General features: G+C 41.0%; 1 pseudogene; it reads right to left on the bottom strand.

Annotated features, from left to right (window-relative positions):
* Window positions 1–169,985: 169,985 nt before the first annotated feature.
* On the bottom strand, window positions 169,986–170,585 carry LOC148036165 (uncharacterized; annotated as a pseudogene).
* Between the last annotated feature and the right edge of the window lie 117,773 nt (window positions 170,586–288,358).

Below are 288,358 nucleotides of genomic sequence, written 5' to 3'. Positions count from 1 at the left end.
AAACTCTAGCCCTAGCTTCTAGAAGTGGTCTCTGCCTTTTAGCTTTACTCCTAGGCTCTTGTGGTTCTCTTTCTTTGAGGCTTAGTAGGTCCATCCCTTCAACCGTTAGCCTTTCCCTTAGCAAATAATCCCTTTGCTCTTCTCAAGTTCCTTCTTCCTGCAGTTGAGCACACAACCCATACCTTATTGCTCTACGGGTGATCTCTAATTTTTTCTTTAGTGATTCCATGGCCTCCTCCTCCTTTGACTCTATGATATCCATTATAGTGCTAAGAAAGGCATGTTGTTGGGCTTCTAGTGTTGTCTGTGCAGCCTCTACCTTGCTCTCCATTACTAACACTCTATTTCCCTCTACAAGGGCCAGGTGGCTTGCTAGGTCTTTCACTCTTTTCTCACTCTTTGTCACCCATTCATTGGCCCTTTGTTGCATCTCCTCTAGGATCTTGTTTTGTCTTCACACTAGGGCCACTAGGGTTGGTTCTTGCACTTTCCACTTTTCAGTTATTGTCTCCTTCTCCTTCTTCAAGTATTCAATCTCTCTCTCTAACCTCCCTTGATCTTCCATTTCCATCATTAGCCTACGCATCAGTTCATCCATTTGTTTTTTATGCTCCTCCCCTTCTAGGGATTTTGCTACTTCTTCTACTACTGCAAGTTGATCCATGGATTATTGGATCATGTCCATTCACCTTGTTAGTTCTTCATTTTGCATGATGAGGAGTTTGTATTGCCTTTGCAGGCCGATTAGCTCTCCTCATGCTCTTCCTCAAGTCCCTTCCACAACTTATCTTCTTCTCCTTCTTTAGCTTTGAGTTGTGCTTTTAGCTCACTTATTTCTTTTTGGTAGCTTGCTATTTGGCATGTTTTCTCTAGTTGGAAGGTTGCCATAGCCTCCTTTTTGGCCTCGAGCTCAACAAAAATTTTCTTTTCTTCTTTTTCCCTTTCCAATTGTGACATGATTACCTTGACATATTCATCGTAATTTGCAAACAATGGTAGTGCGATGGGGATAGTTGTCGTGGATGCTTCTATTTTCTGCCTTTTGGGGTCTTGTTTGGACTCCACATTCACAATTTTTGGTCTTTTTGTTCCAGTAATTGGGGCTCCTTCACTTCCACCTTGAACTATTTCTTTGTTAATCAGAAACTGCACCCAACCCACAAGGTTGTTGGAATCCACAGTGGTAGAAGAGCCTTGGGTGGGTGCAAAGACTGGGGTGGCGGGTACTAGGGTACGTGGGATAGGATCAATTAGACCCTTGGCCTTGCCCTTGGCTATTGGGGGTGGCATATTCTTGGGTGCTTGGGAGCTTATTCCTCTAAGTGGGGGCTCATGGCTACCAACTCTTCTTCCCTTGAAGGTTGCTCCATGGAGAGGCGGATGGCGAGGGCTATGTATTCTTGTTCCTTCCTCCTTAACTCCTCAATCTCTTGCTGTGATTTCCTTCTCCTCTCCTCTTTTGCTTTCTTGGATTCCTCTTTTATTCTTTTTGTCTCCTCCTTTTTCCTTACCTTTCTTCTTTCTTTGACACTTTTGTGCTCACCTTGGGCCTTTGTCATGTCTACTTTTTCTTTATTCATGCTCTCTTCTTCATCCTTCTTTTGGGGAGTCTCTTTCTTTGCTTTCTTGGCCCCTCCTCAAGTAGATTGTGCTTGCTACTCTCCTTCTTCTTCACTCACCACCCTCTCTTTCTAGATTCCTGGGGATCTATTTGGCATATCACTAACTTCCTCATCTTCTTGCGTCTCCCCCAAGGCCTATCTAATGATGGAGCTGTCAAGACCGGTCCAAACCCAATCATAGAGGCCTTTGATGATGATGACTTTCTTGCTTTGGAGGTTGGGGATTCTCCCCCTGTGAGTCTTCCTCCTGTGCCCAATTCCCTCACGAATGTTTCTATCGTCTTCCTCACAAATCCGTTTATGTTCACCTCATCAAAAGACTTGGCAACGGTGCTTTTTAGCATTGGCACATTGATTTTGCTCATCAATGTGTTTTACCTTTGGTTGCAGAACAAACCTACACCATTTTTTTTTGTAGTTGGACTTCAAGGTCTGGGATGTCAACTAGTAGAATGCTATCATTGGTGTGGACCATCACTTTGTCCATCTGCAATATGCTCTACACATCTCATTTTGGTTGTCTTTCAGCTTTGTTGGGTAGGCCCAATGCCTTTTGCACCAACTTGGGGCTCAGCGCAATTCCCACTTGGTGGGGTTCATTGTCTTGGCGCACCATGACAATGCCATAGTTTTCTTATTGAATGTTCGAAGAAATTCAATGCACTTCTCGTAGTCCATGACTTGGCCCACCTTTTCCACATACTTCTTCAGCTTACACTACTTCACAAGTTGCTTGATGGTTGGCTCTTCCATCACTATGTCTTCCAAATTCAGGATGTGTCTAAAATTGAATTGGTTGTAGACCCTTGTTTCCATTGAGAGGCCGTCATGAGAATGGCAGCTTGCTGGTTATCTGGTGTCCTACCATTCTAGGTGCCTGTCATGATGCCATAGCCCACCATTAGTACTCTTAGATAATTCTTGTGTAGAAAGAGAATTTTTCTTTATGCATATAAAGATTTTTGACACTTTGCCTCAATCATGCATTGATTTTATGCATTCTTTTCTATTTTTGAACATTGATTGAGGCTTTATGTTTACACCTTTTATCATTCATCACTCACACCTTCCCCCCTTAGAGATAAGAAGAATCCTTCCTAGGATTAGAGGTTGAAGGGTGGAGACCATTCAATGCATGCCTATGTGTTTTAGCTTCACATGAGCCAAGCGTAGAAGGTCAATTTGTACTCCATTTGATCATAATGGTCCATGTTGAGATAGTTCAAAAACCTATATGAGTGAGGTAAGTGAGGCCATCTGTGAGGAAATCCGTGAAGTCCATTTGGTTGGCAATGTGTAGCTCCTCCTTGATCAACATGCAATCTAAGTAGGGGTGAGTCATGATATGCTCTTCGAGGGGCCATTTGCGAATGGTGGTCAACACCCTATAGGAGGTTGGGGTTATATAAGTTGGGTCGTATTCAAAGGTCTTGATTGCATGTCTCTGCTCGGCATTGTTCATGATTTGGTAGCCTTCTTGCTTCCATTAGAGTCTGAGAGCATACCATTGGTGTAAGAAAGATGAGTTGTTAGCAGCCAGTTGTTTTAGCCTTACCTAGTGAGTGGCAAGGACCATGCACTTGGTGTAAGATGCAATGAGGCATTGCTTACATGCTTGTTCATGGAAAATCTTGGTGTCTATGAGGTTCTTAGTTGCATGGGGTGCCTTGATGAACACAAATTCCAATTCTTCCCATGAGCAAGTTAGCATGCATACCTCCATTATTAAAGGTTCATCTAAGAGGCCTAAGTCTAATCAGTCATAGATTTTAGCAAGTGTGGTAAATGTCGCATCCAAATGCCAAAGGCAATTGACCAATTCATCCCTTGTATTTTCAGCTAAATCTATGGCCAATGTAAGAATCAAACGTCATTTGCATGAAGGTTTAAGGCCTCCTAGAGGTAGGGGTTTGACTTGACTCGATAGCTTGGCGGTTGATGTCTGTGTTTTCGACTAATTTAGAGTGTGTGGTTTGACCTCTCACATGCTAGGCTTAGTTGGGGATTCCAACTTTGTGCTGCTAGATGTTTATGAGGCTTGATAGCACTAACAGTGCTAGGTGGGGTTGTATTGGAGTCATCAAGCTGCGGTTTTGATTGATGGACTTGTTGAGGGATGAGATTGGACTCTATAGGTTTTGTAGCTTGAACTTTTTGTGGCCTTGGTGCCTAATCCATCATGCGGATTTTCATTGGTGGATTTGAGGATGGCGTTCAAGTAGTGCTACTAGCCAACTTAACTTTAGGCACCCATATCCAGGCATTGCCCTCATAATAGCCTTGCGCTTGTAATAAGGTCTCGGGGACCCATCACAGCTTTTGACTGTTCGTCGATGCCTATAGTTTTTTTTAAACCTTCTATGTCTCAAGTATGAGTTCCTAGGCTTGCGAGGTCATGGTTTCCTGCTCCTCGGAAGCATTCCTTGATGTTTAGGAATCCACTTGAACTGTGGTTCATGGGTCTTGGTTTTGATCTCAGCGGTGTGTTGATAGTGTGGCGTGGCGGGTTGTGAGAAGTCTCGACCCCACTCCTTAGACTTGGTGGTGGGTTTCTCTACTGGTGGCCTCGTGAGTTTTAATGAAGCAATGTTGCCTTACTGAAAGTCGTGTGATTTTTCGTACATTGTCAATGGCCAAGTGAATGCGTTGTGAGTCATAGCCAACATTACAATGTGCTTGATTTTTAAATGAGCATCCTAACAGTGATTCCCTAACCAGCATCTTTTGTGTTTGTCAATACATAAAATATCATGGGTATGCTTTTAGACTCGATAGAGGTTGCTACTTTACACTTTCCTAGAAGGGCATATGATTGACTTGTTGGAAGAGAGGGAGAGAGACAGAGTGGAGCGAAAGATGAGCCTCAACTCATTATTGTTCTTCTTCCATTATTCTTCTATCATTCTAACTAAAAGAAACTTACACATATAGGTATGACTAACCAAGACTAACTGTGGTTAAGTCATTGACTACACCGATTTATTGAATGTCACACACATGCATAGTTGTATCCCAATCACATACATAAAGATAGACTGACTACAGAGTAACGGGAGCTTGATATTCTAACACTGCCCCTCAAGCTCAAAACATCTAATAAACTCCAAGTAGCTGCCTGAAATATATGAATTTTTCTTTACCAAGAGACTTGGTAAATATGTCTGCTACCTGGTCTTCAATCTTCACATGAATCGCGTCAATCCGCCCTGTAAGAACCATTTCTCTGATGAAATGGTAGTGAACCTCAATATGTTTGGACCTAGCATGGTAGACAGGATTGCTGGCCAGCATAACATTGCTGAGGTTATATTCCCAAGTCTTTCAATAGTTTCATCAACCAAACTACTTCGCAAGCTACTAAATCAGCTCCTTTGTACTCATCTCTGTACTAGACAATGCAACCGTAGGCTGTTTCTTACTCTGCCAACTAATCATTTTGTTGCCCAATCCAAATGCATAACCACTAGTTGACCTCTTGTCATAGGCACAACCAACCCAATCAGCATCAGTAAACCCTATATAGTCAAGGGATTTTCCATATGCATAAAACAACCCATAATTTGTATTACCATTTATATATTTCATGATCCTCCTGACTGCATCTAAATGTGGTTTGCAAGGCTTCTGCATGAATTGACTAATCAGCCCCACTGCATAACATAAGTCAAGATGGGTAATAACAGGTAATAGTCAAGTATTATCAAGCTGCCCACCATTTGTCAATACGTGGTCACATTCTGTATGTCATTCCCAACATCAATCTGTAGCTTGACATTTTGATCAAGAGGTTTCTCCATAGGCTTGCATTTAGCCATACCATACTTCTGTAACATGTCATGAGCATACTGCTTCTATAGCAGCCATATACCTTGAGGCATAGAGACTACCTCAATCCCAAGAAAATACTTTAGTTCACCAAGGTCTTTGACTCTAAATTCATCTTGTAAACATGATTTAATTTTAGCAATGCACTCTTCATCATCTCCAGTGATGATAAGATCATCTACATAAACTACTAGAAACACAAATCCATGATCTGTCTTCTTCGTGAATAGATTGTGATCTGCATCACCCAATCTAAATCCTTGTTGCTATAAATAACTACTGATCTAAGCATTCCATGCTCTAGGTGCATGTTTTAGTCCATATAAAGCCTTTTTCAGCTTACATACATGTGTAGGAAAGTTCAAGTGAACATAGCCTTGAGGCTTCTCCATATATACTTCCTCAACCGAATCACCATTCAAGAAAGCATTCTTGACATCCATTTGCCATAATTTCTAGCCTTTGCATGCTGCCAAAGAAATGACAGTTCTGATTGTTTCCATTTTAGCCACCAGACTGAAAGTTTCCTCATAGTCAAGGCCATATTGCTGCACATACCCTTTTGCAACCAGCCTAGCCTTATAGCATTCTAATGAACCATCTGACTTGCACTTAACCTTATACACCCATTAGCAACCAATGGGGACTTTGCCTTCAAGAAACTCAACCAATTCCCATGTCTCATTTTTGGCCACGGTTGCATACTCCTCATCCATGGCAGCACACCAGTTATCATCTGTAACTGCATCATCAAACTTTGTAGGTTCTTTGTAACCAGTCACATTAGCTATATATGCATAATGGTGGGATGAATAACCAGTGTATGTAAACTTATAAACTAGTTTTTTGACTCTCTCAAATCTCCGTAATTGTGGCTCACTTTGAGCTTGCCTCTCATGAGGCAGTATATAACAACTCTACCTTGCTCCAGGTCTCATAACAAACAAAATGCCCAACTCATTATCCAAACTATCACTGTTGGATGACTCATAACCTGCTATAAGTGGACCTATCACATCCTCAAGTTTCTTTTCTTTTCCCTCATCTAATCTCCCCCTCACTAACATATCCATGTCAGTGGACGTAGGAGTACGACTCTGCAAGCGTCCTGACCAAGGACTTACTGTAGATGACCCATCACCTGTAGGACCACTCATAGATGTACTCAATGTAGGCTCAACATTACTAGTGCTGGCTAATCCATCAGTAGCCACTACAATAGGATTACCATACCACAATGCCAGCTCATAAAAAAAAATATCTCTACTAATCAATGTCTTATGTGTAGACGGTACACAACACTTGTAATCTTTCCGATCTTGTGCATAACCAAGGAACACACTCTTGATAGCTTTAGGATCCAATTTCTTCCTCTTTTCATCAGGAACATGCACATATGCAATGCTACCAAATACCTTCAAGTGTGAAATATTAACTTTATGACCATACAACCTCTCATATGGAGTTACATCATGGATCGCTGCTGTAGGGGTTTTGTTTAGCACATAGATAGTAGTCACTACTGCTTCAGCCCAATAACCATTTGGAAAACTCTTCTCATGTAGCATAGCTCTTGATGATTCCATCAGTACCCTATTTTTCCTTTTTGCTACACCGTTTTGCTACGGTGTATAGCTGCAAGTTAACTGTCTTCTGATCCCATGTTTAGCAAGATACCTGTCAAAGTAATTAGAGACATATTCTCCACCTCCATCTAATCTAAGATATGAAATTTTACAAAACTCATTTTTAGCGTGCTGTCCTTGAATACATTAAACACATCATCCTTATGTTTTAGTATGTAAAGCCAAGTATACCTCTACTGAAATCATCAATGAAGGATACATAGTAGCGAGCACCACCAAAGGAAGCATTATGAGACGAACCCCATACATTTGAATGTACCAACTGCAAGGGTCGTGAGCTATTCCATACATGTCTCATCAATGGAAACCTTGCTTGCTTTCCAAACTGACATGCATCACATACATGTCCAAAGTCACGATACTTGAACTTAGGCAATCCAAGCACAATCTCCTTCTGCTGCATAGATTTCAGCTTTTGTACATTCACATGGTCAATCCGCTTATGCTATATCTCAACCACCCAAATAGCACCATCATCATGTGCAAACATGGTTGCTTTCAGTTCTGGAATTGATGCATCAAGAGTAAACATTATGCCATCTCTTCGGCCTCTAGCAATCAATTTGCAGCCATTACCATATTCTTCAACAAAGCATCCATCTCTATTAAATCTCACTTGCAGATTCAGTTTTGTCATCTATCCAACTGACAAAAGATTCTTGGTTATTATAGGTACATGTAGTATATCATGCAGTCTCTTTTTCTTGCCATCAGGCATAAACAACTGAACAATTTATGTGTGCTGAGTGTCATGGGTGTCATCCCTAGTACACACATAACCATGTGAGCTTGCAACCATCTCATCAAACCATTCTCCATGGGGTGTCATATGATTTGAAGCCCCTGAATCAATGTATCATCTCTCATCTCTGTTATGCCTAGATGCATTCTTAGACACATGCTGCATGGCAAACAATTTGTCAACTTGCTCATCATGAGCACTGCTAGAAGATGCATAGTACCCATGCTGTTTGCCCTTTGCCTTCATATCTCCCTACTTCTTGTAACAATCCTTTGCAATGTGTCCATATTTGCCACAGTAATGACCTTATCTCTGTTTGACTGATCATTTGATTGCCATGAACCAGATCTACCACCTCTACCATAGGGTGATCTCCCCCTACCTCTAAAGCTACCAGATCCACATTGGCCTTGTGTATTTGTGCCATGCCAATCATTTTGTTGATGTTGTCCATAAGCATTTCGAGTGTCTCCTCGACCTCAAAAAGAGCCACGGCCTCTGCCACCTCTACCATGTTGGCTAGAGTAAAAAATAGTGTCTCTACTTTGAGACGTACTAGAACTTGTATTCAGCCCAAGCTTAACTTCCTCATGCAACAACAAAGCAATCGGATCATCCCAATCAAGGGATTTAGCTCTCATAGAAATAGACGTATCAAATGCTTTATACTCATTGCCAAGTCCATTCAATGCCATTGCAATCATATCATTCTCAGACATTGAAGATCCAATGGTGGCAAGCTGATCCGCTATGTTTTTTATCTTTGTAGTGTGGGCATGAATGCTTTTGCCGTTCCTAGACATGTTACTGAACTGTTGCTTTAGCTGAATCTTTCTTGCATGTGTTACATTTCCATAATTCTTCATGAGTATGTCCCATGCATCCTTTGGGGAACTGTATCCAGTAATCTGTATAACCATAGCATCTGATATACATAAGAACAACCAATGTAACACCTTGCATACTCTCTCAGTCCATAGCTTATGAGCCCTTTTCTGATCATTTGTTGGATTCCTTTCATGTATTTCAAGTTTAGCCTCATCACGTGTACATAAGTCCCAATAACCTTTGCCAACCAAAAATTTCTTCATATGGAACTTCCATAAAGCAAAATTTTTGTTGTCTAGCTTTTCTCCCACAATTTGAGTGATATTGTCAGTGCCTTGAGCATTTTCCATAATTGCAGCTTAGGTATTCAGTTATGTATACAACCTGTAAGTATGAGACTCCTTGTTTCTTGCTATTCAAGACAGTTTCGTGCAATTTATGACAATTTTCCTAACAACCTACTTGCTGTAAACTGCATTCCAACAATGAAAAAACATAGTCAACTAAGCATAAACCAAGCTCAAATAAGTTCAAAACATTCTATGGTAGTGGCAAAACATCCCAGCAATAAACTATGTCCATACAAGTATCAATGTATGTATTGTATGCAATTAGCAGTACCAAATACAACTAGTCAACTACTATAACCAATAGTATTTTCTCTATTAAAACAAGAGTATTCAGACCTCAAAACAGCCCCAAAACATCTCATTCACTTGCCACTCTGTGCAGGAGTTGATACATGTCCAACTCGTCAAAATATATCGCATGTATGTCAAGTGAAGATGATAGGTATCCTTCCTACAGACAATAACCAGTCAATATCTTGGTATAACCAGCAACAAATCAGTCCAAACTTTGGACTTTCAGCACTCACAATATCCCAAAAAGCATCTACCACTCAAGTGGTATGATCCAAGGATTTGCCACTAACAAATAAGCATCATAGATACTTCAACCCTGTAGGTATATTGTTTCCAAACTTAGGACAGCAACTAGTTCACTATTTCCAGCATGCAATTAAGCTCCAAAATTGAGCATTTAACACTCCAATATCATGCTCAAATGCATGATAATAAGGGCATATACATTGTTAGGATGAAAGCCACCATTGCCTTGGAATCACCTACTGTTTTTTACTACAGTAAACAACCAGTTTGCACATGTCTGTGTTGAATATCTCAAAATATGTGAGGATTTTGAAAAAACTTTCTTTTGCAAAGTTGTAGACCACGTCGAAATGGTCAGGATTAGGGGGCTATTTCTCCAAAAACCATTTTTGTAGTAAGATATAGCTTCTTTAAAAAAATGGGTTGTAGACAGAGTCTCCTTTGACGTTTTCTTCAGATCTAATGTCTTGATGTCAAATGGCCATTGCCAAGCCTTTAGGCTTCAAGTGTTCAAGCTCTGATACCATGTTGAAAGAGAGGGAGAGAGATAGAGTGGAGCAGAAGATGAGCCTCAGCTCATTGTTGTTCTTCTTCCATTATTCTTCCATCATTCTAACTGAAAGAGACTTACACACATAGGTATGACTAACCAAGACTAAGTCATAGACTACACTGACTTATTGAATGTCACACACATGTATAGCTATATCCCAGTCACACACATAAAGATAGACTCTGAAGAGTAACAGGAGCTTGATATTTTAATATGATCCCTAAATGGGTTGAGTTTGGCATTAATATGTTGTAGTTGTGGGTGGCCAATTTGAGTCCAATGATCGTGAGTCAAGATATTGAAATCATCTCCCTCATTGATCAATGCATTGAAGGTATGTATCTGTTGGACAGTGATTGTTATGTGCAAGTACGTAAGTGCCACTTCCTCCTCATCTTCTTCCTCAACTTCACTTAATGTGGCGACTCTGACTTTCACATGGGGCTCTAGCATGGGAGACTCATGCAATGGATGCGTCGGAGGGTAGTACTTCTTTATGTGGCTCCCATTGAAGGAGCCTATGCCCTCTCCTTTGAGGGACTTGAGCTCTACATTGCCAGTTTGGCTGATAGTCTAGACTCAAAAAGGTCCCAATCCCCTAAACTTCATCTTCTGTTTGTGGCCTTTTATTGAGTACAATAGCACTAAGTTGCATTGTTCAAATTATTTCTTCTTGATGTGCTTCTTGTCAAACCAACTCTTGCAATGTGCCTTTTTGCAAATCAATGCATGGGTGGTTAGAAATCGACAAGTGTTCTAGCTCGATCAGGTGGTCGGTCTAGGCCTTCTTTCCATCCCATCTTCTTGGGTGGCTATTCTCAAGCTCGGGACAAGGAACTCTATAGGTAAAATGGCTTTAGTTCTATAGCTTAACTTAAAGGGATTCTATCCTATCGCTATTTTATAGGCTGTTGGATAGGCCCATAAGGCTGCCATCAACTTGTTGTCCTAGCCCCCACTACGAGAGGCCGAGACCAATTTGATCAGGATATTCTCTAAGATCTTATTAATAGACTCAACCTGGCCATTTTCTTAATGGTATTAGGGTGAGGATTTTTTATGAATGATTAAAAAGGTCGACAAGAGGTGAGCTATCACTTCATTAATGAAGTGTGTGCCTTGATCACTATCGAGTTCAATGGGGAAGCCTAAGCGTGAGATCACCTACTCCCAAAGGAACTTAGCAGTGGTTTTGGGATCATTTTTTCTTGTGGCTCTCGCTTTTGCCCACTTTGTGAGATATTTTGTAGCAATGATGATGTACTTGGCATGCAAGGACTATGCACAAGACCAATTTGTCCAATAAAGTCAGTTTTCCATTTATCGAATGGTTGTCTTACAATGATTAGGCTTAGCTCCATTTTGTCCTTGAAAGGTGAGAAGGATCGAAGCTTGCACGCGAGCTATGGCGGGAGAGCAAGAGCAAGAAAAGAGAGAGACAAGAAATGGGAACTCCAACAGTCACAATGTGTGATCGGGCCTTCCTTTATTCAAACTGTCACTAAAAAAATAAAGAATAAAGTGACGTGACGGGCGCCCGCCACCTGCAGTGTGCAGTGGCGGGTACTGTCAGTGTAGTAATACACGGGGCGGCACGGCGGAGGCAAAGACACGGATCCATAGCACTCCTGCTATAGCCCTGTGACTGCATAAAGGCATCAAACTTATGATACCATTCCCTAGGTGCCTGCTTCAAGCCATACAAGCTCTTCTTCAACTTGCACACTAGGTGCTCCCTGCCAAGTTCTGCAAAGCCCTTAGGCTGATCCATATAGATCTCATCATGCAAGTCCCCATGTAGAAAAGCCATCTTGACATCCATCTGATATAGATCTAAGTCAAGCTGTGCAACCAAAGCCAAGACTAAGCGCAGGGTGGTCATCTTAACCACAGGAGAGAAGACCTCATCAAAGTCCACACCATGTTCTTGCTTAAAACCCTTTGCTACCAATCTAGCCTTGTATGCCGGCTTGGGGTGTCCAGGGGTACTTTTCAGCTTGTACACCCACTTGCATGGCAAAGCCTTCTTGCCCTTAGGCAAGGCAACCAAATCCCAAGTCTCATTCTTATGCAGAGAGTCTATCTCAGACTGCATAGCCCTCTCCCAGGAGTGACTGTCACCCCTGCGCATAGCCTCATCATAAGTGAAAGGCTCTCCTGCATCTGTAACCAAAACATAATGCATAGAGGGCTGAAATCTGTCAGGTGGACGTCTGTCTCTAGCAGACCGTCTCACCGCAGGCTCTGCTGCCTGTCTAACCGCCTGTCCAACACCCTGGCCCTGTGGAGGAACTGCTGCAGGCTGTACTACTGGCTGTGTTGGAGCTCTAGGCTCCTCCTGAAAGATCACTCTGCGGATCTCAACCACCTTCTCAGGCTACCTATGCATCTTGTCTTCATGGAAGACGACATCATGGTTGCGTACTATTTTCCGCGCCTGCGGATCCCATAGGCGATAGCCCATCTCTCCTGACTCACCATAGCCAAGGAATATGCATTTAATGCTCTTTGGATCCAATTTACTCCTCTTGTCCTTGGGCACATGGCAAAATGCCTCACATCCAAAGACACGGAGATGCGCATAAGAGGGTGGCTTACCAGCCCAAAATTCCTCTGCAACCTGGAAATCCAATCCACTGGAAGGCGATCGGTTTATGACATGCACTGCCATACTAATTGCCTCAGCCAAAAAACTCTGGGGTAGGCCTGCATGGCTAAGCATAGAGCGTACACGCTCCTGAATAGTCTTGTTCATGCGCTCAGCCAAACCATTCTGGGGTGGGGTGTAAGGGGCGGTCAACTGACGCTTAATACCCCTGTCATCACAAAACTGCTCAAAAGCATGCGAGACATATTTCCCCCCATTATCTGTCCTAAGGCATTTCAGCCTATACCCAGTCTGATTCTCAACAAGAGCAAGCCATCTCTGAAAAACTGCCAAGACATTGGACTTCTGCTTTATGGGATAAGCCCACACTTTCCTAGAAATATCATCAATGAAGGTAACGAAGTACTTCGTGCCACCCATAGACATGCAAGGCATAGGCCCACAAACATCGGAATGCACCAATGCCAAGGGCTCACTCATGCATGGCCTACCTAATTTCTTATGCGTAGAACTATTCTGCTTACCATAAAGACAATGATCACATGAGTCAAAACATGCATAATCCAAAGGTGGAAGATACTGCAAACTAGATAACATTTTCATTCCCTTCAAAGACATGTGCCCTAAACGAGCATGCCAAAGTGATACATGTGGGATAGAACCCACTGCCAAAACATGGTCAACTGAGGACCCAGATACAACAAGAGGATAGAGGCTGCCAGACTTGGCACCTCTAGCAAGCACAAGTCTGCCACGAGTAATCTTCCAGGCAGAATCCCCAAAACATACATGAAATCCTGCATCATCCAGCTGTCCTGCAGACATAAGATTGCGCGTAAGCACAGGTACATGACATACATCCCTAAGCAAAAATGAACTGCCAGTGGAAAACTGCAACTGAATATCACCCATGCCCACAATGTCAAGAGACCTGTCGTCTCCAAGTCTGACTGAACCAGATATAGTGCGGTAAGAGTGGAACCACTCACGGTAAGGCGTCACATGGAAGGATGCTTCGGAATCCAATAACTAGCATTATGCATACATACTAGATGTCTCAGTCAAGTGTGAAGCATCAGAAGAACTAGCTGCAAGTATAAACTCATCACCACCATCGGACTCCTCAGTCTGCGTGACATTAATTTCCTCAATCTTGACACTGGACTTCGCAGGTACTATGCTGCAATCAGAGGACTTCTCCTGCACTTTATCTTTCCCCTTATCCTTGCGCTTCTCATTGCGCAACTCATGACACTGTGGTCTAATATGGCCCTTTTTCCCACAATGATGACAAGTGACATTTGCATTGTGCCCACGCGACTTACTACGCGACTTGCCACGAGATTTAGACCGACCCTTCTGCGAGTCACGACCACGGTTATAACCACGATCATTCCTGTCATTCCTGCCTCTAACTGTTAAAGCATGACTACCACGAGAGGCATCCAAGTTTTTGCGATTCACCTCTTCCTGAAGAAGAGCACTCTCAACGTCTGCCAATTTTAGAGTAGCACTAGAGGCACAAAGAGCAATACGGAAAACATCCCATGACTCATTCAGAGTCCCAAGCAAGAAAAGAGGAGTTACTTCCTCTCCAAAGGTGATATCCTGCGAAGTCAGGTTCATCAATATAGCATGGAACTGGCTCAAGTGAGCAGACATAGTCGCATTATCCTTCATGCACAGATCCATAAGCTGCTTCAACCAGTACATCTGACTTGCCAGACTTTGCTTATCATAAAGATTCTTGATCTTATTCCATAGATCCCATGCACTCTGTGCTTCCTCAAATACATTATAATGTACTTGTTCAGTGAGAGACAATACAATCGTGGACTTGCATAGCTCATCAAGTTCAAGCCAGTCGTCATTGTCCATAGTTTCAGGCTGCTCCCCACTCAACCGAAGTGGCTTAATCTGAGATTTCTACACCAAGACCTGCCAAATTTGACTCTTCCAATAAGAGTAGTTGGTACCATCCAACTTTGTAATGTTAAAGATGGCACTATCATGCGAAGATGACACCATTATCCAGGCTGGAAATGCCCAAACAGTCCAAAACTGCTTGTTGTTTTACTGCAGAAACTGTCCAAAAATGACCAAAACGGGGTCCAAAGGGCGAGCAAAGTGTGCCAAAAGTTGCTGCCCACTTAGTACTAGGTGCGGTACACCAAACAAGGATATTTCAGCATGAAAAGTACACCTCATTCCACCAATAACTTCTTGCTGTAATAAATTGCAGGTATGCAGTCTAGAGAGCAAACTGTCCCAAAATAGGATCCAATGTCAAGCAAACAATGCTAGGTCCAAAGCCGGCATGAAACGGACATAAGCAAGGCCAATGACTGTGAAAAGAACATGAGCTCAACACTGAAGCATGTCAAAATAACATCTGCCAGTGAAAGGCACACCCCTAGACACTCTAGGCAAAGTGTTCCTGTAACTGCCAAAACCTGACACAAATAGGTGTCTGCTCAAAGAGAAAGATCCAAATATGAGACTCAGCTCATAAGCATCCTGTGAACCAAGAGTACATGAATGCATATCCATAAAGATCGGAGTATGATCCCAAAGTCTCAATGCGTATGTAGCTGCTCAAGACATAAACTGCTCCAAATACATGTAAGTGCTCCAATAGCATGCAACTGTCAAAGGTCAAGCAAGCATGTAAAATACTCCCACTGGCACAAAAGGCATACAAAGCGAGCTCAGAAGCTCAAACAACCCAAGAGAAAGCACCAGTGATAAGTGACCCTGTCAATGCATCAAGCGCATCCAAGAGAGCATGACATACATGAAGCACTGGTTGTATTAACCATGAAGCAATACATAAGCCCAAATAAGCTCTCGGTCAACTCAATGACATCTAAATAGCAACCAAGATCAGTGATCAAGTAAGCCAGGAATGCTCAAATACATCCAAATCCAAGCTGCAAATGTTGGTATGGCATACACGAACCAAATAGCATATGTCACGAACCAAAGCATGTAATGCAAAAGCCTAACTGTCAAGCAGAGACATGAGGCATAGGCGGTCCATGAGCATGCCAAGTCGGTCCAAATGCCAGTGAAGACGGAGCTAATGTGAAGCTCAAAAGCATCCCATAATCTCATACATATACTCCAAACCGTCCCCAGATGTCAAAGACATCATGCCAAAGCTCAAAGCATACATCCGGTATCGGTAGGTAAGTGCCAAAGCCTGTAAAGTACCTTCAGCCCACTGTTATTCCAGCATGTATTTACTATTCTAAACAGTAGATTTCAGCCCCGAATTCAAGCCAAAATCATGGTCAAACCAAATGCATACATCCCCAATACATCCGGGTAGGAAGTAGACCGCATACGGGCATCAAATAAGGTAACCGGAGTAGAGTATAAGCATCAAATGCCAATGCCAAGTGTGGCTGCCCTGTTTCCAGCACTGTATAACAGTAAATAACAGTCCCAAATTAGCCAATATTTCAAGCCAAAATCATGGCATAATCATGTGCATACATTCCCAAGGCACTAGGCATCATGTAGACCGCATACGGGCATCAAATAGCACAACCGGAATGGAGTATAAGCAACAAATGCTAATGCCAATGGTGCTGCCCTGTTTTCAGCCTGTTATGACAGTTTATGACAATCCCAAATCTGAAGAAATCAACCCCGAATGATCAAGACCAATGCCCAAAGCTTGAATGACATCAAACATGAAGTCTATAGCCCTCTTGATCAAGGTAGAGAGCAAGAAGCAATGGCCAAGTGTGGAGCTGAAGTAGATGAGTGCTCACAGCTTGGAAAAAAAATGATGCAATCTGCCCTATTGGTGCTGAACTTGCTGTTGCTCCACATGGGCTGAAAAGGGGGTAATGGGGGGCTCAAGAAGGGCCTATCAAAGGCCTATGACAAGCCTCTTTGAGCCTTGATAGGTGTAAGGCACAATATGAGGGGAATAAGCTTCAAGAGTTTGAAGCCATGGCTGCCCTTGCTGTTTGCAACCTGTAGACTAAAATAAAACCCTGAAAGAATGATCAAATACCTCAGTATCAATGCCTTGAAGGTGCCTCAATAGGCTGGGAAGGTGCTCGGGAAGCTGGGGAGTGACGGGAGCTCGGGGAGATCGGATATGGCTGCCAGGATGGAGATCCAATGCGTGAAGCGAGTCGATGCGAAGGTCGGGAAGCACCGAGTCGAGCTCGAGCAAGAGAATGCCAAGCTCTGATACCAGTTGAAAGGTGAGAAGGATCGAAGCTTGCACGCGAGCTATGGCGGGAGAGCAAGAGCAAGAAAAGAGAGAGACAAGAAATGGGAACTCCAACAGTCACAATGTGTGACCGGGCCTTCCTTTATTCAAACTGTCACTAAAAGAATAAAGAATAAAGTGACGTGACGGGCACCCGCCACCTGCAGTGTGCAATGGCGGGTACTGTCAGTGTAGTAATACACGGGGCGGCATGGCAGAGGCGCCTTTACCCCCAACAGTCCTTGCAAACAGGTACTTTTGTCTATTGACATTCGTCGTAGTGCTTTTCAAATCGTGTTGCATCTTGAAAAAGAGTAGGCCACCACATTTGAGACTGTAGCACCTTGCGGGCCATTGTGTCTCTGCTAAAGTGCCCTCCTGCAATTTCGTCGTGTGCTTCTACAAGTACACCATGCATCTCATATTTGCATACACATCTATGTAGAAAACTATCGTGCCCTAACCTATAGAGTTGTCCTGTAATCAATTGATAGGGTTGTATTTTGAGGATGAGTTGCCTAAGTCGGTTGGCCTTCTCGATAGGTATTTCAAGTAGTTCGTGCTCAAGTACTTGGACTGCATTGTCTACCCAGTATGACATCAAGTCAACTCTAAAAAAGTCCGTCTCGCTAGATAGGTTAAAGAGATACGCATCAAGCAAGTCGTCCGTGATGCCCTATCCAACAGCTTCTCCTGTGGATATGCAAGACATATGGCTAGCTGTGCAGTGGTGCTTCGCTTTGCGTACAACCATAGAGAAGTCAAACTCTAGAAGCACAAGTAACCATCGAGAAATGTATCCCGTAGCATAGGGTTTGTAACAAGATAAAGCAAGGCTTGATGGTCAACAAAGAAGAAAAAAGGTATGGCCAAAAGGTAATGCCAAACCTTCTTCATAGCAAACACCATAGCTAATCCTTCCCTCTCCAGGGTGGAGTATTTCATCTTGGTATCCATGAGTTATCTGCTAGCAAATCTCACCAGTGGATAGTCTAAAGTGTGTTCACTCGGATGGCACAACACATCCCTGCATGACAGACTTTGAGACATCAGTATGAACATGGAAGGTTATGGTTCCAGTCTGGGGCTTGTAAGATTGGTGATGTGGTTAGAGCCTTCTTTAGTTCTTCATATGCGTGTTGGAATTCCTCGGTCCATTCAAATATCACCAACAATTTGTATAGAGTCTTAGCATGATTAATGCATAGTTTAACACAAATCCTTGATAGTATCATGTATGGTAGAGGAAGCACTGAACTCCCTAGTAATCGGTTGGTGGTGGGAGACTGACAATAGCTCTAACTTTCAAGAATTCGATGTGGCAATTCCATTCTTTGACACCACATACCCTAGGATGTATTCGTGCTTCACCCAGAACTAGCATTTTAAGGGGTTCAACAAGAGAGATGATACAGTCTACATCTTTCAAAGACTGCTTGGAGCTTGCCCTGGTGTGCCTTCCAAGTGGAGTGGACACACAGATCATCGAAAAATACCTCTAATCCTTGCCTGAGCATGTCTTTGAAAATGGCACACATGAGCCTTTGAAATGTGGTTGGTGTATTTGTCAACCATCGAACGGCATGATTACGTAGGCAAAGACGCCCCACTCAGTAGTAAAAGTAGTTTTGTGCCTATCATTTGGATGTACTTACACTTGGTTATATCCGGAGAAGCCATCCAAGAAACTGTAGGCCTCTTTACTAGCCTCTCGAGCATATGCTCAGTGTATGGCAGCGGATAATTGTCTCTCTTTGTGGCAGCATTGACTTTCTTGTAGTTGATGCATACTCTGATTTTTCCATTCTTCTTCATCACGAACACTATGGCTGACACCTAGTCCTTGTGCTCGATTTCATACATGAATCTTGCTCTTAATAGCTTATTGATTTCCTTCTTGATAGTGTGAGAATGTTTGGGACTCATTGGATATGGTTATTGCTTGACCGGTGTTGCATCAGATGTCATTCGGATGTTATGAGTCACTACACTTAGATCTACCCCTCTTAGCTTGTTGAGAGACTAGGCTAATACGTCTATGTATTCTCATAAGAGAGCAATGAGAGTTTCCTCCTCTTCCTTGGTCAAGGCGGTGTCTCCCCTTCCTCAGCTAGGTTGACCTCCTTGACTTTAGTGGGTCCTTCTATAGGCTCGCTTTCTTGTCCTTGTCTTTTTGCCCCTAGCAAGACCACTATCCTCTTGCCTTTCTTAAATCTTGTGAATTGTTTCGGAAGGTCTTGTGACTTCCTCTGCTCCTCAACTTGTGGATCCCTATGATGTTTCCTCTTTTCCTCCAACTTTTGATGCCTTAGGTGAACTGGTAGGTCTCCTTTGGTGCGTTTAGTCTTAGGTGGTTAGGGTATTCTCAGGATCACTATCTGAGCTTACCTTTGACTTGGAGTCAAACTCTCCATCTTCACTAGAAGAGGAAGTCTCTCCAAGGGGTCATAGCTCAGATGGTGATTCCATTCTAAGTACTGGTGCAACACTTGGTTGGGAAAGACCCGCTTGTTTGTAATCAATATTGTGATTCTAAAGAGACTCTTTTTCTATGGTTTGGAGTCTACCCATATTTGTTCAATCTCATGCCCCTCCATGTCGTACTCTATTGTGTCGATCTCTTCTTCACTCTCATCATTAGAGGAATAACAGTCTTTGTACTCATCATCAGAATTGTCTTCATTTGACTGCTTGTCATTTCCCCAGTGCGGTTCCTTCTCATCAAAGGTTAAGGCCCAATTGTACAAGTTGAGGCCATTCACCTTGGTTCATTTCCACTTGGGTTCATCCAAGAGATCCTTGAGTGGTTTAAGATTTGTGGCTAGGTTACCAACTAATTTGTTTGTCAGGTGCTCTAGGATCTCATGGAGGTCTCATTTGTTGTTTAGGATGTGAAATGTGACAGAGGCGGCGGGTCGCCCATGCGAGCTCCTAACCTTCATGTAGATTAGCACTAAGGGCGTGTCTTTGGGCTTACTGACCACCTTACCAACTTGCTTGTATTCCTCATTATTCGAGAATGGAAGATCAATGGTGGCTAGCACATTCATCCAATCTTGCTTATCCTTAGGACAAGGGATATACTTTGTTAATAGTGCATAAGATTTTCTGATTTGAGCATTGCCCTTGAGCATAGCTGAGATGGTGTCTAGGTTGAATGGTGTAGTCTTCTAGGTATCCATCTACACTCTTACCGCTTCCATTCAATTTCTTGGAAGATCAAACCATTACCCCAGTCTTTTATGACACATGCATTGTGCATTCAAGGTTGGCCTAATAGGATATCATAGTCCACTCCTTTCATGACTATAAAGTCCATGAAGAACTAGACTCCTGCAATCTTAAATGGCCTATTTCTCAACACTCTAGATGGCTTCACTTTCATTCTGTTAGCTAGCATGACATTGACCTTAGCATCCTCGATAGACAGATTATCCCAAGCCTGGAGTACTGCATGGCTGAGTACACTAACACCTACCTCCGTGTCTACAATCCCTTTCCTTATGGTATCACCTAGGGTTAGGATAGGCAAGACCGCATGCATTTCAGTGCCTTCCTAGAAAGCATTTACATGCAAGGTCTTGGGTGGTACTAAGTGTAGTCTAAGGCTTGATATTTCCATCACTGCATCATGGTCATGCAAGTGAGTAAGATCTTGCTCTGTTGATCCCTCCACCCATTTCTTTAGTTCCTACACCCATTGCTTTGTTGATCCCTCCACCCATTTCTTTAGCTCCCACAAAGTATTGAGGCAACCCAACAATATCCCGCGAGTATTTCAAGTTGTGAGAAGAAGCTTTTGTTGGAATCAGCTAGTAGTGTAGTGAGAAGATTGCTAGTCACTAACTTGCCTCCTAATTCAGTGCTTTGTGGCCCATGACCGTGACTAGGTTGTTGGCCTATGGCATTCAAGATCTATCTAGGCCTTAACTTGCTTATATTGCTCCCTCTTAGGGTACCACAAGGAGATGTATCTTGGATGACCATAAGGCCAAAAGGAAATCCCTTCTTGGATCTGCCCTCCTAAACCTCTATCTCTCCCTCTTCCTAACACCATCACCACCACTAGTCGATAGTCCATGAGGATTGGATTGCCCTCTTCATTGTACAAGATGTAGGGGTTCACATAAGGCTCCTCATCATTTGGTTCCTCCACATAGTGGATTGGAGTGTCACTCAATGGATGGGTTATGTAGGGTCTAGGAAGCCTAGGTATGCCTGTGGGATTGATCTCTATCCTAGGGATGGCTAGCTTTGTAATGTTAGGTGCTAGGAGGGCCAATGGGACTCATCTTGCAAAGATATTTTTCAGAGGTCTATTCCCTAGGTAAGGATAGTTGTAAGGCTATGAATACGACAGTCTCCACGACAGCCTGTAGTGCATGGCATCATGGCCAAACCTACCGTAGTTAGCGCAAGGTTGGGACCTTGAGTCTTGACACTCAGATGGAAGGTGGTTTCCATCACAATACATGCATTGGACATGTGATCACGTAGGTCTTCTCATAATCTCTTGCATCTTAGCCAACTCTAGCTTCATGTTTGCCAGCTCTTGGCTCTGATCAACATTCTTTCCTTTGTCTTGGGTGCCTTGGTTGGATCTATCTCACTAGCAATTGGAGTTCTTTTTGAGGTTACAGGGGCAATGATGTCTCAGGTTGTGGGTCTTGAGCTTCTCTCGTTGAGAAAATCATCCACTCGTATGGCTTCTTCGAAGACCTTAGCTAGCACATCCCTTTGCAAGGTTGAGTTGCTCACCAAGGCCTTGTAAAGCTCTTCACTTTTGGATTCCACTTATGAACACAATGGAGACCGCTCATTCGCTAGGTCTATGTGTAGATGGGATTCTCTTAGAAAAACTCCGCACATGAGTGACACAATCTCGAATATCCTCCTTGTCCTTTTTCTTGACATTCATCAATCAACACAATATTAGTGAGTTTGGGAATCTCCCAATTCCCATTTTTTGAATACTAAAAAGGTGGCACTCTGATAACATACCCATAAGTTTCTCAAAACCATACGATGTGACCTATCATTGGAAAGCACTTGAAAAATGGAATCTATTGAGCTATAGAGCGCTCAATTCGGAGTTATAGTATTCAAGTTATGATAAATCTAAAGATTTGACCACGTGTTCCAAACTTATGGGAAATCTCCCAAGTTGAGCTCTTTGTGTGTCGTATTTGTTCACTATTCGTTGGACTTCGACCGAGAAATCTCCTAGGTTGAGCTCTTTGTGTTCATGGCTTACACTAGACTCTGCCATGTCTATCATCTCTTGCTCCACTAGATTGTCGATGAGGTTGATCAAGTCGAGCATCATCGCACTCTAAATGGTGTTGCTCCCTCAATGCGTCTAGCCTTTTGTGTTGTGTCTATCACTTGGCCCTACCGATTGGGATTGCTTGATCCCCTGTCTAGGTTTTAGTTTGCCTTCTATTGGTGGGTTCCTTTTGTTTATTAAGTTTGAGAGTGTTCCTTTTTATTGATAGTTAATCCTCAATTTACGTTTGCTCAGTGTGTGCGTGGTGCTCTTTTGTGAGCACTGTGCAAAATGAAGCTTTCATTTTTTTTTTCAAGTGCACTCAAGTGTCGAAAGCAGTGTGGGTGCGAACATAAGATGATGAATGCAACTTCCACACTCCGGTCTAAGTTCTTGGCCAAAAAGGGCTTTATACTCAGTCTCGCTGCCTCTCTCTGGTCTCGAGGGTGTGTGCTATGTTGTTCAGCTTGATCAAGGACAAATGGGGGGTATGGGGGTCAGTAGCCCGCCTCACGGCTCTAATAGGGACTAAAAGCTGATGTGATTGTTGTCAATGGTTGTTTCTAGTAGTCTAGCTACAATTTCTAGGGTCAATTTCATTTGTAAGGATTTTGGAGCCTTCCCTAGATATGCGAGGTGTTCTACCTTGCCCAGGATGTGCTTGGTTTGTTAGTTTCCCTTATCAAAATTTTGGTCTGATTTGACAATGTCTGATTTTAAGTGTTCAAGTTGGATGTCCAATTTTAACTGTCTGATTTCAGAGTATCCGATTTTGGTGTATCCGAGTTCCAAGTATCCAATTTTGACTAGGTTCATGTCTGAGTGGCCAATGGCCGAGTGTCCGAGTTTGATTCTAATGAGTCTGATCGTCCCAATCAGACGGGGTGAATGTCTGATCAGACATGCGAGTGATAGTCCAATTTTTAGGATTGAACGTACAATTTTTGATTGGATAAGTCAAGTTCGTTTGAATGTTTGAAGGAATCGCACGTTCGAGTGTCCAATTTTGGGAATTGAACCCCTGGACGGTGTCCGATTTCATGGACACACAAACAACGGGGCAACAAAAATTCAAATCGTGGCCATGATTTTGGCCATGCCTACAAGCAAGGAATTCCAGAATGCAAGATTGCATACATAGGGAGGGTTCTATGTACCTGACATGCATGAAGAACTCCTATAGAAGCCGATCATTTTGCCCTAAGCTCCAAGTTTCTCTCTCACTCTCAAGCTCTCTCTCTCTCTCTCTCTCTCTCTCTCTCTCTCTCTCTCTCTCTCTCTCTCTCTACTGCAGAAACTACAAATGAACCTTCCATCCCTCTTTCTTAGGTCTTAAACCCTTGTCCTAATAACCGAGTGTTGCTATGTTAATGCTCATACCTTATCAATGGATCGCAAGCCCATTTCCCCCCCAATTTTTCCATGTTTTGGCCTATTTTATAGCACAAACCTTACGTCTCTTTGCTATGATTTCTTGCTTCTATTCTACTCTAAATGCAACAAAAATAAAAACACAAGCACTAAAATGATTCCTCCTACTTATCTACTCATTAAAATTCGAAAATACTTACTTTTTTGAAGACTAAAAAGCCCAAGTCTCCTACCTATCTCAAGAATCAATTCAGGGATGCAACCCTACTTCGATACTTGATTTGAGGCGTGCAAGTGCTTAAGCTTGAATCCATTGGTCCCAACTAATGGAACCAAAATGTAGTGGGAGATCACGCTCAACCTCCAAGACCCACGGACCACCTATTGTCTCAAGCATTTCAAGCAAGCATAAATGGCTATCTCTCACCTGGCTAACGTGCCTTCGATCCTACAGGTGTGCAGTGAGGTTACCTTGATGGCCGAATGAGTAGCCTACTCCCTCAACCAACCCAATAGCTCCATGATTCAAGATGCAAGCTCAAGCAAGCTCAAGCCTCCACCTTCAAGCTCCATCCTCCATTGCCATGTGCAAGAGAAGAGAAGAAGAAGAAGAAGAAGAAGAAGAAGAAGAAGAACAAGAATAAGAAGAAGAAGAAGAGAGGAGATGATGGAGAGCTTCTTCTCCACGATCCCTCACCCTCACACACTCACTCCCTCACACTCCCTCTCTCAAGCACAAACAAGCAAGTAAGAAGGTGAGAAGAAGAAGATATCGCTTTTACTACACACCAAAGAATGAGCTCCTCATTCACTTTTCAGGTTTATATACAAAACCCTAAATCCCTTGGGCATCCATTCCCTTGTTTATATGACCGGGCATCTTGCCAAGGTCCTCTTTCTCCATTTCCTTCTACTTGCCTTACCCTTTCGCCCGTGTCCATTTAGACTTTACAACTTGTGCAGGAGGGAGCCTGGTGTTCTTATAGAGTGAATTACTTTGCACCCCGCACTTTCCTTGTGAAAGCCCTCAGAGGTTATCCTTCATCCTTGAGAGAGCATCCTTGATCCTTGAGAGGGCCTCCATCCTTGAGAGAGCCTTGCAAGAATCTGTGGTGCTCTTCCACATTTTTTCTGAGCTTGCCTTCTCCTCCACTTTTCTTGCCCAGGCAGAATGAGCTTCTTCATACACTTTTTGACTTGGGCTTCCTTGGTCTTCTTTTGCTTCCTTTTGGTTGCCTAGTCCAAAACTATGAAAATTTAAGTGGTAAGTTGTAGTTTCAAAGAAAAATCAATTCTATTATTGTTTTTTTCATGAAATTGAGATACATATGTGCTGAAATTTGATATGAAAGTGATACATACTTTGTTTAAGGGCTACAAGCCCAAAATTTTAGAAGGTTTGTTGTCATGATGTAGAAATTAGTTGTCTAGTACAGTCAAAATATGTAAAATTGAGAAATATAATGATAATTGAAAAAATTGGTAAAATTAATGGTGCCTGTGGGAGAAAATGATGCATGCTAGTTGCCATGGCTATGTTTCTCTATTTTATGATTAGAAATTATAGAATTATTAACAGTTATGCTAAATATAATTGAGAAAAATTATGTTAAAATAGGAAAAAATAGATTTTAAATAAATAAATAAAATTTAGAAAAATATATTTGGATGTGTAGTGAACAACATTAGGACATGGGATTTAGCATTAGCCTATCGTTAGTTTTATGTTCAAGTGCTCGATTAAGGGTGTTTTTTATGGAAAAATGACACATGACATATAAAGATCACTTACATACAAAGTATCAATACGAAATGAAGGCTGAAATTCTAAGTCATTGTCATGAAAATAAAAGGTTTGAATTGTAGTGAAGCACTTAAGATTTCATTGAATATTTAAGGGGATGAAAGTACGGGTTAGCCTAGTTCCATCTCTCCAACACTGTACTATGTTTTAAAAAATCATGAAAAGAACGGTTTTGCAAATCACGTGGTTATTTTTATTAGTTAGAATTGTTTGAGCACCATGTGGCAAAATACATTGCATATGCATAAAGCATGGCATTGAAGCAAATCTCCTTAATGCATAACAATTGTTTGCAGAACCATTGACCTACACTGAGAGAAAGAGGATACCTAGCTATAGAATAAAATGGTTTTCTTGGGAAAAGATTGTGTGAGAATCTTTTAAAAAATATCTTGGATCATACAATATCAAGAGCAGACTATGTTTTGTTGTTCTTTATGTGTTAGATAACACCAATCCTTGGGGTGTAGAAGATTCATAGGGGCCACATGATTTTAATGAGGTTGCCCTCTATCTGTGTGACTCGGGGTGAAGTGGTCACCTATGAATGGGAATCTCCCTGTGGTTAGTCAAGATGAGAAAACCTTTGTACTACAATTTGAAACTTATGTCTACAAACACATTAGTCAGATAGACCATTTTGTATCATCTAGATACCCTTGGCTGTGAGGCCATAAGGTTTGTTTAGTGTGTGTAGAAGCTTGGTTAGAGCCGATAGAGAGATTATCACCGTTTTTTGTCTCAAAAGGTGGTGCATTTTCTAGGTGCTACTTCTTATGTGAAAAGTTACTGTAGAAATTGCATCGTATGCCTGTGAGCAGAGACATTGGGAGTTACAGAATCATCCTTGTTGCCTGTTGATGCAAAATCGTCACTAGGAAGTGACTGTGTGGTCAAATACCACTTTCATCAGTTTTGCATATTTGCCCTTGTGAGGCTGAAGCTGTGTTCTTTGCAGTGACAGAATTTTTTGCAGTGTTCTGTAATGGCGTCTGATTCTCTTTCACAGATTGTCACTGAAAAGCTTGACAATAACAACTTTCAAGCATGGAACTTTAGAATGACGAATTTCCTTATGGGAAAAGGATATTGGGAATTCGTTGCAGGAAATGAAGAAGAACCAATTCTTCTTGATGTTCCCAATCAATAGCAAATGTAGGCATTTAAAACATGGCATGAGAGAGCCACGAAAGTTATGTACTCGCTGTCTATCAGCATTTCAGACTCTATGATTGTGCATATTCAAGATGCAAGTACGCCAAAGGAGGCATGGGATACTTTGTCAAAAATGTATAGCACAAATACGCAAGCCACGAAAATGCAGCTCAAGCAAGAGTTGCACAATGTGCAAAGAGAAAGTACAAGTATCAATGACTACCACATGAAGGTGAAGAAGATTACAGATGCACTTGCTTCCATTGGGTCACCAATGGAAGATGATGATTTAGTTTCTGTGACCTTGAATGGTCTAGGAAAGGATTATGCATAGTTTCGAACATCCATTTCCATCCGTGAAATATTTCCTGATTTTGAGGAGTTGATTGCTCTTCTAATTTCTGAGGAGTAGAGAAATGGTGGTGCATCTTCTTCAGGAGGAACTTCAAAAGAAGCTGTCTTCTACTCAAATGCTAGAAGAGGTAGAGGCAGAGGTAGAGGAGGCCGATCTGGAGGCCATGATAGAAATCAGAATATGCAGCAAACTCAAGAAAACCAGCCCTATGGAGGAGAACATGGTAACTCTAGAGGCAGGGGGAGCCAAAGAGGTCTTGGTGGATGGCAAAGAGGTCAAAATGCAAACAGCAATGTTGAATGCTACTACTGTGGTAAAATGGGTCATATGGCTAAAGACTGCTATAAAAAGTAGAATGACATCATGAATGGAAAATTGCAACAAGGGAATTATGCATCTTCTAGTAGACAGGGTGATGACAGAAATGAGCATTTGTTTATGGTGCAGCACATGACCAATTCTGTGACAAGTGTAGAAGAAAGAAATGATGTGTGGTATGTTGACTCAGGTGTATCAAACTACATGACAGGTCATGCAGAATGGATGCAGGATGCAAGGAAAATGGAAAAACCAGTATTTGTGGAGACTGGTGATGATACTGCACATTCTATTGTGCAGATTGGAAAAATTCCTTTGTCTATGCAGGATGGGAAAAAGAAATACCTATCGAATATATTTCATGTCCCGAATATCACCAAGAACCTGGTTTCTGTTGGTCAAATGGTTGAGCAAGGCTTGCAGGTCAGATTTAATTCTCATTGATGCTTTGTTGAGGATATGAAAAATAAAGGTCTCTTGATAGCAAAAGGAAAGAAGAAGGGCAGCATGTTTACGTTGGATGCAGACATGCGTGAATTGAGTGCAGCAATGTTTGCACATGGGACCACTGTAGTTGTAGATATTGATATCTGGCATAAACACATTGGCCATGTTTAATGTACAACGACTTAAATCAATGCAAGCCCAAAATATTGTTGCAGGATTGCCTAAATTCAAGGTTGCAGAAATGCATAAGGTATGTGAAGCCTATCAATTTGGAAAATAGGCAAGGAAACCATTTCCTAGACATGTTCAAGAGAGTAAGAAGCCATTGGAATTAATCCACTATGATGTGTGGACTACTAAAGATGCATCTCTTGGAGGCTGTCATTATTTTGTCACTTTTTGGGTGTATTTTATGAAAAAGAAAAGTGAAGTTTTTGGGCATTTCAAAACTCTTAAAGCTATGGTTGAAAAAGAAACAGGCCTGCAAATAAAATGCCTAAGGTCAGATGGAGGGGAAGAGTACCTCTCAAATGAGTTTGCAAGGTTCTTGCAGGCGCATGGCATAAAGCAGCAATATTCATGCAATCATACCCCACAACAAAATGGAATTGCAGAAAGGAAAAACAGGCATATTGGAGAGGTATCTCATGCCATGCTCAACGAAAAAGACTTGCCAGATTTTTACTGGACTGAAGTAGTTGCTACAGCAGTCTACATAATGAGCACGACTCCCACTGCAGCAATACATGGGATGACTCTAGAGGAGAGGTATACTAGTAGGAAACCAGATATTTCTCATTTGAAAATTTTTGGTTGCATTGCCTATATTCATGTGCCATATGAGTTGAGATCCAAGTTGGATCCAAAAGCTGAGAAGTGCATCTTTATTGGTTACTCTCTGTAGAGAGAAAGGGTATAGATGCAAAAACCCTTCTACTCGTAAGTTTACAGTGAGCAGAGATGTTGTTTTTGATGAGATGAGTAGCTGGTATAAACCATAAATGTGATTGATGATGTAGATGCACAAAATGGTAATGCTGCACAGAATTCACAGCAGCAGTCACAAAATATTAGTGGACCTGGAGTGTCCTCTAGTAGTGGTTCACATTCTTTTCCATGGACAAGAAGATTGAGATCAAGAGAATCTCCTCAAAACAATGTAGATAGTGATATGCAGGTTTCACAAAAAGGAAAAGAGAAGGTAAATCAGCCCATATTTGATGTGAATGCAGGTCACTCTTATGTGGATGGTGAATCCAGTGGCTTAGAACAGAGCATTGATGATGAGTTGGGTATTCCTTCTATTGTTACACATGGAGTAAGGAAGACCAGGGATGTTTTGAGAGCACCTGGGAGTGAACCTACTTTGCGTAGGTCTACTAGAGCTAGGTATCGTGTGGATAGGCTGAAATATGATGGATTTACAGCCATTCACTATGCCTATATGGTCAAAGTGATATAAGAACCAGAACCCACTTCTTTTGAGCAAGCCATGGGAAAAAAATTTGGGAGAAAGCCATGGATGAAGAAATGGATATCTTGGAAGTAAATGCTACATGGGAATTGGTACCTCTGCCTAAAGATAAGAATACAATTGGTTGTAAGTGGGTTTATAAGGTGAAGCACAATGTAGATGGTTCTGTGAATTGATACAAGGCAAGATTAGTAGTCAAGGGTATGCACAAACATATGGCATTGATTATGAAGAAACATTCAGTCCGGTTGCAAGGATGGCAACCGTAAGAGCAGTCATTGCTATGGCTGCATCAAAGGGATGGTCTTTACATAAGATGGATGTAAAGAATGCATTCTTGCATGGTGATTTGCAAGAAGAGGTATATATGGAGCAGCCACCAGGTTATGTGCATGTTGTTCATCCTCAGTTTGTTTGTAGGTTGAAGAAAGCCTTGTATGGCTTGAAGCAAGCACCTAGAGCATGGTTTGACAATATAGAACAGTATCTTGTAACTATTGGCTTTCAGATTTCCAAAGCAGATTTCTCACTTTATGTGAGAAAAACAGAGAAAGCTATTATGCTACTTGTCATTTATGTTGATGATTTGATTATCACAGGTGATAGTGATGAAGATATCCTTCATGTGAAAATGCTATTGAAGCAGAAGTTTGACATGAAGGATTTGGGAGAGCTGCGTTATTTCTTGGGCATTGAGGTGATTAGATCACCAAGTAGGATACGGCTCTTGCACAGGCAGTATGGATTGGACATGCTGTCCAAATATGGGATGATAGGTTGTAAGCCTATTTCAGTTCCTTTGGAGCAGAATGTGAAGCTGAGCGCAGATGCAGGTGAGATTTTGGAAGACCCTACTATGTACACACGCATAGTAGGAAGTTTGATTTATATTACTATTACCAGGCCAGATTTGAGCTATGCTGTTGGATTGGTAAGTCAGTTTATGCAGGCTCCAAGGAAATCACATTTGGATACGGCTAGACGCATACTCAGGTATGTGAAGTCCACATTGCAGTATGAACTATTTTATGAGACTGGGGTTCAGATATAGTTGCATGGATACACTGATGCTGATTGGGCTGGTAGTATTTCTGATAGACGATCTATCAGTGGATATGTGTTCCCTTTTGGGAGTGCTGCAGTCACTTGGAGCAGCAAGAAACAACCTACAGTTGCCTTATCGAGCACAGAGGCTGAGTACAGGGGCACAGCAATGGCTACATGTGAGGTAGCTTGGTTGCATAAGCTACTTTATGATATGCATGAGGCTACAGATGGGCCAGTTGTCATTTATTGTGAGAACATGAGTAGTATACACTTGGCAAATAACCCAGTCTATCATGCTAGAACAAAGCACATTGAGATGCATTATCATTATGTGCGGGAGAGGGTTTTACTAGGTCTTATTGATCTAGTTTATGTCAGCACAGAGGATCAGGTAGCTGACATATTTACGAAGGCATTGGGCACAGAGAAGCTGCACAAGTTCAGAGACCTGCTTGGTGTGCAGGAATTGGGATTGAGCTCGAGGGGGAGTGTTGAGATATCGAGCTTCACTCGTGATATGCCAGGGTGACCGTTGTGCATTTATGTCACCGACTTGTTAGCTGCAGATGCGATTGGTATGCTACCCATGAATAATAGGTAGATGAAAGCTATCCTTATCTACTCTAGTTCATGTCTCAGTTAGTATGCCACCTTAGTTAGTTGAGTTTGGTTTGAGACCCATATATAGGGTTCTTCTATTTCTTTGTACTAGAGTTCTTTTGGCTTACACAACTAAGAAGAGGAAAACTATTTTCAACCTCCACCTGTGTGTGTATTCCACCATTGTGCAAGCAAGAAAGCTACAAGTGAGACTCCTTCCTTCTCTCTCATAATCTTGACAAATGGTAGGAGAGAGAAAATGAAGAAGAGGAAGAAGCTTGAGTACTCTTGGCTATGGAGGATTGTGTTAGGGTTTCAGAGAGCAGCCTGGTTTTTCACTCTATGTGTAGTGTACACTCAACCATTTCCAAAATTTTTAATATAGAAATGAATATTTGCTAATGGGCTTTCAAAGACCTATGATCATGGGCAAGATTGTGGCCTAGCATGCCAGCAGTATGAACAATAGCATGCACAATTCTGAATAGCACAATAAATTTTGTCAATGCTGACTCATACATTGTTTAATGTTGCACTTTGAGATGCCACGGCGGAGTGTCTTGAGTAGAGAAGGATATTCATAGAAGAATTCATGAGCTAATATGGCATGTAGAGTAAGATATAGAAGCTCCAAGTGTTGTAGGTCATGTCTGGCTATGGCTACCAAACAATGACTGTGGGGTTCAAGTAAGAAATTGGAGTCATACACTCACATTGAGCTGGACTCAGCTGGGCAAAGATGATCAAAAGTGAGAAGAGACCGAAGAGGCACTGCCATGCTCAGCTGAGCTTTGATACCATGTTGAAAACACACTAAATCTAGAGCATGGCATATGCTATGGTGGATGGAAGATGAAGATTAAGATCATGATGACATAGACAAAGACTTGACCTATTACACAAGTGAATTAGGTTCCAAGATGGAAGCTTGGACTCATAAACACAATATTGTATATAAGACTGACAATGAACAAGACATTAACTGAAATGGGAAAGCATTATGATATTGCATTCATCATATATGAAAGTGACAAGCAAGTACAATGTTAAATAGAGTTGGGTAGGTGAAAGTCTTTCTCTCTATGCATTTGGGATTCTTGCAGCCTGCATGTCCTCAGCCCAAGACTCCCTTATCCAAAGAGGCTACAATAGGTATGATTGCAAATCTCAACAGGTTTGAATTGGCATAAATTTGTGATTAACTCTATAAGAGGGATCTTTGCAAGAAGCTTGGATGACCAATCACTTTGAGTGATAATCAAGGTGGGATACATGAGTCCAATGAGGTCATTCATTTAGCTAATAGCACCCAATAAGGTATAGCCCCTATTGATCATATGTCAACGGAAAGGCTTGGACTTGTGGATATACAAAGCCCAAGATTAAACTTTGAAGATCGGATTGTAGTAAGCTAACTTGCATATGTAGCATGAGGCTAGCCCTCACATCTTATGCCATTTTTGGTTTATCTTGGTTAGTCTGATAAGATGCAATGTATATGCCAAGAAGACCATGTATTGGATAGATCAAAATGACCTATTCACTTTAGGTAAAGAGGGAAAGTTGTCTTGCATGTAAATGCTATATTTTGTTAGACCAAGAGGACCACTTCTTTTGTAGTGAAATGATACACTTTGCTAGGCAAAGAGGGCCATGTTCTGGTTGGTACATGTGCATTTAATGGTTATTTTCTCTAGTGTTGCACCAAATACATTTGAAGAAGTACTTGGAGGGAGCCAATTGCGGCACGAAATCTTTTTGTGGCCAGTCTAGGTGGTGTCTTTCCTTTCTAGATTCTTTTTCTTTAAGAAGATAGTGTATGTGTATTTGGAGATGCTTATTTCTTTGTTGGGGTTCGGCAATGAAGGCATAGAGTCCCAGGATTAGGTTAGGTATGTCTGGGGAAGTTTGAACAATTTTCCACCTCCTGCAAAGACAATTTCAAGCATGCAAAGATTTGTCTTAGCAGTAGCCCTAGTGGCACTATCCTGCTAGCCTACTAGCTAGCTGTTTCAAAGAATTATTGTTAGTTGTGAGGCAGTTAGGAAAGCCTGACGAATATAACAAGAAAATGATAAATGTGACTAAAATACATACTATATGGAGATGCCCTTGAAATAAGAAAATAAAGAGAAAAAAATCCAAAAAAGGATGATTGGAGCAAAAATTAAAGGGGGGTGGAAGCATTTAATGTCACCTAGTGAGAGCTTCTAAGTTCTTGGGTACTGAGATTGAACCTGAGGCCGATGCTCTTGTTCTCCTTGGGTCACAATACACTTAGCTCCCTCCATTTTATAGATCTCAGTACCAAATAATAAAGAATGAAGAATGTGGAAAAATAAAAAAATTGAAATGAAGGTTGCCTCTTCAATGGAAATCACACAAAGACTAACAAGAAATGCTAAACAACAAGCAATGCTAAGAACCGTAGCTTGCTACTTCTTTATTCAAGATATCTTACAACCAAGAATTACAAGAGATGTTGAAGCCATGGTAGCTTGAGAATCAATTGATGACAGTTGCTGCAAGGAACTCACCCCTTACAATTGTGGGGAAGGAATAACCTTCAAGCTCCAAGAAGAGGAGATGTGAAAATGATTAGTAAAAGATTATTTACATTGGCACCCTCTTGCCTTTTATACTCTAGTTTATAATAGGCAAATTACCTAACTAAGGTAACATGAAAATTTACTTTATTACAATCCATCCCTGCCCAAAAGTTTTGTCCTCAAAACTTAGAAGACTGAAAGGACAAGTGGATGGTAAATGTGAAGAAATGAGAGACCAATGCTATATATCCTTGTTGAAGTTTTCCATTGAGGAATATAATCTTCCATTGAAAAGAATCCACCACTGTGCAATGAACTAATTATCTTCTTGAAGAAGCCATGGAAATTGATCTAAATATGAAGCATGTTGCCAAGATGATTCTTCCATAGGCAATCCCTTCCACTTTACAAGATACTCTATAACAGTACAGTTCCTTAGAACCTTCTCTCTCTTGCCAATAATCCTTTCACACTCATAGATGATTAAGCCATCTTCATCAAAAGGAGATAGTTCTTCAAGAACTTGTATGTCATGTCCAATGTATTTCTTGAGTTGAGACACATGAAAAACATTGTGAATGTGTGTGGTTGAAGGCAAATCAAGTTGGTAAGAAAGATCTCCAACTTTCCTCTTGTGATTTGATTCAGACCATAATAGCGATGAGCAAGCTTATTATATCCACCCTTGAGAGAAGCATAATGAGACTTAGGTACTTTCAAAAAATCAAAGAATACCAAGACTGATTTATACAAGAATGGCTGCAAAATCCTATTCATAAGAGCCTAGAAAGTTGCAGGTGCATTTGAAAGTCCAAATGACATAACTAGGAAGTGGTAGAGACCTCTTTTTGTCATAAAAGCTATCTTGTACTCAACCCCTATTGTCATCTTGATTTGGTGATACCCTGATCTTAAGTCAATCTTAGTGAAAAATCTTGCATCCTTGAGTTCATCCAACAAATCATCAATGTGGGGGATTGAGTACTTGTTCTTTATGGAGCTCTTGTTTAAGTCTCTATAGTCAATACCCATTCTAAATGATCCATATTTCTTCTTGACAAGTAGTACGTGAGAAAAAAAGGTGTCTGACTAGGCTGAATAAACCACATTTCCAGCAAGTCTTTAACTTGTTTCTCTACTTCTTCTCTCTCATACTTGGATAACCTGTAAGGAGGTTTGTTGATGGGTTTAGTGGCATGCATTAAATCGATAGGATGATCCAATTCTCACTAAGGAGGCAATGATGTAGGTGGCAAGAATATGTCCTTAAACTCTTCCAAAAGTTTACATAGACATGGATCTTGCTCCTTAGGTGAAGTAGATTTCTGATTTTCATCTGCCTTTGATAGAAGAAGTGTGAAAATACAAGACATAGCATTAGTTTCCTTCTTCATCTTCTTCTTGCTGATTATTTCCACTTGCTTTATCTCTATACCATTAAGTTTTACTTGCTGCCCATTCCAAGTAAACTCCATGAACATCTTATTTAAATCCAAAGAAAAATTTAAAAGTTGTTTAAGCCAATCACAATCAATGATGATGTCAATAGGACCCATATCTTGGACAATCACATCCATCATAATAGTGCAAGACTATGATAATTCAATAGGAGTCTGCCAGCATATCTCTTTGCTCAACTCTTGAGCACCATTAGCCACTTGTACCTTCAGTTGGGCATCTATTTCTTGAGATAGTAACTTAAACTTGTACAATGATTTAGCATTGACAAAACTATATGTGCTATATGTATCAATGAGAATATGAGTAGCCTTTGAATTTATAGTACCCTTGAGCTGAAGTGTATTTTCACCTTTACAACCCTTCCACGCATCCTAAGATATGAAACATAACATGGGATGACAAGGAACCATAGAAGGATCATTAATCTCTAATCCACCAGGATCAAATGGACCACCTGGATCATAAGGGAAACTATTAACCTGCTTTTATTCCTCCTGTGTGTCCTGATCATCATGCTATTGCATCTCATCACAAGTAGGAATTGCCTCTACTTGCAAAAGATTTTCTTCTTGTGTGTCCTCTTCATCAGAGTCTTCAATATTTAGCATATTAGACTTTGCCATATATATCCTTTGTACTTTTGCTTGTGCTCAAGAGACCATTTCTCCCCACATTTATAGCATAGACCCTTGGATTTGTCATTGGGAAGTGCCTTGTTGTTGTTGTTATTGGGATATTGCTTAAGTGCACCTTCAACCCTCTTGAATTCTCCTTTTGGATCAGCGTTATATTTGAAATTATTGCCCTATTTTGAAGCATATGATGTAGGGTAAGTTGGAACCTTGCTGAAATTATTTTGAAATCTGTTTTCAGCTCTAAATCCTTCTCTTTGTTGGTTGAATTGCTGTCCAACTCTCATAGGCTGATTTGATTGATAATTCATTCCTATTTTGGGCTGAAATAAAGTCAAATATCTTTTATATTTCTGGTTGTACCTTTTAGCATATTGAATGGATGCATGGACATTTGTAGGCTTGGTTGCCCCAATTTCAGCTAAAAGGTTTGGATTAAGACCAAAAATAAATTTGTTCAGTTTGGCTAAATCATCAAAAATGCCTTCCACATACATGGAAAGGTTTAAGAACTAGCTGGACTACTCTCTCACGGTAGAACCCCTCTGCCTAAGATCATACCATTTCCTTTCAAGCCTTTCTTTCTCTATCGGTGACACAAACACTTGAGTCACGGCTGATTTGAAGTCCTCCCAAGACTGAAAATTCTCCCCAATCTTTCTCATGTATCTCTACCACGTATAGGCATATCCCTCTAGGTGTAGGGCTGCATAACAAATCTTTGCTTGATCATTGTGTGGGTAGAGAGTGAAATAAATTTTCAATTTGTTGATCCATTCCTCAAGTTCAATCGGTGAAGGGTTATCTCCTTTGAAATTGGATGTGCTAATCTTGTCCTTGTATTCCTTGTCATAATGATAGTGCTGCCCATTATGATTGGTATATCCAAAATATTGTTGCCTATTAAAATGATCACTCATTGCTTGCTGCCCATGATTAGGAGTAAATGAATAATGTCCATTTTGATTATTTCCAGAAGATTGACAACCAAACAATGAGTTCCCATGTGATTGTTGGTTATGAGTGGATATCTCATGTGGCAACCTATCATCATGATCTTCAGCTTGTTGGAAACTATCTTCATTCCATGCTTTATCATGTGCATACTGCCCTTGATCATCTCTTACATTATGAACTTGAGTATGTTGAGAGCCAAACTCTTTATAGAAGGGATGACATCCATGTACAAAAATGAGTTTTCATCATGATTCTTTATGACTGTCTCGGATGAGATAACAACCTATAACCACCTGTAAACTCATTGTTTTGACCTTGTTTCAACCCATTTGGCCATAGATCATTAAGAATCCCCTGTGGAAACTAAAGTACAACCTATAGGCTTTGTCACCAATCTAATATTATTTCAAAATTTTCACCTATTGTCCTATTTTTCCCTGTTTGGTACCAAATGTCTTCAAGTCTTTGTCCACTCTTTCCCAAGTGGTCTTTCATGGTCCACCACCTGTGGCGAGGGATAAAATGGTGGGCACCTAAATGGGCTTTAAAACTCTGAAAGGTGTGCAAAGTTCCTTTCAGGCTAGGTTAGGCACCCCTACCAAGTCATAAATAGCAAGGGAGGGTCATCTCACTATCATCTTGCTATCTCGTTTGGCTTCGACCTTTTCCTCAATTATAATATACATGGTAGAGCTAGTGTTCTAAAAACCAAGGCATGATATGCATGGGTGAATCAAGATTTCGATATTTCCATGAAATTGGAAGGTAAAACGTATGTAAATGAGGATGAGAAAGGTTTACCTATAGTAATCAGTGACTCATTGATTTACTATGCTCACCTTTTACAAATTTCTTGGGTATTCTGAAAAGATTGAATCAATAAAAGACCCCAAAGTTAGAGGTTAAGCAATCCATTAGCAAAATTGAAAGGAAATTGTATGGTTCATGCTATGGATTGATCAATCAAACAATACAAAGAGTACTGATAGACCTAAATTTCAATGGGTTGATTCATCAATCAATTCATGCTTAGGATTCAAGATTCAATGCCTCAATACTTGAGTATTATGGTTCATTCAATCAATGCTGAGATTGAAGCTCAATGTAAGAGTACTCTACTTAACCTCTTCTTCAGCAATAGGAAATGCAACAACAATTGGATAAGGAATTGGAGAGACTAAAGAAGATGGTCTACCAACCTTTATCATGCTTTATCAAACTTCATCCATAAAGGTTGGTAGACCATCTTCTTGAATCCAACGAATGATCAAGAGAAGAATAGACTCCATAATCCCACACATTAGCTCCAAATATGATCTAAGAATGATATCTAGATCAAGTTTTTAGCTCCAATGAGTAGTATAGATGAAAATCCCTTGTATTTGAAGCCTCTTTGATGTAGATTTCAAAGAAATTATTCAATCCCTATCATACTTGTAGTTCAAGAGAAGGTTGGCCTTCAATCTTGAATGCATTTCTTGGATTCTTCAAGAGATTGAATACTTGAAGCAGAAGAGAGGTCCCTGGAGTGATTTAGATAAAAATCCCCATGAAATTGAAGAGAATAATCCAATAATTTATTGGCTAAAGCTTGCTGCCATGTTTTGACTCCATAGCCAACTATCCTTGAAGCTTAAGAGTCCAAGAATGGTTCCCTTGAGTGTTGAGGAAGCTCCAGGAAACTTGATAGAGTAAAAGACCTTTGATCTCTTCATGAAATTTCAAAAAATTACACTACTATCATAAAGTCTGCCATAGCTAGGGTTTGGGATATCAAGAATGATCATGAGAGTGAGAAGTATCTTTGTGTGCTTGTTGTGAAGCTTGAGGAGTCAATGTAGAAGCTTGCTTAAGCCATAGCCAAAAGCCATAGCCAAGGTTTATATAGCCTAACTTTTTATCTTCATAAGGGGGTGTGTTTTCAGTGCAAACATCACAAAAACAAACTCCCCTACTTAAAAATGAGAAGTAGTCAAAGCAAGCTTAAGACTACTCTATAAAGAAGCTTGCTCCAAAAAATAACCAAGATTTAACTCCTGTAATCCCCTATTTAGACTCTAGTTAGGGTCAAGAACCTTCAAAATGGACCTCCATTTGACCATGACCTGCTATTTTGGCCAAGAATCTCCATCTTCCTCAATATCTCCTTCAAGAAACCTCCAAAATTAATATCGACTTATTGTAGAGAACCCTGACTAGTCATGGTTTGAACTGTACCAAACCCTGTGACCAAATCTTGGTACTCCAATTACCTACTACCTGTCCGTGTGACTAAATTCTCCATGAAAGTGACTCTTCCCATGGATCAAAGTCCAGGCTCTGATACCAATGAAATGAAGGTTTCCTTTTCAATGGAAATTACACAAAGACTAATAAGAAATGCTAAACAATAAGAAATGCTGAGAACCATAGCTTGCTACTTCTTTATTCAAGATATCTTACAACCAAGAATTACAAGAGATGTTCAAGCCATGGTAGCTTGAGAATCAATTGATAACAGCTATTACAAGGAACTCACCCCTTATAATGGTGGAGAAGGAATTACATTCAAGCTCCAAGAAGTGGAGAGGGAATTACATTCAACCAAGAATTACAAGAGCCATGGTAGCTTGAGAATCAATTGTTAACAACTATTGCAAGGAACTCACCCCTTATAATGGTGGAGAAGGAATTACATTAAAGCTCTAAGAAGTGGAGATGTGAAAATGATTAATAAAAGATGACTTATATTAGACCCTCTTGCCTTTGATACTCTAGTCTAAAATAGGCTAATTACCTAACTAAGGTAGCATGAAAAATTGATTTTGTATAAAAAATAAATGAGTTTAAGTGGATTAGGCCATAGAAGTACTTACCTAGTGGAAGTTCCTGCTGTCTCGACTTTAGGTGGGTCAAACCACCACTTAGGATAAGCTCTTTGATAGCTCTTTTAACTAGTATGTATGAGAGCACTGAGTTAGCAACTAGCTTTTGATCTCTTTGCCTATTGTAACGTGTCATGTCCAAGCATGTTTTAGCAGTCCATTAAGAAATGAATCTAAGTGTTGCCACCCGACACTCCCATGGAATGTCATAGGGTTTGTTGCCTAGGGTTTCTCGAGTCCGCCTCGCAATGGAACGTTTGTGGCCGAACCCACTAAGACCGACCTGAAACTTAAGTCCCTAGTGGTCAAGGTCTCCTAATGGCATTCTAGCGTCGCATTCTAGAAATCCTACTTTACGCACAGATACCTAATCTAAAGCAGATCCATACCACACTTGGTTCAAAGAGAATGGGAAATGAGAGGGATGTGCCGCTTAACATCTTTGCCCATAGGGCATAGTCCCATTCCGGTCCCCTAAAACGGCATGAAATCAGGTTCTAATCTAACAATACCTAAAGGTTGAACGATGGTACAACCTTGGGAGAAGCCTCCTAATTCTCTGTGTAATATTTCCACACAATTAAAAATTAGTTGGTTGGTTCAAAAGTTAGTTAGTCAATTAATAAGTTAGTAAGATTATTAACTAAAGACGAATTAAGGTAAAAACTAGCTAATAGTAATAACTAACCATTTTTATTTAATTAAAATATATATTTTTAAAAAAATGAGAGTTGTAAATGTGATATTTCTCTCGGATTGACAAGGACCCTAGCCACCCTTCATGGAAGCTACAATGTGAATGAGAGTTATGATCTATATTAATCACTAGTGTTAACATGTATAGTATGGATGATCCAAGAATATTAGATTTTTGGAAAAAAACTAGCACATTTTAGATATTTTAGATATTATCCTAAAAAGATATGGAGATTTCTAGAACTGGATGTCATTTAAAAGAAAAGATGAGTGACATTTTAGTTAGTTTTGGAGATTTTATAATTTTTTAAAAAAGAGAGTGATTGGTGAAATCGCGCACGCCATGATCACAGCCTACAGGCTAGCAGTAGACAGTACTTCGAAACAAGCAGAGAAAGAATGAGTGATTTGAAAGATTTCTAATCAAGCATATTGGGTTTTACCCCCCTTTCGGAGCCAATGGAACCACTAGATTTATGATTTGAGCATCAGATCACTGGTTTTTCCATAGATCCCCTCCACAAAGAGCCCCTCTTCTCAGCCACAACCCTTCTTCTCTAATTCACTATAAATATGAGGCATGGGAGGCAAAGGAAGCACAAGGAGACCCTGAGAGACTGCAAGAGAGAGGTAGAGAGAAGGATACCCATCCAAGAGATTGCAAGAAGGAGCTTGAGAGAGAGAGAGAGAGAGAGAGAGAGAGAGAGAAGTTATATCAAGAGGCTGAGGAGAGAGTTAGCTCAATTCTCCCCTATCTCGGGTCTTCGACTAAGCCATCTTCTCGTACACTCTCCCATCTCAAATCCATTCCATCTTCTTTATCTCTTGAACCTACTTGCAGATGATAGCCTCCAAGCGAAGAATGTCGCGTGTGGATGGCAATACTACAACCAACAACGAAGCTTTTGGCGAAGGCACCACTGTCAATCCAACTGTGGTACTGGTTGTAAGTAATGTATTTCCAAAGTGATAGATGCTTGTCTTGATTCTCATATGAGATACGTTAGGCCCCATACTATGATGCACAAGTATAGGTCATTGGAAAGGATTAATTTCATCTCACATATTTGAAAGATGGAGCTTGCAAAGTGCATGTATCAAGGGAAGTTAATTGCAACAAGGTTGCATATGGTTTATTTGTTGATGGAGCAATTACAAGAAAGAATCGGTCAGGGGTTATGGATGGCATAGTCGTAAAAAGAATGGCATTAAAAAGTGTGCATACAAGTGTTAATTAAAATTTACATAGAATCACTCTTTGATCCTAAGGGGGAGAGCAGATATGCAATGGAAAAATATCGCGACTATTCTTGCATTGTTTGGGAAGAATAAAATTGGTTTTTTGTTGGTTAATCGAACAATATTTTAAATGCTTTTACATTCAAGTGGTTGTTGGTTTGTTGTTTGGATGATTATTCCAAGTGCTTGTAATTTATGGTGAATGCATGGCAAGGGTCTCTGATGACAAGTTTCCATGTGGATAAAGGAATGTTTTCCTGGAAGATGATATTAGGGTTGAATGCCTTGTTGTGCTTGATTCTTAAAGGATTTAATTAAGAAAGGATATATTGCACGGGTGGATCACCTCCATGATCGCACCGCAGATTAACCCAAAGAGGACACTACTCGATTCATGGGCCGAAGGTCAAGTGGTGAAAAGGCCAACCACGAGAATGATGCTTCACTCCTAGATAGCTAGCTTGCGGGTCAGGTGGAGCTCTAGACACCCCTTGTTAGGTCTAGAATGGAGTTGAAGACCTCCATGGCCCCCAACATCTAGGCATATTGGGAGGTTTCATTCTAAATAAAGGATAGAATTTGTGGTGCCATGTGATTTCGACTAGTTACTTCTGTTGGACAGAAGTGGTACATAATTTCTCCTGTATGGCCAGGAGACAAAGATTAACTTGAAGATAAGTTAAGAAATTTGTTTGAACTTGTTTGTCAATAGATTGTTTGCTCTGTATTCGTGTCTGTGCTATAAATTACACGAACAAACCATGTTCTCTAAAAGGCTTAATTAAAGAAGCTGATTTTAAATGTCACATATAAATGTGATAAGACCTAATTAGATAACTAAAGAATGCCTATTGAGGGAAGTAGGTGAGCAGAACCCCCAACGATGGCATGGTGGTCCCCGAGAACTAGGAGGCTTCTCACAAGGTCTTATCAATGACCACGACCCTTAGAAATTGTTAGGATAGAATCCCGATTCATGCCATTTTATGGCCTATGGGTAGAGATGTCAAGTAGTGCATCCCTCTTGTTTCCCATTCTCTTTGAATCAAGTGTGGTATAGATTTGCTTCGGATTGGGTACCTCTGCGTAAAGTAGGATGTCCAAAATCCAACGCTAGAATATTGTCATCAGGAGACCTTGACCTCTAGGAGCCCAGATTTCAAGTCGATCCTAGTGGGTTCGGCCGCAAATATTCCATTGCGAGGCATACTCGAGAAACCCTAGGAAAAAAACCATATAACATTTCATGGTAATGCTAGGCAGCATTGCTTAGATTCATCTCTCAATAGACCATTAAAAGCGTGCATGGACAGTTGTTAGGTAGGCACGTTACACTTTGGGACCACCATGCCATGGGATGGACATGTCCGGGTTTCGCCCAACTGCTTCCCTCAATAGCTTCAATTTTCTAATCAGGTCCTATCACATTTGTGCGACATTCAAAAATTAGCTTCATTAATTAAGCCTTTTAGGGAAGAGGGTTCGCTTGTGTAACTTATAGCATAGACACAAAAACAATGCAAGCAGTCCTTTTAACAAACAAGTTCCTTAACTTATTTTCCAGTTAATCTTTGTCTCCTACCCATACAGGAGAAATTATGTAATGCTTTTGTCCAACAGAAGTACCCGGTCCAAATCACATGGCACCATAATTTCCATCCATAATCTAGAATAGGAACTTCCCATGCCTTAGACGTTGGGCTCACTGTAGTCTACAACTCCATCCTAGACTTGACAAAGGGTGTATAGAGCTCCATTGACCCCAAGTGATCTAGAAGTGAGACACAATTTTCGTGGTTGGCCTTTTCACCACTCAACCTTCAGCTCGTGAATCGAGTAGTGCCCTCTTGGGTTGAAATGCGATGTGACCTTGGAGATGATCCACCCGTGCAAAATATCCTTTCTTAATTAATCCAATAAAGAATTAAGCACAATCAAGGAAATCATCCTATTATCATCATCCAAGAAAACATTCCTTTATTCCCATGGCAACTTGTCATCACAGACCCCTGCCATGAACTTTTCAACAATCACAAGCACTTGGAATAATCATCCAAATCACATCTCAAAAATCAGTTTAATGCAAAAGCATTTAGGACATTATTCGATCAATCAACAAAAACAATGGTATCATTTTCCAACATTGCAAGAATAGTTGTGATAACTTTTCCATCACGTATTTGCTCTCCTCCTTAGGATCTAAGGGATTCCATGAAAAATTTACTTAACACTTTGGCTAAGATACATGCCAAGGTCTTATACAACTATGTAGGAATGTAAATTCTATTGATTACTTATATTGATCGATAACCTTACCCTCTTCTCAGAAAGTACAAAAGCATCAGTCTTTACTTTGCCTCGGGTTTCCCTAACCCCTTAAGCTCTCTACTTGCCTTTGAGGCCGAGAGTTGTTTGTATCTAGCCCAATCCCCAAATTTGGATTGATAAACATAGTTGTTATCGAGTTGATTCCAAGGCATCTTAGTCTTTAATCCTTATGATCATTGTTTGTACTAGTTAAGGACAACATTAAGATTCCCAATCTAATGGCATGAGCTATTAGTGAGAGTTTGGCAAAGGTTTAGAGCTTCAAAAATGATTCTCTTCTAGAATAAGTTGCTTGCCGTGCAATCTATTAAACATGTGAGTTGCAACATATACCTTTGAAGTGCTAAAAAATGCACCTACTATTGTGAGAATGGCAATTCTTGAATCTTATATATTTATGAATTCATCGTATAGCATTTAAATGCAATGGTCTTCTCTTGATACAAGCATTTGGGGAATTAAATCTTTCAAATACTTGTGATGCAATTTATCCTTTTTGTTGGGGGTAAAGGCGCCTCCGCCGTGCCGCCCCGTGTATTACTACACTGACAGTACCCGCCACTGCACACTGCAGGTGGCGGGTGCCCGTCACGTCACTTTATTCTTTATTCTTTTAGTGACAGTTTGAATAAAGGAAGGCCCGGTCACACATTGTGACCATTGGAGTTCCCATTTCTTGTCTCTCTCTTTCTTGCTCTTGCTCTCCCGCCATAGCTCGCGTGCAAGCTTCGATCCTTCTCACCTTTCAACTGGTATCAGAGCTTGGCATTCTCTTGCTCGAGCTCGACTCGGTGCTTCCCGACCTTCGCATCGACTCGCTTCACGCATTGGGTCTCCATCCTGGCAGCCATAGCCGACCTCTTGAGCTCCCGACTCTCCCCGGCTTCCCGAGCTCCATCCTGGCCTTCTTGAGCTTCATCAGGGCCTTGCCCTTGAGGTATTGCTTCAGCATTTGCAGGCATTTGAGTGTATTCTCAGATTGAAACAGGGCAGGAACAAAGGGCAGCCACTCTTCTTGAGCTCCATAGCTCATATCTTCCCTCCCCTTTGCATTGGGCCTTCATGGCTTGGTATGTGCCTACCTTGGGCCATCATTGAGCCCCCCATTACCCCCTTTTCAGCCCATGTGGAGCAGCAGCAAGTTCAGCACCAACAGGGCAGATTGCATCATTTTTTCCAGGTTGTGAGCACTCATCTACTTCAGCTCCACACTTGGCCATTGCTTCTTGCTCTCTACCTTGATCAAGAGGGCTATAGACTTCATGTTTGATGTCATTCAAGCTTTGGGCATTGGTCTTGATCTTTCGGGGCTGATTTCTTCAGATTTGGGACTGTCATAAACTGTCATAACAGGCTGAAAATAGGGCAGCACCATTGGCATTAGCATTTGTTGCTTATACTCCATTCCGGTTGTGCTATTTGATGCCCGTATGCGGTCTACATGATGCCTAGTGCCTTGGGAATGTATGCACATGATTATGCCATGATTTTGGCTTGAAATATTGGCTGATTTAGGACTATTATTTACTGTTATACAGTGCTGGAAACAGGGCAGCCACACTTGGCATTGGCATTTAATGCTTATACTCTACTCCGGTTACCTTGTTTGATGCCCGTATGCGGTCTACTTCCTACCCGGATGTATTGGGGATGTATGCATTTGGTTTGACCATGATTTTGGCTTGAATTTGGGGCTGAAATCTACTATTTAGAATAGTAAATACATGCTGGAATAACAATGGGCTGAAGGTACTTTACATGCTTTGGCACTTACCTACCGATACCGGATGTATGCTTTGAGCTTTGGCATGATATCTCTGACATTTGGGGACGACTTGGAGCATATGTATGAGATTATGGGATGCTTTTGAGCTTCGCATTAGCTCCGTCTTCACTGGCATTTGGACTGACTCGGCATGCTCGTGGACCGCCTATGCCTCATGTCTCTGCTTGACAGTTAGGCTTTTGCATTACATGCTTTGGTTCGTGACATATGCTATTTGGTTCGTGTATGCCATACCGACATTTGGAGCTTGGATTTGGATGTATTTGAGCATTCCCGGCTTACTTGATCACTGATCTTGGTTGCTATTTGGATGTCATTGAGTTGACCAAGAGCTTATTTGGGCTTATGTATTGCTTCATGGTTAATACGACCGGTGCTTCATGTATGTCATGCTCTCTCGGATGCGCTTGATGCATTGACAGGGTCACTTATCACTGGTGCTTTCTCTTGGGTTGTTTGAGCTTCTGAGCTCACTTTGTACGCCTTTTGTGCCAGTGGGAGCATTTTACATGCTTTCTTGACCTTTGACAGTTGCATGCTATTGGAGCACTTACATGTATTTGGAGCAGTTTATGTCTTGAGCAGGTACATACACATTGAGACTTTGGGATCATACTCCGATCTTTATGGATATGCATTGATGTACTCTTGGTTCACAGGATGCTTATGAGCTGAGTCTCATATTTGGATCTTTCTCTTTGAGCAGATACCTATTTGTGTCAGGTTTTGGCAGTTACAGGAACACTTTGCCTAGAGTGTCTGGGGGTGTGCCTTTCACTGGCAAATGTTATTTTGACATGCTTGGTGTTGAGCTCATGTTCTTTTCACTGTCATTGGCCTTGCTTATGTCCATTTCATGCCGGCTTTGGACCTAGCATTGTTTGCTTGACATTGGATCCTATTTTGGGACAGTTTGCTCTCTAGACTGCATACCTGCAATTTATTACAGTGAGCAGTTATTGGTGGACTGAGGTGTACTTTTCATGCTGAAATATCCTGATTTGGTGTACCGCACCTAGTACTAAGTGGGCAGCCACTTTTGGCACACTTTGCTCGCCCTTTGGACCCCGTTTTGGTCATTTTTGGGTAGTTTCTACAATAAAACAGCAAGCAATTTTGGACTGTTTGGGCATTTCCAGCCTGTATAATGGCGTCATCTTCGCATGATAGTGCCATCTTTAACATTACAAAGTTGGATGGTACCAACTACTCTTACTGGAAGAGTCAAATATGGCAGGTTTTGGTGCAGAAATCTCAGATTAAGCCACTTCGGTTGAGTGGGGAGCAGCCTGAAACTATGGACAATGACGACTGGCTTGAACTTGATGAGCTATGCAAGTCCACGATTGTATTGTCTCTCACTGAACAGGTACATTATAATGTATTTGAGGAAGCACAGAGTGCATGGGATCTATGGAATAAGATCAAGAATCTTTATGATAAGAAAAGTCCGGCGAGTCAGATGTACTGGTTGAAGCAGCTTATGGATCTGCGCATGAAGGATAATGCGACTATGTCTGCTCACTTGAGCCAGTTCCATGCTATACTGAAGAACCTGACTTCGCAGGATATCACCTTTGGAGAGGAAGTAACTCCTCTTTTCTTGCTTGGAACTCTGAATGAGTCATGGGATGTATTCCGCACTGCTCTTTGTGCCTCTAGTGCTACTCTAAAATTGGCAGATGTTGAGAGTGCTCTTCTTCAGGAAGAGGTGAATCGCAAAAACTTGGATGCCTCTCGTGGTAGTCATGCTTTGACAGTTAGAGGCAGGAATGACAGGTATGACCGTGGTAATGGCCGAGGCCGTGACTCGCAGAAGGGTCGGTCTAAATCTCGTGGTGGCAAGTCGCGTAGTAAGTCGCGTGGATGCAATGCAAATGTCACTTGTCATCATTGTGGGAAAAAGGGCCATATTAGACCACAGTGTCATGAGTTGCGCAATGAGAAGCGCAAGGATAAGGGGAAAGATAAAGTGCAGGAGAAGTCCTCTGATCGCAGCATAGTACCTGCGAAGTCCAACGTCAAGATTGAGGAAATTAATGTCACGCAGACTGAAGAGTCCGATGGTGGTGATGAGTTTATACTTGCAGCTAGTTCTTCTGATGCTTCACACTTGACTGAGACACCTAGTATGTATGCACAGTGCTGGTTATTGGATTCAGGTGCGTCCTTCCATGTGACGCCTTACCGTGAGTGGTTTCACTCTTACCGTACTGTGTCTGGATCAATCAGACTTGGAGATGACAGGTCTCTTGATATTGTGGGCTGTGGAGATATTCAGTTGCAGTTTTCCACTGGCAGTTCCTTTTTGCTCAGGGATGTACGTCATGTACCTGCGCTTACGCGTAGTCTTATGTCTGCAAGACAGTTGGATGATGCAGGATTTCATGTCTGTTTTGGGGATTCTGCCTGGAAGATTACCAAAGGCAGACTTGTGCTTGCTAGAGGTGCCAAGGCTGGCAGCCTCTATCCTCTTGTTGTATCTGGGTCTTCTGTAGACCATGTTTTGGCAGTGGGCTCTATCCCACATGTATCACTTTGGCATGCCCGTTTGGGGCATATGTCTTTGAAAGGAATGAAAATGTTATCTGGTTTGCAGTATCTTCCGCCTTTGGATTATGCATGTTTTGACTCGTGTGATCATTGTCTTTATGGTAAGCAGAATAGGTCTACGCATAAGAAATCGGGTAGGCCACGCATGAGTGAGCCCTTGGCATTGGTGCATTCCGATGTTTGTGGGCCTATGCCTTGCATGTCTATGGGTGGCGCGAAGTACTTCGTTACCTTCATTGATGATTTTTCTAGGAAAGTGTGGGCTTATCCCATAAAGCAGAAGTCCGATGTCTTGGCAATTTTTCAGAGATGGCTTGCTCTTGTTGAGAACCAGACTGGGTATAGGCTGAAATGCCTTAGGACAGATAATGGGGGAGAATATGTCTCGCATGCTTTTGAGCAGTTTTGTGATGATAGGGGTATTAAGCGCCAGTTGACCGCCCCTTACACCCCACCCCAGAATGGTTTGGCTGAGCGCATGAACAGGACTATTCAGGAGCGTGTGCGCTCTATGCTTAGCCATGCAGGCCTACCCCCGAGTTTTTGGGCTGAGGCAGTTAGTACGTCAGTGCATGTCATAAACCGATCGCCTTCCAGTGGATTGGATTTCCAGGTTGCAGAGGAAGTTTGGGCTGGTAAGCCACCCTCTTATGCGCATCTCCGTGTCTTTGGATGTGAGGCATTCTGCCATGTGCCCAAGGACAAGAGGAGTAAATTGGATCCAAAGAGCATTAAATGCATATTCCTTGGCTATGGTGAGTCAGGAGAGATGGGCTATCGCCTATGGGATCCGCAGGCGTAGAAAATAGTACGCAGCCATGATGTCGTCTTCCATGAAGACAAGTTGCACAGGCAGCCTGAGAAGGTGGTTGAGATCCGCAGAGTGATCTTTCAGGAGGAGCCTAAAGCTCCAGCACAGCCAGTAGTACAGCCTGCAGCAGTTCCTCCACAGGGCCAGGATGTTGGACAGGTAGTTAGACAGGCAGCAGAGCCTGCGGTGAGACGGTCTGCTAGAGATAGACGTCCACCTGACAGATTTCAGCCCTCTATGCATTATGTTTTGGTTACAGATGCAGGAGAGCCTTTCACTTATGATGAGGCTATGCGCAAGGGTGACAGTCACTCCTGGGAGAGGGCTATGCAGTCTGAGATAGACTCCCTGCATAAGAATGAGACTTGGGAATTGGTTGCCTTGCCTAAGTGCAAGAAGGCTTTGCCATGCAAGTGGGTGTACAAGCTGAAAAGTACCCCTGGACACCCCAAGCCGGCATACAAGGCTAGATTGGTAGCAAAGGGTTTTAAGCACGAACATGGTGTGGACTTTGATGAGGTCTTCTCTCCTGTGGTTAAGATGACCACCCTGCACTTAGTCTTGGCTTTGGTTGCACAGCTTGACTTAGATCTATATCAGATGGATGTCAAGACGGCTTTTCTACATGGGGACTTGCATGATGAGATCTATATGGATCAGCCTAAGGGCTTTGCAGAACCTGGCAGGGAGCACCTAGTGTGCAAGTTGAAGAAGAGCTTGTATGGCTTGAAGCAGGCACCTAGGGAATGGTATCATAAGTTTGATGCCTTTATGCAGTCACACGGCTACAGCAGGAGTGCTATGGATCCGTGTCTTTACACAAGAAAGCCCGTGATGGCAGTTTGCTTATCTTGGTACTCTATGTTGATGATATGCTGATAGTAGGGAAAGCTCATGATGAGCTAGATGCTCTTAAATCTCAGCTGAAGAAGAGCTTTGAGATGAAGGATTTGGGACAGGCCTCACATATACTTGGGATGCGCATTAAGCGCGATAGGCATCAGGGAATTTTGTATCTCTCACAGCGGGAGTACATTCATAAAGTCCTTGAGCGCTTCCGCATGCAGGACATAAAGCCTATTGGCTGTCCATTACCTTCTTATGTGAAGGTATCACAGGCCGATTGTCCGCAGACAGATGAGCAGAGGGCCGAGATGGCCAAGATCCCTTATGCATCAGCCGTGGGCAGTTTGATGTAAGCCATGATAGCCACTCGTCCAGATATTGCACATGCAGTTGGTGTTGTGGCACGCTATATGGCTACACCTGGCAGCAGACATTGGGATGCCGTGAAGGGTATCATGAGGTACCTGAAGGGCACAGCAGATATATGTATTTGCTATGGCAGCCAGGATACAGGGGTCGTGGGGTACACTGACTCCGATTATGCAGGACATGCAGATAGTAGGAAGTCCACTTCTGGCTATGTATTCACCTATGCTGGAGGGGCTATCTCTTGGATGTCCAAGGTTCAGAAGTGTACGGCTTTGTCTACCACTGAGGCCGAGTATGTTGCAGCCACTGAGGCTTGCAAGGAGGCCATATGGTTAGGCCGTCTAGTTGCTGACCTTGGGATTGATGCTACACCTACACTGCATTCGGATTCTATGAGTGCCATTCAGTTGGCTAAGAATCCGGTCTTCCATGCGAAGAGGAAACACATTGAGGTGAGGTATCACTTCATACGTGGTGTCGTGGAGGACAGGTTTGTTGACCTTTTCAAGATCTCCACTGACGAGAATCCTGCAGATTTGCTCACGAAGACCCTCACTACTGAGCGCTTTGCCTTCCTCAGGAGGTTGATGGGCGTTGGATGAGATGTCACCTTTCCTCATCCCTCGTACCTATGTACATTTGTACTGTCTTTTCTTTTTCTTTTCTCTCTCACTAGGGTAGATTCGCCTTTAAGTGGGAGGTTGTTGGGGGTAAAGGCGCCTCCGCCGTGCCGCCCCGTGTATTACTACACTGGCAGTACCCGCCACTGCACACTGCAGGTGGCGGGCGCCCGTCACGTCACTTTATTCATTCGCCTTTAAGTGGGAGGTTGTTGGGGGTAAAGGCGCCTCCGCCGTGCCGCCCCGTGTATTACTACACTGGCAGTACCCGCCACTGCACACTGCAGGTGGCGGGCGCCCATCACGTCACTTTATTCTTTATTCTTTTAGTGACAGTTTGAATAAAGGAAGGCCCGATCACACATTGTGACCGTTGGAGTTCCCATTTCTTGTCTCTCTCTTTCTTTCTCTTGCTCTCCCGCCATAGCTCGCGTGCAAGCTTCGATCCTTCTCACCTTTCACTTTTTAATGTGCTATTCTTGTACGGGTCTAATGCATCTCATGTGGGAATCAAAGAAAGCATTTATCAATTTGGAAATATGTTACTTACGATTGGTACCACCGTTGGATGGGCAGTGATGTCCTTGCTCGAGGCTTTCCTTGTGGGATTGCCATCTTAGTACAACAATTTCTACTTGGGTGAGATCCCCGATCTCTTCTCTTTTAGACGTGCTTCACATGGGACTTCTGCATCTTATACTCGGTCAGCAAGGGCTAGATTAGGGAGCGAGATGAGCTCGCAGTCGAAGGATATTCATGCAAAAATGGGATATGGGTCCGCGGTCAATGGGAGAGAAGGAATGCGTGTGGACACTCTCTACGGAGGAGAAGAGGAGAACCTTCAAGGAGTCTTTCTCCCTCTCACTCACTCTCTCTCTCTCTCTCCCTCTTCTTCTTCTCTTCTTCTTCTTCTCCTCTCTTCTCACGTCCCTTTCTTCTTCCTCTTTTTCTTCTTCTTGTTCACACACACACACACACACACACACTCTCTCTCTCTCTCTCTCTCTCTCTCTCTCCTTATTCTTCTTCTTCTTCTGAATCCTCTTGTTCTTGTTCTTGTTCTTGTTCTTCTTCTTATTCTCCTCTCTCTCTTCTTCTTCCCCTCCCTCTCTCTCTCCCTCTTCTCACTGTGCTAAACAGCATCAGGCCCTCCTTTTCTCCCCATGGGGGGGAGTGTTACTATAAGGGGGAAAGGACATAGTTGGGGGGAGGAAAAGAGAGATGCCCTCATTTCTTTCCAAGGGGGGGTTTATAGTGGGGTTGGGTATTATTAGGGGTTGAATGCGGGGAGAAGGTGGTGTGGTGGTGGTAGTGACCACCACCCATTCTGCATGGCGATGGGGGATTTTTGGAGATGCCCAGCAAAGCCGTTATGCCCAAGGGGGGGTTTTTGCCACATGGGCTTCCTCCAAGTTCCATTGTCTACGTCACCTATCCCTCGGTTGTTGTTGTCTTCGTCTTCTTCTTCCTTGGCACCATTATTTACCACCGTCATCCTCTTCCTTTTCCCCCCGCCATATGTCAGCAATGATGGGGGGAAAAGAGTAATCTAAAAAAATTCAAAAACTTTTTTTTTTGGAGGGGCTGGTTCCCATGCGGCTATGCAGGGGTGTTACATCCTCTCCCCCTTAGAGAATTCGAGATGTCCTCATCTCGGAAGAACTAGGGAAGGCAAGCATTAATGGAACTTAAGGCGTGTGGGTTAGGACCCATCATGCATCCACTACACTACTCCTAATGACTCAAGTAGTGCAACTCATATTATGGGGCTTAAGGGACCAATGGGTTAGGACCCATCATGCGTCCACTACACTACTCCTAATGACTCAAGTAATGCAACTCATATTATTGCAATTATATGTAGGTACAAGAGTAGGATGTATTTCCAATACAAGTTGTATTACATGTCGATAAAACTCCTAGGACTTCTAATCATCTTGAAGAGGTGTAATAGGCTCTAAGTCTTTGTCTTCATCTAATTCCTCTATATATCCATAGATTGTGCTTGTGTAGCTTCATTTTATTGGGGGCCCAATATCTTCCAAACTTAAGTCAGGGCAGTCTGCATGGACGTGCCCTAGCTCATTGCAATGGAAGCATTGATGGTAGGGACATCTCCTATGGATGTGCCCTATCTCTCCACGTGTGTGGCATCTCTTGCCCTGATCTCGGGAAACATCTTTGTCACAATTGCACGATCCAAGTATTTGGACGATTGGCTTTTCTTGAAGCAATGCATCTTGTAAGTCCATTGGATGCACTGCTTCAAGATGGTGGTTCAAAGGACTATTCAGGACATGGCAAAACTTAAATATTTGTTGTGCAATATCCATAGATGGCACATATTTTAGTAGGGTTATAAACTTTGAGTAGTAAGCTTAACAGGGTTAATTCTAGTTGCTTGACCTTGAAGAATTCATTCATCTTCAAAGTTTGGTAGGTTGGCAAAAGGTATCGTCCGCGTACAACATCTTTTAGCTAAGCCCAAGTGACAATGGCTTCAGGAACACCTTGATCTTTGCACCATTGCTTCTGCTATATTCGAGCCTGGCCAACTAACTTAAGTTTGGATATCATTGCTTGATTGGAGGAAGCGGTTCCTGACACAGAGAAATAATCATCCATCGACTCAATCCATATATTTGCCTCTATTGTGATGTCTATCCCTTCTCCATCAAACTCGGGTGCCTTAATTTTCTTGAGAAGGAATTTCTTCTCTTGCATGTCAGCATTCATGGGTGTAGAAGGTGCCTCACAATCAAGCCATACCACTTAGGTTACTCTATTTAGAGTATGCCTACGAACCATACATTAATCAATTATGTAGCATTACAAAGTTTTAGCTCTGATATCAACTATAATGTGCCCACCTATTGGCTATCCAAGCACATTTTAGCGGTCCATCAAGAAATGAATCTAAGCGTCACTGCCCAGCACTCCAATGGAATGTCACGGGGTTTCCCAAGTTCACATTGCAATGGAACGTTCGTAGTTGAACCCACTAAGATTGACTTGAAACTTTAGTCCCTAGTGGTCAAGGTCTCTTGATAGCATTCTAGCATCGAGGGGTCCTGGATATCCTACTTTAAGAAAACCTATTCCCTTTCAGGACACGTCTTAGCAGTCCATCGGAAAGAGAGTCTAGAAAGCTCTGCCCGGCACTCCCATGGAATGTTATGGGGTTTGCAATCTAGGACTTTCCGCGTCTGCCACGTAGCAGAAGTATTCCCACCGTTCTCACTTAGGACCGACCTAAATCAACAAAGTTTCCCCTAATGGTCATTTTCCTAAATGGCAGTAGCGTCGAACCCCAAGCAAACTACTTTACACAGAAACACCAGGACCGAAGCGGATTCACGCTGCATTTGGTTCAAGGAGAATGGGAAACGAGAGGGATACAAGGCTCAACCTCTCTACCATAAGGCATAGTCCCATTCCGTTCCCCTAAAACAACATAAACTAGGATTTTTGTAACCTAGACTCTAGGTCAACACCCTTGTTGTTCATTTCCTTTGGGAAGATCTTCTTTACTATCCATTTTGATTGAGAAAAGTTCCCGGCCAACCGAGACCACCCATCCATAGGACGGACCCATTGCCACATCCACCGCACTTTCCTCAAGGTTGCTTTAGTTGTCTTATTACCTACCACATTTATTTGGACATACATCAAGGAGCTTCCTTAATTAGCCCATTAAACATTAGTTCCTTCACATAATCTTAGCACTTGACATAGAAAAGCAGTGTCAAACAAGTTCCTTTACAATAGGTTATCTTATTTATCTTTGGAATACATCCATAAAGTCCAGCCATGTGAAAGTATATGGATCTAGAGCATGGAAATTAGTTATGGTGGATGAAAGGAGAAGAGTAAACTCATGATGGAGGAGACAAAGACACTTCTTGTTACACAAGTGAATTAGGTTCCAAGATTGAGACTTGGACTCTTAAACACGATCTTGTGTATGTGGACAATGACACTAACACTTTATTGATAAGAAAAGAGTACTATCATTGCATTAAGAAAAGGAAGCAAGTACAATGCTTTATAGGAAAGTAGGAAACTGCAGTAGGCACCACTATGCATATGGGATAGGTAAGCCTGCATGTCCTTGGCCTTGAAGCTCCATACAAAGAGGCTGTTAGTGAGTGTGATTGCTGAATCTCAACACCCCTCCTCAATCACAACTAGAAAGGCACAAAGTGTGTAGAGTCTGTAATGAGAACCACCTGAAAGTGTAGGCACACCACAAACATGGTAGACACCAGAGGCTATCGCAGAAAAGGCTAAGTGTGGGCACCAAAACATGATGGACATCCAGAGGCTGTAACAAGGGGCCTCACAAAGTGTACAGGGACTGTAATGCCAAGTTACATGAGGAGTTTACAAAGCTTATGGTAGGAAGCATTAGGGCAAGGAAATACACGGCTTTTTAAAATAGTCTATTAGAGCAATGAGAGTAGAAGGACTAATGAGGCTTGTCCTTCCGATCCTGGTGGTCTTCATCTTCATCTTCATCTTCTTCTTTTGGTCCATGGTCTTCTTCTTCTTTCACAGCTACAAGATAGGCCTTTTGGGACCTCTTCCTAGCATGATAGGACTTCTCAGTGTGTCCGGTCCTTTTACAGAAGTCACAGAAGAGCGGTTCCTTTTAACCTTTGTATCTGTTGTTTACATATAACATTTGTTCATCCTTTGAAGTACTAGGTTCTTCTTTGATTTTAATTTTCTTTTCTTCCTCTAGTAGAGAGGCTTTAATATCAACAAGTTGAGGATCAGGCATATTGGTTAGAGTGGTTGATACATTATCATAGGCAGGAGGCAGACTTTTCAACAAGACACCAATACAAACATCTTCATCCATTTTTAGCTTTATCCCTGCAAGTTGAGTAAGCAGGCTTTCCATGTAGTTCAGATGGGATGCCAGGGATGTATGAGGCTTCATATCAAGTTAGAAAAATTCAATCAATAGACCATACTTAGACAACTTTGACTGTGCACCAAATAAGGTATCCAATTTGTTCCAAGTGTCATGGGACGTGTCACAGGCATCCACATGATGGATGTAGCTGTCATCCAATTCTAACTTAATGTGGCTTGTGCCTTGTCATCATTCTTCTACCAAGTAACTGCAAGGTCCGCATATCGAGGTCTCTTCTCTTCGCCATTGGTAATGGCCCAAAGACCCTTCTTCATCAGAATGAGCTTGATGCAGGTTTGCCAGGTGTGAAACGCGACTCCCTTGAACTGAGCATTTGGAGAGTCTTTTCCCATGTTGGATGAATGAAGTAGCAGCAAATCAGCACCAATTTCTCAGATTTCAGCAGCAGAAGAGTTGGTTGTGTCACAAGACACAAGTGCTAAGAGCACTAGATGAGTGTCAATGGACACTATGTTTGTATATTCTTCCTTGAGTCTTCCAAATTTGAAAAATTCTTCAAGATCTTCAAAATCCAAATCTTCCCCTCCTGATTTGATGCTAGGAACTTCATATTTAGTAGGCTTTAGCTTGGTTTAGTGGTAGGAGTGAGAAACTGAGAAAAAAATGAGCTTGGGAGCTTTTGGCTATGGTGGAATTAGGGTTTCTGAGACAGGGGCCTGGTTTTTCACAGATTGCAAGAGCTGTACTTGATAATTTTCAAAAAAATAATAATAGCAAGATAGCTTAATTCATGGGCTATCAAAGCCCTATAGTACTCGTCGTGATTGCGTCACGCAGGGCAGTCAGAGTGATGAAATCAGATCGAGCGCAGATCAGGACAGACAGAGTCAATTTCTCCAATGCCGGGGCTAGAGAGCAACAATGTCATCAATTAATGTGATAGGGAGTTGCATCTAATGTTGGGAAACATCTTCCAAGAAGAGGTCATAAGCTAATTTGACCTGTAGAGGGAGATCTCAGCCCTATATCAGAGGTATGTCCAGGCTGGCTATGGTGGCCATAGGACAGAAGCAAAGAAGAATGACAATGCTGGAGCTATAGAAGCCCAATGTCGAACTATTATGCAACAGAGGGAAGCACAGGAAGTTTAGGAATAATCCTCCAGAAGGAAGCGTGTGGAGATATTGCTGTGTTTGGGAGATCCAAGGCCTTAAAGGCAGGTAGGTGCAGGTTTGGCTATGGTTGCCAAATAGGGCAGTGAGAAAAAAGAGTAGAAGATGAAGACTTGAGCTGGACTGAGCTCAAGCTGAGCTAGATGAAAGTGACTGAGCTCAAGCTGAGCTAATCCATAATCCGCCCAAAGGCTATCCATAATCTGACCGAAGGCTATCCAGCAATCCACAAGGATTACTAATCTAAGATTCCGCCCGTAGACTAGAATGCTGGCCTCGAGATCCAATCCCAAGTCACATTGGCCTCTTGTGTAGGGCCCAAAAGGCAAGGGATTTATGGCCAAAGCCCCCCTTGGCACCCAAGCATCCTCTTACTCCAAGTAGTGCTCAACGGGGAGACCTCACATGGCGGGTTTGGTCCACGTTCTCAGCGTGGCTAACAACCTCCTTGGTTAGGGTCAGGCACACAACCGGGGGTAACTGATGCTGCCTCTCCCTTCAAGCCTTCAACCTGAAGCATTAAATATCTTTCCATCCTTTAGTTCCTTGAGCAAACAATGAAACAATGCTCCTAAACTGTTACAAGCACAATCAATTCGAGTTGGTTGTTTATTTGGCCAACTGCTAAGGAGTGAATCCTTCCCTCTGAATGCATCCAGCATTCGATCTGGGATCAATTGCGACTTGGCAAGTTCCCCAAGGGTTTTTTTGTTAACCCTTTTGTCCTTGGGTTAGGGCCATACCTTGTCAACCCAACTTAACCAATACCTTAGGTTTCATACATAAAAAAATAAATCCTAGCGACCATGTCGCTCTAAATTGTCAACTGAACCTTTTCTACCAAGCACATACCTAATTTCCCTTAACTTGGAAATTTTTTCCCAAGAAAGGTGTTATAACAGGATGACTACTCATTCTCTTGCAAGTTAAACTTGCGCAAGAACCTGCCAACCTCATTCCAAGGAATGACAACTCTCTAGATCAAACCACAAGATCATGCGACATTGCAACTTATTGCACAAGTGTCGCATCTATTCCAAGGGATTGTTTCACCCATTGAACCACGTTTTATGGCTAGGGAATTATGATTAGACGAGAAACAAGTTTAGGGTGTCTTCTTCTTACCCAATCCATTCCTAATTGCACTAGGCCAACAATGTTCCAATCCTAGGGATTCCAACTCAATCCGAGTTTCATCATTTGAACGAGTGATCCTTAGGGTAGAAACCCTAGATCATTTCCTGCATGAGTGTCCAATTATCCCTACCTTCTGTGAATGTGGGTAGGACCTTTGGGTATGAGGGTTTCAACTTGGCAACAAGTACGAAACTAGGTCAAGTCCTTAACGTGCTATATCCTAGTTAGCACTTGGGGTATTTATCATATCGATTGAACCATCCTATGTGAATCCCTTGCGGTTTAGGTGATTTAGATAATCCAATTTACTTGTCTTGTGACAAGGACGAAATTTCTAGAGATGTTAACTTGATATAAAAGGGGAAAACTAGTTGCATCATGTCATAATTCATGTAAGCATGCGATTCATTGCTTCTACGTATGACTAGATTCGTAATAACCCTAAATTTTCTTGTTAAGGCCAAAAATGCATGTTACATTGCGGCATAACTACCATTGAACCTACTAGTTCTTACATTCAAGGATCATGCTCACAATTCTTTTTCCAAGCTTTTAAGATTTCATGCTTAAATGAACCATGTAGCCTTTCCCTAAATACAACTCTTGATGAATGAAATTCTTGCGTACGACGAATATGCAACATGCAATCCTTTCCTAACTACAATGTAGTTAAATGAAATTCATGCCTTTTGAAGCTAGAGTTAACCTATTTCATGCAGCCCTTAGAATCATTTCCATGCTTTACTATTTCCTACGGTTGATAACGACTTCCTTAATGAATCATTACAAAGAAGATTTGTCTAAAAATGTGACATGCCATTATTCTTTCCATGCCTAGTCAAAGGTGTACTTTAATAATTTCAACCTTATAATGATAGGAAACAGTTGTCCTAGGCTCGTCACTTTGAAATGCACAAAAGGCAACTTATTGATAAGGTCCTAAAAATGCATAGACACCTTATGTTTTTTTTGTTCATTCCATTGAAAGTACCAATGACCAATTTTCATATCATGAGCTAATTCTAGTAAATGTTCAAATAGCCAATTTATTTCCAATTGCATTTAGCTAGGTGGATTTGACATGCATAGGTGCATCCTAGTCCATGAAAATATTGTGCATAATGCAATACTTCTACATGAAATAAAAATAGAAAAAAAACCTGGACTTTTGGGCTCGGGGAAATATCCACGTGAATACTAGGAGATGAACCTCCTGCAGGCACGCCTTGTGACTTTTTAGGGGCCATCGTAGGTGTGATTTTGGCTTCGGTTTGCCTTCGCAGTCTAAGAATTTACTCACCTTGGTATTCAGCCTCAAGATCTTGCCCTTCTACCTCGTACACAAGAGATACCTTCGTGGAACTTCGGATCTTTAAAAGGCCGGGCTTGTGAGACTTGGGCTTATGGGATTCGCGTGTATGGAATTTGGAGCTTTGCAAGGGGATTTCAGAAATGCACTTACAAATGAGGCTTGCGGAAAAAGAGGCTTTATGAGCTTCTTTAGGAAAAACCGGGGTGGCTAGGAATGGGCTTACAGATGGCTTGTGGGCTTTGAAGCCTATTTGCAAAAAAAGCCTCTTGCGAATGAAGCTGCGGGTATCTCTAGACAGATCCACGTGGAAGAGGGAGGGGCAATAAGAAAACGACGTGGAAGAGGGATGATGGCGTGAGGGATGGCGGCGGCTAACATCGCTATAGGAGGCAGCGTTTGGCTTCACGGCGGCGACCTCCACGGCTGGGTGGCATCAACCACGGCTTTCTTTCTCTCTCTCCATGACTTCAGCATGGTAGCTCTCTGCTTTCTCCTCCTTACCCCCCCCCCCCCCCACTAAGGAGGGCTTTTATAGTCCAAGGGGGGGAGAGGGGCCTCCACTACGTGGCCACTGTATGGCATCACCCCCCTCATGCAATCCACATCTCACTAAGCCCATCCCTCCACACTCCCTCTCCTCCAGCCGTGCATCGGCTGGGGAAATGGATAAATATATTTAAAATTTTCTTTAATAATATCCATTTTTCCCCTCCCAAGAGGGTGTTTACCTGCAGTTTGTGGATTTGAACCCCCGGCTCGCTTTGCAATGCGAAGGTCTCGATTTCTTGCGTGCGGGTTATAGATTACACTGTCGGAAATTCCAATACGGAAGATGCCCTTGCATAGGGTTTACGCACTGTGTGGGAAGTTTAGTCCTGGATATCCTACTTTATGTAGAGATACCCAATCCAAAGCAAATCCATACCGCACTTGGTTCAAAGAGAATGGGAAACAAGAGGGATGCGCCACTCAGCCTCTCTGCCCATAGGGCATAGTTCCATTTCGGTCTCCTAAAATGGCATGAAATCGGGTTCTAACCTAACAATACCTAAAGGTTGAATGATGGTACAACCTTGTGAGAAGCCTCCCAAATCTCTGGGACTAGACATGCCATAGAACAAACCCCTCGGGGTTCTACCTACCCACTTCACTCAATAGCTTTAGTTTTCTAATTAGGTCCTATCACATTTATGTGTGACATTCAAAATTAGCTTCATTAATTCATCCTTTTAGGGAACAGGGTTCGTTCATGTAACTTATAGAATAGACACGGAAACAGTGCAAGTAGTCCTTTTCACAAACAAGTTCCTTAACTTATTTTCCAGTTAATCTTTGTCTCCTACCCATACAGGAGAAATTATGTAATGCTTCTGTCCCCGGTCCAAATAACATGGCACCATAGTTTCCATCCATTATCTAGAATAGGATCTTCCAACACCTTAGACATTGGGCTCACAATAGTTTATAACTGTGGCAAGGGGTGTCTAGAGCTCCAGTGACCTCAAGTGATCTAGGAGTGAGACACAATTTCCGTGGTTGACCTTTTCACCACTTGACCTTCGGTCCTTGAATCGAGAAGTGCCCTCTCGGGTTGAAATGCAGTGCGACGGAGATGATTCACCCGTGCAAAATGTCCTTCCTTAATTAATCCAATTAAGAATCAAGCATAATCAAGGAAATCATCCTATTATCATCATCCAAGAAAACATTCCTTTATTCCCATGGCAACTTGTCATCACAGACCCTTGCCATGAACTTTTCAACAATCACAAGCACTTGGAATAATCATCCAAATCACATCTCAAAAATCAGTTTAATGCAAAAGCATTTAGGACATTATTTGATCAATCAACAAAAACAATGGTATCATTTTCCAACATTGCAGGAATAGTTGTGATAACTTTTCCATCACGTATTTGCTCTCCCCCTTAGGATCTAAGGGATTCCATGCAAAATTTACTTAACACTTTGGCTAAGATACATGCCAAGGTCTTATACAACTATGCAGGAATGTAAATTCTATTGATTACTTATATTGATCGATAACCTTACCCTCTTCTCAGAAAGTACAAAAGCATTAGTCTTTACTTTGCCTCGGGTTTCCCTAACCCCTTAAGCTCTCTACTTGCCTTTGAGGCACAGAGTTGTCTGTATCTAGGCCAATACCCAAATTTGGATTGATAAACATAGTTGTTATCGAGCCAAGGCATATTAGTCTTTAATCCTTATGATCATTGTTTGTACTAGTTAAGGACAGCATTAAGATTCCCAATCTAATGGCATGAGCTATTAGTGAGAGTTTGGCAAAGGTTTAGAGCTTCGAAAATGATTCTCTTCTAGAATAAGTTGCTTGCCGTGCAATCTATTAGGCATGTGAGTTGCAACATATACCTTTGAAGTGATGAAAAATGCACCTACTATTGCGAGAATGGCGATGCTTGAATCTTATATATTTATGAATTCATCGTATAGCATTTAAATACAATGGTCTTCTCTTGATACATGCATTTGGGGAATTCAATCTTTCAAATACTTGCGATGCAATTTATCATTTTTAATGTACTATTCTTGTACGGGTCTAATGCATCTCATGCGAGAATCAAAGCAAGCATTTATCAATTTGAAAATACGTTACTTATGACCGGTACCACTGTTGGATGGGCAGTGATGTCCTTGCTCGAGGCTTTCATTGTGGGATTGCCATCTTAGTGTGACAATTTCTGCTTGGGCGTGATGCCCAATCTCTTCTCTTTTAGACGTGCTTCACACAGGACTTCTACGTCTTGTACTCGGTTAGCAAGGGCTCGTTAGGGAGTGAGATGAGCTTGCGATCGAATGATAATCATGCGGAAATGGGATATGGGTCCGGGTCAATGGGAGAGAAGGAATGCGTGTGGACACCCTCTATGAAGGGGAACAAGAGAACCTTCAAGTAGTCTTTCTCCCTCTCACAAACACACACACGCACACACTCTCTCTCCTCTCTCTCTCCCTCTTCTTCTTCTCTTCTTATCTTCTTCTTCTTGTCATCTCTTCTCACCTCCCTTTCTTCTTTCTCTTTTTCTTCTTCTTCTTCACACACACACACACACACACACTCTCTCTCTCTCTCTCTCTCTCTCTCTCTCTCTCTCTCTCTCTCTCTCTCTCTCTCTCTCTCTCTCTCTCTCTTCTTCTTCTTCTTCCCCTCTCCCTCTCCCTCTCTATCCCTCTTCTCAATGCCGAGCAGCATCAGGCCCTCCTTTTCTCCCCATGGGGGGTTTTTTTCCTAGTGAAAGGGGGGGGGGAGTGGAGAGAGATGCCCTCGTTGCTTTCCAGGGGGTTTTAATAAGGGGTGGGGTATTATAAGGTGGGAATGTGGGGAGAAGGTGGTGTGGTGATGGTGGTGACCATCACCTGTCCTGCATGGTAGTGGGGGATTGGCCACCCAGCTATAGGACGCTATGCCCAAGGGGGGGTTTTCGCCACGTGGGCTTCTTCTGTAGTTCCACCATTTGTGTCACCTCTCCCTTAGTTGTCATCATATCTGTATTCTCCTTCCTTGGCATCATCACGTACAACCATCATCCTCTTCCTTTTCCCCCCGCCACCTACTATCAGTGACGACATGGGGGAAAAGAGTTTTTTTTTTTCAAAAACATAATTTGTTTTGGGAGGGGGTGGTTCTCGTGCTTGGGCCTTGGATTTGAAGCAAACCACTTGCCAATAGTGTGAACACAAAGGGTTGAACTAGTTTTTTGAGTAACTAAGCTTAAGGGGGTTAATAATTCACAATATCTTTATGAGAGGGGAGGGGGGAGGTGAGGGAACATATTTTTTGGTGCACCCCTTCAATCCCCATGAAATGGGATTTGGCAATTGTTGGATCTACAAGAGTAGCCTTGGGCATGAGATGCAATAGTTTTATACTTCAAATCACTATCACCCAAAATGATGCACTATGTAGAGAGTTGGAAATCTAGTACTTCTCTCTCCTCTTTCTCTCTCCCCATAATTGTTGTTCATGTGGGCTAAGAGAATGAGACAGAAGGGATGTCGGATCATGACAAGATGCAAGAAATGGAGCAAGGAAGCACAAAGGTGGTTGGTAATGGCTATGTGGATGTTAGTGGGCAACTTATGCATCACCAAAATCTGGAAAAATCAACCAATTTTCTTGTGATATGTCATGGTTCCAAATGAAATTCAATTCTATTATCATTTTTGTCATGAAATTGAGATGCACATGGCCTACAATTCGCTATGGAAGTGATGTGTGTTGTGTTTAAGGGCTACAAGCCCAAAATTTTAGAATGTATGGCTATCATAATGCATAAATTTATTATCTAGTACATTCAAAATACATAAAATTGAGAAATATGATGACAATTGATAAAATTGGTGAAAGTAATGGTACATATAGGGAAAAATGATGCACACTAGTTGCCATGGATGTGTTTCTCTATTTATAATAAAAAAGTATATAATTATTAATATTTATATAAAAATAATTGAGAAAAATTATACTAAAATAGTAAAAAAATAAAAAAGTAGATTTTAAATCTTAAAAAATAGAAAAAGTAAGAAAATATATACAAATGTGTAGTGAACATTAGGGCATGGGATTTAGCCTCATCCTATCCTTGCTTTTATATTAAAATGCACAATTAATGGTATTTTTATGGAAAAATGACACATGACATATAAAGATTGCTACATACAAAGTATTAATATGAAATAAAGGCTAGAATTCCAAGTAATTTTCATGAAAAATAAATGGTTGTGCATTATAGGGAAGCATTTAGGATTTCATCGAATATTTAAGGAAGTGGAAGCATAGGTTAGCACAGTTCCATCTCTCCAACACTACACTACATTAGAAAAAAAGCATGAAAATAATGGTTTTGCATATCACGTGGTTTTTTAATCAGTTGGAATTATTTGAGCACCATATGGCATGACATGTTGTATATGCATAAAGCATGGTATTGAAGCAAATATCCTTGATGCATAACACTTGTTTGCTAAACCATCGACCTATGTTGAGAGAAAGAGGATACCTAGATGTAGGATAGAATGATTTTCTTGGGGAAAGATTGCATGAAGATTTTTTATAAAAATCTCCTAGATTGTACAATATCAAAAGCGTACTATGTTTCATTGTTTGTAGGAAGGATACCTATCATCTTCACTTGACATACATGCAATATATTCTGACTGGTTGGACATGTATCAACTTCTGCATAGAGTGGCAATTGAATGAGATGTTTTGGGGCTGTTTTGAGGTCTGAATACTCTTGTTTTAACATAGAAAATACTGCTGGTTATAGAAATGGGTTGGTTGTATTTGGTACTGCTACTTGCATACAGTACAAACATTGATACTTATATGTATACAGTTTGTTGCTGGGATGTTTTTCCACTACCATAGAATGTTTTGAGTTGATTTGAGCTTGGTTTATGCTTAGTTGACTATGTTTTTTCATTGTTGGAATACAATTTACAGCAAGCAGGTTGTCAAGAAAACTATCGTGAATTGCAAGAAACCGTCCTGAATAGTAGGAAATTGGTCATGAACTATAAGAAAATGAGTCAGATACTTACAGGTAGTATACATCACTGAATACCTAAGTTGTAACTATGGAAAATGCTCAATGCACTAACAATATCACTCAAATTGTGGGAGAAAAGCTGGACAACAAATTTTTTTCTTTATGGAAGTTTCGTATGAAGAATTCTTTGGTTGGCAGAGGTTATTGGGACTTATGTATAGGTGATGAGACTGAACCTAAAATGCATGAAAGAAATCCAATAAATGATCAGAAAAGGGCTCATAAGATATGGCCTAAGAGAGCATGCAAGGTGTTACATTGGTTTTCCTTATGTATATCAAATGCTATGGTTATACAGATTATTGGATGCAGTTCTCCAGAGGATGCATGGGACATACTCATGAAGAATTATGGAAATGTAACACATGCAATAAAGATTCAGCTAAATCAACAATTCAATAACATGTCTAGGAATTGTAGAAGCATTTAGGCCTACACTATAGAGATCAAGAACATAGCAAATTAGCTTGCCACAATTGGATCTTCAGTGTCTGAGGATGATATGATTGTAATGACATTGAATGGACTTGGCAAAGAGTATAAAGCATTTGATACGTCTATTTCTATGAGAGCTGAATCCCTTGATTGGGATGAGCTAATTGCTTTGCTCCTCCATGAGGAAGTTAAGCTTGGGCTGAATACAGGTTCTGGTACATGTCAAAGTAGAGACATTGCTTTTTACTCTAGCCAGCGTGGTAGAGGCGGTAGAGGCCATGGCTCTTTCCGAGGTCGCGGAGACACTCGAAATGCTTATTCATAACATCAACAGAATGCCTAGCATGGCACAAATACATAGGACTAGCATGGATCTAGTGGCTTTAGAGGCAGGAGGAGATCACCCCATGGTAGAGGTGGTGGATCTAGTTCATGGAAATCAAATGATCAGTCAAACAAAGATAAGGACTATCATCACTATGGTAGATATGGACACATTGCAAAGGATTGTTACAAGAAGTAGGGAGATATGAAAGCAAAGGGTAAACAACATGGGCACTATGCATCTTCTAGTGGTACTCATGATGAGCAGGTTGAAAGATTGTTTGCCATACATCAATCTAGGCAAAATAGAGATGAGAGATGGTACATTGATTAAGGGGATTCAAATCATATGACACCCCATGGAGAATGGTTTGATGATATAGTTGCAGGTTCACATGATTATGTGTGTACTGGGGATGACACCCAACATGACATTCAACACACATGAAATTGTTCAATTGTTGATGCCTGATGGCAAGAGAAGAGCTTGCATGATGTACTACATATACCTACAATAACTAAGAATCTTTTGTCAATTAGACAGATGGCAGAATAGAATTTGCAAGTGAGATTTAATAGAGAAGGATGTTTTGTTGAAGAATATGGTAATGGCTGCAAATTAATTACTAGAGGCCAAAGAGATGGCAGAATTTTTACTCTTGATGCATCAATTCCAAAATTGAAAGAAGCCATGTTTGCACGTGATGATGGTGCTATACGGGGTGTTGAGATATGGCATAAGCGGATTGGCCATGTGAATGTACAAAAGTTGAAATCTATGCAGCAGAAGGAGATTGTGCTTGGACTACCTAAGTTCAAGTATCATGACTTTGGACATGTATGTGGTGCATGTCAGTTTGGAAATCAGACACGGTTTTCATTTATGAGACATGTACAGAATAGCTCACAATCCTTGCACTTGGTACTTTTAGATGTATGGGGTCCGTCTCATAATGCTTCGTTTGGTGGTGCTTGTTATTATGTTTCCTTCATTGATGATTTCAGTAGGTATACTTGACTTTACATACTAAAATGTAAGGATGATGTGTTTGATGTATTCAAGGACTTCAAGAAGCATGCTGAAAATGACTTGAGTTGTAAAATTTCATGTCTTAGATCAGATGGAGGTGGAGAATATGTTTCTAATTACTTTGACATGTACCTTGCTAAACATGTGATTAGAAGAGAATTAAATTGCAGCTATACACTGCAACAAAATGGTGTAGTAGAAAGAAAAACTAGGGTACTAATGGAATCGGCAAGAGCTATGTTGAATGAGAAGAGTTTGCCAAATGGTTATTGGGCGCTGTAGAAGTAGTGACTGCTGTCTATGTGTTGAATAGAACCCCTACAATAGGGATTCATGATATAACTCCATATGAGAAGTTGTATAGACATAAGCCTGACATTTCACACTTGAAGGTATTTGGCAGCATTGCATATGTGCATGTTCTTAATGGAAAAATGAAGAAATTGGATCCTAAAACTGTCAAGAGTGTGTTCCATGGTTATGCACAAGGCCAGAAAGCTTACCAGTGTTATGCACTGTCTACACATGAGAGATTGATTGTCAGAGATGTTCTTTTTTATGAGCTAGCATCGTGGTATGGTAATCCAATTGCATTGCCTAATGATGGATCTGTTAGCGCTAGTAATGCTAAAAATACACCTACAATGAGTACATCTATGAGTGGTCCTACAGGTGATGGGGTCACCTACAATAAGTCCGTAGTGAGGACACTTCCAAAGTTGTACTCCTACGTCCACTGACGCGGATATGTCAGTGAGGGGGAGATTGGATAAGGGAAAAGAAAAGATACTTGAGGATGTGAGAGGTCCACTTATAGTAGATTATGAGTCATCCAGCAGTGATAGTTTGGATAGTGAGTTGGGCATTCCATCTATTATGATGCCTGGAGCAAGGCAGAGTCATTATGTACTGCCTCATGAGAGGCAAGCTCAGAGTGAGCCACAATTATGAAGATCTAAGAGATTCAGAACCCCAATTGATAGGTTTACATACACTAGTTATTTAGCCCACCATTATGCATATATGGCTAGTGTGACAGGTTATAAAGAACCTTCAAAGTTTGATGATGCAGTTACAGATTATAACTAGTGTGCTGCTGTGGATGAGGAGTATGCAGCCCTGGCTAAAAATGAGACATGGGAATTGGTTGAATTTCCTGAAGGCAAAGTCCCCATTGGCTTCAAACTGGTGTACAAGGTTAAGTGCAAGTCAGATGGTTCATTAGAACGCTATAAGGCCAAGGTGGTTGCAAAATGGTATGCACAGCAATATGGCCTTGACTATGAGGAGACCTTCATTTCGCTGGCTAAAATGGCAACAGTCAGAACATTCATTGCTTTGGCAGCATACAAAGGCTAGAAATTATGGCAAATGAATGTCAAGAATGCTTTTTTGAATAGTGATTTGGTTGAGGAAGTATATATGGAGCAGCCTAAAGGCTATGTTCACCCGGACTTTCCTACACATATATGTAAGCTGAAAAAGGCTTTATATGGATTGAAAAAGGCACCTAGAGCATGGAATGCTCAAATCAGCAGTTATTTACAACAACATGGATTTAGATTGGGTGATGCAGATCACAGTCTGTTCACAAAGAATACAAATCATGGATATGTGTTTCTAGTAGTTTGTGTAGATGATCTTATCATCACTTGAGATGATGATGAAGGCATTGTTGAAATTAAATCATGTTTACATGCTAAATTCAGAGTCAAAAACCTTGGTGAACTAAAGTATTTTCCTAGGATTGAGGTAGTCTTCAGGCCTCAAGGTATATGGCTACTACAGAAGTAGTATGCTCATGACATGTTACAGAAGTATGGTATGGCTAAATGCAAGCCTATGGAGACACCTCTTGATTAAAATGTCAAGCTATAGATTGATGTTGGAAATGACATAGAGAATGTGACAATGCATCAAGAGATAGTAGGCAGCTTGATATACTTGACTATTACCCGTCTTGACTTATGTTATGCAGTGGGGATGATTAGTCAGCTCATGCAGAAGCCTCACCACATGAAGGGACCTCAAATGGGTCGACACTGGCTAAGGCACTAGCCGGACGTCATGCTCATAACAGACAAACACACCAACATGGCCTCGCGGCCCAGGAGCGTCTATCTGTTGCTAAAGGACGAACTGTCCTAAAGCCTAGTTTATGCGTTTATAGTTTTGTAATCCAACGTTTTCCTTTCTATAAACTCCACTGAGGGAGAACCCGTACATATTGGCAATAAATGCCACGATAATCATTTACATGGGAGGCAATCTCTCGGTGGAATCACTGCGGCCCCGCTGCAGCTCTCCTATATCGCAAGGATTGGCCCCTTCATGCACTGCTCAACATATAGAACAAATGAACAAAATCCACTCTTTCATTTTGAAAGAATTTCAGGAGATACCATGTGTCCTTACCAAATAATTCCCTAACAAACGAACGTCCATCCTACGGCTTAGGTTGCCTTTCTACGCTCAAGTGTGGGTCATCGTCATCAAAAACAAGTGTTACACATCCAGTCCTTTGTATTCTGATACCATGGTTAACATGCACATGAAAAAGTGGATGATCCTAAAGTGCTCAAACATAATTTTCCATTAGAAACGTGTTGTGCACAACCAGGCTTTCCAACGCTCATTCACTAACTCGTTGTGACGATGTAAGGATAGCACCCCGTGCTACTATCCTCTTAATTAAAATACAAAAAACTCTTTATCATGATCTACATAAAAAAATCAACAACAATCAGTACCCAAATTGCACCATTCAAACATCCCACCCCCTACGTTTAGGTATTGCTTTCGTTGCGTAGGTGTAGAGGTTCATTTTGTCATGTTTTGATGTATGAAAAGCAGTAAATCACAAACTTTGACAAAGAGATAGGCCAAATTGAGGCTAAACCTCATGATTTGCCACTATCATACATCCACAAACACTCATTATATTTTTCCTTATTTTTGTGAAGCATATTTCTATTTTTTTCCTTATTTTTTCTAATTTTCTTGATTTATTGGTCAATAAAATATGCTATTTTCTGATTTTTCTTGTTCCAATCACTTCAGCGTACCAACATTCAATTTATTTTCCATTTTTTTTCCATGGAAACACATTTCACCCACCCGAAATGACAAGACTATCATTTTACCACTTAAAAACTGCATTTCAGGTTTTGCGAGAATTAAATAGCGCATGTAAATCATTGTAAAATCAAGATTTTCTCATAAAAAACGATTAAACATGATGCAATCAGCACTCAAACAAATTTTCATCAAATAACAACATCATTACCATCATAAAATACCAAAAACCCTTCATTTCCTTCATAAAAATGGTCATACCATGTTTTTACGAAACTCGAGACACATTAAATGACTGCGTGACTAGTGGACGGAGCCTCCATTTCTCTCAATCCAATGCTGCACATCAATCTTCAGCATCTCCATCAATCTCTATCATCGGTTCCTTTAATCTCCTTCCCGATTCCTCCTTCAAGATAGTGCGCATGAACAGCCCATAGAGAGGAGAGAGAGGGAGGAGAGAGAAAGACTAGATTCTGATCTCTCCATTTGGTTAGTTATATCTCGTGCAAAGACTAGCGATATGATCTGGGAAGAAGGAGGATTTGCCGGCCAATGTCTGATTTATGGGTTATTTGGATGCTCCATGCTTGATTTATGGGAGGGGGGGGGGGCATTTTTTTCGTGCCGTTCATGGCGTGAAGATACTGCCACCTGCGTTAAGAAAAATGGGGGGGGGGGGGGGGGGGCGCTCCCAAAGGGCACCCCCTTTGGCCTTAATTTTTGTCCATCTCTTCATTCTTGGCCAATTTCTGGCATCTTCCGTGTCCGGGCTCTGATTCGGCCTCTGAAAAATCCTGAACGTCCGTCTTGGCGTCCCGCACTAACTGGCAGCTCCCAGCATCCCGCACGGCAGTCGAAAAAATTTATGAAAAATCTGCAAGTGTCACTTAGGCGCCTTTTGAAAGCCGTCCTTCGCTTAACGCTTAAAATCGTCCTAGCTGCAGCCGCCGCCTTCGATGTTGAAGATTTTTCCCCTAAATTCTGGATTTTTTGGCAAATTTTAGGTACATTCCGGGCTCAAAACTCCGATCTCATTGGTGACCACGGGATAGGGCGACTCAACCCGCCGATTCCCACAATAGATCTGCACAGAACAACCTAAGGAAGCATCAAGCTGATACAAAATAGATACATACTAAAACACAGTACAATGCTCACCCTACCCCCTAACAAAACCAAGGCATGAAATCTACGAGGAGTAGGCCCAGCATAATCTGATAGAATGCCTGAAGTTAGTCACTGACCGACTGCTCCGACACGGCCAGACTAAGAATAACTATCAAAGAGGTTGCCCTAAGTATTGGTCTAAACTACCTACCTAACTAAGGACAACACAACCAGGAGCTCCTACTAGGTGATGACTCCTATAGCCTGGTCAAGAAATATTTTCTTTTAGCACATTTCTTCTTTTAGGTTTTTATTTTTCCATACTCGGGCGTGTAAAAAGGAGGGAGCTAAGCATAGTGACCCAAGCAGAATAGGGCATCGGCCTCAGATCCTGTCTCGATACCCAAGAACCTACCAAGCCCTCACAAGGCAACACTTAATCCTTTTCAAACGCTCACTTTTATTTTTGCTCCAACCTTCCTTTCTTTTTCTTATGGCAAGATGTCATGTCAAGGAAGGGCAAGGCATCGGCCTCAGGTGACTCGTCCCCAAGAACCTACCAGGCCTTCGCAAGGCGATGATCAACTGCTTCTAAGATTTTTTTCCTTTTGTTATTCTTGTATAGGGGTTAGAACCCCTTTTTACACACCTTTGTATAAATTTTTATTTTAGATATTTGGGGGGTTTTTTTTCCCCTTTCCTTCTCTCTATCATCATCATTTTTTCCTCTGGCAGGCTTCTCTAACAGCCTCACAACTAACAAGAACTCCTAGAATAGCTGCCTAGCAAGCTAGTAGAATAGGGTCACTAGAACTGCCTTCTAAAACAGGTCTCTCGATGCCTGGAAATGTCTTTACAGGAGGCAACGACTACTCAGATCTCCCTCAGACATACCTAACCTAAACCTGGGACTTCATGCCTTGGACGCCGGTCCGCAACAAGAAAATAAAATCCCCTACAAGTACACAGACACATATAGCATAAAAACACGGTACTCGTAAAAGGAGAGATATCACCTAGATAGGGCCACGAGAAGCTTCCGCGTGACATAGGCTCCTTCCAAGCTCTTCTTTAAACCTATCTAGCACAGGACTAAAACAAGAAACCATTAACTATACCCGTACTAAACAAACAATTGGCCCTCTTGGCCTAATGAAATAAAACACTAAAACCTTGCAAAACTGACACTCTTGGCCTAAAGAGATCAAACAAAATAGCACCTACATATCCCTCCCCGAAATAGTAGAGATATACAATAATATGCTCCTTTCCAAGGAGAAAAAATAGGGCTCGTAGCCCTAAGCTAAATGCATAAGATTTTGACCCATCCCTCCTGCATATATAGCAAGAGGTGTATGCATAACATGTTGGCTAATCAGCCTATGGGTCCAGGATAACAACGGTAGATGGGTCTCGGCTACTCTTTGCATCACCCATATCAACCATCGCTTGCCATATATTGCATGCTCTGATAACATTCTCCACAAGCGACTGGGTCTTGTCTCATTATTAATAGCAATATCCAAACTAGGACCACACTTGAAGAAAAGGTCTTCTTCATAAGCAAGGTTTGCTAGTGAATCCGCAAACTGATTCCAGTATTATGGAATCAGTTGAAGAGACACTCTCTCAAACTCCTCAAGTAGGGTCATGGTAGTTCGATGATACATACAAAGGATGGGATTCCACACTATGTATGTCCCACCTAGCTAATTCAAGATCAACTAGGAATCCCCTTTTACTAACAACCACCGAATACCACCTTGCTTGGCAATATGCAATCCCATAATCAAGGCTTTATACTCCGCCATGTTGTTAGTGAATCCTACCCCGAGATAAGCAGCTAACTTCATCATAACTCTATGTCAAGGATCTCGGATTACTACTCCAACACTCCCTTTTTTATTAGGGCCCTTGGACGCTCCGTCAAAATATAATGTGTACGCCCATAATGGGTTTACACAGCCTGCCATCACGAACCCCTCTATTCGTAATTATGATAGTCAAAATTTAGCATGTTTAAAGGATAAACTGACGGATCCATCCCACCTTCTTCATTAAACTCAACAGGGATACTTGTCAACATTCGTAAGCAGTGATGGCAGAAGACTTTGATCTCCCACACAAAGGTTCCATCTTCTTGCTCAATCACTTTGTATCCTTTGTTCCACCAGATAAGTTTCCCCTGATGGTATCTCTGCTCCAGATATGGGTGCTCCAAATAAGGAATTAACCATCCTATCAACCAGCTTTAAGCTCTTTTGCAGGTCTCAAATCAGCCCCAGCATGGACCTGCAATGCATTTTTCCATGTTAGCATACTTAGAAATAATAAGGTTTAATCTTATTAAGATTAACCTTATTTTTAAATTCTACTCCCTACAGATCAACTACTAGAGCCGTAGACCTATTTTTTCCTATCCTGACAATCTTGTAGGGGCCATCCCATCTAGGTTCCAGCTTCCCTGGAATCAGCTCCCTACGCACATCGTAGTATAGAACTAATTGCCATTTTTTAAAGGTATACTTCTTTGCTTTAAGATCGTGCAACTGCTTCATCCAATGTTTAGCTACCTCCTGGTGTAATAAGCTCTGCAATTTCAGCTCATCCAGGTAGGCTATGGTCGTGAAACATTCAAAGAGTGCATCCTCATCTCCCAACGAGTGGTTAATTGCAAACCGTATGGTTGGCAACTCGATTTCGAGGGGTAACACACACTCTTCCCCATAAACTAATTTAAATGGAGTATGGCCGGTAGCATGCTTGAACGTTGTATTGTATGCCCATACTGCCACATACAACTTCCTGTCCCAATCTCGTTTCTTCTCAGAGACTATTTTAGACAAGATACCCACAAGCTTCTTATTAGTGCTTTCGACTTGTCCATTGGCTTACGGATTATAGAGGGTCGTTTTGTTGTGCTTCATTTGCAAAGCTTCAATTGGCTTTTGATCACTTTATTCAAAAAGTGGGTTCCATGGTCCAACACTAGTTCCTTCGATGGTTCGAAACGGCAGATAATCTGCTCTAAAAGGAAACTTGCAGTCTCTTTTGCATTGTCTTGCCTCGTCGCCCGTGCTTCTGACCATTTTGTAAAATAATCAGTTGCTACTATAATGTATTTTTTCTGGGTAGTAGACGACGGGGTGATAGGACCCCAAAGTCAATGCCCCACTTCTCAAATGGAAGGATAGCCATGATAGGCGTAAGTGGGCATTTTCTATTCTCTCTGCTCTCATGTCTTTGACAGGTATCACATCTCTTAACGTACTCAAAGGAATCTTGGAAGATGGACGGCCACCAATATCTAGCTCTTAAAGCTTTCTGTGCCGTCGACTGCCCAGCGAAGTGCCCTCCACACACAGAGTCATGGCACTCTTCCAAGATGAAAGGAACCTCATCAAGCATCACACATCAGCAATAGATATCATCAACACCCTGCCGATATAGTGTTCCTGTGATCAAGGAAAACTTCAAAGCCTGTTGTCTGATTTTCCTTTTTTCAGATTTTGATAAACCAGCTCCAGTCTCTCCCGTTGATAGATAATGCGTGATAGCAGCATACCAAGATGGGATAGAAGCTGTATCAATTTTAAACATTTTTTCAATATCACTTCCTTCAGCCAAAGTCTCTTTCGGCTTCCCAAAATCCACAAGGCATTCCATAATATCCTGCAACCTCGGTGGCTTACTCTTAATCTCATAATTGAGCTCCTGCAAAGTGATTAACCACTTTGCCAGATGATCAGGCAGTTGTAGCTTGTTCATAAGCAATCTAAGCCCTTCCGGCTTCGTATAGAAAACTACCTTCTCATAGAGGATGTAGTGCCTAAATTTTTTAGTTGCAAAGACCATTGTAAGGCACAACTTCTCCATGTAGGTGTAGTTAATTTCTGATATACTCAATTTTCGACTAGCAAAAGCTATCAGATGATACCACTTTTCCTCCCAGATTTGGGATAAACAGACTGATACTATGCATGGTGGCTGTTGAAAATATGTGAAATACCTCGTCTCTTTTAGGTGCTTTTAAAACTGGTGCTTTTACTAGCTCCTGTTTCACATCCTCGAAATCTACCTTACAAGGGTCGCTCCATACAAATAGACAACTAAAGAATAATAAGTTCGTTAGTGGCAACATCCTTTCTGCCAAGGCATTTATAAACCTCTGATAGTACCCTATCGATAACAGAAAGCTATGTACCTCTTTCGGAGTGCGTGGTGGACTCATAGTGACTATAACCTTGATCTTTTCAGGGTCAGTTGGCGATCCCTATTGAGCTGACCACATGGCCTAGCAATAGCCCATAAGGTACTCCAAAGACACACTTCCATGGGTTAAGAGCGATACTAAATCATCTGCAGCGCTCAAAGCACTTTCTTAATATGATCAACATCCTTTCCCTTACAGTGGCTGCCCCCAGGTCATTCGATAAATACTTTCAACTCATGTGGGGAGATGTCACCAAAGGTCTTGTCTGCTGTTTGTTGCCATGATCCAGCTGCATTGCACAAACCAAAGGCCATCACATGGTACGCAAAAGTACCAAAGACAGTAATGAAAGTTATTTTCAACTTATCCTCTTCTGTAATTGCCATCTGGTTGTATCTTGCAAAGCAATCCATAAACGAATATATTTCCCTACCCGCTAATTGATCCAAAATCTGGTCAATAAATGGCAACAGGTAGTAATCCTTAACCGTCTGCTTATTCAGCTCTCTAAAATCTACACATAGTCGGATCTGGCTGTTTATCTTCTTCCTTGATGACAACTGGTGAACACCATTCTATGTGTTGTACAGGGAAGATTAAACCAGCTTTCCGTAACTTCTGTAACTCCTCAAACAGTCCTTCCCTCAATTCAAAAGACATACGCCTTACTTTCTGATGCACATGATGACTGCCTTCTTTTACAGGAATAGTATGAACAGCCATGCTGGGAGGAATGCCTCTCAGCTCGTCATAACTCCAAGCAAAGATGTCATGAAATTCTTGAATCAAGGACACATAGTCCTCCCTTTTCGCTGAACTGAGTATGGAACCTAATTTAATTGGTCGCGAATCATTCGGCGTGCCAAGGTCCAACTCAATCACATCCGCGTCTCTTATCCTATCTTGAGGCTCTATCGGCTCATTTAGAGTTATCTGATAAATATCCTCTATAGTGGACCCCTCTTTAGATTCATTGCTGGATGATGTCTCACTACCAGAGGGATCATCTGCTGTTTCTAATTGAGTAGAGGATAAAGGAGCTCTCTCACTCTGAGGAGACTCAAGGTAAGCATCGACTATTACTCGATTAGCACCTCTATCTAGAATCACTCGACCAGTGGGTATATCGACTTGACAGCCTGTTCGTAAGATCCAAGGCCTACATAGCAAGACTCGATAGCTAGGACGTCCTGCAAATCTTATCACCCTAAAGTCCAAGAAGCATTCTACACTTGCAACTGTAACATGGACTTTAGTGACGCAACCTTCTGGTTGCCTTAAACTATCATGAGCCATTCTAAGAAGGGTGGAGCCATCTTTTTGGATGCCTGGACCCAACCTCTCCATCAGCTCAAACTCATGATATTGACGGAGGACCCAGTGTCTATGATAGCATGCTCCACTAATATTCCATCCACGTATGCTGGAACCCTAGGGCAATTCTTTTCAGCATGATCAAACCAATCTTCCCCTACTCGTGCTATGCCCAAAGGTTCTACAATATACCCAATACACAAGATCTTCTTGAATTCCTTACATACTCCTGGAGATAATTTAATCAACTGTAAGAGGTTTACATCTGGTTTGACTTCACAAAGAGAACTTGCTAAATCAAAATCATGATACGTAGCCAAAGCTCTCTTTTCTCGCCAAACCATTCTTTCTTTTGGTCTCGGGGTTGGCTTTGGTGCTTCTTTTTTAGCTCTTTGCCTTCTTTCTTGGCACTTCCTCATCCTTCTTAGGATCAACTTTTCTATCAAGAGGCCTTAGAGGTCCACCTTCCACTCCAGGATTCAGGACTTGCGTCCCCTTATCCCCTTGCTTAGGGTTTTCCTCGACCAGTTTTTCATTATCTTTATCACCCTCTTTAGCCTTTTGGCCTCTTGTCACGGCTCGTAGGTTAGAGGTTTCAGCGCCATTGACGCGTACAGCCTCGATAAGGCTAACTCCATTGCCTTGTGGCAACTCTTCTATAATGGCCTTTCCCATTTGCAGTATTTGTCTTGGTCCATCATTTTGTTGGAGGTTATTACCTTGCGCTCTATGATTAATTGGACCTAGCTGTTTACTCTCTTGTTGGAGGGAACCAATCTTACTCCAATAGGTAGCGGCTAAGTGGTCCGACTTCCTACAAATATCACATTTAACATTTGGACAGTTTCTTGGGAAATGTTGTCTGCCACACCACTTACAGCTGAATCTTGAGGGACCACCCTCTTTAGAGCGTCAACTCCCTATCAGATTCTACTACTTCTTCAGGAAATTGACGTCAATAGCTATTTGCCGATATTGTTTAGAAATCATGTCAATGTAGTGCTTCATCATATCCTTAACTTTGCCAAGGATATTAGAGGCACTCAACTCATAGCCTTGATCGTCTATCCGTCATTTCATTGGCCTAGAAATCTGATTGGGCATTGGTTGTTGACTCACATGAACAACATTAGGGTTCGAAGCTTGGCCTCCAACATTTGGTGGAGCCAATTGACTAGCCATAGGCATAGTCACACTGGGAGGAGCTGGCAGCAAAGGTACATTTTGAACCATGCTTCCTCTCCCATTAGGGTTATTCATAGGAATCCCTTGACTTCCATTTATCAATAGTAAATTGCCTCCAGGTACTAGACCCGCATTAAGATTTATTCGAGAGGAGTAGGCCATTTGTAGTCGTCACTCTACTCCTTCCTGCGTGATGGCGGTGTCTATATCAGCCAAAGCTACACTGCTCAATTGTACCTAAATATTCAAATCCAATCCATGCAAGAAGTATTGCAATTCAGCAGCTGGCGGAATAGGAATGTAAGTTTAACTTACGAAATAATTCCTTAAGCTTCTTTGATGCCAGGAGGCATATTCCATGATGGATTCCGTGAGGTTTTACGGTGGATTCCGTAAACTTAGATGTCCGGGGCTCATACACAAAGAGGATTCTTTGTGCGAGAAGTTGATGGGGACGCCTGTCCTTTTCGGGCGTTTCATTAATTTAGTGTGTACATGGGTGATTCCATAGCGGGTGATTCCGCAAAATGCATATTAAATTAATAAACGTTTATGAGTTTAGAGTGCGCACTCGTAATAAATTAAGGTTAGGATTTATTTCTAACCAGTTGATTTATTTATGTAGCTGAAGACTGCTAGGTATTCACTTTTGTCAATTTAATTGTATTATTTTACTAACGATTGTGAATGCTTCAGTTGATGTGTAGAGATAGCAACAGTGGCGGAGGAAAGCATTGGAGTCTAGCGAGTTTTTGACTTTTGGACTAGATTTTGATAGGCGCCACGCCTATATTTTGTTATGTCTATTGAGACATCGATTATTTATTATTATTTTGTATGCGCTTATGCGCCTGGATATGTTATTTCTATTTGGACATTGAGATTGGGCGTGCCAGACACTATGGGCACCGTCCATTAGCTTTATTTTGCTATTTTTGTAGAAAGCAAACTCAAAAGCTAAAAGCTTGTCATATTTTTGTAATTGGGCTATTATTGAGCATGAAGATTGGAAATATACATAAAATACATGCTTTGTGAAGCGCTCACACAAGGCATGGGGGAGATTGAACCCAATTTGTCTCTTGCCTCTTGTCGTGCTTGCTTTTACATGGGTTTTTGTGCTAAAAAGTAGAGTACTTTGTTCTTGGGGACCTTCCGGGATTCACCACGTGAGCTATCTGCGACCGATCTGTGCACTAGTGGTATCAGAGCGGAGCAGAGATCAAGAGCTTCCAATCGCTACCAATCTCGGGCGAAGGCGGAGCTCCAGGAACAAACGGCCTCTACAGTCAATCTCGTCGCGAACCGTCGATACAGGCAGACTTCAAGCGATCAAGAACCCCTATTTCCACTGTCAGATCACAAAGGACCAAGCTCTGCAGGCGGAGGACCACTCATACACTTCCATCATCAAGTCGTGGAGTTACAGAGATAAGCTCCATTGTTTTTATCATTATTTCTTTCAATTAAGCTTAAGACAAAGCTTAACAAGCTTAACAAGCCTCAAAACTCAACGTCGAGCTCAAGAAGAGGACTCCGAAATTTCCGCGTCGTCAAAAAACGGTCCCCCCCCCCACGAAAAAAAAACGGCGGCCTGTACTCCACCATTAAGCTACTAAGCTTAATTACTAAGTCAAATCAAGCTAAATCACACAACTCTCTGCAAGTTACACTTGGCAGACAAGTTCAGTAACTCCAGGTCCTGCGCTGTCAAAGTCAAGTTCCGCAAGTCGACAATAATCAAGTTCTGCAAGTTCTGCAAGTCGGCTTAAGTCCAGCAAGTCAACAACTCTGCAAGTCTACTAAGTCTGCAACTCTGCAAGTCAGACTAAATCAGAACGGACTAGTGCTTAAAACTCATAGAAGACTTGTTCGTATGCAAAAACTCTGAACTGGAAAGTTGTTCGCAGCAAGCTATTCTACCTATCTACAAGTTCGTTGAAGTACTTTCAGCAAACGGATACAGAAATATTGCAGAATTTCTGAAAATTGAAGAAGAAATACCCAAAAAAATACATAGCCTTGTAACCTCAAATTTGAGCTACGCTCTTCCCGCTAACTGATTTTTAGTGAGAAAGGTTTGTTGAGTTTTACAGGATGACTACCCCACATATGGATGATCCTATGGCTGAAGACGATCTACCCGAGCCTACCATGGAACAAAAGCTGGATCTTATCATGCTGCAATTGGAAGAAGAGCGAAGAGCTAGGCAAGCCTTGCAAGCGCAATTGACAAAGCTACAAGGAGTGTCCACTGATAAAGAAGAACCTCAAGCTGAAGATTTGATTCGCCGTACCATCGACGCCACTCTTGAAGCACAAACCATTCGTAAGGAATCCAAGATAAGTAAACGAAGTTTCAAGTTTCGCACTTTCAATGGCATAAGAGAAGGAAAGACTTTTTTATCATTCATTAGCCAGTTTGATGACTATTTCCATGAGGAAACTTATCCCGAAAAAGATAAAATCAAGTGTGTTACTAATCATCTGATAGACAGAGCATCACTTTGGTGGACTGTAGTCCGCAAGAGTATAGAATGTCCTGCTACATGGGAAGATTTCAAGAAGAAGTTCATGCAAAATTTCCTACCACCGCAATTTCATGAGAAGGCTATCAAGCAATGGGATTTACTTCAACAACGAGATCGTGAGCCTATTCCACAGTATACAGAGCGTTTTTGGAATGCACTCCTACAGTTACGCATGCTTGAAGACGTACCAGAGACGACACATAAGCGGAAGTATATGTCTGGGCTTCTTGGACATTACTACGCTGAAGTGAACATGTTCAAGCCTGCTACCCTTGAAGACGCCATCTCCTTAGCTCACGACACTGGAGATAAGTTACGCGGAAGAGATCGACGACCACAGCCATTCCAAGCAAACGGTAATTATGGATCTAAACAATTCAATTCCAATTTCAAAAGGTTTAATCCAGGTCGTTTTTCATCACCATCTTTCCGCAAGAATTGGCCTAAACCACCTGCATTACCATCCACTGCCAATTCAAATTCTAAGCCTATTCCACAAGCAAATCCAAATATACCCAGACTCCCAGCCATTGCAAATAATGTGACCAAAGCTAAGCCAATAGTATGCTACAAGTGTCACCAGCCAGGGCATCTCGCAGCAAATTGTCATTTAAAGAAGCCATCAGCACATATCAACTACCTTGGAGCCATGGACGAAGAAGAGCATGAGGATATGCCAGATTTCACTGAAGATGAGGATGATCCTACTACTACTTCCGACACTTTACCAGGTATGCCTACTTCACATTCATTGTTGACTATGAAATGTATGGTGCATGGAAAAGAAAGAACTATATTGCATGATGACGGTAGTACCCATGACTTTATTTCAGCAAAATTGGTAAAGGAATTGAAATTGCATACAGTACCTACGCACTATCGCATAAAAGCTACATTTTTAGGCACTAGGTACAATGGCACACAAGAAGTTCTAGATAGATCCGACATATTTAAGACTGCATTCAGGACATAGTTTGGCCATTACGAATTCTTAGTCATGCCATTTGGATTAACTAATGCACCTGCCACTTTCAGTAGAATGATGAACCGTATTTTTCTAAAATATCAATATTGTGTGATTGTTTTCTTTGATGATATTTTAGTGTTCAGTCAAAGTGAAAAAGAGCATTATGAGCATTTATCATTAGTTTTTCAGTTACTGAAAGAAAATCAATTGTTTGCAAATCCTGACAAGAGTGAATTCTTTAAGACAGAAATAGAATATCTAGGTCATATTGTATCAAAAGAAGGAATAAAAGTTGATCCTAAGAAAATTGACGCAATATTGCATTGGCATGTTCCTAAAAATGTACATGAAATACGCTCATTCCTTGGTCTTGCTAGTTTCTATAGGAAGTTTGTACGTAATTTCTCATTACTTGCTTTACCATTGACCAAACTTCTTAAGAAAGGCATTGTTTACCAATGGACTGAAAATTAGCAGAAATCCTTTGACTTACTCAAACGTGCATTAACCAATGCCCCTGTTTTACAATTGCCTGACTTTAACAGACCATTCTTTTTAGTTGTGACCGATGCTAGCGGATTAGGAATAGGAGCCGTGCTAATGCAAGACAACCATCCAATAGCATATTCTAGTTCTAAGCTGAAACCCTCTGAGCTCAAATATTCCACTTATGACAAGGAACTCTTAGTAGTTGTACAAGCATTAAAACAATGGAAGCATTATTTAATGGGTTCAGAATTCATGATAAAGACCGACCAGCAAAGCATTAGACATCTACTTAGCCAACCCCAAATTTTTTGACCGTCATATCAAATGGGCTTCATTCATTCAAAGTTTCCATCCTATCATTCAATACCAACCTGGAAAAGAAAATGTAGTTGCTGATGCATTGAGTAGAAGACGTGCAATTCATAACATTTCTATCATATCTTTTGATTCTTTGATTGCTATGAAAGACACATATCACCAGGATATTACTTTTCATTCTGATTGGCAAAAATTAGTTCAAAATAATTTCATTCCTGTTGATTCATTGTCATATAATGATGGATTCATGTTCTTTGAAAAGAGACTGTGTGTTACTATTCCATTCCGATCTTTTGTTTTGAATGAAATTCATTGTCCCCCATATCAAGGTCATAGAGGTATCATTTCTACATTACGCATGTTAACTGAAGATTTTTATTGGCCGCATATGGATGCAGATGTATCTAATTTTGTTTCTGAATGTCTAATTTGTCAAAGAATAAAGAGACATCATGGTAAACAGTATGGGTTATTAATGCCTTTGTCTATTCCATCTAAACCTTGGGAACATATATCTATGGATTTCATTACTGGCTTACCAAATACTAAATCTAACCATGACATGATTTGGACAATTGTAGATAGATTTAGTAAGCAAGCATATTTCATTGCATGTAAGAAAACTTTAACAGCATCACAAGCAGCACAGTTATTTTTGAAAACTATTTTTACTAACCATGGATTGCCGAAAGTGATTATTTCAGATAGAGATTCTAGATTTTGTAATAATTTTTGGATTACACTGTTTGCAAATCTAGGCACAAAGATTGATTTCTCATCTACATTTCATCCAGAAACAAATGGACAAACAGAAGCCACAAATAGCACCATTTTAGATCTTTTATGTGCATACACTATCTCTAAACCTCAGACTTGGGATACTCATTTACATTTATTACAGTTTGCATATAACAATACACCGCACACATCTACAAAGAAAGCACCTTTTGAAGTTATTTATGGATATAGATTATCTACCCCTGTTGCATCTTTGTCTAATAGAATTCAGAGCGCTGATGATATTGCTATTATGCATAACACTATTTTTGATGAGGTAAAGGATATGATTGCTAAAGCCCAACAATCATATACCAAACAAGCCAACAAGAAAAGACAAGCCATGAATTTCAAAGTTGATGATTATGTTTGGCTTAGAATAGAAAAGCGTAGACTGCAAAGTGTAGATAGACATCCAGTTGTCAAATTAGCTCCTAGATTCTACGGACCATTTAGAATCATTCATAAGATTAACGACAATGCATTCAAGTTAGAACTGCCATCTCATTGGAAAATTCATAATACATTTCATATTAGTTTATTGAGACCATTTAGAGGCCAATTACCTATCCACCCTATATATGAAAACCCACCTTTACTAGAAGAAGAGACTAAAATACTTGAACCAGAAGCCATCATAGACACTGACTACATGACCACTAGAACTGGCCGAAGGTATTCTAGATATCTAGTAAAATTTAAGAACCATCCTGTAGAGGAAGCACAATGGATGCACGCTAGAGACTTAAATGCTTTCCCCACTCTGTTAGCTCCACATTGAGCTAATAGCAATTGAGGTCAATTGCTATCCCACCCCGGGGGTATGATGCCAGGAGGCATATTCCATGGTGGATTCCGTGAGGTTTTACGGTGGATTCCATAAACTTAGATGTCCGGGGCTCATACACAAAGAGGATTCTTTGTGCGAGAAGTTGATGGGGACGCCTGTCCTTTTCGGGCGTTTCATTAATTTAGTGTGTACATGGGTGATTCCATAGCGGGTGATTCCGCAAAATGCATATTAAATTAATAAACGTTTATGAGTTTAGAGTGCGCACTCGTAATAAATTAAGGTTAGGATTTATTTCTAACCAGTTGATTTATTTATGTAGCTGAAGACTGCTAGGTATTCACTTTTGTCGGTTTAATTGTATTATTTTACTAACGATTGTGAATGCTTCAGTTGATGTGTAGAGATAGCAGCAGTGGCGGAGGAAAGCATTGGAGTCTAGCGAGTTTTTGACTTTTGGACTAGATTTTGATAGGCGCCACGCCTATATTTTGTTATGTCTATTGAGACATCGATTATTTATTATTATTTTGTATGCGCTTATGCGCCTGGATATGTTATTTCTATTTGGACATTGAGATTGGGCGTGCCAGACACTATGGGCACCGTCCATTAGCTTTATTTTACTATTTTTGTAGAAAGCAAACTCAAAACTTAAAAGCTTGTCATATTTTTGTAATTGGGCTATTATTGAGCATGAAGATTGGAAATATACATAAAATACATGCTTTGTGAAGCGCTCACACAAGGCATGGGGGAGATTGAACCCAATTTGTCTCTTGCCTCTTGTCGTGCTTGCTTTTACATGGATTTTTGTGCTAAAAAGTAGAGTACTTTGTTCTTGGGGACCTTCCGGGATTCACCACGTGAGCTATCTGCGACCGATCTGCGCACTATTCTTGGCATAGGCTTTCACATTCTCATGGGATTCTTGGCATATTACATTCAAAACACACAACCAGTATTGGCCACCTCTTTCAAGGGCATATTCTCCTCGGAAAGCTACATAAAATTAGTCGATTGTAGTTATGGTTCCAGTCTCTATGCTATGATACCATACTGTAGCCCTTTCTTTTAACGTCATGTTAAAGAACATCATAAGATGTCCTTCATAAGATGTCTCTATGCTATGATACCATACTGCAGCCCTTCCTTTTAACGTCATGTTAAAGAACATCATAAGATGTTCCTCATCTTGGATGTGGTAATTAAACATTAATCTTTGGAATTCACAAATGTGAAACTCCGCATCTTCTTCGGTGTTAACCCCAACACGACGAGAGCGAAAGAAAGCGGAGAAGACGCAGGGCAAAGGTGGAAAGAAGGTAGCCCGACGGAAGGAAAAGAAGGAGAAAAGCCCAAAAGCGCAAGGACAACCGTTAAAGACCAAGGCAACCACAAAAAGGGAAAGGCACATAAAAAACGCACCCTAAAATCTTGTAAAAGAGTGCCTGCTCTCACCCGTGCTATTTGTAAATATAGAAGGGTAGTGAAAAGGAAGCAAGGAAGAGAAAAGAACAATGGAAAATAGGGCCTGGGCTATGATCGGCCATGCAAAAAAGGGAAAAAGGGAACGCCCAAAAGGGAAGTAGGGTTTTGTATATAAAGTTGAAAAGTGAATGAAGAGCTCATTCTTTGGTGTGGAAAAACTAGTCTTCATCTTCCTCTCTTCTTCTCCCCTTCTTGCTTGTGTGTGCTCTTGAGAGAGGGAGTGTGAGAGTGTGAGGGAGTGAGTGTGTGAGAGAGTGAGGAATCAAGAGGGTGAAGCTCTCCACCATCTCCTCTTCCCTTCTCCTCTTCTCTCTTCTTATCTTCTCTTACGCACGGGCTATGGAGAATGAGGCTTGGAGATGGAGGAGGCTTGAGGATGCTTGAGCTAGCATCAAGAATCATGGAGTTGCCGAAGTGTGAGAGAGAGGAGGGTACTCGATCAAGCATCAAGGTAAGTTCACTGCATTCGTAGGTTGGACGGCACGTCAGCCAGGTGAGAGATGGCCATGAGAGCTCGCTTGGAACGCTTGAAACAATAAGCGGTCTGTGGGTCTTGGCGGTTGAGTGAAAGCTCCCACATTTTGGTTCTGTTGCCGGGACCACGGATTCAAGCTCGAGCACTCGCACGCCCCATATTGAGCATCGAAGTAGGGCATTCAACCTGAAACGGAGCTTGAGATAGGTAGGAAGTCTGGTGTTTTTTATGTTCAGAACAGGTAAGTGGTCTGGAACAATCTGGTTATTAATGACTGGAAAACATGGAGAAATTAGTTCAGTGTTTTGTTTTTGATTCAGGATGTGTTTAGGATAGATTAGCAGTAGGATATCACACACGAAAAGGCAGAGGGCTGCTGCTGTGAAACAAGGGAAAACAAATCACAGGAACAAAGGGAAAAAAAAATGGAGAAGATGCAAGGTAACGGCATAAGAAACACCAGGGAAGGAACCTGTAGTGTGTAGGGCAGAACTAGCAGAGTATAAAACTCTGGGAGGGCAAGAGGACCCCATTTCCAACCAACGAAGAGCGAAGGAGACAGAGAGTGAGAGAGTGAGCGAGCTGGGCAGCTGTCCGATTGACTAGAGCTAGGAGGACATCGCATTCGGCGACTTCAGGTAATCGATCTCGTCTGCCCCACTCCAGCTCTTTCGCGGGGTAATCGCACGACCAATAGGATAATACTCCTAGTGAAAATCGAGCAAATCGGTGTGCGTGACCCATCGGACTGATGGAATCGGACGGCTGACCCAGTGTCCGATTCCTAGAATCGAACACTTGGACAATCGTCCGATCGGAACAACCCGCTCAATCACTAGACTCGGACTAACTGGTCCGATCGAACGTGCCACATAGCACTCGGACCGACCGGCCCCTTTTTTGTTAAGATCGGACGCTCGGACCAACTTGTCCGACTCAACTACTCGGACCACTCGGACGCTCTAACTCGGACCCACCCGGTCCGATCGGACGGAGTAATACACGTCACTAGTCGGACCATGTCCGGCCCGACCCCTAGAATCGGACCCATCCATAATTGGACCAGAAGGAATCGGATCGACCGGTCCGATCGGACCTCCTAGAATCGGACCGATCCCTCGCACACTCGCCCATCCGATTCTTGAGAATCGGACACGCAGACCCTAAGACCCCCACTTCGCCCTAACGTACCGGTCCGATCCCCACAATCGGACCACTGGTAAATCGGACGTCCGACTCCCAGAGTCAAATCAAAACAAACCTGACCCATCCAGGGACACACTGGGGCACTCCCCCAGTGACCCATAAGGCAGCCAAGACTAGAGTAGCAAGCCTGTCAGGCCCAAAATGAGCAAGAGTGAGTAAGATGCAGGGGAAGGACTCACAGCACTCTGATTGAATTTCCGTACTTGAAGAGCACTTAGGAAAGTCAAAAGCATGTTTGAGCACGAGTGCACGAGGGATAACACGCTTACGAGTGACCCTAAGTTGAGCACTGCATTCAAAAATTAAAAAAGAACTCACTCAGATAAATTGCCAAAAAACCCACCACTAGGAGAAAACCCAAGCGTGACAGATGCACAGAGCGCAGGGCAGGACCAAGCAAGGAGCAACAATGACAAGGCTTTGACTGACAACCAGGCACGAGAATTTTACCATGACAGAAGGAGGTTTAGATCATCAGTTTGCAGGGGAGCTAGATGTTAGCACATTTCCCGAGGCCATACAGCAAATGGTGGGCAGTTATGATGCACACGCCCGGTATGAACACCATGGCAGGATAGCTGAGGCAATCATTGCAGACCTAGAGGAGGAGAGAAGGCTAGCCCGCAAGGCATTGCAAGGCATAGCAAACTATAATAGGGACCAACAAGCTAGGAGCCTAAGGCAAAGCATGGAGCTGCATGAGGTGCAGCAAGTGTTGAACTTGGCTAGCCGAAACTGAATAGACCAGGAAAGAGCACTCGAGGGAGACCTGACGCTCGGCGAGCTCCTCATGAAACGGCTGCTCAATAACACTGCGGCGGAACAAAATGCCGCTGCGCTAGCAACCTCCCTACTTGCAGGACTAGGGGCAACCCAAGGTTCAAAGAGCCAAGCAAAAATACCTATTGTTGCTAAGCAACTCGACAAGTACCAACCACCGGACGACCCGTATAGCTTTGTCGAGCAGTTCGAGCAGGTTTGCGAAGCCAATGGCCTCAACGACCAGACCCAACGTTCGCAAGCATTCGGACTTTTCTTAAGCGATAAGGGTAGGACGTGGTATACAAGTCTAGATGATATAGAATGAGCCAACTTCAATAACCTCAAGGACCTCTTCGTCAAGAGGTTTGCCGAACCCGAATACGGGTGAAAGACCGACTGACAGGGCAGTGTCAACCGTGTTCATCTGCGGGATTCGAGATGAAGAATTGTACAAAGCACTAGCGGGCAATTCGAGCTTGCAAAGGGACGTGGTGGCTAGGGTTTTTGAGGAGGCCATTAGGGTTGATGACCAGATGAGGGAGTGGAGCTCCAAGAGCTCGAACCCGGAAGAAATCAACCCACGGAGTTTAGAACGAACGCCAACCTCTAGCGAGCGATCCAACGCGTCATCCCACGATAAGGGGAAGTCTGCCGAGGCAGACCATGGCTTGGCCGAGGTCAAGACAGAACTGGCCAAAATACAGGACATGTTAAGGCGACCTACACGTCCGCATGCCCAATGTGTGTACTGCGGAGGAAACCACCTGCCAGCAGAATGTCAGGACCCTAGGTCAAGACCCTGCATTAACTGCGGAAGGTTCAGCCATGATGCCGCACACTGCAAACTACCATGAAGGCTACCATACACGCAGCCCTATGGCCAGCTCTATCCGGCTAACAGGCCACAGCCATTCTACGAAAGGGGAGCTCCTCTTGCCCTACCAGCACCTAACGACATGAATCCAGCAGTCCCCAGGGTGGACATAAACCCTACTGGTATCCCTAGGCCGCCTAGTCCCTATGTGACCCACCCACCGAGTGATGCTCCTGTGCATTACATAGAGGAGCCCAGTGACGAAGAAACCTACATATACCCATACGTCTCGCATGACAACGAGGGCAATGCAATCCTCATGGATTACCGACCAGTACCGGTGATGGCACTAGGACGAGGACAGGGTAGAGGCCTGGGAGGGCAACCACCGGATCCAGTAACTTGCTGGACATGTGGACATCCCGATCACGTCTCCTCACAGTGCCCAGAAAGAGAGCAGAAAAATAGGGACAAAGCCGACCAAAGGTGTGCAGAGTGCGGAATCACTCATCTTTTCATAGACTGCCCAAAACATAAGCCGCTTTCTAGTACAGCTAATTTGCCGTTTGTCCCGCTGGGACTGTTTGGTGTTGAAAACCCCGATGGGGAGGCCACACCTATCCCCCTACGAGTGATGACCCGAGCACAAACGAAGTAGGCCGGCGTCTCTCTGCCATGACCTAGCAATCTCGACGCTACCTCTATAGGAAAGAAAAGCCGTAGGCGAAAAAAGAAGAGGTCAGAGGCTAAGGCCGCACTAAAAACCGATAGTATTACAACCTTGCCCCACGGCAAGAAAGTCTCAGACGCAGAGGCAGAAACTTTAGCCCCTAGAACTGCACAACTGGAGAGCACCAAAGTAGGGGAATACCCACACCCTAGGTGGCAATTGGAAGCCATAGAAAAGGTAAAGGAATGGGTGAGAGAGGCTCAACAACACCTCAAGGACGTCGAGCCCATCACAGACGATGAGATCGAAGACCTCTCCAGCATGAGTGCGCCGTCATCGCTACCCCACCCTAAGTCTGCCGAGGCGGCTACGCCACAAGCAGTACAGACAAGGACAAGGCCAGGCCTAGACGTAACAGAACCACAGGACAGCCGTGGCCATTGGTCCGGACAGTCTGAACATAGGGCAGGACAGGTGTCTAGCGACCTCCTAACCACACTAGTGACCACCCCTGTAACGGTGGCACTGGGAGAGCTACTCAGGCAACACCCTACCCTGTGGCAAGATCTCAAACGGTGGATCGAAAGACCACACGAGCAAGCCCCATGAAATGCTCAAGACTAGGATGCAGAAACGCACTTGCCAAGTTTGATGCTACACTCAAGCCCTAAGTCCTTGCACATCAATGCCTTCTGGGAGGGCTCAGAAATGCATGCAGTCCTGCCAGTCGTAGCCTTGGGGGATACAACGAGAAGGGGGATCGTGGACACAGGAGCAGGGGTCAGTGTGCTTAACTATGCAGTGCTACAGAAGTGGAGAAACCCGCCCGTCGAAACCGCCTGGTTTAACGTCACGCTAGCAAATGGCATGCGAGTGAGACCATTCGGGGTCTTGAAGAATTGGCCAATGAAGATTGCAGGAATCCAGTTCTCTGTTGACTTCATCGTTATGAAGGGAGTGGACTATGATATCTTACTGGGCCGACCTTGGATGCGCAATGCCAGAGTTATCGAAGACTGGGGTAACAACCAGATCTTCTTGGACAACCGAACTGACGCTGTGAGAATAGAGATGGACACTTGGAAGACCTCACCAGTCGACCTGAATACCATCTCCATTCTACTCAAAGGAACCAACTAGAACAAGGCACCCTGCGGGTCCTTGACGAAGTATATCCCTTGCCCAGAGGACGAGTGGGATTGGATGCACGTTCTTGCTACACTTGATTTGCCGTTCTCAGATCATGAAGCATACGAGCAGGCTGTCAAAACAGTTGGCAAGCCAAGAGAAACACAGCCCACACCTATCTACATGATGGCAGCAAGCCTCCATGATGGACCTAAACCTGTCGCCTTCCAAGTGCCAACCAATAGGAGAGAACTTCAGGGAATACTGGGGCATCTAACGGACCGACTGGAGCGCAACGCAGCCACCAACCTCAAACCACTCCAAGACCTCTTGGAACAACCCGAATGGAAGTGGACCAGAGTGCACGAACTAAATCTCAGATACAACTGGGCATTGGTCCCTGACCAACAAAATGAGGCAGAACAGGCCTTGGCGAACGATGAGCAGTCCAGCGAGGCGGATTCCGACGACGAATACGAAGACTGCCAACCCTTCGATGAAGAAAGTGAGGGTGAGATGGACACGGTAGAATATGATACCAAAGGGCGAGAGATTGAGAAAATCCGAGCAGATGCAAAACCACAGCCGAGGCTGGCCCTTAGGATGGACCAAGGGGTCATGTGTGCGAAATGCGATCGTGCTTGGTTGGAATAGATGGGGGCTGTGGATTTTAAGTAGGCCGGCCTGACCCAACCAAAAGCGGCAGCCTTGCTTCGAACCGAGTCGCCCTCCGAACTGTGGCCACCAGGGGAGACCACCTCCCCTAGTGAAAATTAGGAATTCGACTCTAAATCTAAAGTTACTTTGGAGGATGACCCAGAAATCCCTAGGCCACCCACGGCCAGACGCACCAGGGGAGATCTACCCATCCACCTGAGGCGCCAATGATTACGACAGAATAAAGCAGAGTGCCCCAACGATGTGCGATCAAAGAGCAACGAAAGCCGCGAGACCTCCCTAAGCGCTTTTCGAAATTCAAAAGAGGGGACAGGATGGTGGTTCTGCTAAGTGCCAAACGCCAAGGGCAAATCCGCGAACCCATTGAAGGGCCAGCCAAGGTCAAGGAGATAAACCTAGCCCTGGAACGAGAAACACCCCGACCGGTGTTCATTGCCGAGGACCTGACCACGGAGGAAGAATCCAGCCTCATCACTCTTTTGCGGGAGTACCGGGATGTGTTTGCTTGGTCTCTAGACGAGCTACGAGGGGTAGATCTGAGTGTTGTGACTCACAACATACCCATGACGACGGATGCAATGCCGGTCAAGCAGCGACCATACCCCATGAATCCCAAGCACGCCCATGCTGTCAAGGAGGAAATTGACAAGTTGATGCGAGCTAGGTTCATTTACGAAATTGAGCACACGGACTAGGTATCACCCATAGTCATTGTGATGAAGAAAAACGGCAAGATTTGAGTGTGCGTCAATTACAAGAAAGTAAACGCAGCGACAAAGAGAGACAACCACCCCTTACCGTACACCGAGCACATGCTTGAGAGGGTGGCAGGTAAGGAAGCCTACAGTTTCCTAGATGGCTTCTCGGGATACAACTAGGTGCAAGTGCACCCTGCAGATAGGCACAAGACCGCCTTCGCCACTGAGTGGGGCGTCTTTGCCTATGTAGTCATGCCGTTCGGGCTAACCAATGCCCCCACCACCTTTCAATGCCTCATGTGCACCATATTCAAGGACATGCTTCACAAGGAGTTGGAGGTCTTCGTCGATGACCTATGTGTCCATTTGGCCTGGAACCAACATCTCGAAAAACTCCGCGCGGTCTTTGAACGGTGTCATTTATATCGTCTCTCTCTCAACCCCCTGAAATGTCAGTTTTGGGTAAAGCACGGTTGCATCCTGGGACACGTGGTATCCAAGAACGGCATTGCCACGGACTTCTCAAAGGTCAAGGTTATCATGGACCTCCCACCCCCAAGTAATTATAGGGGGGTTCAATGCTTCTTAGGTCACACAGGATACTACCAGCGGTTTGTACTAAACTACGCACTGATCGCTAGGCCATTGTACAAGCTGCTAATTGCCTTCGAGTGGACCGAAGCCTACCAACGAGCCTACGAGGAACTGAAAAAAGCCCTAACGACAGCACCTATCCTACGACCCCCAGATTAGACTATGTCGTTCCACGTACACATCGACGCCTCTAAGTTCGCTGTGGGGGCGGTGCTGTGCCAACCTGGTGAGCATAACTTAGATTACCTAGTGAGTTTTGCAAGTAGGCAGCTCACTGAAACAGAGATGAACTATTCAACAACAGAAAGGGAGGGATTAGCCATGGTGTTCGCCGTGAAGAAGTTCCGGCATTACCTGCTTGCCACCCCCTTCACCTTCTTTGTTGACCATCAAGCTCTGCTCTATCTAGTTAAGAAACCTTGCGCTACAGGACGTATAGCCCGATGGCTTCTCCTGCTCCTGAAATTTGACTTCTCATTGGTAGTACGGAAGGAAAAACAACACTACATGGCTGACCATCTGTCCCGAGTACCCACAGGAGAAGCTGCTGGACAAGGCATAGTGGACGAATTACCAGACAGCCACTTATTCCGCATATCCAGCGAAAAATACCTATTCAGAGCCGACCTGACACCATATTGGGTAGATGACATAGTCCAAGTACTCGAGCATGGGCTGCTCGAACGACCAATGGAACGGGCACGGCTAAGGCGATTAATCCTAAAAATCCAGCCCTATCAGTTGATTGCAGGCCAGCTCTATAGGCTGGGGCAAGACGGTCTGCTACGTAGATGCATATGTGAGCATGAGATGCACGATGTGCTCTCAGAGGCACACAACAGCATTGCAAGAGGACACTTTAGCAGGGATACGACAGCACGGAAGGTGTTGCAGTCCCAGCTATGGTGGCCCACGCTCTTCCGGGATGCCTCACAATTTGTCAAACACTGTGATGAGTGCCAATGGACAAGGGTTCCGGTACGTAAAGATCAGATGGAGTTAACCCCGGTCATTGCTCGCCAACCTTTCGAAAAGTGGGGTATTGACTTCATAGGACCCATCAGCCCTACGGCACAATATTCACAGGCTAGATACATAGTGGTAGCCACGGACTACCTCACCAAATGGGCGGAGGCGAGGGCCACACGGAAAAACGACGCTAGGATAACTGCCAAGTTTTTATGGGAACAAGTAATCTCGCGTTTTGGGTGCCCCATCGAATTGGTCAGCGACCAGGGAACGCATTTCATCAATGAAGTGATAGCCCATCTTCTATCCACTTTCCTCATCATCCATTGCAAATCCTCACCATACTACCCTTAGGCTAACGGCCAGGCTGAGTCAACCAACAAAATTCTCATCACTGTCCTGACCAAAGTCGTCTCAACCTCACGAAGTGACTGGGATAACAAGTTGATGGCAGCCCTGTGGGCCTACCGAACAGGTTATAAGACGGCCGTCGGACAAACGCCTTTCAGGCTAACCTATGGGACTGAAGCTATTCTTCCATTAGAATTCTTTGTCCCTAGCCTGCGGATAGCAACGATGGGAAGGGAGGGAGGCATGGACGCAACGCTTAGTCGAGCTAGAACGCCTATCAGAGGTACGTCTACTAGCCACCCACGCGCTTATTTGTGAGAAAGCTAGACGCAAAACCTGGTTTGACAAGCACGTCAAGCAACGAGAGTTTGAGCCGGGCGACCTAGTGCTCCTCTATTCAGTTAAAGGACACAAACAGAAGATGAAATTCAGAGGTCTTGGGCCCTTTAAGGTCCGCGCAATCAGCCGAACTGGTAATGTCGAGCTGGAAACACTGGATGGAGAGGGAATCGGCTTCTTTAATGGCAGTCGAATCAAAAAATACTATCCGCCCATGCACCCACTACATGAACAACCAATGGTGGAAACACACGTTAAAATACGAGTGGCCACAATTACGAAAATCAGTGAAAATGAGGACGAGCGTGTAGAACCCGCCTACCTCCGCATCACGGTCACGGCCAAGCAAACGTGCTCCTTCAACGCCTTGATCGACGAGGGGGCAGATTTTAACATCTTGACGTATGATCATTGGACCCAACTTGGCGCACCAACACTTCATCCCACAACAGCCAGATTGAACCCATATGGGGCCCAATCCTACCCGCTCCTCGGCACATGCAAGGTTGCCGTTTCTATCAAGACTGAAACTATTCCCATGCTGTTCTACGTCCTACCCGATGCCAGGGAGGCAGGCGGCGCAAAGTCATTGCTCGGGCGAACTTTTAAAAAGAAGACCCGTTGCAATGTTGATTATGAGTCACAACGCATCCACCTAACAATCGGGAATGTGGCTATTGTCACGACTTCCAACCAGCGCCTCATAACCCTAGCATTGCTCAGCAGACCACCATTAGAAATAGCCGCACACATGACTAAGAAGGAGGGCCGTGCATATTTACTACACCCAGATCCCCATGCACTGCAACTCGCCAAACCTAAGGCAAAACCCCAACAGACTCACTTGCACTGGGTGCCGAAGGAGCCTCAGGATCAGCCTAGAACTAGACGCGCGGGTCCGCCAAACACATACAAACCTAAACCTAGAAGACCAAAACGCCATCATCACAAGCGCTGTGCGGTTAAGAAAATATGGGTCCCTAAAATCCTGCTGCGTGCACAAGGCTACTATGAAGGGAATGCCTTGCTGTGGGTCCCCAAGGTCCCAACTAACACGAGCCCTACGTCAATCGCAAGGCCTTGTCCTCTGACACTTCAAGACCACGAACCGCAGAATCCACCCCAGTCATCCGACTCCTTTGCGAGTCATCCCACAGGCGTCATAAATGCCCAACGGCCCAAGCACCGGCCACCACTGCCGGCGGTATCACCCAACCACCCTGGCCCGCAACCCAGCAGCCCTGCCAACCGCCCTAGCATGGTCCCTAAGATCAACCCCGACCCATCCATCCGACCGTTGGCCGAGCTGCTGACTCAAACAGGCCCCCAGCAGCAGCTCTGTGCTGACAGAACCTCTAGCCCCAGCAAACCTCAACCACCCGCCGGCCTTAAGCCTTCCTATGAACGGAAGTCATTCCTAACGCTGGCCGCGAACCTCATCGAGGACACAGGGGATGAAGTTGTGGACTGCATCAAACGACGCCACCTTTGTGGCACTGGCCCTTAGCTATGACTGCCTAGACTTGGGACTGTTAGTGGAACCCCTTGCAATGGACGTGGGCACCATGCCTTGCTCTTGGGAGACTTTTGAATTCGCCTTCGCACAAGCTTCACACTCTGCCGCTGAGCTACTCGCTCGCAAGGTCTCCAAAGAGCAAGCCATTAAGCAACGCCTCATCCCATCGTTTGACCCGCGCATGATGTCCAGCCTCACTAGCCAAGAAACAGCAAGGTTGTCCCACCTCGCGGACACTGAATCTCCCTTCTTGAAGCAGTGGTACACTCTTCGATTAAAATGGGCAATGGAAGGATGCCGCATAATGACCAACGCCGAACAACGCCGAGCCATCAAGACAGCCGAGTATCATCCCACATACGTCACACCCACCTCGTATCGAGTGTTAACCACTCTTCGAGGTCGAACCATGGACGATCATATCTTAGGACACCCCTATCTCGATCGCATCCTGACAGAAGAAGAGCTCCACATCGCAAGTCGGATCAACTCCGGAGATTTCCTCACCGATGTCCTCACATACATCACCCACGTAGGCATCCGACCCTGTGACCTGGACCACTCTGCACACCTCGAATATAACCCCAACTTCTAAGATTGGCTCCTCCACAAAACAATGTGAACGCCTTGGACCCACACCCCAATCCTGGGATGGATTTTTTTTTCTTTTCCACAAGGGGGATGGGGCAGTAAATCAGTAAATCTAAAAAGCAAACCAAGCATGAAAGTTAAAACTAAAAAGTGAACCATGCATGAAAAAGCTTCAAATTAAAATGCCATGCAGAAATAGGTGATAGAAGTTTAAAAAGAAAAAATCATGATTATAAATGATAAAATCTACTATGGTTGTCCTACGAATTGGTTGCCAAAAATACTAAGGAGTGAATTGACTGAATGTACAGGTAGTGACCATGGCAGGCCAAGACAAAGTTGGCAAACTCCCTTTCTCGGAGGAGGAACAGGTGTGGTACGGCCTCACAGTGGAAACCAGAGCATTCAATCAGCTGAAGTTCTGCCACATATTCAACTTGGAAGATGTGGTTATTGAGGAACCAGCGGTGCGACGGATCATGGAGCAATGCCACTTACAACGGTATCTGGAAGCAGTGGGCCGGAGAATAGACTATGCCCTGTGTACAGAGTTCCTACGCACCTTCAACAATAACAGAGGCACCATCGCAGTACGGGACACGGGAGCCACCAAACAGGTGCAGGTTGAACTGACCCGTGAACTGGTAGAAAAAGCTCTGGAGCTTCCGAATAAGGTGGAGAAGAAGCCGAAAAGGGACGTCTATGCCATGTTGGGAATGGACAAAGTGAAAGTCCACACCAACGACGGAGTCAACTTGGCAGATATCCCTGATCCAGAGATCCAGCTGCAGGCAAAAATGATGCATACCCTATTTTCGAGTCAACGGTACAATAGCATCATGTCCAGGATAAATGTGCCTTTACTCGAAAGCATCGCGGCTCAGGCACTGGATGAGGTGAAGCTCAACGGATTTGTGAGAAGGACGATTGAGGCCTCAGCAGAGGCCCTGGCAACCGGAGGAAGGGCCGTAGCAGGAGAGTCCCCCTCGCCTCGATCAACCCGCAAGGCCTCATCCTCCAAGGCCTCCACCGTAGGTTTTGGAGGTGTCCTCACTGCGATCCTCCATGAGGCAATAGGGCAGGGACATGCGGAAGAGGACAAACAGGGAGGCGATGGAAAAGGAGGCGAATCGCCGTCGCAGTCCCAGCCCCGGCCGGAGGAACAGTCGGATGAAACAGAGACGGACACCGACAAGGAGGAAGAACGCCAGGCTGCACCAGAAAGGAAAGCGGAGCAACGAACCAAAGCCCTGCATGGAAAGAGAGAGGAGGAGCGAAGGAGAAAAGAGCAGAAGGAGCTCAAATGGGCCCGAAGAGAGTCGGTAAGAGAAAAAGAGGAAAGAAGAAAAAGAGCTGAGGAAGAGCTGAGGAGGAGAGAAGAAGAAGAATTGGAGCTGGCAACGCGTCGCTCCATCGAGGAACATCGTAGGAAAGACATAGAGGGAGCGGGCAGGGCATACCAATATGAATCTGAAGCACCCGGCCCCAGCACTGGTGCGCCGGAACCTGTGCCGCCGCTCCTACAGAAGGGAAGGGAAAAGACCCGGTTAGACCCGTCTCCCCTCTCCTCGCACCAACCACGCAAGCCACTCCCCTCAAGGTGACGCCCCCTGACACAGCCACCCTGATGCACACCGCAAACGTAGATGAAAGCAATGTAGTTACCTGGCTACAATTCTTAGTGGAAAGAGAGTTGGCAAGAGAAGCAGCCAGGGCCACCCCAGTCTCAGGGGCCAAAAGGGCAGCGACGACCGCGCTGGAGCCAGGGCCAGAGGAGAAAAGACAAAAAGTGGAGGAGATTGCCACCACTACGATCATGCCCCACTCCCCACCCCCAACAGGCCACTATGATGACTATGTAAAGGAGCTGCTCGCGCAGTTGCAAACAGCCAGGCAGGAAAGGAGGGTGGCGGTGGAAGAGCTGGCAGCGGAGCGCGAATCGCAAGCTGCCCTCCAACTGGATAGAGTAAGGCAAATAACAGAATATCAAAAAGAAATTGCTGTGCTTAAGGAGGAGGCCAGCACCAAGGAGGTGGAGGAGCTGAAAACCCTGAAGGAGCGTGACGCTACCTGGGAAGGACGAAGGAAAATCCTAATGGAGCATCTCACCAGGGAGAGGGAGACAAATGCCTACCTTCAGCGCAGAAATGACCAGCTATCTGCAACCAACTTGGAGGCGTAGAGCCAGCTCAAAAAAATTAGACAAGACATTGCAGAGCTGGATCAATTGAGGGCAGAACAGGTGCGCAGGTTACAGGCGACGCGGGACCAACTCAACAAGCAGATTGCAGAGCAGCACCGAGAGCAGTCCCGCTTGCACCAGGAGCTCGAAACCCAACAACAGCAGCTTATGGCAATGACCCTCCGACAAGGGGAAAGCCTGGAAGACATGGAGAAGCGGGCAAATCATAACGAGCAGAGAGTGCGGGACCTAGCACGCCGACTGGCCAAGGCGGAGGGCGACAAAGTGATGGCTGAAAACCAGACAGAGGCAGCCCAACTTGCTATAATGGCTCAGCAGCGCACTTTCATCAACACGCTACTCCACACCACCCACTCAGAAACAGAAGAGGCCAATGATCAATTGTTGTAGAGAAAGCTAACCATTGCGCGCAAGGCCCTTATGGCAGGCCTGCACGTACCACTGCAACTAGGAGGCCCTCCGCAGATCCTGGAGGAACAAAGGAAATGCCTGGCACGAGCAGGACTGACAACACAGGAAATGGATGACCTGGGGTTCACTGAGGAGAAAACATAGGAGGAGGAGCAAGCGGAAGGGGGTGAGCCCGAGCTTGAACTAGGGCCTCAAGACGAGGAATATGCCCCGCCACCCCCTCAACCCCAACAAACTGAAGTGCCACCCCATGACGCACCCGCTGAACGAAGAGCGGCCCACACCACTCGAAGGAAGGAACTGGTGGAGAAGGCAAGAAGAAAACTCAAGGCCAGACCCGCCCTGAAACAGCCTGCCCCTTTCCCGCTGCGCACCCAAGACTCCCCCGCTGAGTACCGCGCTGAGATGATTATCTGGAAGCAGCAGGAGTATAGCCAAGACCCCTTCGACCTACGCTTCGAGTTTCCCACCGCCCTGAATAGGGTGTTGCCCATTCAGTTGGTGGAGGATGTCATCGCCATGGGGGCCCGGCTCAAGGCTAGATGGTTAGAAGAGCGTGAGGCCCACCCAACTGCTTGGGGGACCGAGGACCGCGAATTTTGGCAGGACAAAGTCCTCCATGTACCTCGCACCGTGGAAGGCTATAGTTCCCAACCCACCTGGAGGCAGCACATTTTTGACGTCAACCTGGAGGCGTGGATGGCGTTTTGCAACATCCTCCCTTCGGAAAGAAACGACCCCACATTTATGCCGTTTCCTCAAAGGGTAGGAGTGGATTTTAACCCGTCCATCCACGACAGGTTAGACTTTCCTGTTATTTATAATGCCAACTCCACTTCCCATAGGAACACTCTTCTCTTCACCCTGCCCGACTTGTACAGCTCCATAAATAAATTCCTTACTGAATTCTCTTCTTGCTCTGACCCAGCCTTCATCACCACCTGTAACTACCTTAGATTAATTAGAATCCTAGTACACCAGGAACCTGCACCCCAAGAGCGCCACCTTCCGCCCCTTTATTTTGATTCCAATGCCATAGATAGCACCACCATGACTTGTCTCATGATGCGTGCTGCCCTTTTGCCATCCTTTTGTGGTGCACTGCTGGAAGACATGAATGACAGCAAGTTCACACAGTGCAACCACCCCTTTCTCTCCACCACCACCCTTAAAACCCGCCTCCATACTAAAGGCTACTTGCTAAGCCCAAAGTTCCTCAACAAGGCCCCCCGGCCTCCGCCCACCCTTCCCCACCATTCGGATGATGAGGGGTAGAACTCCTGCCATCCCTTGTACTGGTGCCCCCATGTAACCATGGCAAAAAATAAATAAATAAATAAATAAATCCTGAACACAGTCAAAGGTGTACTTCATCTCCCCATTACCACCCTCCTGCTCCACGCGGCCCCCCGTCGCCCAGTCTCCTAACTACGTAATATTTAATATGCATACGCATGGCACTCATATAATACCTACACAGAACTAATTCATAGTTTGGGTCCTCAAGTGTAAGACAACACTCTCAGCTTGCTTAGAGTTTGACATGTCTCCCAAACTAAGTCTTGTGCACAATACAGAGACTAGCACCACCCCTAGGGAGAGACCACCTGACAGGTTTTCAATTGCAGGTGTCGACAACCACAGCCCAAGTGGCATTCATTCTTCATCAACCTCCCATGCTAATTGCCCACCCAGCATCCAGCGAGCCGGCAAAATCATCCAACGCGGCATCCCCAACCAACCCCCGCATACCCAGTCACTAGTGCAGACCCCATGCCCCTGTCCCCCTGAAGTCTTCAGCGCCTACCACCACTGGCTCCCTGCACCAGTAAGTGCCATGGGACTGGCACTCATCTAGGAGGGGGGCAATGTTAACCCCAACACGACGAGAGCGAAAGAAAGCGGAGAAGACGCGGGGCAAAGGCGGAAAGAAGGTAGCCCGACGGAAGGAAAAGAAGGAGAAAAGCCCAAAAGCGCAAGGACAATCGTTAAAGACCAAGGCAACCACAAAAAGGGAAAGGCGCATAAAAAGCGCACCCTAAAATCTTGTAAAAGAGTGCCGGGCTCTCACCTGTGCTATTTGTAAATATAGAAGGGTAGTGAAAAGGAAGCAAGGAAGAGAAAAGAACAATGGAAAACAGGGCCTGGGCTATGACTGGCCATGTAAAAAAGGGAAAAAGGGAATGACCGCCCAAAAGGGAAGTAGGGTTTTGTATATAAAGTTGAAAAGTGAATGAAGAGCTCATTCTTTGGTGTGGCAAAACTAGTCTTCATCTTCCTCTCTTCTTCTCCCCTTCTTGCTTGTGTGTGCTCTTGAGAGAGGGAGTGTGAGAATGTGAGGGAGTGAGTGTGTGAGAGAGTGAGGAATCAAGAGGGTGAAGCTCTCCACCATCTCCTCTTCCCTTCTCCTCTTCTCTCTTCTTATCTTCTCTTACGCGCATGGCTATGGAGGATGAGGCTTGGAGATGGAGGAGGCTTGAGGATGCTTGAGCTAGCATTAAGAATCGTGGAGCTGCCGAAGTGTGAGAGAGAGGAGGGTACTCGATCAAGCATCAAGGTAAGTTCACTGCATTCGTAGGTTGGACGGCACGTCGGCCAGGTGAGAGATGGCCATGAGAGCTCGCTTGGAATGCTTGAAACAATAAGCGATCCGTGGGTCTTGGCGGTTGAGTGAAAGCTCCCACATTCGGGTAACCCATTAAAAATGGGCAAAGGAACTCCTAAAGCTGGCAGATCCGGCGTCCCTGCAAGAATTGCAATGGGTTGTGCTATGACGACAATCGGATTGACAATAGGAGTTTGGACTGATGAGATCACACCCCAACTTGAAGTGGGTTGACTTGGTGGAAGATAGAAAGAACTTGCGCTTCCGCCTGCACCTAAAGGACTATGTGCAGCAGTTGGGTTACTAAGACCACTGCCTTTTATGCGTATCGGGGTGCTCCTTTGAGGAGAATAGCGTCTTACAATCTCCAACCACCATCTAGCCCTCTCAGCATGTTCTACTTTTGTATTTCGGCTTGACGGTCCTTGTCAGAGAACATAAACCAACTTTTTGGTCCCTAAAAACCCTAAATTTGAGAACCACCACTTGTTGGCAGCTCCCGAAAAACGCACCATTGAAGGGACCTCAAATTGACTGACACTGGCTAAGGCACTAGCCGGAGCTCATGCTCATAACAGACAAACACACCAACACGGCCTTGCGGGCTAGGAGCGTCTATCTGCTGCTAAAGGACGAACTGTCCTAAAGCCTAGTCTATGTGTTTATAGTTTTGTAGTCCAACATTTCCCTTTCTATAAACTCCACTGAGGGAGAATCCATACACATTGGCAATAAATGCCATGATAATCACATACATGGGAGGCAACCTCTTGGTGGAATCACCGCGGCCCCACTCCAGCTCTCCTACATTGCAGGGATTGGCCCCTTGATGCACTGCTCAACATATAGAACAAACGAACAATTTCCAGTCTTTCATTTTGAAAGCATTCTAGGAGATACCATGTGTCCTTACCAAATAATTCCCCAAGAAACGAACGTCTATCCTGCGGCTTAGGTTGCCTTTCCACACTCAAGTGTGAGTCATCGTCATCAAAAACACGTGCTATGCATCCAGTCCTTTGTATTCTGATACCATGGTTGACATGCACATGCAAAAGTGGATGATTCTGAAGTGCTCAAACATAATTTTCAATCAGAAACGTATTGTGCACAACCAGGCTTTACAACGCTCATTCACTAACTCGTTGCGGCGATGTAAGGATAGCACCGAGACAACGCCCGTGCTACTATCCTCTTCATTAAAATACAACAAACTCTATATCATGATATGCATAAAAAATTTAGCAACAATCAGCATGCAAATCGCACCATTCAAACATCCCACCCCCTACATTTAGGTATTGCTTTCGTTGCGTAGGTATAGAGGTTCATTTTGTCATGTTTTGATGTATGAAAAGCGGTAAATCACAAACTTTGACAAAGAGATAGGGCAAACTGAGGCTAAAACTCATGCTTTTCCACTACCATACATCCACAAACACTCATTATATTTTTCCTTATTTTTGTGAAGCGTATTTCTATTTGTCCCCTTATTTTTCTCCATTTTCTTGATTTATTGGTCAATAAAATATGCTATTTTCTGATTTTTCTTGTTCCAATTACTTCAGCATACTAACATTCCATTTATTTTCCAATTTTTCCCCATGGGAACACATTTCACCCACCTGAAACGACAAAACTATCATTTTACCGCTTAAAAACAACATTTTGGGTTTTGCGGGAATTAAATAGCACATGTAAATCATTGCAAAATCAAGATTTTTTGATAAAAAACAATTAAACATGATGCAACCAGCACTCAAATAAATTTTCATCAAATAACAACATCATTACCATCATAAAATACCAAAAACCCTTCATTTCCTTCATAAAAATGGTCATACCGTGTTTTTACGAAACCCGAGACACATTAAATGACTGTGTGACCAACAGACGGAGCCTCCATTTCTCTCAATCCAATGCTGCACATCAATCTTTAGCATCTCCATCATCGGTTCCTTTAATCTCCTTCCCGATTCCTCCTTCAAGATAGTACGCATGAACAACCCATAGAGAGGAGAGAGAGAGAGGAGAGAGAAAGACTAGATTTTGATCTCTCCATTCGGTCAGCCATATCTCGCACGAAGACTAGCGATATGATCAGGGAAGAAGGAGGATTTTCCGGCCAATGTCTGATTTATGGGTTATTTGGATGCTCCATGCTTGATTTATTGGGGGGGGGGGGGCATTTTTTTCGCGCCATTCATGGCATGAAGATGCTGCCGCCTGCATTAAAGAAAAGAGGGGGGGGGGGGGGGTGCCTCCTCCCAAAGGGCACCCCCTTTGGCCTTAATTTTTGTCCACCTCTTCATTCTTGGCCAATTTCTGGCATCTTTCGCGTCCGAACTCTGATTCGGCCTCTGAAAAATCCTGCACGTCCATCTCGGTGTCCCGCACTGACTGGCAGCTCTCGGCATCTCACACGGAAGTTGAAAAAATTATGAAAAATCTGCAAGTGTCGCTCGGGCGCCTTTTGAAAGCCATCCTTTGCTTGACGCTTAAAATCGTCCCAGCTGCAGTCGCCGCCTTCGATGTTGAAGATTTTTCCCATAAATTCCAAATTTTTTGGCAAATTTTAAGCACATTTCGGGCTCAAAACTCTGCTCTTACCACATTTAGATGCAGTCAGGAGGATCATAAGATATGTAAGGGGTACTACAAATTATGGGATATTTTATGCATATGGAAAATCTCTTGACTTGACAGGTTTTACTAATGCTTATTGGGTTGGTTGTGCCTATGATAGGAGGTGAACCAATGGTTATGCATTTGGATTGGGCAGCCGTATGATTAGTTGGCAGAGTAAGAAATAGCCTACTGTTGCATTGTCTAGTACTACAAAAGCTGAGTACAGAGGAGCTGCCTTAGCGGCTTCGAAAAGTTGTTTGGTTGATGAAACTACTAAAAGACTTGGGAATACAGCTGGAAAGCAAAGTGAGATTGCATCGTGATTGCATTGTGATAATCTCAGCAGCGTTATGTTGGCTAGCAATCCTATCTACCATGCTAGGTTCAAACATATTGAGGTTCACTACCATTTCATAAGAGAAATGGTTCTTACCGGACAAATTGACTTGATTCATGTGAAGATTGAACACCAAGTAGCAAATATATTTACCAAGTATCTTGGTAAAGAAAAGTTCATATACTTTAGACAACTACTTGGAGTTTATTAGATGGTTTGAGCTTGAGGGGGAGTGTTAGAATATCAAGCTCCCGTTACTCTTCAGTCAGTCTATCTTTATGTGCATGACCGACATTAGCTGGATACTGCTATACACATGTGTGACATTCAATAAGTGGGTGTAGTCAGTGACTTAACCACAATTAGTCTTGGTTAGTCATATGATGGAAGAATAATGGAAGAAGAACAATAATGAGTTGAGGCTTATCTTTTGCTCCACTCTGTCTCTCTCGCTCTCTTCCAACACAAAACCCTACCAATCTTTTCAAAGCTATTGAGCTTGCATAATGTTATGGAAGGAAGTATAGAAGGGAGTCCTCATTTTAGCCTAGTTATGGGCAGCCATGGATTGTTTTAAAATAGTGATAGGCTGTCAATGTTTTTGGCAATGATCATGTGCCAATTGGGAGCTTAAGAGTGCCAACTTATACATTGTTCAATGCTTCAAGTCCTCAAAGCAATTTCAAGATAATAAATAGTCCAAGAGTTGAACTGAAATAAGGGGACAACAAACCTAAATATATTTTAGCCAATATGAATCCCAAGTCTATTCCTGTGGACCTCTACAAAGAAAGGAAGGAAAAAGGCTTATGATTCAAATGTGGAGAAAAGTATACAGTTTATCAATATAAAAAATGCAAAATCCAAGATTCATAGTATGTTAGTCTTTGAAGATTCATAGGATGACACTAATGAGGTTAATAAATTTGTAACTACTGTTGAAAATGAGGATGTTGAGGAGAAAGTTGGGCAAGAATACTTTTATGATCCTGTCGTGATACTTTCCCTTTTGATTTGGATGGTAGTGTTCCTTTTGATTCGGGAGGAACTTACAATGAACTGCTTGCTATCACTAAATTTTCCATTTCTATGGATGCTTGGACTGGTTCTAAGACCCCTAATACACTTCATATGAAGGGTAATATTCATGGGAAGGATGTGTTTATCCTGGTAGATGGTGGAAGTACACATAGTTTTGTGAATAAGCCCATTGTGGGTAAATTGAATTGTCTTCCTACTAATTTACAATAGCCCATAAGAGTTCAAGAAGCCAATGGTGAATAAGAAATTAGCACTCAAGTATAACAACAAGTTCCTTTATAGATGGCTGAAAATTATAAAGCAAAAATAAACCTAATAACTTTGGAAATGGGACCCATAGATGCTGTACTAGGGTGTGATTATGTAGCAGATGTTGTGTGGGTGAAGTCATGAAGAAGATGACCAAGGCAAAGCAAGAGAAGCATCACTTGATCCTTGTATTCCACCCTAGAGAGTGTCAAGCAAGTAAGGAGAAAGTTATAGTATTAGCCAAGAAAACAAAAGGTCAAAGTGAGTTTGAAAGGAAATGGTATTCAAGTTAAGGTTTAACTACAAGGTATTGTGGTTGTCTAATGACTATTTTTTAGCAAATAAAGGCACTCTAGAATTTCTTACATGATCTGACATGTGTAGCCCCTACATCTCTGAGAGTGCTTGTGATTGTCCGTGGTGTCAACATTTCTAAACTTGCCAAAAAGGATCCCTTGTGTGACAAACTCCTTTCATAGGAAGAGCTATATATTGCAAGTTGGCTAGGACAAATAAACATGATGATCGATGTCACTAGATATATTTTCTACCTCACGTATAATCTACAACTTCTTGATGGCCATGATTTGTTACAATACAATCCAACTTCTATGAGTGGTTTATTCCAAGGCATCTCTTGCCCTGATCTTGGGAATCATCATTATCATAGTTCCCCGAATTAAGTTCTTAGATGATTGGCTTTGCTCGAAGTAATGCATCTTGCAAGTCCGTTGGATGCATTGCTTCAAGGTGGTGGTTCAGAGGAGTGTTTAGGCCATGGCAAAACTTGAATACTTGTTGCGCAATATCCATAGGTGATGCATATTTCAATAGGGTTACAAACTTTGAGTAGTAGGCTTCCAAGGTTAATTCCAGCTGCTTGAGCTTGAAGATTTCATTCAACCTCAAAGTTTGGTATGTTGACAAAAAGTATCATCTGCGTATAACATCTTTCAGCTGAGCCCAAGTGACAGTTGCTTTAGAAATACCTTGATCTTTGAACCATTTCTTCCACCATATCCGAGCATGTCCAACTAACTTAAATTTGGGCTATCATTGCTTGATTGGTAGAGGTAATTCCTATGGCAAAGAAATATTCATCCATCGACTCAATCCATATCTTTGCCTCGGCTGCGATCTCTATCCCTTCTCCATCAAACTCGGGTGCCTTAATTTTCTTGAGAAGGAATTTCTTCTCTTGCATGTCAGTATTCATGGGTGCAGAAGGTGCCTGACAACTAAGTCATACCATTTATGCTATTCTGTTTAGGATATGCCTATGAACCACACATAAATCTATCACATATCATTATGAAGTTTCACTCTGATACCAACTGTAACATGCCCACCTATTGGCTGCCCAAACATGTTTTAGCGGTCCATCGAGAAATGAATCTAAGCATCACTGTCATCCTCCTTTCTCTCCCTTGCCACATGTTCGATGACGACAGGGGGGAAAGGTTAAATTATAGTAACTTTAATAAAAAGTGGGATATTACAAAAATCTAAAATTTTTCATTTTTTCACTATTTTTATTCATTTATTTAGATTAAAAATTATGGTATTTCTAATTTATGGGTTGAGACTGATCACAATCATTGAGAATTGATTTTATATTCATTTCTAATCCACATGAATCCCAAAATTACACAACAAAACCCCCAAAATTTATCATTTCTATGAAAATCACATAATTACGGGTTCTGCATGTTTTGATATAAATTATTATACAACTAAATTTTCTATTTTTCTTTAAGATTCTTGATAGACTTCAACATTATCAAACAAAGGCAACCAATTCCATCAAACATCTATCATAAAACAAATGAATCTACCACTTACCTATAGAAACCTAGTTTTGGAGACACATGTTTTGTGGTTGGGAGACCATTGACACTCATTCTTAGTCACTAATGCTCTCTCACAGCCTGATCTATGATCTCCTTTGCTCTAGTTCTATTATTCCATCAGCATCTTGCATCCAACTCCATCCCCTTCTCCCATAGAATCACACGTGTGAATAGGCAACAAGAGAAGAGAGGAGGGAGGAGAGAGAAATACTGATTTTGTATCTCCTTCATCGGGCAACCATTTTTTATCAAAGAATGGTGATGTAGAGCGTAAAATTGAGGAAGATGCCAAGTATGATCAATTGTGTGGCTTGTTTTTCAACCCCACACCCCTCTCTCCTCCAAATCGATGCCATGGAGGGCCATTTGCTGCTCGCACTGTTTGAAAAATGCCCCCCCTCTTTTTTGGTTAAGTTTCAAACTTTGTAATGTCTATCTCCTCGCAAATCTTCCGTCTGGTGCCCGATTCAAAATCTGAAAAATCCAACATGTTCGGCTTGACATCCCAAATGGCCAAGAAGCTATCTCTCTTCAATTCAACCATAAAAAAATAATGAAAAATCCACATCCACTGCAATGACTCAAGTTTGCATTTGTGTCTTCCTGAGTCTCTAAAAATTGTTGAATCTTCATGTTCCGCTTCCATTGGCTTTTAATTCTCGCATAAAATTTGCACTAGGCCGCTCCTTTTTGGCACTCTATGGGTCTTCAAATGCTGCTCTCAGCTCTTAATCGGATGAATAATCTTTCCACATATTTATAACAATCCATATAGGATGCAAGTAGCTCCAATCGTGAATAGGAAAACATCACCTAAATGTGTCCATAAGCTCACATACAGTTGGCTCAAAACATCTATCATAAAACAAATGAATCTACCACTCTTAGATATTTGTATTACACCTAAATAAAGAGATAGCATATTAGACAAAAAATTCAATGGTGGATAATTCAACATTAAAGGCTCTCATTGAGTACAAGGATTTATTTTAGGTGCCTACAACACTATCTCCCAAGAGAGTAGTATATTGAAGGAGCCTCACTCCAAGGCAATCAATAAACCGCTCTACAATTTGTTAAAATGTGAGCACAAAGAGGTTCCCAAGAAAATCAAGGAGCTATCAGATATGGGTTTCATTGAACCTAGTTTTTAACCATATGCCTTACCTATCTTGTTAAGTAAAGAAGAAGGATGAATCTTTTAAGATGTGCATAGATTATAGATATCTTAATAAGATCACAGCGAAGAATATGTATCCTCTTTCTAGAGTGGATGATTTGCTAGATGGTCCTAGGAGGCTAAGTTCTTTACAAAGATAGATTAATTTTGCATGAGAGAGGGTGATGAGGTGAAAACAATCTATAGGATCAATCATGAGCTCTACCATTTCTTGGTTGAACTCTTTGGGTACTAGACACTTTCTAAAGTCTAGTGAACAAGATATTACAATCATTCCCCTTCATATTTATCCTGGTATCCTTTGATGATATGCTTATTTATAGTAGATCATTGGAGAACCATATTTTCCATATGAGGAAGCTACTTGATGTGTTAAGAAGCAACATACTATTCATTGAGGAGGTGAAGTGCTCTTTCACTAGAAAGAATTGTGGAAGGATGTAAAAGATTATTCGCTAGGTACTTTCAATGCAAGAAAAATAAGAACATCACTCATAAGCCAAGTGGTTTATTGTAGCCCTTACTTATTCCTAAAGGAAAGTGGATGCACATAACTATGTGCTTTATTATTATCTTGACTATGACTAAGAAGGGATGGAACAATATCTATGTGGTGGGCTACCTTGGTGGATAGACTCACCAAGGTAGCCCATTTCATTCCCATGAAGATGAAATTTTCTACATCACAGGTGGCTAGTTAATTCATGGAGAAAATCTTCAAGTTGCATGGATTACCATAGATTATTGTACATGATAGAGACTAAGTAACCTCTAGTAGGTGATACTTAGCTCCATGGGTACTAAGTTAGCACCCTCTATAGGATGCAGTCAAAAGGACGAGTAAACAAAATTGAGTGAGCATGAAATGTGAATGATATAGTAGAAATGAAGTATAGTTTAAAACTAAGATGGGATTTTATGGAGTTTACAACCAAGAAAAAATTATTGAGAGTATAGGTACTTGTTAGTAGAGATCATTGATTCTAAAATCTTATATTCCAACAAAAGAAATCATTCTTAAATTAATATGACTTTCACATGAGGAATTTTTTTCTATATCAATAATAATTTAGAAATTATTCAAGCAAAATTATTTGGAATAGCTTTATTCTTTTCTACTTAGTAAAACAAAGATAGAAAAGCAATCTAGTTCTTTATTTTAGCTTGCAAGTGAGAACTTTTTATTGATCAACAAAGAAAAAGGTGATCATAATTTCATAGCTTATGAAACTCCTTATGCCACAAATCTCATTGTATGCAAGGTAATAAGCCAATACCAATGCCATCCATTTTCTCTAATTTACATAATAAAAATTAACATTCATGGTCAATATCAAATCCAATTATGTCTCAATGCATTCATCATCCACATAGTGACACTTTGATCTATTGTTCTCCACAACATCCACATTGAACTTTGAACTATGACCCATCATCTCTACCATAGATCTTTCATAATGTGGAAGAATGCTACCAAAAAAACACACAACGAGATCAAGATAAAATGAGTTGCTTTATGTGCCCAATTCTAAAACATGTAATACATAAATAAATAATCAATGAGTAGAATACAATACAAATGCTATGCTTTTACATAATAAAAATAGAGTTCTCAAGACACATAATAAGTCTTGATAATAAAAGTGATAATAATAGTATCTCTCAAGGTGCCATAAGTGCGAATGCTCACAAGGCATCACAGGGATTGTCCACAACTTGCACTTTGTAGGTATCTAATTCTAAGTTCTCATCAAAATCCAAGTGTCCCCCATTTGCACCTACTTCTTATTCAAGAGGTTGAACCATAGCATTTACTATATCCTCACAAATATAAAATGAGAATCATGGATGAGAATATGCTTTTCGCATGCATGCATTAGAGGTATAGTACCACACCCCATCTCCAAAGTCAACCTTAATGGTGGACACAAGAGATCCAATACCCAGAGCAAGAATAGAGGTGATCCCTAAAGACCTCCATACCAAAGAGTTGAAGAAGATGGATATGCTAATTAGTTTCTCTCTAGAAGGTATTATGGCAAACAATCACTTGATGGACCAATCTGCAACTTATGAAATTGAGAGCTACTCTCTCCAAGAAGAGCATCCATCCAATGTGATGAGAAAATACCAATAGAAAGATCTAACTCTACATAAAGTATAAAGGTTAGATATATTCATTGAAAGAATTGCAATAAAAAAATATAAGATCACTTAATGACACCTCTAGATCTCATTTTTTCCTGTAGCCACATGGAAGCTTGTCACCCAAGCAAAAAAACTCTACTAACACCTTCAAGGCCACAAGCACACATATGTACTTCTTAAGCCAAGGAAATGCATCACCTTTTTTTTCAAAGACAAACTTTAATATATTGTTTATTTAGCTGCTTATACCAACACACATTAACCAACACGATATACCTATCAAAGTAATCCAAGTAACTAGCCATCCACTGTCTCCCAAAGAGGCACTAGCAAATGTAATTCCTAGGAAAATTTGCACCTTCATGAGTATATTCCAAGCAAGCAATGTGGTTTATTTGTTAATCAAACATCCAGTAGGAAAGTCAAGAAAAAGAATATGACAAGCCCATTTCACGAACTTCCCATTTAGTACATATATAATATCATCTTTACCATGCATAGAAAAGAACTCATGTATTGTCTAATTTCTTTTCTATGCAACAAAGTCTTTCCCCATAGAGAGGTAGTCACCCAACAAGCACATATGACTAATCACATCATCATCTTTTTTTGGAAGCATATGTTTTAATACCTACAATCTCAAGTTTGGATATTACAATACTATAATTAACACTTACAGTACCAAAATTGATACTTGCAATTTCAAAACTTATAATATAATATCAAATTTGATCATTATCATTTCAAGTTATAATACCAAAAATGGTACCTATAGTATCAAATTTTGAAATCTTTTGGTTCTGTATTTTGGTACCTACAGTACCAATTTTGATCTTTTATATTGTAAGATTGTCCAAATTCTTCCCAATTAAATGGAGTAGACACCTTTTGAATCACATAATAGCACAAGTTATGAGAATAAACAATGATCAACTAAAGTTAATCCCATGATGATAGCAAAGCTATCATTAGACAACTTCATTCCTCTTTCTTTGTTGAGAACCTTCAACCTCTTCTAATCCTTGTGCATCCATAGCTTTCTCTCTTGCTCTTACTTGAGCAAATATACACTTTCTAGACTCCAATTTCATAGCCTTTATATAATCTTGTAATAAGTAAACTTGTGGAAGATCCAATGGAGTGCCAAAAATACACTTTTTTTGAAGTCCTCCAATGATTTAATAGCCTCGATCTCAACCTTTTTCAGAAAGAACTCTCTTGTCAACCACCTTAATAACAAAACTAAAATATATTGTCATTACAAAATACACATCTCTAGCAATGTTAAGACTTTGAAAGCTTTTGGATTAGCACTCACAATTTCTACTCATTGTCTAGGGATAGCATACCATACAAATTGTACTTGTTGTCTAGGGATAGCATACCATACATATCACACTAGCAATGTTAACACTTTGAAAGGTTTTGGATTAGCACTCACAATTTGTACTCGTTGTCTAGGGATAGTATACCATACATATCTTTTAATCTCTTGTCTGATTCCAAGAGAGATAGCAAAACCAACGTTTTCTCTTCTCTCATCTTAGCATTTTTATCGAGATCTAAAACAAGCTTGACACTGGCTCTAGGGCTCTAGCTGCATCCTATGCTCAACAAACCACCCTCACAAGCTTGCAACTAGGAGCGTTGGGTGGCTATACACTACTATAAATAAATAATACATTTATATTTATTGAAATTCAATGTTTTTTCCCTTCTTGACTCCAACAGAGGGAGTATCCAAACATACTAGTGATCAACACCTCGATAACAGAATGTTGTGGCTCCTACGGCTCTCCTACACCCAAGGGAGTGGACCCCCCAGGATGCGCCATCTTACATATAGAATATAAATGTAATAGATTCCTCTCGTAATATAAATGTAATGATCCAAGAAACCATATATATCTCTCACTTTATCTATTTCCCCTAAGATATCGCACTACTTTATAGCAAAGGGGAATCCTACACTCTCAACGTTAGTCGTCATCTAAACATGCAATTGCCATGCATCCAAAAATTTATCTTATGATACCATATTTAAATTGTATATGCAAAGTGCAAGGATTTTTGTGCTCAAATAAGGTAACTAAAAACTAGCCAATGTGAAGTGCACAAAAAATCTTTTCATGATTTTCTTCTAGTAGCATTATGCGGCTTTGCTAAGGAACAACACTGGGCTAACCCATGCTACTGAACCTCTTAAATCTTATATGAACCACAACCCATATGCTAAGATATGAAAATAAATCAAAAAAATAGTCAAAAATGTTTTCATTTCAATCTCACACCCCCTACCATTTATATTTAGATTGTTTGCACAAATGAAGGGAGATTCAATGACAATTTTCCATAGGAACAAGCCCTAAAATATGCACTTTGACACATAATAAAGGCAAAATGAGGAAAAGCCTCATGCTTTACCCTAATTATATATTCACAAACATTCTCCTAAATTTTTATAAACATTTATGCATAACAACCATTTTTTCTAATTTTTTCCTTCATTTAACTATTTTTCATCAATTTTCCTATTTATTTCAATATAAAATATTGATTTTTATAAATTTTTTGATATTATGGTTTATTTGAAGTGTGATCCATCAACATATTCATTTTCATGCCATATGAATATCATTGGAACCCCAAAACAAAAAAAAATCCCAATTTCGATGAAATCTGGTGGTTTGAGTTTTGTGACTTTATTGTTTTTAATATACGAAAAAAAAAATGCATGAATTTTTGAAATTGTAGATATCAACAAACATATTTCAATCATTTGAAATAATTTTCCCATCACATCCACTAATGATTCATTATAAAAATTAAATAAAGATCACTTACTCAAAAATTCACATACATATGTCTCATAATTTGAGAAAATGAAGCCATTGATGCAATTTTCCAATTGTCAACTGATGCTTTCAAATCACCCAATCTACGTTCCATTATGCTTCCAAACCATTGTTCATCATGGTGTCGGAGGGGTTTTTGTCGAAAGGTTAAATCCACCGGGGATGAGAAGTAGAAGGAAGTAGAGATAGGAGATGGAAGAGAAGATAGAGAATACCCAAATGATAAACACTACAAAGACAAATCACAATGAATTAAGTCAATATGTACTAAAAGAACCTGGAATCTTGGCGCTACTCAGAAGCAATCTCCAGGCATTAGATCTCTTGGAGCTTCTTCGTGGAACAAAACGTGCATAAAAATTACAACTCCTTCTCTGCTGCTCTGAATCCAAATCTTATGGCTCTGTTGGCTTTAAAAGGGGGGTAAAACCCCAAGACATCTGATCATAGATCTCCTAGATCACTCCTTCTTCTTCTTCTTTCAGTTCAATCTGCAGTTTTTAGCCTGTTTACAGCGATCGTGACACGCGCGATTTCGTCCATTTGTCCTTCTTGTGAAAATCGCCTAATTGGCTGAAAAAGCAACTAGCTTTTTGCATGCCATCCTAATCTAGAAGCTTTTTCTAATTTTTTCAGATTTTTACAATAAATAATATAAAAAATATGCTAAAATTATCCAAAAATCTAGTATTTTCGGATAATCCATGCAACTCACACTAGTACTAATGGCTTAGATCACATTGACTCTCTAGATCAATAAAGAAGTCACATGATGATGCATTCCATACTTTTTCACACTGTGTCCTCATAACATCACGATATCCACCCCCTTTGAACCTGCACATCCTTCGGTATGTGCATAAATCCTAGTTGTCATCGAATTTTGAGTCCTCATCCTCTGCAACCATATCCTTTACTTCTTCATCTTCCATATCTTCCTGGCTAGCCCCTGTATCAGGACTACTATTTTCTTCCAATTTTGGCAACTCAAAGGTAGTAGATTCTCGCCTTTTGAATAATTTGATTCTTTTCCCTGCTACCAAAAGTTTGATGGTTGTCGCATCCAGCTCATTTAATGCATAAGTAGCATTATCAAACACTTGTCTTACCACATAGGGTCCAAACCATCTTTTGGAAAACTTATGCATGCACTATGCTAGTTATCTAAACTGCTATCATAAACCAATACCCAATCTCCATCTTGTATGGTTCTTGGTCTCAGTCTATGTCTTTTGTCAAACCGTTTCTTGTTCTGTATCCTTGCTACCCTTAACTTTGCAGTTGCTGCCTCAATGTATTCTGACTTTCTTTCCAACGGTCTAATGTGTAAGGCCAACAACTCCTCTCGATTCAACTCCTCCTCCCAAGGTAACACACTCCATGTGACTGTCATCTCTTCTATTGGCATGATAGGTTTTTTGACCATACATCAATTTTGTAGGCTATGAGTTGTTATGTCGGCCCACAAAGCATAAGGGAGCAATCATGGCCACTCTTTTACCTTCTCTCCACATGCTTTTGTGAATGCCTTCACAATAGGTGGGTGACCTCTTTCACTTTTTCCATTTCCTTCAGGGTTAAAGGCTGATGTTAAAGCAAGATTTATCCCCAACCGTGCAAAGAAATAATGAGCTTCATCTGCATCCAACTCACCCCTATCTGCTGTAATTTTTCCCACACAGCCATACCGACAAAAGATCTCTTCTAAGTGAAAAGTACACACAACATTTGTTGTCTTAGTACGTAAAGCTTTCCCTTCCACTTGATTAGTCAAGTCTTCACAAGAAAGCACAAGATACCTCATTTGCCAAAGACCTGTAGGCATTGTGACCAAATCCACCACCCACTTAGAATGAAGAGACAATGGATATGTGGGTTGCAATCCATCTCGATGTCTCACAGATGAATACATTTGACATGTCTTACATGTTTTCACAAAGTGAGCAACATCCTTATACATACCTTGATCTTTGTAAAAGTACCCCAAACACCTCTATGACTAGCCCACAAGCTTTCATGAAATTCTTGCATTACTTTTACTTGTGAAGCTCTTTCACCCAAAACTCGCAATGGCATACCCTGTTTCTTTTTAGCATGTTTCCAAAAGTATCCATCTTTTAGAAAAACCCATATGCTTTCCTCTTGATTTTCTTTGTAGTTTAGTAAATACTTTAGCATCAAAGCGAATTGCATATCTTTGTCCTTCCTCATCATCTTGCCCAATTGCCCATCCAATCCCAATTGGGCTTTTATCAACAGTAATAATGATAGGCTTTCCATTTGAATAGTCAATCTTTCTCAATGTATGAGTAAATTTTAAGAGTTGCTTCAATTTCTTCATAGTTTTTTTATGCTTCCTTTCCCTATGAAATTTCTTACCTTTCCTTAGAAGCTGATAACGAGCATCGGCTACATGTGCAAAGTGAGGAATCCATATCAAATAGAACACACATGAACCTAAGAATCTAGGCACCTCGGATACATTCGTGCTTATATCTTGCATTCTATCAATCCCATCTATTTTTGCTGGTGATGGCCTTCACCCAAAAGGCCCACACATATGCCCAAAATCAAAAACTCTTCAACTCCAAAGACAGACTTTTGTCTAGAAAGAGTTAAATGCACCTCTTCTAGACGTGTCAAAATCCTCTCACAATCCACAATATGGTCTGCAACAAACTATCTACATCCATGAGCATCCATCTCTTCATTATTTTCATCCACTGCACACCCTTTGATTGGAACATCATCCAAGAAGGGCATAGTCAATTGTGGTATAAAATCCATGAGTACCCTTTTCATAGCATTTGGCATGTGTGTCACTAAGTTTGTTGCACCCTATGGGAGAGTACACATCCGTACTATCCCCAAAGGAGTCTTCATGGTTGTGATATCCTTGCTTTCAATTGCAAGCTGAAACTGATCATAACTTGAGTAAAGTTCACCCAAACAATAGATCGCATTGCCTGCAAAAGCCTCTACAAATTCATCAACCACAGGACCTGCACCCACATTTCTTATGGTCACTTTATTGACCGATTGCATGTATTGAATAAATCTCAAAGCCCCATTCTTTTTGGGCACAGTAAACCAACGACTTGAGTACGGGGCTGAAGAAGGATCCAAGATCTTCATGCGAATCTTTTCATTTAGCAAATCCATCAGCTTTGGCAAGTAAGCTTTAGGCACTAGAATAGGCCTCAAGTTCCATGGTACATGTGGTATAGTAAATATGACCATAGGAGAGACAACATTTGGATCCACACAACCTATTTCACTTGGCTGAAATGCGAATGCCTTCCCATATCTAGCCAACATCCGCATAAAACAGTCTCTCTGAGCAAGCAAAAGAAACCCTTCTACACAAACTTTCAATTCCTGTAATCTTTCAGATGTAAACTGATGACCTATATCTTTAGGATCGCATAAGCTTGGCTGCCTTGATACTTTTTCATACATACCCTCACTCTCTGGTGGAAGGGGCAAAGCAATTGGTTTCACCTTTTTTTCAACTGTCTTATACTTTGTCTCCAGAAGTGCTTCAGCCCATTGTAATCCTTCTTGCTGAGCAAACAATGTTATAACATCATACATATCCAAAGAACATACTGACAACACTATGTTTTCAGCCTCATTTTTTGCATGTATAGTTGTTGAAATTTCAGCCGTAGTCTCAATAATATTCAGCCCATAAAAGATGCCTGAAATGCCATCATTTTCAACTAACAATCCCAATGCTCTCAGTTTCTTAGTAGCCCATTTCATAGATATGCGTTCAGCCCTACACATAACTTCCATAGGCTTAAACCAACATGAACTGTTTGCTATAAATTGAGAATTACCAATAGTAAATACATGCTTCATTTCATCAAGAGGCGAGTACACCCATTGAACAACACTACTATAGTCCCGCATTACAGTAGTGCTTAATGAAAATCCAGGTCTTTGAATTCCCTTGCATTTGGAACCAAAGGAGACTCTCGAAGCATATCCTGATTTCTAGGATGATTAACACAAACAGTAAGAAATTGGACTACTTTTCTAGGAGGATTAACACAAGCGTATCCCGATTTCTAGGATGATTAACACAAACAGTAAGAAATTTGACTATTTTTCTCCCATCCTTGCTTTTGACTCTTGCATAAGCAGAACCATCATCAAGCACCTTTGTTTCCATATGCACACCTGTAATATAGGGCTGTGCCAAAATCACTGCATATGAGGAACTATCTTGCACAAAGAAGTGTTGATCTTCTTGTACATCACCAATCGTCAATTTTACATTAGGACATGCATCATAGAGCTCCCTGAAGAATTATTTGTAGCCCTCATTCGCTAACCATGATCTGTGTCTATAGGCCATGCACCATTTTCATACAATCTCCGCTCAATGACATTTATCTGAAACCCATGGTCAAGTAAAGCAACACAAGGAGTTTCACATTCCCCTATTTTCACTACCGTTTGTAATGTCCCCGTGCCCATAGGAACCCCCCCCCTTTTCTTTTCTTTTTTTTTTCAAAAATTTTTTCCCTCTCCCTCCCCCCCTTGACAATACATCGGGGAGAGAAAGAGAGAGGGAGTGAAGTAGGGAAAGGGGGGTGCATGCCGCCCAGGTGGTAGCGTTCAGCTGCGCCCCCCCTTTAAAAGGTCACCCTCCTCCTCCTCGTCGACAGGGTTTCCCCTCCCCCCCTGTTTGCTGCAGGCTAGCCCCTTCTAACAAACCCCTCCCTCCCTGGTTGCCACTCTCGGGGCCCTCCAGACTAGCTGCCTCCCTCCCTCGTTGCCACCTTGACCGCCGGCCATGAGGAGAAAGGGAGAAGGAGAGGATAAGAAGGAAGGAGGGAGAGAGAGAAGAGGAGGAGGAGGAGGGAGAGAGAAGTAGAAGGAGAAGAAGAAGGAGTGGTAGAAAAAAGGGAAGTAGTGGGAGAAAAGAAAGAAGGTGGGAGAGAGAGAAGAGGAGGAAGAGAGGGAGAGAAGAAGAAGGAGAGAAGAGAAAGAAGGAAGAGAGAGAAGAGGAGGAAGAGAGGGAGAGAAGGAGAAGTAGAGAAGAGAAATAAGGAAGAGAGAGAAGAGGAGGAAGAGGGAGAGAGAAGGAGAAGGAGAGAAGAAGAAAGAGTGGTAGAGAAAATGGAAGTAGTGGGAGAGAAGGAGTGAGGAGATAGAAAAAGAAGTGAGAAAGAGAAGAAAAGAAGGGGAGAGAAGTAGAAGGAGAAGAAGAGAAGGAGAGAGGTAGAAAAAAGGGAAGTAGTGGGAGAAAAGAAAGAAGGAGGGAGAGAGAGAAGAGGAGGAAGAGAGGGAGAGAAGGAGAAGGAGAGAAGAGAAAGAAGGAAGAGAGAGAAGAGGAGGAAGAGGGAGAGAGAAGGAGAAGGAGAGAAGGAGTGGTAGAGAAAAGGGAAGTAGTGGGAGAGAAGGAGTGAGGAGATAGAAAAAGGAGTGAGAAAGAGAAGAAAAGAAGGGGAGAGAAGTAGAAGAAGAAGAAGAGAAGGAGAGATGTAGAAAAAAGGAAAGTAGTGGGAGAAAAAAAAAGGAGGGAGAGAGAGAAGAGGAGGAAGAGAGGGAGAGAAGGAGGAGGGAAGAGAAAGAAGGATGGAGAGAAGAGAAGGGAAGAAGAGGGGAAGAAGGAGAAGGAGGGGAAAAAAAAAGGAGGGAGAGAGAGAAGAGGAGGAAGAGAGGGAGAGAAGGAGAGAGAGAGAATAGATAAATAAGAGAAAAGAAGAAGAAGAGAGAGAAAGAGAGTAACCGCCACAAGTCACCCAAACCGCTGTCTCGACAATGAACCCCATCTAGCGGTCTTTCCCAACCTAACGTGTCAAACCAAAACTGTTAAGGTCAGGACTGCCCACCAATCTCCACAAGGCGAATGGCTCCCAAGAAGAAAGTCGTGGGAAGCGTAGGCGTCCAAGCCATCTATAATGCTGGAGGGGCGAGCAAAACGACCAACGCAGCACACACAAATCAAGCCCAAGTTCTAAGCGTTAAAAAAATTAATTTAGGAATTATTTCTCGTGGAAGGGATGAAAGGATTAAAGTCATGCATAAGGTTTTGTTTACTCTAAGAACTAAGTTGCATGCGCAAACGGAAGAGTTTGAAATTCACATAAAATGATAAGGTTATTGCCTTATCTCACATGAAATGATAGCTTTTACTCACATAAAATGATGGGTTTATCACCTTACTTCACATAAAATGATAGATTTTTAACCAGTTGAGTGCATGAATAGTCATTTAGAATTCATATTTTGCAATCATGGTTAAAAGGAACACATGAAATGTTAATTTCTGTTGATGAGATACACTTGCATCATTAGACAAAACCCTAGACTTTCATTGACGCAAGTCACATGTGATCCGGGGCATTAGGAATAAGTATAAATTGCCTGCGAATTGTTTCATCAATCTTGTTGTGGATACGCCCCTAGCTTAGTTGAAGCTGGTGACCTAACCCTAAATGGATTGTTGACCAAAGTTATGCTTGGCGGTTTGAAAAGGTTGTAAATCCCTTAAGCAGGTGTTTTGATACATCTAGTTAAAATTCTAATTGTGCATGCAATGGGATTGCGAGGCCTTGAAGCAAGAGGTTGTGCATTCAACTATTTGTTAATGTGGTTAACCCAAGTCGGGAGTGTTTGATGATTTCATGGCCGGGTTTGAGATGGCGCTAGCTGCTTAGGTGGAAGGAAAGAAAAAGATAAAGAGTAAAAATTCTGCATAGTACCACACTTAAAGATAGAAGGTTAGAAGATGTTGCATTTACTTAAAGTTGATGTCCAACTAAAGACCCAACAAGGACGGTTTATTGCCATACCTTGAAAAACTAAGAACCCAACTTCAAGGACTTAGTCATTTCTTTTCCAACAAAGGGTTGTCCATCAAAGGCCTATGGTTGTGAAACTCATTAAACTAGATAGATTGTCAAGTAAGTCACAACCGTCGAGGTTATAGACTTTATGTTGAAATTTTGCATGCGATGCTATTGTACAGAACTGCATGAACTAACAAAGCCATATTATTTCTTGGGAAATTATAAGTTAGGTGATGGGGGGAAGGATATTCCAGTCACATTGCATATGGAATGATAAGGGTGCAATAGGGGTTGCAATGACAGAAAAGGAAGGTATCACAATTGCATTAGGAAGATATAAGGCAATCATAATTTATAATTCATTGAGAGTTAAATTAATCATAGGCCTTTGATTAACATACACTGCGTATGAATGTTTATTGCGTTCATGGCTTAGGCGGAAGGAAAGAAAAAGATAAAGAGTAAAAATTCTGCATAGTACCACACTTAAAGATAGAAGGTTAGAAGATGTTGCATTTACTTAAAGTTGATGTCCAACTAAAGACCAACAAGGAGGGTTTATTACCATACCTTGAAAAACTAAGAATCCAACTTCAAGGACTTAGTCATTTCTTTTCCAACAAAGGGTTGTCCATCAAAGGGCCTATGGTTGTGAAACTCAATAAACTAGATAGATTGTCAAGTAAGTCACAACTGTCGAGGTTATAGACTTTATGTTGAAATTTTGCATGCGATGCTATTGTACAGAATTGCATGAACTGACGAAGCCATATTATTTCTTGGGAAATTATAAGTTAGGTGATGGGGGGAAGGATATTCCAGTTACATTGCATATGGAATGATAAGGGTGCACTAGGGGTTGCAATGATAGAAAAGGAAGGTATCACAATTGCATTAGGAAGATATAAGGCAATCATAATTTATAATTCATTGAGAGTTAAATTAATCATAGGCCTTTGATTAACATACACTGCGTATGAATGTTTATTGCGTTCATGGCTTAGGCGGAAGGAAAGAAAAAGATAAAGAGTAAAAATTCTGCATAGTACCACACTTAAAGATAGAAGGTTAGAAGATGTTGCATTTACTTAAAGTTGATGTCCACACTAAAGACCAACAAGGACGGTTTATTGCCATACCTTGAAAAACTAAGAACCCAACTTCAAGGACTTAGTCATTTCTTTTCCAACAAAGGGTTGTCCATCAAAGGCCCTATGGTTGTGAAACTTAATAAACTAGATAGATTGTCAAGTAAGTCACAACCGTCGAGGTTATAGACTTTATGTTGAAATTTTGCATGCGATGCTATTGTACAGAACTGCATGAACTAACGAAGCCATATTATTTCTTGGGAAATTATAAGTTAGGTGATGGGGGGAAGGATATTCCAGTTACATTGCATATGGAATGATAAGAGTGCACTAGGGATTGCAATGACAGAAAAGGAAGGTATCACAATTGCATTAGGAAGATATAAGGCAATCATAATTTATAATTCATTGAGAGTTAAATTAATCATAGGCCTTTGATTAACATACACTGCGTACGAATGTTTATTGCGTTCATGGCTTAGGCGAAAGGAAAGAAAAAAATAAAGAGTAAAAATTCTGCATAGTACCACACTTAAAGATAGAAGGTTAGAAGATGTTGCATTTACTTAAAGTTGATGTCCAACTAAAGATCAACAAGGAGGGTTTATTGCCATACCTTGAAAAACTAAGAACCCAACTTCAAGGACTTAGTCATTTCTTTTCCAACAAAGGGTTGTCCATCAAAGGCCCTATGGTTGTGAAACTCAATAAACTAGATAGATTGTCAAGTAAGTCACAACCGTCGAGGGCTGCGCAAGACAAAGGGACCTTAGATTGAGTCCAATAAATAGTCCATTAGACCTATGGATTTAGGGAAGTTGTGAATTGCCAAGAAAGAAAATTGACCAACCAAGTTTAGGACGACGGGATTGTCCAGGAACTATTTTACTATAGTATAGGGAAACCTAAGGTAGTGATAATTTGGGGTCAATGGGGTATAAGGCGTAACCCAAGGGGGAGAGCGAACTTTAGGGTAGTTGATTTATGCTAAGCATGTTGCTTAGAATTGTTGAAATGGTTTTAACGAAGGTTGATCTTGTTAAAGATGGATTGTTGACCCAAGTTATGCTTGGTTGTTTGAAAAGGATATCTCCAAGTGAATGTCGACTGGTTGTGTTGGTAAGAGGAGAGAATCTTACTAAGGATAGGTGGATGATAAGCAAGGTGATTGCTTGATGTGGTTTTGGATGCTAATCCAAGTTGTTTGTGATTGATGATTGCATGGCCAGGTCTGAGATGACTGATTTCCATGGAAAAAAAAGGGATGTTTTCCCTAGTAAATGTTATTAAGCTGGTTGCTTCAGCTGTGGTTGATTTTCTAAAGGGATAATTAAGGAAGGACGGCACTAGCTACCCACCGCGAATCGCCAAACCCTAACCAAGGGGGTTATGAATCCACACCGAGAATATGGATCAAACCCACTGCAAGAGGTCTCTCCGTGGAAATTACTTGGCATAGGAGGACGCTTGGGTGCCAGTGGGGGCTCTGGCCGTAAATCCCAATGCCTACGGACCCTACGCAAGTGTTCTACGTGACTTGAGATGGGATCTCGAGGCCTTGATACTAGTTACAAGGCGGAATCTTGGTAGGATAAACCTTTGGGTTTTATTGCCAGGAGACGGAAGAATTTTTCTACAGAGGCAGAAAGAAACACTTCATTCTCCTGTATGGGCGAGAGACAAACATTAATCTGAAGATAAGTTAAGGAAGTGTTTGATCTTGTTTTATCTTGTCTTCGTGTCAATGGCCTAAATTACGTAAAGAAACCTGTGATTAACAGGTTAATTAAGGAAGCTGCTTTTATGTGTCAAACATAATGTGGTTAGGTAATTAGATAACTAAAACAACCTCAAGGGAAACGAGGTGGATGTGACCGATGGGTCTATCCTATGGAAGGGTGGTCTCAGTTAGCCGAGAGCTTTCCTCAAAGGAAATGTTAACGAGAAATGTTAACATTTCCTCAAAGGAAATGTTAACGAGAAATGTTAGGAAAGGTTGGATGATGATCCTTAGACAATGCTGCCTAGAACCTTGATTCATACCATTTTAGGGGACCGGAATGGAACTATACCCTACGGGCAAAGATGCCAAGTGATGCATCCCTCTCATTTTCCATTCTCTTTGAACCAAGTGTGGTATGAGTGTACTTGGGTCCAGTTGTATCTACACAAAGTGGAGCGGCTGTCGACCAATGCTAGAAGGCTGTTAGAAGAGCCGATTACAAGGGACCCAAACTTTAGGTCGGTTCTAGTGGGAATGGCTGGATAAGTTCCATTGTGGGGCAGACTCGAGAGACCCTAGTTGGCAAACCCCGTGCCATTCCTTGGGAGTGCCGAGCGGTGTCTTCTAGATACATCTCTTGATGGACTGCTAAGACATGTCTCACGATTTGAGGAGCAAGCACGTTACAAATCTCCATCAAATCCAAAATGACTGGTAGATGCATCATTACCATCCAACACTTTCTTCATTCCTTTGTCCTTCACTGCAACACTTATAGATCCACGTGAAGATGTAGGACTACTGCTTAGTCTCCCCCAGACCAAGGGCTCACTGTAGGTGTAGTACCAGATGATGTTTCTGGTCCACTAAGACTAGTATTCTTGTTTATCTTTCTGCACATAGCTGTCCTGATCATTATCATCATCCAAAACATCACCAGCAAGTGTATACCAACTTCCCATCTCATCAAAGATAACATCCTTGCTCACTCTAAACTCACCTGTGACATGGTTATAACAACGATACCCTTTCTGCTCTAAAGAGTATCCAATAAAAACACATTTTTCTGCCTTTGGATCAAGCTTCTTTCGTAGCTCATCTGGCACATGCACATATGCAACACATCCAAATACCTTCAAGTGCGATACATCAGGCTTCTTGCTAGTAAAGCATTCTTCAGGAATCATCCCATGAACTACAGCTGTGGGAGTTCTGTTCATAATGTAAACAGCAGTATGGACAGCCTCAGACCAAAAATATTTGGGCATATTCTTTTCAGCCATTAATGCCCATGCAACTTTTGCAATATGCATGTTTTTCCTTTTTGCAACACCATTTTTTTGTGGGGTATACCTGCAAGTAGATTGCCTCTTTATCCCATGAGTCCTCAAGAAACCACTGAACTCATTAGAGAGGTACTCTCCCCCTCCATCTGATCTCAAGCACTTTACTTTTAAGCCTATTTCTATTTCAATGGCTGCCTTAAAAGATTTGAAGTGCTCAAACACATCACTTTTTTCCTTCATGAAGTATACCCATAGCTTCCTTGAACATTCATCAATAAATGTGACAAAGTATTTGCTACCACCAATATATACATTTTGTGTAGGCTCCCAAACATTTGTATGTACCATATCAAGTATATTTTTTCTCACTTCTCTATCATGCGAGAAGGGTTGTCTTTCCTACTTACCAAACTGGCATGCTTCACAAACTTTATGCAATTCTACAACTTTAAAAGAAGGCAGCCCTGTAACCAATCCTCTGGACTGCATTAATTTCAGCCTTTGCACATTTGCATGTCCAATACATTTATGCCATATTTTAATATCTATAACTACTCCTTTTCCTTTAGCATACATAGCATCATCCATTGCAGGAATTCCAACATCTAAAGTGAACATTTGGCCAACTCTACTTCCTTTTGCGACCAACCTGCACTTATCATTAAAGTCTTCTACAAAACAACCTTTTGCATTGAATCGGACCTTCAACCCCTGCTCTACCATTTGGCCAACAAACACTAGATTCTTTGTAATTGAAGGAACATGTAATACATTTGTCAGACTCTTTGTCTAATCATCATACAAGGATAAGGGAACCTTTCCAATGTGTGAAATTGGTGGCATGAATCATCACCCGTCTGCACATAACCTGGATTTTGTAAATCCTACATCTCTCCAAACCATTCAATATGACTAGTCATATGATTAGATGCACCTGAATCGACATACCATACATCATCATGTGTCCCCTTTCCTGTAACTACATTCATCATATGCTGCATAACAAATAGATGCTCATTTTTGTCTTCATTCTATCGTGAAGACGATGCATATTTTCCTTACTTCAACTTGCCATTGCGAATGTCATCCTTCTTTGCATAGCAATCGGCTGCAATATGGCCTGTTTTGCCACAGTAATGGCAAACAATAGTAGAATTTCCAGAACCTCTATTCTACCATCCACCTCTTTCTCTAGAGCTCCCCTTGTCTCTAAAGTTTCCTCTACCTCTAGAAACATGCATTTCACCGAATTGTTGATTGAACCTATTTTGTTGGTTATCGCTAGCATGTCCCATACCACGGCCTCTTGAAGAGGATCTACCATGTCCCTTTCCTGAATTTGAGTAAAATGCTTGGACTTGTTCACCATTTCTTTCAGAAAAATCACCCTGCATATTGATCTTTTTAGTAATCATGAGAGAGATCAGCTCATCAAAATCTAGAAATGGCTACCGTACATATAATGAAATAACAAATGATTTCCATGCCTTCTCATTGTTAAGGCCACTCAGAGTGGGTGAAACCAAATCATCATCATCCGGCATTGCATCAATTGCTACTAAAGCATCTGCAATGCTCCTCACCTTCAACACATACTCATTGTCAGACATTTTTCCTTTCTTCAAGGCATTCAACTCTTACTTGAATTGAATCTTTCGTGCCTTTGTATTTAATGAGAACATGCTCTCAAAAATTGTCCAAGCTGCATGTGAAGCTTCTGCATTCTTGATATGTCCCAACATAGTATTATCAATGACTGCAGATAGCCAGTACATCACCTTTTTGTCTTTCGCATTCCACTCTTTCTATGCTTTTAACTCATCTGCAGAGTCAGAAGGGATACCCAGCTCTGGCTCCTTTTCTTCACCTGAGAAACAAACTCATAAAGTCCCTTTTCAATGAGGAAGTTCATCACACAAAACTTCCATGAAGGGTAGTTATTATTGTCGAGCTTCTCAATAATGGGATTTTCACTGTTCTCTGCCATTATCAAAAACAAGGATACAACACAACAAGCTAGTCTTCTACAATCTTTCACAACATGTGCAAAGCAATACACCAAGCAATCTTTTTCACTGATTGCTCAATAATACATGTAATCTACAACCTATTTGCAGATAAACCTTATGTTTGCTTCCTGCAAACACCTCAAAAATTACAGATTCGCAATCTGTAACATGTGCACCCACTTTTGTCAATACAGCCAAAATCACAATGTACCCTGAAACTGATGTCCGCAATCTTGCAGCTCTAAAACGAGGCCTGAAACGGGGCCATCTCAATAATAACCTGGAATCTTTGCACTACTCAGAAGCAATCTCTAGACATTAGATCTCCTGGAGCTTCTTCGTAGAACAAAACGTACATAAAAATTACAGCTTTTTCTCTGTTGCTCAGAACCCAAATCAGATGGCTCCGTTGGCTCCGAAAGGGGGGTAAAACTCTAAGACACTTGGTCACAGATCTCCCAGATCACTCCTTCTTCTTTCAATTCAATCTATAGTTTTCAGCCTGTTTACAACGATCGCGATGCGCGCGATTTCGTCCATCTATCCTTGTGAAAATCCCCTCTTTGGCTAAAAGAGCAACTAGCTTTTTGCATGCCATCCTAATCTAGAAGCTTTTTCTAACTTTTTAGGATTTTTATAATAAATAATATCAAAAATAGGCTAAAATTATCCAAAAATCTAGTATTTTTGGATAATCCATGCAACTCACACTAGTATTAATGGTTCAAATCACATTGACTCTCTAGATCATGAAAGAAGTTGGATGATGATGCATTCCATACTTTTTCACACTGTGTCCTCATAACATCACGACAACAGATTCATCAAATCAGCCCTCCCTCTCTCTCTATCATAAACAACCATATGAACAAGGAACAAGGAGGAGATAGAAACAAGAGAGAGAGAGAGGCTGACTTTTTATCTTGGTGATTACTACACCATTTTGTGTGATCTCTAAAGTGATTGATGGCGAATAATTGATGCTAGTTAGGCCCAAGAGCATGGGGGAGATCATTGTAGCCAAGAAAAATCATTTCTTTAGGGGGAGAAGGAGGACCCAACAAAAATGTACCTCCTTCCCCCCTCCCCATGTCAGTTTATGCCTCTCTAATCTAGCTTAAGTCACAACCCCCAAGTAACTAGTTCCATTTTGGCATTTTTATACTTGCTCGAAGTGGTTTAAATGGCTCAATTGGAGGGATACATAGTTTAGGAATTGTGATCTAACTCGACATGCAACTTTTTGGCATCAAAATCTATCACCCTGGCCTCCATCACATGCTTTTTGACTTATGGATCCAGTAGAGCTGCTTCATAGTACCAAACCTTACAACCATTAAATGGGGTTCAAATGGACTCTGATTGACAAATGGACACTTGCATTGTATTCTTGGAATTGAAATGCATCTAGTGAAACTCCAACTCCTTGATCCACAACCGTTTCATTTTGCACCAAAAATGCATCTTTTAGAGGTCTTGGGGTCCTTTTGCACTCAAATTTTAGCTTTTAAATGTACTCTCATTGGCCACCATGGGATAGGGTGACTCAATTCTCGAATCCGCTAGTTGATTTGAGCCAAAAAATCATACAGACTATCACATTCCTACAAATAAGATACACAGTAGAGCACAAATATAGCTCTTACCCAGCTCCCTAACAAGATCAAAGCATGAAGTTCCACAAGGGATAGTCCAAGCATAGTTGGATAAAGATCTGGAGCTAGTTGCTAACCAAATTCTCCAACACAAACTGGCTAAAAAGAACTATCAAAGGAGTCATCCTAAGTGGTGGTTTGACCCACCTACCTGACCTAGGACAACTAAACCAATAACTCCTACTAGATGAGGGCTCCTATAGTCTGATCCATATAAAGTCACATATTTTCCATTTTACCACATCTTTCTTTAGTACTTTATACTCAGGCATATAAAAAGGAGGGAGCTAAGCATGTTGTGACTCAAGAAGAACAAGGCATTGGCCTTAGGTCATCCTATCTCAATACCCAAGAACCTACCAAGCTCTCGTGAGGCAACACTAAATCCTTTTATTCATTTGGTCACTTTTATTTTCACTCCAAATATCCTTATTTTAATTTTTTGCTCAATGTCATCCCCAGGAAGACAATGCATTGGCCCCAAATCTAACTCATCCCCAGGCCTTCGCAAGGCAATGAACATCTACTATTGGAATTTTTATTTCTTTAATTTCTTATTTTAGGGGTTAGAGCCCCTTTTTACACACCATATCTTATATAGGTTTTTTCTCTCTTTTATCTTGCAAGCTTCTCTATCTGCCTCACAACTAACAAGATTTCTAGAAACAGTTACCTAGCAAGCTAGCATAATAGGGTTACTAGGACTACTCGCAAAAATAGCTCTTAGAGTGCCTAAAAATGTCTTTACAGGAGGCAGACAACGGCTCAAACCTCCCCAAGCACACTAGACCTGACCTTGGTACTTCATGCCTTGATTTTCGGTCCCTAACAAAAAGAAATACCCCACATATATATACACACCATATAGAGATTTTGCATAGTAAGAGGACACAATAAGATTTTGCATAATAAGAGGCTCTCTCCATGTACTCCGTCAAGCTTGTTTAATGCAACACTAAAACAAAACCCATTAATTGCACCCACACCAAATAAACAAATGGCCCTCTTAGCCTAATGGGATAAATCCATTTCACTACAAAATAAATGGCCCTCTTGGCCACCTTATGAAATCAAACAACTCTCTACAAGGACAAAAGACCCTCTTAGCCTAACAAAATCATACAACAAAGCATACCATTTAGCATCCTACTATTGAAAACAAACCCTTGGCCTCCACAAAAACCATAGTGAAGCACAACCTTAACTTATACCCTAGTCGAAGGAAGGGAGTGTTAAGTAAAATTATGCATAGTATCACTCTTAGACCCCAAGGGGGAGAGCAAATATGTGGATGGAATTGTTATCCCGTCTACTCTTGCAATGTTTGGAAAAGAATACCATTGTTTTTTTGTTGGTTGATTAAACAACATCCTAAATGTTTTTACACTCAACTAGTTGTTGGATTGTCATTTGGATGATTATTCCAAGTGCTGGTGATTGATGGTAAATGCATGGCAGGGGTTTGTGATGATAAGTTGCCATGGGAATAAGGGAATGTTTTCTGAAAGATGATACTAGGGTTGAATGCCTTTCTTGTGCTTGATTTCTAAGGTATGGCTCATATTCAATGTGAGGTGGCATTAGAAGAGCTTAAGAGTCAATTTAAGATTTGTGATGATATTGATGTGGAGAGTTTTCATGGCCATCCCATTGATGTTGAGACTTCAAGCTCAACTTCTCGTATGTATGTGTGTGTGATTAACATTACCGGAAGCTATGCCCAGTTGTACTCATGTGTGGGACATTCAATAAGTGGGTGTTGACCTACTAACCATAGTTAGTCATGGTTAGTGGTAACCTAGTTGTACTATCTCTTTCATGTTAGTAGAGATTGAATAATGAAGATGAATGAGATGAGCTGACTGCTCACTCTTTGGCTCCATTCTATCTCTCTTCTATTGGAACATGGTATTAGAGCCAACATGAATGGGCTCTCTGGAGCATGGCATTGAAGAAATCTAGATCTAAAGCTTGAAGATAAGAGCCTTTGCTGAAGAAGAAAGGCTGCCATTGTTTCTATCAAGGTATGCATCAGGGTTTATACTTTGTGCTTGTGCAAGATCTTGTTGTGGCTTATTTGGGAGCTTCATAAGGCTCCATTGAGCACATGTGAGTGGCCATTTGACATCAAAGACATCAAATCTGAAAAAACGTCATCAAAGAAGATTGTGTCTACATCCAATTTTTTTTACAAAAGCCATATATTGCTATAAAAATGGATTTTTTAAAAATGGCATGCAAGTCTTAATTGTTTCAACGTGGTATACAACTTTGCAAAAGAATTTTTTTTCAAATTCTTCACAAATTTTGAGATATTTAGCATAGACATGTGCAGACTGGCTATTTACTGTGGTAAAAGACAGGTGATTGCAGGGCACTAGTGGCTTTCATCCTCCTAACAATGTATATGTCCTTATTCTCATGCATTTGAGCATGGTTTTGGAGTGTCAAATGCTCATCTTTGGAAGGTTTTAACAGGCTGAAAATCTATCCTAAACTGTGGACAATAAGTATTTATTACTTCTTGAAGCAATCTATAACATTGGATAGTATCTATGGACCCTAATTATGGGCATATGTATGTTGGATGTTGTATGAGCTGAAATGAGCATTGAATGCTGACTTTTGGAGCTGAAAATTAACTGCATTGACATGATTATTGGATGTACATGAGTAGTATAGGAGTTTGATAGGGCATGTATGAATGTTGATATGATCATGTCTTGGTCTCTACATGTGTCAGCATATGTATGCTATGATTTAGGAAGCTTTTGATCTTGGATTTTCCTTGGTTTGGTTGCATATTGGCTGATTGTTATTGGCCAGAAGATATTTGGCATTTGTACTTACTGTACATGTACTATAGTGTGCCCAAAAGGTCATGTAATAGTGGCAAATGTCTAGGATGTTTTGGGGCATGTTTGACACATAAGTATCTTTGTTTTGACTAAGAAAAGGCTGCTGGTCATTTACTGGTTGTTGCTGATTGCAAAATGTATGTTTCTCTACTGTGAATAAGATTGAATGTATATAGGATATATAGCACCTACATGCTCTATGAATTGGTTGATGTACCTACATGCTATGCCACTTGATTATGGATGTATCTGACATGTTTGTGGGCTAAAATACTGTGATTTCAGCAAGGATTTTATTGTAAAAAACTATCATAAAAGTTGAAGGCTCAAATCAGCCTCAGTAAGACATCTTGGCTTGTAGTGAATTAGGCATTGATTATGTAATACTTCCATGCAATTAAAAGTTACTTGGTTAGTTTGAAAGTTAGTTAGCCAATTAATAAGTTAGTAAGGTTACTAACTAAAGACTAACTAATGTTAATAACTAACTAACTAACTATTTTTAAAAAAACTGAGGATCGTAACCCGATATATTTTTTGGATTGATAAGGACTGTAGCCACCCATCATGGAAGTTACCATGTGAACGAGAGTTATGAGTCCTATCAGTCACTAGTATAAGTGTGTATAGTATGGATGATCCAAAAATACTAGATTTTTGGATAAAATAGTATATTTTTAATATTATTTTTTGTAAATATCCTAAAAATCTATGGAAACTTCTAGAATAAGGTGTCATATAAAAAAAATAAGTGACTTTTTTAGCTAGTTTTGGAGATTTAATTCAAAAAAGAAGGATTAGCTAAACCGTATGCATCGCGATCGCAATTTACAGGTAGCAAACAACACTCTGAAGAAGACGGAGAAGAAGAAGAAGTGATCTGGAAGATTTTTGAATAGATATCCTAAAATTTACCCCCTTTTGGAGTCAAGGAACCATTAGATTGCATCTTAGAAGTTTCAGATTACTGATTTTGCCAATATTCCCTCTATAGAGAGCTCTTCTTCTTAGCCACAACCCTTCTTCTCTAATTTAGCTATAAATAAAAGGCATGGGGAGTAGTTTAGAGAGGCAAAAGGAGACCCTAAGAAGTTGCAAGAGGGAAGTAGAAGGATACCCCTCCAAGAGGTTGCAAGACGGAGCTAGAGAGAGAGAGAGAGAGAGAGAGAGGTTACCCCAAGAGGCTACAAGGGAGAGAGTTAGCTCAACCCCCCTTGCCTCAGTCTTTGACTAAGCCATCTTCTCTTACGCTCTCCCATCCCAAATTCATTCCTCCTTCTTTATCTCTCGAATCCACTTGTGAATGATGGCTCCAAAGCAATGAGGTAGAAAGATCATGAGAACCATCGCAACTGATCAAGGGTATTTATAATGTGCTTGCCTATTGACTATCTGTTGAGATGACAATCTCAACACATGCAGACATTGATGATGGACTGTCTGGCTAGATGGGTTCGCATGTCTACACTTAGAACGTTGGTGGTCATTATGATACTCATAAGGCCACTGACTTATCACTTATTATATTTAGTTTGTTACACCTACCTATAGCTGGCAAAGACAGCGCCAGTCGATTAGTGTAGTCGGTTATGCACTGTTTGACTTAGTAGGACACTTTCCTTTATGTTGTATCTTATCTATACTTTGTGTACATTGTATAGTGTATGAAAGAAAAAGAAGAAACCAGCAAGAAAACGTTTTGGCCTCCATCTCTCTTTTTCTGTTCTTGAGTGAGCTTCCTCTTGTGTATACAGTGTGTGTTTTGTGCAACAACTCAAGCAAGTCCCCCCACCACGCAATTCTTGACATGGTATCAGAGTCACACCATTGAGAGAGGCTGATTTTGAAGGCTGAAGTGAAGGGAAAGAAGCAAGGTTTGAGCAAGCAAGAAACGGGTAAGAAGCTCTCCCATTCCTCCACTCTCTCTCTTAGATAGTGTCTGTGGAGGCACCGAAAGCAGGGTCGAGTGAAAATCTCAGATTGCTATGAGATTTGGTGTGCGAGCAGAGCACTGTTTTGGGTGTCTGAGGCCGTTTCATGCCTCGTTTTAGAGCCGCAAGGTTGTAAGTTTCAGGGTACACAGTGATTTCGGCTATTTTGATCGAAAGTGGGTGCACATGTTACAGATTTTGAATCTGTAATCTTTGAGGTGTTTCCAGGAAGCAAACATAAGGTTTATCTGCAAATAGGTTGTAGATTCCATGTACTATTGAGCAACCAATGAAAATGGTTGCTTGGTGTATTGCTGTGCACGTGTTGTGAAAGATTGTAGAAGACTAGCTTATTGTGTTGTATCCTTGTTTGTGATAATGGCAAAGAATAGTGGAAATCCCATTATTGAGAAGCTTGACAAGAACAACTACCCTTCATGGAAGTTCCGTTTGACAAACTTCCTCATTGGAAAGGGCCTTTATGAGTTTGTTTCAGGTGAAGTAAAGGAGCCAAAGCTGGGTATCCCTCCGATTGCAGATAAATTAAAAAGAATGGAAAGAATGGAATGTGAAAGACAAAAAGGTGATGTACTAGTTATCTCCAGTCATTGATAATACTATGTTGGGACATATTAGGAATGCAGAAACTTCACATGCAGTTTGGACGATTTTTGAGAGCATGTTTTCAGTAAATACAAAGGCACGAAAGATTCAACTCAAGCAAGAGTTGAATGCCTTGAAGAAAGGGAAAATATTTGTCAATGAGTATGTGTTGAAGGTGAGGAGCATTGCAGATGCTTTAGTAACGATTGATGCAATGCCAAATGATGATGATTTGGTTTCATCCACTTTGAGTGGCCTTAACAATGAGAAGGCATGGAAATCATTTGTTACATCATTATATGTACAGAAGCCATTTTCAGATTTTGATGAGCTGATCTCTCTCATGATTACTGAAGAGATCAATATGCAGGGTGATTCATCTGAAAGAAATGGTGAACATGTCCAAGCATTTTACTCAAGTTCAAGAAGGAGACATGGTAGATCCTCTTCGAGAGGCCATGGTATGGGACGTGCTGGCGATAACCAGCAAAACAAGTTCAATCAAGAGTTTAGTGAAATACAGGTTTGTGGAGGCAGAGGAAACTTTAGAGGCAGGGGAAGCTCTAGAGGAAGAGGCGAATGGCAGAATAGAGGTTCTAAAAATTCTACTATTGTTTGCCATTATTATGGCAAAAAATGGCATATTGCAACCCATTGCTATGCAAAGAAGGATGACATTCGTAATGGTAAGTTGCAACAAGGAAACTATGCATTGTCTTCACGACAGAATGAAGACAAAAATGGGCATCTGTTTGTTATGCAGCATATAATGAATGCAGTTACAGGAAAGGGGACACATGATGATGTATGATATGTCGATTTAGGTGCATTTAATCATATGACCAGTCATACTGAATGGTTTGGAGAGATGCAAGACTTACAAAATTCAGGTTATGTGCACACGGGTGATGATTCATGCCACCCAATTTCACACATTGGAAAGGTTTCCTTGTCCGTGTATGATGGTTAGACAAAGAGCTTGACAGATGTACTACATGTGCCTTCCATTACAAAGAATCTAGTGTTTGTTGGGCAAATGGTAGAGCAAGGGTTGAAGGTCTGATTGAATGCAAAAGGTTATTTTGTAGAGGACTTTAATGATAACTGCAGGTTGGTTGCAAAAGGAAGTAGAGTTGGCCGAATGTTCACTTTAGATGTTGGAATTCTTGCAATGGATGCTCTATGTATGGTAAAGGAAAAGGAGTAGTTGTAGATATTGAAATATGACATAAACATATTGGACATGCAAATGTGCAAAGGTTGAAATTAATGCAATCCAGAGGATTGGTTACAAGGCTGCTTTCTTTTAAAAATGCAGAATTGCGTAAAGTCTGTGAAGCATGCCAGTTTGGTAAGCAAGAAAGACAACCCTTCTCGCTTGATAGAGAAGTGAGCAGAAATATACTTGATGTGGTATATACAAATGTTTGGGGGGCTACACAGAATGTATCTATTGGTGGCAGCAAATACTTTGTCTCATTTATTGATGACTATTCAAGAAAGCTATGGGTATACTTCATGAAGGAAAAAAGTGATGTGTTTGAGCACTTCAAATCTTTTAAGGCAGCTATTGAAATAGAAACAGGCTTAAAAGTAAAGTGCTTGAGCTCAGATGGAGGGGGAGAGTACCTCTCTAATGAGTTTGGTGGCTTCTTGAGGACTCATGGGATAAAGAGGCATTTTACTTGTAGATATACCCCACAGCAAAATGGTGTTGTAGAAAGAAAAAACAGGCATATTGCAGAAGTTGCACGAGCATTAATGGCTGAAAAGAATATGCCCAAACATTTTTGGTCTGAGGCTCTCCATACTACTGTTTACATTATGAACAGAACTCCCATAGCTGCAATTCATGGGATTACTCCTGAAGAATGCTTTACTAGCAAGAAGATTGATGTATTACACTTGAAGGTATTTAGATGTGTTGCATATGTTCATGTGCCAAATGAGCTACGGAAGAAACTTGATCTAAAGGCAAAAAAATGTGTTTTTATTGGATACTCTTTAGAGCAGAAAGGGTATTGATGTTATAATCCTGTCGGCAGGTGTGTTCAGAGTGAGCAGGGATGTTATCTTTGATGAGATGGGAAGTTGGTATACCCTTGCTAGTGATGTTTTGGATGATGATAATGATCAAGACAGCTATGTGCAGAAAGACAAACAAGAATCACGGAGTCTTAGTGGACAAGAAACATCATCTGATACTACACCTACAATGAGCCCTTGGTCTGGGAGACTAAGTAGCCCCACATCTTCACGTGGATCTATAAGTATTGTAGGGAAGGACAAAGAAAAGAAGAAAGTGTTGGATGGTAATGATGCATCTACCAGTCATTTGGGATTTGATGGAGATTCTAGTGGTTTGGAGAGTTTGGATGATGAGCTTGGCATTCCTTCAATCAGGACACCAGGTGTACAGAGAGCTCATAGTAATGTAAAGGCTCCATTGAGTGATCCAGTGGTACGCAGATCTAGCAGGGTCAAATACCATATTAAAAGATTTAGTTTTGAAGGTTATGTAACTCACCATTATGCTTATATGGTGAAACTAGTTGAGGATGTTGAGCCCATTTCTGTTGAGGATGCTGTTGGTCATGCTCATTGGGATATAGCAATGGATGAGGAGATGGCTGCATTAGAAGCCAATAAGACTTGGAATTTGGCACCCTTACCTAAGGGTAAGAAAGCTATTGGTTGTAAGTGGGTTTACAAAGTCAAGCATAATGCAAACGGTTCAGTTAGCAGGTATAAGGCTAGGCTCGTTGCAAAAGGCTATTCTCAAACATATGGCATAGATTATGAAGAGACATTCAATCCAGTTGCTAGGATGGCAACTGTTAGGTGTGTGATTGCCTTGGCAGTAGCCAAAGGTTGGAGTTTGCAACAAATGGATGTTAAGAATGCCTTCTTGCATGGTGAATTGCAAGAAAGAGTGTATATGGAGCAGCTAGTAGATTATGAGGATTTAGAGCATCCCACATATGTGTGCAGGTTAAAGAAGGCACTCTGTGGGCTGAAGCAAGCACTTAGAGCATGGTATGACAAGATTGGAGAGTATCTTGTCAATATTGGATTTTGTATTTCTAATGCTGATCACTCGCTTTATGTGAGAAAGGGAGATGCAGGTTTGGTCATCATAGTCATCTATGTGGATGACTTGATTATTACAGGTGACAGTGACAATGGGATTGTTGAAGTTAAGAACTTCTTGAAAAAGAAGTTTGAGATGAAAGATTTGAGTGAGCTGAGATACTTTCTTGGTATTGAGGTGATCAGATGTGATGATGGTATATGGCTATTCCAAAGGCAGTATGGCTTGGATATGTTATCTAAGTATGGTATGACAGCATGTAAGCCTCTTTCAGTACCATTGGACCAAAATGTGAAATTGAGTGCTGACGTTGGGGATGAGATAGAAGACCCTACTATGTTCAAGAGGAGAGTAGGAAGTTTGATTTACATGACTATCACAAGGCCAGACTTGAGCTATGATGTTTGCCTTGTTAGTCAATAAATGCAAATACCTAGAAAGCCTCATTTGGATGCAGTTTGACGTATATTGAGTATGAAAAGTCCACTTTACATTATGGACTTTTTTATGAGGCAAGTAAGGACATACAGGTCTTTGGATACACAGATGCAGATTGGGTTGGTAGCATGTCAGACACAGAAGATCTACAAGTGGATTCATGTTTTCCCTTGGTAGTGTAGCAGTTACATGGAGTAGCAAAAAGCAACCTACAGTTGCTTTATCGAGTACAGAGGCTGAGTGTAGAGGTTTGATTTTTGCTAGCTTAGTTATTTGCGTGACAGTTTGTTTTGTTGTTTCGTAATTGGATTTCTTGTGTTTGTTTAGCCTAGGATTTACTTCTATCATTTTGTTTGATTTGTTGAGTGTGAAACTTGATAGCCTTGGTCGAGCTTGGTATTATTTTGGACAGGATGAAGCTTGTGTTTGCTAATAGCTACTGAACATTGAGGAGCTAGATATGTTTTCTTGTCGAAACTTTTGCACATCACGGGGATAATGGGATTCACAAGCACTTCACGTTGCATTTGTTGATGCACTACACTCAAGGGTCATCTCATGTTCTTATCAAATACTTCCATGCCATGGGTTGGGATTATGTATGTTTTGCACCATCATTGAGCACAAGCACGGCATGAGGTCCGCCGCAACTATATGCAGTAAATCTTAGATGCACGTGCATATGAGAGAGCACCTATCATTGAGCACACAAATTTCTTGCACACACGATATTTGGGATACTCATCACAAAGTTAGGAACCTCTGGTTGAGTGTGAAGGAGGTTGAGTGAGTTTAGAGGGTCGTGAAGGATGCCACCAATTGTGAGAAGGGTTGTTCATATTTGGTCAACATCTTGAGGACCATCATTTCTTGAGTGATTGTGAGATTATGGACGGGAGGAGCGGAGTATGCTATATTTTTTTGAAGAGCGTTGAGAGGTGAGGATAAGGATTTAAATAATTAAGGAGTTTTGATTGCATTTTGCATGACACACCATCACATCTAGATAGGCTAGGCACAATTCTTCCAATGCATACATTATTTTTGTGTGTAGCATTATTTGAATGGTAGCATGTCATGGATTCGATCAATTGTATCTTTTTCTCAAATCATGAATGATTGGGCACGGAGTTCATTTCAAAAAACCATATTCCTGCTAGGGCACACTGCATAAAATAAATAGGTTCATATCCAAAGAATATTTATTTTGAAGACTCAAGGATCAAAGAAAAAGATCGTACGTTTTATATCATCAACGAGTATTTCTTGAAGAAAAAGAGGACATGTATACTAAAAGTGTATGCAATCACAAGAATAATAGGCCAAGGAAGGGAATAAGTCATCCAATATTAAAGATGGAGAAAAAATGATGGGATTTACAAAAATCTGTATTTTTACCCAATTTTGATGGATTTTTGTAATTTTTTCCGCGTTGACTTGTTAACCAGATGCATTCCGATCGTTTTGAGTATCCAAAGAACTATATTTGGAGTTCAAATGACGAAGTTATGATCCAAACAAGTTGCAAACAGGCATAAAGCAGAAAAATGAAAATAGTGAAAAGCAGTAAAAAAGCAAAAGCCAAAAGCTGAAAGCAAAAAGCCTAATGTGTGTGAGTGTGGATAGAAAACTATACAAGGAGAGGAGATAGGAGAGTTAAGGGCCTTCCCCCTTGATTAAAATTTTATTTTGTAAGAGAGGAGAGTGGAGGGTCGCATGCTAGAGTGAGCTCTTGTTATACTAATTTGAAAGTCGGAGCCTTTGGATGTCAAAGTGCCAAGCGTTGGATCATGGTTGTTAAGGTACGAGAATATTTTTTTACTTGGTTTTTTTTCAAATTTTTGTAATTTTTTTATTGAGTTGTGGTTGTGTGATGCTCTACCGAATTAGGGTTTTAGTTGTTTGAGCTACAAGAGGCAATTCTTTATTGTTTTGTTTTCGTGGTGTACTGTCAAATATTTGAATTTTTCAAGTTGTGTCGTGCATCCAACAAAGTCAATTATCCCAACCGACACTCCTTAATATCTCGTTATCGGGTTGTGAGTGAGGCTTGCTCTCGATCACTGCTCGCATAACAGCACCAGTCGATTAGTATAGTCGGTTATGCTTGTTTGACTTAGTAGGACACTTTCCTTTATGTTGTATCTTATCTACACTTTGTGTACATTGTATAGTGTGTAAAAGAAGAAGAAGAAACCAGCAAGAAAACGTTTTGGCCTCCATCTCTCTTCTTGTGTTCTTAAGTGAGCTTCCTCTTGTGTATATAGTGTATGTTTGGCGCAGCAGCTCAAGAAAGTCCCCCCACCATGTGATTCTTGACACTATCTAAGCACATTTTTAGTTATCCATTGAGAGACGAATCCAAGCATCGCTGCTCGGTACTCCCATGGAATATTATGGGGTTTGTTGCCTAGGATTTCTCAAGTCCACCTTGCAATGAAACATTCATGGCTGACAAACCCACAGGGATTGACCTGAAATTTGGGTTCCTAGTGGTCAATGTCTCATGACAACATTCTAGCATTGGTTCTTGGATATTCTACTTTATGTAGAGATACCCAAGCCGAGGCAGATCCATGCCACACTTGGTTCAAAGAGAATGGGAAACAAGAGGGATGTGTCGTGCAACCTCTCTACTCGTAGGGCATAGTCCCATTCCGGTCCCCTAAAATGGCATGAATCAAGGTTCTAACCTAGCAATTTCTAAGGGTCCACAGACATTGGTAAAACCTTGTGAGAAGCCTCCTAGTTTTTTGGGACCACCCTGCCATAAGGCAAACCCATTGGGAGTTCCTCCCACCTACTTCCCTCAATAGGAATTCTTTAGTTATTTAATTAGGTCCTGCTACATTTATGTGAGACATTTAAAATCAGATTATTTAATTAAGCCTTTTAGAGAATAGGGTCCATTTGCGTAATTTACAGCACATACACAAATACAGAGCAAGGAATCCTTTAACAAACAAGGTCAAACAAGTTCCTTAACTTATATTCAGGTTAATCTTTGTCCCGTGCCCATACAGGATAAATTATGTCCCTTCTACCATGCAGAAGTAACTGGTCCAAATCACATGGGCACCATAATTTCCATCCTTTATCTAGAATAGAATCTTTCAATGGCACAAATGTTGGGGCCACAGAGGTCTTTTAACTCCATTTTGGACTTGGCAAGGGATGTCAAAAGGCCTCTACGTGACCCGCAAGCTACTTAGGAGTGAAACATTATTCTTGTGGTTGGTCTTTTCACCACTCGACCTTCAGCCCATGAATTGAGCAATGCCCTTTTCTGGTTAATCTGCGGTGCGATCATGGAGGTGATCCACCCATGGTAAGAACCTTTCCTTAATTAAGTCATTTAAGAATCAAGCACAGTCAAGGCAATGAACCCTAAAATCATCTTCCAAGAAAACATTTCTTTATTCCCATGGCAGTTTATTATCAAAGACCCCTGCCACAAATTTACCATCAATCACAAGCACTTGGAATAATCATCCAGACGACAATCCAACAATCAGTTGAATGTAAAAGCATTCAGGACATTGTTTGATCAACCAACAAAACCAATTGTATTTTTCCAAACAATGCAAGACTAGGTGTGATAACATTTCCATCCGCATATTCCATCTCCCCTTTGCGATCTAAGAGTTATATTATGAAAATTTTTACTTAACACTCCTTTCCTTCCGCTAAGGCATATGTTAAGGTCTTATACAACTATACAATATGTAAGTTCTATTGATCACTTACATTGATCGCCAACCCAACCTTCTTCCCAACAAGTATAAAAGTATCGATCTTTGTGAGGTGCCTCCTTCAACAAACGCGGAGGAGTCCTCTAATAGTCAACTAAAATTCATATCCATGGACATCACCATCCCATCTCCCCATGGGAGACCTTAGACTTAGTTGAGCATGGGAATCTCGGTTCTACTTCATAAGGGAAGCATGGACAAGTCACCCCTAACCGCAATCTAATGCCCACCTAAGAAAGACCACTTTGTAATCAATCAAAGACAGGAGTGAGGTTAACACTGCACTTGGTTCAAAGAGAGTGAGAGACGGGGGAGAGTGTAGCTTGATCCCCCTACCCATAAGGTGAAATCTCAGCTCCAACCCCCTAAAATGGTGTTAAACCTAGTAACTAATCCTACTAATATTGGGAGGGTCATGATTCAATCAGATCTACTTATCGAGTCCACCTAGCCACAAGCATCCAATCTTTAGGATCAAAGCCTCCTACTTTTCTTGATGGGTTTGCTTTGTTTTCTAATTAGTAAAGCATATTACCACACTATTTGGACATATAAACTCAACTTCGTTTTATTACTCTGTTAAAATAGGTTTGTTAAAATTGATCTTTAGCACATAACAAATAATTCAAAAATCAAATACTTTATTTCACCATCACTTTGCAGAGTGATGCAAAACCATCTTTCCACAGAAAGACATCCTCCTCTAGCCTAGGATGCGACCTTCCAATCCCTCAGAATTGGGCTGTATGGGATCACACTCCATCCGTTGTCAAGAGGGAATTTACTAGCTTAAAGCCCCTCTAAGCTTCCCTGGCCCTCTGGAGCCATCCTACATAACAGGGGCATTTACCACTCAGCCCTTTGCCCTCTTAGGTGTTCGAGTGAGCAAAAACCAAAAACACCTATCTCCCTCCAGAGCGTAGGACCCCCACCCACATGTGAGTTTTTCCACACTTTGCAGAGTATAAGGGAGCATTGGGTTGGTGACCCCAATGTCCCAAACCACCACAATCCACAACCAGCTGTGCAAGCCTGGAATCATAAGAGCCATAACTCAGAGCTCACAAATTCAAAAGCATTCATAACCATAAGACATTTTAACATAGTTGTCAATGAGATGCATAGAATCTATCCTCTTCATGAATTTTTGTGTTCCTTCCTAAAAAACATTTGATAATACTAACATGCTTTTATAAGTCTAAGTAAGTTTTAACTAATCGTGATCCTTTCCTTATGTACTAACATGGTTATCTATGTTTGGCCATCCATCGTGATTATGGGTTATAGTCGCAACCTCGATTTGTTGTGGGATGGTTGGTTCTTCAATTTGAATGGGTTTGGGGTTAACTTTTGCTCGTACTTCAGCATCTTGTTGAGTTCCCTCAGCAGTAGCGGAGACCACTTCCTCATGTTGGGGAGCTCTCTGAGTGTGACCTCACTCAGCATCTTGATGTCTCTCAGAAGCCATGGAAGAAGCTTGATGGGTTTGGGCAGCGCTTCCTCATAAGAGTGGAGAGAGAGAGAGAGAAAAAAAAAGAGGCTTCGTTGATTGCAGCAAAGCTTCCTTGTGCCAATAGCAATAGAGAGACTTCTGCATGGATCGTATGTGTGTCCTTGATGTGACACTCTCCCCCTATTTATATAGTATGAGGTGGGGGGATAAAGAGAGGGAACCTGATTTTTAGCATTTTTGATAACATCATCGACGCCAAAGAGAGAATGCTTTCTTTTAGCATTCTTGACAACATCATTGATGATGCTAGGAAGTGCCTCCATTTTTGCAATGCGAAGATAAAAATCGAAGAATATATGGGTGAGGACACATTGCGCACCGCGTGGGCATCTCCCCAAGGTGCACAACCAAGGCGGTGACCAAGGCATAGACCTTGGCATACTTGACAATGAGCTACAAAGGCTTTGTTGGTGCCGTTGGCTACACGTGATAAGCTCTCACTAGCTTGTAGAAAAATCTTCCCGAGAGGTCACCCATCCCAGCAATGCCGTCACCCAAGTACACTTAATTGCCAAGTGACTATCCACTAGGCTAGTTCTTTTTGTTGTTCTATACTACAAACATAGTTTTAATAAGCTAGTTTTGGGAGGGTTCCCAAGTCTTTATTCCATGAACTAGCATATAATACCTTATTAACAATAATAATTATCTTCATAAGTAGAGCTAGTTTCATAATTTTATTTATTTTTTAAATGTGCAACATAAATCAATTTTCATTGGAATGTATACACACATTAAAATAAACTAAGTAATGGGGATATTACATTCTTCCATCCTCTGAGAAATCGAGATGTCCTCGAAAGAAACTAGGGGTATTCTTTTATTAAGGGTTACCTCATCGATACAAGTGGCATCCTTTTCAGGATAATCATTCCATTGTATTAGGTGTTCTCTTAGGATTCAGCTTCTTAGAGGTTTCTCCCTTGTATCTAGAATCTTCTCGGGTTGCATTTCTAAAATTCCTTGGGCAGGCATAAGTATTTGTTTATCACTAAGCACATGATTGGGGTTTGGTACATAAGGTTTTAGCAGGCTTACATGAAATACATTGTGAATCTTGAGATGGGGTGGAAATTTAAGCTTATAGGCTTGCCTTCCCATTACTTTGATTACTTCATATGGTCCATAGTACCTTGGACTAGTCTTTTTGTATTTCCCCAAGGATAATGAGCTCTTGTCGGGTCTTACCCATAGAAACACCATGTCATCTTCCTTGAATGTTCTTATGGATCTTTCAAGATCTACATAGGATTTTTGCCGATCTTGAGCATCTTGGATATCATGTGGATCAATTGGATTTTTTGGTCCATCTCTTCAAGAATAGCCTTAGAAGCCTATACTTTGAGAGTGGAATCTGAGAAGTTTAGAGGTGTACGACATTCTTGCCCATACAAGGCTTGGAATGGCAACATCTTGATTGTTTGTTGAAAGACACTGTTATAAGCAAACTCCACCAAAGGTAAATGTTCAATCCACCATTTCGGTTCTTTGCCACAATAAGACCTTAGAATATCTTCAATGGTTTGGTTCATCCTCTCAGTTTGGCCATCAATTTGAGAATGATAAGCAGTACTGAAGCATACCTACATTCCAATTGCTTTGAATAGGCAGGTCCAAAACTTAGGGGTGAATCTGGATTCTCGATCACTAATTATGCTCTTTGGCAATCCATGTAACCTAAATACTTCTTTGATAAAGACTTGAGCAATGTTAGATGACTTATAGGTTGTTTTGATTGGGATCAAGTGTGCAACTTTTGTCAATCTATCAACCACTACCATGATGGAGTCATATCCACTAATAGTAGTAGGTAATCCAACAACAAAGTCCATAATTTTTTACTCCCATTTCATTTTTGGAATGCCCAAGGTTTGTAACTCTCCATGCATCTTGATCCTTTCCGCCTTGACTCTTTGATAAGTCAAGCACTGAGTTACGTTGAAAGAGGGGTTTTTGTCGAAAGGTCGAATCCATCGGGGATCAAAAGTAGAAGGAAGTAGAGATAGGAGATGGAAGAGAAGATAAAGAATATCCAAGTAGTAAACACGAAAAAAACAAATCACAATGAATTGAATCAATATATATTGAAAGAACCAGGAATCTTTGCACTACTCAGAAGCAATCTCCAAGTATTAGTTCTCTTGGAGCTCCTTCGTAGACCAAAAACGTGGATCAAAAAAATCAGCTCTTCCTCTGTTGTCTGGAACCCAAATTTGATGGCTCCGTTGGCTCCTAAAGGGGGGTAAAATATGAGGACACCTGATCACGGATCTCCCAGATCACTCCTTCTCCTTTCAATTCAATCTACGGTTTTCAGTCTATTTACAACGACCGTGACGTGCACGATTTCGTCAATCTATCCCTCTTGTGAAAATTCCCTAATTGGCTGAAAAAGCAACTAGCTTTTTACATGCCATTTTAATCTAGAATCTTTTTTTAACTTTTTCAGATTTTTGCAATAAATAATATAAAAAACAAACAAAATTTATCCAAAAATCTAGTATTTTTGGATAATCCATGCAACTCACACTAGTACTAATGGCTCAGATCACATTGACTCACTAGATCAATAGAGAAGTCGGATGATGATACATTCCATACTTTTTCACACTGTGTCCTCATAACATCACGACATCCACCCGCTCTAAACCTACACATCCTTTGGTATGTGCCAAAATCTTAGTTTTCACCAGATTCTAAGTCCTCCTCATCCTCTACAACCATATCCTTTACTTCTTCATCTTCCATATCTTCCTGGCTAGGCCCTGTATCATGGCCACTATTTTCTTCCAATTCTGGCAACTCATAGGCAGTAGATTCCCACCTTTTGAATAATTTGATTATTTTCCCTACTATCACAAGTTTTATGGCTATCCCATCTAGCTCATTTAATGCATAAGTAGCATTATCAAACACCTATCTTACCACATAGGTTCCAAACCATCTTTTGGAAACTTTACACATGGCACTATGCTGGTTATCTAAACTGCTATCATAAACCAATACCCAATCCCCATCTTGTATGGTTGTTGGTCTCAGTCTATGTCTTTTGTCAAACTCTTTCTTGTTATGTATCCTTGCTGCCCTTAACTTTGCAGTTGTTGCCTCTATCTCTTCTAACTTTCTTTCCAATTGTCTAATGCGTAAGGCCAACAAATTCTCTTGATTCAACTCATCCTCCCAAGGTAACACACTCCATGTGACTGTCATCTCTTCTATCGGCATGATAGGTTTTTGACCATACATCAACTCTGCAGGCATATATCATGTAACAGAACTATGAGTTGTTCTGTCGGCCCACAAAGCATAAGGGAGCAATCGTGGCCACTCTTTTACCTTCTGTCCACATGCTTTTGCCAATGCCTTCACAATAGGTGGATGACCTCTTTCACTTTTTCCATTTCCTTCAGGGTTATAGGCTGAAGTTCAAGCAAGCTTTATCCCCAACCGTGCAAAGAAATCATGAGCTTCATCTGCATCCTGCTCACCCCTATCTGTTATAATTTTTCCCACACAGACATATCGAGAAAAGATCTCTTCTAAGAGAAAAGTACATACGGCATTTTTCATATTAGTACCTAGAGCTCTCCCTTTCACTTGATTAGTCAAGTCTTCATGAGCAATCACAAGATACCTCATTTTCCAAAGACATGTAGGCATTGTGACCAAATCCACCACCCACTTAAAATGAAGAGACAATGGATATGTGGGTTGCAATCCATCCCTGTCTCACAGTTGAATAAATTTGACATGTCGTACATGTTTCCACAAAGTGAGCAACATCCTTATACATACTCTACCACCAATATCTTTCTTTGATCTTTGTAAAAGTACTCCAAACACCTCTATGACCAGCCCATAAGCTTTCATGAAATTCTTGCATAATCGTTACTTGTGAAGCTCTATCACCCGAAAATCGCAATGACATACCCTATTTCTTTTTAGCATGTTTCCATAAGTATCCATATTTTAAGAAAAATCCATAGGCTTTCCTCTTGATCTTCTTAAACTCCTCATTTGACCATTCATCTCTCTTTATTAATGTACTGAGATATTGACCAATTCTCAACCACTCTCTTGCATATTTGTCTTCCAGAAACACTTCTACACAAGATGAAAAACACCTAAAGTGTCTTCTCTTTGTTATCCAAGATTTTGTTAATGTTGTAGCAACACCTTGCATTGCTAAATTCACTCTTGCAACATCATTTTCAGCCATAAGAAAGTCATCTTCTTCCTCCTCATCCATCATCCCATCTTCATTCTCATAATGTGCTCACGATAACATGTTTGCCACTGGGTTATCTCTTCCTGCAATATGCTGAAATTCAGGTTTCAAAGATTTGATGTATGCAATCCACCGGAGCATAGCAATATCCGGAGTAGCACAACTAGTAATCATACCCAATACCGGTAAACAATCGGTTTCAATGACTATATGAGCACCCATAAAATACTCCTTATCACATTTAAGGGCTGTCACAATTCCCCATAATTCTCTTTTTACCTGTGGATATCTTCTCTGTCGTTCAGTCAATACTTTTGTACCAAAGTGTATTACATATATTTTCCCTTCCTCATCATCTTGCCCAATTGCCCATTGGGCTTGTATCAACAGTAATAATGATAGGCTTTCCATGTGAATAGTCAACCTTTCTCAACGTAGGAGCAAATTTTAAGAGTTGCTTCAATTTCTTCATTGCTTTTTTATGCTTCCTTTTCCAATGAAATTTCTGATCTTTCCTTAGAAGCTAATAAAGAGCATCGGCTACATGTGCAAAGTGAGGAATCCATATCAAATAGAACACACATGCATCCAAGAATCTATGCACCTCTGATACATTCGTGCATACATCTCGCACTCTATCAATCCCATCTATTTTTGTTGGTGATGGCCTTTGCCCATAAGGCCCACACATATACCCAACAATTAAAACCTCTTCAACTCCAAAGACAGACTTTTGTCCAGAAAGAGTTAAATGCACCTCTTCTAGATGTGTCAAAATTCTCTCACAATCCACAATATGGTTTGCAACAAATTGCCTACATCCATGAGCATCCATCTCTTCATTCTTTTCATCCACTGCACACCCTTTGATTGGAACATCATCCAAGAAGGTCATAGTCAATTGTAGTATAAAATACCCGAGTACCCTATTCATAGCATTTGTCATGTGTGCCACTGAGTTTGTTGAACCTTGTGGGAGAGTACACATCCATACTAACCCCAAAGGAGTCCTCATGGTTGTGATATCCTTGCTTTCAATTGCAAGGTAAAACTGTTCATACCCCGAGTAAAGATCACCCAAAGAATAGATCGCTCTGCCTGCAAAAGCCTCTACAAATTCATCAACCACAGGACTTGCACCCACATTTCTTATGGTCACTTTATTGACCGGTTGCATGTCTTGAATAAATCTCAAAGTCCCATTCTTTTTTAGCACAGTAAACCAATGATTTGAGTATGGGGCTGAAGAAGACTCCAAGATCTTCATGTGAATATTTTCATTTAGCAAATCCATCAGCTTTGGCAAGTAAGCTTTAGGCACTGGAATAGGCCTCAAGTTCCATGGTACATGTGACACAGTAAATATGACCATAGGAGAGACAACATTTGGATCCACACAACCTATTTCACTTGGCTGAAATGCAAATGCCTTTCCATGCCTAGCTAACATCCGCATAAAACAGTTTCTGTAACGTGTCCCCCTGTCCACTTGTAGGACAAGTCTTAGCAGCCCATCGAGAAGAGAGTCTAGAAAGCCCTGCCTGGCACTCCCAAGGAATGTCATGGGGTTTGCGATCTAGGTCTTCGCGATTCTGCCACGAGGCGAAAACATTCCGACCGTTCCCACTTAGAACCGACTTGAATCTGGGTTTTCCTAACGGTCAAGTTCCTAGGAGATAGCTAGCATCGAGCCCCAGACGAACTACTTGTGTAGAAACATCAGGGTCGAAGCGGATTTATGCTGCACTTGGTTCAAGGAGAATGGGGAACCAGAGGGATGTGAAGCTCGACCTCTCTGGCCGTAAGGCATAGTCACATTCTGTTCCCCTAAAGCAACATAAATTGGGACTCTAGCTCTATAGATTCTAGGTCATTGTTACTTCACTATCAATTCCTTTGAGAAAAGTTCCTGGCCAACAACCGGGACCACCCTTCCATAGGACAGACTCAGAGTCATGTCCACCGCACTTTCCTCAGGTTGCTTTAGTTATTTAATTACCTACCACATTTAGCTTGACAAGCAAAAACAACTTTCTTAATTAGCCAATTAATCACCGGTTCCTTCACATAAGTTAGGCGCTGACACAGAAAAACATTGTCAAGCAAGTTTCTTTTTCAACATTTGATCTTTATTTATCAGTCTTTGGAATACATCAAATATCCAGCTCGAAGGCTATTCCAGCAATCCTTAGGGATCGCTATTCCAAGTTCCACCTGTTGACTAGTATGTGGGCCTTGAGATCCTATCTCGAGTCACGTCGGCCTCTTGTGTAGGATCCGAAGGCAAGGGACTTACGGCCAGAGCCTCCCCTGGCACCCAAGCGTCCTCCTGCTCCAAGTAGCACCCACGGAGAGACCTCTCACGGCGGGCTCGGTCCACGTACCCAGCGCGGCTAACAACCCTCTTGGATCGGGTCAGGCTGACAGACGGAGGTAACTGATACTGCCTCTCCCTCCAGACTTTTAACTTGAAGCATTAGGTGTTTTTCTTGAATTAGTTCTTTGAGCAAAGAAGTACGAACAATGCACCTAAGTGTACAATCAAGAACATTCCAGTGGTCATTTTGTATGGCCAACTACTAGTGTGATTCCTTCTCTCCGAATGCTTCCAGCATTCGATCTTGGATCCATCGCGACGTGGCAAGATCCCAAGGGTTTCATAAGCTGAGTTTCTTGTTTACTCTCTTTCCTTGGGTTAGGGTTTATACCCTATTGACCCAAATTGTCAATACCTTAGGTTTCCTTATATTAAGGTCAATAAATCCTGGGCAACCCCGTTGTCCTAACTTGGTTGGTCAATTGCTTTCTTGGCAATTCGTAACTCTCCTAGCTTGTTGGCAGATAAGTCCAAGGAAGAGTGATGTAGCAGGATGACTACTCATCCTCCAAAAAAGTTGTTGCACGGGATAGGTGTCGGGGCGCGTTGCGTCGTGTCGTGTCATGGGGGGGGGGGGGGCGTCGCATCGTGTCGTGTCATGGGGGGTGGGGGGGGATGTCATACCTAACTTGTGGAGACTATATCTTCCTTCGTACGGTATTTCTTGATCAAGAATACCTTTGACCAAGATATGGGGTTTGGGAGTCTTCTTGACCCAATCCAACCCCTAACCTTACTAGGCCGATAATGTTTTGGCCCTAGGGTTCCTAAATTAATACGGAGGTCTAGTATTTGGTCAATTGATCCTTAGGGTGAGAACCCTAGATTGTTCTTGCATAGTGTTTAAATAATCCTAACATTTTGTAAATATGGGTAGGACCTTTGAGATTGCATCCCAAATGCGATACTATGTAGAATTTTATTATAGATTAACCCTACCTAGCACATTGAGGTGACCGTCATATGCTAACTAATCACACCTTTATGAGTTTCATGTAGGTTACTCATTTACACACAAATTACTTAGTTGATCTAACCAACCCATGATTAAAAATGATATTTCCTCTAAAGATGCAAATGCTTCCTTCTAGAGTTCACAAGACCTTCCTTAAAAGATGGAAATAATTGCAAGATGTATCATTCCATGCGAATATGCAATTTCCAAAACCATAGACATTTTTCCTTTATGCAACTAAAGGATTGACATTCAGAGCTAACTCTTATAAACCCTACGTCGATGCATCGAATTCAAAGCTTTAATATTTTAATGAAGATGCTTCCTTTCCCAAATTCAAACTTTGACAAAAGAACTCCATGCATGAGCGAATTCCATGAGTCCATCATTAATTTAATCCATCCTTTATCACTTAACCCAACCTAGAATGTAACTATCACCGCACGCAATTTGCAAGGTTCATAAATCCTTTCCATGCATTACAACTACTCAAACATCATTTAATGGGCGTCTAAGATTATCTTATACAGGAGTCATAACTAGGAAATTATTACCTGAAGTGCATTATGTGTTATATGCCCTGTCCTTTGCATGATGCAACAAGGATGCCTTTGCAAAATTCCGTATTTTTACTTATGCATCATATGTTTAGAATTGCAACTACCCTTGACCACGGAAGTGCAAGCAATTGCAAATACACGACAGGTAACTAAACTTTGTAGATCGAATGAGTAAATAAATTTCCCAATGCATTTAAACTTCTCTACGTGGATTTAAAACATGCTTTATGCATCTTTTCCATGTGGATTTATTTTTGGAATGTGGGATTAAGAATCGGGGCGTTGTCCACTCTCGTACTCAGGGTGGAAGCTCCCGTGTGTGCTCCTCTCACCTTTTGCTTAGGAGCCATTGATGCAGTAGATTTCGATTCAGCAAACTTCCCCTTGGCTCTCTTACGTGTTACAAAGTCAGTTCTGCCCGAGATTACTTCCCTACGCAAAAATTGGGCCTTGCAAGACACGGTTTTAAGAAAACCGAAAGCACGGGGTGAACAAGGCCTAGGGAAGCTTCAATAGGAGCTTCCAATTAGAATCTTCCAAGCTTCTGTACACAGGCAGATGACATGGAGGTGTGGATAATGATGGAGAAGATGACGACGACGCTAATGGTGAAGATGATGATGATGGTAATGATGATGGGGGCAGGTACAGCTTGGTGGCATGGCTAGAACGGCGGGGGCAGCAACAGGTCATCGAGCGACGGTAGCGGGCAGCTCCACAAGGGGGCGGCAACAGCACACAATCCTCCTCCCTCCTCCCTCAAGCTTGGGAGGGGGGTTCATTTAAGCATGAAGGTGGGGGGCAGCCACACAAGTGGCAAGTTGCATGCCTCCTCCCCATGCCCCTCCACCACTTACTCATACTCCCTCTCCCCGCTATGCAACGGCTAAAGGGGAGGGAGTTATTACATTAAAAAAATTGCAAAAATTATCCATTATCTCTTTTCCCCCTTGAAGGGATGTTCCCGCGTGGGCTACGATTTTTAGCCACAACTTCCTATACACGACACGGGGCTGATGTTTGTTGATGCACGCAGAGGGAGCACTTAGCCCAAAGTTATTTTTGTTGCGAGAGATTACTTTGAACCATTTTTGTACGAGATCTAGAGTCGTTAATATTTCGTTGCAAAAATATTACATTCTCGCCCCCTTAGAGGAATCGAGATGTCCTCATATCGAGAAGATTTGGGGGTATTGTTGGTTGAGAGGTCTTTCATCCATCCAAGTGGCATCCTCTTCAGGGTAATCTTTCCACTGGATGAGGTATTCTCTCAAGGTCTTGGATCTCAAGTGCCTCTCCCTAACATCTAAGATCCTGTCAGGCCGTAGCTCAAGGACTCCTTGGCTCGGCATTACAACTTGTTGATCATCAAGCACATGACTAGGGTTAGGCACATACTTTTTCAATCGATTGATATGGAATATATTATGAACTTTTAGGTTTTCAGGGAGTTGAAGTCTGTAAGCATTGGGCCCTAAGCACTTGAGAATCTTCTAGGGTCCACAATACCTTGGACTTAGCTTTTTGCATTCACCCAAGGATATGGAACTCTTCTTTGGATGTACACGAATGAAGACCATATCACCTTCAACGAAGGATCTGTCTTGACGTTTCAAGTCTGCGTAACCCTTCTGTCTGTCCTTGGCAGCTTGGATGTCTTGACATATTGATTTGATTTGGTCATCCATGTCTTCCAGCATCTTTGAAGCTTCAACCCTCAAGTTTGGATCCGAAAAGCTTAAAGGACTATGACAATCGTGCCCATACAATGCTTGAAAAGGGGTCATCTGAATGCTTTGTTGGTAGGAAGCATTGTAGGCAAACTCAACCAGTGGAAAATAGTGAATCCACTTTTTGGGTTCGCGACAGCAGTGTGCCCTAAGCATATCTTCAATGACTTGGTTGACTCGTTCTGTTTGACCATCAGTTTGGGGATGGTGAGCTGTAGTGAAACAGAGTTGAGTCCCAATGGCCTTGAAGATAGCCCTCCAGAAGTGTGATGTGAAGAGGGAGTTAGGATCACTAATGATTCTTCTAGGTAACCCATGAAATTTGAATATTTCCTTGATGAATAATCTTGCGATATCTGAGGCTTTATAGTTTGTCTTAATAGGGATAAGATGTGCAACCTTGGTGAGCATATCTACCACAACCATAATGGAGTTGTATCCTCCCTGAACTTGGGGTAGGCCAACAACAAAGTCCATACTAATGAATTCCCATTTCATTTGGGGAATGTCAAGTGATTGCAATTTTCCTGGCATTTTGACATGTTTTGCCTTAATGCGTTGACAAGACAAACATTCCGTGACATATTTCAGAACGTCACCTTTGAGACTATCCCAGTAATAGCTCTTTCTAACTACATTAAGGGTCTTGGCATAGCCAGGATGTCCTAAGAAATGGGAGTCATGGGCTTCCCAAAGTATCTTTTGCTTGAGTGATTGGCTTGCTTGGATACATAATCTCGTCCTATAGTAGGCAAGTCCACTATTGATAGAGAATTCTTGATACTTTGTTTGTAGCTTCGAGTCTTGATCTTTGATGGGGATCTCCCTTAGCAATTTCTGATAGGCTGGGTCATGGCATGTCTCTTCTCTAGCTAGCTCAAGAATTGGGTTGTTTGGCATGGATACCTTTGTGGCTAGAGATCTTGCTATTGATGGAGCTTGCAAAATCAAAGAATTTAGAAATGCCTTGCGACTGAGTGCATCGGCAACTACATTTTCTTTTCCAGGCCGGTATTTGATTTCAAAGTCATATTTTTCTAGCACTTCAATCCATCGACGTTGCCTCATATTGAGCTCATTCTGGGTAAAAATCCATTTAAGACGCTTGTGGTCTGTCACTAAGGTAAATTTGTTACTCAGCAAGTAGTGTCTCCAAAGTTTGAGAGCATGGATGACAGCCAACAGCTCCAGATCGTGGGTAGCATAGTTCCTTTCATGGCTCTTCAATTTCCTTGAAGAGTATGCTACGGGATGACCTTCTTGCATGAGTACACATCCTAAGGCAAGTGCGCTAGCATCAGTTATCACTTCAAACTTCTTACTAAGATCAGGAAGTTTCAGGATGGGTGCTGATACCAAGCTTTGCTTTAGTTTGTCAAAGCTGGACTGCTCAGCAGGTGACCATACAATTGATACTTGCTTCTTTAGTAGATTAGTCAGAGGCACTGCAATCAAAGCATAGTTTCTGATAAAGACCCTATAACATCCTATCAATCCAAGAAAACTACGTATTTCTTTGATAGAAGTTGGTGTTGGCCACTCCAGAACGTCTCTGGCCGGATCTACTGAAATTTCTTCTGTTGATACAATGAATCCTAGATATTCAATCTGTCGCTTGAAAAATGCGCACTTCTTCTTCTTGGCATAAAGCTTATGTGCCCCCATTGTTTCAAGGACTAGGGTATTGTAAGACTAGGGTATTGTCAGACTTGAGATCTTCTTCCTTGATCCTTATCTGATAATATCCAGACCTGAGATCTATCTTAGAGAATATCTTCGCACCTTGAAGATGGTCAAGAAGTTCATCTATGGGGTATTTGTTTTTTATGGTTGATTGATTCAACCCTCAGCTCCTTGTTGGCAACACTGGAGGTTCTTCCTCTGGCCATGACGGTGGCTCCTTGTCCATGGGCAACTCCTTGGAATGGCCCTTGGCATTGTCCTCTACTAAGCTTGGGACATTGCATTTTAAAGTGACCAGGCTCATTGCAATGGAAGCAATGGAGATTGCGGCCATTACCTTGTGTAGGAATGAAATTGTTGGCAGTGTTCACCCTAGCCTTCTTCCTTTGTCCCTAGTTTTGGCCGTGCGCTCTCTTGGCCTGCGACCTAATCATTCCCTTGTTGTGATCCCTGTAAGAACAAGTCCTATTATTCCTTGGCTTGGACCGCACCTCCTGTATTATCGGTGCAGCTCGAATGAGCATGTCTTGCAGATCTGTTGGGTGCATTGATTCCAAGTAGGTGTTTATAGGCGGATTTAACCTAGCACAAAACTTTGACACCTGTTGTGTCATATCCATTTGTGGCGTGTACTTTAAGAGAGAGATAAAATTTGAATAATATACATCTAGGGATAGTCCAAGCTGCTTCAGTTCATAGAATTCGTTCATCTTCTATGTACGATAGGCAGGTGGTAGATATCTCCCTCGCACAGCTCTTAAAGCTTCTCCCAAGTAACTGACCCTTCTGAGATCCCTTGGTCTCTGCACCATTGTTTCCTCCAAAGTCTTGCTTCACCGGTAAGCTTTAGTTTGGAGAGCATAGCTTGGTTAGCGGGTGTAGTACCTGCTGCCTCGAAATAATCCTCCATGGATTCAATCCAGACCTCGCCGTCAGTTTGGACAGTCCTTCCCTTACCATCGAATTCAGGTGGCTTGATTTGTTTGAGAAGGAACTTCTTCTCTTGAATTACAGTCGTATTTAGTGCAAGGGTCGGACTAGAAATCTGCACTTGAGGTTGCACATGGGCATTAAGATTCTTTGCATTAAAAACTTGCTAAACATTTCTCACATTACATTAATATGCCCATTTTGGCTTTTAGCCAAGTGGCCTAATCACTTAACTCCTTTACCAACTCTTACAGCCATGATAAACAATGATAAAAATCTATTTCATTCATATGGGCATAGCCCTTTCGAGTACATTTATTTTGGAAAGGTAGAACAAGCTGATTGGCACATCAGTTTGGGGAGAATAAGATTGTGTTACATTCGACTACGGGAACTGAGTAATAATATGGAGTGGGGTCATGAATTTTTAGGAGTTGATAGGTCATAGAAAGCTTGAGGTATGCCTTCCTTTGATACCCGTTCTTCTCATAACGTCTCAGTACCTTGATTCTGTCGGCAGGGATTACTCGAGTCACTTCCTCGTACACATACTTGTTCTGCTTGACCTTCGATCCGCTGACATGTAGGGTTGCATTTGCAAGAGCCTTGACAAAGCTGAATAGCTTTACGATCTTTAAATCCTCCATCCACTTGATTCTCTTCAAGTTGGTCTGAAGGTACGCAAGTCAGTGGGCTACTTCCTGATTCACCCGTCCATCTCCATTCCACATATAGGGGTGAAGGATTGTAGATACAATCTAGAATATTCATCATGCCTAGCCTTCTCGATAATCCAAAGCACGCATTGCAGTCATAAACATAACCTAGAAAACCAAGATTTTGTTTCATGCTTCACGACTGTGCAGTCCAACACCCATAAGTAAGTAAGGAAATGTTCTTAGTGGCAACATTACTCTAACTTCCCCTCATTAAGTTCCCTTGTAAATATTAGATCCCATTGGTTTGCTCTGATACCAACTGTAATGTGTCCCCCTGTCCACTTGTAGGACACGACTTAGCAGCCCATCAGGAAGAGAGTCTAGAATGCACTGCCCGGCACTCCCAAGGAATGTCACAAGGTTTGCGATCTAGGTCTTCCCAAGTCTGCCACAAAGCGGAAGCATTCCGGCCGTTCCCACTTAGGACGGACCTGAATCAGGGTTTTTCTAATGGTCAAGTTCCTAGGAGGTAGCTAGTGTCGAGCCCTAGACGAATTACTTGTGCAAAAACATCAGGGTTGAAGTGGATTTATGCTGCACTTGGTTTAAGGAGAATGGGAAACGAGAGGGATGCGAAGCTCGACCTCTCTGCCCAGAAGGCATAGTCCCATTCCATTCCCCTAAAACAACATAAATCGAGACTCTAGCTCTATAGATTCTAGGTCATTGTTACTTTGCTGTCAATTCCTTTGAGAAAAGTTCCCAGCCAACAACCGGGACCACCCTTCCATAGGACGAACTCAGAGTCACATCCACCACACTTTCCTCGGGTTGCTTTAGTTATCTAATTACCTACCACATTTAGTTTGACAAGCAAAAACAGCTTCCTTAATTAGCCAAGTTCCTTCACGTAACTTAGGCACTGACACAGAAAAACATCGTCAAGAAATTTCCTTTTTCAACATTTGATATTTATTTATCAGTCTTTGGAATACATCAAATATCCAGCCCCAAGGCTATTCTAGCAATCCTCATGGATCGCTATTCCAAGTTCCGCTCGTTGACTAGTATGCGGGCCTCGAGATTCCATCTCGAGTCATGTTGGCCTATTGTGTAGGATCCGAAGGCAAGGGATTTACGGCTAGAGCCTCCCCTGGCACCCAAGTGTCCTCCTGCTCCAAGTAGCACCCACGGAGAGACCTCTCATGGCGGGTTCGGTCCAGGTACCTGGCACAGCTAACAACCCCCTTGGATAGGGTCAGGTAGATAATCGGAGGTAACTGATACTGCCTCTCCCTCCAAGCTTTTAACCTAAAGTATTAGATGTTTTTCTTGAATTAGTTCCTTGAGCAAAGAAGTACAAAGAGTGCACCTAAGTGTACAATCAAGAACATTCCAGTTGTCATTTGTATGACCAACGGCTAAGGTGTGATTCCTTCTCCGTGAATGCTTCCAGCATTCAATCCTAGATCCATCGCGAATTAGCAAGATCCCAAGGGTTTCGTAAGCTAAGTTTCTTGTTTACCCTCTTTCCTTGGGTTAGGGTTTACAACCTGTTGACCCAAATTGTCAATACCTTAGGTTTCCTTATATTAAGGTCAATAAATCCTAGGCAACCCTGTTGTCCTAACTTGGTTGGTCAATTGCTTTCTTGGCAATTCATAACTCTCCTAGATTGGCAGATAAGTCCAAGGAAGAGTGATGTAGCAGGATGACTACTCATCCTCCAAAAAATTAGACTTGTACTTAGAACTCACCAAAACTTGGTCTAAGGAGTAGCAATACTATTTTGTGATTAGACTCAAGATCATATGACATTGCAGCTTGTTGCATGGGATAGGTGTCAATACCTAACCTGTGGGGACTACATCTTCCTTCGTACGGTATTTCTTGATCAAGAATACCTTTGATCAAGATATGGGGTTTGGGAGTCTTGTTGACCCAATCCAACCCCTAACCTTACTAGGCCGATAACGTTTTGGCCCTGGGGTTCCTAAATTCATACGGAGGTCTAGTGTTTGGTCAATTGATCCTTAGGGTAAGAAAGCCTAGATTGTTCTTGCACGGTGTTTAAATAATCCTAACATTTTGTAAATATGGGTAGGACCTTTGAGATCGTATCCCAAGTGTGATACTAGGTAGAATTTTATCATAGCTTAACCCTACCTAGCACATTGAGGTGACCGTCATATGCTAGCTAATCACACCTTTATGAGTTTCATGTAGGTTACTCATTTACACGTGAATTACTTAGTTGATCTAACCAACCCATGATTAAAAATGATATTTCCTCTAAAGATGAAAATGCTTCCTTCTATAGTTCGCAAGACCTTCCTTAAAAGATGGAAATAACTGCAAGATGTATCATTCCATGTGAATATGAAATTTCCGAAACCATACACCTTTTGCCTTTATGCAACTAAAGGATTGACATTCAAAGCTAACTCTTATAAACCCTACATCGATGCATCGAGTTCAAAGCTTTAATATTTTAATGAAGATGCATCCTTTCCCAAATTCAAACTTTGACAAAAGAACTCCATGCATGAGCGAATGACATGAGTCCATCATTAATTTAATCCATCCTTTATCACTTAACCCAACCTAGAATGTAACTATCATCGCATGCAATTTGCAAGGTTCATAAATCCTTTCCATGTATTACAACTACTCGAACATCATTTAATGGGCGTTTAAGATTATCTTATACACGAGTCACAACTAGGAAATTATTACCTAAAGTGCATTATGTGTTATATGCCCTGTCCTTTGCGTGATGCAACAAGGATGCCTTTGAACAATTCCGTCTTTTTACTTATGCATCATATGTTCATAATTGCAACTACCCTTGACTAGGGAAGTGCAAGCAATTGCAAATACATAACAGGCAACTAAACTTTGTAGATCCAATGAGTAAATAAATTTCCCAATGCATTTAAACTTCCATACATGGATTTAAAACATGCTCTATGCATCTTTTCCATGCGGAATTATTTTCGGAATTTGGGCATTAAGAATCAGGGTGTTGTCCACTCTCGTACTCGAGGTGGAAGCTCCCGTGTGTGCTCCTCTCGCCTTTTGCTTAGGAGCCATTGACAAGGTAGATTTCAATTCAGCAAACTTTCCCCTAGCTCTCTTACGCGTTACGAAGTCAGTTCTGCCCTAGATTACTTTCCTGCGCAAAAATTGGGCCTTGCAAGACACGGTTTTAAGAAAACCAGAAGCACAGGGTGAACAAGGCCTAGGAAAGCTTCAATAGAAGCTTCCAATTACAAGCTTCCAAGCTTCTATACACAGGCAGATGATGTGGAGGTGGGGATAATGATGGACAAGATGACGACGACGCTAATGGTGAAGATGATGATGATGATGATGATGATGGGGGCGGGTACAGCCTGGCGGCGTGGCCAGAACGGCGGGGGCAACAGTAGGTCGTCGATGGCAGCGGGTAGCTCCACAGGGGGCGGCAGCAGCATATGATCCTCCTCCCTCAAGCTTGGGAGGGGGGTTCATATAGGCATGAAGATGGGGGGGGGGGGGGGGGGGATAGCCACGCAAGTGGCAAGTTGCATGCCTCCTCCCCATGCCCCTCCACCACTTACTCATACTCCCTCTTTCCGCCATGCAATGGCTGAAGGGGAGGGAGGTATTACATTAAAAAATTTGCAAAAATTATCAATTATCTCTTTTCCCCCTTGAAGAGGTGTTCCCGTGTGGGCTATAGTTTTTAGCCACGGCTTCCTATACACGGCTTCCACCACTTACTCATATCTCTGGTGGAAGTGGCAAAGCAATTGGCTTCACCTTTTTGTCAACTATCTTGTACTTTGTCTTCACAAGTGCTTCAACCCATTGTAATCCTTCTTGCTGAGCAAACAATACTATAATATCATACATATCCAAAGAACATACTAACAACACTCTGTTTTCAGCCTCATTTTTTTCATGTATAGTTGCTGAAATTTCAGCCATAGTGTCATTAATATTCAGCCCATTAAAGATGCCTGAAATGCCATCATTTTCAGCTAACATCCCCAATGCTCTTAGTTTCTTAATAGCCCGTTTCATAGATATGCATTCAGCCCTACACATAGCTTCCATAGGCTTAAACCAACATGAACTGTTTGCTATAAGTTGAGAAATTTCAATAGTAAATACATGCTTCATTTCATCAAGAGGTGAGTACACCCTCTGAACAGCAGTACTGTAGCCCCGCATTACAACAGTGCTTAATGAAAATCCACGTCTTTGAATTCCCTTGCATTTGGAACCAAAGGAGACTCTCGAAGCATATCACGATTTCTAGGATGATTAACACAAACAATAAGAAATTGGATTGTTTTTCTCCCCATCCTTGCTTCTGACTCTTGCATAAGCAGAACCATCATCAAGCACCTTTGTTTCCATACAGACACCTATAATATAGGCCTGTCCCAAAATCACTACATATGAGGAATCATGTTGCACAAAGAAGTGTTTCTCTTCTTGTACATCACTAATCGTCACTTTTACATTAGGACATGCAGCATAGAGATCCCCTAAAGAATTATTTGCAGCCCTCATTTGCCAACCATGATTAGTGTCTACAGGCCATGCACCATTTTAATACAATCCACGCTCAATGAGATTTATCTCAAACCCATGGTCAAGTAAAGCAACACAAGGAGTTTCGCACTCCCCTATTTTCACTACCGTTTCAATGGATGCTCTAGCCCAATGATTTCTTATGTAGTGACTTCGACGAATAAATCCTAGAGTCTCTTCTCCATATTGTTGCATTTTCCTTACTCCATCATGCATATTGCTACAAGACAATGCATTTTCAGCCACTTTCTTCTTTTTTCCACATGTTGTCCATTGATTAGTAGCATCCTGCATAGACAATCCTGTACTTACTTCATGCTCATATTCAGCTCGAATACCCAACAAACCAATTTTCTCTTCAAATTGCAGCAATGCACTAGTGGTATGACCAAGAAACTGATGCTTCCTTTTAATTATGTCAATGATCTCATCATGAAATTCTTGCTTGGCAATGCCAAGCACCTCTCCCAAGGTAAATTCCACCCGACTATTTAAGATCCATTCTTCAAGAACCTTCTTAAGATCTGTGGCTGTCTCAATGTCAGATTGCAACTTATATCCTGGCTGCTTGCCCTTCTTTTTTCCCTCTTGTTTGTTATCATGTTTTTGCTCCTGACTGACCTCTTCCATAACATGCTCAGGAGAGGTGGCTGATTTGCAACTTTAGGCTGATCCACACTTCTTCTTGTCATTATTCTAGATGTCCCTGCAATATCTTCATCTCTTTTTCTTTGTTTTCTTTCCACAAGTACATCTGTGTTTTGTACCTTTGCTAAATATGCATACACTAAATATGCATCTATCGGTGATTCCCAACCAGTTATGCCACGAATGTCTTGCCCTGCATGAGACATTTCACTATTAGTGACCTTTCTCTTTTCAAATGCATGTAAAGCATGTGTCCATATTTCAACCATCACTTGGCCATGCATTCTATCCAACTGTAGACCAAAAATAGAAGCATGTACCGCCGCATAAGCATTTCGAATAGCCAAGTCTTCCAACAACTTTTGCATACCTCCCTTTCCAAAATTCAAAGCAAGAGACAATCTCATTTCTTGTGCATGGATCTTGCCATCAAAAGATAAGTTGTCGTGCCAAGGCCTCCAGATAGATAGCACAATCCTTTCTCTCATGCTGCAAACTATCACACCACATACATCTTTTTCCAAGTTTAGGGGCTGCTACCCGTCCCCTTTCCTCTTGTCCTTTTTCATCCAATTTTGTAACCTTCAATTGAAGATCCTGCATCCCTTTGACCAATTCATCCAAGACATCTTCCCTAACAGAGGGAACAGTACTAGGTACAACCATAGGGTTAGCCACAGAAGTAGGTGTCTTACTGGATAAATAATTGTCTTGTGCGTAACAGTGGGTAAGCTAGAGGCATACAATCTTTCTCTTCTTCTATGCTTCTTCACAATTGTAGTAACAGCTTCCTTGACATGTCTCCACTCTATTTTCAAACCTGTCTCTGTAGTTTGATCCTCGAGCAAATCATCAAGCTTATCTTGAAACTCGGGATCAGCTGCTTGTAGAAACAATTCAATTTTCTAACTTGCAAGAGCTTGATGTTTTGCACGATCCAACTGATCAAATGTACTTTCAAATTCTCTTAACAATTCTGTAGCCACAAGACCCTTATTGGGTTGTATAACACACTCCTAAAAAGTCTTGCGTGTAATCAAATTGGTGTCCTCAATATAAATTCTTCCCTGAGAGTCTTCTTGAAGGCTACCCAGTTTGCATCCTGCAAGTATGATTCAGTAATCTGTGCTTTCAATTCATGAACAATAACACATACAAAATACGGGCTCCATGCAGATTGAGCCACTACAAAGAATTCCATCTTCTGAGCATAGGTATGTACATATGCAGATACATTCCTGCAATTGAATAACTTCACCTCACGCTCAACTACTTGTAAAGCATTCATCACAACACTTTTTGTTTGAGCTGAAGCTTGCATCACCTGTTGTTGTTGTTGCACTTGCATAAGCATATTCATATTTTGCACCAACTGTTGCAACACATCACTAGAGATTGTATTCAAAGGTTCTCCCATATTATCTTTTCTTCTTCTGTGTGACGAACTTTCACGTCGGGTTCACCGATGTCAGAGGGGTTTTTGTCGAAAGGTCGAATCCACCGGGGATCAGAAGTAGAGATAGGAGATGGAAGAGAAGATAAAGAATATCCAAGTGGTAAACATGACAAAAACAAATCACAATCAATTGAATCAATATGTATTGAAAGAACTTGGAATCTTTGCACTACTCAAAAGCAATCTCCAGGCATTAATTCTCCTGGAGCTCCTTCGTAGACCAAAAACTTGGATAAGAAAAAATAGATCTTTCTCTGCTGCCCGAAACCCAAATCTTATTGCTTTCTTGACTCCAAAAGGGGGGTAAAACCCCAGGACACATGGTCACGGATCTCCCAGATCACTCCTTCTGCTTTCAGTTCAACCTGTAATTTTCAGCCTGTTTACAGCGATCGCGACGCACTCAATTTTGTCAATGTGTTCTTCTTGTGAAAATCCCCTAATTGGCTGAAAAAGTAACTAGCTTTTTGCATGCTATCCTAATCTAGAAGCTTTTTTTAAATTTTTCAGTTTTTTGTAATAAATGATATAAAAAATGGACTAAAATTATCCAAAATCTAGTATATTTGGATAATCCATGCAACTCATACTAGTACTAATGGCTTAGATCACATTGACTCTCTAGATCAATAGAGAAGCCGGATGATGATGCATTCCATACTTATTCACACTGTCCTCATAGCATCACGACAACGTACTTTAATACATCCCTTTTTAATATTGGCTAGTTATAGCTCTTACAAACTATGACACATTAGTCTATTTTAACTACTTCCACTTATGGCTCTTCGAGAAACAAAGAGGCTATTTTTCGAGGCTTGATTGTAGGTATATCCTGAGATATCCCCATTGATACATTTTCAAGAAAACTATTCCTTGCACTCGATTCTAGTTCTTCTTCCCTCACATTCACATAATGTACCAAGGGTAATGCCCTATAGGGAATAATAGCCAGATTATCTTGGGTAGCACCATCAACCTCTATTTTATAGATATTTTCTATCTCAAAAAAGGATTTTGCAATATAGCTTTCCCAGCTTTTACCCAAGTAGCCATTAGTGGCATTTAAATCTGTATTACACTTCATTATAAATGAGAATTTGATAGAATCAATTACGCTTGGTATCTTCTCTGAATCACATGGATATTGAGCATGTAACTTACGATGATATTGACGTGAGATTTTATTGTTCTTTACTAAACATTCTTGATCATCTAAACTCCAAGACCATTGGTTACCCTTAAGCTTAAGAATTAATGAATGCGGATCCTCATTTTCCTCACTTTGAATTCGACAACCTAGATAATGTATGACTTGTTTAAGTTCTACAAAATCCCTAGGTGTCGCACGTTCAAACTGTCTAAATTGTGGTTCCTTTCCATCCCCATAGATAGTAAAATCCATCACCCTTTCTTTTGGATGAGGTAATAGAACCTTTTGCATATTTTGCATATTCATCTTAATGGGTTTAGATTGGATTTACTGATAACCAACTAGTGGTCCCTTAGAGCAACGATACATCTTCTGCATAATTCCATTGAAACGCTTTAAGGGATGATACAGCCAAAGAGCACTAGTAGGGTTTTTCACTCGAGTTTCTGGTTCAAAAGTACACTTAGATTTATCTTTTTTCCAAAATCTATTAGTCTTTTCATATTTGTCCCAACAATTCCTATCTATAGGTAAGGCTTGTTCCATCTGTAACTCCCCATTACTAAATTTTGACCTCTATTCTTCTAAATACAACTCTAGAAGTTGAATTTCATCTAGAATCGCCTTTCTCTAAATTGTGTCTTTTCTTTTTGTAACTTAGTAATTTTCTTCATTGCTTCATTTACAGTAGTCATTGATGCCTCACGTTTTACTTCCAATGTCTTGTTTAATTCCTCTAATAATCCTAACATAATTACCATGATGTTCACTAGATTTTTGTGCAAACCTATGTAAGGCCGAAGCTGAGTCGTCCTCATCATCATGTGATATTGGTCTTTGTAACAGTTTGCACCTATTCCTACTCCTCCGTTCTCTTTCCATTCTTTCTAACTGGTAACAATAAGTTCTTTTAGCTATATCACGAAATTGTTCAAATCCAAAGGGTCGAGCATTTTCCTCATAAGAGAAAGAAGTAAAAAACCTACTCTCAGGCATGCCATTATTACTCTTAGTAACATCAAATTCATCCATATTTTCCAAAGAGGTTGTTGAGTTGTCTTCAACAATACATGTCACTAACTCATGCATCTCTTCCTCTTCTAATTCATCCATAGAAATCCTTTTTGGCCTGCTATATACGTAAAAAACACATCTTTTGATCATTTTCTTCAGGATCCATGGATAATCGGGAATATGTTTCAAGTAAATCATCAAAGTATTCCTCTTCCCTTGTAGAGAGCATTAAGCAGTCTAGGGTTTTATCTTCAGGCATAGACAACTAGTGAGTAATATCACTATCCAAATCATTGTCTGATGAAAATGTTACAGCATATTCATCAATACCAATCTGCTCTACCTTGCAAGACTGATGTATTGCATTTACCTCCACTTTTTCCACTCTTGCTGGGTGTTGTGTTTTAAATAACTAGGCACAAGGCCTTTCTTATCTGTCCTCTCTATTTCTGAATCATAAAACTCACTATTGGATTTCTCATCCATTTCACTAACCATCTCATCTCCTGACTCTTTCAACAATCCTTTTGAAATAACTTGTATCTTAACCCGATCATATCGAGGACCAATCACAATTGAACCCTTGTACCATTCTTGAGTGCATCTGGCTTGGTATAACCAAGGTCAACCCAGCAACACAGAATATGAAGAGATATTTGACAATGAGCAAATTACTAAGTAATTCACATGAAATTTTAGGCCAACAATTATAGATTTCACATTCAAAGTAACCCCAAAGGAATCACTTTCCTTTTATCAACCACGCATAAAATGATATGGGTAGGTTCTAGATTCTTCAACCCTAGTTCTTGCATCATCACAAACAAATATACTATTTTTACGCCCTTAGTTTTTTTTCTTTTGAAAGAATTTGCACTTACATTAGAAGCATTAATCTTAATCCTCTTCCTTCGACACCGAACCAGTTTATGATAAAGCTGCTTTCGACATGTAGGCGCTATTTATAGCAATTGTTGAAGGTTAATGGTCAAAGATACTTGTTCTAATGTAGCCCAAAAATCATAGGTCATGTTTATTGCTTCCACCTGCTCTTTACTTCCTTCGTTAGGAGGTATCAGTCTTTCAAGAAAAGGAGCTACTCCCACTTGAATCTTAGGATTTGCTAAATGCACATGTAATATGATGGTCAGAGGAATGTTGTGGAGAATCTGACTCAGGTAGCTTTACATTAGGATATATATCCTTAGATCCCTTTAATTGTAGACTTTCTCCCTCCAGACCTTGCTCCTCTCGTTGCTGCTTTTGCACTCTAGTAACCACACCAATCATGGGGTCAGCCTTAAAGGTCACCCTAGAGGTATGAATTTAGACCTAACTCCATTCACATGCCTTGTTGTTTCTACTTCAACTAAATTTATAGATGAGGTTGAGGGTTCATTAGAATTTTTCTTACCCCTGTCATTAGTTTTGTTATCTTCTCACTTAGGGCAATTCTCTTTGTGATGCCCTTCACCACTACACCTCTTGCAAAGAGTAGTAAAGTCTTGATTTACGTGCATTTGGACAATATGTAGCTATATGACCTTCCTGTTAGCATTCATAACAAATTACCGGTCCCCTAGGCCTTTGTTGTCCATTTTGTCCCATTAGATTACAAAAAGTACCATTATTTCTCCTAAAATGAGAATTTCTTCCTCTGTTTCCATCACTATTGTAATTATTTTGGGGTACTAGGGGTCCACCCTAGGTTGGCAATCCTCGTGGCCTAAAAGGTTGATTAGGTGGTCCAATCACATAAGTCATATTATTACAATCCATATAATTATAATTCATTTGCATGGAACGAGCTTGTTGTTGCTCTTGACCTGTCTTATGCCAACAATTTATATCTAGATGCCTTGTCTTAAGGCAAAAAGTGTAGAACGGTGGACGGTTAGGCATTAGTCTTGAAGGCGTCAGACACTTTGTAGCCACATGGCTATACCCATGACACTTACCACACCATATATTGGATCTAGGTGGGTTTGGAGTTGAGCTGCTCGAGGGTTGTTGTGCACTAGAAGACTGTGTGGTTATCAAATAAATTTCTTTCAAGGGTGCTTGCATTGCACCCATGATTTCCTCCTTCAACTTCCCTAGGGATTTTGCAATAATATCAGCTACTTTCACTTCATCAAGAGGGGATTGAGATTGAGGCATAGAAGGCATTTCTATCTACATCATATAGGCTCGAATAGAAGTGTATAGATTTAAAGATACATTTGATACATTTGGACTTGCACTTACCGATAGATTTAAAGGAACGGTCATATAAGACACATTCTTAGATATCCTACTCGAAGTGCTTGGATATTCCATCCGAGGTTGTTTAAATAAGTCCCTCCACTGTTGTTGGCTAAGTTGCACTTCTTCCCACCATCTAGTATGTGTTTTAGCATCTGCCAACGTAGCTGGTCATTGTAGGCTAACATGCTGATGAACTTTAGGATTAAGCACATCAATGAATTTATGCTTTTGCGTAGATTCATTAGGAGCTGGATTCATCTTTCGAATAATTGTCTCCATATGTTCAATGTAATGTTCAACACTTTCGATTGTTCCTTGGGACAAATAATCCAATTGAAGGGCTAGTCTATCTTAGAAACCTTGCCGTTGAAATTTTTCCAAGAACGCTCTTGATAAGATTGTGTAAATCACTTTATGTTGGGCATCTAGGTTCCCGTACCACCTTGCTACTTCATCTTTTAATGTTGCAGGGAAAATATGAAGCTTTTGGTTATCGTCTACTATCTCATTAACGACACAGGTCACCTCAAATATTTGCAAATGCACATCAGGATCCTCGTCCCACAATCCCCCAAATTGCGCAAAGTCAGCTAATCTAACTAGTTTGCGAGCCATTGTTTCTCTAAATAATATCACTAACCCTAAATATTTGGTAATATCAAACCACACTGGTTCCTTAGGCTCCTTAAATAGTTTACGCAATCCAAAATTTGCCTCTAAATTCCAATCAAGGGGTGGTTCAATACTCCCTAATGTAGCATTAGCTTCACTCCCCCTACTTCCACTATTTTGTCTACTCCTTTTCCCAATGATACTATTGGTGCTTGAGGCGACTTTGATCCCATTGATATGAGTTTACTTCACTTCCCTTTGACAATGTTCTATTAAATGATATACTAGGCCTAAAAGGTTCTAAGTTTGAGTTAGACACAACATCTATCCCTTGATTCAATAATGCATTCACCCTCTCAAGTCTTTATATTAGCCAAGCCTCCTTCACACAACTCATTCTCTAGCTTTTTGATTTCTAGCTTCATTTTGCTATCTTCGTCTCTCCTCTGAATTCATCCACTACTAATGAAATAGCTATTACTGTCATACTCCAAAATTTCGCACCTTTTGTTTGAAGCTATAAAGTTCGGTTTTTGCTTGCATGCGCATGTAGAAGGTTTAGAATGGTTGGTAACTATGAGTCTATTTCTCCATAAGGCACCTTTTCTTATTGCTCAAGAATTAGGCCTAAAATTGTAGCGACCTCTTTAACATCTTTTTGTCAAAAGTAACTTTTAAACCTCTAGATACACGTATCCAAGGCAACACATAATCCCATATCACCCTTCTAAAAGTTCAATAAGTGTTACGATAATACCAAAATCGAAGTGGTATGATACACTAATTGTATTTATTTCTATTGCATCTATTAGCCCAAAGTGAGCTGCTAATAAAACTATGGTTTGTGCGCAATTGTTATAGCCGCAACTCTAGAAAGATAATTATTCTACGTCTACACTTAATTGCAAGCCAAAATATTTGCCTCCCTCTACTAAGTCTATGTCTCTTGCTCAATCCAATATCCTTCTTTTGCAATTTTGGGGCAAATTAGGAAAATGGTCCCTTAGAAAAGAGACCTCATGCTCACTCATAAATACCTAGGATTTAAATATCATAGTGAGATCAATAACCTGTTCGAGTGCACTTGGCTCCCGATAAATGCACCAAAAAATGAGTGGCCGAGCCACTTTTAACTGGGTTTTCAAGCCAATTCCTACGAGTTCTTCCACTGAATAGGTGATATTAGTAACTAATTCTTATGATTTATCTAGCCATCCTCAATAGTTACGACACTCATTCATAGTAGTACAACTAATCTAATATCTAGAACTCAATAAAATTGCTTAATCTTGCACTTTATATGTTAAATCTTTATGGCTAGGTCTCTACACTCGACACTAAAATACTAAGCCTAGGGTGTTTATCCCTAAAGGAATTGATTTCAGGGCAGTATAGATCCAATGGATCTATCTACATATTTCCATTTAAATTATTTTTAAATTATCTCTTCTCATCTTTATATAGTAATTTTATTTTTATTATTTATTAATAATTTTTTATGTCGTAGATTAACACACCACGTATACTCTTAATTATGTCAAATAAAAAATACCATGTTTATATGGATATTTTCTTTAACAAGAATAACATTAAATTTTTTTAATATTTTTAGGAAATTTATTAAAGCATAACAAATTTGACTTTTAGCATTTTCATGAAAAAATCATAATTTTTATTAATACAAAACATACATTTTTAAAATAAAAACTGAACTTTTTACTAAAAAATAACAATTTTTGAATTTTTCAACATGTTAAATGATCTCCAAATATTATCAAAAATTTCAATAAACTTTTAGCATTATAAGATTTATGGGAAAAATAATATAGTTCATAGTTAAACAACCAAAAAGTCTATAAAAGTTCATCTATGCTATTTTAAGGGCATTTTAAATTTTTTTCAATTGTTGTTTATTTTTAAAATATAAAATTAGGCATACATAAATTCAAACAACCATTCAGAGTTGAAAATTAGATGTAAAGATATTTAATAGAAATTACAAATTGAGAAAATATTCATGTCACACCATTTATTTCTATTAAATGAGATAAGATGCTTACCTGACAATACGAGTCAAAATTACACTTTTGAAGTCAATGTCTCCACAGTCCAGCAAAGGAAATTAATCTATCAGCTCTTCCCATCCCAATACACATTCACACTCTGTAGGTCGATTTCCATATTGCTCCAAAGCCACTTGTTTCAGAGATGTTGTAGTATCCTAACTTCAATAAGGGCTTGTTGATGAAATTTTTTTGCCAAAAATTTTATCACCCTCATTATCGTGAAATTGTGATCGTGACACTTGATCACTTGCCTAAAAATTCATTTTTCCAACAATCCAAGAATTTCAAATCGATAAGTAATGTAAGCATGGTCAACAATGATATAACCTTGCCAACCTTCTCTTGCTCTTTTTCTTCTCTTCTACTTCCTCTATCTTCATCTTCTTCCTATGTGTGGGACTCAGGGCATTAAGGATGGTGAGGCAAGGAAAGATGCCCATGGAGGCCCCTTTATTTGATTTTAGCGATAAGCTCATGTAGGGAAGCCATTGCAAGATTCCATATTATGCCTGTGATGAGAGGGAGAGCAACGGAAAGACTTTAATCTCTCTCTCTCTCAACACCACACTATCTAAGAAATGCTTAGTCCCTTGAAAACAGAATATAGTCAACGCCATGTTGGATCACAAATCACGATGCTGTAGCAAACTGCTGGGGTGAGCCTTGAGACAACCCTACGCTCTCTCTTTCTCTCTAATCAATAACACGGTTAGAGAATGGGAGGGTGCCAAGAAGAAGGTGAAAAAGAAGAAGATGATGATGATGCGGCAGTCAAAGAGAGCATCCAACTTTTGCAGCCATGGCTTGTCTGTTTTCCCTTTTTGTAAGGCTATTTAGAAAGGATGCAATGTATCAATGAGAAGGGAGAAGCCTTTGATTTTCTCTCTCTCTATCTCTCAAGTGTGTGCATACTTATCGAAGAAGAAGAAGCGCTCATCAAGGAGAGTATCCAAGGAGCCACCATGGCATTCATCATGAGCAGCTCTGTCAACATAGTCATCCACATCTTTGGAGGGAATGTTAGTCCGCCATGCCTTCTTCCTTTTCATAGATGACTTCTTTGCCATCTCGTCTCTAGTGGAATACATCAAGGCGCTGAAGTGCATGGATGGCAACATGCGGAAGATGGCTCCCCCCTTCTCTTCACGACCCCTCCTATCTCCAACGGCCTCTCCTCTTGCTAATTTTTAAATTTTATTTTAATTCATTTCCTTCCCTTCCAACTCCTTAATGATAGTTGGACTATTATCTCTACCAATCATGTTTCTTGTACCTCATTTTCCCTACAATCTCCATGTTTACAAACATATAACGAATGATGCCCACAAACCCAAGTCAAGACTTCAGTAAGTTGCCAAAGTGAGTATCATACTAATATCCTGAGGTCATGGTTCTAGTGACCCTTTGATTCCTTGAGAGCCTCTTGGTCAGCCTCTTCCACACGCTTGTGGAACAAGTTCCACTTATACTCACATCTTTTCCTCACCCCTTCCCATGGAGCCTTTCCATTGATTGATTCTCCTTGGAAACCCTAAGATGGGAGAAGCTGTGGACTATCCATTGAGTATCCACAACTCCCACTTTCTCATACGCAGCCTTCACACACCTCCCTAAGGCAAAGTTTAGACCCTATCCATGAATCAAATCATTCTGGATCAGATGCCAAACACATTTCCATGCATTTCTTAAAAACATAGGAGCCATTATCTTGATTAACCCCTTACATGGAGGCTTATTTGGATCTTTGCATCGGCCAAAGCTTTCTATAGTCACTCTTTGAATTTTTGAATTTTTTAAAGTGCATTGTCATTCTCCATGTCACCTTATGACTTGGCTCTGAAGTAGGTTGATATATCTCAAGGCTGTACTTTTTAACAAGTTCTATATATATTTCAGCATCAAAGTTGTCAACACCAAGGTCTTCATCCCATATAAAAATGTACTCATACGGGGCCACAACATCAGGATGTAGAAACCATTTCGCAAACCACCATTTTGAATATTATCTTACATACTAAATTTCTAGGGCACTTAAGTCCTCTATCTGAGAAATGGGAACAATATATTACAGGGTAGGAAATTTGGCCATCTATCTGTCTTATACACTTGTATGCAAGATTTGACCCAAAGAACTGAAGTCCAATCAATGAATTGAAAAATAGCATAGCAAGTGCAAGTAACATCACATCTTCAAGTGGCTCCATACTTCTTTGGTTAGCTTCAAAGATTACTAGCACATTGCTGAAGAACTTGATGTCACGCAGCCAATCTACTGACATTGAAACTACCCCCAAATGAACTATGCTTTGCATTTCAAGTTACGAGGGGCATGCAAGTATTACTTAAGTGATGTGCCGAACCACCACAAAGCTCCTAGACTTGCCTCTTTTCAGTAAAGAAAAATCAAATTTGGTGTTGGAAAGAGGGGAGTCATGGGAGAGAAGATAAAATCTTATCTTATCTAGATGATAATAATTTTTATCTATAACACCACCTTTCTCCCGTACAAAAACTTCCTTGTATCTACATCTTTTGGGGCCAGACTGCAAAGACACGTCCTCCAAAAATAGCAACAATGAACACCGCATCTGCATTAATTAATATAGAAATTTGGTAATAGTGTGCCAATTGTGTACAAATTTTCTTTTTTTTTTGCAATATTAAGCATTGTTTCTAAGTGTTGTAAAAAAAGAGGTCCAAAATAGCCTTAGATTCCCAAAAAAATAGCGATAATCCCTAAAGGGCCATTTTGCAGAATATATAGTGCTCTGCTTGCACAACAAATCTCACAATTTAAGATTTTCACTCTACCCTACTACCGGTGCCTCCACAAGCATTATCCAAGAGAGAGGGTGGAAGAATGGGAGAGCTTCTTACCCGTTGCTTCTTGCTTCTTCTCCTTCACTTCAGCCTTCAAAACTAGCCTCTCTCAATGGCACTGCTTTGATACCATGTTAAGAATCACATGGTGGGGGGAATTGCTTGAGCTGTTGTGCCAAACACATACTATATACACAAGAGGAAGATCACTCAAGAACACAAGAAGAGAGATGAAAGCCAAAAAATTTTCTTGCTGGTTTCTTCTTCTTCTTCCACACACAATACAATGTACACAAAGTATAGATAAGATACAATATAAAGGAAAGTGACCTACTAAGTCAAATAGTGCATAACTAGCTATACTAATCGATTGGCGCTATATCTATGCCAGCTATAGGTTGGTATAACAAACTAAATATAATGTGATAAGTTAGTAGCCATGTGAGGATCATAATGACCATTGACATGCTAAGTGTAGATATGTGAACCCATCTAGCCATGCCGTCCATCATCAATATCTGCACGTGTTGAGCTTGCCATCTCAACAATATATTGAAACCTAATCACAACAACAAGTAGTATGTTACATTCATCATGAATGATGAGTGCACTAATAGAGTGGTGTCTTATTTCATTAATGAGAAATTTAAAGTTACCACTTGCTTAAAATTTATAAGGATACAGTTGACAATGAAAAGGGCAAATAAATAAAATGCCTACAATCAAATAGCATAGGACTTCTCCAAATGAGTTCAATATTGATTTCCTTAAAGAGCATGGGCTAATATGCAATAATTTACAACTATACATCATAAGAAAATGGTGTTGTAGAGAGGAAAAGCATATATATTTGTAAAAGGATGAAACATTTGATTGGTGTTGAGATGAAGCAGTGCATATAGCCATTTATATTATGAACCAAAATCCACTAAAATAATCCATGTACAAACTCAAACACCCCACTTGAACACACATCCATGATTTGGATGTTTAACAAGCATAGTGGCAATAAGAAAAATTTGACATTTGAAGTTGTAAAATGGATTGGGACCATTGCGAGGCATAATAAGTATAACCATAGATAAGGAGGCCATAAGCCTTTGTAAAAGCCTAGTATGTATGTATGTATGTATGTATCTATGCATGTGTGTGCGCATGCATGTGCATGCACACACACTCATTTTCAATCATCTTATCTTGCTCTAGTTGAGATAAAATCTTTGATATGATCCATCTCTCTCATCTCCATAGCTTATATTTCCTCATTTATTAGAAATATTACTTTAGTAATAGTATTGTTGAATTTAGGGATATAGTAGAGTACCATAGTTGATTACTTGAAACATTCAAATCTAGGATATATTTTCATTAAAAGGGCTTTTCAAAGCTAATTTCTTGAGGAAAAATTAATATGTTAACATTTATAGAAGGGATATCCCTAAATAATTGTACAAGAAAACTATCATGAGTTTGTTCAAGAAAAGGGGTTCCTTAATTCATGACAATAAAGTGGTTACAAGAGGTTCTTAAAATACCTCCTAAATGCACATGATACGAGCATGCTATAGAGGATTTCTTAGAAGTTAACCTCCCAAGTTAGAAAGATAAGATGACAAAATGAGGTTTTAATTAAGGAACATAAGAACCAAAAAATATATATCATGCTTAGGAGGTTGTAGCCAATTTTATATGGATGATCCATGAGGGGAGAAGTTGACTCAAAAGGTACTTCATACAAAAAAGAACAAAGAATGCATATGCATAGCATGAAATCTCAATACACAAACTTACATCTAGTTTGATGCCTCCCTAATGTTTAACCATCTTTGTAAGGGTGCCACTTGACTGAAGGGAAGAGGGAAAGACAAAGTGTAATGATTTGAATGGCGTTCGACCCTTTATGCAATTGGAAAATTCCAAATGTTGGTTTCATTTTTTCTAAACTCACATTATTAACCCACCAATTTTTTATTATATTTTCATGTTGAGTAGCTTGTTGAGTGGTCTTTATATATCTCCATGCTTTGCACAGGTCTATATGATATCTCCACCTATTTGAAGGGACTAATTTCTTTGTATATTTCTATAGACTGTGCTTCCAGTGAAAAAGGAAATATCGTTGTCTCCCTTCCATTATATTGTGAGGCCCCCCATTATACACTATGCTTATATCCAGTCAATTTGCACACGCCTCATCTACAATAAAACTAACAAAGTTGGGCTGGTCATGCATGCACTCTTCCATGACATCCCAAAATAACACATGAGATTCATAATCCTCCTTTGTCTTGCATATTGCTATTACCTACAATGATAACACTTGAGATTCATAATCCTCTTTTGTCTTGCATATTGCTATTACCTCTACAAACAAGTTCATAGGATGAAATATTAACTCCACAATAGTGCTCATTAAAGTATCACGAGGGATACTCACCAATGATCATATACTGAGTACGACATTGTTGCCCAACCATCTATATGGTGATTGTGATCAAAGTGTAGCCATGTGTTTTGTAGATATCTTATTCTTCATGTATGTCACATGAGATTAACTAAATCCACCCTTGAGGTAGGTTCTTTTGTAGATATTTGTCTCACATTTGTTAACTAATTCAAAGACATGAAGACTTCAAGAAAGAGAAGACCATGGAAACCTCAAAATTTTGGAAATTATTATGCTTTGAGAAAATAAATCGTTTGTTTTAAATGAGAGCTTGGTTCCCTCTTGTGCAAGTTGGAGTTAAAATTGTAGCACTCAACATATGAATATGGATTTAAGTTCATGCAAGGGGACGAGATTGATATTTGATCTAAAAGATGGGAAGTATCCCCAAGGCTATTTGGGAGAACTAACCCTACTCTTTTGTATGAAAGGATTGGCAAGAAGACTACCAAAAAGAAGACAAAGAGACTAAACTCAAACTTAAGAATAAATGCCTCCCATCAATTCCACCAAATGTTCCCATCTCTAGTGCAAAAAGTGCCACAATAGCACCATAAAGGACCATGCTTATCTTGACCCAGTACATCAACTAGCTACTATTGACAAAGTCAAGGAATGTGTAAAAACAACACAACATGAGTTACACAAAGAACATACTAACGATGAGATGATTAGCCTCCCAAGACTAACACATCAATCTCAAAAGGGACAACAACCAGATAAGATTACAATTGAGCCACTAATTGGTCCACAACCTATAGAACAAGAGGTTTCTCTTTTTCTTGATGCAAGTCAATAGCAATACATCTATGAGAACATTGAACCTTCCCCATTCATAGGACCACTTACATCAACCTAAGTTGTCATTCCCCTTGGGACTCTACTTAAAGGTAGTCCAATGATCTAGCAAGGATTAAAAGTATGGAAAGAAGGAACAAATCCTAGCCGATCTCACCATATTCCAAATATAGCCTTAGTGCACATTCGAGCTTAAGTGCTTTAGGGGTCAACACCTTCCAGAAAGGAGTTGAGTAACATGTAGTGCTTCCCATGAAGACCCTTGGAGACACTACGTCTGAAGGAATTGTAGATATAGAAGTTGGTGTGAGCATAGTTAACCCCAGCATACTCCAAGCCTGGAGCAATCCACCGATTGAACTAGTGTATTTCAATTTGATTATAACTTATAGATTCAAAGTTTGGATTCAAACTTTGAGCCTTGGTAGTGCTAAGAGATTGACTTCTTATATATATATATATATATATATATATATATATAGTCTAAGGTTAACTTCATTGTTATGATAGGATTTGACTGCAACTTATAGCTCAATCGAGTGTGGATGTTCAATACGTGTCTCATTTAAGACTAAGGCAATGGTTAGATTCAAAGTTTGACCCTTGGGAGTGCTAAGAGATTGGCCTATATATATTCATGTATATATAATATACACTCAAAATTGCAAGGGTGTTGTTTATTAAGGTTAACTTCATTGTTATGAGAGGAGTTGACTACAACTTACTGCTCAGTTGAGCATGGATACACAATATACATCTCATTGAATGCTGGGACAATGGTCTAGTGTTCCTCGTAGTAAGTTAAAGGAGGCCATGCACATTGAGATGGAATCTTGGAAAACAACCCTTGTTGATCTAGATGATATCTTCCCACTCTTAAAAGGCGAGTTTAATGATTCTTCAATCGCACGATCATTGGCTATATATGTACCCTCACCTAAGGATGAGTAAGTGTGAATCTGTATCCTTGCAATCTTAAAATTTTCATTCACTAATGAGTTGGAGTATCGATTTGCTTATGAATGCATGAGTCAAAAAGATGCACTAGATACTTGACTAGCCAAAGACCTTTAGTCGGGTTTTCAAGTCAACTCCTAAAAGAGTTGTTGCACATAAGACATGTGGGATTTGGTGCTAGGTTTAGTTATCTTAGCAAACCTTCCAAGTAATTAATACACCCCTTGGCCAATGAAGCATTGCACCTCCTTTGTGTTGGTGGGTAGAGAGAGATTCATAGTCACTTTGTAGTGTCGATTGCAATGCTATTTTTGGAGACATGGTCCAAGATGATGCAATGCTTGACCAAAATTGACACTTTAGAGGATTCAAGGATAAGTTATACAACTAATACCTCTCAAAGAAAAGGTTAGAGTTTCTCAAGGTGCTCCTCCCAACTCTAATGCACATAAAGGTCATCTATGAATACATCAAGCCACTTTCATAGTAGCATGTCCTTAAAGATAGTATACATGAGACTTTGGAAGGTTGTTGAGATATTTGTTAACTCAAGCGACATGACAATGTATGCAAACAATCCCCACTTGTTGGTGGGAAAGATAGTTTTTGGTCTATTGTTTGGGTGGATTTCTACCCAAGTGTATCTTGAGAATCCATCTAAGAAGTTGTATACTCCTTTTCATGCTACCCACTCAATCATATGGTTTGTCTATAGTAGAGGATATTTATCTATCTTGATCATGGCACTTAGTTTCTTGTAATTGATGCATACTCAAAATTCTCCATTCTTGTAATCGATGCATACTCAAATTTTTCGATTTAGTTTCTTGTAATCGATGCATACTCAAAATTTTCCATTCTTTTTTAGCACCACAATGATTGATGATTCCCAATCAATATGCTCAATCTCATATATGAATCTTGATTTTGGTAACTTTTCAATCTCTTCTTTGACATGATTAGCATAGCCAAGGTTCACATGATAAGGTCTCTACTTGTTGATAGGCTTGGTATCATGCTTGAGTGGAGTTGTGTATGTAAGTACTTGAGATGGTACATTCTTAAGGTTAGAGTAGTTCCAAACAAACACATGGTGGTATTCCTTTAGCAAGTCCATGGTTAGTGCTTTATTCTTTCCATTGAGGTCATTAGCAAGGTACACATGTTTATGTGGTTCCCCATGCTCTACAATATTCACTTGTTTGACCTTTGATGGTCTTCCAAATGGGTTCATTGGATGTGCCTTCCTACTTTGCACCAAGTAATACAACTATGCAATTACTCTTCTTGAATTTCTTTTGCATGGGGTAGTTCAAGTGGTTTCTTTTGACTCTACGTTTTTAACTCCTTCTTGCAACATGTAAAGTTTACTTCAAGTGTTTCCTCCTTAGATGGATCGGGAGTCTAGATTTAGACTTCCTAGTCTATGTTGGTTTGGAAAAATTTGGGTGAGAATTGCTATTTCCTTTTGTATCCGAGTCAAAGATTATTGTGATGTCCCCTTGGAACTTGTCAATATCATTTTTTGCCATTAGTATCTTAGCATTTGGACATACGTCAATTCTCCAAAAAACATAAGCATATAAGTTTGCATCTGATGGATACACTTGCAACATTTTTACCGCTTCTTCCTTGATGACCCCCCTTCTTGAATCCTGTCATACTTTTGATTTACAACAATTTTCAACAAAGCATGTAACTTTGAGAACCCATATTCCTCTTTTCATATTCTTGTTTTTCCATGTAATGTGCCCTAGCAAAAATATGCTATTAAATAGAAATTTATGCCCACTCATTCATGATTTGATAAGATACGCAAATTGGAATTCATGCTATGCAACTACTCAATCGATGCTCCACACAAAAATAATGGATGCATGCAAAATTGCGCCTAGCCTATCTACATGTGAAAGATACAAACGAATCCTAAGCTAAACAAACACAGAAAATCGAATTACAAAATGACAAAGCAAACTGTCATGCAAACTACTAAGCTAACAAAAACTAAACCTAACTACAACTTGACTAGGGGTTTTCAGGTTTCAGGAAAATGCTTGACAACGTCAACCCTCCTGTCTCCATAAGGCAAAATCCCATTCTAGTCCCCTAAAATAATGCAAGTTGGTTTTACCTAACGACTAGTCAATTTATTATCTTCCTTATTCTATCGCTGATTTAGAAAAGGTCCCAGCTAACCGAGACCACCCTACCATTGGATGGACCCATCAGGGGTCATGCCCACCCACTTTCCTTTGATGATGGTATCATCTTTAATTTTTTAATTACCTATAGCACATTATTGAAATATATACAACTAGCTTTCTTAATTAGTCCATTAAATCATAGGTTCCTTCACGTAGTTTATTTCACAGACATGCATACAATTCAAACAACTCTTGAATAAAAAATAAATGTTTTAATTATACTGAAAGTTTATTACAATTTCCATCTTTCTAATCCTGTGGAAGATATATGGAATTCCATTAGGGTATTCGGTCCACCAAGATTCCTCCCTTGTAACTAGTATTAGGGTTCCAAGATCCCATCTTGGGTCACAAAGGGGCTCGTCAGATTCTAGGAGTAATGCAGAATTTACGGCCAAAGCCCTTTTGGCATCCACATTTCCTACTGCTCGAGACTATCCCTATGGATAGACATTTCCGCTATAGAGTCGGTCTATGCCTCTCGAAGCGATAATCATGACCCCCTTGGAGTAGGGTCTTGCAAATAGCTTGGGGGTAGCCTAGCACAATCTTTCATTTTATCATATTTGTCAATGTTTTTAATCAAATATCTAGATTCTAACAAATACAAACAATCCTTTCAAACAATGACAATCACACCATTGTGCAGTTCACAGCTTCACATAGCCAAGGTAGATCCTTAACCCAAGGTAACCTTACATTCTAACGAGGAGTCTTCTTCCCGTGAAGAAGTGTTGAGTACAAATCTTTCAACGTTGTTAAGAAAGAAACGAATTTCTTGTTTAGGGCTAACTTACTCAACATAAGAAAACATTCTTTAGTTGGTACTTAGAAAAACATTGCGACAATAATTTAATGAGATGATTTACTAGATTCTTTAAATAGACTTTCACTTTTTAAGCATTAATCAACTCCTAACCATTGACACGTTTGGTAATAAATATATCAAGTTATTTTGCTAACTCAAGTGCATGCATAATGTCCTTTACTCATTTCGTGCAATAACTTCCTGCAACTATTTCCATCATGATTCTACAAATTATAATCTTGATTAATCTATCTACAAATCATAGGTAGTAGTTAATCATTTGTGCGTGTATGAATATGCTCTCTAGATGAAACTGATATCTCATGTAAGTGTAAATGTAAAAGCTAACATCTTATGTATTTAATTTGAGAAAGACCTTATTATTTTATGTGGCGATATGAAAATAATAGCTTATTTCTGAGTTGTGAACAACCTGGTTTGGCACGATGTCATTGGGAATTTTGTCTTTCCTTGTGCTTGCATTTACCACACCCGATGTTCCTTGTTGATAGTGGCAATTTCAACAACCTCGGGCATTCCTATATCTCTGGCAATACCCATCTCTTCCCTTTCTCTCTCTCTTTCTAATTCTGCCCCTCTCTAGCTCTCTCTCGCAACCTCTCGAGGGGCGAAGGGGGGATATCCTTCTACCTCCCTCTCTTTTCCTCCCTCTTTCTCTATATTCCTGATGATGAGAAGGGCCTCTTCCCTCTTGCTCAAACCTCTCTCAACTTGTCCCCATGTCTCTTATTTATAGCTAAATTAAAGAAGAAGGGTTGTGACTAAGAAGAAGAGCTCTTTATGGAGGGGATCTTGGAAAAATCAGCAATTTGAAGCTTCCAAGATGCAATATGATGCTCAAATTGCAAATCTAATGGTTCCATTGGCTCTGAAAGGGGGGCAAAACCTTGAGACACCTAGTCAAAAATATTTCAGATCACTCCTTCTCCCCCGGAGTGTTGTTTGCTGCTTGTAAACTGTGATCGCGACACGTTCAATTTCGTCAATCCTTCTTTTTGCATTGAATCTCCAAAATTGGATGAAAAAGTCACTTGCTTTTTTTACATGACACCTTGTTCTAGAAGTTTCCATAGTTTTTTAGGATATTTACAATAAATAATATAAAAAATATGCTAGCTTTGTCCAAAAATCTAGTATTTTTGAACCATCCATACTATAGACAGTGACACTAATGACTAATATGGCTCATAACTCTTATTCACGTGGTAACACTACAAGATATAGACCTTATAGCGACGTTTAAAGCGACGAAAATACAAACAACAAAATTTGCCCCCGTCGTCGCAAAAAGCGTCGTTATTGACGACGCCATGGAATCGTCGCTATTTGCGTTGCTATATGCGTCGCTATATGCGTCGCATTTGCGACGTATATAGCGACGCACATAGCGACGCATATAGCGACGGTTACAGAGAATTTGCGACGCTGATAGCGACGACAATAGCGACGCCTGCAGTAAATTTGCGACGCAAATAGCGACGGTAACAGAGGAAATTTTTTTTTTGTGGCAAGGTAGCTTGGTGCTGTATGAGAGCCATACAAAGCGTTTGCAAACAAAAAGAATCTATACTGAAATCATAAAACTGATAGATGAAATAAATACATAATATCGCATAAAATGCGATTGGTACAATCATAAAACAATATCACTAATACATAGAAAATGTCTACATAGATCGGGCGACTAAAAACTAAAGGTATGTGAGCGCTAAGGATCCGAGGGCGAGCTACAAATCGTCGTTCCCCGAAAGCTCGTCTCTCTGCAAAGGAGCATCAAACGGATTCTGCAGAAAAAGAAACAACATATCAATCCACCATACAATAATGCATTCAAATATCTCATGGTAACTACGGACATGAAAGATGAGAGACTTACTGGGCCGCCGCGTCTGTACAATCGGTCGATCAATGATCTGAGACCGTGCCTCTCTGCATATTGAGTCTCAAGGCCTTGCGGATCACGATTTGTAATGGAGTGCTGCAAAGAAAACAAAATGCTAACTGTTAGAAATATGATTGTCAGTACAAATAATATCTCAAAAAAACAAATAAGCAAAACAAAAGAGAAACTTACAAAGTCCTCCAAATATGTCCTGTGGCCGCCACTCCCAAGATGATGTACCGATCCGGCCTCGATTCGTGCCCTCGCCGCCTCCCGCTGCTGACTCCAACGTCCTGGCGAATTTGTAGCCTCCTCCCTCAGTCGGCGCCAGTCCTCTGCATCTAACCACTCGGGCTTTGGAGCCCCACTCTTGATTGCCTTGCGTGCGTCAGATCGTCTATGTGACATGTATGCACGCATGCAATCCATCATCCAGCCCGTAGAGAATCTATCCACTGCGGCTGGCACCGGGAACTCCTCATGCAAGGATGCTACTATGTACTCCTTGCTCCCCTCCGGTATGTTCCTCCAATGATCCAGGACGTTGTGCCGAAAAACTTGTTGGCACAACTCCCTCATGCGAGCTATCACCCTCCTCCCCTCATCATTCATGATGATAGCTCCTGACCTGCCATCCACTAGGTATCCATAATCCCTAGGAGTGTGCCTCGTATGGGCCCTCTCCCATCTCCGTCCACGCTCCTGGGCATATCCAGGAGACCCCTGAACATCCGGTGTACCGACGGGGGTACCCTCTCCCGGAGTGCCACTGAAAGGGGTGCCACCAGAGGGGGTGCCACCAAAAGGAGTGCCACCAGAGGGGGTGCCACCAAAAGGAGTGCCACCAGAGGGGGTGCCACCAAAAGGAGTGCCACCAAAAGGCATGACATCTGCCGACGGCTGCGCAAAAGCCGGAGTAGCTGGAGTGGACGTCCCCACAGGTGTGAGAAATCCTGGAGGTGACCGAGCTCTAGCTGAACGACGAGACGGAGACACCGCGTCCGTGTCTCCACAGCAGCACCCCTCTGATCCTCCTGCAGTCGCAGTCCCTCCCTCTGGCCCAAGTCGCGAGCGTCGAGATCGTCTGCTCGAAGCTGAAGCATCTGATCGCACTGAAGCTGATCTAGCAGAGCGCCCTGACGAAGAACGAGACAGCTCCTGATCTGCTATCTCTCTGAATCTCGCGAGCTGATCTGGAGACATACGTGCCATCATCTCCTGAAACTCCTCATCGCTCATCCCTCGACTCATCCTGAAAATAAAGATACCTGCAGAGATAAAAAATAATGTTAGAATAATCAATTGAAACTATACAAAGCGCATTAATATAAATCATTTTTGAAAAATCCATCTTAAAATGCATATCTTATCTACCTTTATGGAAGATCTAAACAACGAATTGAGTAATACAATTCTCCAAGAATGAAGTATTCTATGGTCCCATGTTAATCTCCTGACATAACTCTGCATACACTGGAAGGTCGATAGACATGTCACCACAAAAGAACGAGTCTGCCTCGTTCTCAAAAAATTCTACGACTTCTGTATTTCCATCATTGTTAGCCGATGCGGGCTCCAAGCTTGCGGTGGCCTCCACCCCTTGTAATTTCGATCCCTCTATTTGCATATATTCTTCATCTATGCCTGGAACATCGCTTTGATCGTATACTCTCGCACCTCTAGGAGTTGAAGGTATAACATACCACCATCGAGGTTGTCGGGGATTTGGATAGAAGATTACCTGTTCACAAACACTTACAAACCGTCTTCAAACCATTGTGACATAAAGCATGTCGTATTACAATTAGCAAGCAAATGACTAGAAGATTACCTGTTCACAATGTGCCGGCAACACAAATGTGTCGCGCAAATCCATCCATTTTTTTTCGAAATCTATTTCGAGAAATCCAGATGGACCTCGTCGAACTGTTGCGCCAGCTCCTCCAAGTACCACTTTGAACCACTGCACATCGAATATTATCATGGAGCAGCCACGGTAATCCACCGTAATAATACTTTGCAAATTCCCAAAATACTCCATCTCATCCACAACCGTGTTCGGATCCGTTGCTCGTCGCCGGCTCTCTTGCTCAAACCTTGCCATGACACCACAGTCCATTGTGGAGCGCATTTTGTCAATACGCTCCACTCGAAAATGCCGTCCGCGCGACCACGCTGCACTATATATTTTGTACTGCACATTGAAACACTCAAATTAGATGTAGCAAACAAATTCAGATACGACACATTCTAAACCCCTCATTACCTTTGGACTACATCCCCTCGAGAACTCCCACTCCTCCATTGAGACCTCTGCCCCTTCGCTGGATGCTGCGATCAAGGCTCCATGCAACCATCGTGTTGACATAAACCGCGGCATCTCCTCCATGCCTTCGGGATATCGAATCGGTCGGTGACGCGTACTGCGTCGGAATTCAGCTCGCGCTTCCTCTCGATCTTGCCTTGCAATCTGGTACTTGGCGAGCCACGTCTCCATGGAGGCATGGTGCAACATACAAAAGCGATTCACTTTCTCTTCCATTGAGGCATCCATTCTTTTTTCTACCCCATTTCCAACCACCACATCTCCAGTCAGCCTGTCATCGTCCTTGAGCGTCCATAGCATTTCATTGTCTGGTTCCACCGTTGGTAGCCATTGTGAGATATGCACTAATGCCTCTGACACCAACCAACCCTCCGCCATGCTACCTTCCGGACGAGCTCGTTGTCGCACAAAGCCTTTCAGGGTTTTCATGAAGCGCTCCAGGAAGAACATCCATCGCGTATGGACAGGTCCGGCAATCTCCACTTCGTCCACAAGATGCACAAGAAGGTGAACTTGTATCGTGAGCATGCTAGTGGGCAGGTATTTCTCAAAGAGACAGACCGTCTCAACTGCTCCCCGCCTTGCGGATTCAATAGAGGACGTCTTAATCTCTTTCTGTGAGATCCATTGCACCAAAGTCGACAGCTTGTAAATGGCCCCGCGAATTTCTGGAGTTAGGCATCCCGCGATCGCGATCGGTAGGACAAACTGCCACAAATGAGAAAGCATTAAGAATAATGGTCACTTTTCAAATTTCAAAATGTCCACGCTAATTAAAATCCATTCTGTTCACAAACCTGACATATCTTATGCCAATCATGGGATTTTAGCCCAGACATTTGGTCATCTTTAGAAAATGCGGACCTGAGAGAACGCATCATACCCGTCGGAGTGCGGATAGACTTGATTACTTGCTTCACAATGCGCTCTTCTTTGGTAGACAAAACCCAGGGAGCGCGAGGAAGCTGCACTCCCCCTTCAGCACTCGACTGCGGCCAAAGCGCCTCCATCTTACCTACCTCCTTTAAATCCATTCGTGACCCTATAGTGTCTCTCTTTCCTGTGATGTGGTCCCATAGCAAGCTGCCCACATTTTTGAAAATATGCATGGGATCCAACAAGTGGTTGACCTGTAAGTGGGTCCAATATGGCAACTCGTAGAAAACTGAGAACCGTCGCATTCCATTTGGATGTGATTCCGGGTTTACCATTTTCAGCTCGTACCAGCTTGCAGCGTTCATACGTGCTGGAGGTCGTCCAAGAAAACCTTCCCTGAGTTCATGATCCTCTGGCAAGAAAGTGGTGTGTCCTTGATATACCATCTTCTTCATGGTTCGTGACCTTCGGGAGTCTAACTGTGGCCCACACAATGGACATGCATGATAACCTGAGGTAACGAGACCTGCAAGGCGATCCACGACCTAGTGAATACTTGATTGAATGAAATAAAATATAGATATTACCGGCGTGAACAAAGGTCTGCTCACCTGAGCACTCTCCCAATCCCGGAAAGTCATGCATCGTCCACATGAGAATGGCTCGAATGTTGGCTGACCGCCGACCATCGCGCCTGCTCATATCTTGCACCGTGACCCCCTCCTCCCACCAAAACTTAAGCTCATCGACTAATGGACGAAGATACACGTCCATATTTTTTACTTTGTAGCGGCCCGGGACGAGCAAGCTAAGGATGAGATGTCCTTTCTTCGTAGAAAGCCATGGAGGAATGTTGTAGTTGACAAGCACTATAGGCCACACACTGTAAGAAGTCGAGCGCAGACCGAATGGGTTCACACCATCCATGGCGAGACCGAGCCGAAGATTCCTTGGCTCTCGCGCAAAGCCTGGGAAGGTAGAGTCAATGTGGCTCCATGCGCGCGAATCTGTTGATATTCGTTGCACTCCATCCGTAGTCCTATTCTGCACATGCCACGTTGTCAAGCTTGCCATGGCAGACGTGCGAAACATGTGGTTTATGCGGGGGATGAGCGGAAAGTGTCTGAGGACTTTTTGAGGGATGGTCTGCCCTTGCAAGTCCTGTCGATACCTGTGAGCACCACACTTTGGACATGTCTCCATAGTCTCGTATTCATCTCGAAACAATATGCAGTCGTTGATACATGCATGGATGTTATTGTAGTCCATGCCAAGCTTCCGTAAAACATGTCGTGCATCATCACGAGACTCAGGCATGGTGTTTGCAGGTGGCAATATATGATATTTCAATAACCTGAAAACATCATAAAACACCTTGAAAAATCCATCCATATTTACAATAATACTGTTTTTAAAAAAAACAATGAAGTCTGTATGCAAGGTACCTGAATAACTCAGTCACACTCGTATCGCTCCAACCGTATTTCGCTTGCACACTTAAGAGTGCAAGCAATGTCTTCAACCGAGATACTCGGCACCCATCATATAATGGTATGGATGCTTCCTCTCTAAGCGGGTCAGATGTCTCAACATCCATGGGAATCAATGCATCGATCATTGCCTCCATCTCAGGCTCCAAGATTGTAGGCAAGTCGGGAAGGTTGTCTGTCTCCTCTGGCATTGACGATATAGATGGGCCTTGCGAGTGGTCTATTGGCTCCTGCCATCCATCCATCTCACGTCCACGAACTCTTCTAATTGGCCGCAAAGGGTGCACTCCCCCTTGGGTCGAGACATCACCCCCCTGGACACAAAATTTGCCAACAAGACCCAATCTTATTGTGTATGGTTTTCAATTAGCTTGAGAGTACAATGCATGAAAAATGCTAACTTGAAAATACCGTTTGCTGAAAATCTGCAATCGCCTGATCAATAATCTCAGGTTGAAACTCGCCAAATCGTCGTACGTGTTCTATAGACAATCGGCGTTTTCGTCTAATTGCCAACTTGCATTGAGAGCAAGGACATGGGACACGCTGATTAAGATACGACTCGCGGTCTTGAACAATAGGACCTTCTTCGTTTGCCATCTTATTTACATTACAGCAAACGAGGCTTAAATGGATAGCTTTTTGGAGATGTACGTCAACTTGCAAGTTGACCATAAACCTTGCATTGTATATAGTAGTCGAGAGATTTTCCGATGTTATATCTCGGCCTTGTATCATGCTCAACGATTTGTTTGTCCCGGTAGATAATTTTTTGTTATATCTCGGCTTTGAGTATAAGTAATCCATTTTAAAATTAATGCGCGCCATCTATGAAATTTTACAACTATAGTAATAAAATTTATTTCAATCAATTCTACTCATAGTCATAAGACCTGAGAGAAATTATCCTATACTCAATTTAAGGGATCTCCACTTCTATAACAATAATTTTGGGTTAATTTTGATGAAGTACGTGGCCGTATGCAAAGCACATTGCATACCATTATCGATACGTATATTATCTTAAATTTCATTCCCTTCCCTCTCCCTCTCCCTCTCCCTCTCTTTCTCTCACCCTCTCCCTCACCCTCTCGTTCTCTTTCTCTCCCTCTCTCATTTCCTCCCTCCTCCTCCCTCTCCCTCTCCCTCCCTCTTTCTCCCTCTTTCTCCCTCTCCCTCTCCCTCGCTCCCTCGCTCCCTCTCCCTCCCCCTCCCTCTTTCTCTCCCTCTCTCATTTCCTTCCCCTCCCACTCCCTCTCCCTCTCCCTCTCCCTCTCTTTTTCTCCCTCTCCCTCTCTATCTCTCTTTCTCTCTCATTTCCTAAACAAGCAAAAAATAAAGTGATTTAAACATCCTCCAAGCAAAAGGGAGAGGGAGAGATACAATGCACTCTCCCTCTCTTTCTCTTTCTATCCCTCTCTCATTTCCTTCCCCTTCCTATCCCTCTCACTCTCTTTCTCTCTCATTTCCTCTCCTAAACAAGCAAAAAATAAAGTGATTCAAACATTAAACAAGCAAAAGGGAGAGGGAGGGAGAGAGAGAATGCACTCTCCCTCCTTCTCCCTCTCTTTTTCTTTCTCTCCCTCTCCTATTTCCTCCCCCTCCCTCTCCCTCTCCCTCTATTTCTCTTTCTCTTTCTTTCCCTTTCCCTCTCCCTCTCCCTCTCTTTCTCTCTTACTCTCTCGTTTCCTCTCCTAAACAAGCAAAGAAGAAAGTAATTTAAACATTAAACAAGCAAAAGGGAGAGAGAGAGAGAGAGAGAATGCACTCTCACTCTCTTTCTCTCCCTCTCCCTCTCTTTCTCTCCCTCTCTCTCCCTCTCCCTCTCCTTCTCTTTCTTTTCCTCTCCTAAATAAACAAAAGAGAACGATTTAAACCTTCAACAAGTAAAAGAAAGAGAGAGGGAGACTCACCAATGAGATATGGCGAGCGTGGGCGGCTTCTCTTTGCAACGAGGGCTCCTCCTCTCCTTCGCGAACAACGACGGTGGCGGTGGTGGTGGCAGCGGCGGCGGCAACAAGTCTCTTCCTCCTCTTCTTTCACAAAGCCTTGGCTCTCTCCCTCGCTCTCGCTCTCAAAAGGCGAAGAAAACAAAATGAAAACGGCGCTCTGGTTTCGGCCACGCTTTTTTTCCCTGCGGCGTCGCTATATGCGTCGCTATTTGCGTCGCAAATGCGACGCAAATAGCGACGCCAATAGCGACGCCGATAAACGCCGTCGCTAATCGGCGTCGCTATTGCCCCAGTCCCTTGTAGTGTAACTTTGGTGATGGATGGCTCAGTCCTTGTCAATCTAGAAAAAATGTTAAGTTACGATTCGGGATATCACATCATCTCCCTCTTAGAGGAATCGAGATGTTCTCATCTCGAATGAAACTGGGGATAATGATTACATAGTGACTCATGGTCAATCCAAGTGGCATCCTCTTCAAGGTAGTCTTTCCACTGGATTGGATATTCTCTAAGGGTTCTACATCTCGATTTTCTCTCCCTTACATCAATTACTTTGTCAGGTTGTAGCTCAAGGACTCCTTGGTTAGGCATTACAACTTGTTGATCATCAAGAATATGGTTAGGATTAGCTACGTATGCTTTTAATAATCTAACATGAAATACATTGTGGATTTTTATATTCTCAAGGAGTTGTATCTTGTAAGCGCTTGGTCCTAAGCAATGAGAACCTTATAGGGCTCACAATATCTTGGACTTAGCTTCTTAAATTCTCCTAAATACAAAAAACTCTTCTTCGGATGGACAAGGATAAAAAACCATGTTTCCTTCTTTGAAGATTAGTTCTTGCCTTTTTAGATCAGCATATGCCTTTTGTTGGTCCTTGGCATCTTCAATATCTTGCATGCTAATCTTGATTTGATCATCCATTTCTTCTAATATTTTTCTTGAAGCTTCTACCCCTAGAGTAGGATCAGAAAAATTAAGTGGCATACGACAATCTTGACCATATAGTGTCTAAAATGGAGTCATCTTAATACTTTGATGATAGGAGGCATTATATGCAAATTCCAATAAGAGTAGATAATGAATCCACCTTTTAGGTTCCTTGTTGCAATATGCACACAGAACTTCCTCAATCACTTGATTAACGCGTTGTCAAAGGGGTTTTTGTCAAAAGGTCGAATCCACCGGGGATCAGAAGTAGAAGGAAGTAGAGATAGGAGATGGAAGAGAAGATAGAGAATACCCAAGTGGTAAACACTACAAAAACAAATCACGATGAATTGAATCAATATGTATTGAAAGAACCTGGAATCTTTGTACTACTCAAAAGCAATCTCCAGGTATTAGATCTCTTAGAGCTCCTTCGTAGAACAAAAAGTGCATAAAAATTACAGCTCCTTCTCTGGTGCTCACAACCCAAATCTAATGGCTCCATTGGTTTCGAAAGGGGGGTAAAACTTCAAGACACCTGCTCACGGATCTCTATGATCACTCCTCCTTCTTCTTTCAATTCAATCTACAGTTTTCAGCTGTTTACAGCAATCGCGACACGTGTGATTTCATCAATTTGTCTCTCTTTATGAAAAATCTCCTAATTGGCTGAAAAAGCAACTAGTTTTTTGCATGCCATCCTAATCTAGAAACTTTTTTCTAACTTTTTTGGATTTTTACAATAAATAATATAAAAAATAGGCTAAAATTATCCAAAAATTTAGTATTTTTGGATAATCCATGCAACTCACACTAGTACTAATGGCTCAGATCACATCGACTCTCTAGATCAATAAAGAAGCCAGATGATGATGCATTCTATACTTTTTCACATTGTGTCCTCATAACATCATGACATCCTCCCCCTCTGAACCTGCACATCCTTTCGTATGTGCCCAAATCCTAGTTATCATTGAATTCTGAGTCCTCCTTATCCTTTGAAACCATATCCTTTACTTTTTCATCTTCCATATCTTCTTGGCTAGCCCCTGCATCAGGACCACTATTTTCTTCCAATTCTGGCAAGTAATAGGTAGTAGATTCCCACCTTTTGAATAATTTGATTCTTTTCCCTGCTATTGGAAGTTTGATGGCTATTCCATCCAGCTCATTTAATGCATAAGTAGCATTATCAAACACTTGTCTTACCACATAGGGTCCAAACCATCTTTTGGAAACTTTACGCATGGCACTATGCTTGTTATCTAAACTACTATCATAAACCAATACCCAATCCCCATCTTGTATGGTTCTTGGTCTCAGTCTATGTCTTTTGTCAAACCGTTTCTTGTTCTGTATCCTTGCTGCCCTTAACTTTGTAGTTGTTGCCTCTATGTCTTCTAACTTTCTTTCCAACTATCTAATGCGTAAGGCCAACAACTCTTCTCGATTCAACTCCTCCTCCCAAGATAACACACTCCATGTGACTGTCATCTCTTCTATCAGCATGATAGGTTTTTGACCATACTTAAAATCAGCAGGCATATATCTTGTAACAGCACTATGAGTTGTTTTGTTGGCCTACAAAGCATAAGGGAGCAATGGTGGCCACTCTTTTACCTTCTCTCCACATGCTTTTGCCAATGCCTTCACAATAGGTGGATGACCTCTTGTACTTTTGCCATTTTCTTCACGGTTATAGACTGATGTTAAAGCAAGCTTTATCCCCAACCGTGCAAAGAAATATGAGCCTCAGCTGTATCTAGCTCACCCCTATTAGCTGTAATTTTTGCCACACAGTCATATCGACAAAAGATCTCTTCTAAGAGAAAAGTACATACGGCATTTGTCATCTTAGTACGTAGAGCTCTCCCTTCCACTTGATTAGTCAAGTCTTCATGAGAAAGCACAAGATACCTATTTGCCAAAGACGTGTAGGCATTGTGATCAAATCCACCACCCACTTAAAATGAAGAGACAATGGATATGTGGGTTGCAATCCATCCCGATGTCTCACAGTTGAATACATTTGACATGTCGTACATGTTTCCACAAAGTAAGCAACATCCTTATACACACCTTGCTACCAATATCTTTCTTTGATCTTTGTAAAATTACCCCAAACACCTCTATGACCAGCCCACAAGCTTTCATGAAATTCTTGCATTACTTTTACTTGTGAAGCTCTGTCCACCAAAAACTTGCAATGGCATACCCTGTTTCTTTTTAGCATGTTTCCATAAGTATCCATCTTTTAAAAAAAATCCATATGCTTTCCTCTTGATTTTCTTAAAATCCTCATCTGACCATTCATCTCTCTTTGTTAATGTACTGAGGTATTGACCAATTCTCAGCCACTCTCCTGCATATATGTCTTCCAAAAACACTTCTACACAAGATGCAAAACATCTAAAGTGTCTTCTCTTTGTTCTCCAAGCTTCTATTAATGTTATAGCTACATCTTGCATTGCCAAATTCACTCTTGCATCATAATTTTTAGCCATAAGAAATTCATCTTCTTCCTCCTCATCCATCATCCCATCTTCATTATCATAGCGTGCTGCTTGAGATAACATGTCAGCCATTGGATTATCTCTTCCTGCAATATGCTAAATTTTAGGGTTCAAAGATTTGATGTATGCGGTCCATCGGAGCATAGCAATGTTGGAGGTAGCACAACTAGTAATCATACCCAATATCGGTAAACAATAGGTCTCAATGACCACATGAGCACCCACAAAATACTCCTTATCACATTTAAGGGCTGTCACAATTCCCCATCATTCTCTTTTAACATGTGGATATCTTCTCTGTCGTTCACTCAATACTTTAGCACTAAAGCAAATTTCATATCTTTGTTCTTCCTCATCATCTTGCCCAAATTGCCCATCCAATCCCGATTGGGCTTGTATCAACAGTAATAATGATAGGCTTTCCATGTGAATAGTCAGCCTTTCTTAATGTAGGAGCAAATTTTAAGACTTGCTTCAATTTCTTCATTGCTTTCTGATGCTTCCTTTCCCAATGAAATTTTTGACCTTTCCTTAGAAGCTAATAAAGAGTATCGGCTACATGTGCAAAGTGAGGAATCCATATCAAATAGAACACACATGCACCCAAGAATCTATGTGCCTCTGATACATTCGTGCATAATCTTGCATTCTATCAATCCCATCTATTTTTGCTGGTGATGGCCTTCACCCATAAGGCCCACACATATGGCCAATAATCAAAACCTCTTCAACTCCAAAGACAGACTTTTGTCCAAAAAGAGTTAAATGCACCTCTTCTAGACGTGTCAAAATCCTCTCACAATCCACAATATGATCTATAATAAACTTTCTGCATCCATGAGCATCCATCTCTTCATTCTTTTCATCCACTGCACACCCTTTGATTGGAACATCATCCAAGAAGGGCATAGTCAATTGTGGTATAAAATCTTGAGTACCCTATTCATAGCATTTGTCATGTGTGCCACTAAGTTTGTTGCACCTTGTGGGAGAGTACACATCCATAATAACCCCAAATGAGTCTTCATGGTAGTGATATCCCTACTTTCAATTGCAAGCTGAAACTGATCATACCCCGAGTGAAGATCACCCAAAGAATAGATTGCTTTGCCTACAAAAGCCTCTGCAAATTCATCAACCACAGGACCAGCACCCACATTTCTTATGGTCACTTTATTGATTGGTTGCATGTCTTGAATAAATCTCAAAGCCCCATTCTTTTTGGGCACAGACCACGATTTGAGTAGGGGGCTGAAGAAGGCTCCAAGATCTTCATGCAAATCTTTTCATTTAGCAAACCCATCAGCTTTGGAAAGTAAGATTTAGGCACTGGAATAGGCCTCACGTTCCATGGTACATGTGGCACAGTAAATATGACCATAGGAGAGACAACATTTGGATCCACACAACCTATTTCACTTGGCTAAAATGCAAATGCCTTCCCATGTCTATCCAACATCTGCATAAAATAGTCTCTCTCATCAGGCAAAAGAAACCCTTCTGCACCAACTTTCAATTCCTGTAATGTTTCAGATGTAAACTGATGACCTATATCTTTAGGATCTCTTGAGCTTGGCTGTCTTGACACTTTTTCATACAAACCATCACTCTCTGGTGGAAGTGGCAAAGAAATTGGTTTCAGCTTTTTGTCAACTGTCCTATACTTTGTCTCCACAAGTGCTTCAGCCCATTGTAATCCTTCCTGTTGAGCAAACAATGCTATAACATCATACATATCCAAAGAACATACTGACAACACTCTGTTTTCAACCTCATTTTCTGCATGTATAGTTACTGAAATTTCAGCCATAGTGTTAGTAATATTCAGCCCATAAAAGATGCATGAAATGCAATCATTTTTAGCTAACAACCCCAATGCTCTCAGTTTCTTAGCAGCCCGTTTCATAGATATGCGTTCAGCCCTACACATAGCTTCCATAGGCTTAAACCAACATGATTTGTTTGTTGTAAATTGAGAATTATAAATAGTAAATACATGCTTCATTTCATCAAGAGGCGAGTACACCCCAGTGAAAAGCACTATTTTAGCCCCACATTACAGTAGTGCTTAATGAAAATCCACGTCTTTGAATTCCCTTGCATTTGGAACCAAAGGAGACTCTTGAAGCGTATCCCAATTTCTAGGATGATTAACACAAATAGTAAGAAATTGGACTTCTTTTCTCCCATCCTTGCTTCTGACTCTTGCATAAGCAGAACCATCATCAAGCACCTTTGTTTCCATATGCACACCTGTAATATAGGGCTGTCCCAAAATCACTGCATATGAGGAATGATCTTGCACAAAGAAGTGTTGCTCTTCCTGTACATCACCAATCGTCACTTTTACATTAGAACATGCAGCATAGAGCTCCCTTGAAGAATTATTTGCAGCCCTCATTTGCCAACCATGATCAGTGTCCACAGGCCATGCACCATTTTCATACAATCCCCGCTCAATGACATTTATCTCAGACCCATTGTCAAGTAAAGCAACACAAGGAGTTTCACATTCCCCTATTTTCACTACTGTTTCAGTGGTAGCTCTAGCCCAATGATTTCTTGTGTAGTGACTTCGAGGAATAAATCCTAGAGTCTCTTCTCCATATTGTTGCATTTGCCTTACTCCACCATGCATATTGCTACAAGACAATGCATTTTTAGCCACTTTTTTCTCTTTTCCACATGCTGTCCATTAATTAGTAGCATCATGCATAGACAATCTTGTACTTACTTCATGCTCATATTCAACTCGAATACCCAACAAACCAGTTTCCTCTTCAAATTGCAACAATGCACTAGTGGTATCACCAATAAATTGATGCTTCCTTTTAATTATATCAATGATCTCATCATGAAATTCTCGCTTGGCAATGCCACAGACCTCTCCCAAGGTAAATTCCACCCGACTGTTTAAGATCCATTCTTCAAGAACCTTCTTAAGATATGTGGCTATCTCAATGTCAGATTGCAACTTATATCATGGCTGCTTGCCCTTCTTTCTACCCTCTTGTTTGTTATCCTATTTTTGCTCCTGACTGACCTCTTCCATAACATGCTCAATCCATACTTCTTCTTGCCATTCTTTTAGATGTCCTTGCAATATCTTCATCTCTTTTTCGTTTTTCTTCCATAAGTACATCCGTGTTTTGTACCTTTGCTAAATATGTATACACTGAATATGCATCTACTGGCGATTCCCAACCAGTTATGCCATGAATGTCTTGCCCCTACATGAGACATTCCACTATTAGTGACATTTCTCTTTTCAGCTGCATGTAAAGCATGTGTCCATATTTCAGCCTTTGGACTTGGCTATGCATTCTATCCAATTGTAGACCAAAAGTAGAAGCATGTATTGCCGCATAAGCATTTTGGACAGCCAAGTCTTCCAACAACTTCTGCATACCTCCCTTTCCATAATTCAAAGCAAGAGGTAATCTCGTTTCTTGTGCATGGATCTTGCCATCTTTCCAAAAGATAAGTTGTCGTGCCAAGGCCCCCTGATAAAGGCAGCACAATCCTTTCTCTCGTGTTGCAAACTATCACACCACATACATCTTTTTCCAAGTTTAGGGGTTGTTGCCCATCCCCTTTCCTCTTATCCTTTTTCATCCAATTTTGCAACCTTCATTTGAAGATTCCGCATCCCTTTGACCAATTCATCCAAGACATCTTCCCTAACAGAGGGAACAATAGAAGGTACAGCCATAGGCTTAGCCATAGAAGTGGGTGGCTTACTGGATACTTCAACTGTTTTCCCCGTAACAGTGGGCAAGCTAGAGACATCCAATATTTCTCTTCTTCTATGCTTCTTCACAAGCGCAGTAACAGCTTCCTTGACATGTCTCCACTCTGTTTTCAAACAACCTATCTCTGTAGTCAGATCCTCCAGCAAATCATCAAGATTCTCTTGAAGCTCAGGATCAGCTGCCTGTAGAAACAATTCAATTTTCTGACTTGCAAGAGCTTGCTATTCTGCGAGATCCAATTGCTCAAATTGACTTTCAAATTCTCTTAACAATTATGTAGCCACAAGAACCTTATTGGGTTATACAACCCACTCCTAAAAAGTCTTCTGCGTAATCAAACTGGTATCCTCAATATAAAATTCTTCCCTGAGTGTCTTCTTGAAGGCTACCCAATCTACATCCTGCAAGTATAATTCAATAATTTGTGCTTTCAGTTCATGAGCACTAACACGTACAAAATGTTGAGATATCGAGCTCCACTCGTGATACGCCAGGGTGACCGTTGTGTATTTATGTCACCGACTTGTCAGTTGCAGATGCGGTTGGTACACCGCCCCTGAATAATAGCTACATGATAGCTATCCTTATCTACTCTAGTTCGTGGCTCAGTTAGTATGCCACCTTAGTTAGTTGAGTTTGGTTTGAGACCCATATAGAGGGTTCTTCTATTTCTTTGTACTTGAGTTCTTTTGGCTTACACAACTAAGAAGAGGAAAACTGTTTTTCAGCCTCCACCCTTGTGTGTCTTCCCCCATTGTGCAAGCAAGAAAGCTTCAAGCGAGACTCCTTCCTTCTCTCCCACAATCTTGACATGGTATCAGAGCCTTGTTCGTGGTAAGGAGCTCAAGAAAGCAAGCCAAGCTCGCGGTGGTCTGGTAAGAGGAGCAGTGTTGCTTTCATTTCCTGTTTTGGGAGCAGATCTCTGCAGGTAGCACAGCCGGAAATTGCAGGAGTGCATTGTCTCAAGTTGAGACGCCCTTCGCGGTGAAGCAAGAGGGCAGTATATGCTGCGGGAGAAGGCTTTAGCCCTCGGCGACCTTGTTTTTTTGATTTGAGGCCATTTCGGGGCCTGTTTTGCAGACGGAAGTTTTCTGCACGCACTCAGGAAAAAGCCCTGTTTTATGCTGTGCGACCATTGTTCTACAGGTCGGTGAAAAGTTACCACAGAAATTGCATCGTATGCTTGTGCGCAGAGACATTGGGAGTTACAGAATCATCCTTGGTTTCTGTTTATGCAAAATCGTCACTAGGAAGTGACTGTGTGGTCAAATACCACTTTCGCCAGTTTTGCAGATTTGCCCTTGTGAGGCTGAAGCTGTGTTCTTTGCAGTGACAGAACTTTTTGCAGTATTCTGTAATGGCATCTGATTCTCTCTCACAGATTGTCACTGAAAAGCTTGACAAGAACAACTTCCAAGCATGGAAGTTTAGAATGACGAATTTCCTTATGGGAAAAGGATATTGGGAATTTGTTGCAAGAAATGAAGAAGAACCAGTTCTTCCTGATGTTCCCAATCAACAGCAAATGCAGGCATTTAAAGCATGGCATGAGAGAGCCAGGAAAGTTATGTATTGGCTGTCTATCAGCATTTCAGACTCTATAATTGTGCATATTCAAGATGCAAGTACGCCAAAGGAGGCATGGGATACTCTGTCAAAGATGTATAGCACAAATACACAAGCCAGGAAAATGCAGCTCAAGCAAGAGTTGCACAATGTGCAAAGAGAAAATATGAGCATCAATGACTACCACATGAAGGTGAAGAAGATTGCAGATGCACTTGCTTCCATTGGGTCGCCAGTGGAAGATGATGATTTAGTTTCCGTGACCTTGAATGGTCTAGGAAAGGATTATGCACAGTTTCGGACATCCATTTCAGTTCGTGAAAGATTTCCTGATTTTGAGGAGTTGATTGCTCTTCTAATTTCTGAGGAGCAGAGAAATGGTGGTGCATCTTCTTCAGGAGGAACTTCAAAAGAAGCTGTCTTCTACTCAAATGCTGGAAGAGGTAGAGGCAGAGGTAGAGGAGGCCGATTTGGAGGCCATGGTAGAAATCAGAATATGCAGCAAACTCAAGAAAACCAGTCCTATGGAGGAGGACGTGGTAACTCTAGAGGCAGGGGGAGCCAAAGAGGTCGTGGTGGATGGCAAAGAGGTCAAAATGCAAACAGTAATATTGAATGCTACTACTGTGGTAAAATGGGTCATATGGCTAAAGACTGCTATAAAAAGCAGAATGACATCATGAATGGGAAACTGCAACAAGGGAATTATGCATCTTCTAGTAGACAGGGTGATGACAGAAATGAGCATTTGTTCATGGTGCAGCACATGAACAATTCTATGACAAGTGCAGAAGAAAGCAATGATGTATGGTATGTTGACTCAGGTGCATCAAACCACATGACAGGTCATGCAGAATGGATGGAGGATGCAAGGAAAATGGAAAAACCAGGATTTGTGGAGACTGGTGATGATACTGCACATCCTATTGTGCAGATTGGAAAAATTCCCTTGTCTATGCAGGGTGGGAAAAAGAAATACCTGTCCGATGTATTTCATGTCCCGAATATCACCAAGAATCTGGTTTCAGTTGGTCAAATGGTTGAACAGGGCTTGCAGGTCAGATTTAATCCTCATGGATGCTTTGTTGAGGATATGAAAAATAAAGGTCGCTTGATAGCAAAAGGAAAGAAGAAGGGCAGAATGTTTACATTGGATGCAGACATGTCTGAATTGAGTGCAGCAATGTTTGCACATGGGACCGGTGTAGTTGCAGATATTGATATCTGGCATAAACGCATTGGTCATGTTAATGTACAGCGACTTAAATCAATGCAGGCCCAAAATATTGTTGCAGGATTGCCTAAATTCAAGGTTGCAGAAATGCATAAGGTATGTGAAGCCTGTCAGTTTGGAAAACAGGCAAGGAAACCATTTCCTAGACATGTTCAAGAGAGTAAGAAGCCATTGGAATTAATCCACTCTGATGTGTGGACTACTAAAGCTGCATCTCTTGGAGGCTGTCATTATTTTGTCAGTTTTATTGATGACTATAGCAGAAAAGTTTGGGTGTATTTTATGAAAAAGAAAAGTGAAGTTTTTGGGCATTTCAAAACTCTTAAAGCTATGGTTGAAAAAGAAACAGGTCTGCAAGTAAAATGCCTAAGGTCAGATGGAGGGGGAGAGTACCTCTCAAATGAGTTTGCAAGGTTCCTGCAGGAGCATGGCATAAAGCAGCAATATTCATGCAGTCATACCCCACAGCAAAATGGAATTGCAGAAAGAAAAAACAGACATATTGGAGAGGTGTCTCGTGCCATGCTCAATGAAAAAGACCTGCCAGATTTTTATTGGGCTGAAGCAGTTGCTACAGCAGTCTACATAATGAATAGGACTCCCACTGCAGCAATACATGGAATGACTCCAGAGGAGAGGTATAATGGTAGGAAACCAGATATTTCTCATTTGAAAATTTTTGGTTGCATTGCCTATGTACATGTGCCAGATGAGTTGAGATCCAAGTTGGATCCAAAAGCTGAGAAGTGCATCTTTATTGGTTACTCTCTGCAGCAAAAAGGATATAGATGCTATAACCCTTCTACTCGTAAGTTTACAGTGAGCAGAGATGTTGTTTTTGATGAGATGAGTAGCTGGTATAAGCCAGTAAATGTGATTGATGATGTAGATGCACAAAATGGTAATGCTGCACAGAATTCACAGCAGCAGTCACAAAATATTAGTGGACTTGGAGCATCCTCTAGTAGTGGTTCACACTCTTCGCCATGGACAGGCAGATTGAGATCAGGAGAATCTTCTCAAAGTAATGCAGATAGTGGTATGCAGGTATCACGAAAAGGAAAAGAGAAGGTTGATCAGCCCATGTTTGATGTGAATGCAGGTCACTCTTATGTGGATGGTGAATCCAGTGGCTCAGAACAGAGCATTGATGATGAGTTGGGTATTCCTTCTATTGTTACACCTGGAGTAAGGAAGACCAGGGATGTTTTGAGAGCACCTGGGAGTGAACCCACTTTGCGCAGGTCTACCAGAGTTAGGTATCCTGTGGATAGGCTGAAATATGATGGATTTACAGCCATTCACTATGCATATATGGTCAAAGTGATACAGGAACCAGAACCCACTTCTTTTGAGCAAGCCATGGGAAAAGAAAAATGGGAGAAAGCCATGGATGAAGAAATGGATGCCTTGGAAGCAAATGCTACATGGGAATTGGTACCTTTGCCTAAAGGTAAGAATGCAATTGGCTGTAAGTGGGTTTATAAGGTGAAGCACAATGCAGATGGTTCTGTGAACAGATACAAGGCAAGATTAGTAGTCAAGGGGTATGCACAAACATATGGCATTGACTATGAAGAAACATTCAGTCCAGTTGCAAGGATGGCAACCGTAAGAGCAGTCATTGCTATGGCTGCATCAAAGGGATGGTCTTTACATCAGATGGATGTAAAGAATGCCTTCTTGCATGGTGATTTGCAAGAAGAGGTATATATGGAGCAGCCACCAGGTTATGTGCATACTGTTCATCCTGAGTTTGTTTGCAGGTTGAAGAAAGCTTTGTATGGCTTGAAGCAAGCACCTAGAGCATGGTCTGACAAGATAGGACAGTATCTTGTCACTATTGGCTTTCAGATTTCCAAGGCAGATTTCTCACTTTATGTGAGAAAAACAGAGAAAGATATTATGCTACTTGTCATTTATGTTGATGATTTGATTATGACAGGTGACAGTGATGAAGATATCCTTCATGTGAAAATGCTATTGAAGCAGAAGTTTGAGATGAAGGATTTGGGAGAGCTGCGTTATTTCTTGGGCATTGAGGTGATTAGATCACCAAGTGGGATACAGCTCTTGCAGAGGCAGTATGGATTGGACATGTTGTCCAAATATGGGATGACAGGCTGTAAGCCTATTTCAGTTCCTTTGGAGCAGAATGTGAAGCTGAGCGCAGATACAGGTGAGCTTCTGGAAGACCCTACTATGTACAGACGCATAGTAGGAAGCTTGATTTATATGACTATTACCAGGCCAGATTTGAGCTATGCTGTTGGATTGGTAAGTCAGTTTATGCAGGCTCCAAGGAAACCGCATTTGGATGCGGCTAGACGCATACTCAGGTATGTGAAGTCCACATTGCAGTATGGACTATTTTATGAGACTGGGGTTCGGATACAGTTGCATGGATACACTGATGCTGATTGGGCTGGTAGCATTTCTGATAGACGATCTACCAGTGGATATGTGTTCTCTTTTGGGAGTGCTGCAGTCACTTGGAGCAGCAAGAAACAGCCTACAGTTGCCTTGTCGAGCACAGAGGCTGAGTACAGGGGTGCAGCAATGGCTGCATGTGAGGTAGCTTGGTTGCATAAGCTACTTTATGATATGCATCACTCTACAGATGGGCCAGTTGTCATTTATTGTGACAACATGAGTAGTATACACTTGGCAAATAACCCAGTCTATCATGCTAGAACAAAGCACATTGAGGTGCATTATCACTATGTGCGAGAGAGGGTTTTACTAGGTCTTATTGATCTAGTTTATGTCAGCACAGAGGATCAGGTAGCTGACATATTCACGAAGGCATTGGGCGCAGAGAAGCTGCGCAAGTTCAGAGACCTGCTTGGTGTGCAGGAATTGGGATTGAGCTCGAGGGGGAGTGTTGAGATATCGAGCTCCACTCGTGATACGCCAGGGTGACCGTTGTGTATTTATGTCACCGACTTGTCAGTTGCAGATGCGGTTGGTACACCGCCCCTGAATAATAGCTACATGATAGCTATCCTTATCTACTCTAGTTCGTGGCTCAGTTAGTATGCCACCTTAGTTAGTTGAGTTTGGTTTGAGACCCATATAGAGGGTTCTTCTATTTCTTTGTACTTGAGTTCTTTTGGCTTACACAACTAAGAAGAGGAAAACTGTTTTTCAGCCTCCACCCTTGTGTGTCTTCCCCCATTGTGCAAGCAAGAAAGCTTCAAGCGAGACTCCTTCCTTCTCTCCCACAATCTTGACACAAAATACTGGCTCCATGCAGATTGAGACACCCCAAAGAATTACATCTTCTGAGCATAGGTATATACATATGCAGATACATTCCTGCCATTGAATAACTTCACCTCATGCTCAATGGCTTGCAAAGCATTCATCACAACACTTTCTGTTTGAGTTGAAGCTTGCATCACCTATTGTGGTTGTTGTACCTGCATAAGCATATTCATATTTTGCACCAATTGTTACAAAACATCACTAGAGAATGTATTCAAAGATTCTCCCATATTGTCTTTCCTTCTTCTGACAACCTTTCATATCGAGTTTACCACCGTCGGAGGGGTTTTTGTCGAAAGCTCGAATCCACTGGGGATCAGAAGTAGAAGGGAGTAGAGATAGGAGATGGAAGAGAAGATAGAGAATACCCAAGTGGTAAACACTACAGAAACAAATCACAATGAATTGAATCAATATGTATTGAAAGAACCTGGAATCTTCGCACTACTCAGAAGCAATCTCCAAGCATTAGATCTTCTGGAGCTCCTTTGTAGAACAAAACGTGCATAAAAATTACAGCTCCTTTGCTGCTCAGAACCCAAATCTGATGACTTCGTTGGCTTCGAAAGGGGGGTAAAACTTCAAGACACTTGCTCATGGATCTCCTTGATCACTCCTTCTTCTTCTTTCAGTTCAATCTACAGTTTTCAGCGTGTTTATAGCGATCGCGACACATGCAATTTTGTCGATCTATCTCTCTTTATGAAAAATCTCCTAATTGGCTAAAAAAGTAACTAGCTTTTTGCATGCCATCCTAATCTAGAAGCTTTTTTCTAGCTTTTTCAGATTTTTACAATAAATAATATAAAAATTAGGCTAAAATTATCTAAAAATTTAGTATTTTTGGATACTGCATGCAACTCACACTAGTACTAATGGCTAAGATCACATTGACTCTCTAGATCAATAAAGAAGTTGGATGATGATGCATTCCATAATTTTTCACACTGTGTCCTCATTACATCACGATAGCTTTCAGTCTACCTATTAGTTTGTGGATGATAAGCAGTGCTGAAATAAAGTTGGGTCCCAATGGCTTCAAATAAACTCTTCCAAAAATGTGATGTGAAAAGAGAATCAAATCACTGATGATCCTTTTTAAATAACCCATGTAACCTAAAACTCTATTTTGCAAAAAGTCTTGTAATATCTGAAGCTTTGTAATTGGTTTTTGTTGGAATAAGATTAGTGACCTTTGTTAGCATGTCTACTTTTACAATTATTGAGTTATATCCTCCTTGCATAGAAGGTAACCCAACTACAAAGTCCATACTAATAAACTCCCATTTCATATAGGGAATGTCAAGTGGCTAGAGTTTTCCTGGTAACTTGACACGTTCAGATTTTACCCTTTGGCAATTTAGACATTTAGTGATATGCTCAAGTACATCACCCTTGAGTCTTTGCCAGTAAAAGCTTTTCTTGATAGCATTAATAGTTTTTTCATATCTCGGATGTCCTAAAAAAGGAGAGTCATGTGCTTCCCAAAGCATCCTTCTCTTGAGAGTCTAACTTGAAGGAATGCATAGTCTCATTCGAAAATAAACAAGTCCTTCATCATCATTTGAAGAGAATTTTTTATACTCAGTCTTGAATTTGGGATATTGTTCCTTATTCTGAACTTCCCAAAACAATTATTGATAGTCTAGGTCCTTATTTACTTCATCCTTAGTGAACTTGATGATAGGATTAGTTGGCATTGCTACCATTATAGTCAGAGTTTCTTCCCTAGATGGTTCTTTAGTAATAAGAGTATTAATGAAGGATTTACAACTAAGGGCATCTAATACTGCATTTTCTTTACCAAGTTTGAACTTAATTGCAAAGTCATACTCCTGTAGAATTTTGATCCATCGTCGTTGCCTCATATTAAGATCAATATGAGTAAACATCCACTTAAGACTTTTATTATCTGTGACTAAGGAAAACTTATTTCCAAGCAAGTAATGTCTCCATAATTTGAGAGTTTGAATCACAATCTTACAACTCAAGGTCATGTGAGTAGCATATCTCTTTTCATGGGCTTTCAATTTTCTTGAAGAGTAAGCTACAAGATGATTGTCCTACATTAGTACGCATCTCAATGCAAGAGAGCTGGCATCTATGACAACTCAAATTCCTTGCTTAAGTCAAGTAGTCTTAAGATAGGAGCAGTTATCAAACTATGCTTTAATTGCTCAAAGCTAGATTGTTCAGTTGGCGTCCAGATAATGGCAACTTGCTTTTTAATTAGGTTTGTAAGAGGTGCTGTAATTTGGACATAGCTTCTGATGAATATCCTATACCATCTTGTTAGACATAGAAAACTTCTCCCTTCCTTGATAGTGGTTGGGGGTGGCCAATCTTGAACATCTTTGACCTTGGAAGAATCTATTGATATACCTTTAGCAGACAATATAAATCCCAAGTACTCAATCTTCCTTTTGAAGAAGGCACACTTCTTCTTCTTGGGGCATACAATTTTTGTATTCTCATCATCTCCAGGACAATGCGAAGATGTGGTTCATGTTCTTCTTCCTCCTTAAAATAAGTTAGGATGTCATCAAAGAATACAATAATAATTGAGATGAGGCTTGAAAATGTTCTGATGAACCTGTTGAAGGTAGCTCGAGCATTTGTCAACCCAAATGACATCACAATGAATTTGAAATGATTGTATCTTGTGTTGAAAGTGGTTTTAGAAATATCTTCATTCTTGATCCTAATATGATAATATCCTGATCAAAGGATCTTAGAAAAGATCCTTGCTCCTTGTAGACGATCAATAAGCTCATCTATCCTCGGGATTGGGTACTTATTCTTCACTGTTACTTGGTTTAGACCTTGGTAGCTGATACAAAGAAGAAGAGTTTTATCTTTCTTCTTTTGGAATAATACTGGGGTTCCCCATGGTGATCTACTTAGTTGAATATATCCTTGTTCTAGTAGTTGTTTGGGTTGCTCTTTTAGTTTGATGGCTTTAGGAATAGAAAATTTTAAAGGTCTTTTTGTAATTGGAGGAGCTCTTGGAATAAGTTTGATCTCATGATCAACTTCTCTTTCCAGTAGCTCAACTAGCTCTTCAGGAAATACGTCGAAGTATTCTTTTAACCAAGATGGTTCTTCTTCTGTCGACCATCTTGATTTACTTTGTTAAGCATAATTAAGTAAAATTGTAATCCTTTCTTTGAGCCTTTCACAATTCGAGAAGCTTTTGCTGATTGAACTTTAGGTTTCTGTGTTTTACCTTATGTAGTTGCTATTTCACAATTCAAATCCTAAAATGTGACTTGACTTTTTCCACAATGGATATGAGCATCATTGGGAATTAGTCAATCCATTCCTAGTAAAGAGTCATAAGCTCCTAATTTCATTACATTGAACCTCATACTTGAAAGGTTTTCTCCTAGGTTAAACTCTATCTTGGTAGTTTTCTATGTAGAAAGTACTTTCTTTCCATTTGCTAATTCCGCAAGTAGTTTTGATGCATTTACTATATCTATTCCTAACTTCTTACCACATTTGGGAGAAACAAATGAGTGTGTACTTCCATAGTCAATCAAAACTTTAAGTGATTTACCTAGGTGACTAGCTAGTGTCTGTATTATTGAATATTGACGATTTGGACCCTTCTTGTGGAATGCGGCATGAATAGTTGCTTTTTCAATATCTTCTTCCATAGTAGGGTCTTTCTCCTTATTAATCTCTTTAAGGGTAATATTTGACATTCTTTCTCTTGCAATAGCTACTTGACCACGGCCTTGGGTAGCTTTGCCTTGACCTTAAAATTGGCCTTAGCGATGGTTTCCACCAAGCAATCTCTCTTGAAATGTCCTAGCTTATTACAGTGAAAGCACTTAAGACGATCCTTGTTTCCCGGCGTAGGAACAAAATTTCCAACTGCATTGGATTTTGACTTTTTCTTCTGACCTTGGTGAAATTGGCCTTGGGTTCTTTTTTCTTGATCTTTGAATCCTCCTTTGATCTATTTATTGTAGATCCAAAACTTATTATTTTTAGGCTTTGATTATACTTCTCGCACAATAGGAGCAGCTTGAATCAAATCAACTTGAAGGTCTATTGGGGCGCATTGATTCCAAACAAGTGTTTAGAGGAGAATTCAGCCCATTGCAGAACTTGGACACTTGTTGAACAATATCCATGGAGTGTGCATATTTAAGAAGTGAAACAAACTTGGAGTAATACGCCTTCAGGGTCAGTCCCATTTGCTTCAAGTTAATGAACTCATTCATTTTTTGGGTGCAATAAGCTAGAGGTAAATATCTTCATCTTATAGCTTCTTTTAGCAAATCCCAAGTAATGGTATTTTCAAGGACACCTTGATCTCGGCATCACTGCTTCTACCAGAGTCATTCTTTGCCAAATTTAGCTTAGCTATCATGGCTTGGTTGGCTGGGACAATTCCAGCAACACATTCTCGCTTGTCCCATTAAATTCCACAAGTTTGACTTGCTTCAAAAGATTCCTTTTCACTTTGACTTTTTTGGAAATTATTGTGGGTGTAAAATTTTGGAAAATTTCAACAATTTTCAAGTTAAACTTTACGTAATTTATTTAGCGTTAATATTAGAGTTTGATACTCAATTTATTTCTCGCTTAATTTAATGAAACAATTTCAAATAAAATTCTTTTTTCATTGCTAAAGTTAAATGGCAATTTTAGAGGTTCCAATGAAAAATAAGGTTCCATTATTTCTCTGATTGATAAAGAATCAATCAATCTTTATTACAATGGATATACAAGGTAATCAATTGGGAAGAAATACATTATTCAGATAGCTCACATGTTCATCTTATTTTTTTCAAAAAAGGATTCCCAACTACAATCTAAGCATGACACTTTGATATAACCTTCATGAAGTAACTTGGATTATGAGAGTAGATATCTAGGAATCTATATTTTTTAGGGAGTTCAAGAAATCTGTACTTTTTGTAGTTGCAGTATCTAGAGTGACCTATAACCTTTATTCTATCGGTCGGAAGGATCTTTGTAACTTTCTCATAGATATAGAGGGTTTAGCTTGATCTTCTTACCCCTAGTATACATGGTTGAGTTTACATTGGCTTCACAAAATAGATAGATCTTGAGAACTATAAGATCTTCCATCCATTTTACCCTTTTCAGATTATGTTGAAGATAAGCTAGACGGCTTGCATCGATATAGTAGTATCCTCATCTAGTCATCCATCATCTTTCACGATATAAAGGTGAGGGGTTGTACAATTGATCTAGTATCCACATCATCTGATTCCTCCAGGCAAGACTAGATGAATGCATAACTGACATAAACATTATTTAGAAGATCAATTATCATTTCCAAGATTTATTATTTTTCCATTATTCAAAAACTATACATTAACAAAGAGAAGAAAAAATGTCCTAGGCTATATTTACCATCCAAGATTTTTTTTTCTTAAGCTTACATCATATTTCATTCTAACAAGCGCTCTGATACCAATTGTGAGGTATCCGCATTTCAATCCAAGGCACACCTTTTAGCATTCCATCAATAGGTTTTCCAAAATGACGTCACCCCCAGCGCTCCCTTGGAGTATCATGGGGTTTATCACTTAGGCCCTACCGAGTCTACATCGCAACATAAGAGTTCCGACCGAATCCATTAGGATCGACCTGATTTTTTAGGTTCCTAAAATCATATGGGTCTCCTAAAACAACCAGCTAGCATTAGTAATTTCAAGTTTCCACTTCCTATAGGATTACTCCAATTGAAGCGGACTTGCCATTAGAATTGGTTCAAAGAGAATGGGAGTCAAAGGGGAGTGCAATACATCAACCCTCCTATCCATAAGGCGAAATCCCATTAGGGTCCCCCTAAAACAATGCAAGTCAATTCTATCTAATGACCAATTGGTCAATTTATTGTCTTCCTATTTCTATCTAACAACTAGTTGGTCAATTTATCGTTCTATCTAATGACTAGTTGGTCAATTTATTGTTCTACCTAATGACTAGTTGGTCAATTTATCGTCTTCCTATTTCTATCACCGATTTAGAAAAGCTCCCAGGTAACAAAGACCACCCTACCATTGGATGGGGGTCACACCCACCCACTTTCCTTTGATGATGGTACCATCTTTAGTTTTTGAATTACTTACAACACATTTATTGAAATATATACAACCATCTTCCTCAATTAGTTTGCTAAATCACAAGTTCCTTCACGTAATTTATTTAATGGACACACATCCAATTCAAAGAACTCTTAAATTTAAAAAATATATTTATTATATTGGAAGTTTATTACAATTTCCATCTTTTTTATCATCTTGCAAAAGATATACAAAATTCCATGAGGGTATTCTGTCCACTAAGATTCCTCCCTTGTAACTAATATTACGGTTCCAGGATCCCATCCTGAGTCGCGAAGGGGATTATCAGATTCTAAGAGTAATGCAAAATTTACGGTCAGAGCCCTCCCTAGCATCCACATTTTCTACTGCTCGAGACTATCCCTATGGATAGACATTTCCACTACAGAGCTTGTCTAAGCCTCCCAAAGTGATAATCATGACCCCCTTGGAGTAGGGCCTCACAGCTAGCTTGGGTAGCCTAGTGCGATCTTTCCTTTTATCTTGTTTGTCAATGTTTTTAATCAGATATCTAGATTCTAGCAAACAAAAACAATCCTTTCAAACAATGACAATCACACCATGGTGTAGTTTACAACTTCACATAGCCAAGGTAGATCCTTAACCCAAGGTAACCTAAAATTCTAACGAGGATTCTTCCTCCCATAACGAAGTGTTGAGTACAAATCTTTCAACGTTGTTAAGAAAGACACAAATTTCCCATTTAGGGGTAACTTACTCAACATAAGCAAACTTTCTTTAGTTGGTATTTAGAAGAATATTGTGACAATAATTTAACGAGATGATTTACTAGATTTTTTAAATAGACTTTCACTTTTTAAGCATTAATCAGCTCCTAACCATTAACATGTTTGGCAATAAATATATTGAGTTATTTTACTAATCTTGAGTACACGCATAACGTCCTTTACTCATTTTGTGCAACAACCTCTTGCAACTATTTCCATCATGATTCTACAAATTTATCTCAATTAATCTATCTACAAATCATAGGTGTGTATTAATACGCTCTCTAGATGAAATTGACATCTCCTATAAGTGTAAATGAAAAAGTAAATATTTTACGTACTTAATTTAAGAAAAAACTCTATTATTTTATGTAGCCATATGAAAGCAATAACCTATTTTTGAGTTTTGAACAACCTAGTCTAGCACGACATCATTGGGAATTTCATCTTTACTTGCTCTTGTGTTTACCACACCCAATGCTCCGTTTGGTAGTGGTAATTCTGAAAACCTCGGGAATTCCGGTATCTCTGGAAATACCCATTCTTTGATCGATTGTGGTGGATTTCACGGTCTTTTTGTCTCTTTGCTTTGGAGCCATAGTTTACAAGTGGGTTAGAGAGATAGAAAAGGTGAAATGCATTCAGGATGGGAGAGCATGAGAGCAGCTTGCTGAGTTGAAAACCAAGACATGGAGAGATTGAGTGAATTCATTTCCTCTTTCACCCCCCTCTCTAATTCCCTCTCTCACAGCCTCTCGGGACCTTCTTCCCTCTTTCTCTCTTTCTAATTCTCCCCCTCTCTAGCTCCCTCTCGCAACCTCTCGGGGGGAGGGGGGAAGATCCTTGTACCTCCCTCTCTTTTCCTCCCTCTTGCTCTATACTCCTGATGAGAAGGGTCTCTCCTCTCTTTCTTGGACCTCTCTCAATTGCTCTCCATTCCTCTTATTTATATCTAAATTAGAGAAGAAAGGTTGTGACTAAGAAGAAGAGCTTTTTATGCAGGGGATCTTCGTAAAATTAGTAATCTGAAACTTCCAAGATGCAATATGATTCTCAAAGCACAAATTTGATGGCTTCGTTGACTATGAAAGGGGGGTAAAACCCCAACACACCCAATCAAAAATCTTCTAGATCACTCCTTCTTCTCCCCATTCTTCGGAGTGTTATTTGCTGCCTGTAAACTACGATCGGAAAACCGCGCAATTTCGCTAATCCTTCTTTTTGTATTAAATCTCCAAAATTGGCAGAAAAAACCACTTGCTATTTTACATGACACTCTGTTCTAGAAGTTTTCATAGCTATAAAAAATATGCTAGTTTTGTCTAAAAAGCTAGTAATTTTAGACCATCCATACTATAGACACTAGCACTAATGACTAATATAGCTCATAACCCTTGTTCATGTGGTAAGTTTTGTGATGGGTGGCTACAGTCCTTGTCAATCTAGAAAAAATATCAGGTTACAATCCTTGGGTTTTTTTGCTCAAGATTTTCTCTATTTAATGATTTTAGAGTTCTTCAAGTCCATTTTGCGAGAAGTCGGGAAGATTTCAAATCAAAGTTAGGATATCACATAGTCAATTGTGTTTGAATCAAAATTTTCCTTGTCTTGAATGGGCATGTAGCCCGTGAAATCAATCATCTCCTCCACTTCTATTCCTTTCTCATGCATTAGTGTGATGGAGAGCTTATTATGGAAATCAAATAGGACTTGGTGCAAATTTGTCCAATGCCATGTGGGGTTGATCATGAGTTTGTCAAAGATAGTCAAAGTGATTATGGAAACATGGCATCCAATAGCCAAGGATTTTTCACAATGAAAGACTATTTTTTGGGATTGGATAGCCCTAGAAACTAATGGCTAATAATTTAGAGGGCATCATGAAGAGAGGTACTAAATTTGATTTTATGAAAGGTTGAGGACTATGGTATCATGTGCATATTTTTGGCTCATGCGTTCATGGGCTGTAGTATTCCATCTCCTCAGTGTGAGTGGCCATTCTAAGGTTGTATGAATGTGCATCCAATCTTACTTATCCTCAAGGAAGGAAATATATTTGGCCAATGGCTAGGTGATCAAAGAATTTAGATTCTTCTAGTAACACTACAGAGATATCATCTAGGTTAAGGAGTGATGTTTTCCAAGATTCCATCTCAACACCGATTTCCTTCATTTAATTGCATAGGAATACTAAACCATTACCCAAGTCTTCAATGAGATGCACATTATACATCCATGGTTGGTCAAGAAATATGTTGCAGTCAACTCCTTTCATGATGACAAAGTTAACCTTGAACTATACCCTAGCAATCTTGACTAGCCAATCAAGTAACACTCCTAATGGTCAAACTTCAAATCCATTGGATGTAGTCAAATTGAAGTGCATTGGTTTGATTGATGGATTTTCCCATGCTTGGAGTATTCTCTTGTTAACTATATTCACAACTAGCTCCAATATCCATGATTACTCATCATGCAGTCTCTTTAAGGGTTTCCATAGGGAGCACACCATGTCACTCAACTCCTTCCCAAAATGTGTTAATACCCAATGCGCTTAGGGCTTGAGGTGCATTAGAGTAAGGTTGTGAAATGTGATCCAATTAGGGTTTGTTCCTTCTTCCCATTCTTTTAATCCTTGCCAAATCACTTGGCTACCTTTGAGTAGAGTATTGAGTGGAATGGAAATGTTTATTGATGCAAGAGTTGTAAATAATGGTAGGCTTGATATATTCATAGATTTATGGTGAGTGACTTACATCAAGAACAAGAGAACTTGGTTCATGGGTAATTGGTCATTGGGTGGCTTAATGGTGGTTTTTTTTGGTTACCATGGATTTGATTGAAGAGATGCATGGGACATGCAAGAAAGGCTTGGGATGCTAAACATCTCTTCAACTTGCTCCATCTACCTTGTTGATTGCAGCTAGCTGGTCTAGATAGGAGTTATCCTAGCTATAGATTTCCTTCATAGTCTATAGTGCTATTGTGGCACTGGCTTCCCATGGAAATGCACTCAACATCCTTAAGAGATTCTATGTGTCTAGTAATGAGGCATGCTAATTGTGACTTTTTTGTTTCAAACTCTTGTTTTGTGTGTTGGTTGGGTCTTTTGTGTTCTATTTTTATTTATTTGTTTTTGGGTTATTTTAGTTTTTGTTTTATGTATGAGAATACATTAAACCATGATTACTGATTACATCCCTAGATTTTTATAGAGTTGTGATAGGCAATGAGTAGGTGCATAAACTCATGCACATCATATCACAAGTTTTCACCAAATGTGCATAATATTGAGATGTCAAGCTCAACACGAGTTGATAATCATGCACCTACATGATCCTTTCCACATTCATATCATTGACATGATTGGTATCTACATTGGCATATCATTCCAATGATACTTTATAACTAAACATTAGTTAGTCCACCTACCTAAGTTATGGGGATATCTATTTAGTAATCTTTCTAGTTAGTGTGTTTACACTATGAACCGCTTCTATATTATATATATTGCAATCTCTCTTACTCTTGATAGACTTATATAATAAAGAAGAACAAGAAGAAGAAAGACTAGGGTTTTAGCTTCATATTTTATGTGCATTCTCTGTGTGTTTTGTGTCTTGCAAGATCTAAATATCTCTCTCTCAATCTCTCTCTCTCTCTCTCTCTCTCTCTCTCTCTCTCTCTCTCTCTCTCTCTCTCTCTCTCTCTCTCTCATCTCTATCTTTTCATGGTATTAGAGTGGCATTGAAGCAAGAAGCAGAAGAGAGTACACGGAAACTATACTATGGAGTGCAGCTATGGAGATCTCTCTAAAGTTCTAAAGAACACTATATTAGATAATTTGGGAATCTCCAAAATTCCACTCTCAAATTAGAAATAAATATTTGACCATGTGGCTAAATCTTAATCCCTTTTTTGAAGATGGAACTTCGTACTATCATCTATATAGTATCTAGAAAAAGTTTTAGCTTCAAGGAAGGGGGTAACAATTCGACCATGTAACCAAATATTACCACATCCTGTAAATTCCCAAAGTATATGAAAATTCCAAAACTCCTGAAGATAGTGTTATAGACATTTGATCTACTCCTTTGTGGTCAAATTCTTGTTTTAGGTATGTTCCGGCCTTTGTTCAGAAGTTTGAGACTATTCATATGCGAATATGGTAAGATTAATGAACTCTGTTAAGCTTGTCATTTCACAAAAAAGTTGCAAGTATTAGGTATGGTTGATAGTATTTGGATAATGTTAAACATTACAGGTGTTTCTCAGGGAATGCTTCTATATTGAGTTCAATAGGTGAAAATTTATATGTAAAACTCCCCCTTTTGTGTGTTCTATAGGAACCCCACTTTCTCCCTAATATAATTTTTATTAAGTTTATTTCAAAATTTTTAACTTCCCCCCACCCCCCACTCGATGTTGCCAATTGGTGAGAGTGAGGGGAAGCAAATGGGAAGAAGATGATGATAGAGATCAAGGAGGAGGAGCACACGTGTGCCACCTCCCTCCCCCACTATTCCTCCCCCAACTCTTCCACTTGGGCGTGGCGGTCTGAAACTAGTCAGTGTCTTGCAAGGCATCAGGTGGAGGGTGAGGAGAGGGGCACTGCCACCCCCATACCACCCTCCCCTCCTCCCTCTCCCTTTAGAAACCTTTCCCCCCTATGGTGGACAATGGGATACCTTGCCCTCCCCTGTCAAGCTATGTAGCCAAGAAGAGAGAGAGAAAGAGTGAGAGAGAAGAAGTTTCCAAGCTTCCCCTCCCCTTGAGAGGGGTTCTAACACACTAATTTTGTGAGGCATGTAATCGGCAAGCCATCTACCAAGGGTGCACACGCAAGGAAAGGTATCCTAGGTTGCCCCAAGTGAAGATCCCCTCTCACACCCATGGAAATCCCATAAACACCAATGAATTAAGAGAGAAGAAGTTTCCAAGCTTCCCTCCCACTTGAGAGGGGTTCCCTCACACTAATTTTGTGAGGCATATAATCAACAAGCCATCTACCAAGGACCCATGTGCAAGGAAAGGTATCCTAAGATGGCCCCCAAGCCAAGATCACCTCGCGCCGATGGAAATCCCACAAACACCAATGGAGTTACCAGTCAAGGCAGTATGACAAACAACAACTCGGGTTCGGGAATAGATAATACATCCTTGAATAACTAGGTGCTATTGATAATCTTTCCTACGTAGCAAATAGTAGATAAAGAAAAAAGATTCGTTTTGCAAAAGATCATACTTCCTTGCATTGAAATGATCTTACATTGAAATGGTAAAATATTACACAGCGCAGCGAACAAAATCTGAGAAAGAGATAGAGAGTACACAACAGATAAGAGGAGAATCAGTAAATTCTTTAACTCCAAACAACTAATATAAAGATGGATCTGTCCACCTGTGTGCTTCCACTGTGTGAAGTTTAGATGGCAATCTAGACAGAAGATAGGTGAAGAACTTAAGGCTAGCTGGAACAACAACTCTGACTGGGTGAAAGATGAGTGAGAGAAGGCTGCGAAGGGGTTTAGCTTTTATAGCCCGCGAAGGTCGTTAGGTCGGCCTGTTGACCTACCATATGAGCCTCCACTAGTCGGCCAGGGAATATTCCCTTTACCATCAAGCCAAGGGCGCTACACCCGGACCCCCGCCAGGGGGGCCGCTGGCCCCCCTGGGACCCCCCCAGGGGCCCCTTTTAACTCCCTTACACCGCAACTCGATGGAATGCGCCTCGAGTTGCTACCAGCTTAACCACTCCATCTAACCTAAAGATTAGACCCACAACAGTCACCTTTTGCCATCCAATCACATAGAACTCATCTGATATACAAGTCAGGACTCAACCGATGTCCGAGCTCACATTTGGCTTCTCCTCATAATGGGGGCCTTACAACTATGAGCACCATGGATCATTGGTAGCACCTAATGAGGGTGGGGCATTGATCATATCTAACACCCCCCCTTAATGTCCACCCATAGGTGAACTATCTCCTCGGCCCAATGCCGAGTCTCTGAAGATGAACTTGAAGCACATCCTTCGTAAGTGCTTTGGTGAAGATATCTGCTCCATTCTCCTCTGTTGGACAGTAGATCGGTTCCACTATCCCATCCTCCATCAAATCACGCACATAGTGATACTGGATCTCTATATGTTTGGTGCGTGCATGAAACACTGGATTTTTGGCAATGGCGATGCAACTTTGATTGTCACATCTCATCACAGTTGGTTCTTCATCTTGCACTCTCATATGCCATAGAATTCTTCTCAACCATACGGCTTTACATGCAGCAAAACAAGCTGCCTTGTACTTTGCTTCGGAAGAAGACAATGCCACTGTTGGTTGCTTCTTACTAATCCAAGAGAAAATTCCTGAACCAAAGAGAAACAATAACTAGAAACTGACTTCCTGGAATCAATGTCTCCTGCCCAATCTGATTCACAGTTCCCCACAAGAGAAGTTCCGAAACTGTATGTGATACCATAGTCAAGAGTTTCCTTCAAGTATCTAAGCACCCGTATCCTAGCCTTCCAATGACTCTCATGAGGTTTGTTTGAGAACCTGCTCAAAACATCAATAGAAAAACTCATATCTGGTCTGGTGTTACACAAGTAGATCTGCCAACCAACCTCCTATACCTCCCAATGTCTACTAGTGCTGATGTATCCTCGACAGATAACTTTGCATTCACCTCCATAGGTGTAGCTATCTCCTTGCACTCGGTCATGCCAAATGCCTTCAAGATCTCCCATGCATACTTCTTCTGAGAGATGAAGATCTTTCCTAGCTCTTGCCAGACTTCAATCCCCAAACAATAGTGCAGCAAGCCCAAGTCTGTCATTTCAAACTTAGAACTCAAAGCCTTTCGAGTTTGGTTGATCATATCTTCATAGTCACCTGTAATAAGAAGGTGGTCCACATATAGGACAATCACTACAGACTTTTTACCATCCCTATAAACATACAAGTTAGCATCTGAGGCACATCTTTTGAAGTTTAGGTTTAAAAAGAACCTATCTATCCTCTGGTACCATGCTCTAGGGGCTTGTTTCAGCCCATACAATGCCTTATTTAGCTTACACACTTTGTTCTCAAAATGGGGGGCCTCAAACCCTAGTGGCTGAGCCACGTACACCTCCTCCTTGAGGTCACCATTTAAGAACGCTGACTTAACATCCATTTGGTACACTGGCCACTTCTTGTGGGCAGTCACTGCAAGTACCGTGTGAATAGTGGTCATTCTAGCACTTGGGGCGAATGACTCTTGAAAATCAAACCCTTCAACTTGTGAAAATCCTTGGGCAACTAGTCTAGCTTTGTACTTTTCTAAGGTACCATCAGCCTTGTACGTTACCTTCCAGATCCACTTGGTGCCAATAACCTTCTGCTTTACTGGTCGATCCACTAGCTCCCAAGTGTCATTCTTCATTATGCTATCATACTCCGCCTGCATTGCAGCCTTCCATTATGGATTTTCCAGTGCTTCTTCTAAGTCAAATGGTTCCTTTACTTCTCTCATAATCTCAAACATCAAGGCCATATTGACTATGTGAGCAGAAGCCCTCCTTTGCTCCTCTATTCTCTGAGACCTCCTTGGTCCGTCTGCCTTCTCATCAATAGATGCAGGCATAGGATTATTGTGGTCATAGAGCTGCTTCACCCAGCACGGCAATGGCTTTTCCAGTAAGGTGATGTCAGGTTGGTGAACTTTTTCCTCATCATCTGAAGATGATGCTCCCTCCTCTTTAAGAATATGGATAGCTCTCGGGACAGGTTCATAGTGGACTACTTATTCGCTTGATGATAAACTGGAAGAACTTGCCTTCTCCTCCTCCACTGTATGTGGCTCCTCCTTGAACACCACATCATGGCTCGTGATGATCTTCTTTGCCTCTTGGTCATATAATTTGTAAGCCTTCTGCTCATCACTATAACCCAAGAAGATACATTTTCTACTTTTTGGTTGTAACTTGTTTCTCTTCTCATCTGGAACATGTGCATAATATTCACATCCAAAATTTCTAAAATGTGAGATAGATGGTTTCTTACCAGTGTAAGCCTCATGAAGTGTTTTTCCCTTGAGAGCCTTTGTATAGCTCCGATTTAGAATGTAGATTGCAGTATTAACAGCCTCATTCCAAGAATGGTTAGGCAATCCCTTGCCCTTTAGCATATATCTTGCCATCTCCACAATGGTGCGATTCCTGCGTTCCACAACACCATTCTGCTGAGGTGTGTGAGGCGTCGTCAATTGACGCTTGATCCCTTTGCTCTTGCAAAAGCCTTCAAACTCCTTTGAGTTGAACTCACCACCATCATCTGTTCTAAATTTCTTCACACTTTTCCCTGTTTCATTCTCAACAAGTATTAGCCATTCTTTGAACTTACCAAAAGCTTGAGCCTTATCACGAAGGAAGTACACCCACATCTTCCTACTGTAGTCGTCCACAATCAACATAAAATAAGAAGATTCCCCCAAGGCCTATGTAGGCATCTTACCACACAAGTCAGCATGCACCAACTCTAGAGGAGCCTGTGCTCTATTCTTGCTTTCTTGTGGAAATGCCTTTCTCTGTTGCTTTCCCATCATACAAGCTTCACATGGTTCCTTCACAAAAGAAATAGTACCTGTGCCCGTAGCAGGGCATTTAGCATCATTTCCAACTGTCACAGTGATGGATTCTTGTAGAGGCTACATAGAACTATATAAACCTTTCTTGTTGGTCATGTGACGGGAGGCCGCACTATCCAACACCCATGAGTCAGTGGTAGATTCTTCTTGCGCTAAGGAGCACACTTCCTCAATGGTCACCATGAATAATCCCAGCTCTACTTCAGCCGTATTGGCTGTCTCTTTCCCTTTACTTTTAAGGGTACCATTCTTTTCATCTGCCTTCTTGATACAACAATTTGCAATTGCATGTCCTTTCTTCTTGCAGTAGAAGTACTCTCCTTGAAACTTCTTCTTTCCGCCCTTCTTCTTTTTGTCACCACCATCATTTTTGGTGAAGGAACCACCTTTGCCTTTTGCATTGGTAGAGAATGCAACATCTCCATTGTTGCTTCCTTCTCGGGCTTTCAGCCTCAACTCCTCCTCCATTAATAATGCAAAAAACTCCTCAAAATTCAAAGCTTGAGGTCTCACCTAAGTATTAAGGGCAGTTACTAGTCCATCAAACTTTTGTGGACAAATCCGAAGACACCTCCGAGCTAGCTCTTCGCTAGTCTTTTGTATCCCAGCGCCAGCCATTTGGTCGCGCAGATTCTTAATCCGAGTTATGAATGCTTCAACCGTCTCTCCTTCAGCAAACTTCTCTGCTGCTAGTTGATTCTCCAAGTTTTGAATCCTTGTTTGGTTTCGTGTTTCATACAGACTCCTTAGTACATTCCAAGCCTCTGACGCTTTGGTTGTATGCTAAATCAAAGTCAGAACACTGTCAGAACAGCTTGTAACTAAGGCACACAATGCATCTGCATTCCTTCGTTTCCAAGCTCGTTAGCATATCTGCATTCGAAGGAATCATCACACTAGGATTTGATGGGTCGGGGGTAGGCTGTGGTTCTGCGTCAGTCCCCAGCACAGTCTCCAGAAGCTCATAAGAATCAAGGATAGTTGTAATTTTGAACTTCCACAAGGTGTAGTTTGTACCATCTAACTTGCCTTCACTGAAGGTTGGTGGATGAATCCTCAGTGTTTGAATAGCCGGTACAGCAACACCACCTCCTGCACCGCTTCCTGATGCGCCAGAACCGCTTGCGGAAGTTGACATAGTTTCTCTTTGCTCTTGAAGCCTTTGCCTCTTGCACACTCTCCGATCTCTAGAGACCCTTGGGCTCTGATACCATGTAAAATATTACATGGCGCAGTGAACAAAATCTGAGAAAGAGATAGAGAGTACACAACAGATAAGAGGAGAATCAATAAATTCTTTAACTCCAAACAACTGATACAAAGATGGCTCTGTCCACCCGTGTGCTTCCACTGTGTGAAGCTTAGATGGCGATCTAGACAGAAGATAGGTGAAGAGCTTAAGGCTAGCTGGAGCAACTCTGACTGGGTGAAAGATGAGTGAGAGATGGCTGCGAAGGGGTTTAGCTTTTATAGCCCGCGAAGGTCGTTAGGTTGGCTTGCTGACCGACCTACCATATGAGCCTCCACTAGTTGGCCAGGGAATATTCCCTTTACCATCGGGCCGGGGGCGCTGCTCCCGGACCCCCACCAAGGGGGCTGCTGGCCCCCCTGGGACACCCTAGGGGCCCCTTTTAACTCCCTTACACCACAACTCGATGCAATGCGCCTCGAGTTGCTACTAGCTTAACCACTCCATCTAACCCAAAGATTAGACCCACAACGGTCACCTTTTTCCATCTAGTCACATAAACCTCATCTGATATACAAGTTAGGACTCAACCGATGTCCGGGCTCACATTTGGCTTCTCCTCATAATGGGGGCCTTACAACTTTGAGCACCATGGATCATTGGTAGCACCTAATGAGGGTGGGGCATTGATCATATCTAACAGAAATGGTCTATTGAAATGATCATGTTTTCTTGCATGGAATTGAATACATTTGTGCATGATATTAGAGTTATTTCTACAAAAGTGCAACTTGTAATTCGTAGGTCATTTCCACTCATAAAATCACACAACTAAAGCTTGCATAAATCTGCACACTAAGAGTGGATAAATGTGTTAAGTAACTCATATGAAGAGTTAAAAGTTTTCGTCATTGACTTTTAAAGTTGCACTCTTAGATGTATGTGCCAATATCATTTGGTTGTAAGATGCATCTTTTTAAAAAAAAATCTAGAATTGAATTATTGTAAGGAATGGCATCTCAAGACTTGTTTAGGAAAGATAGCTTGCATCTCCATATTAAGCATGAAGGATTGCACATTACATAGAAAGCATTTGCTCTCAAGGGTGTTAAATCTTGCATCCTAATTCTCTTGATATCATAGCTATAATTTTTACTGTATTGCCCATAGGATGTGGACTTCATCGTAATTTTTACTAAAGCTAGCTTGTAAGAGGAAAATTCTTCGGCCCATCCTTTCGACGGTAACAAACCAAGAATTCAACCATAGTATAGATCAAAAAATGTTACAAAGTCAGATTAGTTCTAGTCAAATTAGTATAGATTAAAAAATGTTACAAATTCAAATTAGTTCTAGTCAAATTAATTCAACCATAGTATAGATCCAAAAGCATTACAAATTCAAATTAGTTCTAGTCGAACCAACATAGATTAACCCTTGTTGGTAGCTTATACTAGATTCGAGAATCTCTCTAGACAAACTTTCTTGGCATGATACCACTTAAATTAACGCATCACACATCATAGGAAGGACCCTCTCCACTAATCAAATAACGTACCTAATGCTTGCAATCGGACTAGATCTAGTTACAAGGAACTAGGTTACCCCTTACCCTTGCAAGATGATTGAGCAAAAGATTTCCACCATGGAATCCTAAAGGGAAGAAACTATAAACGGAAGCTGGAGGGGAATTGAAATTCATAATGGATTCTCAAGAGGGTGGACCCACCCTCAAACGGTCCTTGTGGATCCTAGATTGGATTATCTAGATCTTGTCGGAAACCCAACCCAAGAGCTATAGAACTTACGTAAAATTTACAATCTAGAGACTAATGGGTGTTGCCAATTGGATATAAGCCCAATTGCATAATTTCTCATTCTTATTCCATAAGAATGAGAGATTAAACAAGGGTATTCCCTACCCCCACATTGGGGCATTGCAATTGACGTCAAAGAAAAAAAAATCCGAAGGTTGAATGCTAAACATTCAAAAAGGAACTCCACCTTAGCAGGTGTTTTGAGCACTCGCCCACATTATTGTTTGTGCTTGTAATTTTAGGAGCACTATTTGTGAAAGGATTGTTTAACAAAATCTCTCATAAGAATCTTGTATAATGAATCAGGTTAAATCCCTGGAGGGCATGCCAAGAAACCTTTAGCTGGCCGCCAACCCTATCCAAGGGGTTCTAAATAATCGTGATAGGAATATGGACCAAACCTACCACGAGAGGTCTCTCCGTGGATTAGTTTGATCGTAGGAGGACACTTGGTTGCCAGGGGGGATCTGGCTATAAATCCCTAGCCTCGGAGTCCTACTCAAATGGTCTACATGACTTGAGATGGATTCTCGAGGCCCGTGTTACTAATGCAACGGTGGAATCTTGGAGGAAAAACAAAACAACATCCTTAGGGATTTCAGGATCGTACGGTGGATGGAAACTTGTACTTTAGATGGATTCTCAATATAATAAATAGTTTTCCTTGTAAAAACTTGTCCAATATTGTCTTTGTATCAGTGCATAAGATTACGTGAAGGAACGTGTATCTAATGGGACTAATCAATGAAGTTGTTTGTATATGTCTCCATTAATGTGCTCTTAGGTAATTTTAAAAAAAACTAAAAATCTTCCTATCGCCAGGGAAAGTGGGTGGGTACAAATCCCTAATGGATACGCCCAATGGCTGGGTGGTCCCGATGAGCCGAGAGGCTTCTCGAAATGTCAATAAAGATGTCAAACTTAAGATGTCTAGGTTATAATCTTGGGTTGTACTATTATAGGAGGTCAAAATGGGACTTTTCCCTATATGGACATAGAGGTTGAGTAGTGCACCCCTCTCTTTTCCATTCTCTTTGAACCAAATGCGGTATGGGTGTGCTTTGGTTTAGATGTTCTGGGAAAAATGGATCAGATGCTAGAAGGATGCTAGAATGACCTATATGTTAGAACCCTGAGAAGACTCAGGTCAATCCTTAGAGGTTTGACCAATACACTCTGTTGCGAGGAAGACTCAAGAGGCACTATCTGACTAAACCTGTGACATTCTTCAACAGTGCCAGGTGGTGTCCTTTAGATTTCCCTCTCAATGGGCTACAAAAACATGTCAATGTTCGGAGACGTTATAGTTGGTATCAAAGCAAACCAACAATTAACACAATCAATATAAGAATAAATCAAGAATAGTGAAGTGATATTTTCACTAGAAAACATTTTTCTTTTACTTACTTTTGGATTGTTGTTGCTTCCAAACCTACGAGGCATGGAGCAGGTTCCTCATATTTCATATCATGTTTGAGATTGCTATGAATTCTTCAAGTTATCACTGAAGAACCAACATGATGGGAATCCTAGATTGCCTCTACAACCCTTCACCATTGTATGTGGAAAGGTATTGGACTTGGAGTGCAAGTTACTACTACATAGATACCGACCAGTTTTCCTATCTTCAAAACAATTTGAAGAGGCTAAAATGGTTGGAGGACTTGAAGATTATCAAGTTATTCATCTTCCATGAGGCACATATGAACTCAATCCTACACATCGGATGCCAACAGGTAGAACAAACTTGCTACATCTATGAGGAGGTGGTCAAAGTTTTGTAGCCAGATAGAATTAAAGTAATGAGGCGATACAAACATCATAGCTATAAAAAACGGGGATTTCCTGAACTTCCCATGAGTTACTGCTTCCTGAGAATCCATTCCCCAACCCACATTACTATTCTGTCCTTGTAGCTGAATCCAATAAGGTATTATTAACCTGGTGTTGATATATCTTTTGAAAGAAAAATTATCCCAGCCTATCTCTATCTATCCTTGATTAATTATTCTTGAGGCTTATGGATCTTTATAAATAAATGAGAATTTTATGAATCTCAAACTTGTTTCACAGTATTGATGAAAAATAATACAAGTTGTGAAGAGATGTGTAAATGCAATCTTAACACGAAGGTTTAAATTGAGTCTAGATACAACCCCAAATGCAGAATCAGGATCTTGTTCTCCGCACTAATCCTGGTAGAGGCTTAAGAGAAGAAGTTTATTCTCAAATAAATCAAACCACCAGAATTTGATGGGAAAGGAAAGACTATTAAAGCATGGATTGAATCCATGGAGAATTACTTCAGTGCAGCATGAACACCTCCAAACCATGCTATGATTGCCAAGCTCAAACTCATCGGCAAAGCTAGGCTCTGGTGGAAGCATTGGTGTAAAGATCAAGTAGTTATCAAGGAAAGCACGGTAACTTGGGATAAGCTAAAAGAAGTAGTCCAGGGAAGGTACATGCAACCTACATACAAAACGCAGAAAATGAATGGGTTCTTTAAGTTGAAATAGTTGGGTCTATCTCTTAAGGTGTACCACTCAAAATTTGTCTGATTGTTAAAATATGCCCCAACAATGAGTATTTTCCAACAAGTCTCTAAGTTCTATGATGGGCTAAATCCACGAATGAACACTCGATTGGAATCAATGTGTCCTTTGGATTTACAAGATGCATTGATAAGAGTAGGACCCATTGCCCAAGAAGTCCATGAATATTAGACCTTGGTCTCACAAAGACCAAAATCTAGGGATGTCAAAAGCTCAATTTAAACAGACACAAGGACATATTCAAGGCCAACGAAAGAAGCCAAAGGCAAGTGCAGTTAGTGACTTTGTCCCCACATAAAGAAATGACAAGAATCTACGATGTTTTTACTACAAAGAACTTAGGAACTTCAAAAGAGAATATCCCAAATTTTGCGAAGATCATCGTCAAGGAAAACTCAATGGGCAAGCCAGGGCTCTACCCGTGGCCGCGGTCATATAGCAATGGGAAGGGAAAGAACTTCCAATGTCACCATTAAGAAAATCAATGAAGAAGAAGACCCGTCTATCTCTTGAGGTGTACCACTCAAAATTTTTGGTGATCCAAACTCCATCGGATTCTCAAGGTAAGAAATTCAAAACCTTGATTGGTTATGGTAGTACTCATTGTTTCATTTCATTAGCTTGTGCAAGAAGGTTAGGAGGAATAGCCACTATAGGTGCACCTACTTTGCTTGTTGAATTAGCAAATAGGTGACAAATTACTTGCACTAGACAAACTACTAAGGTGGAATTTCTACTCGGAGAAGAGCCCACATCTATTAAGTTCATGATAATGAATCTAGGGGCCCATGAGTTCCTACTCACCGGGATGGATTGGCTAGTCCCCACAATGCTCACATCCATTGTGGAAAGGGCCAAGTTTCCTTTTGGAAACCTAAAGGTGAGTTGGTTACAACTCAAGGAGAAGCTGGTAAACCAAATATCCAGTTAGCCAAGGCAATGTGAATAGCTCAAGGGATAAGGAAAGGGTTACCCATCTATGTGATCAAGCTAAACAAGGTGGAGCATGTAGTGGACTCCAATGAAGAACTCTCATGGTTAAAAGAGTACGCAGATGTATTCCCTGAAGAATTGACAAAATTACCATCGCCTAGGGACGTTGACCATGAGATTAAGCTGATGCCAGGTGCTGCACCAGTTGCAAAAAGGCCCTACAAGATGTCCATTCTTGAAGATATTGAGTTAAAAGAACAACTCAATAGCTATTGGACCAAGGGTAAATACACCCTAGCAGTTCTCCTTGGGGAGCTCTAGTCTTGTTCTAGAAGAAGAAGGATGGAACACTTCACCTTTGCATTGATTATAGAGGCCTAAACCAAGTAACCATCAAGAATAAATATCCTATCCCAAGGATAGATGAGTTAGTTGATCGATTGTAGGGAGCAAAAATCTTCTCCAACATTGATTTGAGGTTAGGGTACTACCAGATCCATGTCAAGGATGAGGATATTCCTAAGATGGCATTCAATATCAAATATGGTCATTTTGAATTCACAATAATGTCCTTTGGATTGACTAATGCCCCTGTCACATTTAATAGGCTGATGCAGGACATTTTTAGACCATCTTGATGATTTTGTGCTTTTCTTCTTTGTTGACACCTTGGTTTATTCCAAGGAAGAGGAGAATCATGAAGCCCAAGTTTGAGTAGTCCTTGAGACCATGAGGACACACAAGATCTATGCTAAGAAGAAAAAGTGTGCCTTCCTCAAGAGACATATCGAATATCTTGGGTTCATTATGTCAGAATAGGGAATCTCCATAGACCTTACAAAGGTTAAGGATGTCCAAGAGTGGCCTCCACCAACCACTGTTAAAGAAGTGTGTAAATTTTTTGGCCTAACATGATGGTACATCATCTTCATTAAGGACTATGCCTTAATTGCATCATCCCTCAAAAACCTACTAAAAAAGTAGGTTGCCATAGTGTGGATGTCCACCAAACAATCAAGTTTTGATAAATTCAAGAATAGCTTAGTGATAGCATCAATTCTAAAACTCCCCGACTTGAGCAAGGAATTCAAAGTTGTCACAAATGCTAGCTCACTTGCATTAAGGTTGTGTATTAATGCAAGAAGGTCATCCTATAACATATTCTACGAGGAAGCTAAAAACCCATGAAAATAATTATGCTACTCATGACTTGGAGTTGCTAGCAATTATTCATGCTCTCAAAATTTGGCAATACTAATTGCTTGGCAATAAGTTCTCTTTGGTCAACGAACCACAAAATCCTCAAATGGATCTTCACCCAGGCCGACCTCAATATGAGGCAATGTCATTGGATCAAGGTTCTGCAAGAATATGACTTTGAGATCAGGTATAGACCTAGTAAGGAGAATGTGTTCGCTAATGCCTTAAGTCGCAAGGCATTCCTCAATTCTCTTATTATGGAGAAACCTTCAATGGCGGAATAATTAGCGACTATGATGTCAATGCCTAGTAACCCTATCCTTGAATTAGCTGTGGAAGCTAGACGTGACCCAGAATATCTGAATATGATAAAGGAGATTTTGGAAAAGAACCAGAACCCCAAACTTAAGATCAAATATCCAGAATTCTACGTCAATGGGGGACGTGTCTATTTTAGGACAAGATTATGTATTCCCTCAAGCAAGAAACTTAAACAGAGAATACTCTGGGAAGCACATGAATCCCCCTTTTCAGGCCATCTCGAATATGTTTAGACCCTTAACATGGTCAGCAAGAGCTATCATTGAGAAAGACTTAAGGGAGATGTACTCAAATATGTCATGGAATGTTTTTCTTGCTAGTGCATTAAGGCAGAGCATGTCAAGATGCTTGGGAAGATGCAACCTCTTGACATTCCTCAAATGAAGTGGGAATTTATCAACATGGACTTTGTTGTTGGGTTACCTTCACTTCAAGGAGGATACAATTCAATTATGGCTATAGTAGATATGCTCACTAAGGTTGCACATCTCATTCCAATCAAGACAAACTATAAAGCTTCAAATATTGCCAGATTATTCATTAAGGAGATATTCAAACTCCATGGTTTGCCCAGAAGGATCATTTCCTCCTCACATCTCACTTCTAGAGAGGGATGGCGGGGGGTAGCGGTGCCGTCAAGTGGAGGGTGAGGAGAGGGGCACTGCCACCCCCATAACATCTCCCCCTCCTCCCTCTCCCTATAAAAATCTCTCCCCCTACAATGGACAATGGGATACCCTTCCTTCCCCATGTCGAGCTACGTAGCCAAGAAGAGAGAGAAAAGAACTTCCCTCCCACTTGAGAGGGGTTCCCACGCACTAATTTTGTGAGGCATATAATCAACAAGCCATCTACCAAGGACCCATGTGCAAGGAAAGGTATCCTAGGATGGCCCTAAGCAAAGATCACCTCGCACCGATGGAAATCCCACAAACACCAATGGAGTTACCAATCAAGGAAATATGACAAAAAACAACTCGGGTTCGGGAATAGATAATACATCCTTGAATAACCAGGTGCTATTGATAATCTTTCCTACATAGCAAATAGTAGATAAAGAAAAAATATTCATTTTGCAAAAGATCATTCTTCCTTGCATTGAAAGGATCTTACATTGAAATGGTCTATTGAAATGATCATGTTTTCTTGCATGGAATTGAATAAATTGGTGCATGATATTAGAGTTATTTCTACAAAAGTGCAACTTGTAATTCGTAGGTCATTCACACTCATAAAATCACACAACTAACAAAGCTTGCATAAATCTACACACGAAGAGTGGATAAATGTGTTAACTCATATGAAGAGTTAAAAGGTTTCGTCATTGTCTTTTAAAGTTGCACTCTTAGATGTATGTGCCAATATCATTTGGTTGTAAGATGCATCTTTTAAAAAAATATTCTAGAATTGAATAATTGTAAGGAATGGCATCTCAAGACTTGTTTAGGAAAGATAGCTTGCATCTCCATATTAAGCATGAAGGATTGCACATTACATAGAAAGCATTTGCTCTCAAGGGTGTTAAATCTTGCATCCTAATTCTCTTGATACCACTTAAATTGACGCATCACATGTCAAAGGAAGGACCCTCTCCACTAATTAAATAACATACCTAATGCTTGCAATTGGACCAAAGCTAGTTACAAGGAACTAGGTTACCCCTTACCCTCGTAAGAGGATTGAGCGAAAGATTTCCACCATGGAATCCTAAAGGGAAGAAACTCTTAACAAAAGCTGGAGGGGAATTGAATTTCGTAAAGGATTCTTAAGAGGGTGGAGCCACCCTCAAACGATCCTTGTGGATCTTAGATTGGATTATCTAGATCTTGCCAAAAACCCAACCCAAGAGGTATAGAACATAGGAAAAATTTACCATCCGAAGACTAATGGGTGTTGCCAATAGGATGCAAGTCCAATTGCGTAAATTCTTGTTCTTATTTCATAGAATGAGGAATGAAACAAGGGTATTCCCTACCCCCAAAGTGGGGCATTGCAGTTGATGTCAAGGCAAGAAAAATCCTAAGGTTGAATGCTAAGCATTCAAAAAGGAACTCCACTTAAGCAGGTATTTTGAGCACTCACCCACATGATTGTTTGTGCTAGTAATTTTAGGAGCAGTTTTGTGAAAGGATTGTTTGACCAAAGCTCTCATAAGAATCTTATATAATGAATCAGGTTAAATTCTTGGAGGGGTGTGCCAAGCCACCCCTAGTTGGCAACCAACCCTATCCAAGGGATTCTAAATAACCGTGATGGGAATGTGAATGCAACCCAGTATGAGAGGTCTCTCCGTGGATTAGTTTGATCGTAGGAGGACGCTTGAGTGCCAAAGGGGGACTTGGCTATAAATCCTTAGCCTCTGGGTCCTACTCAAATGGTCTACATGACTGGAGATGGATTCTTGAGGCACGTGTTACTAGTGCAAGTGCGGAATCTTGGAGGAAAAATGAAAGAACATCCTTAGGGATTGTGCGATCGTATAGTGGACGGAAACTTGTACTTCAAATGGATTCTCAATAGAGTAAATACTTTTCCTTGTAAAAACTTGTCTGATAATGTCTTCGTGTCAATGCATAAGATTACGTGAAGGAACACGTATCTAAGGGGACTAATCAATGAAGCTATTTGTATACGTCTCCATTAATGTGCTCTTAGGTAATTTTAAAAAAAACTTAAAATGTTACTATCAACAAGGGAAGTGGGTTGGTGTAAATCCCTGACGAATACGCCCTAATGGTTGGGTGGTTCCGGTGAGCCGGGAGGCTTCTCGAAAAGTCAATAAAGACGTTGACCTTAGGATGTCTAGGTTAGAACCCTGGCTCGTACCATTTTAGAGGGTTAAAATGGGACTTTTCCCTATGGACAGAGAGGTTGAGGAGTACATCCCTCTCGTTTCTCATTCTCTTTGAACCAAATGATATATGGGTCTGCTTTGGTTCAGATGTTCTACACAAAGTGGATCATCTAAAGACCACTAGAAGGCTACTAGAATGACCTATCTATTAGAACCCCAAAAAAACTTGGGTCGGTCCTCAGAGGATTGGCTGATACACTCCGTTGCGAGGAAGACTTAGGAGGCGCTATCTGACTAAACCTGTGACATTATTTAGGAGTGCTAGGCGGCATCCTTTAGATTTCCCTCTCAATGGGCTACAAAAACATGTCATGTCCGGACACATTACATTATCTAAATTTTCAAGTTATGAATAAAGGTAAATTTTTTTGGATTTTGTTGCACACGTCTGAGGTATTTAATAAGATTATGAGTGACAACCTTGACAAGCATAACTTCCATGCTTGGAAGTTCAAATTGAACAATTTACTTATAGATAAAGTTTATTGGGACTACATTGAAGGAGATAATGCTAAGGATTTAGAGTTACCAAAGGAAAATGCCACTCCTGAGGAGGCCACGATATTTAAAAAATGGAACTAAGGTGCTCGAAAAGTTATATACTAGTTTTCCATTAATGTTTTAGGAAATATGATTAGACATATATTGGATGTAGATAGTCCTGCAAAATCATTGAATAAGCTAGTTAAAATATTTGATACAAATACCAAAAGTTGGAAATTTGTGATTGAAGTCTAAGTTAAACAATATCAACTATGGAAATCTATCTATTAATCATTATGCATTGAAGATTAGGAGTATTGTTGAAGCTTTTGGATCGATTAAAGTGTAAGTTGATGATAGTGATATAGTTGTTGCATGCTTTTTTGACTTGGGCAAGGAGTACAAGCAATTTCAAACCTCCATCAATAGAAGAGACACCATACTTGATTTTGTAGATCTAATATCTATGTTGATATTAGAAGAGAAAAATCTGGGACTTGCTACATCTTCATCACAAAGCAAGAGTAGTTCAAAATATATGCTCTACTCTTACACAAGTAGAGGCAAGGGTCTCGGTGGTAGAGGCCACAATGATAACCATTATGGTGGACAAAATTAGGGGCAATCTCATGACTCATAGGAGCAATCACATATAGGTGGTTGAGGTCACTCTCAAGGCAAGGGGAGCTATAGAGGATGTGGCAGATAAAATATAGGTTATGATAACATAGAATGCCATAATATTGGTCAAAAAGATCATATGACATGCCATTAGTGAATTTGGAGATTTCCCACAAGTTTAGGACTCATGGTCAAAAATTTATCTTTGTTATAACTTTCACATCATGATTCTAAATTTGGTGTCCAATAGCTCAATAGATTCCATTTTTCATAAGGTTTCCAATTATGTATTAGATGGTAGCTTTGGGTGACTTAAAGGCATATTTTTTTGAGTTCTAATGTTCTAAATGATAATAAAAATGGAAGAAGACAACATAACAATTATTCATCTATAAGTAATGAATGGTTCAAATAAATGTCTAGTTTTGTGAAAAGTGTTTACAATATAGTGCATACTATTGCTCATGTTGGGAGTGTCCCATTGTCTATGTAGGATGGAAAAGTTAAGTGTTTGGTTGATGTGCTGCATGTGCCTAATATGAGGAAGAACTTGGTTCATGTTGGAAAAATGGTTAAGCATTGACTGCAAATAAAATTCAATTAGAATGCCTACTTTGTAGAAGATTTTAGGAACATATGTAAAGTGGTTGCAAAAGGCAAGCATATAGGAAGGGTGTTTACTTTCCATGTAAGTGTAGATGAGCTAAATGCCACTATGTTTAAACAAGCTATAGGATTTGTGGCTGATATTGACATTTGGCATAAATGTATTGGCCATGCGAATGTGCAACTATTGAAAAATATGCAATCACACAGAATTTTGATGGACTTGCCTAAGGTCTAAGTGGATGATATATGTAGAAAGTGTGTGAAGCATTCCAATTTTGAAAATAGGCAACGTATGCATTTCCTCCTGATAAACATACAAGCAAGCATTTAGTTAATGTTGTACATTCAGATGTATGGGGTCCTACAAATACTGCATCAATGGCTAGATGTACGTATTATGTAACCTTTATTGATGATCATACAAGGAATGTATGGGCATACTTCATGAAGGAAAAAAGTGAGGTGTTCTCTCACTTTCAGTATTTTAACATTTTGGTTGAGAAACAAACAAGTGTGCATATTAAGTGCCTGAGGTCAAATTGAAGGGGCAAGTATCCCTCCAATGAATTTAGTAAATTTTTAAAACATTATGGAATTTAGAGGTAGTTTATATGAAAATGGACTCTACAACTATAGAATTGTGTTGCTGAAAGGAAGAAGATGCATATTGTAGAAATTGCTCGAGCCTTGATGGTTGAAAAGAATATGCCTCATTATTATTGGATTGAAGAGTAGTCTATTGAGAGATTGTGCAGTGGTAGGTTGCATACAAATAGCACTCCTACAAGTGCAAAAAATATATCACACAAGAGAAAATAAAAGGTGGATGAGTCACTTGGTGTGCCAAATGTTTCTATAGGATATTCACATGCAGATGGTAAGTCTAATGGTTCAAATAAAAATATGGATGAGGAGTTTGATATTCCAATTTTTCATAAGCTTGATGCAAAGAAAACCAAGGCTAATGTAAAAGAATCACATAGTGCTCCACAACTATAGCGGTCAACAAGAGTAAGGTATCCTATAAATAGGTTGGCATATGATGGTTATGTTGCTTACCATTATGCATATATAGCAAACACTATACAATCAATTGAGCCCACTTCTTTCAAGGATCCTATTGGTAATGTGCATTGAGAGAAAGCCATGGATGAAGAATTGGTTGTATTAGATGTAAACTAGACTTGGGATTTGGTACTACTACTTGAGGGGAAGAAAGTTATGGGCTGCAAGTGGGTTTATAAAGTAAAACATAATGCTGATGGTAATATGAGTAAGTATAAGGAAAGGCTAGTTGCCAAAGGTTATGCATGGACTTATGGAATTGATGATGAGGAGACATTTGCTCCAATGGCAAAGATGGGAACTATAAGACCTATCATTGCAATGCCTATAGCAAAAGGTTTGATTTTGCATCAAATGGATATAACAATGTATTCTTTCATGTTGAGTTACAAGAACAAGTGTACATGGAGAAGCCATAGGGTTGAGCATGGTTCACCCTGACTATGTGTTAGGCTAGCAAAGCCTTGTGTGGGCTCAAATAGGCACCAAGAGCATGTCATGACAAGATAGCATAATATCATTTCTCTATTGGTTTCCATATTGAAAATACAAATCACTTGCCTTATGGCCCTTAGAGTGATAGGGGCATTGCTGTGATTACTTGTATGTGGATAATTTAATGTTTGGGAGTGATAATGTGTAAGTGGTGGAGCATGTGAAGAATCTTCTCAAGAAAAAAATTTATGTGAAGTATTTGGAAGAGTTGAAATACTTTCTTGGCATTGAGTTGATACAAACATCTATGGGCATATGGCTCTCACAAAGATAGTATATCTTGGATATGTTAGCAAAGTATGGTATGGCTGATTGTAAGCCAAACTTACTACCCTTGATGCTTAGTGTTGATGCCGTTGAGATATTGGAGTATCCCACAATGTATAGGATGACGGTGGAAAGTTTGATCTTTGCTACTATTACTTAGCCAAATTGTAAGTGCAAAGTTGGATTGGAGAGTCAATTTATGAAAGTGCCTTGTAAGCCTCATTTGGACAGTGTGAGATATATCTTATTGTATCTTAAGGCCACATTGGATTATGGTATCTTTTATGACTCGACTAACTCGGTGGTGTAGTTATTTGGTTATATTAATGCAGATTGGGTAGGTAGTGTGTCTGATAGAAAGCCCACCAATAGTTATGTTTTTCTTTTGGGATAGGGATTGTGACTTAGAGTAGTAAGAAATAACCCATTGCTACATTATCGAGTACAGAGGCAAAGTATAGGGATGCTACTATGGTAGCATGTGAGGTAGCTTAGATGCAAAATCTACTTGATGATTTAGGGATACATGTAGATGTTGAGAAATATGCAACCACAATCCTATGATAGCCTCTTTGTATAGAGCAATAAGGCAGGGAATATGCAATAGTCTATAAGAGTTGCATTGTATCCCATAGATACAGTGAGGGAAAAGTGTAGTCTATGTCTTTCTCTACTCAGGATTTTTTTTATGAGTCCAAGCTAATTAATCCTGGAATTTAATTCACTTAAGAGTCTTATCTAGTCTTAGCTATCATGCTTCTTGTTTATGATTTTTGACCTTCATAACTAACATTGCTCAAGATCCATGTTTCTTAACATGGTATTAGAGCTTTGGTGGGCATGGTTTAGCTGTGCACACTGCTACTCCAACTCTCCTCAACCTTAGTTCAACTCAAATTCAGAAGAATTTTTCATCTCTTCACTCTACTTTTCTTAATCTCCATAGCCAACAACACCCGCCTCACTTGGAGGCCTGAGATCTCACACTTCAAGGTATATCTCATCAAGTTTTCTTCTAAAGAGATATTCCTTGATTCCTAGTACTTCTCCCTATCACATCAAAGCTTGACATTGTAGTCATCTATCTTAGTTGTTTGTTTCAACTCGCCTCCTAGATTGTGCCTATTCATGTCATATAGCTGGTGCTGATCATACACACTGTGATGTTCACCACCACTTTAGGGATTTTGAAGACCATAGTATAAGGTATATCTAGCTCAAATAGTTTGCCACACACAGTGCAAAAACCAGACCCCTGTCAAAATCCTAACTGTGACAACCATAGCCATCAAACTTAGCCATTAAACTTCAAGCTCACTTTTCACTTAATTTTCTTACTCAATTTGGCTCAACCTTGCTACTACCACTTTGATCTAGTGCTAGACTAAGGTTCCAACAATATTGCTACATTAAATTAGGAACAAGAAAGGGAGGATTCAACATCAAACATCAAAGCATATTTCCTTTTGATACTACTTCCACTTGTGTCTCTTGACATAGTTGATTTCAACTCTTGTGCTAATTTGTTTTCATAGATTTTCTACTACTCAAATTTCCAAAACGAGCAAGGATTTACCTCTTGGTGCTTCAATGGAGTAGGCTTCCATACGTGGCAAACATGGATCAAATTGATCCTTACGAAGAAAGGTATGTGTTCAGTAATAACCAGTGGCTTGGCAAGGAAACCCAAAAATGCTAATCTTATAGAAGTATTGCAAAAGAGTGATAAAAAAGCCCAAAAAATCGTCAAGCTTAAGCTTGATGACAATTATATTCACCATGTAGACATGGTGATACATCCCATGCTACTTGGGAATGGTTGGAAACATTGTTTGTTGCCCAATCTAAATATTAAAAATATGGATTGTTAATTGAGCTTTTAGGGTTGGATATAAAGGTTAAGACATCCCTTGCAACTCACCTTAATTATATGGAAATTCTGCTAACTTAAGTTGCACAAATTAAGTTAAAAATGGAAGAACACATATGCATTGGAGTCTTGCTCAAGAGTCTTCCTCTAGAATTTGATAATGTCTTCACCACAATAATTAATATGCTAAATCCAAAGCTGGTAGGCATCAAATAATCACTCCTTGAAGAAGACAAGAAGCTCAAAGGTAAAGAGAAAGCAAGCACTGAGGTGCTCTATGTTAACAACAAGTACAAAGGGAAGAAGGACATTGTTTGTGACTTTTGTAAGAGAACATGGCACATTGAAAATTTTGTCATGCTAGGAAGAGATCACAGAAGACCTACCTTGCAACTGTAAAAGGAGAAGAAGACCATGAAGAATAAGAAGAAGAAGACACTCAAGAGCACAAGGACAAGCCTCATCAGTCCTTCTTTTTCCAGTATTCAAATTGACTTTTTAAAGCCTTGTATGTACTTGCATTAATGCTCCAATTATAAGCCTTGTACTCCTCATGTAACATTTTGCACTACAACCTCTACACACTTAGCAAGGTCTTGATACATCCTTTAGCTTTACATGGTTGGTTTTTCCATGTCTACACTTAACAAGGTTCTACTCATGACAGCCTACGTATACTCAGTGCTTTCACTGTTGTGATTGAGGAGTTGTGTTGAGAAATATATAATCACACTCCTATGATAGTCTCTTTGTATGAAGCAGTAAGGCAAGGAATATGCAATAGTCTAGAAGAGTTGCCTTGTATCCCATAGGCACAGTGAGGGAAAAGTGGTACCATCCTACAACTATAAAAGAGTGTACTTGACAATCACTTCAATGCAATGCTATTGTACTTTGTACTTTCAATCTATGTCTTTGTCTACTCAAGATTGTATTCATTACACTCATAGATCCTTATTCCTAGTTTGCTGCCCCCACCCTGTCTAAAAGATGATTTGGATGTTGATTCCCACTCCCATCCTCTAGTGCAACTCACTTTGGTGGTGCTTGCCCACTAGTTGTTAACCTTGAAGCCATTATCCCCTCTACTTCCATTCCTCCCACCTCTCCTTTTGCCACAAAGAGGCTCCATAGACACACTTCAGTAGGAGGCTATGACCTTCACCTCAACCCCTATTCTCCAAGGTATGCATCTAGAGCAAGGTAAAGCAACAACAACTCCCTCTCCTAGTCTAGTTGCAATAGATATTGTAGCTCAAGGTAGAGGAGGTCTCAAAACCTTGGTCATCCCCAGATTTAAGTCACAAGAGGAAAGTGAGCCTGCCTTGCAAACACCCTTGACACAACCTAGAATCACCTCGATGACAACCCTAGGTCTTAAATGTAAGAATGTAATCAAGAAATAATCTGTCCCCCTTAATGATGATGAAGATCCTCAAAGAAGCCCTACCCTAGGACTTCTTTGATTTCTCAACAAGCACTTCCCTGAAGATTCCAAATGGATTTTGCTAATGGAATACTATAAGGCTCTTGAGCAATAGAAAGAGGAGGCTCTAAAGTTAGTTAAAGTGCCCCAAGTCTAATTCAAACGTGGAGGCCAAGTACTTGTATAAGCACATTCCGCTACAAAACCTTAGACTAGATGATGCACTAGTGTGTTGTATTTTCTTATGATCCAATCCTAGTCACAACCATAGCAACAACAAGACCTTCCACCCAAGCTCAAAGGTCTATTGATCCTCACACAGTTGTGAAGAAATAGACCCTATAGAAGAATTCAAAGGAGGAGAGCAATGACTAGTTCATAAAGGAAAAAGAGTTTGAGCTTGACGTCAAACTACATGTCAAAATGAAGCAGCTCAATGAGAAATTGACACAAGTAGAGGCCCTAGCCACTGAGCATATGATGTGCATCTATTCTCTCTAGGGTATCACTAGCTAGTAAGATGAGTTGATTGAGCATTTGGAGTAGGAAAACATAGTGATAAGGGTAGAGCATAATCATCTACAACAAGCACTACTACCGATGGGGGTGCCTATTACCTAGAAATTCTAGCATCTAAACTCTATACTCACCAAATTTCCCAGCTCTCCACACTGAAACTGTACAAACCTCTTACTCAAGCACCACTATCTGCAATGTAACCCAAAATTTCCCTTACCATGGATAGCTCTTGGACCACATCTCACCTGCCCCCTCTCCCTTTGGTTCTACCCATTCCTTTGAATCTGTCCACTACTACCTTTGCTCCCAATCCAATGCATGTACCACTAGAAGTTGCACATGATCCATCTACCCCAAAAGATGATGGTGCCATTGAAGAGTGACTCATGTGGGTTTGAGTCCTCTGTGCATGCTATGTGTAAAGCGTAGATGTGGGATGGGCTAAATTAGTGTCCCAAAAGTATCATTTATAGATTAGCAGCTAAAAGAGGTAATCAATGGTGATGGTAGTGATGCAATGTTGGAAGGTAATGGATTAGCCATAGATTATGGTAGTAGATGGACTTCATGACAATGTGGGCACTAGAAGCTGTAAAAGGAGTAGTGAAAAAGTGTTTTGTTTTCTTCACTTTTCCATCTCTTATCTCCCCTTCTTTGGCTCTCTTTTTGGTTCCCGATCTTTACCATGCTCTAAGATAACCTCATATTCTTTTATTCATTATATTTCTATGATGGCAACCATGATTGTCTACTCCATTGTCATGTATTTTCTCTAAGATGTTACTCTTTGGAATGTATCACATGCTCTGAGTATGTTATCAAGAGCTATAATATATTACTAGAATATATAAGCATCCTATTCTTTCATTAAGTATTGTCTTGGTGATACATTTGGTAGTGTTACTTTGGTTATGTTGTGATTATCATATCTACAATACTAGCATGTCCTTGTGTTGGGTCTGAGCATGTTAAGATTATTGATCCACAGATTTGGTGCAATTTTCTTGCACCTATTGACCATAACCCAAACTTGGACCAAATTATACAAACACCTTATAACTTATAGATTTGGAATATATAATATATGCTCCAAACAATGGTCGATAAAACTACAGTGACAACATGCCTCGTAATTATTGTTTGCAACCCTACGGAGCTAAAATGGGACCCCAAAAGGACCTCAAATGGCCAAAAACATAGTGGCAAGGCCTTATAGGGCTCATCAATAGAATAGAAACCTTTTTTTTTGCACACCAAATCTCACAGCAATCTGAGTTTTTTACTTTGCTCTACTTTAACTGCCTCCATAGGAATTATCCAAGGGAAAGAGAGATAGAATGGGGGAGCTTGTTACCAATTTCTTTCTTGCTTCAATCCTTGATCCTTCTTCTTCACTTCAACCTTCAAAATCAACCTCTCTTAGTGGCATTGCCATGATGATGTCACAAATTGTATGGTGGGGGGACTTGCTTGAGCTACTGCGCCAAACACATTTACTATACACATAAGAGGAAACTTACTCAAATACATAGGAAGAGAGATGGATGTCAAAACATTTTCCTACTAATTTTTCTTTCTCCTTCCCATAAAATAAAATGTATAAAAAGTATTTATAATATAAAATATAAAAAAAGTGGCCTACTAAGTCAAGCAATGAATATTTGACTGTACTAATTGATTGGTGCTATAATTATACTAGTTGTAGTAGGTAGTGCCAAATAAAATAAGTGATAAGTCAGTTGGTGAGGATCACAATGACCACTGTCGTCCTAAAGTATAGACATATAGACCTATCTAACTAGGCGGTCCATCATCGTTTTCCGCACCTATTGAGCTTACCATCTCAAAATATAGGAGTTAGGTAGCTCCTAGGTAAATAAGGAATTTACTAACTAAAGCCCTCTTAGAACCCTTACCATCTCCTACCCAATGTCCCCCTTATGAAGCAAGCTCTCACCATTGGGACCACTATGAGCTCTCAAAGTAGTAAAACCAACCCCCTTGGTATAGGGTTATGTAACTAGCCTTGCGGTAGGTATAGTATAATCCTTATGTTTAACCCTTTTAGAATGCACAACCAAGGAAACCGGCCTATTATCATGAGCTAAGAAAACGTTCATTTTCCATAGTATCAGTCCAAGAAACCATTATAAATATTCCATAAGAACTAACTAATTTGTATTGACTAGGAAGGCCATGTCTTCCTCAAAACAATACACCTTTTCAAAAGCACAAAGGTAACAATCCAAAACAATATCCTTTGGATATTTCATAAAAGAAGATGAAATCCCTAATAACTTATTCTTCCTAGAGTACAATCACAAAGTGATACAAGTCACTCTCTATATAGTACTCATGTCACATGTTAAAGTAACACATCTCTAGCCTTTTCTTTACACTACAAGTTTTTCCCTAAATGATTCAAGACTTTCTCATGCATAGTACATTCACACTTTTCTTCATTCTAATCCCATGAATAACCTTTACTTTCAATGAGTGGTCACTCCTTTTTGCAATAGTCATGAGCAATTTAATACCATTGGGACTTAGACTAAAGATAAGAATCATTCTCATAGAAGAGATGTTGCTTGCTTTCCCTCGTAGGATAAAGATTGTGAAAAACTTTCTTCCTTTCTAGTCAATCATGTTCTAGATTTGAGATTTTCAAGAACAAAAGTAGGAATGTAATAAGTACCCAACAACCTTTGCAAGCCGTGGATTAGATTTTACTTTTTTTGATAGAGTAGCTAATTTTATGTTCATGTATTTGATATGTATGTATGGGAGCTAGGTCTAAGTGAATGTGGATGGATAAGGATGGATGAGGTTGCAGCCAAAGAGATCACACATAAATGTATCCAATTCATCCCATAAGCAAAGAGAAGTGAGGGTCTCAAGCTTAAAAAGCTATAAAATAATATACTTGGTTCAACTAAAATCAATTGAGTCTATCCAGTGGCATCATGCTTCTCCACTTGTTCTTCTTCTTTTCCCCATAGCTCACTTTATCTTCTTGATATATAATGTTTTGTAACATTCTTTGAAAGCATCTTTCCTTGAGGCTATGAGGTAGAAAGGCATCCATTTTAATACACAAGGTTAAAGAAGTTCAAAATAAGAAAGGAGGTGCTATCCGAGAAGTCCAAGTCTTGATTTGAAGGTTTATAAGAGCATCAAGTGCATTGGAGATATTGAAGAGGCTTTCCCAAAGTAGGTATATCTTTCCATTGTGCTTATTTTCTAGTTCAATTTGATGGCCTTCATTATCAAAAGAAGGAAGAAGGGTAGCCATTGAAGTATCTTTACACTGTTTATTTTCCAAGTTGTTATGGTTGTTTGCCAAGCAAGGGATCAACTTAAACCTCTTGCTTAAAGGGTTAGCTTAAGCAACGATCCATCAGCTCAAGCTAAGGGGATGCTTGTGTTGAGATGGAAAACTCAACACATGTAGACATTGATGATGGACTACCTAGTTAGATAGATCCATACATCTAAACTTAGAATATCAATGGTCATTATTGTGAACCTCACATGGCCACTAACTTATCACTTATTATATTTAGTTTTTTGCACCAACCTACAGCTAGCAAAATTTTAGTACTAGACTTCGATTAGTATAGTCAAGTATGTATTGTTTAACTTAGTAGGCCACTTTTTTTAATCTTATATCTTATCTATACTTTGTATATACTTTATTGTATATAAAAGAAGAAGAAGAAACTAGCAAGAAAATTTTTGGCATCTCTCTCTCTTCTTGTGTTCTTGAGTAAGCTTTCTCTTATGTGTGTGGTGTGTGTTTCACATAGCAAGTCAAGTAAGTACCCCACCACATGATTTGTGACATGATATCAAAGTAGCATGAGGAAGGCTAGTTTCGAAGGTTGAAGTGAAGGAGAAGAAGCAAGGATTTGAGCAAGCAAGAAAAGGTAAGTAGCTCTCCCATTCTTTCACTCTTTCTCTTAAATAGTTCCTATGGAGGCACGAGAAGCAAGGAAAATAAAAAATCTCATATTTTTGTGAGCTTTGGTGTGCAAGCAAAGCACTATATATTCTACAAATAAGCCCTTTAGGATTTTTCACTACTTTTTTAGCCATTTGAGACCATTTTAGGCTCCATTTTAGACCCACAAGGGTGCAGACAATAATTTTGGGATATACTATGATTTCAATTATGTTGGCCAAAAGTGGACGCATAGGTTACAAATTTCCAATTTGTAAGTTCTTAGGTGTTTGCTAAGAAGCAAACAAAAGTTTTATCTGCAAGTAGATTGTAGATTGCATGTACTATTGAGGAGTCAATGAAAGAGGCTACTTGGTGTGATTTTGCACACTTATTGTAAAAGGTTGCAGATGACTTGCTTGTTCTCTTATATCAATTTTTGATCATGGCAGAGAATAGTACTAAAAATCCCATCATTGAGAAGCTAGATAAGAATAATTACCCGTCATGAAAGTTTTGTGTAATAAATTTTTTTATTGAAAAATGCCTCTACGAGTTTGTTTTAGGTTAAGAAAAGGAACCAAAGCTAAGCAATCTTGCAATACAAAAGACTTAAATGCGTGGAAAGAATGGAATGCAAAAGATGAAAAGGTAACGTATTGGCTATTTGTAGTCACTGCTAATACTATGTTAAGACATATGAGAAATGGAAAAACTTCACATGTAGCTTGGACAATTTTTGAGAACATTTTTTCATTAAATAGAAAGGCATCGAAGATTAAACTCAACCAATAGTTGGATACTTTGAAAAAAGGGAAGATTTTTGTAAATAAGCATGTTTTGAAAGTGAGAAGCATTACAAATATCTTAGTAGCCATTGATGCAATGCCTGATGATGATAATTTAGCTTCATCTACTTTGGGTGGCCTTAATAATGAGAAGGCATGTAAATCATTTATTACTTTTGTGTATGTATAGAAGCCATTTTCAAATTTTGATGAGTTGGTCTATCTCATGATCATTGAAGAGATCACCATGTAGGGTGAATTGTTTGAAAGAATTAGTGAGTAAGTCCAAGTATTTTACTCAAGTTCAAGAAGGGGATGTGGTCTCGAGAGATGATTTTAAGGCAGAATTTAAAGTGCAAAAATGGCCATAGATCCATAAAAGTGGCATTTTTGGCAAAAAATGTGATGATCACAAATCAAGGACTTGGATTTTTCCTAAGTGCATTTAGATGCCAAGAATCCAATGCAAGTGTGCGTTTGTTGATTAAAGTTTGTTTGAACCCCCCATTTAATGGCTGAAATGTTTAGCGTTATGAAGCAAGTACCTTATCTAGAAGTCAAAAAGCAAGTGACATAGCCAAGATAATAGTTTTTGATATCAAAAAGCCATGCTTCTAGTCAGATCACAAATTTGAGGTCCTTGCCCCCCCCCCGTTTAGCCCAAACCAACTTGCCGATTAGTGTGAACATGAAGAATTTAACCACTTTTTTTAAAAGTTTTTTACTATGAAGATTAAAAGAAGCAAAAAAACCTAAAAACTGTCGTGAGGAGAGGGGGAGAGCAAGTTATTTTACAACCCATTTTTTAATGCCCTTTTTGGAGATTTATGATTGTTCAAATCATGCTTTCTCCTCCTAGGGCCAAGGTCCTTGAATTCTTCACTCCATATCACAAGAAACAGAAAAATATTTAATGCATTGTATAAAAGTTTAGATTTCAATCTTTCTCTCTTGCCATAATTGTTGTTCATATGGGCTGAGAGGATGAGAGGGAATGGGTTCTAGTTCATGATGAGATGCAAGGGATGGATCAAGGAAGCAAAGGAGGTGTCAATGGCTATATAAGAGCATCACAGCTTCTTGTTTTTCAAATATGATACAATGCATATGCAAATTATAGAGTAAGCCATCTTTTATTGAATTTCCTGATGAATCTTTTGTGCTTATTGTGGAAAATGATTGAAAATATCTAAATATATTTTAATATATTTTAAATTATATAATAATTAATAATTTTTAGCAATTCACATAATGAAAATAAAAACTGTAAAATCCATAATGTGGAATTTAGTAGAAAATTGATAATTTCATGGATTTTTATAGTTTAAATGGTATTCCTATATATTGAATGTAATGTTGAATCACAATCCATGTAAGCTTTGCAAATTTGAAAATAAAAGAAATTAGTAAATAATATTAAAATATATAATTAAAAAGTATTAAAAATAGATTTTAAATGAAAAATATTTTTTGTATGAAAAAAATATAATAAATTAGATATTTGTGTGTGGATATATGGTGAAGGTAGGGTATAGAGATTTTTCTCAACCTACCTCCATCTTTATATAAAAGTGTGTGTTTATCACTTTTCTACATTAAAAAATGACATGAAACACCCTCTTAAACTAGTGCATGATTGCAAAACATAAACGATAGGGAGAGGGGAGTTATGGAAAGTTAAGTATCAATTAAATTCTAATTTTCATGGATATTATGACATATAAGACTTGCTTTATTTAAGTTTAAAGTGACAATAGCATGGATTAGTCCAATGTTGTTTCAAAGAAATGGAGCAATATGTTAAAAAGAAAATCATTGAAAGAATGTTTTTCAAATGACATGCTGGCTAATTTGTGTTTAATTTATTTGAACACTATATGGTTATACACCTTGCATTTGCATTCTTATACATGGTATCAAGAAATAGAAAGTCTTGTGGATCCGTTGTAATTGGTTGCTAAAACTATTAACCGATTATAAGAGTGTGAGGATTCGTGAACTGTAGAATAGTATATGATTTTATTTGGGGATTGATTAAGTGAGGAAACAAAAATATCTCCTAGAATGTGTAGCTTGGAAAAATATTGAGCAATATTACAATTATGTTTTATATTTGAGACGATGTATCATGGGGCCAATCCTTGGGTGTGTAAGAGAGCTCTAGGAGCCATAGTGATCGATTGGGGATACTCTCTATGTGTGTGCAACAAGATATTAGTCACTGTATGTGTGGAATACTCCCTCTATTGAAGTGGGGATGGGAAAAATCATTGGACTAAAAATCGATACAAATGTGTGATTTATTTAGAGCAATATGTAGCCTCCAAATGCTCTTGAGTGTGAGGCCATGAGAATGGTTTGGTGAGCATAAGAGCCGGCTAGAGCCTTAGAGCTAGTGTTGGGTTTGTTTTAGGTCCCATTAGTTAGGTGGTACATTTTCCAAGAGCTGCTAATAAGTGGTAGTTTCTAAATCTAGGTTACTAGGGACCAGTTGTTTAGTGTATACAAAAGAGCATTGAAATAAATCCATTATGTCTTGATAGACATCGTCAAGTCGAGATCCAATGCCACGAAAGAGAAAAAGGGGATAGATGACAAGTTGAGATCCTTATGATATATTCTCCTAAGCGTAGTAGTCTGACATCCTCGAGAAAGAGAGGTCTTGTTGACCCTATTATTTAGCCTGGTAACCAAGGAAACCTTTAAAAAATAGCCTTCGGGATAGAATTCTCCCCTAATTTTTACTTTCTCTGTAGATGTGAAGTCGTTGAAGATTATGTGTGGCCAACACATTCCATTTCTATTCTCGTCCCCTACCATGGTGGATCCTACCCACTCCCTTCCCACCACCACTCATGCAAACCATCCCTCCCCTTCATCCCCACCATAGGCTACTACATAGGCTACCACAAATAGGCAATCCAATGTTGTGCAGGAGGAGGCAGACCACACTTAGTGTGGAATGTCCAGAAGAGGATGCCAAGGGCAACATGTCTCCCTTCCTAGAGACTAACCAGGCTACTCCCCACACCACCTTAGAACTAGTACCCTTTAGCTTTGACTAGAGCAAGCAGGATTTTAAGTTCTATTGTGGTCTACTCATTCAGTCATCTCTTGAGGCTAAAAGTATAGTAGAGAGGAAGACTCACAAGAAACTAGCCAATGGCCTACCATCAAAGCTACAACCACCACATCAAGTTGGTCCTAGCAACCACTTTGACCATATAGCTCTAATCTTGGGGAAGGTTGAGTGCATAACTATAAATGTGCCCGTGAGGGCATAAGAACTTTGATACAATTACACAACCAAGATAATGGACCCATCAACCAGCAAAACATTTATTTTTCATAATTTCAACCAAACAATTACTTTGACTATTCCATAAGAGTCAAGACAATTTATATTTGGATAAGGAAATCATCTCTTTCACAACTATCACCTTTCTTTTGAAACACAAATTTGATAAACCAAATTTTTTTCATTTAAGTACTTTGCAAGAAAGGATGCAATCTATAACAACTTAATAGATAGTGATAGGAAACCAATATGTTTTGTATTATGGAAGGTAGGTTATTAGGCAAAATTATAAAAGTTAATATATTTAAAGAATAATCAAGTATAAATAATCTATGGGTGAATCTATATAGTAAGTGTAATGTATAATAGTATGTATTTATATGATATTTTATATTATTAAAATCATTATTTTATTTGTAAATTATAAGCTTAAGCTTATTTAGTTATAATTTTAACTCAATTATTGATCTTTAGCACTATAATTTAATTAATCTAATCTCTTTGATATAACTAATATTAAAGCATTAGATTTACGATATGCTTTTATCAAGATAAGCTTTCTTTATAGGAATGCTTTGCTATTTTATTTATGTAACATGCCCAACTAAGAAGCCCTTAGTGACACAAATTTAGTTTCCCATCAAGAGATGTTTTTAAGTGATGGCACCCAATACTTCTTCTTACAATAGCACGGGGTTTGTCATCTAGGTTCACTTGAGTCCACTTCATGACCAAAGGTTCTGGCCATAAACCATAAGGATTAACTTGAATCTAGGTTTTTGATTAGACTAAGGTCAACTATCAATTAATCTAGTGTGCATCTTTGAGCATCTAGATCAATCGAGCTAAAGCAGACCTATGTTACACTTGCTTCAAAGAGATTGAAAAATGGAGGAGAGCAATATACATCAACCCCTCTACTCATAAGGTATAGTCTCGACTCCAGTCTACTAAAATAGCATTGATCAAGATCTAGGACGACACACTAGGTAGTCAAGAATTTGGCCTTTTCCTAATGCTAGCACCTTAAAAGAACACTCTTGGTTCACCAAGACCACCATTCATATATAATCCTTACAGACCCATGATGTTTGATATGTAATCCCACCAAGATGCCATCCTCCTAAACTACTATTAGGACTTCCTAAGAATACCATCTTGGGTCTGTAAGGGTTGGTCAATTCCTAGATGCATAAGGAATTTACGGGCTTGAGACCCCTTGTACCCTTAACATGTCCTATACCTATGTTAGATATGATCAATGCCCAACCCTCATTAGGTGCTACCAATGATCCATGGTGCTCAAAGTTCTAAGGCCCCCATTATGAGGAGAAGCCAAATGTGAGCCCGAACATTGGTTGAGTCTTGACTTGTATATCAGATGAGGTCTATGTGACCGGATGGCAAAAAGGTGACTGTTGTGGGTCTAATCTTTGGGTTAGACGGAGTGGTTAAGCTTGTAGTAACTCGAGGCGCATTGCATCGAGTTGCGGTGTAAGGAAGTTAAAAGGGGCCCCTATTGTGGGGTCCGGGGGCCCCCGGCCCGATGGTAAAGGGAATATTCCCTAGAATATTCCCTGGCTGACTAGTGGAGGCTCATATGGTAGGTCGGTCTAACAGGCCGACCTAATGACCTTCGCGGGCTATAAAAGCTAAACCCCTTTGTAGCCATCACTCACTTATCTTTCACCCAGTCAGAGTTGTTGTTCCAGCTAGCCTTAAGCTCTTCACCTATCTTCTGTCTAGATCGCCATCTAAGCTTCACACAGTGGAAGTGCACGGGTGGACAGAGCCATCTTTGTATCAGTTGTTTGAAGTTAAAGAATTTACTGATTCTCCTCTTATCTGTTGTGTACTCTCTATCTCTTTCTCAGATTCTGTTCGTTGCGTTGTGTAATATTTTACATGGTATCAGAGCCCAAGGGGCTCTAGAGATCGGAGAGTGTGCAAGAGGTAAAGGCTTCAACAGCAAAGAGAAACTATGTCGACTTTCGAAAGTGGTTCTGGCGCATCAGAAAGCGGTGCAGGAGTTGGTGTTGCTATACCGACTATTCAAACAGTGAGGATTCGTCCACCAACCTTCAGCGAAGGCAAGTTAGATGGTACAAACTACACCTTGTGGAAGTTCAAAATTACAACTATCCTTGATTCTTATGAGCTTCTGGAGACTGTGCTGGGGACTGACATAGAACCACAGCCTACCCCCGACCCATCAAATCCTAGTATGATGACTCCTCTGAATGCAGATCTTATACGATCTTGGAAACAAAGAAATACATATGCATTGTGTGCCTTAGTTACAAGCTGTTCTGACTCTGATTCAGCATACAACCAAAGCGTCAGAGGCTTGGAAAGTACTAAGGAGTCAGTATGAAACACGAAACCAAATGAGGATTCAAAACTTGGAGAATCAACTAGCAGCGGAGAAGTTTGCTGAAGGAAAGATGGTTGCAGCATTCATCACTCGGATTAAGAATCTGTACGACGAGATGGCTGGCGCTGGGATACAAAAGACTAGTGAAGAGCTAGCTCGGAGGTGTCTTCAGATTTGTCCACAAAAGTTTGATGGACTAGTAACTGCCCTTAATACTCAGGTGACACCTCAAACTTTGACTTTTGAGGAGTTTTGTGCATTATTAATGGAGGAGGAGTTGAGGCTGAAAGCCCGAGAAGGAAGCAACAATGGAGATGCTGCATTCTTTGCCAATGCAAAAGGCAAAGGTGATTCCTCCACCAAAAATGATGGTGACAAAAAGAAGAAGGGCGGAAAGAAGAAGTTTCAAGGAGAGTGCTTCTACTGCAAGAAGAAAGGACATGCAATTGCAGATTGTCGTGTCAAGAAGGCAGGTGAAAAGAATGGTACCCTTAAAAGTAAAGGGAAAGAGACAGCCAATACGGCTAAAGCAAAGTTGGAATTATTCATAGCAGCCATTGAGGAAGTGTGCTCCTCGGCGCAAGAAGAATCTACCATTGACTCATAGATGTTGGATAGTGGGGCCTCGCGTCACATGACCAACAAGAAAGGTCTATATAGTTCTATGCAGCCTCTACAAGAATCCATCACGATGACGGTTGAAAATGATGCTAAATGCCCTACTGCGGGCACAGGTACTATTTCTTTTGTTGCTGCAAATGGTGAAGTCAAAAAGCTTTCAAATGTGTTGTATGTTCCCAAAATTAGGAGAAATCTCTTATCAGCTGCCATAACTGATCTTGGTCATGAAGTGAGGTTCAAGAAGACAGGTGCATAAATTCTTGATAGTGCTTGCATAATTGTTGGCAAAGGAGAAAGAAGGAACAACCTGTATGAGCTAAGCGCTCTTATAGCCACCACAGGAGTGGGCACAAGTAAGCTTTGGCATGAAAGATTTGGACACATCAGATTCGCAGTGTTGAAGGAGATGCAAAAGCAAGGTATGGTTGCTCACCTACCTATAATAATTGAATTGAAGGAACCATGTGAAGCTTGTATGATGGGCAAGCAACAGAGAAAGGCATTTCCACAAGAAAACAAGAATAGAGCACACGCTCCTCTAGAGTTGGTGCATGCTGACTTGTGTGGTAAGATGCCTACACAGGCCTTGGGGAGATCCTCTTATTTTATGTTGATTGTCGATGACTACAGTAGGAAGATGTGGGTATACTTCCTTCGTGATAAGGCTCAAGCTTTTGGTAAGTTTAAAGAATGGCTAAGACTTGTTGAGAATGAAACAGGGAAAAGTGTGAAGAAATTTAGAACAGATAGTGGTGGTGAGTTCAACTCAAAGGAGCTTGAAGGCTTTTGCAAGAGCAAAGGGATCAAGCGTCAATTGACAACGCCTCACACACCTCAGCAGAATGGTGTTGTGGAACGCAGGAATCGCACCATTGTGGAGATGGCAAGATGCATGCTAAAGGGCAAGGGATTGCCTAACCATTTTTGGGCTGAAGATGTTAATACTGTAGTCTATATTCTAAATCGGAGCTACACAAAGGCTCTCAAGGAAAAAACACCTCATGAGGCTTACACTGGTAAGAAACCATCTGTCTCACATTTCAAAATTTTTGGATGTGAATGTTATGCACATGTTCCAGATGAGAAGAGAAACAAGTTACAACCAAAAAGCAAAAAATGTATCTTCTTGGGTTATAGTGATGAGCAGAAGGCTTACAAATTATATGACCAAGAGGCAAAGAAGATCATCGCGATCCATGATGTGGTTTTTAGGGAGGAGCTGCATACAGTGGAGGAGGAGAAGGCAAGTTCTTCCACTTTATCATCAAGCGAAGAAGTAGTCCACTATGAACCTGTCCCGAGGGCTATCCCTATCCTTAAGGAGGAGGAAGCATCATCTTCAGATGATGAGGAAGAAGTTCACCAACCTGACATCACCCCACCGGAAAATCCATTGCCGCGCTGGGTGAAGCAGCTCTATCACCACAATAATCCTATGCCTGCATCTATTGAGGAGAAGGCAGACGGACCAAAGAGGTCTGAGAGAATAGAGAAGCAAAGGAGGGCTTCTGCTCACATAGTCAATATGGCCTTGATGGTTGAGATTATGAGAGAAGTAAAGGAGCCAATTGACTTACAAGAAGCACTTGCAGATCCATCATGGAAGGCTGCTATGCAAGGAGAGTATGACAGCATAATGAAGAATGACACTTGGGAGCTAGTGGATCGACCAGTAAAGCGGAAGGTTATTGGCACCAAGTCGATCTGGAAGGTAAAGTACAAGGCTAATGATACCTTAGAAAAGTACAAATCTAGATTGGTTGCCCAAGGATTTTCACAAGTTGAAGGGTTTGATTTTCAAGAGTCATTTGCCCCAACTGCCAGAATGACCACTATTCACACGGTACTTGCAGTGGCTACCCACAAGAAGTGGCCAGTGTACCAAATGGATGTTAAGTCAGCATTCTTAAATGGTGACCTCAAGGAGGAGGTGTATGTGGCTCAGCCACCATGGTTTGAGGCCCCCCATTCTGAGAACAAAGTGTGTAAGCTGAAGAAGGCATTACATGGGTTGAAACAAGCCCCCAGAGCATGGTACCAGCATATATATAAGTTCTTTTTAAACCTAAAATTCAAAAGATGTGGCTCAGATGCTAACTTGTATGTTTACAGGGATGGTAAAAAGTTTGTAATGATTGTCCTATATGTGGATGACCTTCTTATTACAGGTGACTATGAAGATATGATCAACCAAACTCGAAAGGATTTGAGTTCTGAGTTTGAAATGACAGACTTGGGATTGCTGCACTATTGTTTGGGGATTGAAGTTTGGCAAGAGCCAGGAAAGATCTTCATCTCTTAGAGGAAGTATGCATGGGAGATCTTGAAGGCATTTGGCATGACCGAGTGCAAGGAGATAGCTACACCTATGGTGGTGAATGCAAAGTTATCCGTTGAGGATACATCAGCACTAGCAGAAATTGGGAGGTATAGGAGGTTGGTCGGCAGTCTGATCTACTTGTGTAACACCAGACCAGATATCAGTTTTGCTGTTGGTGTTTTGAGAAGGTTCTCAAACAAACCTCATGAGAGTCATTGGAAGGTTGGGATGCAGGTGCTCAGATACTTGAAGAAAACTCTTGACTATGGTATCACATACAGTTTCGGAACTTCTCTTGTAGGTAACTGTGACTCAGATTGGGCAGGAGACATTGATTCCGGGAAGTCAGTTTCTGGTTATTGTTTTTCTTTGGATTCAAGAATTTTCTCTTGGATTAGTAAGAAGCAACCAACAGTGGCATTGTCTTCTACCGAAGCAGAGTACAAGGCAGCTTGTTTTGCTGCATGTGAAGCCGTATGGTTGAGAAGGATTCTATGGCATATGGGAGTGCAGGATGAAGAACCGACTGTGCTAAGATGTGACAATCAGAGTTGCATCGGCATTGCCAAAAATCCAGTGTTTCATGCACGCACCAAAGATATAGAGATCCAGTATCACTATGTGCGCGATTTGATGGAGGATGGGATAGTGGAACTGGTCTATTGTCCAACAGAGGAGAATGGAGCAGATATCTTCACCAAAGCACTTACGAAGGATCTGCTTCAAGTTCATCTTCAGAGACGTGGCATTGGGCCGAGGAGATAGTTCACCTATGGATGGACATTGAGGGGGGGTGTTAGATATGATCAATGCCCCACCCTCATTAGGTGCTACCAATGATCCATGGTGCTCAAAGTTGTAAGGCCCCCATTATGAGGAGAAGCCAAATGTGAGCCCGAACATTGGTTGAGTCCTGACTTGTATATCAAATGAGGTCTATGTGACCGGATGGCAAAAAGATAACTGTTGTGGGTCTAATCTTTGGGTTAGACGGAGTGGTTAAGTTGGTAGCAACTCGAGGCACATTGCATCAAGTTGTGGTGTGAGAAAGTTAAAAGGGGCCCCTATTGTGGGGTCTGGGGGCTGCGGAAGTGGCCCCTGGCTAGGGGTTCCCAGGGGGCCAGTGGCCCCCCTGGCGGGGGTCCGGGGGCAGCGCCCCCGGCCCGATGTTAAAGGGAATATTCCTTGGCTGACTAGTTGCGGCTCGTATGGAAGGTCAGTCCAGCAGGCCGACCTAACGACCTTCAGAGGCTATAAAAGCTAAACCGCTTCGCAGCCATCACTCACTTATCTTTCACCCAGTCAGAGTTATTGTTCTAGCTAGCCTTAAGCTCTTCACCTATCTTCTGTCTAGATCGCCATCTAAGCTTCACACAGTGGAAGTGCACGGGTGGACAAAGCCATCTTTGTATCAGTTGTTTGAAGTTAAAGAATTTACTGATTCTCCTCTTATCTGTTGTGTACTCTCTATCTCTTTCTCAGATTTTGTTCACTGCGCCATGTAATATTTTACACTAATGTCCTCTTATGGAGCGACCTCTCACCCTCAGGGCTAGTCCAAGCTCTCCGAAGTAGTAAAACTAGCCCTCTTGGTGTGGTTCTACAACTAGCCTTGGGCGATGTTTGGTGTAATTCTTTAAATCATCGAAAGGTGAGAAGGAAGAATGATGGTGAGCTTTGAAGAGTTTTGGCTATGGCTGCCACATCACCTTCTTTGTGTCTTTTGCTCACTATGAGCTATAGAGATAGAATTTTGCAAAGCTCTCCTCGGTGGAGTTAGCTACTAGATTAAAATCCCTAGAAAATCCTATTCAATAAAGCTCACCATATGGAGTATTAATTTTCTATTTTTGAAACAAAAAAATTACACTATATCTAGAAAGACCTTCAATGTTATGTCACAGAGAGCATAATCTAGTTGATGAAATACCACAAAGTTGTGGCGAGAGCTAATCAACATTTCCTCAATTTAGAACTCTAGCTAACTTGATTTCTATCTCAAGGTATGGGCCCTCCAAGTTGGGAAGATGCATAGGCTAAAAATGGTGATGAGAGAGAAGAGACTATAAATGAGGGTAATGTGCTAACTAACCACTAAAGTTAAACTTGAAATAGAATGAAAGGGGACTTAGTGGGGTGTGCAAATAAACATTTTTAGATGCATGAATCCTATCTTCGAGGGTTGAAATTCAAGGATGAATAAATGAGATGAAGATTCCATACAACGTTTTAAGCTACATGTGAACTTAAATTAATGAAGAAGATGTGCATAAGAATAGTTGTTGCTCTAATACCATGTTAGAAACATATGTTTGAACTAGACGCACTAGAAAATATATGGTGGGAAGAAGTGACGCATTATCGAGAGAATATTGGCATGAGACTGACAAGATAAATGAATAAGAGGAAATCTAATTAAATAGGAATAATTATACTAAGAAACTCTATGATGAAAGAACTATAATGATAGGAGTCTCCTCACACTCTCTTGCTTGATGGAAATGAGGCATAGCGGTCTTCCTTATAGGGAAGTGCAAGTGGGTTGGTAGGTGAGAATACCATAAGTGATTTAACTTTTGTATAAGTAGTGATGCCATCTAAAGATCCTTCTTCTAAGGGCTGGTTCATGTTAGCCTATTAGAGGGCCATATTCCAATAGTGTGGATCCATCTAATCTAGTGAACATGCATAAACCCCCACCCTCCATGCATCCAGCCCCCTTAAAAGTAAAATTTTCATTGTGTTTTTCTTCATTGTGAATTCCATTCTCACCACTTTTTTCTCTCAATGCATTGTCCCTCTTGTGTTCTCTCTAATATTACTTATCTCTTATCAATGACAACCATGCTTGTCTTCATCCTTTGCCTTGACAATGTCACCCCTATGCTCCAATGCTGCAAGGAGATGGTCACTTCATGGGTGCACCACATTTGTCTCAATGCCTTTTTTGTGCTGCCATGGTAGAGCATCCCAATGTACCCTTAGGTTGAATTGATTTTGGTGCAGCTACACCACGATCCTCAAGTTGAAGTGGGCGGCCATATCTACAACCTTCCCCCTCACCATGTGTAGGAGCACGTCATCTCCTTATGGATGGTGCATTAAAAGCCCCTAAAGTTTAATTAGAAAAATCTTCTCAAATTTTGAAAGGCTTGAAGAAAGGATTACCTGTTTATTTGATCAAGCTTAACAAGATAAATCGAGATGGTAAAGAACCATCCTGATTAAAAGAATACACCAACATATTTTCGGAAGAGCTAACTAAGTTACCTCCAGAAAGAGAAGTTGATCATGAGATCAAACTTGTTCCAGGAGCGGATCCAATGGCAAAGAGACCTTACAAAATGTTTATTCCTAAAGCCATTGAACTAAAAGAGAAACTCAAACAACTACTAGAACAAGGGTATATTTGGCCAAGTAGTTCACCATGGGGAGCCCTAGTAATTCCAAAAGAAGAAAGGTGAAACTCTCCATCTTTGTATTGATTATTACGGAGGGCTAATTGGTAATAGTAAAGAATAAGTACCCTATCCCAAGGATAGATGAGCTTCTTGATTCACTGAATGTCTAAATTGCCAAAGGGTAAAATTTGATTGTATCAAGTTACCAAGAAAACTCGAGTCACTTGAAATTCCCCATATAAAATGGGAGTTTATTAGTTGGAATTTGTAGTTTGGTTACCTTCTGTGAAAGGAGGATATAACTCAATAATGGTAATAGTAGACATGCTAACAAAGGTTGCTTATCTTATTCCAATAAAAACCAATTACAAAGCTTCAGATATTGTAAGAATTTTTGTAAAAGATATTTTAAGGTTACATGGGTTACCTAAAAGGATCATTAGTGATTGTGATTCTCTTTTCACATCACATTTCTAGAAGAGTTTTTTTGAAACTGTTGGAACCCAATACAGCTTATCATCCACAAACTGATGGGCAGACAGAATGAGTTAATCAAGTGATTGAGGATATTTTGCGTGCATATTGCAACAAGGAACCTCAAAGGTGGATTCAATATCTATCCTTAATGGAATTTTCTTATAATGCCTCCTATCATCAAAGTATTCAGATGACTCCATTTTAGGCACTATATGGTTAAGATTTCCGTATGCCACTAAATTTTTCTGATCCTACTCTAAGGATAGAAGTTTTGAGAAAATTTTTAGAAGAAATGGATGATCAAATCAAGATTATCAGACAAGATATTCAAGCTGCCAAGGATCGACAAAAGGCGTACGTTGATCTAAAAATGCAAGAATGAATCTTCAAAGAAGGAGACATGGTCTTCATCCGTGTCCATCCAAAGAAGAGTTCTTTATCTTTAGGAGAATTTAAGAAGCTAAGGCCAAGATATTGTGGACCCTATAAGGTTCACAAATGCTTATGACCAAGCGCTTACAGGATACAACTCCTTGAGAATATGAAAATCCACTTTCATATTAGCTTATTGAAAGCATTATACCTAACTAACTCGAACCATATCCTTGATGATCAACAAGCTGTAATACCTAGTCAAGGAGTCCTTGAGCTACAACTTGACAGAGTAATTGATGTAAGGAAGAGAAATTTGAGGAGTAAAACCTTAGAATACCTTGTCCAGTGGAAGGATTATCGTGAAGAAGATGCTACATGGATAGACGAGAATGTTCTTTATCAACAATACCTACGGTTTCTATTGAGATGAGGACATCTCGATTTCTCTAAGGGGAGGAGGATGTAATACTTCCACACAATTAAAAGTCAATTGGTTAGTTCAAAGTTAGTTAGTCAATTAATAAGTTACTAAGGTTACTAACTAAAGCAAAACTAACTAATGTGAATAACTAATCATTTTTATTTAATTAAAAATATAAAAAATCGAGAGTGGTAACCCAATATTTTTTCTGAATTGACAAGGATTGTAACTACCCATCACAGAAGTTACAACGTGAACGAGAGTTATAAGCCATATTAGTCATTAGTGTCAATGTGTATAGTTTGGATGGTCCAAAAATATTAGATTTTTGGACAATACTAGCATATTTTAGATATGATTTATTGTAGATATCCTAAAAGCTATAAAAATTTCTAGAACAAGATGTCATGTAAAAAAAAAAAGTGGATTTTCAGTTTTTTTTGGAGATTTAATACAAAAAAAGGATTCGTAAAAGCGCACGCGTCGCGATCACAGTTTACATGCAGTAAACAACACTTTGAAGAGGGAGAAGAAGAAGTGATCAAGAAGATTTCTAATCAAGTGTCTTAGGATTTTACGCCTCTTTTGGAGCCAATGGAACTATCAAATTTGTGATTTGAGCATCAAACTGCATCTTAGAAGTCTCAGATTGTTGATTTTTCCAATATCCCCTCCACAAAGAGATATTCTTCTTACACTACAAGGATATGAGGGTATAGCAATGGCCATTAGAGACGAGAAATAGCAGCGCCACTATTTGCATCGCATTTGCAACACTACTAGTGATGCAAATAACGACGGTACCTAGACGAAAAAAATGTGAGCCAAAACTTGAGGGCGTCATTTTTTGCACATTCATGAAAGAGAGAGCAAAAGGGAGAGCGAGAGGGAGAGCAAGCATCTTGCTGAGAGGGAGAGAAAGAGAGAAAGAGGGAGAAGGAAGGCTTCTCACCGCCATTCACGAAGAAGAAGAGGAGGAGGTGTATGGAGGGTGAAGAGGAGCCGACGTCACAAAAGGGAGCCGCCAAACCCTTCTTTGAGCCTTTATGGTAAGTGCATTGTCCATTCTTGCTTTGCTTTTGTATTTTATCTCTCTCTTTAATTTGTTTTTGGTATAATTCATATGTATTGAGAGAGGGAGAGGAAATGACAGAGAAAGAGAGGGAGAGGGAGAGGGAGGGAGAGGAAATGAGAGAGGGAGAGGGAGAGGGAGGAAATGGGAGAGAGAGAGAAAATGAGAGAGGGAGAGGGAGTTTTCTCTCTCTCTTTTACTTGTTTTTGGTATAATTCTTATGTATTGAGAGAAGGAGAGAAAATGAGAGAGAGAGAGGGAGAGGGAGAGGAAATGAGAGAGGGAGAGGGAGTTTTCTCTCTTTCTTTTACTTATTTTTGGTATAATTCGTGTGTATTAAGAGAGCGAGAGGAAATGAGAGAGAAAGAGAGGGAGAGGGAGAGGGAGAGGGAGGGAGAGGAAATGAGAGAGAGAGAGAGAGGGAGAGGGAGAGGGAGAGGGGGAGGGAGAGAAAATGAGAGAGGGAGAGGGATTTTTCTCTCTTTCTTTTACTTGTTTTTTTTATAATTCGTGTGTATTGAGAGAGGGAGAGGAAATGGGAGAGAAAGAGAGGGAGAGGGAGAGGGAGAGGGAGGGAGAGGAAATGAGAGAGAGAGAGGGAGAGGGAGAGGGAGAGGGAGAGGGAGAGGGAGAGAAAATGAGAGAGGGAGAGGGATTTTTCTCTCTCTCTTTTACTTGTTTTTTTTATAAGTCATGTGTATTGAGAGAGGGAGAGGAAATGGGAGAGAAAGAGAGGGAGAGGGAGAGAGGAAATGAGAGAGGGAGGAAATGGGAGGGAGAGGGAGAGGGAGAGGGAGAGGGAGAGGGAGGGAAAGAGAGGGGGAGGGAGAGAGAGGGAGAGGGAGAGGAAATGAGAGAGGGAGAGGGAGAGGGAGAGGGAGAGGAAGACATTAAACATAATAGGGAGAGGGAGAGGGAGGGAGAGGGAAACATTAAAAGAGAGAAAGAGAGGGAGAGGGAGAGGGAGGGAGAGAGAAAGAGAGGGGAAGAGAGAGGAAAAGAGAGAAAAAACATTAAAAATAATAGGGAAAGAGAGAAACAGAGGGAGAGAGTGAGGGAGGGAGAGGAGAGAGAAAAAATGAGAGAAGGAGAGGAGAGAGAAAAAGAGAGAAAAGATGTTAAACATAATAGGGAAAGAGAGAAAGAAGGCTGAGGGTGAGGATGAGGAAGGGAGAGGAAATGAGAGAGGGAGAGGAGAGAGAAAAAATGTTAAACATAATAGGGTAAGAGAGAAAGAGAGGGTGAGGGTGAGGGAGGGAGAAGAAATGAGAGAGGGAGAGGAGAGAGAAAAAACTGAGAGAAGGAGAAGAAGATAAAAAGATAGAAAAGATGTTAAACATAATAGGGAAAGAGAGAAAGAGAGGGAGTGGGTGAGGGTGAGGGTGAGGGAATGAGAGGAAATGAGAGAGGGAGAGGAAGAGAGAAAAGGAAATGAGGGAGGGAGAGGAGAGAGAAAAATAAATGAGAGAGGGAGAGGAGAGTGAAAAAGAGAGAAAAAACATTAAACCTAATAAGGAAAGAGAGAAAGAGAGGGTGATGGTGAGGATGAGGGAGGGAGAGGAAATGAGAGAGGGAGAGAAAGAGAGAAAAGAAAATGAGAGAGGGAGAGGAGAGAAAAAAAGAGAGAAAAAGAGAGAAAAAACATTAAACTTAACAGGGAAAGAGAGAAAGAGAGGGTGAGGGTGAGGGAGGGAGAGGAAATGAGAGAGGGAGAGAAAGAGAGAAAAAATGAGAGAAAGAGAGAAAAAAAATGAGAGAGGGATTAAAAAATGAGAGAAAGAGAAAAAAATGAAAGAGGGAGAGGAGAGAGAAAAAGAGAGAAAAAAAATTAAACCTGATAGGGAAAGAGAGAAAGAGAGGGAGAGGGTGAGGAAGGGATCGTATACGAGAGAGGGAGAGAAAGAGAGAAAAGGAAATGAGAGAGGGAGCGGAGAGAGAAAAAAATTAGAGAGGGAGAGGAGAGAGAAAAACCCATATACCTAATAGGGAAAGAGAGAAAGAGGGGGAAGGTGAGGGTGAGGGAGGGAGAGGAAACGAGAGAGGGAGAGAAAGAGAGAAAAGGAAATGAGAGAGGGGGAGGAGAGAGAAAAAAATGAGAGAGGGAGAGGAGAGAGAAAAAGAGAGAAAAAACATTAAACCTAATAGGGAAAGAGAGAAAGAGAGGGTGAGGGTGAGGGAGGGAGAGGAAACGAGAGAGGGAGAGAAAGAGGGAAAAGGAAATGAGAGAGGGGGAGGAAAGAGAAAAAATGAGAGAGGGAAAGGAGAGAGAAAAAGAGAGAAAAAACATTAAATCTAATAGGGAAAGAGAGAAAGAGAGGGTGAGGCAGGGAGAGGAAATGAGAGAGGGAGAGAAAGAGAGAAAAGGAAATGAGAGAGGGAGAGGAGAGAAAAAAAACACTAAACATAATAGGGAAAGAGAGAAAGAGAGGGAGAGGAAATGGGAGAGGAAGAGAAAGAGAGAAAAGAAAATGAGAGAGGAGAGGAGAGAGAAAAAAATGAGGGAGAGGAGAGAGAAAAAACATTAAACCTGATAGGGAACTGATAGGGAAAGAGAGAAAAAGAGGGAGAGGGTGAGAGAGGGAGAGGAAATGAGAGAGGGAGAGGGTGAGGGTGAGAGAGGGAGAGGGAGAGGAAATGAGAGAGTGAGAGGAAAAGAGAAAATTAAATTAATTATTGTTGTTTGTTGTTATAGTAGTAGTTTTTTTTCTTTTCTTGTTTATTGTTGTTTAGTTTTCTTGTTTTTTTGTAGTAATAGTAGTAGTAGTAGTTTTTTCTTCTTTTCTTGTTTATTGTTGTTGTTGTAGTACTAGTAGTAGCAGTAGTAGTAGTTGTTGTTGTTGTTGTTTTTTCTTTTTTCTTCTTTTCTTGTTTATTATAGTGGTCGTAGTCGTGGTAGTGGTAGTGGTAGTGGTAGATGTGGTAGTTGTAGTCGTGGTCGTAGTCATGGTAGTGGTAGTGGTAGTGGTAGTGGTAGTCGTGGTCATGGTTGTGGTCGTGGTCGTAGTCGTAGTCGTGGTCGTGGTCGTCGTAGTCGTAGTCGTGGTTGTGGTCGTGGTCATGTCACGGTTGTGATCATAGTCTTGGTCGTGGTCGTGGTCGTGGTCATGGTCGTAATAGTCTTAGTCATGGTCGTGGTCGTGGTCGTGGTCGTGGTCATGGTCGTGGTCGTGGTCGTGGTCGTAGTCATAGTCATGGTTGTGGTAGTAGTCATAGTCATAGTCGTGTCGTCATAGTCGTAGTCGTAGTCGTGGTTGTGGTCGTTGTAGTCATAGTTGTAGTCATGGTCGTGGTCGTAGTCGTAGTCGTAATCATAGTCGTAGTCGTAGTCATGGTCGTGGTCGTGGTCGTGGTCATGGTCGTGGTCATGGTCCTGGTTGTGGTCATGGTTGTAGTCATAGTCGTAGTCGTGGTTGTGGACTTCATCAGAGTCCTAGCCGTGATCATTAAAGAAAATGAGAGAGGGGGAGGAAGAGAAAAAAGAAGAAGGAATGAGAGAGAGGAAATAAACATACAACATTAAAAAAAAAGAAAAAGAGAGAGATGGAAGGAGAGGAGATAATAAATGGATAAAAAACAAAGAGAGAGTGGTGGCGAGGTCCGGTGCAATACCACGAGACGGGAAACACTTCGACATATATATGTTAATCTATGGGTGGGTGGGTAGAGACTTTACATACTTTAATTTTTGCTGAGTTACAAGAGAAGAAATCCCTTCTCAAACAATTTAAGAAAGAAAAAAGAATGATAACAAAAACATATTGTTTGTCGTAACGTAGACACAATGGAAAATGATGAAGGTCTTGTTGTTCAAGATTGCGAGGCATATATTAATCAGCGTGTCCCATGTCCTTGCTCTCAATGCAAGCTGGCAATTAGATGAAAATGTCGATTGTTTATAGAACACGTAAATCACTTCGGAAATTTTCAATCTGAGATCATTGATCAGGCAATCTTGGATTTTTAGAAAATGGTAAGAAAAGTTAATATCAATCATGCATTGTACTCGCAAGCTAATTGAATACCATATACAAGAAGATTGGGTATGGCTAGCAAATTTTCTATCCAAGGAGGTGATGTCTCATCCCAAGGAGGAGTGCATCCTTTGCAGCCAATTAGAAGAGTTCGTGGGCATGTGATGGATGGAGTGCCTGAGCCAATCCACCACTTGGAAGGTACTACCCAATCTATACCGTCAATACCAGAGGAGATAGGTAGCCTTCCAGTCCTACCTACAATCTTGGAGCCTGAGATGGAGGCAATGATCGATGCATTGATTTCCATGGATGTCGAGACTTCTAATCTGCCTAGAGAGGAAACATCCATAACATTATATGATGGGTGCTGAGTATCTCGCCCCTTGAAGACACTGCTTGCACTCCTAAGTGTGCAAGCAAAATATAGGTGGAGCAATGCGAGTGTGACCGAGTTGTTCAAGTACCTTGTACATACGCTTCTTTGATTTCTTTTCGGCACTATCATTAAAAACATTTGTCCTTTTTCAAGGTGTTTTATGATTTTTTTCAGGTTACTAAAATATCATATATTACCACCTGCAAATACCATGCTTGAGTCTTGTGATGATGCACGACATGTTTTACGAAAGCTCGGCATGGACTACAACAACATCCATGCATGTATCAATGATTTCATATTTTTTTGAGAAGAATACGAGACTATGGAGACATGTCCAAAGTGTGGTGCTCATAGGTATTGATAGGACTTGCAGGGGTAGACTATCCCTCAAAAAGTTCTCAGACACTTTCCGCTTATCCCCCACATAAACCACATGTTTCGTATGTCTCGCATGGCGAGCTTGACAATGTGGCATGCGCAGAATAGGTCCATAGATGGAGTTCAACGAATATCAGCGGATTCACGTGCATGGAGCCACATTGACTCTACCTTCTTAAGCTTTGCCCGAGAGCCAAGGAGTCTTCGGCTCGGTCTTGCAATGGATGGCGTGAACCCATTCGGTCTGCGCTCAACTTCTTACAGTGTGTGGCCTATAGTCCTTGTTAACTACAATATCCCTCCATGGATTTCTACGAAGAAAGGACATCTCATCCTTAGCGTACTCGTCCTCCGCCGCTACAAAGTCAAAAATATGGACATGTATCTCCGTCCATTAGTCGATGAGCTTAAGATTTTGTGGGAGGAGGTGGTCACCGTACAAGATATGAGCAAGCGTGATGGTCGACGGTCTGCCAATATTCGAGGCATTCTCATGTGGATGATGCATGACTTTCTGGGATTCGGAGAGTGCTCACGTAAATAGGCTGTCGTTCTCGTTGGTAATATCTATATTTTATCTCGTTCAAGTTTGTATTCACTGGATAGAGATATTGGAACAAGTCTAGTTACCTCAGGTTATCATGCATGTCCATTGTGTGGGCCACAATTAGACTCCCGAAGGTCACGAACCATGAAGAAGATGGTATATCAAGGACACGCCGCTTTCTTGCTAGAGGGTCATGAACTCAGCGAAGGTTTTCTTGGATGACCTCCATGTATGAATGTCGCAAGCTGGTACGAGCTAAAAATGGTCCACGTGGAGTCACATCCAAATGGAATGTGATGGTTCTCAGTTTTCTACAAGTTGCCATATTGGACCCACTTATAGATCAACCATTTGTTGGATCCCATGCATATTTTCAAGAATATGGGCAGCTTGCTATGGGACCACATCACTGGAAAGACAAACACTATAGGGGCACGAATGGATTTGAAGGAGGTAGGCAAGATAGAGGTGCTTTGGCCGAGTTGAGTGCTGATGGTCATGTGTAGCTACCTCGTGCTCCTTGGGTTTTGTCCACTAAAGAAGAGTGCATTGTGAAGCAAGTAGTCAAGTCTATCCACACTCCAACGGGTATGATGTGTTCTCTCAGGTGGTTTGCATTTTCTAAAGATGACCAATTATCAGGGCTAAAATACCATGACTGGCATAAGATATGTTAGGTGTATACTATGAATGGATTGTAATTGGCGTGCACATTTTGCTATTTGGGGTGTAGCCATTGTTCATAATGCTTACTCATTGGTGGTAGTTTGTACTACCAATCGCCATTGTAGAATGCCTTACTCCAAAAATACGCAGGGCCATTTACAGGTTGTCGACTTTAGTGCAATGGATCTCACAGAAGGAGATTAAGATGTCCTCTATTGAATCCACAAGGCAGGGAGTAGTGGAGACGGTCTGTCTCTTTGAGAAATACCTGCCTACTAGCATGCTCACGATACAAATCCACCTTCTTGTGCATCTTGTAGATGAAGTGAAGATTGCTAGACCTGTCCATACGTGATGGATGTTCTTCTTGGAGCGCTTCATGAAAACCCTAAAAGGCTTTGTGCGACAGTGAGCTTGGCCAGAAGGTAGCATGGATGAAGGTTGGTTGGTGTCTGAGATGTTGAGATATCAAGCTCCACTCGTGATACGCCAGGGTGACCGTTGTGTATTTATGTCACCGACTTGTCAGTTGCAGATGCGGTTGGTACACCGCCCCTGAATAATAGCTACATGATAGCTATCCTTATCTACTCTAGTTCATGGCTCAGTTAGTATGCCACCTTAGTTAGTTGAGTTTGGTTTGAGACCCATATCTAGGGTTTTTCTATTTCTTTGTACTTGAGTTCTTTTGGCTTCCACAACTAAGAAGAGGAAAACGGTTTTCAGCCTCCACCCTTGTGTGTATTCCCCCATTGTGCAAGCAAGAAAGCTACAAGTGAGACTCCTTCCTTCTCTCCCACAATCTTGACCTGGTATCAGAGCCTTGTTCGTGGTAAGGAGCTCAAGAAAGCAAGCCAAGCTCGCGGTGTTCTAGTAAGAGGAGAAGTGTTGCTTTCATTTTCTGTTTTGGGAGTAGATCTCTGCAGGTAGCACAGCCGGAAAGTGCAGGAGTGCATTGTCTCAGGTTGAGACGCCTTCGCGGTGAAGCAAGAGGGCAGTATATGCTGCGGAAACGGGCTTTAGCCCTTACCGACCTTGGTTTTTTTATTTGAGGCCATTTCGGGGCCTGTTTTGGAGGCGGAAGTTTTCTGCACGCACTCAGGAAAAGGCCCAGTTTTATGCTGTGCATCCACTGTTCTACAAGTCGGTGAATAGTTACTATAAAAATTGCATTGTATGCTTGTGTGCAAAGACATTGGGAGTAACAGAATCATCCCTGTTGCCTGTTGATGCAAAATCATCACTAGGAAGTGACTGTGTGGTCAAATACCACTTTCGTCAGTTTTGCAGATTTTCCCTTGTGAGGGTGAAGCTGTGGTTTTTGCAGTGACAGAATTTTTTGCAGTCTTTTGTAATGGCATCTGATTCTCTTTCACATATTGTCACTGAAAAGCTTGACAAGAACAACTTCCAAGCATGGAAGTTTAGAATGACGAATTTCCTTATGGGAAAAGGATATTGGGACTTTGTTGCAGGAAATGAAGAAGAACCAGTTCTTCCTGATGTTCCCAATCAACAGCAAATGCAGGCATTTAAAGCATGGCATAAGAGAGCCAGGAAAGTTATGTATTGGCTGTCTATCAGCATTTCAGACTCTATGATTGTGCATATTCAGGATGCAAGTACACCAAAGGAGGCATGGGATACTTTGTCAAAAATGTATAGCACAAATACGCAAGCTAGGAAAATGCAGCTCAAGTAAGAGTTGCACAATGTGCAAAGAGAAAATATGAGCATCAACGACTACCACATGAAGGTGAAGAAGATTGCAGATGCACTTGCTTCCATTGGGTCACCAGTGGAAGATGATGATTTAGTTTTTGTGACCTTGAATGGTCTAGGAAAGGATTATGCACAGTTTCGGACATCCATTTCAGTTCGTGAAAGATTTCCTGATTTTGAGGAGTTGATTGCTCTTCTAATTTCTGAGGAACAGAGAAATGGTGGTGCATCTTCTTCAGGAGGAACTTCAAAAGAAGCTGTTTTCTACTCAAATGCTGGAAGAGGTAGAGGCAGAGGTAGAGGAGGCTGATTTGGAGGCCGTGGTAGAAATCAGAATATGCAGCAAACTCAAGAAAACCAGTCCTATGGAGGAGGACATGGTAACTCTAGAGGCAGGGGGAGCCAAAGAGGTCGTGGTGGATGGCAAAGAGATCAAAATGCAAACAGTAATGTTGAATGCTACTACTGTGGTAAAATGGGTCATATGGCTAAAGACTGCTATAAAAAGCAGAATGACATCATGAATGGAAAACTGCAACAAGGGAATTATGCATCTTCTAGCAGACAGGGTGATGACAGAAATGAGCATTTGTTCATGGTGCAGCACATGAACAATTCTGTGACAAGTGCAGAAGAAAGCAATGATGTATGGTATGTTGACTCAGGTGCATCAAACAACATGACAGGTCATGCAGAATGGATGGAGGATGCAAGGAAAATGGAAAAACCAGGATTTGTGGAGACTGGTGATGATACTGCACATCCTATTGTGCAGATTGGAAAAATTCCCTTGTCTATGCAGGATGGGAAAAAGAAATACATGTTCGATGTATTTCATGTCCCGAATATCACCAAGAATCTGGTTTCTGTCGGTCAAATGGTTGAGCAGGGCTTGCAAGTCAGATTTAATCCTCATGGATGCTTTGTTGAGGATATGAAAAATAAAGGTCGCTTGATAGCAAAAGGAAAGAAGAAGGGCAGAATGTTTACGTTGGATGCAGACATGTTTGAATTGAGTGCAGCAATGTTTGCACATGGGACTGGTGTAGTTGCATATATTGAATCTGGCATAAACGTATTGGTCATGTTAATGTACAGCGACTTAAATCAATGCAAGCCCAAAATATTGTTGCAGGATTGCCAAAATTCAAGGTTGCAGAAATGCATAAGGTATGTGAAGCCTGTCAGTTTGGAAAACAGGCAAGGAAACCATTTCCTAGACATGTTCAAGAGAGTGAGAAGCCATTGGAATTAATCCACTCTGATGTGTGGACTACTAAAGCTGCATCTCTTGGAGACTGTCATTATTTTGTCACTTTTATTGATGACTATAGCAGAAAAGTTTGGGTGTATTTTATGAAAAAGAAAAGTGAAGTTTTTGGGCATTTCAAAACCCTTAAAGCTATGGCTGAAAAAGAAACAGGTCTGCAAATGAAATGCCTAAGGTCAGATGGAGGGGGAGAGTACCTCTCAAATGAGTTTGCAAAGTTCTTGCAGGAGCATGGCATAAAGCAGCAATATTCATGCAGTTATACCCCACAACAAAATGGAATTGCAGAAAGGAAAAACATGCATATTGGAGAGGTATCTCGTGCCATGCTCAATGAAAAAGACTTGCCAGATTTTTATTGGGCTGAAGCAGTTACTACAGCAGTCTACATAATGAACAGGACTCCCACTGCAGCAATACATGGAATGACTCCAGAGGAGAGGTATACTGGTAGGAAACCAGATATTTCTCATTTGAAAATTTTTGGTTGCATTGCCTATGTACATGTGCCAGATGAGCTGAGATCCAAGTTGGATCCAAAAGCTGAGAAGTGCATCTTTATTGGTTACTCTCTGCAGTAAAAAGGGTATAGATGCTATAACCCTTCTGCTCATAAGTTTACAGTGAGCAGAGATGTTGTTTTTGATGAGATGAGTAGCTGGTATAAACCAGTAAATGTGATTGATAATGTAGATGCACAAAATGGTAATGTTGCACAGAATTCACAGCAGCAGTCACAAAATATTAGTGGACCTGGAACGTCCTCTAGCAGTGGTTCACATTCTTCACCATGGACAAGCAGATTGAGATCAGGAGAATCTTCTCAAAGCAATGTAGATAGTGGTATGCAGGTATCACGAAAAGGAAAAGAGAAGGTTGATCAGCCCATGTTTGATGTGAATGCAAGTCACTCTTATGTGGATGGTGAATCTAGTGGCTCAGAACAGAGCATTGATGATGAGTTGGGTATTCCTTCTATTGTTACACCTGAAGTAAGGAAGACCAGGGATGTTTTGAGAGCACCTGGGAGTGAACCTACTTTGCGCAGGTCTACAAGAGCTAGGTATCCTGTGGATAGGCTGAAATATGATGGATTTACAGCCATTCACTATGCATATATGGTCAAAGTGATACAGGAACCAGAACCCACATCTTTTGAGCAAGCCATGGGAAAAGAAAAATGGGAGAAAGCCATGGATGAAGAAATGGATGCCTTGGAAGAAAATGCTACATGGGAGTTAGTACCTTTGCCTAAAGGTAAGAATGCAATTGGCTGTAAGTGGGTTTATAAGGTGAAGCACAATGTAGATGGTTCTGTGAACAAGTACAAGGCAAGATTAGTAGTCAAGGGGTATGCACAAACATATGGCATTGACTATGAAGAAACATTCAGTCCAGTTGCAAGGATGGCAAATGTAAGAGCAGTCATTGCTATGGCTGCATCAAAGGGATGGTCTTTACATCAGATGGATATAAAGAATGCCTTCTTGCATGGTGATTTGCAAGAAGAGGTCTATATGGAGTAGCCACCAGGTTATGTGCATGCTGTTCATCCTGAGTTTGTTTGCAGGTTGAAGAAAGCCTTGTATGGCTTAAAGCAAGCACCTAGAGCATGGTCTGACAAGATAGGACAGTACCTTGTCACTATTGGCTTTCAGATTTCCAAGGCAGACTTCTCACTTTATGTGAGAAAAACAGAGAAAGGTATTATGCTACTTGTCATTTATGTTGATGATTTGATTATGACAGGTGACAATGATGAAGATATCCTTCATGTGAAAATGCTATTGAAGCAGAAGTTTGAGATGAAAGATTTGGGAGAGCTGCGTTATTTCTTGGGCATTGAGGTGATTAGATCACCAAGTGGGATACACCTCTTGCAGAGGCAGTATGGATTGGACATGTTGTCCAAATATGGGATGACAGGCTGTAAGCCTATTTCAGTTCCTTTGGAGCAGAATGTGAAGCTGAGCACAGATGCAGGTGAGCTTCTAGAAGACCCTACTATGTATAGACTCATAGTAGGAAGTTTGATTTATATGACTATTACCAGGCCAGATTTGAGCTATGATGTTGGATTGGTAAGTCAGTTTATGCAGGCTCCAAGGAAACCACATTTGGATGCGGCTAGATGCATACTTAGGTATGTGAAGTCCACATTGCAGTATGGACTATTTTATGAGACTGGGGTTCAGATACAGTTGCATGGATACACTGATGCTGATTGGGCTGGTAGTATTTCTGATAGACGATCTACCAGTGGATATGTGTTCTCTTTTGGGAGTGTTGCAGTCACTTGGAGTAGCAAGAAACAGCCTACAGTTGCCTTGTCAAGCACAGAGGCTGAGTACAGGGTGCAGCAATGGCTGCATGTGAGGTAGCTTGGTTGCATAAGCTACTTTATGATATGCATCAGTCTACAGATGGGCCAGTTGTCATTTATTGTGACAACATGAGTAGTATACACTTGGCAAATAACCCAGTCTATCATGCTAGAACAAAGCACATTGAGGTGTATTATCACTATGTGCGAGAGAGGGTTTTACTAGGTCTTATTGATCTAGTTTATGTCAACATAGAGGATCAGGTAGCTGACATATTCACCAAGGAATTGGGCGCAGAGAAGCTGCGCAAGTTCAGAGACCTGCTTGGTGTGCAGGAATTGGGATTGAGCTCGAGGGGGAGTGTTGAGATATCGAGCTCCACTCGTGATACGCCAGGGTGACCGTTGTGTATTTATGTCACCGACTTGTCAGTTGCAAATGCGGTTGGTACACCGCCCTTGAATAATAGCTACATGATAGCTATCCTTATCTACTCTAGTTCGTGGCTCAGTTAGTATGCCACCTTAGTTAGTTGAGTTTGGTTTGAGACCCATATCTAGGGTTCTTCTATTTCTTTGTACTTGAGTTCTTTTGGCTTCCACAACTAAGAAGAGGAAAACGGTTTTCAGCCTCCACCCTTGTGTGTATTCCCCCATTGTGCAAGCAAGAAAGCTACAAGTGAGACTCCTTCCTTCTCTCCCACAATCTTGACATGAGAGACGCTAGTGCATATTTCACAATGGCTACCAATGGTGGATCCAAACAACAAAATGCTATGGTTGGTGAAGGAAAATGATAGATTGACCGGAGATGTGGTGGTTGGAAATGGGTTAGAAAAAAGAATGGATGCTGCAATGGAGGAGAAGGTGAATCACTTTTGTATGTTGCAGCATTCCTCTATGGAGACGTGGCTCACCAGGTACCAGATCGCTAGGCAAGATCAAGAGGAAGCACGATCTAAATTTTGACGTAGTCTGCGCCATCGACTGATTCAATATCACCATGGCATGGAGGAGATGCCGCAGTTCATGTCAACGTGATGGTTGCATGGATCTTTGACCGCAACATCTCGCGAAGGGGCGAAGGTCTCAATTGAGGAGTGGGAATTCTCAAGGGGATGTAGTCCAAAGGTGATGACGTGTTTAGGATTTATCGTATCTATATTTTATATGCGACAACTAATTTGAGTGTTTCAATGTATAGTACAAAATATATAGTGCAGTATGGTCACGCGGATGGCATTTTTGCGTGGAGCGTATTGAAAAAATGTGCTCCATAATGGACTGTGGTATCATGGCAAGGTTTGAGCAGGAGAGCCGACAACGAGCAATGGATCCAAACATGGTTATAGATGAGATGGAGTATTTTGGGAACTTGCAAAGTATTGTTACGGTGGATTATTGTAGCTTCTCCATGATACTATTTGATGTGCAGTGGTTCAAAGTGGTACTTGAAGGAGCTGGAGCAACAATTGGATGAGGTCCATTTAGATTTCTCGAAATAGATTTGGAAAAAAAATGGACGAATTTGAGTGACACCTTTCTATTGCCGGCCCATTGTGAACAGGTGCATGAACTTATTTGTTTGTTAATTGTATTACGACATAGTACATGTCACAATAGTTTAATCTCTCTTGTACGTGTTTGTGAACATGTAATATTCTATCCAAACCCTCGACAACCTCGCTGGTGGTATGTTATACCTTCAACTCCCCGAAGTGCGAGAGTATATGATCAAAGCGATGTTCTGAGCATAGATGAGGACAATATGCAAATAGAGGGGTCGATATTGCAAGGGGTGGAGGCCACCGAAAGCTTGGATCATGTAGAGGAGCCAACATCGGCTAACAATGATGGAAATACAAGAGTCCAAGAATTCTTTGAGAATGAGGTGGACTCATCCTTTTGTGGTGACATGTCTATCGACCTTCCAGTGTATGCGGAGTTGTGTCAGGAGATTGACATGGGACCATAGGATACTCCATACTTGGAGCATCCATTTACTCAGTTCGTTGACTAATTGCTTATAAGGGTACATAAGATATGCATTTTAAGTGAGATTATTTTTTAAGGATTTATATTACCATGCTTTGTATGATTTAAATTGACTATGCTAACATCATTTTTTGTCTGTGCAAGTGACCTTTTTAGGATGAGTCGAGGGATGAGCGATGAGGAGTTGTAGGATATCTTCATGCACATGTCTCCAGACCAGATGGCAAGATTCAGAGACATGGCGGACCAGGAGTTGTCTCGGACATCGTCATGCCACTCTATTAGATCTACTTCAACGCCATCAGATGCTTTAGCTTTGAGCTGACGAGGTTGACGCTCTAGACTTGGGCCAAAGGGAGGGAGTGCTTCAGGGTTAGCAGGATGCTATAGAGATACGGAGGTAGTGAGCCCGCGGTTGGGATGGGATACAGGTGTGACTCGCTCTTGTGGCAGTTCCAGGGAGGAGCATGGCTCAGGTGGTTGCTGTGGAGGCATGGATGCGGTGTCTCCGTCTCATTGTTCTGCTGGACTTGCATCACCTCTAGGATTTGTCACACCTGTGGGGACATCTACTCCACTTACTCCAGTTTTTGCTCAGCCGTTTGCAAGTGGCACCCCTATGGGTGCTACACCGATAGATACTACCCCGATCGGTACACCGGATGTATAGGGGTCTCTTGGATATACCCAGGAGCATGGACACAGGTGTGGGACAGGACCCATGTTAGGCATACCTCAGAGGGATATGCATATCTTGTCGATGATAGGTCAGGAGCCAATCATGAATGATGAGGGGAGGAGGGTGATGGCTCGCATGAGAGAGTTGTGCCAACAAGTTTTTTCGCACAACATCTTAGATCATTGGAAAAACATACCAGAGGGGACCAAGGACTACATAGTAGCATCCTTGCATGAGGAGTTTCCGGTTCTAGCCATAGCAGATAGATTTTCTACGGGCTGGATGATGGACTGCATGCGTGCATATATATCACACAGATAATCGGATGCAGGCAAGGCACTCAAGAGTGGGGCTACAAAGCTCGAGTGGCTAGATGTGGACGATTAGCACCGACTGAGGAAGGAGGCTACAGATTCTCTAGGACGTTGGAGTCAGCAGCGCGAGGCGGCAAGGGTACGACTAGAGGCTGGAGTGGTCCATCATCTTGAGAGTGGCGGCCACAGGACATATCTGGAGGACTTTGTAAGTTTTTCTTGCTTATTTTTTTTGCAATATCCTTTGTACTAACAATCATGTTTCTAACAGTAAGTATTTTGTTTTCTTTGCAGCACTCCATTATAAATCACAATCCGACCGGCCTTGAGACTCGATATGCAGGGAGGCATGGTCTCACTGCATTGATCGACTGATTGTATAGACGCGGCGGCCCTATAAGTCACTCATCTTTCTTGTCTGTAGTTACCATGTTTAATTAGAATGCATTATTATATGGTGAGCTGATGTGTAGTTGTTTCTTTTTTTGCAAAGTCTGTTCGATGCTCCTTTGCGACGGGACAAGCTTTTGGATAGCAAGGATATATAGCTCGCCCTTGGATCCCTGGAGCTCACACACCCTTCTTTTTTGGTCGCCTAATCTGTGTAGACATTTTCTATGTAGTAGTAATATCATGTCATGATTGTACCAATCGCTTTCATTATACGATCATGTATTTATTTCATGTATCAGTGTTATGATTTAAGTGCACTTTTTTTGTTTAAAGGAGCATTGTACACAGTGTTGAAACTATTTTGTATGGCCCAAATAAAGCACACAGTGCTACACTGCCACAACATTTTTTTTCCCCTGTTACCATCGCTATTAGCATCGTCGTCGTGTTGGGGGTCATTAAAGGTCTACCACTGGGGTTTAGAGCAGAAGAGGAGTGAGGGATTCAAGGTTAGGAGAGGGAGAAAAGAATGGGGTTTGATAGGTCTTGGGTTTGAGAGATGATTAAGTTGGAGAAGAAGACCTCAAGCTTTTTTATATACTTAGCATACATGAAAGGAATTAAAGACTTTGACTTGAGATTAATAGACCAATACATATAGAGATTTTATCTCAGATTTAATCCAAATACATATTTCAAATGCAAGCTCAAATGGCTTCTATTTCATGAATGCCAATGAACAACAACTCTAAGATACAAGTATTTGAGTGGTAGACTCCACTACTTCCAAGACATAGATCAAAAACTCATGAAATACATTGTCAAAGCTCTTAATTCACTTTAGCCCTATTTTAAAATAATAATTTCCAGCCCATAAACAAGATCCAAAAATGTACATAATCTCAAGAATAAGCCTCTCTAATCACTCTCAAATGAAGCCCTGATGTTTAAATGTCAATACCATCACTTGCAACCACATAGATCACTTGATTTCCCTTCAAGAAGACAAGAACAGTGGGCTGCCCTATTTATGACAGGTTTTAGCAGTCCAAAATAGCCCCATACACCTCCAAAATCTCCCCTTTACTTGCCCCAAAGTCACTCAAGTACTTGGGCATAAGAGGGTCTTCAATGGACCATGAATACAGTAAGAGAATGGAAGAAGAGGTACATAAGAGCAGGCTAAATACTTTATCTCTGTTTTTCCCCTTTTATGGGTTGTCATACCACTCATTTTGGTGATACCAAATGGATGGGCAAGAAAGACTCTCACCTTCTTTGTTCGTATCTCCTCTCTTTCTTCAATTTGCTCTAAGTTTGCATGCTTTGGAGCATGCACCATAGCCTTCAGCTCTCCCTCCATTTGCCACAGGTATGCACGCCTGAAAATTGCGCCGAAAAATGCGGGCTGCTCTTCCTTTAGCTTTGACACAAAAGTTTGACCATTTAGGTCACTTACAAGTCACACAAGTCCATTATTCTAGGTCCCATACAAACCAAGTGGACTTTTGGACACTCTTCTTGATTTCCAAGCAAATACTCCTCATGAACCAATGTGACATAACCTATAGACTGTCATTTATCTCCTGTTGATCAAGTTGAGGGTCCCCATAGACTTAATTTTTGTCAATTTACATGATACAAACTGAAAATTGTATGTCAAGTTACAAAGGAACTTATGAGATTAAATGATATCTAAGTCAGATGCTGGGAAATAATGACTGAATTATGTATGAAAGTTTCTCATGTGAATCTTAATGAAGTTCTTCTGTAAACCTAAGGACTCTATGATTTATATCATGAACAAAAAACTCTTTGACATTTACCCCCTCCTAACCTGCACATCCTCCGACATGTGCCATTTGCAGGTTAAGGAGGCTCTTCTTCTGACATATCTTCATCTTCTTCCTCTAAGTCTTCTTCATCTTCCTTGCCTTCAAGTAGATGGTTCACATCCAAGTCCTCAAGCTCATAAGTAGAAGACTCTCTTCGTTTGAAGAGCTTGATACATTTGTCGACTATTGGTATCTTGACCATGGTTCCATCCATTTCAACCAAAGTGTAAGTAGCATTATCATGTAACACCTTCACCACATATGGTCCAAACCATCGTTTGGCTAGCTTCCTATGAGCACTATACTGATTGTCCAAGCTATTGTCATAGACAAGTACCCAATCATTCTCTTGAATAGCTCTTGGATGGAGTCAATGATGCTTGTCAAACCTCTTCTTATTATTCAATCTTTCGGCCTTCAACCTTTCAATGGCTGCCTTGATATCCTCTGGCCTTCTTTCAAGCTGCCTTATCCACAAAATCAACAGCTCTTCTCTATTTATGCCTTCATCCCAAGGCAAGATACTCCATGTGATAATAGACTCCTCAATAGGCATAATAGGTTGCTAGTTCAGCCGGCATATAACCTGTTACTGCACTATGGGTAGTTCTATCAGCCCATAATGTGAATGGAAGCATTTTAGGCCATTCTCTCATCTTCCCTCTGCAAGACTTTGCCAATTCTTTGAGAATCGGTTGATGACCTCTTTCACTCTTACCATTCCCTTCAGGATTGTAGGTTGATGTAAGACATAGTTTGATTCCCAATTTGAGCAAAGAAATGGCGAGCCTCATCTGCATCCAATTCTCCTCTATCAGCAGCTACTTTGGCAACATAGCCATACCTGCAAAACACTTCTTCAAGTAAAAATCTACAAACAGCTTGAGTGGACTTCGTTGTCAAAGGCTTTTCCTTCCACACCTGATTTGTGAGAACTTCTCTAGCAAGCACTAGATATCTTATGTTCCAAATTCCTGTAGGCATGGTTACTAAATCAACAACCCATTTGTAATGAATAGATAAAGGAAAGGTAGGATGAAGCCCATCTCTATGCTTAACCAGAGTACATTTGACAAGCATAAGTCTCAACAAAATTCTCAATGTCTTTATACATGTTTTGCCACCAAAATTTCTCTTTTATTTTGACAAAATTGCCCCATATGCCTCTATGGCTAGCCAATAGGCTTTCATGAAATTCTTGCATGACCTGTCTTAGAGTCTTCTTGTCTCCTAGGACACGAACAGGCGCTCCTTCCTTCTTCGCATGCCTCCAAAGATAGCAATCTTTGAGAAAGAAGCCATAAGCCTTTCTCCTGATTCTCTTGAACTTTTCATTAGTCCAATCTTCCTTCTTTGTCATAGTGCTCAGGAATTGGCCAATTTTTAGCAAATCATCTGCATAATATTCTTCTTTAAAATGAGAGCACACTAAAACAAAACATTGAGCATGCTGTCTTTTAGCTGCCCACCGTCCTTCCATGGTTGTTTTTTCTATCTTTGCTACTGTAAATTCTGTTAGCAGTTGTACCTGCTGTACTTGTCATAATTAATGATGTACCTACATTTATGACAGTTGTACCATCATTAGGAATAGTTGTACTTGCTATTTTTAGATTTGAACCTACAATTACATCATCATTTTCAGCCAATATAGACTATGTTTCTTCCTTATCCATCATCTCTTTGTCATCTTTATATTTAGCACGCAAAAGCATGTCAGCAACTGGATTATCTCTTCCTGCAATATGTTTCAAATCAGGATTTAAGGATTTAATATAGGCTATCCATCTTAGCATAGCTATGTCGAGAGTGGAACAGTTGGCAATCATGCCCAAGAGTGGAAGACAATCTGTTTCAACTACTACGTGTGCGCCCATGAAGTACTCTCGATCACACTTTAATGCAGTTACAACTCCCCAAAGTTCTCTTTTAATTTGAGCATACCTTCTTTGACATTCATTAAGAACCTTTGCTCCAAAGCGAATTGCATATCTGTTACCCTCAAGATCATCTTGTCCGACTGCCCATCCTATCCCAATAGGACTTGTGTCTACCGTAAGTATGATAGGCTATCCATTAGAGTAATCAGCCCTCTTCAAGGAGGGGGCTAAAATCAGCAATTTCTTTAATTTTTGAATAGCTTGAGTATGCTCTTTTTCCCACATAAACCTTTGGCCTTTTCTTAACAGTTGATAAAGATTTTCAGCAACATGAGCGAAGTGTGGGATCCAAATAAGATAGAAAACACATGCTCCAAGAAATCTTCTCACCTTAGAAACATTTGTGCATATTTCCTGCACTTTGTTGATAGCATCAATTTTGATTGGAGAAGGCTTTCGGCCATATGAGCCACACATATGCCCAACCACAAGAACTTCTTCCACTCCAAAAAGAGATTTAGCTCCTGAAGAGTAAGATGAACTTCTTCCAATTTAGACAAGATTTGAGCACAATCATTAATATGATCGAAAACCAACTTGCTGCATCCAAGCTCATTGAGCTCTTCATTTTTCTCATGAATTTCACATCCTTTGATCGGTACATCATCAAGGAAGGGGAGAGTTAGTTGGGGAATATAATCTCTCAATACTTTATGCATGGCATTCATCATGTGAGCTACTGAATTTGTAGCTCCTTGAGGTAGAGTACACATGCGGACTAAACCAAGAGGCATCTTCATTGTGGTAATGTCTCGCAAGCTGAAATTGGTCATAGCCCGAATATAAATCACCCATGGAATAAATTGCTCTACCTACAAAAGCCTGAGAAAATTCATCAACAATTGGCCCGAAACCAACATTTTTAATAGTGACTTTATTGACAGGCTGTAAATCTTGAATGAATTGCAAAGATCCATTCTTATAAGGCACTGTTAACCATCGGTTAGAATACGGAGCTGAAGATGGCTCCAATATTCGCATCTTTATCTTTTCATTTAAAAGCTCCAGTAACTTAGGCAAATGAGCCCTTGGTACTAGAATTGGCTTAAGATTCCAAGGGACGTGTGGGATTTGAAAATCACCATTGGTGCCACAACACTTGGATCCATACAGCCAATTTCATGAGGCTGAAATGAAATTTTTTTTCCATGTTTCTTTAATATCTGCATAAAGGCTTGCTTTTCGATTGGCAAGAGAAAAGAGTCTTCACCAATTTTTAGCTCATGTAAACTTTCAACTGTAAATTGGTGACCAATATCTTTGGGGTCACGAAGACTTGGCTGTTTGGATACCCTTTCAGCCAGTCCCTCACTTTTGGGATGTAGTGGAGTTGCCACCGGCTTGACCTTCTTGTCAACTGTCTTGTACCTCGTTTCTACTCTTTCCTCATCCCTGTTTGGCTGTCCAAAAGCTTCATGATCAACAAATTATTGAATTATGTCATAAATATCCAATGTGTATACCTGTATGGACTAATTTTCAGCATGAACAGCTGCATGTATTTCAGCCAATGTATCATTATAAATCAGCCCATTAAATAGTCTTGAGATTTCTTCATTTTCAGCCAAAACATCAACTTGCTTCAGCTCCCATTCCACATAACATAAATGCTTTCTTTCATCCCTATTCATGGCTGAAAACTGTTTAAAACAGCCCACACTGTTAGCCATAAATACCTGCAAGTTAGCTTTTGGCATAGCCCCCTTTACATGTGGAGGAAAATTTTTATGACATCAAGCACTGCCATAGCCTCCACTTACAGCAGTGCAACCCGAAAACCCTTGAATTCTTGGGCATTAGGAGGCACAGGATGATCTCTCAATCGATCTCTATTCCGGTGATGATTTACACATACAGTCAGAAATTGGACAGCTTTGTCATTATCTTTACTTCTTATCCGATCATATGATGAACCATCATCAAGGGCCTTTGTCTCCAAATGAGACTCAGAAATAAAAGGTTGACCAAGAATGATAGGATAGCTACAGGAATCTTGAACAAAGAAATGAAATTCATCTTTTACATTACTAATAGTAACCCGTACATAAGGACATGCCGCATAGAGATCGCTAGAAGAATTATTGGCTGCTTTCATGCACCATCCCGGGTCCACATCTATGGGCCATCTGCCATTCTCATAGAGACTTCTTGACATGACGTTGATCTCCGAGCCATGATCTATAAGGGCAATGCATGGAGTCTCTCTTTCTCCAACCTTGACAACGGTTTCGGTGGTCGCCCTTGCCCAATGGGTATGGGAGTAGTGACTACTTGGAATAAAATGAGCATCAATATCTTCTTGCATGTTGTGAAGACGAGCTTCTTTCTTTTGTATGGGCTACTCTTTGGATTGAGAAGACCCCACCATAACATTCTCTACTATAGCTTCTTCAATTTCCACTATAGATATCTTCATCTTTGGCTTCTATGGCTGCAATCAATTCTTTGATTGCCTCCAATCGAATCCCTTGAGTATTCAACTTCTCTTCATCTTGCAAATACACATGAAGAGCTTGCAAAAAAGCATGCACAGACTCTTCAGCTTCTTCACCAACATATTGTCTTTTCCGTATAATTACATCAATTATTACATCATGAAATCCTTGTTTTGCAATTCCGAGAATTTCACCCAATGTAAATTTAATTTTGCTTCCAAGAATCCTTTCTTCTAGGATCCGCTTGAGATCCGTCGCAGTCTCTATGTCAGACTGTATCTTGTAGCCTAGATGTTTACCTTTTCTCTTTCCTTCCATCTTCTTTGCTTGTGGGGCATTTTCCATATCATGCTCTGGCAGTGGTGGTGGATTTTCAGTAGCCTTCTGCTAATCTGGTTTACTTCTTGTCACACGTTTGGTTGGCCCTGAAGAGGAGGGACCGGTAACATCTTCATCTCTTCTTCTCTTTTCTTCTACCATAGCTTCTTGATTATTGATTTCAGCCAACCGGGTAAAAGCTGAAAATGAATCAACCGGCTTGGTCCATCTGGTTTTTCCTCGGATGCATTGACTGCTAGTTTGGATACCTTGCCTTGCTCCATACGATCTAAGGCCTGCATCCACACTTTAGATTTTACATCAGCTTTACATGCTTTAATAATTTCATTAATTGGCTCAATTTGTAGCCCATAGGTAGCTATATCAATAGCTGCATAGGCTATTCTTGTTGCCAAATCCTCCAGTCTTTTCTTCATGCCACCATTACCAAAATTTGGCTCAAGAGGAAGCCTAGTTTCGATCGCATGAATTTTTCCATCCTTTCAAAAGACTAAATTTTGCACTTCAGCTTCACGGAATGCACTGCACTCCCTCTTATCATGCCATAGGCTACCACACCAGATACAGCATCTTTTGAAGCCTTCTCGTACGAGTATTTGGGCAGTTGTTCGTCCTCTTTCTTCCACTTTCACATCAAGCATTTCCACCTTGGAATTAATCTCTGCTAGATTAAGATGGAGATCCCGCATGCTCTTGATCAGCTTGTGCATAACATCCTTCTTTGGAGGTGGAACAATAGGATTTCTGTTAGAAATGCGGGATCTAGAGCATGACATAATCGGAAGCTATGGAGGATGGAAGGAGAAGTGTAGACTCATGATGGAATGGACATTGTTTGTTACACAAGTGAATTAGGTTCCAAGATTGAGACTTGGACTCATAAACACAATCTTGTGTATGTGGACAATGACATTGCCACTCTACTGAAATGAAAAGAGTACTATCATTACTTTAAGAAAGGAAGCAAGTACAATGCTTTATAGGAAAGTAGGAAACTGCAGTAGGCACTATTGTGCATATGGGATAAGTTACCCTGCATATCCTTGACCCTGAGATTCCATACAAAGAGGCTGTTTGAGTGTGATTGCTGATTCTCAACACCCCTCCTCAATCACAACTAGGAAAGGCACAAAGTGTGTAGAGGCTGTAATGAGAACCACCTGCAAAGTGTGGGTATACCACAGACATGGCAAAACACCAGAGGCTGTTGCAGAAAAAGGTAAGTGTGGGTACCATAAACATGGTGGACATCCAGAGGCTGTAACAGGGGCCTCACAAAGTGTACAGGGACTGTAATGCCAAGTTACATAAGGAGTTTACATAGCTTATGGCAGGAAGCATTAGGGTAAGGAAAATACAAGGCTATTAAAACAATCTATCAGAATTATGAGAGTACAAGGACTAATGAGTCTTGTCCTTCCGATCCTGGTGATCTTCATCTTCTTCTTCCTTTGCTTCATTTTCTTCTTCTTCTTTGACTGCGACTAGATAGGCCTTTTGGGATCTCTTTCTTGCGTGGCAGAACTTCTCGGTGTGTCCGGTCCTTTTGCAGAAGTCACAAAAGAGCTGATCTTTCTTGCCTTTGTACCTGTTGCCAACATATAATGCATGCTCATCTCTAGAGGTACTTGGTTCTTCTTTAGTTTTTAGCTTCTTTTCTTCTTCTAACAGTGATGCCTGGATATCAACAAGTTCAGGATTTGGCATGTTGATTAAAGTTGTTGATACGTTATTATATTCAGGAGGCAAGCTCTTAAGTAGAACACCGATGCAAACATCTTCATCCATTTTAATGTTGATTCCTGCAAGTTGGGTTAGGAGTCCTTCCATGTAATTAAGATGTGTGGCAAGTGATGTGCTGGACTTCATTTCAAGCCTGAAGAATTCAATTAGGAGACCATACTTTGATGATTTAGATTGTGCACCGAACAGGGTGTCAAGTCTTTTCCATGTATCCTGTGAGGTCTCACAGTTATCCACATGATGGATATAACTGTCGTCTAGCTCCAATTTGATAATGGCCTGGGCTCTGTCATCATTCTTTTGCCAAGTAGTTGCAAGGTCCGCGTCCCGCGGTTTCTTCTCTTTGCCATTTGTGATGGCCCAGAGACCCTTCTTCATCAGGATGAGCTTGATGCGGGTTTGCCAAGTGTGGAATCCGACTCCTTTGAATCGAGCATTTGGCGAGTCTTTGCCCATGTTAGATTTACGGGAACAGTAGCAAATCAACTTCAGACTTTATTAGATTTGAGCAACAGAAGAATTGATTGAGAGACACAAGTGCTAAAAAGCACTAACTGAGTGTCAATGAATACCAAATCTGCAAAAGTTTTTTTTTCTCCAAGTGATCTTCCCCTTCTTGATTTGATGCTGATGTCTTCAGATCTGAGTGACAGTACTTTAACGAACTTCAGATAGTATTGCTCAGTGATTAAAATCACTGTTGATAACTTCAGTGAGAGAAACAGTGAAAAATGTCAAGATTTTGAAGCTTTTGGCTATGGTGGAATTAGGGTTTCTGAGACAGGGGCCTGGTTTTTTGCTTATTGCAAGAGCTACAGTGCATCATTTTCAAAACTTTTTACATATCTAGGAAGCTTATGTCATGGGCTACCAAAACCCCATGGAGATTGTGCAGATCGTGGTCAGTATGAGGCGCGCAGGTGCTGCGAACAGATTCGGCGCAGATCTGGACAGCGTGGTCAAATTTCTGCAATGCTGGAGCCAGGGAGCATCAATGTCATTGATTGTTGTGCCAAGATGAAACACCTTGAGCAGAGGAACAACTCTCCAGAAGAAATCGTGGGCTGAAATGGCCAGGTTGAAGAGTTATGAAAGCTCCAAGCAAGGTAGGTCCTGTCTGGCTATGGCAGACATAGAACAGAGATTGGGGATTTTCACAATGCTGAGCTCCAGATGGTCCAATGTCCTGGATTGATGTGATACAGGGAAGCTTTATGAGTTGGGGAATACTTTTCCAGAAGGAAGCTCCAAGAGATTTGACCTGTGGAGTGAGATATAAGCAGTTCAATCTGACAGGGTGCTGCTGGCTATGGCTGCCATGGAAGCTTCAGTGAGAGTAGAGTTGAGAAAAGAAGTCATACACTGACACTGAGCTGGATGGAGGTTCAGAAGAATCAAGAGAGGCTGGAGAAGCAATGCCATGCCCAACTGGGCTCTGATACCATGTTAGAAATGCGGGATCTAGAGCATGACATAACCGAAAGCTATGGAGGATGGAAGGAGAAGTGTAGACTCATGATGGAATGGACACTGTTTGTTACACAAGTGAATTAGGTTCCAAGATTGAGACTTGGACTCATAAACACAATCTTGTGTATGTGGACAATGACATTGACACTCTACTGAAATGAAAAGAGTACTATCATTACTTTAAGAAAGGAAGCAAGTACAATGCTTTATAGGAAAGTAGGAAACTGCAGTAGGCACTATTGTGCATATGGGATAAGTTACCCTGCATATCCTTGACCCTGAGATTCCATACAAAGAGGCTGTTTGAGTGTGATTGCTGATTCTCAACAATTTCTTGGTTGCGCAGCCATAGAGATAGGAGGTCGAGATATAGGACTAGGCTCTTTCATGGTCTCAGATGGTGCAGAGGTAGACCCCCACCTTAGGTGCATCCGCTCTCTCCAAGCAATCATATTAATTGCTTCAGTGACATCATCTCAAGCAATCTTCAATCCCATCTCAGAGTGAGGATCTTCAAGTTGATCAATTAGCTTCTCTTGAAGAAAAGGATCCGCAGCCTTCAGAAACAATTCAAACTTCTGGCTTTCCATACTCAACTGATCATCAGGATCTAGCTGAGCAAATTTTCTTTCAAATTCGCGGTGAAGACAAGTGGTAGTTAGTCCCTTATTGGGCCTTTCAACCCATTTAGTGAAGATTTTCTTTATCATGAGGCCAGAATCTTCAAGAATGAATTCTTCTCGAAGAGCCTTCTTGAATGCAGACCATCCCGCATCTTTTTGAAAAAGACCATGAATCCGGTCCTGAAGGCCATGCACGGCCAAATGGGCAAAGTATCGCCTCCAAGCATGATGAGCAACTCCAAAGAAGACCATCTTGTCAGTATAGAGACGGATAAAAGAGGACACATTTTGCCCATTAAATTTCTTGAGCTCGTGCCCAACTGCTTCCAAAGGTTTAATGGCAGTGGCATCATTCCACTCTTCATTTTGCCCATTAAATTGCTTGAGCTCTTGCCCAACTGCTTCCAAAGCTTTAATGGCAGTGGCATCATTCTGCTCTTCATATTGTCTTCATTGTTGCTGCAGATGTGCAATTTTTGTTGTTGGCTCTCTTGCATCAGACTAACCAACTGCTGCAAGGCATCTCCTCCCGAACTTGATGACTCTCCCATTGTACTTTCCCTTCTGCAGAGCAGACCTTCATGTCGGGTTCACCACTTGTTAGATATGATCAATGCCCCACCCTCATTAGGTGCTACCAATGATCCATGGTGCTCAAAGTTGTAAGGCCCCCATTATGAGGAGAAGCCAAATGTGAGCCCGGACATTGGTTGAGTCCTGACTTGTATATCAGATGAGGTCTATGTGACCGGATGGCAAAAAGGTGACTGTTGTGGGTCTAATATTTGGGTTAGACAGAACGGTTAAGTTGGTAGCAACTCGAGGTGCATTGCATTGAGTTGCGGGGTAAGGGAGTTAAAAGGGGCCCCTATTTTGGGGTCCGGGGGCCGTGAAAGCGGCCCCTGGCTGGGGGGTCCTAGAGGGGCCAGCGGCCCCCCTAGCAGGGGTCCAGGGATAGCGCCCCCGGCCCAATGGTAAATGGAATATTCCTTGGAATATTCCCTGGCCGACTAGTGGAGGCTCATATCATAGGTCGGCGGTCAGCAGGCCGACCTAACAACCTTCGTGGGCTATAAAAGATAAACCCCTTCACAGCCATCGATGATTCATCTTTCACCGGTCAAAGTTGTTGTTCCAGCTAGCCTTAAGCTCTTCACCTATCTTCTATCTAGATTTCCATCTAAGCTTCACACAGTGGAAGTGCATGGGTGGACAGAGCCATCTTTGTATCAGTTGTTTGGAGCTAAAGAATTTACTGATTCTCCTCTTATCTGTTGTGTACTCTCTATCTCTTTCTCAGATTCTATTCACTGCGCCGTGTAATTTTTACATGGTATCAAAGCCTAGGGGGCTCTAGAGATCAAAGAGTGTGTAAGAGGCAAAGGCTTCAACAGCAAAGAGAAACTATGTCGACTTCCAGAAGTGGATTTGACACATCAGGAAGCGGTGCAGGAGTTGGTGTTGCTGTACCGGCTATTCAAACATTGAGGATTCGTCCACCAACCTTCAGCGAAGGCAAGTTAGATGGTACAAACTACACCTTGTGGAAGTTCAAAATTAAAATTATCCTTGATTCTTATGAGCTTCTGGAGACTGTGCTGGGGACTGACGCAGAACCACAGCCTACCCCCGATCCATCAAATTCTAGTGTGATGATTCCTCCGAATGCAGATCTTCTACGAGCTTGGAAACGAAGGAATGCAGATGCATTGTGTGCCTCAATTACAAGCTGTTTTGATAGTGTTTTGACTTTGATTCAATATACAACCAAAGCGTCAGAGGCTTGGAATGTACTAAGGAGTTAGTATGAAACACGAAACCAAACAAGGATTCAAAACTTGGAGAATCAACTAGCAGCAGAGAATTTTGTTGAAGGAGAGGCGGTTGAAGCATTCATCACTCGGATTAAGAATCTGCGCGATCGGATGGCTGGCGTTGGGATACAAAAGACTAGCGAAGAGCTAGCTCGGAGGTGTCTTCGGATTCGTCCACAAAAGTTTGATGGACTAGTAACTGCCCTTAATACTCAGGTGAGACCTCAAGCTTTAACTTTTGAGGAGTTTTGTGCATTATTGATGGAGGAGGAGTTGAGGTTGAAAGCCCGAGAAGGAAGCAACAATGGAGATGCTGCATTCTCTGCCAATGCAAAAGGCAAAGGTGGTTCCTCCACCAAAAATGATGGTGACAAAAAGAAGAAGGGCAACAAGAAGAAGTTTTAAGGAGAGTGCTTCTGCTGCAAGAAGAAAGGACATGCAATTACAGATTGTCGTGTCAAGAAGGTAGATGAAAAGAATGGTACCCTTAAAAGTAAAGGGAAAGAGACAGCCAATATGGCTGAAGTAGAGTTGGAATTATTCATGGCGACCATTGAGGAAGTGTGCTCCTCAGCGTAAGTAGAATCTACCACTCACTCATGGGTGTTGGATAGTGGGGCCTCCCGTCACATGACCAACAAGAAAGGTCTATATAGTTCTATGCAGCCTCTACAAGAATCCATCACTGTGACGGTTGGAAATGATGCTAAATGCCCTACTGTGGGCATAGGTACTATTTCTTTTGTTGCTGCAAATGGTGAAGTCAAAAAGCTTTCAAATGTGTTGTATGTTCCCGAAATCATGAGAAATCAGTTATCACTTGCTGCCATAACTGATCTTGGTCATGAAGTGAGGTTCAAGAAGACAGGTGCAGAAATTCTTGATAGTGCTGCCACAATTGTTGGCAAAGGAGAAAGAAGGAACAACTTGTATGAGCTAAGTGCTCTTACAGCCATCGCTAGAGTGGGCAGAAGTAAGCTTTGGCATGAAAGGTTTGGACACATCGGATTTGTAGTGTTGAGAAGGAGATGCAAAAGCAAGGTATGGGTGCTCACCTACCTACAATAACTGAATTGAAGGAACCATGTGAAGCTTGTATGATGGGCAAGAAACAGAGAAAGGCATTTCCACAAGAAAACAAGAATAGAGCACACACTCGTCTAGAGTTGGTGCATGCTGACTTGTGTGGTAAGATGCCTACACAGGCCTTGGGGGGATCTTATTTTATGTCCACGACTACAGTAGGAAGATGTGGGTGTACTTCCTTTGTGATAAGGCTCAAGCTTTTGGTAAGTTTAAAGAATGGCTAAAACTTATTGACAATGAGACAGGGAAAAGTGTGAAGAATTTTAGAACAGATGGTGGTGGTGAGTTCAACTCAAAGGAGTTTGAAGGATTTTGCAAGAGCAAAGGGATCAAGCATCAATTGACGACGCCTCACACACCTTAGCAGAACGGTGTTGTGGAACCTAGGAATCGCACCATTGTGGAGATGGCAAGATGTATGCTAAAGGGCAAGGGATTGCCTAACCATTTTTGGGCTGAAGCTGTTAATACTGTAGTCTACATTCTAAATCGGAGCTACACAAAGGCTCTCAAGGGAAAAACACCTCATGAGGCTTACACTGGTAAGAAACCATCAATCTCACATTCCAGAATTTTTGGATGTGAATGTTATGCACATGTTCCAAATGAGAAGAGAAACAAGTTAAATCCAAAAAGAAGAAAATGTATCTTCTTGGGTTATAGTGATGAGCAGAAGGCTTACAAATTATATGACCAAGAGGCAAAGAAGATCATCACGAGCCGTGATGTGGTGTTCAAGGAGGAGCCGCATACAGTGGAGGAGGAGAAGGCAAGTTCTTCCACTTTATCATCAAGCGAAGAAGTAGTCCACTATGAACCTGTCCCGAGAGCTAACCCTATCCTTAAGGAGGAGGAAGCATCATCTTCAGATGATGAGGAAGAAGTTCACCAACCTGACATCACCCCACCGGAAAATCCATTGCCGCGCTGGGTGAAGCAGCTCTATCACCACAATAATCCTATGCCTGCATCTATTGAGGAGAAGGCAGACGGACCAAAGAGGTCTGAGAGAATAGAGAAGCAAAGGAGGGCTTCTGCTCACATAGTCAATATGGCCTTGATGGTTGAGATTATGAGAGAAGTAAAGGAGCCAATTGACTTAGAAGAAGCACTTGCAGATCCATCATGGAAGGCTGCTATGCAAGGAGAGTATGACAGCATAATGAAGAATGACACTTGGGAGCTAGTGGATCGACCAGTAAAGTGGAAGGTTATTGGCACCAAGTCGATCTGGAAGGTAAAGTACAAGGCTAATGATACCTTAGAAAAGTACAAATCTAGATTGGTTGCCCAAGGATTTTCACAAGTTGAAGGGTTTGATTTTCAAGAGTCATTTTCCCCAACTACCAGAATGACCACTATTCACACGGTACTTGCAGTGGCTACCCACAAGAAGTGGCCAGTGTACCAAATGGATGTTAAGTCAGCGTTCTTAAATGGTGACCTCAAGGAGGAGGTGTATGTGGCTCAGCCACCATGGTTTAAGGCCCCCCATTCTGAGAACAAAGTGTGTAAGTTGAAGAAGGCATTGTATGGGCTGAAACAAGTCCCCCAGAGCATGGTACCAGCAGATAGATAAGTTCTTTTTAAACCTAAACTTCAAAAGATGTGCCTCAGATGCTAGCTTGTATGTTTGTAGGGATGGTAAAAAGTTTGTAGTGATTGTCCTATATGTGGACGACCTTCTTATTATAGGTGACTATGAAGATATGATCAACCAAACTCGAAAGGCTTTGAGTTCTAAGTTTGAAATGACAGACTTGGGCTTGCTGCACTATTGTTTGGGGATTGAAGTCTGGCAAGAGCCAGGAAAGATCTTCATCTCTCAGAAAGAAGTATGCATGGGAGATCTTGAAGGCATTTGGCATGACCGAGTGCAAGGAGATAGCTACACCTATGGAGGTGAATGCAAAGTTATCCGTCGAGGATACATCACCACTAATAGAAATTGGGAGGTATAGGAGGTTGGTTGGCAGTCTGATCTACTTGTGTAACACCAAACCAAATATCAGTTTTGCTGCTAGTGTTTTGAGCAGGTTCTCAAACAAACCTCATGAGAGTCATTGGAAGGCTGGGATGCAGGTGCTCAGATACTTGAAGGAAACTCTTGACTATGGTATCACATACAGTTTTGAAACTTCTCTTGTGGGGAACTGTGACTCAAAATTGGGCAGGAGACAATGATTCCATGAAGTCAGTTTCTGGTTATTGTTTCTCTTTGGGTTCATGAATTTTCTCTTGGATTAGTAAGAAGCAACCAACAGTGGCATTGTCTTCTACCAAAGCAGAGTACAAGGCAGCTTGTTTTGCTGCATGTGAAGCAGTATGGTTGAGAAGGATTCTATGGCATATGGGAGTGTAGGATGAAGAACCAACTGTGCTGAGATGTGATAATCAGAGTTGTATCACCATTGCCAAAAATCCTATGTTTCATGCACGCACCAAACATATAGAGATCCAGTATCACTATGTGCGTGATTTGATGGAGGATGGGATAGTAGAACTGGTCTACTTTCCAACAGAGGAGAATGGAGCAGATATCTTCACCAAAGCACTTATGAAGGATCTGCTTCAAGTTCATCTTCAGAGACTCGGCATTGGGCCGAGGAGATAGTTCATCTATGGGTGTACATTGAGGGGAGGTATTAGATATGATCAATGCCCCACCCTCATTAGGCGCTACCAATGATCCCTGTTGCTCAAAGTTGTAAGGCCCCCATTATGAGGAGAAGCCAAATGTGAGCCCGGACATTGGTTGAGTCCTGACTTGTATCTCAGATGAGGTCTATGTGATCGGATGGCAAAAAGGTGGCCGTTGTGGGTCTAATCTTTGGGTTAGACGGAGTGGTTAAGCTGGTAGCAACTCGAGGCGCATTGCATCGAGTTGCGGGGTAAGGGAGTTAAAAGGGGCCCTGGAATATTCCCTGGCCGACTAATGGAGGCTCATATGGTAGGTCCGGTCCTAGCAGGCCAACCTAACGACCTTCACGGGCTATAAAAGATAAACCCCTTCACACCCATCGATGATTCATCTTTCACCCAGTCAGAGTTGTTGTTCCAGCTAGCCTTAAGCTCTTCACCTATCTTCTGTCCAGATCGCCATCTAAGCTTCACATAGTAGAAGCGCATGGGTGAACAAAGCCATCTTTGTATCTGCTGTTTGGAGCTAAAGAATTTATTGATTCTCCTCTTATCTGTTGTGTACTCTCTATCTCTTTCTCGGATTTTGTTCCCTGCACCGTGTAATTTTTACACCATTGTCATCGTGTTGAGGGTCGAAGGTCTACCACCGAGGTTTAGAGCAGAAGAGGAGTTAGGGATTCAAGGTTAAGAGAGGGAGAAAAGAATGGGATTTGATAGGTCTTGGGTTTGAGAGATGATTAAGTTGGAGAAAAAGACCTCAAGATTTTTCATATACTTAGCAAACATGAATGGATTTAAAGACTTTGACTTGATTAGATCAAATGTGTATGAGGTTAATAGACCAATACATATAGAGATATTATCTTAGCTTTAATCCAAATACATATTTCAAATGCAAGCTCAAATGGCTTCTATTTCATGAATGCCAATGAACAACAACTCTAAGATACAAGTATTTGAGTGGTAGACTCCACTACTTCCAAGACATAGATCAAAAACTCATGAAATACATTGTCAAAGCTCTTAATTCACTTTAGCCCTATTTTAAAATAGTTATTTACAGCCCATAAACAAGCTCCAAAAATGCACGTAATCTCAAGAATAAGCCCCTCTAATCACTCTCAAATGAAGCCTTGATGTTTAAAGGTCAATACCATCACTTGCAACCACATAGATCACTTGATTTCCCTTCAAGAAGACAAGAGCAGTGGGCTGCCCTATTTATGACAGGTTTTAGCAGTCCAAAACAGCCCCATACACCTCCAAAATCTCCCCTTTACTTGCCCCAATGTCACTCAAGTACTTGGGCACAAGAGGTGCTTCAATGGACCATGAATACGGTAAGAGAATGGAAGAAGACGTACATAAGAGTAGGCTGAATACTTTATCTCTGTTTTTTCCCTTTTATGGACTGTCATACCACTCATTTTGGTGATACCAAATGGATGGGCGAGAAAGACTCTCACCTTCTTTATTCGTATCTCCTCTCTTTCTTCAATTTTCTCTAAGTTTGCATGCTTTGGAGCATGCACCATAGCCTTAAGCTCTCCCTCCATTTGCCACAGGTATGTAGGCCTAAAAATTGCGCTGAAAAATGCGGGCTGCTCTTCCTTCAGCTTTGACACAAAAGTTTGACCATGTAGGTCACTTACAAGTCACACAAGTCCATTATTCCAAGTCCCATACAAACCAAGTAGACTTTTGGACACTCTTCTTGATTTCCAAGCAAATACTCCTCATGAACCAATGTCACATAACCTGTCAATTGTCAATTATCTCCTGTTGATCAAGTTGAGGGTCCCCATAGACTTAATTTTTGTCAATTTACATGATACAAACTGAAAATTGCATGTCAAGTTACAAAGAAACTTATGAGATTAAATGATATCTAAGTCACATGTTGGGAAATAATGACTGAATTATGTATGAAAGTTTCTCATGTGAATCTTAATGAAGTTCTTCTGCAAACATAAGGACTCTATGATTTATATCATGAACAAAATACTCTTTGACAACGTTGCAAATTTACCTGCACGCATTGTTATTGGCGTCGTTATTAGCATCGTAGAGCGTCGTTATTTGCGACGCATTTTACCAATGCAAATAGCCATGCTGATAATGACGCTGATACCGATTGTTCTATGATGTCACAATAACGACACTTTTTGCGACGATGGGGACAAATTTTGTTATTTACATTTTTGTCGCTTTTAATGTTGGTATAAGGCCTATATCTTGTAGTGTCAGCCACAACCCTTCTTCTTATTTTTAGCTATAAATATGAGGCATGCGGAGTAGTTAGAGAAGCATAAGGAGACCCACAAAATTTTTTTACATAAAATATTAGCTTCTATATTTTACACTTACATGAATTGACAGTTTCATCTAGAAAGCATACTAGTACACACATAAACAATTAATCACTATGATTTGTAGTTAGATTAAGTGAGAGAAAGAGAGCGAGAGGGAGAGGGAGAGGAAATGAGAGAGGGAGGAAATGGGAGAGGGAGGGAGAGGAAACGAGAGAGGGAGAGGGAGAGGGAGGGAGAGAGAAAGAGAGGGGGAGGGAGAGGAAATGAGAGAGCGAGAGGGAGAGGGAGGGGGAGGGAGAGGGAAACATTGAAAGAGAGAAAGAGAGAAAGAGAGGGAGAGGGAGAGGGAGGGAGAGAGAAAGAGAAGGGGAGGGAGAGGAAAAGAGAGAAAAAACATTAAACATAATAGGGAAAGATAGAAACAGAGGGAGAGGGTGAGGGAGGGAGAAGAAATGAGAGAGGGAGAGGAAGAGAGCAAAAGGAAATGAGAGAGGGAGAGGAGAGAGAAAAAATGAGAGAAGGAGAGAAGAGAGAAAAGATGTTAAACATAATTGGGAAAGAGAGAAAGAGAGGGTGAGGGAGAGGGAGAGGAAATGAAAGAGGGAGAGGAGAGAGAAAATGAAATGAGAGAGGGAGAGGACAGAGAAAAATAGAGAAAAAACATTAAACATAATAGTGGAAGAGAGAAAGAGAGGTTGAGGGTGAGGGAGGTAGAAGAAATGAGAGAGGCAGAGGAGAGAGAAAAAATGAGAGAAGGAGAGGAGAGAGAAAAAGAGAGAAAAGATGTTAAACATAATAGGGAAAGAGAGAACGAGAGGGTGAGGGCAAGGGAAGGAGAGGAAATGAGAGAGGGAGAGGATGAGAGAAAAGGAAATGAGAGAGGGAGAGGAGAAAGAAAAAGAGAGAAAAAACATTAAACCTAATAGGAAAAGAGAGAAAGACAGGGTGAGGGTGAGGAAGGGAGAGGAAATGAGAGAGGGAGAGAAAGAGAGAAAAGAAATGAGAGAGGGAGAGGAGAGAGAAAAAAATGAGAGAGGGAGAGGAAAGAGAAAAAGAGAGAAAAAACATTAAACTTAATAGGGAAAGAGAAAAAGAGAGGGTGAGGGTGAGGGAGGGAGAGGAAATGAGAGAGGGAGAGAAAGAGAGAAAAAAATGAGAGAAAGAGAGAAAAAGAAAAAAAGAGAAAAAGAGAGAAAAAACATTAAATTTGATAGGGAAAGAGAGAAAGAGAGGGTGAGGATGAGGGAGGGAGAGGAAATGAGAGAGGGAGAGAAAGAGAGAAAAGAAAATGAGAGAGGGAGAGAAGAGAGAAAAAATGAGAGGGAGAGGAGAGAGAAAAAGAGAGAAAAAAGATTAAAATTAATAGGGAAAGAGAAAAAGAGAGGGTGAGGGTGAGGGAGGGAGAGGAAATGAGAGAGGGAGAGAAATAGAGATAAAAATGAGAGAAAGAGAGAAAAAAATGAGAGAGAGAAAAATAGAGAAAAAACATTAAACCTGATAGGGAAAGAGAGAAAGAGAGGGTGAGGGTGAGGGAAGGAGCATATACGAGAGAGGGAGAGAAAGAGAAAAAAGGAAATGAGAGAGAGAGAGGAGAGAGAAAAAACCCACATACCTAATAGGGAAAGAGAGAAAGAGAGGGGGAGGGTGAGGGTGAGGGAGGGAGAGGAAACGAGAGAGGGAGAGAAAGAGAGAAAAGGAAATGAGAGAGGGGGAGGAGAGAAAAAAATGAGAGAGGGAGAGAAGAGAGAAAAAGAGAGAAAAAACATTAAACCTAATAGGGAAAGAGATAAAGAGAGGGAGAGGGTGAGGCAGGGAGAGGAAATGAGAGAGAGAGAGGAAGAGAGAAAAGGAAATGAGAGAGGGAGAGGAGAGAATAAAAACACTAAACATAATAGGGAAAGAGAGAAAGAGAGGGAGAGGGTGAGGGAGGGAGAGGAAATGGGAGAGGGAGAGAAAGAGAGAAAAGGAAATGAGAGAGGGAGAGGGTGAGAGAGGGAGAGGAAATGAGAGAGAGAGAGGAAGAGAGAAAAGGAAATTAATTGTTTTTGTTTGTTGTTATAGTAGTAGTTTTTTTTCTTTTCTTGTTTATTTTGTTTAGTTTTTTAGTTTTTTTGTAGCAGCAGTAGTAGTAGTAGTAGTAGTTTTTTCTTCTTTTCTTGTTTATTGTTGTAGTAGTAGTAATACTAGTAGTTTTTGTTGTTTTTTTTTCTTATGTTCTTGTTTATTATAGTGGTCGTAGTCGTGGTGGTGGTAGTGGTAGT

Source organism: Lygodium microphyllum, chromosome 5 (genome assembly GCF_053477565.2).
Source record: "Lygodium microphyllum isolate KBCC chromosome 5, Lygodium_microphyllum_v1.1.10, whole genome shotgun sequence".
Classification (NCBI taxonomy): domain Eukaryota; kingdom Viridiplantae; phylum Streptophyta; class Polypodiopsida; order Schizaeales; family Lygodiaceae; genus Lygodium; species Lygodium microphyllum.
The sequence above is the reverse complement of the archived record's forward strand: the minus strand, read 5'-3'. Positions and strand labels throughout refer to the sequence as shown.